Source organism: Silene latifolia, chromosome 2, assembly GCF_048544455.1.
Source record: "Silene latifolia isolate original U9 population chromosome 2, ASM4854445v1, whole genome shotgun sequence".
Lineage (NCBI taxonomy): Eukaryota > Viridiplantae > Streptophyta > Magnoliopsida > Caryophyllales > Caryophyllaceae > Silene > Silene latifolia.
The window spans coordinates 182,541,761-182,830,118 of NC_133527.1; the positions used below are offsets into that span (position 1 = coordinate 182,541,761).

Below are 288,358 nucleotides of genomic sequence, written 5' to 3' on the forward strand. Positions count from 1 at the left end.
TGGCACTTAGAAGGACTTATGGACTCAATTGGGAAGGAGGACTCATTAGATCTTATCTATATATATATAGAGAAGAGATCAAGTGAGTCCACCCAATTTCATTGAGTCCATAGATAAGTCCTTATAAGGGCCATTGAAAAGATGAGATGAAGGGATGAGATTGAAAGGGAAAAAGGGAGGATTGGTGCTAAAATTAGGGGATCAATCCTAATTAATCACTTTCCCTCACTACCATCCCTAATCAACACCTAATTTCACTATAAACCCATCTTTTTCCACTCACTTCTCTCTCATCTCACAATTATCCTCCCCCCATCTCTCTAAAAACCAAAAAAACTCAATTCCTCTCAAAAATCCAACAAAATTCAAAAACCAAATAATTCAGAAAAAAAATTCCCCCTTCTTCCTCACCTACCCGACCCCACGACCACCGCCACCTACCCACGCCCACCACCGCACCACCACCGACCCACTACCCTCCTCTCATCCTCACCAACACCGACCCACCACCCTCACCACTCCAGATCTGAGCCACACCCCAACGCCCGCCACCACCCACACCGACACCCACCCCACGCTCACCACACATCCCCCACAAAAACCTACTTCACTCACCACGACTCCCACATCTGCCTCCCACCTCTTGTCCGTCACAGCAACGGCCCCATGACAACCACCACCACCAAATACAAAAAAAAAAAAATGTATTATCTTAAAAGACCACAGATTTACCACTAACCACCACCACTACCACCAATACCCACACGCCGCCATCCACCCTCCACGGAAAACCCGCCCACAACCCGAAAACTCCCTCTCCTTTTTCAGATCTCCACCACAAACCACCACCGCAACACACCACGGCATATGCCGCACCACCACCGCCAACACGACTGCCCCTCTCTCTCACCAACACCACCGCACCGCCACCACAGCCCCTGCTCCCTCCTTCCTCTCTCCGTCGCGGCTCCACAACCAATCACCATTTAGATCTCATTTCTTTTTTTTTTTTTCTAATTTCTTATGTTTTTTTTTCTGATTTTTCTATTTGATATACCAAGTATGATAGGATTACTAACATAAATTAGGCTAGTCGTTTTGCTTTTCTGTGTTTTGGATCTTCTTTGTCTCTTTTTCCTTGTTTGGCTAGGATTTGTTGTTTGCTGTTTACTTTGTTTTAGAATTTTTTTGTTTGTTTTGCTTTTCACGGTTCAATGCTTTTGTGGGATTTGTGTTGTGCTTTGTTTCCTTTGTTTGCTTTTCACGATTTTATGGCTTTTTTTTTTTTTTTTTTGTGAGATTTCCTTTATCCTAAATATCGTATTGTTATATATTTCAAATCTCGTCTTGTTATTATATTGTTTTGTTTCAGATCTGGTTTTAAAAAGATACACTCGTATTTCTTTAAATTTTCACTCGTATTTCTTTACATTTACACTCACATATCTTTACATTTACACTTGTATTTGTTTACATTTACACTCACATTTATTTACATTTAAACTTACATTTCTTTACATTTACACTTGTATTTGTTTACATTTACACTCATATTTCTTTACATTTACACGCATTTTTCAGATTTACACTTGTACTTCTTTTTAACATTTACACTCATATTTTTTACATTTACTCTCATATTTTTTTTACATTTACACTCATATTTCCTTACATTTACACTTGTATATCTGTACATTTACACTCGTTAAAATTATATAGATTTGTACTCATATTTTGTGTGGATATGAGTTGGTGGTGGAGGACGACGGTGGTGGTGTTTTTTGGTAGTCGGACTAAAGTTTTACTCGTAAAGGACAAAAGTTACACTTATAAAGGACCAAAGTCACAATCAAAGGACCAAAGTTACACTCTTAAACCTTCAAATTTACACTTAAAATACAACATTTACACTCGTAAAACATCACATTTACACTTGGTAACATGTTAAGATTATATAAATTCAAATTTGATATAGAAAATTGCCTAAAAAATTAAATTTATACTCTGAAAATATTTACATTTACACTTGCAAAACATCAAATTTACAGTCATAAAATGTTAAAATTATATAAATTCAAAATTTCCGTCATAAAAAATTTAAAATTACACTCTTAAAATATTACATTTACACTCGTAAAACCTCACATTTACACTTGTAAAATGTTAAAATTATGTACATTCAAAATTTCCGTCACAAAAAAACAAATTTACACTCTTAAAATGTTACATTTACACTCGTAAAACCTCACATTTACACTTGTAAAATGTTAAAATTATATAAATTCAAAATTTCCGTCACAAAAACAAATTTACACTCTTAAAATGTTACATTAACACTCGTAAAACCTCACATTTACACTTGTAAAATGTTAAAATTATATAAATTCAAAATTTCCGTCACAAAAAAATCAAATTTACACTCTTAAAATGTTACATTTACACTCGTAAAACCTCACATTTACACCTGTAAAATGTTAAAATTATATAAATTCAAAATTTCCGTCACAAAAAATCAAATTTACACTTTTAAAATGTTACATTTACACTCGTAAAACCTCACATTTACACTTGTAAAATGTTAAAATTATATTTCCGTCACATTTACACTTGTAAAACTCATACAACATTACATTTACACTTCTGAAATCTAAAACTCAAAACTGATTAATTAGGGGCTAGAGAGAGAAAGAAAAATTAATTAGTGTGTAGAAATTTGATTAGTGGTAAATTTTTTTGGTAATTTTCAATCTCAACCATCCATCTCAATCCAACCATCCACATTTTTTTCCTTTTCTTTTTAATAGCCTTTAATCAAATTCATCTCAACCTTCCATTTAGTCCATCCAATGACCCTTAGAGGGACTTATGGACTCAATGGTCCATGTTGGACTCATTAGATCTTACCTATATATATATATATATATATATATATATATATATATATATATATATATATATAGAGAGAGAGAGAGAGAGAGAGAGAGAGAGAGAGAGAGAGAAGAGATCAACTAAGGCCATGTATATGTATTGAGTCCATAAGTCCTATTAAGGGCTATTGGATGGTGAAAATGGATGGCCAAGATCAACCCCAAAAAAGTGTGTTTAATAGCTAATCTCGCCATCTCTCTCCTCCTTCACTAATCTACTCTAATTAATCACTAATTTATTATATATTTGTTTTCCACTCATCCATTTCTCTTTCATCTTACACATTTCACTTCTCTCTTCTATCAAACTCTCAAAAAAAAAAAAACCCAAATAAATAAAAAAAAAACCCAAAAAATCCAAATAAATAAAAAACCCAAAAATCCAAATAAATAAAAAAAACCCAAAACAATCAAAAACCCAAAAAATCAAAAATCCAAACAAATAAAAAAGTTCTCTTCCTCTACACCACCACCCCACCCGACACCACCCACCGCCACGACCCACCGTCTGACAACCACCGCCGCCGCCAACCCCACCGCCGCCGGAACGTTTTTTTTTTTTTTTTTTTTTTTTTTTATTTATTTATGTTTTGAGTTGTTTTTTTCATTCATTATTTTTGTTGTGTTTTTTTCATTCGTTATTTTTGTTGTCTTTTATTTTGTTTATTCTTGTCTTTTTATCTATTTTCTCAATTCTCGTTTTTTTTTACATTTTTTTCTTAAGATTTTGGGTAAAATAAATCTCATATAATAAGTTAATTTTAATATTTTGAAAAAATAACTTTATTATCTCGTTTTGTGGTGGTAGTTTGGTGGACTAAAGTTATACAAAAAATGGACTAAAGTTATACAAAAATGGACAAAAGTTATACAAAAATGGACTAAAGTTATATAAAAATGGACTAAAGTTATACAATTTTTTTTTTTTTCGTTTTGGTGTTAATTTTTATATTTTGAGTTGTTTTTTCCATTCATTTTTTTTGTTGTCTTTTATTTTCTTTTAATTGTCTTTTATTTTGTTAGTTCTCGTTTTTTATTCATTTTCTCAAAATTGCCTAAAGTTAATACTGTTATGGACTAAAGTTATACAAAAATGGACAAAAGTTATACAAAAATTGCCTAAAGTTATACAAATATGGACTAAAGTTATACAAATAAGGACTAAAGTTATACAAAAACTGACTAAAGTTATACAAATATGGACTAAAGTTATACAAATATGGACTGAAGTTATACAAATAAGGACTAAAGTTATACAAAAACTGACTAAAGTTATACGAATATGGACTAAAGTTATACAAATAAGGACTAAAGTTACACAAAAATAGACTAAAGTTATACAAAAATGGACTAAAGATATACAAATACATTAGGAATGTGTTGAACTTCTACTCAATGAATGTATAACTCTAGTAACGATATAAATAACTTCTACTCAACGAATGTATAACTCCAGTAGAAATGTGTATAATTTAAATGACTTTAGTCAATTTTTGTATATCTTTCGTCAATTTTTGTATAACCTTAGCCCATTTTTGTATAACTGTATTCTTTATTTATATAACTTTAGCCCTTTTTTGTATAACTTTAGTCCATTTTTGTATAACTTTAGTCCATTTTCGATAAATTAATTGGAATTTATATAAGTACTTTTTGTATAACTTTAGTCCTTATTTGTATAACTTTAGTCCATATTTGTGTAACTTAGTCTATTTTTGTATAACTTTTAGTCATTTTCGATAAATTAGTTGGACTTTATATAATTTTATGTAATTTTAGTCCATTTTTTTGTATAACTTTAGTCCAAAAGCGTGTAACTTTAGTCCAAAATCGTATAACTTTAGTCCAAAATTGTATAACTTTAGTCTATTTTTGTATAACTTTTAGTCATTTTCGATAAATTAGTTGGAATTTATATAATTTTATGTAATTTTAGTCCAATTTTTTGTATAACTTTAGTCCAAAATCGTATAACTTTAGTCCAAAATCGTATAACTTTAGTCCAACAAACTTATAACTTTAGTCCAATATATAACCGAAATCCTAAAAACCAGCAATACTGACTTTTCACCAACAATACTAGATCTGGAAAAAAAAAACCATTTTCTAAATATCAAAATGCAAAATAAGACATTTGAAAAAAAAAAAGACAAGATATAACTTTAGTCGTAATTAGTATAACTTTAATTTGTGAAGGGTATAACTTTAGTCGTAAATAATAAACTTTAATGTTTGAAGGGTATAACTGTAGTCGTAAATAGTATAACTTTAATGTTTTAAGGGTATAACTTTAGTCGTAAATAGTATAACTTTAATGTTTTAAGTGTATAACTTTAGTCGTAAATAATATAACTTTTATAAAATCAAATAAATATGAAGTAAAGAGTATAACTTTAGTCAACAACACCACACAACATTCATCCTCATCATCATTTTTAAAGGAATTTAACAAAAAAGACATTAAAACAAGAAAAAAGAATCTGAGTTTCTCACTAATTTAACAAAAACTAATTTAACAAAAAAAACAATAAAAAGAAAAAAAAACACCAAAAACCAAAAACAAAAAACCAAAATCACCATTCCCGTAAAACAAGAAACAAAAAAAAAAACAAAGAACAACAAAACAGCATCACTAAAAATCTGAGTTTTCATTTTTTTTTAAAAGAGTGAAAGGTGGTAATGGAGAGGAGAAGAAAAAAGGTGGATGTTGAAGGCGGTCAAACCACCACTTCGACGCACGAGAAATTCTCCACTCACCCCAGATCTGGAATGACACGGTGGTGGTCGTCTATGGTGGCGGCGGCGGGAAGTGCGGCGATGGCGAGTGAGCATGGCCGGCAGGTTGTCGAAGTCGGTGTTGTTGTTTGTTGTTGTTGTTGTTGCTGTCGTGATGGGAGGATGGTTATGGCGGGAGGGTGAGTGGTGGTGGTGGGGTGCGAGTTGGCGGTCGCAGATCTGAGAGAGGAGGTGGTGGGCTGGGGGTCCGGTGGTGTTGGCGGGTTGATCCGGTATGGTGTTTTTTTTTTTTTTTTTTTTTTCCAGACTCAAGAAGAAGTAGTTTTTTGATTGGGTTTTTATTGTTTGTTGATGAACAAAAGAGTATTTGTTTGGTTTTTGTTTTTATTTTTTGGGTTTTTTTTTTGTTTGGAGGGAATGAATCAGGAGAGAGGGGGTGAATGATTGAAGAAGGTGAATGAATGAAATGGATGATGAGTGAGTGAGTGAGTAGGGAGATTAGAATGGAGAATGAGTTATACAAGATTAGAAGGAGTTATACAAGGATTAGGGAGGGAGATTAGGGAGGGAGATTTATGACCCTTCAATGAGATGTAATCTCATCCCTCCATCCCTTCAATCCAAAGGCCCTTATAAGGACTTAGGGATTCATATGATATGAGGGCCTTACTAGAACCCTTCTCTCTCTCTCTCTCTCTCTCTCTCTCTCTCTCTCTCTCTCTCTCTCTCTCTCTATATATATATATATATATATATATATATATATATATATATATATATATATATATATATATAGAGATTGGATTTGGTGATTTTGGTTCTTATGGTGAGTTGTGAGTTGGGGGAATCTAAGCCACTAGATTATATTAGAGATGGGTGGTCTAGATCTAATCTTACTTGTCATATAAAATCATTGTTTATTTACTTATTTTCTCTTTTTTTTAGTGCAACTCTTTTTTTTTTTACTTTTTTTTTTTATCTCATTTTTTTACCTCGTGTTATTATGTTTTTTTTACAACTTTGATTTTTATTTCTCTTATGTTTTTCTCTAATTTTCTCATTGTTACTTTTTTTTTTTTCTTTTTGTACCAGATTTTTTTTACTTGAATTTTTTTTCCTCTTATTTTTTTTACCTCGTGTTATTATGCTGTTATTGTGTTTTTTTTAACTTTGATTTTTTTTACGACTTTGATTTTTTTTTTCTCTTTTTTTTTTACCACATGTTATTGTGCTATTATTGTTATTCTGCTGTTATTGTGATGTTATTCTGTTGTTACTTTGATTTTTTTTTACGACTTTGATTTTTTTTCTCTTTTTTTACCACGTGTTATTGTGCTGTTATTGTTATTCCGCTGTTATTGTGATGTTATTTTGCTGTTACTTTGATTTTTTTACGACTTTGATTTTTTTTTTTTCTTTTTTTTACCACGTGTTATTGTCTTTGTTATTCTACCGTTATTATTCTCTTTTATTATTCGGTGTCACTTTGATTTTTTTTTTTTCTTTTTTTTACCACGTGTTATTGTACTGTTATTGTACTGTTATTCTGCTGTTATTGTGCTTTTTTTTACTGTGATTTTTTTTACGACTTTGATTTTTTTAACCACGTGTTATTGTACTGTTATTCTGCTGTTATTCCGGTGTCACAAACTTATGATAGTGTTATTGTGATGTTATTCTGGTGTTATTGTATTTAATTGAACAACAATAGTATACCACATGTTTTATATATCAGCCCCTTAAATACTAAAATTGTATGACTGTGTAATTGGACAGTAAGTCAATAATCCATTCACTCATCATGCCATATAAAAAGTACAGCAAAAAGAATACACTACCATCTAAATTCTGAATGTGAAAGCATAAAATTGAAAAACATGGTCAGTAGAAAGCATATGAATACACTTTCTGTACCAGTTTCACACAAAGCATGCAGTACATACCAGCATACCACATGTTAGGAATATCCAAAGTAAAGAAATCATGGAGTCCTACATTATTACCAGTAGAAAAAAGGTTGACAAGAATTATCTTTGCTCCATTCATCATAATACATGTGCAAATTGTGACCATATTGATGCCTGAGATCAATCTACAACAAGTACCCAATTTAATCGTCATACCCAAAATGATGCAGTGAGATTGGAGTATGGATTTATTTTTGTATCAGTAGAATCTAGGAAAATGGGTGAGAGGCATACTGAACACCACATTAAGAATATACAAATTCTTATTTAAAGACAGTTGTAATAAGAATGAAACAGATCTAAAGTAACCGTTATACCCAGTTAGTAATGCACATTAATAAGTATTAGAGATATTTATTTTGATCTGCAATTCATACAACAAAAGAAGAACCAGCGGCACCCTCCATCACCAATTCGACCACCACAACCAAGCTGCTCCACCACAAGTCGACGCATCGTAATCCAAGCTGACGCACATAAGGCCACTGCGCGAGTAACCGAGCTACTCAATATCCGTCATTAGCCATCTACATGTACCGTAATCGGAGCCAAATTAACAAGACTTGGCTGAGACGATGTTGACCCAAACGACTACATTTCAATAATTAACGAATCAGATACCAACGGTAAATCAATAAATTATTCACACTCTTCTTTTTTTCCCCCAAATTAACAAATTCAACCTCATGATCCAGCCCAAGTAAATTACTGACCGAATTAGGTTTCGAAAACAATCATTGTAACTTACCCGACTTATTCAGCGCGTTAAGAAACCAATCCTGAGCAGAAGGATCGTCCTCGTCCTCGAAAGAGGAACTGAAACTCCACAAATCGATACTATGAGTCTCAGCCAAATAATCGTCCTTCTAGGAAATCTTGGTGGAAGCCTCAAGAAGATAGCATCTTCAAATGTTGATAGGCAGATGACTCGCAATAAAAACGATACCAACAAAAATCCGAGAAAATAGAATTAAAATTCATATACATATTTGATTACATACTCGAGAAACAACAGAATTCCATAATCAAACAGTAATTCTAGAATCAATTGGTGTAATTATGGTTGTACTTGTAATTAGGGTTGAGGAAGAAGATGATGATGATGTATGGATTAGAGGTGTAAAGTAAGAAAAAAAAATGAATTTTAATTTGAGAATCTGAGAAGAGGAATGGGGATGAAATGAGAGAAAAAAAATAGAGCACGAATTATAGTTTAGCATATTGGAGGCCGCGAGTTTTTTTAATATTATTAGATTCAATCTCAGCAGTTTATTTGTCCTCATCTAATGGTTGAGATTTTCCAAACTCACAACTCACCGTAAGAACCAAACTCACGAGATCCCGCATCTATATATATATATATATATATATATATATATATATATATATATATATAGAAAAGGGCTCCTATAAGTCCACCTTATTTAGGTGAGTCCTTGAGTCCTTATCCAATCTCTTAGATCTAAATAATGGATGGCTAGGATTAGATTAAAATAAAGGGCTGTGATATAAATACCACAAAACCCTGATCTCTCATTTCATTCCCTCACAACACAAATCTCCCCTTCTCTCACATCTTCCCATCTCTCTCTAAACTCCACTGCCGCCGCCACCATTCCACCACGCCGCTGCTAATGTTGTCACGCCGCCACCACTACTCCAACGCCCCCGCACTGACCATACCACACACCACCTGCCGCCGCCATGCCTTCTACGCCGCCACCACCCCAGCCGCATCAACTCCGACGACCGCTTTTCCTTTCTCCTTTTTTTTTTCAGATCCGACGACCCCTTCTCCTTTTTTTTTTAAATCTATACATAAAAATTTGATATTTTTCATTTTTTTTAGAAAAAACTAGATCTAAAATACTAGAATTGAAACAATGGAGGTGGTGCATGGTCGACTTGGTGGTGTTTGTCGCGGGAAGGAAAGAGAGGAGAGGAAGATGTCGCGGCAATATGGAGGATCTAATTTTTTTTTTTTTGAGGTGTGACACCCTTAAAACTTAGCGTTATCTAACTACTTAAATGCGTAAATTCTACGGAAAAACTGGTAGGATATGTTTGTAAATGGTTCAACTAGATAAAACCTGCAATTTCAAAAAAATTTCTAACTAAACCATTCACAACCAATCCAACTCAAGAAGTCCAACATTCCCAGAAGCGGGTGCCAAAACCCTGCAAAAGCTGATGAACTACCTTACATGCCATAGCTAAATAAGAAAGTAGAACGATACAAACCCAAAATAGAAAAAGGGAGACATATGTCCCTTCAAATAATATACAAACCAAAAGATAAAAGGTTTACTAATAGAAATAGCCAAAAACTAGGTCCAAGGTTCCTTGCTCACTAGCTCGTCTGTGACCCCAACAAAGCATCAACGACCTGTCAATCGCATTTTATACAAACACGAAGGCCACAATTCAGTGGGGAGTAACTTCGAGTCCTCCCAGCCACGAATCGTCAAAATTAATGTAACATGTAGTAAAAACATGTAAACAACATAATAACCAATTTAATTATCAAGTAATCTAACTTATGACCCCTAAACTGACCAAACTAAACTATCATGTGAATCATATAACAAATAGTAATCCAAACTTTATCAACTGTAACCGGCTTACATCTCACCTATTACAGTTCATAAAATCACCATACAAGAAAGGGCAATATATCAAAGACAGGCATAAGTTCTTAGTACGGTCAATAGTCACTTTGTAACTCGAGTCTATACCACGAGGTAGGGAAGGTAATCGAACCGGTATCTTGGCTCAGCGGTTAATATTAATAAAACATGGCCAAGAGACAACACAACCCTAGCCTAAAATCACCTTGAGACCTAGACATGCGGATACACACCACCGCACCCAAGACCCACAACTTTTTTTAAAACAAAGTGAAGTGAGTACCCTAAGGAGTCCACCAAAGGGTTGGCTAGTACTTAAGCTGACCACTTACTAACAAAATAAGTAACTGTGGTCATGCCCCAACTTGGATATAAATCCACTAGTCAGGAACACAAAGGCTATCAAAATAAATACTTTTCTTCAAAATATAATAAAATTATATTTCTTTGAATTATTTTTACTTTAATTACTTTAAATATCAAATTTTATTTGATTAATAAATTATTTTCGAAATATATTAACGGTCCGAAATTTACGGGGCGTTACATGAGGTCCTCCTTTTAAAAAGTTTCGCCCTCGAAACTTAGAAGAAGAAATTATAGTTATTAGAAAATATAGGTATCTTTTCAATGAAACGGTGATACTCTTGTTGATCAGACAAGAACATCCACATTCATATCAAAACATAAAAATATTTCTACACCAATAAATGAAAAAACCCATTATTGGGACGTCTCCAACAACGAGATTTAACATTCACTAATGTTAAAACCATTGAAAATCATAAAAGCATTTTCAAAATTTTAGTTTAAAGTTCTATAATAAGAATAATATCTTTACTAATTAAGATTAAATACGGCTTAGTAACACGGAAGAAGAGTAGGAAAAAGGAATCATTACACAAAACAAGAATTAGCTTAGGTATCCAATCGAACACTATGGTTGAAAGAGAGTGAGAAGTCATTATCAAATGTTATAGAAAGAGGTCAAATGAGTTCCATAAAGGCGAACACAACGGAACAAGCCAGAATAGCAAGAATGACAATTGTCGGAGATCGGAATTGGGAAGATCGGTCCATCGAGAAAGGTTCACTCAAGTTTCCAACCACAGAGTCATCCTACTAGGTCCTCCGAACATCAACCGGGCAACAACTAGAGGCCACACTACTCCAAAGAGCCATCTGAACCACTCATCGACAAGTCTATGCATAAGCTAATCCTTGAGACAATCCTATCCTCTACAATATTCCAATTCCAATAGAAAGATTCCTCAAAGGATTAAATATAAGGTCCAAATTTACAATAACATTCCAAAACAACTTTCATAAGCCTAAGGTTAAGGCTTCCAACAAAGCTATATTTGTATCCAACTAGTGTCAACTATAGTTTCCTCAAAAAGTAAACCTTCAATCAAGAATCCCAATACCAAGCTATAAACTCCAAGAGAAAGTTCCTCAAATATTCCACAAGATTCTCATTTCAAAATAAGGTAGTAACATACCAACCCCAAACTCTGAAAAATCAATAGGATCTCAAGTTTTCTATCCTTTTGCTTATTAAGGATTGCCAAAAGCGGATCTACACTCAGCTACAACATCATCCCATCATCTCAAGTACTCAATGCGACCTCAAGGTCTATAGAACTATAGGATTAACAAATTCTTCTCAATACTAAGTCCCTCTCAACTCAAGAACTCTCAAGAGTCAACTAAAATACCAAATCATATCACCAAACCATTATGGTCATCAACATCTCAAGGAATATTCTTTCAAATTTGACATCCTAAAACTTACTTACCATTAAATTCCCAAGGAACAAGGTCTTAATTGTAACAACACTTTATCACATCCCAGTTCTTAAAACCATAAGTGAAACTATGTTCTTTAACCTAACAATTGGTGTCAACCAAACCATTACCCTTTCTAGTTATCAAAACAAGTGCTAAGACTTCCCAACAATGTATCTTACCTTAATCTTCCAATTTCGTTGTTCATTCGTTTTTCAAATTCCTCTTATCTCGCCTTGGTAACTACCTTTCAATTCTTTCTCCCGATTCATCTTAGGTTCGTTTTCTTCTTATAATAAAGTTCATGTGGACACCTTCCTTTTATTCCGCAGGATAGTTCCCTTGTTCAAGAGAACCCGGTTTTGGGAGAATGTATCATTAGAGGGCGTGAACGAGTTAAGAAATTGATTGTTTAAGGTTTGAGTGGTATAGGAGAATATAACTTGGGATCCTTTGGTTAGACTTGTTAGTTGTGCATGATATGAGAGCCTAGTGAGTTTAGGAACACCTTTGGATTTATGTCTATTGAGAGCTTGTTTGTTATAGATGATTGAGCATGAGGTACTACCTTAGCACATAAGATGGAATGAACCTGAGCTACTTCATTTGAGAGTCTCGATGTTTCTTATGGAGAATTAAAGGAATGATAGTTAGCCCTAATCCTTGTAGGCCTTGAAAGGAACACAATAGGACATTGACGTTGCTTAATGGTTTGGTATCGTACTTTGGAATTAGTTAATTTGTTAAACCTTTTAAGTTGACCAAATCTAGTATAGAGTAGCCCTTGTTGACCTTTCGAAATTTGAGGACACGTGGTTGACCTTATCAATCATATCTGGATTTGGGAATTTTGGTGGAGTTGTTCAATGTAGTTCGTGAGTTCAAAGATGCGATTCTAATTTATGGTATCGGAGACTAGAAGTACGAAGTGGTGAGATGATAGTGTAAACAAGTCATGGTACTTGGGGATGACATAGTAAGTGAAGTTCAATTGGTGTCAACCAAACCATTACCCTTTCTAGTTATCAAAACAAGTGCTAAGACTTCCCAACAATGTAGCTTACTCTCACTCTCATAACATACTTCAAGTAGTAATCAATATCACTCACTAAAACCAACAAATAATCCCACAATTTAACATTTCCACATGAAAACATATACATTATCAAACCCTCATATCCCAAGTGATTATGGAAGCCAAACCCAAACTCAGCTACTTAGTCAATCCTATATCCTCAAGTCACATCTCACTAACTCCGTAAACATGGTCAATAAGGTACCAACTATACTAAGGAGATCAGGAGTGATAAAGGAATTGAGAAACGGTAAAACATTTCCGAAGGGTGCATGAATCTGACAAGTTAGGAAACTAAGGAGTCGGTCCGTAAAGATAACGGTTGACATAAATAAGAGGTATTCGAGTTAAGAAGATATCTCGGGCAAGAAGAAGATACGTAAAATTTGGCATAAAAACAAGGTTCAACGAACGTTAAAGAGAAGGAAAGGAGAATAGAAGCGGCACAATGAAAGGGTTACCGCTTACCAATCACTCATCAAAGCTTATGATCGATATGATAAGGTTACATCACTAAGGTGCTCAACAAAGCCCCAAAAGTCTACCAAATTATAGGACCTACAAGAACTCCACAATGGTAGATATTCCTCAACTCAATTGGTTCTAAGAGCCAAAATCAACTCACCACACAAATTCATTTGTTACCATCTAAGTTCCAAAGTATCTCCTTTACAATTCTCGTCATTGAACTTCACTTACTATGTCATCCCCAAGTACCATGACTTGTTTACACTATCATCTCACCACTTCGTACTTCTAGTCTCTGATACCAACTGTGACACCCTTAAAACTTAGCGTTATCTAACTACTTAAATGCGTAAATTCTACGGAAAAACTGGTAGGATATGTTTGTAAATGGTTCAACTAGATAAAACCTGCAATTTCAAAAAATTTTCTAACTAAACCATTCACAACCAATCCAACTCAAGAAGTCCAACATTCCCAGAAGCGGGTGCCAAAACCCTGCAAAAGCTGATGAACTACCTTACATGCCATAGCTAAATAAGAAAGTAGAACGATACAAACCCAAAATAGAAAAAGGGAGACATATGTCCCTTCAAATAATATACAAACCAAAAGATAAAAGGTTTACTAATAGAAATAGCCAAAAACTAGGTCCAAGGTTCCTTGCTCACTAGCTCGTCTGTGACCCCAACAAAGCATCAACGACCTGTCAATCGCATTTTATACAAACACGAAGGCCACAATTCAGTGGGGAGTAACTTCGAGTCCTCCCAGCCACGAATCGTCAAAATTAATGTAACATGTAGTAAAAACATGTAAACAACATAATAACCAATTTAATTATCAAGTAATCTAACTTATGACCCCTAAACTGACCAAACTAAACTATCATGTGAATCATATAACAAATAGTAATCCAAACTTTATCAACTGTAACCGGCTTACATCTCACCTATTACAGTTCATAAAATCACCATACAAGAAAGGGCAATATATCAAAGACAGGCATAAGTTCTTAGTACGGTCAATAGTCACTTTGTAACTCGAGTCTATACCACGAGGTAGGGAAGGTAATCGAACCGGTATCTTGGCTCAGCGGTTAATATTAATAAAACATGGCCAAGAGACAACACAACCCTAGCCTAAAATCTGCGCAGACCTAGACATGCGGATACACACCACCGCACCCAAGACCCACAACTTTTTTTAAAACAAAGTGAAGTGAGTACCCTAAGGAGTCCACCAAAGGGTTGGTTAGTACTTAAGCTGACCACTTACTAACAAAATAAGTAACTGTGGTCATGCCCCAACTTGGATATAAATCCACTAGTCAGGAACACAAAGGCTATCAAAATAAATATTTTTCTTCAAAATATAATAAAATTATATTTCTTTGAATTATTTTTACTTTAATTACTTTAAATATCAAATTTTATTTGATTAATAAATTATTTTCGAAATATATTAACGGTCTGAAATTTACGGGGCGTTACATGAGGTCCTTTGGATCTCGTTTTTATTTGGGCTTAATCGTTTTTTTTCAATTCTTTTTTTTTTGTTGGCTGATGGTGGCGGCAGGGGTGGTGGCGTTGGTGGTTTTTTTTTTTTTCATTTCGTTTTTTTTTTCAATTCTCTGTTTCTTTTTTTTAAATTTGTTGTGGTTGGTTGTCAGAAGGCGGCGAGGGTAATGGCGGTCGTGGTCGTGGTTGTGGTTGTGCACAAGGTGGTTAGACTAAAGTTACACTCTTTACGGACTAAAGTTACACTCCATATGAACTAAAGTTACATTCATATCGAACTCGTTTCGGACTAAAGTTACACATATATCGAACTAAAGTTACACTCATAGGGGAATAGAGTTACACTCGTAAAGGACTAAAATTACATAAACTTAAGTGTTAAAATTATATAAATTCAACCTATAATAAAAATTACATAAATTTAAATATTTACATAAAAAATGACTCTTAAAATAGTAAAGTTACACTATTTAAATATTAAAGTTACATTTGTAAAACAGTAAAGTTACACTTATAAATTGTTAGAATTACATAAATCGTCAAAATTACGTAAATTCAAACTTATATATTCAAAATAATATTGTATAACATGAATTCAAATTTTTGTATCAAAAATAGCTATAAATTCTATTTTTAATATAAAAAATAGCTTTAAATGATTAAAGTTACAGTCTTAGACTAAAGTTACACTCATAAAGTACTGAAGTTACATCCAAAAAATGAGTGGCTAAGATTAGGACTTAGGGACTCAACCAAAATTGTGGACTTATAAGAACTATATATATATATATATATATATATATATATATATATATATATATATATATATATATATATATATATAGTGTAAAGATCAAGTGAGTCCATGTCTTACATTTGAGTCCATAAGTCTCATTGTGAGCCTTTAGATGAAGAAGTTGGAGGGCTGAGATTAAAAGCAAAAATAAGGGGATTAATGTCTAACAAAACACTCTCCCTCTCTACTTTACTAATCAACATTAATTAATTATTAATCCACTATATAACATTTTTTCTCACAATAACTTCTCACTCATCCCTCACAATTTCATCCATTCATCTCTCTAAAATCCCAATTAAATCAAATACCCAAAAAATCCACTTCAAAATCAAAAAAATTCAAAATCCAAAAAAAGAAAAAATCCCCCCTCCTTCAGCCACCCCGCCTCCTCTCTAAAATTCAAAATCCAAACAGCCACCCCGCACCCCACCGGCCACCACCACATACACCAATGACCACGACCTATCACTGCTACACCCACCGCGCCCAACTCTGCCATACCACCACCAGCAGCCCGCACCACGACCCACTCCCACCCACACGACCACGACTACCTCTCCCGCGACCAGATCTACCGTGTCTTACACCTCCCTCTGCCGACAACCACCTCCCTCTCACGCCTGCCTCACCACCATCACCAACGACCACCAACCACCTAATCGGACACACCACCCCACAACAACAACAACAACAACAACAACCCACTACTCCCCCCGGCAACCTTCACTGTATTACCGTCTACCACAAACCAAAAAAAAAAAAAAAAAACTAGATCCGAAAATATACACACCCAAATCCGGCCACCACCACCACAACGCATCACACCACAACAACACCACTGCATTATCGTCTACCACAAACCCAAAACACCTTTCTCCGGCTCGTTTCAGATTTAATAGGATTTTTTTTTTTTTTTTTTCATTTCCTGCGATTTTAAAGTGTGGGTGTCGTCTTTGATTTTTTTTGAGAAAAGTGTCTTCTTTGATTTTGGTTTTGTGACTTCCCTGTTTGGAAGGGAGATATTTTTTAGACAATTGAAAGGGAGATATTTGATAAGGGCTATCAAGCAATTGTAGTTGGGCTGGTTTTGTGACTTTTGTCTTGCGTTTGTGATTTCTTTGATTTTTTTTTTTTTTTTTTTTTTTTTTTTTTTGCTTTTTTTGTTTTGTTTTGTTGTGTCGATAGATATGGGTTTTGTTTTTTGTTTTCTTTGATTTTTTTTAATGTTTTAGATTGATTGTTGGTATTTTATTCATTATTTTTAAATTTTAGATCTTATAATATTTTAGTCACATTTTTTTGATATAATTACACTTTTTGGCTAGAATTACACTTTTTCCTGCTAGAATAACACTTTTTTCGACTAAAATTACACTTTTTCTGCTAAAATTACACTTTTTGTTGTTGTTAGAATTACACCTTTTTCTGTTAAAATCACACTTTCCTCCATTAAAATTACACTTTTTTCTGTGAAAATTATACTTTTTTTTGCTAGAATAACACTTTTTTCACTTAAAAATATAGTCTTATTTTTAAGGTATTACACTTTTTCCATTAAAATTACACTTTTTTTTTATTAAAATAACACTTTTTCGACTGGAATAACACTTTTTTCGGCTAGAATAGCACTTTTTTCGGCTGGAATAACACTTTTTTCGTTAAAATTACACTTTTTTATAATGAAAAAAAGTGTAATTCTAGCAGAAAAAAGTGTAATTCTAACGGAAAAAAATATAATTCTAACGGAAAAAAGTGTAATTCTAACGAAAAAAAGTGTAATTCTAAAGAAAAAAGTGTAATTCTAGCAGAAAAAAAGTGTTTACCGTTAAAATTACACTTTTTTCTTTAGAATTACACTTTTTTTCGTTAGAATTACACTTTTTTCTGTTAGAATTACACTTTTTCTCGCTAGAATTACACTTTTTTCATTAGAATTACACTTTTTCCTGCTAGAATTACACTTTTTTTCGTTAGAATTACACTTTTTTTCGTTAGAATTACACTTTTTTCTGTTAGAATTACACTTTTTTCTGCTACAATTACACTTTTTTTCATTAGAATTACACTTTTTCCTGCTAGAATTACACTTTTTTTCGTTAGAATTACATTTTTTTCGTTAGAATTACACTTTTTCTGCTAGAATTACCCTTACTTCTATTGGACTAATGTTACACTCTCAATGGACTTGGTTATATTCTCATTGGACTTATGGACTAATGTTACACTCTCAATGGACTAAAATTACATTCTCAGTGGACTGAAATTATACTTTTCTTGACTAAAATTACACTTTTCTGGACTAAAATTACATTCTCCTGGACTAAAATAACAAATTCATTGGACTGAAATTACACTTATATGGACTAAAATAACACTTTTTGTTGTTAAAATAACACTCTTAAAATGCTAAAATTACAATAACTTGTGATAAAATGACAAAAATTCAAAATATTATTCGTTAAAATCACTCGGAAAAGATTGAAGTTAAACTTGTAAAACGCTAAATTCTCGAAAATATTTCTTAAAATTACACTTTTTGCCGTTAGAATTACACTCGTAAAATCCTAAAATGTCGAAAACTTGTCTCGAAAAAAAAAACGAAAAAAACGAAACAGTCGAAAACTTGTCTCGAAAAAAAAAACGAAAAAAACCGAAACAGGAAAAATGTTAACAAAATTATCAGAAACTTTGAAGTATAAGACAAAATATGGTGTTAATTGTGTATGATAATGAATTAGTGAATGTATTATTAAAACTAGAGAGAGAAGTGAATTAATTAGTTTTAAGTGTGTTTTTTGCTTTCAATCTCAACCTTCCACCATGTATAATCCAAGGGTTGTGGGAAGGACTTATGGACTCAAAAAAAAAAAGGGACTTAGAAGAACTTTGCTCTATATATATATATATATATATATATATATATACGAAATTCCCGTTCTTATTTCTCATGCTCTCAACTCTTCTTAATTATTTCCTCCTCCTTTCCTCTCCCATCTTTCTTCCATCCCCTTATGACATAACTCTGTTACCCCCTAAATGCCCAACTTACGACACAGTTAGTCCGTTACCCTCTAAATGCCCAACTTGACAATTAAAGACGTAAACTGAGCAACACCCAACGCCTTAGTAAGCACATCCGCAAGTTGAACAGCAGTGGGCACATACTAACATAACGTAGTAACATACGAACTTACAACATAACTTTGTTAATCGATGTGTTGGGAAAAACTCGTACTTCCTTCTTTGTATAATTACGGGAAAAATTAATAAAGTGAGTAAATTAAAGTGAGAGAAAGACATAATAAAATTTTTGGTTACATGGAAAAACCCAAATAGGTAAACAACCGCAGGACGAGTGTCCAATTCTTCCACTATAACATTTGTAGTCGGATTACAAGTCGTCACCTTAATAAGGTGGATGTCTCTCACTATTAATAGTGTCTTTCTTCTCTCACAAAACTCTCACAACAATAATACTAATTATTGTGGATTAATAATATGTTTTGTTGTTGTGATTGATGAAATAAACTCTACAATCTTTCGTATTTATAGGTGATCATGGAGAGTAACCTCTACCTCCTCAAAAGCCAAAAGTGAATGTTTCTCATACATTCATTTAGTGGAGAAGGAGTTTTTATTAGCAATTGATAAATTAAACGCATCTTGTCATTCAATGGATGAGTAACATCTTGAGTTTACTTAATGTGTCTATTCCTTCAATTAAGAAGAGAATAACCCAACAAATATCCCCCTTCTTGACTTAATTGGAGGGCATCACTACACCAGAACCATTGCAACAATCATCAAATTTCATAGTTGTAATAACCTTGGTCATCATGTCGGGCCAATTATCATCAATGTGAACTTTATCAAGTTGAAGCTTCTTTTCTTCTAACACATCTCGAATCCAATGATATCGAACATCGATGTGTTTGGATCTTGAATGATAGGCTGGATTTTTAGCTAAATGAATAGCACTTTGATTATCACAAAGTAGAACATATTCTTCTTGCTTTTGACCAAGTTCTAGAAAGAAATTCCCCAGCCATAACATTTTCTTACAAGCTTCGGCGGCTGCAATATACTCAACCTCGGTAGTTGATAACGCAACACATTTTTGCAGTTTAGATTCCCAAGATACAGCTCCCCTGCAAAAGTAGTCAAATAACCTGATGTCAATTTTCTGGAGTCGACATTGCCTGCCATGTCTGCATCAGAATAACCTTTTAGCTAGCAAAGGTTCGCCTTTTCCAAAACATAAGCATCTATTGCTTGTTCTCCAGAGAAATCTAAATATCAATTTCACAGCAGACCAATGTTCCTTTCCAGGATTAGATAAATAACGACTAATTACTCCGATGCATAAGCAATGTCGGGTCTTGTACATATCATGGCATACATTAGACTGCCAACAACGGAAGAATAAGGGACATTCTGCATCTCGAGCCTTTCATTCTCACTAACAGGAGTTTTCTTCTTACTGAGTTTGATATGTCTAGGAAGTGGCCTGGCATACTAACCAGCTTGGCATTGTTCATCTTGAATTTCTCAAGAACTTTATCAATATATCTCTCTTGGGATAAACATAAGAGTTTCTTCTCTCGGTCACGAATAACTTTTGTCCCAAGGATTTCTTACCGATCCCAAATCTTTAATAACAAATGATTTGCTTAGAGCTTTCTTAAATGATGCAATTTTCAGCTTATCTTGCCCAACAATTAACATATCATCAACATATAATAATAGTATGATGAAATCACCACTTGCATACAAACACAATCATCGGTCTGTGTTTTTTTAAAACCGTGCTCGGTCATGAAGAAATCAAAATTTCTTATACCAATAACGTGGTGCTTGCTTTAAACCATAGAGACTTTTGTTAAGACGGCATACACGATTTTTTTGACCTGACTCTACGAAGCCCTCAGGTTGCACCATATAAATCACCTCGCCAAGATCTCCATGTAAGAATGCAGTTTTCACATCGAGTTGTTCAATCTCCAAATCTAGACTAGCCGCTAGACCTATTACAACTCGGATGGATGACATCTTCACGACAGGGGAAAATATCTCATCAAAATCAACCTCCTTTTTCTGATTGCATCCCTTAACAACAATTTGAGCTTTGTATCGAGGTTTAGGATTGTTCTATTCATTCTTGAGCTTGAACACCCATTTACATCTCAACGCTCGTTTTCCTTTAGACAACTTCACTAAATCATAAGAAGAAGATATGAACAACAAAGTGGAGATCTTGACGAGGAGATATGAACAACAAAGTGGCTGTAGTTTAATAATCTGTAAAACCTGTTTAGAATAATAGAAAACGCCGAGAAAATATGAACAACAAAGTGGTTGTAGTTTAGTGGTAAGAATTCCACGTTGTGGCCGTGGAGACCTGAGCTCGAATCCCAGCAGCCACATTTTCTATTATTTTTTAGTTATGTTAACCCAGAGCAAAGGTTCATATGGAAGTTGAAACATTTGGACCGTACGAGTACGGTCTGTCACTACCAATATATGAAAGAAACTATGAATTTAACACGAAATCAAGCAAAAGTTAAGAACCTACTTAGATGAAACGTAAGCATAAGTCTTTGTTCTGAAGTACGGAGTATGTGTTAACAACCAATAATTTGGATAGTTTACGAAACACTATTTTTTTTTCATCTAGTATGCTTCAAAATTTGTGTATCAACTTGAACTATTACAATTAATAATACTAAAAAGGAGGAGGAGGGCAAAGGCCAGTGCAAGCACAAAATCCGTCAATACAACGACCAAAGCATCTACGCGCAGGGTTACAATGAGAACCTCCCCAACCTATACAACTAACTGGGCCTTGGCATGCTTGCTTGTCTTCATTAGTAACTAATGAGTTTGATTCCGCCATGATTAATGATAATGACAAGCCTGTAAAAAGAATCATATTCAGAGTCAGGATTTGAAATTAGAGAGCGAAAATTTTCAACAAGGCAAACGAGTAATGACCTAAGAAAAACTCGATAAAAATTTGGAAATTTAACTAAAAATTTTGGCTTTTGAAATTTTCAGCAGGAGCGAGTGCCCTTGCTAGTCCGCCCTTGCTCCACTATCGGTTTATTTGGTTGTATCTTTTATGAGACTAATTCTAAGGAAACTCCTTTTTTAATAAAATTGTTGAGGAATATCGGTATTCTAGAATGTACCGAAGAGAATCAATACTATATATTAAATCCAGAAACCAAGGGACTTCAATGTAATTAAAGAAAGTTATATAAATTAATTATACTATATAGTTTTAAATCACTAGCACTATGTGATGGACCCAATTAAGGGATCTCAATGCAAATATTATATAGTTTGGGTTAAAATTAAATTATACAGAAGCTTGGTAATTTTCCTAAACATTTGTAAGAGACTAAAACATGGTTAATTTCCTTAAAATAAAATAATTAATTAATATGGTCAATATCCTTAAAATAAAATAATTAATTAAGATGGTCAATTTCAAAGAGACTAGAAGATGGTCAATTTCCTTAAAATAAAATAATTAATTAGTATAAACATGCACACTTATTGTATTAATTATAATCATCATAAAATTATATATTAAATATAAAATCTATGCAATTTTATTAAACTTTATAGTTTATTAGATGTATAGAGATGTTAATTATTTAACATATAAAAATATAATATAAGTAGGTTATAAATAATTCAAGTTAGATTCCATAATATATAATATTGCATAATTCTTTCGATTTAATGCATATATGTAATATAAATATATAATCCTCTTAAAATTGCATGCCTAAGTAGTAAAAGTAATTTCGTCAGTAAAGAAAAAAATTGTAGTAACATTGGATATAGTTATATGATAGTAATAACTCATTTGAATAATAAAAGTAACAATATTATCAGCGAGATTAGTGAAAGTGGTAGAAACAACAACGGGAGTAGTGAAATAATCAATATTAATGCGGCAATAGTGAAAGTAACAATAATTACGGCGGGAGTAGTGAAATTATCAATATTAATGGTGCAGTAGTGACAGTAACAATAATTACGGCGAGAGTAGTGAAAGTAACAATGATTACGGGTAAGTAATGAAATGTTATTACTGTTGTTTCATTAATAAGAGTAAAATATTAATAGCGGGAGTAGTGAATTTGTCTCAAAATTTATTTCATCGTAATTTTAGGATATGTCATTAAAAAATATATTAATGATAAATTTAAAGGTTATGCAACTTTAAGTAATTTTATTTAATGAAAAAAAAAATTAATGGTAATTAGAGGTAGCCCGGGCGAAGCCGGGCACCAATACTAGTAATTAGGTATTATCGGAACGACGGCTATCGTGTAGGGTTTAGTATTAGGGTTAGCTTACTAGCTACTATAAATCTATTGTATTGTAATCACTAGAACAACATCAATCAATAATACATCTCTTATTATGCAATCTCCCTCTCTCTAATTTAACAAAAATGCTTTGTAATTCCTAATTCTAATATGGTGAAAATTCGAAAAGTTTTAGCTTAATGGTTGAGATAATGTGTGGGTGATAGATCGTGGGTGTGAGACTCCCGTATATTTTATTGGTCTTATATCTCATCCTTAACAAAGATGTAAAAAGATGTAACTTTTTGTAGATGCTCTTTGGAACCAATAATGATATAAATAAACCACAAAAACATGAAGAAAGATAAAAAAAAAAAAAAAACTAACTTGATATAAGTAAAAGAGCAAGTAGGAAGGACTTCAAATGACTTAGAGCCTCCATATTTTTTTGTTTGTTTGTAGTTTGTTACTTTTGATGAGGAAAATTGTTTTCGTTTTATGATTTACCAATTTGCAAGCTATATATAATGCCATGCATTTGTTTAATCTGTCAATTGAAGCATGGGTTTATCCAAAGTACTTCGTATGAGTTTGTGTATTGATCACTTACCTAATTTGAGTAGAATAGTAAAATTATGTCTAACCAAATATTGCTAATCACCTACCCAATTTGATTATCTCTACGATCAATAAAATTATATCAAATAACCATATATGGTTATTTAATTATTTTCTACAGAAATTAAGAGATTTAGTTGATGCATTGTTGTTGTTTGTGCGGTGTATTTATGGTTTTCTAAGAGGATATATCAATTTATTTTTGGTCAAAATTTATTTTTTATATGATATAAAATTGAACATATAAAATATAATTTAAATATATGATGCTTCTATATACCCTTTACAAAATTTCCGCTCTCATTTCTCATCCTTTCAACTCTTCTTAATTATTTCCTCCTCTTTTTCTCTCCCATCTTTCTTCCACCCCCTTATGCAGGGGTGTCTAATTCCCTGGGCGGCCATAGGCGGTGAAACCGAGCCTCTAATTTTGGCCACCGCATTTATAAGTTTTACTTATAAAATTTGAATACAAACCTCGATGTATACTACATTTATACAGTCATATTTGGGCCTCATTTTTTTTGTGGTGCAACTCCGTTAGTCCGTTACCCCCCTAAATGCGCAACTTGACGTAAACTGAGCAACACACAACGCCTTAGTGAGCACATCCACAAGTTGAACAGCCGTGGGCACATACTAACATAACGCACGAACTTACAACATAACTCTGTTAATCGATGATGTAAAAATAATAGCTAATTCATAGTTAGATTTAATGTTGTACACAATATTTAGTCATCAACGATAACTAATTAGGGAATTATAATTTCGCTCAAATGGTTAAAGCTAAATTCAATCGATGCGGTGAAACCCGAAACAGAAACTCAAGTTGCCATTTGCCCTAATTCTTAATTGAATATGGAGTGCTTTGGAACGAAGAATAACAATTCGAATCAACGTTGTATTATTAACAACTAAAGTAGACAAGTAAGAAACTGGAATCAGATGATTAACAATATGAGTTGTATTTTATTAACAACTAGCAATTCGTAGCCCAAATATATAAACAGTGAAACCATCAAATTCAGAGGTGTAGATACAATATTCATATCAAAAGTATCAAATTAACATAAACAAGTAGTACTTGTAATAACAATCAAATAAATGGCAAGACGAAAATATAATACAAAAGAATGAGCAAGCCCTAAATTAGAGTGATAATTCTAGAACGTCCGCCAACAGTGTGCACAACCACAAGCCAACGGTGTGTAAGTAGGGGATGACGGTGTGTAGGTAGGGGATGACGGTGTGTAAGTCGGGGATGACGGTGTGTAAGTAGGGGACGACGGTGTGTAGGTAGGGGATGACGGTGTGTAAGTCGGGGACGACGGTGTGTAACTTGGAGAAGCCGGTGTGTAGGTAGGGGATAATGGCGTGTAGGTAGGAGAGGACGGTGTGTAAATAGGTGACGACGGTGTATAAGTTGGAGAAGCCGGTGTGTATGTAGGGGAAGACGGTGTATAAGTTGGAGAAGATGGGGTGTAAATTGGGGAAGACGGTGTGTATGTGTAAGTAAGAGAAGATGGTGTGTAAGTAGGCGAATCCGGGGAGTATTCAGAAGAATAGGGAGAATATTGAGGAGAAGACGGTGTGTAAGAAGGAGACTCCGTGGCGTAATCAGACCAGTTGAGAATAGAAGACGGAGAATATGGCGTCGTCTTCGAATTGTTATAAGACGGAGATGATGCCGACGACGAGTTGTATAAAGACATGGTATTTGATTGAAGAAAGTTTTTTTGAATTTGTATGATGGTTAAAGAGAGTTTTAGGAGCGGGTTATGTGAATGGGAGAGAGGAGAAGAGCCGAAGAGGTCTGTATATATAGGCACCGCTTCACGCGCTTTCTGCTTTCTCTCTTTGGATTGGGCCCCACGCTATCTACTCATTGTATCTGGGATCGTATGTCGGTTTCTTTTATGTTTCGGAGTTCCCATTTCCCAGTACTTCAGTTCCTCTTCCACAACTAGGAATCATTTAAGAACACATCCTCTTATTATAGGTAGGAAGTAGAGGTGGCAAAAGCTCACCCGATCCGAGGAACCCGACCTGACCCGCCAGAAACCCGACTTGATACATCCCGAAAATTGGGTGAACCGAAACCGAATTGACCCGATTCGAACCGACCCGATAACCGATAGCAGCCCTATTTTTTCCAACCCGACTCGAATTGAACCGACCTGTTACCCGATATTTTCTCAGCCCGATAGATGAACTAGCTTAATAATGGTTTAAATGACACCAAATTGACATTCATCTTAGATATTTTCACTTAAAACAACAATTAATACACCTACCAATTATTTAAACATAAAATTACCATCTAAAACTAAATATATAAGATAAAATATATCCTGATAACCTGACCCGACAGTGACCCGCTAATGACACGACCCGACTTGTCACCCGTCGATGACCCGACCCGACCCGAAGTCGATCCGACATGAACTAAACCGACCCGAACCTGTCATTGACCCGACATAACCTGAACCCGATATGACCCGACCCGCCTTGAACCGACCCGTAACCGACCCGGGTGACCCGATTACCACCTCTAGTAGGAAGGGTTGGTCTTTCGTGAGACGAGTTATTTTCGTTTGAAACAATAATACGAGATTTTGAAATTGTTTTATAGCAAAATGTGAGCAATTTTCAAAAAACGTTACCAATAAGTTGTTATACTAGCTGGACCATTGTGGTTATATTTAACTAAAAAATGGTCACAAAATCCCGTTTTATTATTTAGACGAAAATGGCTCGTCTGAAACAAAACTTTGTGTTATAGGAAAATTCGTATGTCAAACCGTTTTATACGCACTAACTCTAAATATAAAATCAAGTGAGAATTTACCTTTATTACCTCTTAAAATTACTTCTACCAACCATTATTTTATTTTTAATATGGACATTAAAGTTTCTTGTAAATGGTTTTGCAATTTTATTGTAAAACTATTTTATAAGAGACTTACTCATTATATTACAGATGAAAATAATCATATTGTAAAATTATTTTATAAGAGACTTACTCATTATATTATGGATAATTAAAAATAATTATTTTTATCTTTTTATGGTTTTTTATAAAAAAATTGTTGTTTTTTGTAAATGAAAGTGACTCTTTAATTTTGTACTCTAATGAACATACTAAATTATAAATTAATCATTAGCTGTAATTCATGTATGTAACATGTGATATCGTTTTACAATAAATTTATGATGAGACTGTCTCCCAACCGACTTATATACATCATCTTATAAGAGGACTTGTTTGCAGTGGCGAATCTAGGATTAAAGTCGCGGGGGTAAAAATTTTAAAGGGTTGAAAAGGTAATAGTGAACTCGAAAAAATTCAAAAATTGTAACTTAAAAATTTTCCAAAGCCAGTGGGGCGAGCGCCACTGCCAGTCTGCCACATGTATTGATACTCAACCGCAACGAGAATACAATACAAATCTTTGATATCATCCTTGATAGTGAGATATAAATAAGAGTATAAGGGTAAGATTATTGGTAGTCTTGATACAAGACTTTGGTGAGTCTTGAGACAAGACTCACTCAAGACTACCAATAATCTATTATAGTCTTAATAAAGTCTTGACAAAGTCTTAAGTTGAGTCTTGGAAATCCAAGACTCAACTTAAGACTCTACATGAGTCTTGACCTCACTACTAAAAGAAGACAACCAATGAAAGAAAGATTAGTGTTATATTATTTTTGTTCTTTTTTTCTTAAATCCCACATTTTCTCAAGTAAAGTGAAAAAGTAGAGTCTGAAGTGAGCCTGACTGATAATGTGTAAAGTCTGAGCTAAGTCTGAGGTGAGTCTGAACAATAAATAAATAATAAAAGTTAGTGGAAAACTGTTTTTCTAGAGTCTTAAGACTTTAGGAAGTCTTACCAATAATCATACCCTAAGACTAAGGGCCTATTCTTTTGGACTTTAAGTTGTTGAACTCAACTGAATTTATAAGAATTGAACTGAACTGAACTTATAGAAGCTAAACTGAACTTATAAGAGCTGAACTGAACTTATATGAACTGAACTTATAGAAGCCGAACTGAACTTATAAAAATTTTGCGCTTTATATAAATTAATTTTTATACAATAAAACAATACATTACAATAAAAAATAAATTACATATTACATTTTTTTCTAACCATCTATTTCCATATTATCATCTCCTCGTCACTTTAATCTTCATCTTCATTTTCACTGACATCATCGAATCCATTGTCTCGTCAAATGTCTTTTACTATGTTATTTCGTACCTTGTACATAGCTATCTAGATGAGGAAGTCTATATGACAGTTCCCCACTGTAAGATCTCTCATTGCTCTTGCATCTGCTAAAAAATGGGTATTGCATCAACTAGACATCAACAATGCATTTTTGCATAGATATCTAGATGAGGAAGTCTATATGACAGTTCCTCAAGGGTATATTAAAGCAAGACCTGGCCAAGTATGCAAATTAAGGTCCTTATATGGTTTAAAACAAGTTTCAAGACAATGGAACAAGGAGTTGACTAAAGACTTAGTCAGTGAAGGATTTCAACAGTCCAAACATGATTATTCAATGTTTACCAGGAAAGATCCCAAAACTGGAGACTTTCTTATTGCTCTAGTTTATGTGGATGATGTATTACTCACAGGGAGTAATGATGCTTAGATTCAGGTGGTTAAAGATGGGTTCAAATAAAGTTTACCATCAAAGACCTTGGTCAGGCCAGATACTTCCTAGGACTAGAAATAGCCAGGAATGATACAGGAATAATACCAAAGGAAATATATCTTGGACATTCTTAAGGATATAGGAATGGAAAATTTCACAACTACTAAGTTTCCACTTCCCAAAGGACTGCAATTAAGCATTGACAAAGGAGATTTACTGACTGATCCTGAGCAGTACAGAAGATTAGTAGGGAGAATGTTGTATCTAAGTTTAAGCAGACCTGATATCTCACATTGTGTTCAGCATTTGAGCCAATTTTTAACTCAGCCAAGATTGCCACATCTTACTGCAGCATTACATGTGGTTAAGTACCTAAAAACCACAGTGAACATGGGTTTATTCTCTCCTGCTCAATCAGACATGACATTAAGGGCATACACTGATGCAGATTGGTTTCAATGTCCCTTCAGCTCTAGGTCACTAAGTGGATATTGTATATTATTTGGTAAGGCCTTAATCTCATGGAAAACGAAGAAGCAAAAGACTGTCAGTAAGAGCTCTACTGAAGCTGAATACTGTAGCATGTCTTATACAACCAGTGAACTGGTTTGGCTGGCTGCTTTACTTCAAGAAATGCAAGTCAACATTCCACTTCCAATACCTCTGTATTGTGATAACAAAGTTGTACAATTTATTGCCATGAACCATGTCTTCCACGAAAGAACTAAGCACCTAAACGTGGATTGTCACTTTGTGCGTGATAAACAAGAAGAAGGATTCCTCTACACTCAGCATGTCAACTATGATCAACACTTAGCGAACATCATGACCAAGCCGTTAGGGGGACAACATAAGAATTTATCTTCCAAGCTTGGACTTTTACATCACTACTACAATAAATGGCAAAGAGACCATTGGAAATAGACCTAAGAGACCAACATGGAGATGGTCTCAAGGTCAAAGGTCTCTTAGGGTAAGAGACCATGCAAAAAAAATGGTTTCTTTGAAAAAAAGTTAGAAATCATCTTTTCTAGATAAATGGTTTCTTTACTCACTGAAAAAGAGACCATTAAAGTACAAAAAATGGTTTCTTACCTCACAATTACAAACCAAACAACAAACATAGATGGTTTCTTTCCTGAAACCAAGGATTAGAGAAGTATGGTTTCTTTGATTTTTTTTTATTATTTTTTTATTGACACGATGCATTGTCAATTCGTCATTATTATTTATGGGGCCATAATGAGTTAATTGCACAGCCGTATACTCGTGTTTTGTTTAACATGGCACGCATATCAAAGCTCATTCAAAAAAATTTATCGCATATATAATATAATAAAAAGTGTATTCGTTTTTACAATCACTTAATGCGAGCAATATTTTGTGCCCATTAATACAAAAAAAAAAAAAAGATGACTAATTTTCCAAAAAATTACAATAATAAGAAAATCTAACTCTCATAGATCAACTTCGGCACCATCTTCCTTAACCACGTCAAGCATTTGTTGAGAGTAAGTCTCGACGACACCTTCAAAATACTACAAAAAAAAGGGAAGAGGGAAGTATTAAGACTTTAGACACAAACAAAACTAAGAATGGGAAAATACTCTCTAATGGTTCACGTACCCGGAACAAATGAATGACACTAACTAGAGGAGCACCAGCAACAATAAGCTTTTTATCAACAATAACTTGTTCTAAATATCTTTCTATCTGTGTGAGAAGTGTGACATCCGTAATCCGACAAAGCACTCTTTATTAGCATTCGTCCGGTACATGTCGGTCTTGCCATTCATGTCCTTCTTCCAGGAGTTGGTAAAAATTGTGACCGCATAATGAGTAAGAAAAGTTTCACCTTAAAACCGTCAACAATAGCAGAACTTATCACAAGTATTAACAAATATAAGTTACATAAATAAATATCGTCAGAAGAAGGCGAGAGTTCCTTAATTATCAAATACACCATTCTTCATATACCAGAGTCTTTTGACTGAACAGTTTGGTGACGGCAAAGAACACCTCCGTAGCATTAGTCTAATAAACATTACATCACAAAAGAACATGTTTAGTACAATGGCTATGAGCGACGTTATTGAAGCTGACATCAGCCAACAACAATCCAGAAGGTAGCAGATATACATCATCACTGCCAGCACCTATAGAAAGCCCCCTGAATCTTGAAGGATATAATCTATTCTTTATGCTTAGTACCAAACTAAAATAACAAAGAGATAAACTGCATGAGTTCAAAACTAATGAAATAATATACTACTACTGCAATTAACCTCCATAACAGAGTAAATGAAAAAAGAAGAAGAGAGAAATTAGTCCCTACCTAAGGATGTGCTCAACCCACAAAAACGTGAAAGCCGAGAAGCCAATGCCCAAAATCCACTACACAATATCCTGCAATCAAATATTAGGGTTTGCTTAATTTGCAATTTAAGTTTAGGAGGAAAAGAAAGCCAACAATCAGTAAAGCATACCTTTTTTTTTTGCTATGGTCTTAAATAAAACCATGACTCATTTATGTTTATAGTGCTTACAAAGGCGTTTTCGATTTTCTTCAATCCAAATCCCCACGTTATGGTCATTTCGTACATATATGGATGAGTCCTCAGCAATAGAATCATCGAATTGCACTAACCTTATCGGAGACCTTGCCTCCAATTCAATATTATCGTCGCAATGATCATAGTTGTCAATAACATATCGAGAGTGCTCTATTACTACTGTCCCAACAAGAATGTAACCCAAACTCCAATAAACTCTTATTTTTTGCCACAGTACTTAATAAACTTAGTTTCTGCCATCAACCAAAAATCCTTAAGTTGATTTAATTGATAAGAGGCAAAACACCAACATTAATAATTGAATTTATGAATTGTAGTGTCCAAAGTTCAGAATGTTTTTTTCTAACCTAATAATGAAATCTAATTGAATCAAACAAAAATAGTGTAAAACGTCAATGAAAAATAGTCTAATTCGTCCAAAATCTAAGAAATTAACTATGACTTCTAAATTAAATAATAGAGAAACGAAATCTGAAAAAAAAAGCTACAATTCAGTAATAAAACTGTCATAAATCCCTCAATTTAACACCAATTCATATCTAAGACCATATAAACACAACAACACATTATCATAATAATTTTTCATACAAAAGCCCCAATTATATATGAACCCTAATTCCAAAACACACCTACTTACTTTAGATTTTACGATTTTACCCATATCAATCAAAGGATATAAAATGTAACCAACAACGATAATTTCATATACAATTAATTCGAAAAGGATAAGAGAAAGAAAATACCTCTTATGCCAAAGGTTTCACCGACGGAGTGTTGTGGTGTTGCCGTTGTCGTAGCAGGGTCGTGACGTTGTCCTAGCAGGGCCGTTGCGTTGTCATAGCATGGCCGTGGTGGTGAGAGATTGTGAGAATGATTTAGGAGTCGTTTGGTTGATCAAAGAATTTAATTTTCCTAGGAACTTCATTTTCATGGGAATTAAGTTCCTGCATCCAATTCGGGTGAATTTGACAAAAGTGTTTGGTTGCTCATGTAGGAATTAAATTCCATGGGAACTTCCAATGACCAAGGGGGGAGTAGGTAAGCCAATTCCTACATCATGTAGGCATTGGAAGTTCCTGGGAACTTTTAATTCCCCCATTTTCCAAAAAATATGGCAACCAAACAACCCATGTTTTTGCAATTCATGGGATTTTCCAATTCCTGTGTTTTTCAAGTGTCAACCAAACAACCCCTTAGATCTAAAGTTAGGAAAGAAGATGAGAATTCTGGGTATGTTTTTGTTTTACACAATTATAAAATGGGGAGCTATAATTTAAGGAGTTCGTTTATCAAATATGTTTTACTTTGTTTTTGTTTTTTTTTTTATAGAGAGTTGTTGAGATTTTGTTTTTGTTTTTTTAATCATTATTTTAATATAAGAAACCATTTATACACTACAATGGTTTCTTTCTTATTTGATAGAGATCATTTTTCTTTATTGAATGGTTTCTTTGACCAAAGAGACCATTTAGATACTAAAATGGTTACTTATTGATGATGCTTTTGCCCCATATTCTAGTAGTGCATCTTACTAATTAAGGATTGTCCAGCTTGAGGGGGATGTTAAAATATAGAGTAGTTAGAACATAAGGAGATAACTAACTAGAAAGTTAACTAACTAAACTCCAACTAACTCTAGTTAGTTATATCCTAACAGACTAACTTACTAAACTAACTATATAAGGAGAGCTTCCCTCCCATTGTACTCACTTGATCAAATACAGAATTCACATCAGTAATATACATCAATATTAATCCTCATCATAAACAAATATTCTTAATCAATATGATCACATCAATCACATTTCATAATATGCTAATAATATATTACGCCTAATAGATTGATTATTGGTTTTATAAAGCTCTCCCTAAACTAATCCAGCCTGCATTAATCATTACAGGTCTGCATTATTATCGTTAATGTTATAAAAATTCAAATTTTGGGAAAATAGGTGGTATCATAATAATACAAGTGCATAATAAATTAATAATATAAGGTGAGACATGCATGGAAATATTATATTATATATTGATTATTAGTGATATAATAATATAAATCCGTCATATAAATACTCCCTAAACTAATAACACAACATATCTTCACAAAATAAAATACAGCGATATTATTTGAGAAATACTTGAAACAAAATGTGTAATAATAATGCTATGAAGAAGTACACCATTTTTGTTAGTCTTCTAGCAATCGTACCACTATGCTTTGTTTCCAAAGCTTATGGACAGCTTAGTCCTGGGTTCTATGACAACACTTGCCCAAATGTGCAAGCCATAGTCAGGTCTACTGTCATCAACGTGATCGTCCAAGATCCCCGAATGGCTGCGTCCTTGCTTAGACTCCACTTCCTTGACTGTTTTGTCCAGGTATATATCGTTAGTGAATCTAAATAAATAATTTGTCAGTATTATTTCTTGTTTGAGTAACATACTGTATATAGTAGTGCTTAAACCGTTAAACGTGGCAAAATCAACCCGGCCCGATTGACCCGACTCGAAAAGACTGACCCGAGACCCGAAATTAACCCGAACTGCCGCACCCGAATGGCACCCGAAACCCGAATTAACCCGACCCGACCCGAAAATGACCCGAGCTTTGATAGACCCGTATCAACCCGACCCAAGATGACCCGACCCGAAATAACCCAATCCGAACATGACCAGACAAAACATAACTTTAAATGACCCCAAAACACTTGAAATGCCTTTTTGTCTCTTAATCATTGACCCGACCCAAAATGACCCGATCCCCTTGACCCGAAACAACCCGACCAACAAACCCGAAACAGACCTGTAAACCCGAATGACCCGACCCGACCCGAACTAACCCGAATATTTTAGAAACCCGAAACAACCAGACCCGAATTGGCCCGACCTGAACCCAAACCGTTGACCCGAATTGCCAGGTCTAGTACTAGTGCTTGACAAGGTAGTGTACCGTGTACGTGTTTTTGAGTTTGCAGGGATGTGATGCTTCATTGCTCTTAGACAGCAGTGGAAGCATAATCTCGGAGAAGGGGTCGAAGGCTAATAAGAACTCAGCTCGAGGGTTCGAAGTTATTGACAAGATCAAGGATCAAGTTGAGACAATATGCCCTGGAGTTGTGTCTTGTGCTGATATTCTAGCTATTGCAGCCAGAGATTCAACTTCAAGTGTAAGCCTCCTTTTCAAAATTCAATATTCGATGCCAAATAGTCCTGGCAAAGCTGATCTGACCCGATAATTATATTTGTTGTGTCCTATTAATTAATACAGCTTGGTGGACCAAGCTGGCTAGTGAATCTAGGAAGAAGAGATTCATTAGAAGCTAGTTTGAGCGGATCTAACGACAACATTCCTGATCCGAACACTACTTTTGAAACCGTACTTTCCAAGTTTACAAGCCAAGGCCTCGACATGGTTGACCTTGTTGCGCTCTCAGGTTTGTTATTCCATTTGTTGATGGTAATATATAAATGAGTGTTTAACCAATCAAAGATCCGTCTTACAGTAAGACGGTTTTATACTGACTAAAAAGAGTGAGTGTTGGAGCAGGGGCCCACACAATAGGTAAAGCAAGGTGCAGCAGCTTCAGGCAAAGGCTATACAACCAGAATGGAGATGGGAAGCCTGATGCTACACTTTATAAGACAATATGTTTTGAGAGATATGAAAACTTGTATTTCTGTCAATGAATGTTTACAGTATATATAGTTAGCTTAGCCTATGTAATTAGGGAAGGGAAGATTATACAATTGTCCTAAATGTAGTATACAATACTTTGTTACTGATTTTACAAGTATATGATAATAACTTTGATTTTATTATGAAGATTTTGATTGTGTAGAAGATATGGGAATATCGTCTGAGATATTGCTAATACGCCCCCTCAAGTTGGACGTTCTTGTGATAAGGCCAAGCTTGTCGCGGAGTTCATGAAATTGGTGTTTGTGCAGCGGCTTTGTTAGGATGTCTGCGAGCTGATCTTTGCTGGCAATGTGAGAGATGCGTATTTGACGGAGCTGTAATTGTTGCTTGACGTAGTGGAAGGAGATAGTCATGTGCTTCATACGTGAGTGAAAGACCGGATTCTTGGCATAGAGCGTGGCTGAGATGTTGTCGCAAAATATAGCTGGAGGCTTGGTAACAGAAATGTTGAGTTCGGCGAGAAGGTTGCGAAGCCATAAGGTTTCGGTAGTGACGGAAGCAATAGCTCGAAATTCAGCTTCTGTCGTGGAGAGAGCAATTCCCTTTTGCTTTTTGGAGGACCAGGCAATGGGATTGCGCCCGAGATAGGTAATGTATCCGGTGGTGGACAGATAATTATCTTTGTCACCTCCAAAGTCTGCATCACAGTATGCATGAAGGCAGAGAGGGGTGTCCTTGTAGAGTTGAATACCATGGTTCGGGGTTCCTTGAAGATATTAGAGAAGGCGTTTGAGGGCCGTCCAGTGGGTTGATGTGGGGTGATGAAGGAATTGAGCCAATCTATTGACTGCAAAGGCGATGTCTGGCCGGGTAAGGGATAGGTATTGAAGACTCACAACGATTGCCTGATAGTCGGACTGCTCATGAATGGGGTGATGGTCTTCCCGAATTAATGGTGGCGACGTAGCCATGGGTGTTGTGTTCGGTTTGGCATCGACCATTTTGTATTTGGTAAGGAGGTCTTGAATGTATTTGGATTGGCTCAGGTGAAGTCCTAGGGCATTCGGGTTGGTTATTGTGAATCATAAAATATGGTGATTTACCATTTAGTGACCGAGTGGGTAGTCGATTTATGAGATAACTGATAAGTAGCTGTGCTAATGGCATACAGCCAATATTTGGTGGGAAGGTGCACATGTCTGAGAAGGGCGAGACCCGTTTCAACTATATGACGATGTCGTCTTTCGGCATACCCGTTATGTTCGGGGGTATGCGGAGGAGAGGTCGAGTGAGAAATTCCGTCGTTGAGGAGTGTGGTATTTAATTTAACATATTCTCCGCCATTGTCGGAGAAAAAATGTTTGATTGGTTTATTGAAGTATTTTTCTACAACGGCTTTAAACTGAATAAAACCTTGATTGGTTTCGGATTTTCGTTTTAGTGGATACATCCAAATATATTTACTGTAGTGATCGACGAAGATGACATAATATTTATAATGATCAAACGAGGGTACGTGACTCGTCCAAAGGTCAGAAAATAATAGTTGTAGTGAGTCAGTGGTGCGAAATGAAGAGTGCGAAAATGGTATTTTTTTGCTCTTGGTTATGTTGTACGCTTGACAGTGTTCAATATCATGAAAACAAAATTGCAAGTCTTTATTAATTGTTTTCATTACATCATAAGATGGGTGCCCTAATCTATGATGCAACGATAATGGAGCGGGTCCTTTGGTTGTACTATAGGCGCGCGGTTTCGGAGGACTCCACTCGTAGATTCCGTCTCTAACTCGGCCCTGTAGGAGTGTGGTTCCCGTTGCCATCGTCTTAACAAGAAAATAGTCATGTGAGAAGAGAACATAAGCTTTATTGTCTCGACAAAGTTGCGATATCGATATAATATTGCGCGATATTTTCGGAACATGAAGAACATTTAATAAATTAAGACCATTGAGTTTTACATTACCTGTGTTAGCAATCGGGAGGCCGGAACCATCTCCTATAAGGAGTTCATCGAGACCGGAATATGGTGAATGAAATGCTAGTGTGTCAAGGTCGTGGGTTACGTGGTGACTAGCACCACTATCTAGCAAGTAATTGGGGTTGGCAGCCGAAGGACCTGCGGTCATACCCACGGCGTGAGCCTCAGGTGTGGGTTGGTGGTGTCGATTTGGTGGTGGGGCAGGAAAGACAATGTTAGGGTATAGCTTACGGAAATAGGGGCAATTGGCAATAACGTGCCCTGTTTCACGGCACCATTGACACCGTCCTTTGAAAGGACGAGGGTTGGCTTGGTTGTAGGTGGCGGCAGGGGGGTTAGTTTGGTTGGTGTAGGTGGTGGATGGTTTGTAGTGGTGACGATTGTTATTGTAGTTTTTATATGCCGCATTGGCAGAGGGTTGGAAGTGATTGGTGGGTGGGTTTTGTTGAAGAATTAGTTCCTGTTGAAGGAGTTTTTCATGGAGCGCCTCGAAAGAAATTGGTGTATCGCGGGTTCGGACTTGGTCGATGACGGATTTATATAGTTCGTAATCAAGGCCATTTAGGACTCTTGAAATTACGTCTTCGGGATCGAGAATTTTACCCAAAAGGGCAAGTTGATCCACGTAAGCTTTTATCGAGTGAATGTACTCGGTAATGGTTTGATTCGTGGTTTTCGAAATCGAATCGAATTTGGTTTTAATTTGTTGTATGTGAATGCGCGATGGATTAGCATAGGTTTGGGCAAGGATGTCCCAAGCTTCCTTCGCTGTTTTCGCCCTAACGATTAAGGTTTGAAGGGCATCGGTTATGGTACCCATAAGGGCACCAAGGATGAGTCCGTCTTGTTTTAACCAAGACATGTGAGCGGGGTTGGGTACTTCTTGTTTGGCGGCATCGATGGTGGTGGCGGCAGGGATAGGTTTGCTGCCATCGATGAAGCCTAAAAGGCTAAGACCAAACAAGATGTTGGTTAATTGGAACCTCCATGTCGTGTAATTTAGAGGATTCAATTTCACGACATGGTTGAGATTGGGTGCCGTGAGAGGATGAGCAGCGTCATGGGGATTGGTGACAGTGGAGTCTTGCTGATTGTTAGTCATGGCGGAAGGGTAGGTGTGGTGTTTGGAGCGTTTAAGCTGGTACGTTTTGGTCGAAGAGGGTTGGATCGTTGTAGGCTCGAAGATACCATATAAGACAATAGGTTTTGAGAGATATGAAAACTTGTATTTCTGTCAATGAATGTTTACAGTATATATAGTTAGCTTAGCCTATGTAATTAGGGAAGGGAAGATTATACAATTGTCCTAAATGTAGTATACAATACTTTGTTACTGATTTTACAAGTATATGATAATAACTTTGATTTTATTATGAAGATTTTGATTGTGTAGAAGATATGGGAATATCGTCTGAGATATTGCTAATACACTTGACCCATTATACGGAGCCGGGCTGCGCATCCAATGCCCACGCTCTGGTGGGGACCAGAACTTGGTTAACTTAGACCCTGTTACCCCTATCCAGTTTGACAACTTCTACTACAGGAATCTGGTGCGTTCACGCGGCTTGTTGAATTCCGACCAAACCCTATTTACCAACCAGGCTTCCTGGAAACTTGTCGAGCAATATGCCGGGAACAAAGAGCTTTTCTTCGATCAGTTTGTGATTTCCATGGTGAAGATGGGTAAACTCTTTCCATTGACGGGTTCAGACGGTGAAATCAGGAGGAACTGCAGAAGAGTTAATAAATAGCGTTGCTTGAAATTGAAAATCGTACTGTCATTACATGACAAAATAAAAATGAATACTGGCATCTTAAGTTTGTTAGTTGTTACCCAGATCCTTCAATTATCCGCGAATTTGTGTAGGAATTACCAAATCATTCCTACTAATATGCAATTGAGAATAAAACGACCACACATACTTGCATTACTCTAGCTACTCAGTACCTCAATAATCAACACATATTAGTTCATACGGAGTAGATCATGAGCAACGTCAATGTTTCAAGAATTAAACGTAAATCATGAATATCAGTATATCACCACTCGTAATTATACCGAGAAAGCTAACTGCAATCTACCATGCAGTATTACTCGGTATTACTGTTGTTTTAAAGCTCGAGAATTAATTCTAAAGATGATAATTTCAAATGATTTACAAAAGTAAATACCACTAACCATAGGGACGAAAATTCTACATGACGAGACACAAAATTACCAACAGGAACGGAAAGGTGAGATTTACTTGCACCGTTTTGGCCTTTTCTACGACAGAGGCTAAACTAGTGTAAATATGACTAAACTGAGTCATCAGATTCATCTGTGTCGCTTCCATCTTCCTCAGCAGCATTACTGGCAGGACCTCGGGCAGTAGCTTTAATCTTGGAAGTTGGGGCCGGTTTCTTTCCTACGTTCCGGCTGTTATCCTCGCCATCTTCCTCTTGAGTGGGGCCCTCATTACGTTTGCTTCAGTCAAGGAAAAGTAAACAGCTAACAGCACAACAATCACAAGACCTGTAACTCTATCAATTCTTTGGGGGTTGTACTGTAAAATTAACTGACATTAACCAGCTGAGTTATACTGAGTTTAAAGATAAACCTTGTGTTTGGACTTTGGATACAGCCAAAGGACGGAAAAAGAGAGAGAGGGTGGAATGGTGGATGGTTATGTTACTACGACTCTTAACTCGACACTCGAATATGTTCAGGACACTTGAACACTTCATCGTGAACCAAAAACATGAGATTTTTTTTCATAAAAGAGACGAGTCAAACACTTGGACATGAACTTGTGTCGAGTGCTTCTAGCCAAGTTTGGCGGATGAGAGGGAAAGGAGGTATGTTTATTTTTCTTCTAAATCTTTCCGATGTTAAAATGATTTTAATTTGGCTCAGAGGGTATTAGGCCAGTTTAGGCATATTGGATTTATATCTTTATATGGGCTTTGACCCAAGAGACGGAATGTATTTATATCTTGCTTATGTTAATGAGAAGGCAACACATTACGCTTAACCAAAACTCAATCCTTAACATGGTATCAGTGACTGCAAAACCCTATTTTCCAAAAAAATATTCCCCTTCCGTCTGTCACTGACCTCGATCTTTCTTTTCCTGTTTTTGAATTCACCATGACAGGGACAGATGGAAACGCTTCCGCCTCTAATACTCAAAAAATCGACCCGTTGTCGCCTTTCTCTCTTGTTAATCAGGAAGGTCCGGGTCAAGCAATTACTCATATCAAACTCCGGAGCGATAATTATGAAAAATGGAGTCGCTCTATGCGCCGCTCTTTAAAATCACGGCGTAAATTCGGATTTTGTGACGGGTCTATTGCTAAGCCGACTGACGAATTTTTGCTCGGCCAATGGGAAGTTGTCCATTGTACTGTCGTTCAATGGATCATGAATTCAATTGATCCGTCTATTTTGGATAGCGTGTCGGATACGGAGGATGCACGTGTTTTATGGTCTGAGTTAGAAGATCAGTATGCGGTTGTTGATGGCGCAAAAATTCATAACCTTAAGACCCAATTACATGAGTGCCGTCAAGCGAAAGGTATGTCGGTTACTACGTATTTTGGTAATTTGAAAACCTTATGGGATGCTCTAGTCGCCCATGAACCACCGTTTACATGTCCGACTAGTGGGTGTCCCTGTGGAGTCACAAAAGCGGCTCTTGCTCGCCAGGATTCGGAACGCCTTCACCAGTTCCTTCTTGGTTTGGACCGTTTTCATTATGGTCCCATCCGTAATCATCAGCTTTCTCTCGATCCCCTTCCGTCTTTGAGCCGTGTTTATCATGCGGTATTGCAAGAGGAGCGCCTTCTTGCGGGTCCCTCTGTTGTACCCGAAGTTTCTGATGTCATGGCTAATGCGGTTCGGGGTCCGTCTCCTGCACCTGACTGGCGGGCATTACGGGATGCCGAGAGACAGGAGCGGCATAATAAACTCAAATGCTCTCACTGTGATGTTTCTGGTCATGAAGTTTCCAATTGTTTTATCAAAACTCAACGCTTTCCGGATTGGTGGGGTGATTGTCCCCGTACTCTTGAAGAACTTAAAGCTCGTTCTAAGTCGGGCTCTTCCACTGCTCGGTCTCAGGCTCGTGCCAATGTGCTAATTGCTGAACCACGTGCTTCTTCATCTCAAGACCGTCTTAGTGGTATGTCTCTTGATTGGATAGTTGATACGGGGGCATCGCATCATGTTACGGGTGATGTTCGTTGGTTATCTGAATCCTATACTATCCCGCCCTGTCCGATAAGCCTTCCTAATGGGCACACTGTCTCGGCTACAGTGGCTGGCCTGGTTATTATTAGTCCTTTGCTTACTCTTCGGAATGTTTTATTTGTTCCGAGTTTGAATTGCAATTTGCTCTCCGTTTCTCAGCTTGTGGCCTCCACTTCGTGTGTCTTGAGTTTTACTAATTTATCTTGTCATATTCAGGACCATTCTTTGAAGACGAAGATTGGAGTCGGTGAGTTGCGGGACGGGCTGTACTATTTGAGGGCAGTGGAGCGTGTTGCTGTGCATCGTGTGAGTTCTGTCGTTTCTGTTGATACTTGGCATATGCGTCTGGGTCACCCTTCGAATAAAGTCCTTCAATTTCTTCCTGATGTTAGCAATTTTAATTCTTCTCATTTGGATCATATTTGTGATATTTGTCATTTAGCAAAACAGTGTCGGCAAAGTTTTAGCTTGAATCCTAATAAAGCGGTTGCTATTTTCGATTTAGTTCATTGTGACTTGTGGGGTCCTTATCGTACTCCTTCGTCGTCTGGGGCGAAATATTTCTTGACTATTGTTGATGATTGTCCCCGGGCTGTTTGGGTCTATCTTTTGCTTGACAAAACTGAAGTATCCGAAATGTTTCAGAATTTTTTAGCCATGGTTAATACCCAATTTTCTAAGCAAGTTAAAATTGTGCAATCCGATAACGGTACGGAATTTAATGATATGGCCGCTTATTTTCTTAAAAATGGCATCTTATTCCAAACTTCGTGTGTCGGTACTCCACAACAAAATGGTCGTGTCGAGCGTAAACACCGTCACATTCTCAATGTTGCTCGCGCTCTTATGTTTCAAGGGCATTTACCCATTTCTTTTTGGGGCGAATGTATTCTTACGGCAGCTCATTTGATTAATCGTACGCCGTCTCATATCCTTCATAATAAAACCCCTTATGAAATTCTGTTTGGTTCGCCACCTTCTTATGCTAATTTACGGGTTTTTGGGTGTCTTTGTTTTGTTCACAACCAAAATACCAAGGGCGATAAATTTTCTAAACGGAGTCGCAAGTGTGTTTTCCTTGGTTACCCACACAATAAGAAGGGGTGGCGTGTTTATGATCTTACTACCGGGGATATTTTTGTAAGTCGGGATGTTCATTTCTATGAGGAGTCTTTTCCCTTTGCTCCTTCTACTGTCGGGTCCTCTAATTCTGGTGAGGGTGTCTCGTGTGAGAGGGAAGCAGGGGAGGATGTAGCTGGTACGGTTGGAGTGGAGGAGGCTGCCCCTATTGCGAGTGAAACAGGGGGTCAGTCGGGTGAGTCAGGTCAGCTGGGTGAGTCGGAGATGGGTCGTGGTAAGCGTATAAAACGGCCTCCGCCTCACTTGAGTGATTATTTGGTTGGTTCTGATGCCGATACACCTACTGCCACGCCCTCTACTACGCCTCCCGACTCTCCGTCTTCGTCTTCAGGTACTCCGTACGCTCTTGCTAATTATATCAATTGTGATAAATTTTCTCCTCGTCATAAACAATTTCTTGCAGCTATTACCGATGGAGTTGAGCCTCCAAATTTTCGAACGGCTATTACCGACCCTCGCTGGTGTAAGGCCATGGCGGAGGAAATAAATGCCCTTGAAAATAATGGAACGTGGGAATTGACAAATTTACCTCCGGATAAGAAGGCACTCGGTTGTCGTTGGGTTTACAAAATTAAATACAAATCTGACGGTAGCATCGAGCGGTATAAAGCAAGGTTAGTCATTTTTGGTAATCATCAAATTGATGGTATTGATTACAGGGAAACCTTTGCACCTGTTGTCAAAATGGTTACTATTCGTACTTTGCTTACTATTGCCGCTAGTAAAGATTGGGAATTACACCAGATGGACGTTCATAACGGTTTCTTGCACGGTGATTTGTCGGAAGAAGTGTATATGAAATTGCCACCTGGTTTCAGTAATGGAAAAGATGGTAAAGTGTGTCGTTTACGGAAATCTTTATATGGGCTTCGACAAGCTCCTCGGTGTTGGTTTGCCAAGCTTGCCTCTGCTTTGCGTCAATACGGTTTTTCTCAATCCTATTCAGATTATTCTTTGTTTCATTATTCGGCTGACGAGGTATGTCTACATGTTCTGGTTTATGTTGATGATCTTGTTGTTGCCGGGAATAATCCAACTGCCATTGCTAAATTTAAAAGTTATTTGAGTAAGTGTTTTCACATGAAAGATTTGGGTACTTTGAAGTATTTTTTGGGCATTGAGGTAGCCCGTAATTCAGAAGGAATTTGTCTTAGCCAACGGAAATATGCTTTGGATATCATTTCCGAAACGGGTCTTTTGGGCTCTAAGCCTAGTCTCACACCGATTGAATCTAATCATCAATTGGGTGAAGCCACGGGTGACGTTATTCACGATGTTGAGTCTTACCGTCGTCTCGTTGGGAGACTTGTATATCTTGCTGTGACACGCCCGGACCTATCTTATGTTGTTCACATATTATCTCAGTTCTTAAATCAACCTCGACAAGTTCATATGGATGTCGCCCTTCGCGTTGTGCGTTATCTCAAAGGTAGGCCGGGACAAGGGATCTTGCTACGTTCTGATAGCACGCTTAGAGTCTCCGGGTGGTGTGACTCTGATTACGCGAATTGCTCCTCTTCTCGGCGTTCTGTTTCCGGTTGGATAGTCTTTCTTGGGGACTCTCCTATTTCTTGGAAGACGAAAAAGCAGCCGACAGTTTCGTTATCTTCCACTGAGGCCGAATATAGGGCCATGTCCGCGATTCTTTGTGAAGTGAAGTGGCTAGTTGGGTTGTTTTCGGGTTTTGGTATCGAGATACCCAAGCCTATTTCTCTTTACTGCGACAATAAATCGGCTCTCCAACTTGCTCAAAATCCGGTTTTTCATGAGCGTACGAAACACATTGAGGTGGCATGTCATTTTATTCGTGATGCTATCTCTGAAGGTTTGATCGTTCCGTCTTATGTTGCGACGAATGTGCAATTAGCTGATATTTTCACAAAAGCTTTACCATCTTCACAGTTTGATTTTCTCCTTCACAAACTGGGCATTCTTGATCTTCATGCTCCAGTTTGAGGGGGAGTATTAGGCCAGTTTAGGCATATTGGATTTATATCTTTATATGGGCTTTGACCCAAGAGACGGAATGTATTTATATCTTGCTTATGTTAATGAGAAGGCAACACATTACGCTTAACCAAAACTCAATCCTTAACAGAGGGAGGAAACCTAAGTACTAAGCAAACAATAGAATAAATAAGTGAAAAAGGATATCTCGACTATTCATGATGCTCAAAAGAGCGTTTTCCACACCTTGCACCAGTTCCGGCTGCAAAACAGTAACGGCATTTGAGATCCAATCCAGTCGAGCAATGAAGGAAATGTAAGAGATGCTATGAAAAATTAATAGAACAAATATGTGCCTATAATAATAGTTACGCAGCTTACATTAAGATCTGGTTCCCTTCTAAATCTACGACGACGAGCATCCCTCATAGGAGGGGTCAACCCATGTTTATATTCCACCATATCAGGTTTACTGCCACCTCCTTCCCGGACTAAAATCATCTGATGTCAGCAGCAAAAGTCATGAAAATGGCTACTCAAAAATGCTTATCACTAAGCAAAATAATAAGCTGTGTACAGAAATCAGCTTTACTTGACCAATATCTGCAGTTTTGATGAGCACGCTATCATCGTAACTTTTATAGGACTCAGTAATGGTAGGAAGATCGAAAAGGGAAGCAGGAAAACTGTCATTTCCAATCGCAAATGTACCGCTCCTCCCATCCTCTGCATGGTATAAGAGTAAATAACATCAGTGATACGTCGATTCAACGGAGCGGCCAGTAAACCACATAGGTTTACATAGAAACACATACAAAACATAAAACACCAAATTAAAATGTTCACATCAAAAGAAGATAAAATATAAGAATCAAGACATGTACAACTTTTGCACATAGCACATAGGTGGGTACATCAAAGGAAGGCTAGAAGTTAGCGAATGGAACATGGAAGATTTATATTTGTGCTTGAGTTTGAGTTTCTGGACCATGGCTTTAATGTTGACCATGACACAGGTTGCCCGACCAATTTATCACAATTTTGAAGGTTACAACGACCACATTTCAAATGATATCAGCCACACTTTTACAACTTTGGACAGCAACAATTGATTCCAAAATCAAGTCTCAAATTGAGAATTAATGCCACAAATCCATGATACAGGGTGTACACATACATAATGATGGATCTATACTTATGTTTTCAATCTGAATCTCTTCATATATATGCCCCTTGTCTCCTTTCTCATCTACCACACACAAAAAAACTATATCTAATAAAGAATCAAGACCACAATTGAGGTCCAGATATCGAAGTAGCAAAACATAACTATGATGGTGCAGAATATTCTTGGAGAAAAAAATTTAACAAACTAATTTCCATCACTGCAAAACTCAAATCAATATTGACAACCATTGTGAGATTTCTTGTTATCATAGTTGCATAAGACCAAGATACCGCCTAAGGTGTTACGTAACTCATCACTTTCTTAATTGTATGAAACTAAATGGCATAAAAAATTCCACCTCCATGGACATTTGGTGTATACATTTGCCTAATCTTTGCTTGAATTCCCTTTGCCTAATCTTTGCTTGAATTGTATACATTTGGTGTTCCCAGCCGGTCAGCCGGCTGGGAGTACTTCTCAGCTTCATTTCCTTCTTCTTCCATACTTAGTTTAGTCAACCCGTCTTCTTCGCTTCATTTCTCCCGTTCCCGCCTCAATTCCTGCAAGGAAGCCACAATGTCATACTAACGGGAATCGGGACACAAAATGCAAAAAAGGACGTATAAAACCGACTCAAATGGAGTCGGTAAGTATGAAAATAAAGGGGAAAAATGGTGCAAAAGAGTCCTATATCAATATCTAAATATCAATTTCACAGCAGACCAATGTTCCTTTCCAGGATTAGATAAATAGCGACTAATTACTTCGATGCATAAGCAATGTCGGGTCTTGTACATATCATGGCATACATGAGACTGCCAACAGCGGAAGAATAAGGGACATTTTGCATCTCGAGCCTTTCATTAGTTTTCTTCTTACTGAGTTTGATATGTCCAGGAAGTGGCATATATACAAACCGGCTTGGCATTGTTCATCTTGAATTTCTCAAGAACTTTCTCAATATATCTCTCTTGGGATAAACATAAGAGTTTCTTTTCTCGGTCACGAATAACTTTTATCCCAAGGATTTGTCTTACCGATCCCAAATCTTTCTGATGGGGCATATTCTGCACCGCTGACCAAGTCAACATATTGAACAAAGGTCAAAGATATCCACAGCAAGTCAACGACTTAGACAGCCTGGCCGATGCAGCCCATCGGCCTGTTAGCCTGGGTCTCGGCGTGACAACCGGCCAGCCGGGACACATACCCGCGTGCTCATATCCAAGACCCCTCGGCGGTGAGTCAACATGGCCCGCCGGCCTGCCATAGGTCCCTCGGCCGAGGGGTAGATCAGTCTTTCCACCTGCTAGCCACTTGGCCACTACGCGACAAAAGGTGAAAGTCTATAAATACTCCTCAACCCTCATTGAGGAAAGGATCCACAACTTAACCTAAATACACTATTCATCTGGTAATATCTTCCTTATCTCTCTACAATACATACCTAGCCAAGTAACACAACTTAATCCTTTAAGTTTACTGACTTGAGCGTCGGAGTGAGTACGCTTGGCACAAAGCCAAGCCCTCAGTTCGTTCATTGTTGCAGGAGAGGCCGAGAGGAACGATAGAAGCAAGAAGGGGTCAACTCAAGACATTATTCTACAAGCCACGGGTGGTAACGATACTTGCTCTGGAATTACACCCGGAACAATTGGCGCCGTCTGTGGGGAAAGACACTAGAAGCTAGTCACATTCATTCCCAAACAACAAAAACCCACCCAGAAAGCTAAGAAGATGTCGAAACAACAAGACGCAGTCGTAACCGACGAAACCACGTTCTGCCAAGATGATACGTTCAACAAATTCGGAGTTGTGCAACCCTCCGCCGGTCAAACGATTCAACCGGAATACGGGATGCCAATAATACCGGATGCTCCGCTGCCTGCCGACCAGGTCACCATCATGGGACATGTGGTTGACGTGGCAAAACTGAAGATGCTCCTGGATCTAATCGGAAGTACGCCGGCTCACACTGTCACGCCGACAAGAGCGGCAGAAACCGTCCAGGAGACCAGGGCCCAAAATGTGACTCCGAGAAACTTGAACGGAGCACTGGAAGAAGCTGACCACGTCAAGTCGCCGGGGGAGCCCAAAGTGGGCGCAGTGGACCTAAGTCCTTCCCATACTCATGGGAGGACAGTGTCCCCGCAACACGAACGAGGCTTACCCCGAAGAAGCCAGAGAAGTCCGACTCAGCAGAGTTGGGGAAGAGGTCCGAGTCGAAGAAGGAGTCCCTCCCGCTGAGGCTTTCGAGTCTTACATGTCGGTATGGGAGCAGCCCGATGAGGTCTGGTGCCGAATTTTCCCAACGACTCTGCATGGAATGGCTCAAAATTGGTACAAGGGGCTTCCCGACGGCTCGGTACACTATTACGCCGACCTAAGGGACGCCTTTCTAGCCCAGTACTCTTGCAATAAGAGAAGGGCCGTGGAGACATCGGACCTCCTAACTATCAAACAGGAGGGAGGCGAGTCTCTACGAAGCTATGTGAAGAGGTTCGACGGAAAGGTCCAGCAGATTCGAGAAATCAATCCCCGGCGGCGGCCTTCGCAGCGATGAAGGGCCTCCCAAGGGGAGATTTAAAAAATGAGCTCATCAAGTGCGGAGGCCTAGGTTTGGACGCCGCCAGGAAGTTGGCTGACCAAGCCATCAAGGTAGAAGACTACCACAAGACCTGGGTAGGCCCCAGCGAGGCCGAGCACTCAGAAAAGAAGAGCCGCCGGGAGGATAACCCGAACGAAAGACGCCGTGACAACGACGGGTCACGGTCCGATGAAAGACACCGTGAGAATAATAGGTCACGGTCAGAGAAGTCTGCCAGGAAACAAAGCTCGGCGGATGCCGGGGGGAGCTCGGGAACATACTACAAAAAACGGTACGATGATCACACCCCCCTAGTCGTGTCGGCCGCCGAGGTCTTCGCTTTGAGCAAGAACGAGGGCCAGAAATGGGAAAGACCCCCTAGGCCGAGGAGTGACGGTGACACGAGCCAGTACTGTGAGTACCACGACCACACCGGACACTTAACCAACGATTGCCGACACCTGAAGGATGCCATTGAAGAGCTGATCCGGATGGGGAGCCTCGGCAAATATGTTGCCAGAGGCCAAAAACCAGATGCCGGCGGATCAAATAGCAAGTCCGCTCCTGAGCGAGTAGGAGTAGTCAATGTCATCATCAGGGACAACGAAAGCGGTGGGTCCGCTCCTGGGCACAAACGGCACCTGGATGAACCTTATCAGGACATCAACCTTGTGCCCAACACAGTGACCCCCGCTTCCAACATCCCCGATATGACCATCGGACAGGAGGACTACGAGGGAGTCGTCGCTCTTCATAGCGACCCACTTATGGTCCACCTAGACATAGCCAACCACTTGGTGAAGGGGTGCCTGATTGACACAGGCGCCTACACGAATGTTATGAACAGAGAATGCTTTCTCGGCCTCGGTCTGAGGATTGAAGATTTGAGCCCCTGCACCAACCCGTTGTACAGCTTTTCTGGGGCCGGCCTGGCACCCCTGGGGTCAGTCAGTTTGCCGGTGAGGCTCGGCGAGGGAGGTGCAGCCAAGAATGTTATGTCTGAATTCGTAGTCATCGACGGCACGCCTGCCTACGATGTTCTCATAGGCCGGGTCACTTTGAGCGAAATCGACGCTGTAATATCCATCCGGGCCCTGACATTGATATATGTCTCGGACCAGGGGGAGGCACATAAGCTCATCTCGAAGAAAGAGGAAGATCCCGGTTTATGGGAGGTTTACGCTAACGGCCCCTCCGCGACGAATAGCTCGAAGGCCGACATCGTTATCATCAGCCCAAACGGAGACGTATTCGAGCACGCCTTGAAGCTTACCTCATTGGCCTCCAACAAAGAATCCAAATACGAGGCGGTGATAACCGGAATTGAGCTAGCTAAAACCGCCGGGGCAGAGCGTATCATGGTGAAGACAGATTCGCTCCTCGTGACCAACCAGATCAGAGGAGAGTGCGAAGCCCAGGACTACGAGACGATAAGGTATCTAGTGAGGGTGAGAGCCGTCGCTTCAGAACTAAAATCGTTCCGGATACAGTACACCCCCAGATCCGGGAACGACCGGACCATCGGCATGGTCGAAGGAGCAGAGACCGAGGAGGTAGAGATTGATCCGGGCCGCACCGTAACCATCGGTGTCGACCTGGAACCAAAATTCAGAGCCGACCTCCTGGACCTGCTGAGGAAGAATAAAGATATTTTCGCATACTCAGCGGCCGAGATGCCAGGCGTGAGTCAGGAGGTGATTGTTCACAAGCTGAACGTACTCTCCACCGCTCGCCCAGTCAAGCAGAGAATGAGGAACTCCTCGGCCGAGAAGGACGAGGCCATCAAAGCCGAAGTAGATAAATTACTAGCGGCGGGCTTCATCATGCCTTGTACTTACCCTGAGTGGTTAGCCAATGTTGTAATGGTGAAGAAATCATCGGGGGCATGGAGAATGTGTGTAGACTTTACCAACCTTAATAAAGCATGCCCCAAAGATTGTTATCCCTTGCCTCGGATAGATAGCTTAATCGATGCCACGGCGGGCTACACCATGCTAAGCCTGCTGGACGCCTTCTCAGGGTATCACCAAGTGTTTATGGCCGAGGAAGACATGCCTAAATGCGCATTTATCACCGCCAACGGCACATACATGTACAAAATGATGCCGTTTGGTTTGAAGAACGCCGGAGCAACGTACACGAGGCTGGTGGACAAAGTGTTTCAAAATCAAAAAGGACGAAACATTGAGGCGTACGTCGACGATGCTATTGTAAAGAGCAAGTCCGACAGCGAGCATCTGGCCGATTTACACGAGACATTTTGTTCACTAAGGAAATACAAGATGAAGCTCAACCCAATGAAATGCAACTTCGGGGTCCGGGCAGGTAAATTCCTAGGTGTGCTTGTCAGTGCCAGAGGCATAGACGCCAATCCAGACAAAGTCCGAGCCATCCTAGACCTGCCGGAACCAAGGAATCGAAAAGAGGTTATGATGCTGACCGGGAGAATGGCGGCTCTCGCCCGTTTCATCTCTCGGTCAGCCGACAAGAGCACCCCATTCTTCAAGGTGTTGAAAGGAAATAAAGACTTCAGCTGGGGGGAGGAACAGAACACGGCTTTCAAGCAACTGAAAGCTCATCTTCAGACTCTCCCAACTCTATCCAGGCCGATACTGGGGGAGACGCTATACCTATACATAGCAGTTACCTCGGCCACGGTTAGCGCCGTGATCATCAGGGAAGAAGACAAACAGCAACAACCAATATACTTTGTCAGCCACACACTGTTGCCCGCCGAGAGAAATTACCCACTAATTGAAAAAGCTGCCTTCGCCGTTGTCATTGCCACAAGGAAGTTAAAACCCTACTTCGACGCACACCCCGTGACGGTCCTAACCGATCAGCCGTTGGAGAAATCCTTGAAAAAATTCGAACAATCCGGCAGGCTCATCAAATGGGCAGTGGAACTCTCTGGCTTCGGCATTCAGTACAAACCAAGGCCTTCGATAAAGGGGCAAGCACTTGCAGATTTCCTGGCCGAATGCACGTATCAGGAAGAGCCAAACCCAGGCATATGGGAGGTCTACACCGACGGCTCCTCCACGACGAACAGCTCAGGAGCCGGCATCCTTATCATCAGCCCAAACGGGGACGAATTTGAGTACGCCTTGAAATTCACCTTCTCGGCCTCGAACAACGAATCCGAATACGAGGCGGTGATAACCGGAGTCGAGCTAGCTAGGGCTGCCGGAGCAGAACACATTGTGTTGAAGACAGACTCACTGTTGGTTACTAACCAAATCAGAGGGGAGTTTGAGGCTCGGGACGACGGAATGGTAAGGTACCTAGAGAGGGTAAAAGCCGACATAGCAAAGTTGAAATCTTTCCAAATCCAGTGTGTTCCCAAGTCCGAGAACAACCGAGCCGACGCTCTCTCCAAACTGGCCAGCTCAACCATCAAGAATGTCAGCCGAACCGTGCTGGTAGATATCAGGAATGCGAAAAGCATCACTGAGACCGTCGGCATGGTGGGTAACATAGAGACCGAAACAACGTGGATGACTCCGATAATGAAATATAAGCTTACAGGTGAATTGCCAGAGGGCCGCAATCCCTCGGCCAAAATAAAAAGGATCGCCGCCAGGTACTCGGTGTTCGAAGGAGAACTATACAGAAGATCAGTAATAAGACCACTCTTGAAGTGTGTCGGTCCAGCCGACGCAGAACTGATACTGACAGAGATTCACGAAGGCATCTGTGGACATCACATGGGGGCAAGAACACTAGCCCACAAAGCTCTCCGAGCTGGCTACTTCTGGCCCACCATGCTTCAAGATTCTAGAACAAAGACCAGGAAGTGCACGAACTGTCAGATGCACGCCCCGGTGATACACGCTCCCTCCAGGGACCTGCAACCGGTGCTTAGTCCCCTTCCTTTCGCACAGTGGGGGATGGACATGCTAGGGCCGTTCCCAACGGCCTCCGGAGGAAGGAAGTTCTTAATCGTCGCCGTTGATTACTTCACTAAATGGGTTGAAGCTGTAGCAGTACCAGCAAAGACCACGGCGGCCGTCAGGAAGGTAATCTGGGAAAATGTTATAACCCGCTTCGGACTACCTCAGGTTATGGTATTTGACCACGGCCGAGAGTTTTGGAGCGACCTGATAATGAACTGGTTAGAAGAGCTTGGCATAAAGTTTGCGTACTCTTCCGTCTGCCACCCACAGAGCAACGGGCAGGCGGAGGCAGCCAACAAAACAATCCTCAACGGTTTGAAGAAGACAGTTGAAGACCTCAAGGGAAGGTGGGCCGATGAACTACCCGGCGTCCTGTGGTCCCTTCGGACCACGGAGAAAGAAGCAACGGGGTACACCCCCTTCCACCTAGTCTACGGTTCCGAAGCAGTCCTACCAGTTGAAGCAACGGTCCCAACATTCAGAACGGCTACCTTTAACCCAGTTGAAAACGAGGAAGGTCTGAGAGCCTCCCTGGACCTGGTCGAAGAAAGCCGAAATACAGCACGCCTCAACTTGGCCGTATATCAAAACCGGATGAAGAGAGCCTACAACCGAAGAGTCCACAAAAGGGACTTAAAAATAGGAGACCTAGTCCTAAGGAAGTCGGCTGCCACCAACAAAGGAAATATTCATGGTAAACTGACGGCCAACTGGGAGGATCCCTACAAAGTGGTCGAAGAGATGAGGCCGGGTACATACCGGCTGACAGACATGGGAGGTGTGCCTTTGATGAGCCACTGGAACACTGACAACCTAAGAAAATACTTTATATAAGCGACGGAGGTGTCAAGAACCATTGTCGGCACCCCGGCGCGTGTTTATATCTAGTGAAGAAACATCCAAATTTTAGAAGAAACGTATACTCAGTGCAATTGAGACGCCAATCTAGCGGTCAATATGCCTACACAGTTACGAACGCTATCGAAGCCGCAACCCCGATTACCTCGGCCAAAGCCGAGAGCGACGTGGAACACGTCGGTCGATACGCTAAAAAAGAAACGTATACTCAGTGCAATTGAGACGCCAATCTAGCGGTCAATATGCCTACACAGTTACGAACGCTATCGAAGCCGCAACCCCGATTACCTCGGCCAAAGCCGAGAGCGACGGGGAACACGTCGGTCGATACGCTAAAAAAGAAACGTATACTCAGTGCAATTGAGACGCCAATCTAGCGGTCAATATGCCTACACGATTTTAACACTATCGGCCGCAACCCCGATTACCTCGGCCAAAGCCGAGAGCGACGGGAACACGTCGGTCGATACGCTAAAAAAGAAACGTATACTCGGTGCAATTGAGACGCCAATCTAGCGGTCAATATGCCTACACGATTATTTAACGCTATCGGCCGCAACCCGATTACCTCGGCCAAAGCCGAGAGCGACGGGAACACGTCGGTCGATACGCTAAAAAAGAAACGTATACTCGGTGCAATTGAGACGCCAATCTAGCGGTCAATATGCCTACACGATTTTAACGCTATCGGCCGCCCCGATTACCTCGGCCAAAGCCGAGAGCGACGGGGAACACGTCGGTCGATGCGCTAAAGAAGAAACGTATACTCAGTGCAATTGAGACGCCAATCTAGCGGTCAATATGCCTACAGTTACGAACGCTAAAGACGTTAAACACAGTTGAGACACGCATTCAAGCTGCCTCGGTCATGCCGAGTGTAAAAACGAAGGCACTCAATTAATTACGCAAAAAGACAAACGAGGAATCGTGATCGAAGAACCGGCCAAGCCAAAGGCCGATAAGATAACTTTATTAAAAATGATTGCAAGGAGAGTACAAACGACGGCCGTCCCCATAAGGATAGCCTAAACTCTACCTACCAGGGCTTTATGAAAAGCGAGGAAACAAAAAAAAAAACACAAAAGGTTGCAGACTTGGGATTTGAAGCGCCAAAAGGATGGCAGGGAGAGAAGGCTCAATAATTGGCCCCCGAACAGCTAAAGCTATCCGAGACGCCGGGTGAGTCTGGTGACGACCGCCCGTCTCCCTATGCCTGTTGCTGCCCTCCGTCAGTAGCAGCAGCATCTTCGGCGGTCGGCTTTGGGGAAGGCTCAACATTTTCAAGTAACTTCAGCCTCTCACCCTCCTTCACTCTCGCATCGTAGGCCGCCTTGGCCTCAGCTACCTGAGCCGCCTTCGCCGCCTCCGCCTTCTCTGCAGCCGCTGCCTCCGCAGCATCAGCCATCTCGTCCAAAAGATGTTCAAATTTATCCCATGGGAAAGAGCCCTCGGGGACGAGTCTCTTTATTGCCTCCCTGGCCGTATCTTCGGCCTGGTCCCGGAATTGAGCGCACATTTTAGGGAGAAGAACATCTTGAAGCATTTCAATGTCCTTCTCCTTTTGAGCAAGGGCAGCCTGCGCGTCCCTGAGCGCCTCGGCCTGGTTGTGGAACAGATCCTTCCACTTTTCTCCCTTGGCAGCCACGACGTCATAAGCATCTTTGTACTTGTCCCGCTCCCCCATCATCCTGGCAGTGGCGGCATCAGCTTCCTCCACTTTAGCCTTTTCAGCCCCCAGCAGCTTCTCAACTTCCTCCACGCGCCGGCTGGCATTAAAAAGATCCAGTTTAGCCTTCGCGGCTTCCCCCTTTGCGGCAGAGAGGTCAAGTTTAAGCTTTGCGATCAGCGGCGCAGCTTGGCCCATGGTTTTCTCCTGCTCCAAGATGTAGGAGCCGGCTTGTTGGGTCCACTTGGCCATCCTCTTATATAGTTTCACACCCTCCGCCACAAGCTCGGAGGGAGAAATCTTCTGAACCGAGGAGTCAACGGTGACATTTCTGTCACCCGCCTTCTCAATAGCCTTCTCAGGCTGCTTCCCTACTTGCCGTTCAGTGAGAACGGCGGCCGCCGACGGAGGATCTACAAAAAATTCACATAGAGCATCCATGTCACCATGCATTGACACATCAGAAAGCCGGTCATCTGGGATGTCCAACGAACCAGCTAAATCCGAACCACAAGTTAGATCCGTACCAGTCTGGACCCTCTTAGTTGGAGGGCCGGCTGAGTCAGGCTTCTCCCCGGCGACGGTGGAAGCAGACGGTGGCTCTTTTCTTTTCTTCGGGGAAGGACCCTTAGCAACGGTCACCTCCCCCTCAGTAATATCGATGACCTCCACATGATCCTTTTGGACCACTGGGGCCGAAGAGGGAGTTGGCATTGATACCGCCGCCGACCTGGACGCTGCCTTCTTTGTTCTCTTGGGCACCCCCCCGAGAACCCTTGCCTGGGCCGCCGCCGGATCCAGCGACTTCAGCTGCTTATCCATGAGATCGTTGGGAGACGGTCTACGGTCACGCGAGTCAGCCGTAGGGTGCTGTACAGCGACCTTCCCGTCCTTGTCAAGCCCTAGCCTCTCCAAGTCCCTCTCGGACAGATCCTGACCAAACCGATCTGCAAGAAATCAAACAAAAGTTACATAGAAGAAGTAAAACGAGGCTCCAAAAATAGGAATATAACAAGCAAAGGTGGGCCTCACACCGACTCCACTCACCCTGGTTGAGGGCCGGTATGAGGCCGACGCGGCAAAGCATCTCGTCTTGAAGAATGATCTGAGTTGGGGGCAGCCATCCTTTCTCAGCGTCAAACAAATGCATCGCCCGTTCCTCATCCACGGTAAGGGGCACCAACGAAGCGTCCATCTTGACCTTACCCCGGGAGATACATTTCTCGTATTCTTCCGGGGTCTCACACCGCAAGTGAACAGGGCTCTGGAAAGACCGAGGCAATGGGTAGTCCTCCGGCACTTGGACGTACACCCATCGCCGTTGCCAGTCTTTGCAAGAAGTAAGCTTGTTCACGGAGACATAGCCAGGTTCCATCTGCACGCTGTACCACCCCACCTTGCCAGAAATTGACGGCCGTAGATGATGAAGGCGGCGGAATAAGTTGACTGTCGGGATCTCACCCCTAAAAAGACAGAGCTACACAAAGCCAACTATCGTCCTCATGGCCAGCGGATGTAATTGGGCCACAGCGACGTTCATGGCTTTGACGATGGCCGCAACATATTTATTCGGAGGAAACCGCAACCCATACTCCAGGTGCTTGAGGTACACGCCGGTGTGACCCGGTGGGGGGCAACAGACCGCCTGACCCTTCTTAGGGATAACGATCTTGTACCCCTCACCAAAGGAGAAATGGTCTCCGAAAAAAGACTCGCCGGAACAGCTGGCGAACTTATGGGACCAAGCACGGTCAAGATCGGTCGTGCAGGGCTCCCCGTGATCCGGGATAGACAGCCTCCCACCGTCATAAGGAGTCCCCTCATCTTCACCAGCATCGTCGTCCTCATCCTCCCGTTCCTCCAAAATTGGCGGATCGACCACGGGAGAAGGAGACCTAGGGCCCCCAAACCTTATCGGGATGGCGTCTAGTATCCCCTCCCCATCAAGACGCAACGGGGAACCCCCCGGCGCAGAAGTGCTGGTCCCGGCGTCAGCAGAAGACATAATAGCGATAATTATTTAACAAAACGAAAAGTGAAGAAATTTGTTTGTTTACCTGAAAAACACACTCGCCCGAGTAATAACTCTGGAAATTAGAAGACAAGGAAGCCCTTAAGAGTTTAGAGGGAAGAAAATTTTGGAGAATGAAATTGGTAGCCAATTTCACGGAATAACTGCCCTATTTATAGGAAAAAGCCCATAAAGAAGGACCAATCAGCGAACAGCCCATGAAGCGTCATCCAATCAGCGTGCAGACACGTGTCGGACATGCAACCACGGAATGTCAATCGTTGCAACAGTTAGACGTCAATCAATGCAACAGTAACCAAGCGTCTTCAACACGCCCATTCATATTTCTCCGCCTATTCACCTTCCTCAACAAATTCCCAAGCATCTGTTATCCGCCGGCCACTCGATCAACCAAGCTAGGTAGCGCCGGCCGGGGGCAATCAAAACAACCGGCACTCTCAACCATGGTCTCGGTCAGCGCCACCTTCTTTTCCACATCGGATACCCTTTACGCATCCATGTGGAGGGGGGATATGGTACGGCCCAGGATGGACCAGGCCGAGGTAAAAAGAAGCCGCCGCAGAGGAAGCCGATACAGAAAAATTTTCTGAAAATACTTATGCAGAATATATGCTCAACGTACATCGGAGCCCATACCACGGCATAGACTACGCTGGGGGCAAATTGATGGGGCATATTCTGCACCGCTGACCAAGTCAACATATTGAACAAAGGTCAAAGATATCCACAGCAAGTCAACGACTTAGACAGCCTGGCCGATGCAGCCTATCGGCCTGTTAGCCTGGGTCTCGGCGTGACAACCGGCCAGCCGGGACACATACCCGCGTGCTCATATCCAAGACCCCTCGGCGGTGAGTCAACATGGCCCGCCGGCCTGCCATAGGTCCCTCGGCCGAGGGGTAGATCAGTCTTTCCACCTGCTAGCCACTTGGCCACTTGGCCACTACGCGACAAAAGGTGAAAGTCTATAAATACTCCTCAACCCTCATTGAGGAAAGGATCCACAACTTAACCTAAATACACTATTCATCTGGTAATATCTTCCTTATCTCTCTACAATACATACCTAGCCAAGTAACACAACTTAATCCTTTAAGTTTACTGACTTGAGCGTTGGAGTGAGTACGCTTGGCACAAAGCCAAGCCCTCAGTTCGTTCATTGTTGCAGGAGAGGCCGAGAGGAACGATAGAAGCAAGAAGGGGTCAACTCAAGACATTATTCTACAAGCCACGGGTGGTAACGATACTTGCTCTGGAATTACACCCGGAACACTTTCATAGCAAATGATTTGCTTAGAGCTTTCTTAAGTGATGCAATTTCAGCTTATCTTGCCCAACAATTAACATATCATCAACATATAATAAATTAATAATAGTATGATGAAATCACCACTTGCATACCTCTTCATGAAAACACAATGATCAGTCTGTGTTTTGTTAAAACCGTGCTCGGTCATGAAGGAATCAAATTTCTTATACCACTGACGTGGTGCTTGCTTTAAACCATAGAGACTTTTGTTAAGACGACATACACGATTTTCTTGACCTGGCTCTTCGAATCCCTCGGGTTGCACCATATAAATCTCCTCGTCAAGATCTCCATGTAAGAATGCAGTTTTCACATCGAGTTGTTCAATCTCCAAATCTAGACTAGCAGCTAGACCTATTACAACTCGGATGGATGACATCTTCACAACAGGGGAAAATATCTCATCAAAACAACTCTCTTTACGCTCGTTTTCCATTAGACAACTCCACTAGATCATAAGAAGAAGATATGAACAACAAAGTGGAGATCTTGACGAGGAGATATGAACAACAAAGTGGTTGTAGTTTAATAATCTGTAAAAGTAGTTCAGTATAATAAAAAACGCCGAGCAAATATGAACAACAAAGTGGCTGTAGTTTAGTGGTAAGAATTCCACGTTGTGGCCGTGGAGACCTGGGCTCGAATCCTAGCAGCCACATTTTCTATTTTTTTTTTTTAGTTATGTTAACCCAGAGCAAAGGTTCATATCGAACTTGAAACATTTGGACCTTACGAGTACGGTCTGTCACTAGTCACTACCAATATATGAAAGAAACTATGAATTTAACCCGAAATCAAGCAAAAGTAAAGAACCTACTTATTACTTATATGAAACGTAAGCATAAGTCTTTATTATGAAGTACGGAGTATGTGATAACAACCAATAATTTGGTTAGTTTACGAAACACTATTTTTTTTCATCTGGTATGCTCCAAAATTTGTGTATAAACTAGAACTATTACAATTAATAATGCTAAAATGAAGGAGGAGGAGGAGGGCAAAGGCCAGTGCAAGCACAAAATCCGTCAATACAACGACCAAAACATCTACGCGCAGGGTTACAATGAGAACCTCCCCAACCTATACAACTAACTGGGCCTTGACATGCTTGCTTGTCTTGATTAATAACTAATGAGCTTGATTCCGCCATGATTAATGATAATGACAAGCCTGTAAAAAGAATCATATTCAGAGTCAGGATTTGAAGTTAGAGAGCGAAAATTTTCAACAAGGCAAACGAGTAATGACCTAAGAAAAACTCGATAAAAATTTGGAAATTTAACTAAAAATTCTGGCTTTTGAAATTTTCAGCAGGAGCGAGCGCCCTTGCTAGTCCGCCCTCGCTCCACTATCGGTTTATTTGGTTGTATCTTTTATGAGACTAAATTATAAGGAAACTCCTTATTTTTTAATAAAATGCTTTGTAATTCCTAATTCTAATATGGTGAAAATTCGAAAAGTTTTAGGCACTGTTTGGTAAACGGCATATTGACCAATTTTTAGCATATTCAAGGGTTTTAGCATATTTGACCAATCAATATGCTAATTTTAGTGTTTGGTAAACAACATATTGAAACAGCATATTTAGGGTCAATATGTTGTTTTACAATATGCTGCTTACCCTAGCATATTGGTTAGCATATTGTAAAATAGGAAATTTTTCTCCATTTTACAAATAAAACTAACAATCTACTAATCGTAATCTGCCAATTACCAAACACTTAAATTAATTCTGCTAATTATAATATGCTAGTCAAACCTTCTGATAAAATCTGTCATTTATAATCTGCTTTTGCAATCTGCTTATGCTGAAATTAATCCGCTGTTTACCAAACAGGGCCTTAGCTTAATGGTTGAGATAATTTGTGGGTGACAGATCGTGGGTGTGAGACTCCTGTATATTTTATTGCTCTTATATCTCATCTTTTTAACAAAGATTTAACTTCTTGTAGATGCTATTTGAAACCAAATAATAATATAAATAAACCACAAAAACATGAAGAAAGATAAAAAAAACTAACTTGACACAAGTAAAAGAGCAAGTAGAAAGGACTTCAAATGACTTAGAGTCTCCATATTTCTTGTTACAAAAGATTATTGTAATTTGTTTCTTTTGATGAGGAAAATTGTTTTCGTTTTATGATTTACCAAATTGCAAGCTATATATAATGTCATGCATTTGTTTAATTTGTCAATTAAAGTATGGGTTTATCCAAAGTACTTCGTATGAGTTTGTGTATTAATCACTTACCTAATTTGAGTAGAATAATAAAAATTATATCTAACCAAATATTGCTAATCACCTACCCAATTTGATTATCTCTAACGATCAATAAAATTATATCAAATAACCATATATGGTTATTTAATTATTTTATACAGAAATTAAGTGGTTTTTTTTTAATTAAGAAATTAAGTGATTTTGTTGATGCATTGTTTGTTGTTTTTGTGGAGTATTTATTTTCGGTTTTCTAGGGGGATATATCAATTGATTTTTGGTCAAAATTTATTTTTTATATGATGTAAAATTGAACATATAAAATATAATTTTAATTTTAATTATATGATGCTTCTATCAGTAAGAGGATTATACATCTGATGTACTACCTCCAACTTTATAGTTTATGAGCATTCTAATAAAGTTTTTGAGTTTTATTTTAAAGTTTCTGAAAGTTTCTGAGTTTATTTACTTAAACATTAAACTCTAAAAAATTGCAATAAAACTCAAAAACATTACTATAAGTTTAGTTAAATTTGAGTTTTGACGGAAAAAATATTAAAATCTAACTTAAAATTTTTAATATGCTCGAAAAAAATACAAATATGCTCAAAAACAAATAAAGTTTGAGTAAATAAGCTCAAAAAAAATACATATATGCTCAAAAAACAAAAAAGTTGGAGGTAGTACATCCGATGTATGTTTCTTTTTCTCTGCTTCTATATACGAAATTCCCGTTCTTATTTCTTATCCTCTCAACTCTTCTTAATTATTTCGTCCTTATGGCCTTGACATAAATCCTTTACCCCCTAAATGACCAACTTACGACATAACTCCGTTTATCCGTTACCCTCCTAAATGCGCAACTTGACAATTAACGACGTAAACTGATGTAAAAAAAATCGCTAATTCATAATTAGATTAATGTTGTACACAATATTTAGTCATCAACGATAACTAATTAGGGAATTATAATTTCGCTCAAATGGCTAAAGCTAAAGCTAAATTTAATCGATGCGGTGAAACCCGAAACAGAAACTCAAATTGCCCTAATTCTTAATTGAATACGGAGTACTTTGGAACGAAGAATAACAATTCGAATCAACTTTGTATTATTAACTAAAGTAGACAGGTAAGAAACTGGAATCAGATGATTAACAATATGAGTTCTATTTTACTAACAACTGGGAATTCGTAGCCCAAATATATAAACAATGAAACCATAAAATTAAGAGGTGTAGATACAATATTCATATTCATATCAAATTAACATAAACAAGTAGTACTTGTAACAATCAAATAAATCGCGAGACGAAAATATAATACAAAAGAAAAGAATGAGCGCGTAAGCCCTAAATTAGAAAGATAGTTCTAGAACATCCGCCAACAGTGTGCACAACCACAAGCCAACGGTGTGTAGGTCGGGGACGATGGTGTGTAACTTGGAGAAGCCGGTGTGTAAGTCGGGGACGACGGTGTGTAAGTTGGAGAAGCCGGTGTGTAAGTAGGGGATGACGGTGTGTAGGTAGGGGATGATGGAGTGTAGGTAGGGGATGACGGTGTGTAGGTAGGGGATGATGGAGTGTAGGTAGGGGATGACGGTGTGTAAGTGGGAGATGACGGTGTATAAGTTGGAGAAGACGGGGTGTAAATTGGGGAAGACGGTGTATAAATTGGGGAAGACGGTGTGTAAGTAGGCGAATCCGGGGAGTATTCAGAAGAAGGAGACTCCGTGGCGTAATCGGACCAGTTGAGAGTAGAAGACGGAGAATATGGCGGCGTCTTCGAATCGTTATAAGACGGAGATGATGCCGACGACGAGTTGTATAAAGACATGCTTGATGATTGGAATTTAATTCTGTATTGATTGAACAAAGTTTTTTTGAATTTGTGAGATGCTGAGTTTGTTCAAGAGTTTTAGGAGTGGATCACATACGGGAATGGGAGAGAGGAGGAGAGGTCTGTATATATAGTCACCGCTTCACGCGCTTTCTGCTTTCTCTCTTTAGATTGGGCCCCACGCTATCCACTCATTGTATTTGGCCACCTAATCCTAATCTAGCTAGTTTTGCTATAGACGGAAATATCCTTCTATAACTAAAGACGGATAAAATAACTTAAAAGTTGTGATATTTTTGGCCTAGCACCTCACTTGTTACTTGTCCTATTAAGAATATGGTATTATATTGGATCCGTCTTTAATTATAGACGGATATATGCGTTGTGATCCTAATCATATGTCGGTTTCTTCGGTACTTCAGTTCTTCTTACCCAACTAGGAAACAATTCAAGAGCACATCCTCTTATTATAGGAAGAGTAGGTCTTATTTAAGACGAGTGATTTTCGTATGACGTAATAAGACGAGTTTTGATATTGTTTTACAGCTAAATGTGATCACTTTTGGGGAAAAAATCGTTATCAATAAGTTGTTATACTAGTTGGACCATTGTGGTAACATTTAACCATAAAATGATCACAAGTTTTATTATTTCAGACAAAAATGGCTCGTTTGAGACAAAATATCGCGTTAAAGAAACTTATGTTAAACCGTTTTATAATTCTTATTCAAAAATCAAGGGAGAATTTACCTTTGTAACCCTCTTAAAATTACTTCAACCAACCACCATTTTTTTTAATATGGGCATCAAACCGTTTCATAAGAGACTTATACTCATTATATTACGGAGTATTAAAAATGATATTTTTATCTTTTTATGGTTTTGTATAACTTTTTTTTGTTGTTATTTGTAAATGAAAGTGACTCTTTATTTTTGTACTATCGAACATATTAAACTAATCTTTAGCTATTCATGTATGTAACCCGTGATACCGGTTTTACAACACATCTATGATGAGATCGTCTTCCAACCGACTTATACATTATTTTATAAGAGGACTTGTTTGCAGTGGCGAAGTCAAGATTTGAAGTCAGCGGGGTGAAAAATTTTAGAGGGTCAAAAGGGTAATAGTGAACTTGAAAAATTCGAAACTTTTAACTCAAAAATTTTCGATAATCAGCAGGGGCGAGCTTCTCTGCACTCCCACTTCCCCTGCCCCTCCACCACCGCTTGTTTGTAAAATCATTTAATATGGTATCAGGTATCATCCTCTATAGTCTATACTGCGACATACCATAAGAGTATAAGACTAATAAGTTGATTCAAGATTTCGCTATATAACATAGTCCACAAGATCTCGCTAAATAAGGACTGTCACGTTAAACAAGTGATCAGGGTAAGCACATCTTTGAAAATACGACCATTCCTCTCGCACTAGATTTCGTAAATTGCACATACTAGGAGCCTAGGTACCTTTGTACCAGGCTCTTCCTCGGTTTAAGCCAATTTAGCTCCATTCTTTGGTTCTTTCCTTAGCCATTGCAAGACATATTTCATATACGATTACATTGACAGGTGCAAAAGGCGAAAGCATGACAAATTGTAGAAATACTGTTAATTAATTGCAGAAGAAAAATAAAATACTGGCACATCCACAAGTAAATTGTTTTGTTACTGCAACAGCATATTCGCGTAACAAAGTAGAAATTACTCTATTAACCGAGATATGTTGAACAAAAGACCATAAAAAGTTCATATAGTTCGTTTCTGGAGCTCAAATTCTACTTGTTCTAGCAAGCTAGTAACATTCTTAACAGCAAAATAATTACCCAACTGCCTTAAGGGCTCCGAAATTGTGGGGCAATGGGAAATTGGATTTACGCACAACGCGGCGTTACCCATCCTGCTAGAAATAATATTCTTAAGTTAAATTAAAGTCTACTTCTAGTAATATTACCGGATATCATCAAGTATCTGCCATTGTTAGCTAATAATCGTAATGGTCAAGCAGAAAAACTCATGTTTCGACTAAATTAAACCATCAACCAAAGTCTTCAAATCAAAAACTTTCTTCAACTTTGCCCTGCTTTCCGAGATGGCCTCGGCGGTTTCCAGCACTTGATTCTCTATAGTAGAAATATCAGACTGCGCAGCAGAAATTAAGTTCCGAATATCACGAGATTGTGCTTCTATGTTAGCATAATGCCTCTTATGCTCTTCCAATTGCACTTTCTTCTCGGCAAGTGTTTTCTTACGTTGAGTATGTAGCATTTTCAGCTTAGAGGTAGATTGAAGCTGACCTATTGCCTTCTTTGCCTCGAATATCTCGTCAAGCCTGTTTTTCAGCCACCCAATTTCTATATTTACATTCCCGATATCAGTAACTGAAGCCCTCATATCTTGAAGCGCGTGTGGAGTGATGGCTCCTATGCTCGTGCACCTCAGCTTTTGAAGAATGTCACATAGTCTCTCCATATAGAGCGAGGAAACTATGACCGAGCTAAGAGAGCATTTAGCACCAATGTCCCCATGCATTGATAGAATTGAGGTTAGGGGAGCTACATACTCGGGTTTCACTTGATAACGCCTTACAGTCATCAATGAGGATTCACCCACTACTGAGTCTATATCAGAAAACTCATTGGTGGCATTTTGATCGGCAAACTCGGTCATATTTAAGCTTATAGAACCGGTTGTTGTGTTATTGGGAAAATGATTCAACTTCTCTGATAAACGGATCGCACCCAACCCGTTTAACCCACGAGCGGCGCCTTCTGGAGCAGTGATGTTTGACATTGTGTTTACTTCCTGTGATGCATCCTTTTGAGTTTCTTGGGTGGTATACAAGGGCATTATTAAATCCTGAAAATGTATCGAAAGTAATCAGAATCACCAATTCTCATTGAAGATGGACACTTTTCGTCACAAGCTGAAGACGGGCTAAATGTCGTCATTTTAACGACAAAATATGACCATTTTAATGACAAATTATTATAGTTTAGGAAATTGTTCTGGTAACGTTTTAGGTAAAATGGGTCACATTTTACCCCGTCTTCAGCTTGTGACGAAATGTACCCGTCACAAGCAAGACGCTTTAGAGTTATGAGATAAACCAGGCAAGACTGCCCGCCCAACACGGAAAAGAACAGCCTAAAGTACATCCAATCTGACATTCCGACCCTTATCTCATATGATAAACAATGACCAAATCTGTAATGACGCGAACCAGCTAATTATCTAGACTAATTAAAGTCCATACCTGTATTCTTGAAGTCCTGATTGTAGCTTGAGCAAGCGAGCCCGAAAGTTGATCATCTTCTAACTGATGCTCAGCGCGAACGTTTGCACCAGAGTATTTGGCTGCTAAGGTTGCCTCATCAGTCTGCTGTTCTAATTTACAAATACCGAGCTTCTCTGCAAAGCTAGCCTCTGTCATGCCCGTTAACCTCCCTTTGGTGTCATCACTTTGGAATTTTCTCGGAGCGTTGGGCTTTCTGCGAGAAGACTGCAAAATACAGAATTTAATATACCCGCAAAGCGAGACCAGGAGTATAATGTTCGTTAAACCCCCGGTTAAGATTGAAAAAGACTGAATACAATTGCAGGAGGCCACAAAAATCATCCTCTCTTGTGTAAACTAAAGCAAAACAAATGATCAGTTTTCGCAACACAAAATCTCTTATGAGACGGTTTCAAGTTACCATTATCAATTTAGATGAGTCTAAAAGACCGTCTTCTAAAAGACTAATTATTTTCACAATGCAAAATCTCCTATGAGACGGTTTTAAGATATCATTATCAATTTAGACGAGTCTAAAAGACCATCTTCCAAAAGACTAATTATTTTCACAATGCAAAATCTCTTATGAGACGGTTTCAAGTTACCATTATCAATTAAGACGAGTCTAAAAGACCGTCTTCCAAAAGACTAATTATTTTCACAATGCAAAATCTCCTATGGGACGCTTTCAAGATATCATTATCAATTTAGACGAGTCTAAAAGACCGTCTTCCAAAAGACTAACTATTTTCACAATGCAAAATCTCCTATGAGACGGTTTTAAGATTACCATTATCAATTTAGACGAGTCCAAAAGACCGTCTTCCAAAAGACTAATTGTTTTCACAATGCAAAATCTCCTATGAGACGGTTTCAAGATACCATTATCAATTTAGACGAGTCTAAAAGAACGTCTTCCAAAAGACTAATTATTTTCACAATGCAAAATCTCCTATGAGACGGTTTCAAGATACCAATATCAATTAAGACGAGTCTAAAAGACCGTCTTCCAAAAGACTAATTATTTTCACAATGCAAAATCTCCTATGAGACGGTTTCAAGATATCCCGCATTATAAATTAAGACGAGACTAAATGACCGTCTTCCAAGAGACTAATTATGAGATATATGAACAGATCTAACAATTGTTTCCTTACTAATGCTTACAAATAGCATAAAGAATTCAAAATTTGCAGGGGTTTTAAGCTAATACAACAGTAAAAAAAATACATTTTTAAGACTATAACAACAACCCCATAAAGAAAGCCATAATTTTGATACGATTTGGGGTCGACTAACATGAATTGTAGCAGAAATGACACCAAAACAACTAAATTTCAACAGCAAACAAGAAGAAAAACAGGAAATAACAACAAATATTAGAAGGGGAAAAAACCTTAGGAGAAGAAGCGGATAATTTGGATTGTTTGACATGGACAACTTCTTCATTAGCTTTTCTTCTTGATCCTCTAGTTGAAACCATTTTCTCTCTTAAATTCAATTACTTTTTTACGAGTCAAGATCCTCTCCATTTCCTAAAAAGAAATGGAGAGGCCATTTCCTATCAACGGACCGGATTGCATCTTGTTAATATCGAACGGTTCACAATTTATGCAAAAAAATAAAGATTTAATAGGGTGTAGATGAAAAAATATTATTAAATGGGTTTGTGAGAGGAAATGGAGAGAAAGAAATGGAGAGGATCTTAATTGCTTTTTTACCTTTCAAATTTGTTTTGATCACTTTGTTTTTGCTGCAGCACAAAGTAAATGAAGCTCAGTAAAGTTTTGCATGTTTTGGGTGTATGGAGAGTATTTGGGATAAGAAAAGGAATAGTTCTTATTTGGGTAAAATATGATAAGGAGTGTTTTTTACCCGAGCTAATATTCGTAATGACTAATTAGTGTAGATCCCGCGCAAATGCGCGGTAAATATAGGCCTTTTAATTTTTAAAGTATTAGTAATGTTCCGGGTGTAATTCCAGAGCAAGTATTGTTACCACCCGTGGCTTGTAGAATGACGTCTTTGCTTGAATCCTCCTTGCGGTCTCCTGAAACGATGAACAAACTGAGGGCTCGGCTTTGGCCGAGCGTACTCACTCCGACGCCCAAGTCAGTAAACTTAGAGAGGTAAGTTGTTGCTTGGCTTAGTGTATGTATTGTAGAGAGATAAGAAAGATATTACCAGATGAATAGTGATTCTTAGGTTAAATTGTGGATCCTTTCCTCAATGAAGGTTGAGGAGTATTTATAGACTTTCACCTTTTGTCACGTAGTGGCCAAGTGGCCAAGTGGCTAGCAGGTGGAAAGACCGTTCTGCCCTCGACCGATGGACCCATGGCAGGCCGGCCGAGGGTCTTGGATGTGAGTACGCGGATATGTGCCCCTACTGCTAGTTGCGGCCGAGACCAGTGTGACAGCCGATGGGTTGCATCGGCTAGACTGTCTAAGTCGTTGACTTTGCTGTGGATATCTTTGACCTTGCTCAATATGTTGACTTGGTCAGCGGTGCAGAATATGCCCCATCAATTTGCCCCCAGCGTAGTCTATGCCGTGGTATGGGCTCCGATGTATGTTGAGCGTATATTCTGCGCAAGTAATTTCTGAAACTTTTTCTCAGATCGGCTTCTTCTACCTCGGCCTGGTTCTGGCTTAGGCCGTACCATATCCCCCTCCACATGGATGTGTAAAGGGCATCCGATGTGGAAAAGAAGGTGACGCTGGCCGAGACCAGGGTTGAGAGTGCCGGTTGTTTTTGATTGCCCCCAGGCCGGTGCTTCCTAGCTTGGTTGATCATGTGGCCGGCGGAGAGCAGATACCTAGGAATTTGTTGAGAAAGATGAATAGGCAAAGAGATATGAAGGGGCGTGTTGAAGACGCTTGGTCACTGTTGCATTGATTGACGTTCAACTGTTGCAACGATTGACATTCCGTGTTTGCATGTCTGACACGTGTCGTTGATTGATTGGCTGACGCTTCATGGGCTGTGCCCTGATTGGTCCTTCTTCATGGGCTTTTCCCTATAAATAGGGCAGTTGTTCCGTGAATTTGGCCACCAATTTCATTTTCTCAAATTTTTCTCCGAAATTTTCATCTCTAAACTTTCAAGGGTTTCTCTCTTCTAATCTTCAGAGTTGTTACTCCGGCGCGTGTTTTTCTTCAAGGTAAACAAACAAATTTTCCTTTATTTTGTTAAGTAATTGTTATGAACATGTCTTCTGCCGATGCCGGACCTAGTAAACCTGCGCCGGGGGGTTCCCCGTTGCGTCTTGATAAGGAGGAGATACTAGACGCCATCCCGATAAGGTCTGGGGGCCCTAGGTCTCCTTCTCCCGAAGTTGATCCGAAAATTTTGGAGGAATGGGATGATGATGATGATGATGATGATGATGATTTTGGTGATGATGCTGGAAGGGCTCATCCTAATGAGGGGAGGCGGTACGTCATGGATCATGGTGACGCCTGTAAGGGCCGCCTTGACCGTGTTTGGACCCATAAGTTCGCCAGTTGTTCCGGCGAGACATTTTTCGAGGGCCATTTCCACCTTGGCAGGGGATACAAAATTTTTGTCCCTGAGGAGGGCCAGGCCGTTTGTTGCCCCCCACCGGGTTGCACCGGCGTATACATGCGGCACTTGGAGTACGGGCTCCGGTTTCCGCTGAATGAGTATGTTATGGCCATCATTAGGGCCATGAACGTCGCCGTGGCCCAACTGCACCCGTTGGCCATTAGGACCATAGTCGGCTTTGTTTGGCTCTGTCTCTTTAAGGGAGAGGCTCCAACGGTTAATTTATTCCGTCGGCTTCACCACCTTAAGCCGTCGTTTTCTGGTCGCGTCGGATGGTACAGTGTGCAAATGGAGCCGGGTTACGTCTCCGTTGATAAACTTTCTTCCTGCAAAGACTGGAAAGGTCGGTGGGTGTATGTTGAGGTGCCAAATGACTATCATTTGCCCGGTCTTTCCAAAGACAAGTTAATTTGCGGTGCGAGACTAAGGCGAAGCATGACAGATGGGTCTCTCGGAAAAAGCTTAAGATGGACGCCAGCAAGGTTCCTCTTAAGGCGGATGAGAAGCTGGCGATGAGGCTTTTTGAGGCGGACAAGAGTGGGGTGCCGAAAAGATGGATTCCCCAACGCAGATCATTCTTCAGGATGAGCCGCTCTGCCAAGTCGGCCTCATACCGGCCCTAGCGCAGGGTGAGTGGGGTCGGTGTGAGGCCCATCTCTGCTCTCAACGTTTCTGTTTGAACTTCGATTTATTTCTTCTTTTTAACTCTTGCCTTGTTTCCTTTGCAGACCATTTTGGACCGGACCTGTCTGAGGATATCCTTCGGAGAATGGGGCTGAACAAGGATAAGACCGTTGCTGATTTGCACCCTAAGGCTTTGACTCGTGACCGCAGAACGTCGCCGAATGATCTCATGGATCAACAGCTGAAGGGCTTGAACATGGTGGAGGCCCAGGCAAAGGTCGTTAGCAGCATGGTGCGCCGGACGCGGAAAACAGAGTCTTTGGCGGCGACGGCGTCGACACCGGTTGCACCTCCCATCCCCCCCCCCCTAAGAAGGAGACGGTGGAGATCGTTGATATTAGTGATGGGGGGGACTCTGATGCGGAGGAATCTCCCCTTGTCCGTAAGAGGAAGGAGCCTGCTTCGGCTACTGCTGAAGCTGCTGTCAGCAAGGAGATGCGTCCTCCGGCCAAGAAGGCCAAGCACGGTACATATCTATCCCGTGGCCCAGATTTAATCGGTTTATTAGACGTTTTCGATGACAGGCTCTCCGGTATATCCATGTATGTTGACATGGATGCTTTAATTGAATTTCGTGCAGATCACTCGTTGTCGGCCGTTGCTCTTAATGAGCAGCGAGTGGAGAAGAGCCCCATGCAGGCTGGTGATCAAAACGTCACTATTGTCTCTTCATCCCAGAAGGCTTCCCAGCAAGTGCAGGCTGGTGATCAAAGCGTCACCATTGACTCTTCATCCCAGAAGGCTTCCGTCTCCCAGCTTATAGTGGAAGGCACGAAGCTGATCAAGGAGCTGGCGAGGTGGAACGAGCTGACCGGTGCTCGTATCATAGAGCAGGAGAAAGTCGTGGCTCAATCTGTTCTTGAGCTTAATGCCACTAAGAAGGTGGCCGTGTCGGCGAAGCTGGATCTCCTCAATGAGCAGAGGCTTAGGGGAGATGCTGAGAAGGCGCTCTTGGCTGAGAGAAAACTCAGGGAGGACGCTGAAAAGAAGGTCCTTGCTGAGAGAGCCAAGGCCGAGGTGCGCGGCGGCCGAAGCCGCTAAGGCTCTTTGGAGAAGTGTAACCTTGTTCAGAGGCACGCCGACCTTTATCTCCAGCAGAGGAACGAATTCAGGGGCCAGTTTCAGATCCAGGGGAAGGTGATTCGGAGCAAAGAGGCCATCATCAGGCAAAAGGAGGAGGACATTGAGATGCTCCAAACCGTCATGCTCCCTAACATGTGTGTCGAATACCGGGATCTGGCCGAAGAAGCTGCCAGGGAAGTGATTGGGGAGCTCTTTCCTCTTGATGGTTCCTTTCCGTGGGGCAAATTTGACGAGCTGTTTGATGATAAGCTCGAAGCTAAGGAGAAAGCCGTGGAGGAGAAGGCCAAGGAGGCGGTGAGGGTGAAGATAGAGAAAGAGGCGGCCGCGGAGAAGGCGGCCCTTGCTGAGAAGGCTAAGGCGGCCAAGCAGGAAGCCGAGAGAATGAGGGCAGCTGAGGCTGCTGAGGCTAAGGCTGAGGCTGCTAAGAACGCTGCTGGATTGCCCATCGAAGAAGATGCTGCTACCGCTGCTGATGGCAAGCAGCAACAGGCATAGGGAGACGGGCGGTCGTCACCAGGCTCACCCGGCGTCTCGGATAGCTTCAGCTGTTCGGGAGCCAATTATTAAGCCCTTCCTCCCTGCCATCTTTTGGCGCTTCAAATGACATATTTGTAACTTTTTGCTTTTCTTTCCCTGTATTTTGTACAACTTTGGTAGGTTGTGTTTTGGCTTATCCCTATGGGGACGGCCGCCGTCTGTATTCTCCTCACTTGTAACTTGTTATCATTTTTAATAAGAGTTCGTTTCTTTTGCCTTCGGCTTGGCCGAGGTCTTTCCCTCACTTTGAGTTTCCTTGCGCTAATAGTTGAGCGTATCAACTGTACTTAGCGTCTTCACTTTGCCTCTGGCTTGGCCGAGGTCTTTTTTCGTCTTCGTCTGAGTTGTCTTTTTGTTTCCACCTCGGCCTGGCCGAGGCAGTCTAGAGTGCGCATCCCAACTGTGTTTAAACGCTTTTAAGGCATTTTGATCGCTTTTGCGAGTATCAACTGCGCTGGCCGTAACTGTCGCGGCGTCTGCTTCTTGATGTAGACTGCCGCTCTTGTCGGTGTGATAGTGTGAGCCGGCGTCTGCTTCTTGATAGCGACTAACGTGGCGTCTACCACTTGGAGTGACTGCTGCGGCGTCTACCTCTTGGAGTGACTGCCGTAGCGTCTACTACTTGAGGTGACTGCGACGGCGCCTGCTTCTTGATGTAGACTGCCGCTCTTGTCGATGTAACAGTGTGAGCTGGCGTCTATTTCTTGATGATGACGGCCGTGGCGTCTACCACTTGGAGTGACTGCGACGGCGTCTACCTCTTGGGGTGACTGTCGTGGCGTCTACTACTTGGGGTGACTGTGACGGTAGTCTGCTTCTTCTTGATGACTGCCGCTCTTGTCGATGTGACAGTGTGAGCTAGCGTCTGTTTACTGATAGAGACTGCCGCTCTTGTCGATGTGACAGTGTGAGCCGGCGTCTGCTTCTTGATAGCGACTAACGTGGCGTCTACCACTTGGAGTGACTGCTGCGGCGTCTGCTTCTTGATGTAGACTGCCGCTCTTGTCGATGTGACAGTGTGAACTGGCGTCTATTTCTTGATGATGACGGCCGTGGCGTCTACCACTTGGAGTGACTGCGACGGCGTCTACCTCTTGGGGTGACTGCCGTGGCGTCTACTACTTGGGGTGACTGCGACGGTAGTCTGCTTCTTCTTGATGACTGCCGCTCTTGTCGATGTGACAGTGTGAGCTAGCGTCTGTTTACTGATAGAGACTGCCGCTCTTGTCGGTGTGACAGTGTGAGCCGGCGTCTGCTTCTTGATAGCGACTAACGTGGCGTCTACCACTTGGAGTGATGCTAGCTGCGGCGTCGCTTCTTGATGTAGAAGCGCCGCTCTTGTCGATGTGACAGTGTGAGCTGGCGTCTATTTCTTGATGATGACGGCCGTGGCGTCTACCACTTGGAGTGACTGCGACGGCGTCTACCTCTTGGGGTGACTGCCGTGGCGTCTACTACTTGGGGTGACTGCGACGGTAGTCTGCTTCTTCTTGATGACTGCCGCTCTTGTCGATGTGACAGTGTGAGCTGGCGTCTATTTCTTGATGATGACTATGGAAAAATGAACACTTTGATGAAAAACTTGGATTATTCTACATTAGATTTAAACATGCGTCGGGGTGTCCACAGCTGTCTTGGACACCTCCGCCGCTATACAGAGTTTTTCTCGAGGTTGTCAGTGTCCTCATGGCTCATCAAAGACGCCTCCATGAAGTTGCCCTCTTGTTGTAAGGATGGGCTTTTTCCCTTCTCTGATTTCTTCGCCACTTTGAAGGATTGCATGTTGCACCCTCTGGCAGATATCTGGATATTGACCACTTCGTCCTTCTCGTCCTTGGAGACGAGCTTATGCGCTTCCCCCCGGTCCGAGACATACATCAGTGTCAGGGCCCGGATGGACATCACCGCGTCAGCCTCGCTTAGCGTGACTCGGCCTATGAGAACGTTGTAGGCGGACGAGCCGTCAATGACCACGAACTCGTCTAGGACATTCTTGGCCGCATACCCCTTGCCGAACATCACCAAGCATCGATTGACCGCGGGGGTACCAGAAAACCCTTAAAAGTCAGACACGGTGGGCTGGTGCAGGGGCTTAAGTCTTCAACCGTCAGACCGAGGTTGAGAAAGCATTCCCTGAACATGATGTTCGTGTAGGCGCCTGTGTCAATCAGGCACCTCTTGACCAGGTGGTTGGATACGTCCAAATGGACTACAAGTGGGTCGCTGTGAGGGGCGATGACTCCCGCGTAGTCCTTCTTCCCAATAGTCATGTCGGGGATGTTGGAAGCGAGGACCGCTGTGTTGGGCACAAAGTTGATGGCCTGATACAGGTCGTTCAGGTGCCGTTTGTGCCCATGAGCGGACCCACCGTTCTCGTTGCCCCCGATGACAACATGGATCACTCCTATCCGTTCAAAGACGGATTTCTTGTCTGAACCGTCGGCGTCAGTTTTTTGGCCTTTGGCAACGTACTTGCCGAGGCTCCCCTTCCGGATCAGCTCTTCAATGGCATTCTTCAGATGCCGGCAGTTGTCAGTAAGGTGACCGGTGTGGCCGTGGTACTCACAGTACTGGCTTGTGTCACCGTCCCTCTTTGGCTTGGGTGGCCTTTCCCATTTCTGGCCCTCGTTTTTGCTCAGGGCGAAAACTTCGGCGGCCGATACGACCAGGGGGGTGCGATATTTGTACCGCTGCTGGTAGTACGTTCCCGAACTCCCCCCGGCACCAGCCGAGTTCTGTTTCCTGACGGACTTGTCAGACCGTGACCTATTATTATCACGGCGTCTTTCATCGGACCGTGGCGCATTATTGTCACGGCGTCCTTCATCGGACCGTGACCCATTATTGTCACGGCGTCCTTCATCCGGGTTGTCCTCTCGGCGGCTCTCCTTTTCTGAGGGTTCGGCCTCGCTGGGGCCTACCCAGGTTTTGTGATAGTCCTCCACCTTAATGGCTTGATCAACCAACTTTCTGGCGGCGTCCAAGGTCAGGCCGCCGCACTTGATGAGCTCGTTTTTTAAGGCTCCCCTTGGGAGGCCTTTCATCGAGCGAGAACGCCGGTCGGGATTAATCTCCCGAATCTGTTGAACCTTGGCGTCGAACCTCTTCACATAGCTTCGCAGAGATTCGCCGCCCTCCTGTCTGATAGTCAGGAGATCCGATGTCTCTACGGCCTTCCTCTTATTGCAAGAGTACTGGGCTAAGAAGGCGTCCCTTAGATCGGCGTAACAGTATACCGAGCCATCGGGCAGTCCCTTGTACCAACTTTGAGCCATCCCATGCAAGGTCGTTGGGAAGACTCGGCACCAGACCTCGTCGGGTTGTTCCCACACCGACATGTACGACACGAAGGTTTCGGCGTGGTCGGTGGGGTCGCTATCCCCTTTATATGTGAGTGCCGGCAACTTCAGCTTGGTTGGCACGGCGGTTTCAAGGACATAGGCACTGAGGGGCTGTCTGACCACATGTCGAACGACACGCGGCGATCGGCTCCTCGCATTCCTAGTCCGGCTTCTCTCCTCGTAGCGAGAAGGACTTCTCCTCCGACTCTGGTGAGTCGGGCTTCTTCTCCAACTCTGGCGAGTTGGGCTTCTTTCGCTCCTCCGGGGTGTGCCTCGTTTGTGCCGCGGCGACGCGGTCCTCTCACGAGTGCGAGAAGGACTTAGGTCTACCACGACCACTTTGGGCTCCTCCGGTGTCTTTGTGGTCGCTTCTCCTAATGCTCCGTTCAAGTTTCTTGGAGTCACATTTTGGGCCCTGGTCTCCTGGACGGTTTCCGCCGCTCTTGTCGGCGTGACAGTGTGAGCCGGCGTACTCCCAATTAGGTCCAGGAGCATCTTGATTTTCTTTGCATCAACCACATGTCCCATGATGGTGACACAGTCGTGGGCGCGGTGTATCCGTATATTTGGCATCCCGAATTCCGGTTAGATTACTCCGCCGGTGGAGGGCTGCGCAACTCCAGAATTTTGGAAGGTATCATCTTGGTGTAGCTCGGTTTCGTCATTTACGAATACCTCTTGTTGTTTTGACATCTTCTTGGCTTTTTGGGTGGGTTTTTTGTGTTTATTTTTTTTTGTTTGGGAATGATTGTGACTAGCTTCTAGTATCTTCTCCCCACAGACGGCGCCAATTGTTCCGGGTGTAATTCCAGAGCAAGTATTGTTACCACCCGTGGCTTGTAGAATGACGTCTTTGCTTGAATCCTCCTTGCGGTCTCCTGAAACGATGAACAAACTGAGGGCTCGGCTTTGGCCGAGCGTACTCACTCCGACGCCCAAGTCAGTAAACTTAGAGAGGTAAGTTGTTGCTTGGCTTAGTGTATGTATTGTAGAGAGATAAGGAAGATATTACCAGATGAATAGTGATTCTTAGGTTAAATTGTGGATCCTTTCCTCAATGAAGGTTGAGGAGTATTTATAGACTTTCACCTTTTGTCACGTAGTGGCCAAGTGGCCAAGTGGCTAGCAGGTGGAAAGACCGTTCTGCCCTCGGCCGATGGACCCATGGCAGGCCGGCCGAGGGTCTTGGATGTGAGTACGCGGATATGTGCCCCGGCTGGCTAGTTGCCAGGCCGAGACCCAGGTGACAGGCCGATGGGTTGCATCGGCTAGACTGTCTAAGTCGTTGACTTTGTTGTGGATATCTTTGACCTTGCTCAATATGTTGACTTGGTCAGCGGTGCAGAATATGCCCCATCAAGTAATATATTTTAGATTTATATATCGCGAATTTTTATAAAAAATAACTAATATTAAAATTAATCAAAAGAATTGAATAATTCCATGAATTGTGTTTTTTTATAAAAATATTTTAACTATATCAATTTTTTTTAAAAAATCCTTTTTCGTCACGAAGTTAATAATAGGAGATACAATTTTTATGTATAAATTATTTTAAATGGAAAATTAGTTTAATTAATGAAAATATAATTTATTTCCATATATAAGTTTGAGCACTTTGGAGGGAAAACTTTAGAAAAGTTGTATTCTCTTAGTACATAGGAGGATTTATACTTTTAAAATTTGCACCTCATTAATATTTATCAGTTCACTCCATTATATTTTGATATGAAACAAAAAAATTGAAATGGAAAACTAATAAAAAAAATTATTTAAGTTGTGAATCTTTTTTAGTGAATGTTTTTTGTCACGAAGCTAATAGTAAGCATGTGTCAAGTTATTCGCTACATTAATAATTATTGCATTACTGAAAAATTTAGCAACTTATACTTTATAATTTAATATCAATTTTATTTTATTTTAATGAAAAAAAAAACAAAATTATAAATTTATTTAAAAAAATTAGAGTTTATTTATAAGAATATATTTATTGAAAAGATAATAATGTAATGAAAAAGAATTTTATTTATTACCTTATTTAGCTAGATGCTTTTTGGAGGGAAAATTAAGAGAATTTTTATTCTCTTAGTAATGGGGGGATGTAAAATTAAGGAAAGAATGTTGGTTTGAGTCAATTTGAAATCCCATTTTTTTCCCGATAATCATTATGTGCGAGTGTGCGACCGTCTCATTTACGATAGATAAAAATTTACTCCCTCTTATTCGCTATAATGTTCCCTCTTTCTCGAAACGGATTATTCAAGTAATGTTCCCCTTTTCTTTTTTGGTAACTTTTACTTTTATTTTATTCATTCATTTCTCCTATAACCAAACCCCACACAACTCTTTTACTCCTATTTTATTACTTTTCTTAATGTTTTGGCCCCACAACTCCTTATTTAACTCCTATTAATTCATCTCTCTCTCCTAACACCAACCCCACCAATGTCCTTTATTCATTTTTAATAGTATTCCTTAAATATCGTGCCAAAAGCAAAGGGGAACATTATAACGAATTGGAGGAAGTATAATTTTATGATAAATAGTATAGTAACTCTTTTATGTTATATAATGACCACTTTAAAAAGTTTATAAACGTAAATTTTGAATTTAAACTGGTTATTTTATAGTTTATACCGTAAACTGGTCATTTTTTACTTGGGCGTGTTGTACGACGGTGTTATACTATCATTTGTGTTTTTCCTACCTTTTCTCTATAAAGTGTGATTGTTATTGGGACTTATAGACTCAAAAGATACATTGGACTCACGTAATCCTTATTTTTGAGTAATTTGCTAACATATATAGTTGTATAGGAAAATAATACACAAATTCTTGTTTCAGACGGACCATTTTTTATTCATCTTTCCAAAAAGATGGGATTTTGTGAACATTTTACGATCAAATGTAACCACAATGGTCCAAAAGACGAAATTACTTTTTCACGTACCGATTTTAATCTTCCACATGCACTTTGTCATTAACTTTCCTTCTAACACCCTTCTAATCTCAAACCTAATCAGATTAACCTTTACTCATATCATCCAAAAACCTAATTTATTAATTGCTTAAATGGTTTCAACAATGGATCTTAATTTACTAATCAATCTATTTATCAATTGTTAATATTATTTGATATAATTTTTTTTATCAATTATCAAGAATTTCTGTCAGTTAATCATAATTGTTGAAACTAGGGTTTATAAGATACGGAGTAATTATTATTCGGGATTTAATGTGTCACTACGAACATACCACCCGGGAATTCCTAAAATAACGGGTCATTTCGGGTTCGGATCGTCGGACAAAAAATTCAGGGTCTTGACCCTGAAAAACGGGTCGGGTCGGGTCAAGATTTAACAGCTCTAATGATAATGCATGTGTAGCAGAAATAATATATAGAAATGAATTTATTAGAGGTAAGGGATGATGAACCAAAATTACTACTCCGTAATGAGAAATATGAAACATACATCGTATGTAGTACTTCAGACCTCATTTGTTATTGAGCTTATATGTATTTTTTCTAAGTTTTTAAAAGTTTATAAGTTACTGTTGAGCCCAAATTAGCCTGGACCGACCTTAGTCTAGCCTGGCATAATTAGGCTGAGTGGGGCAACCAAGGTCCGGACGAATCTAACTACTGTTTGACAGGTGAAGCATATTCCAGGGCAAGTAATCTATTAAACCTTGGAAGAAAGACCTGGTGGCAAGAAAGGAAAGCATAGAACAGCCTGGCAGAACTCTTAGGCAGGTTGTATTGAATTGTCAGACAACGTAACAGTTACATAGAGAGAAATGCTCATGTCCTACTTTCATGGAAGACCAAGTCCAACTCCAAAAGCATTTTATTCCCACATATCAGATCGTGTAAAAGGGAACAAGCCAATGTCTGTTGAGGAAGACTAAGTCAAGCGGATTAATAGGAAGTTGTGGACAGCGGGCCGCCCACGGGGGCGCTTGGGTACGGAAAAGAGAAACAAGCGTTTGCATTTTGTATGGAGTCGCCACCAATTTTTATGGGAAATTGGAACCGTTCGAATACCTCGTGCCATGTCAAGACACAAAGTAGAGACATGAACACTAAGCAATCGTTACCCTTAGCATTCTATGTCTAGAATGACTCTCGTGGATGCCAATGAACACGGGTGCTCACGGAGATCTGGAGTAAGGGGTGAGGGTACGTATTAGGAAGCTCTTTTGATCGAACACCTAATCCCGCCCGCCTCGATAGCGGCCTCTACTAATGATTAGGGAAGTTATTCGTACTTGATATATCGTCGGTTATATGCATGCAATGCAACATCCAAGTTTTAATCCTAACATGTGAAGATTACACTAAGTCGGTGAGACAACTAGTTTATCATGCAATTAGGTCGAAGTAGGATTTAATGCTCAATTACATGTGAAAACATTCAAGCAATAAAAGAAATACAATAATTATAAATTACAATAATGAAAATTACAATAATTACATTGGGATAGGCGATTTATGTCGAAAATACAAAATACCTTTAAAACGGATAATTTTGAGAAAAAGAATAAAAGAATAGATCGACGAACAGGAATTAGCGTGATAATACGGTTAATAGTTGATTGTACGTAAGCTAATAAACTAAGTCAAGGCAGAAACAGAGTTCAGAGACAGAACTCAACCAGGAACAGGCGCAGCAGAGCTGCGTCCTTTGGAATAGGCGCAGCAGACGCTGCGTCTGTTCCTTGGCTCAGTTCTGGCTGTGAAGCCGTAATTGCAAGCCGTTAGTGTGAATTGGTAAATTTAAAGATCGATTAAATTATTTACTCGGATGAAAGTGATTAATAGGTTATTTAACATATGAATGGGTCATAAAAGTAGTACAATATGAATGAGACGGATGCAAACGAATTATTTACATGAACGAAATAATGACAGAAGTGGAAAATATTAATTAGTGACATGGTGAATGAAATAGTTTAAACATGATGAATTAACAATAAATTAATGATGAATATGTGAATAAACAGATGAAAATATATCAATGACGAATTCCAGAAACTCAATATGAACGAATCGAATTTCTATAACCCGGATTTGAATTTAATGACGAAAAACCGCAAATATGAATTACTTGGGATTTAAGTCGGATTTAATGATGAATTATATGTGTTAATGGTGAATAAATAATATACATGTGATTATTATGCTATTATGGTGAATAATTTAAAGAACAAACGAAAGAAAAGAAATAAAGCAAACGAATTACAGAGGACGAAGGAAGAAGAAAGGAAGCAGGAACTGCGGCAGCCTCACGAAGAGGCGCAGCAGGTGCTGCCCTCCTTCGAAGAGGCGCAGCAGTTGCTGCGTCCTTTCTCGACGTCTGTCTACTGGAAATCCGTAAAAAGGGTTTCTTTAAAGACGGTTTTAGAAATCGGTTTTAATCGGTATTTTCGACATAAATCTTACAATGGTGATACAATAAATAAAATACAATAAATAAAAGAGAGATTATACACCCTCAGACTTACATGTTGACGAAACGAGAAGGACTAAGATATCGATTAGTGATGCTCGACGCGAATGCAAAGAAAGTGCCCTCGTAAGAGGAAAACGATTAAGTTGATTGATTAAGTTGATTAATTAATTGTGGAGTTGGTCAAATTGGTCGGTCATGCAACGGAAAGGCTGGTACTCAGAAAGATCCGAGCTTACGTGGTCGAATGTTCAAGCACGTAGACGCCAAAAAGTAAGAACAAAGTCTAGAATGCAAAGGGAGAAGAGAAGGGCGGACACTCGCGTGAGAAATATGAGGAGCGAAGGCTCCTATTTATACTAATCACGTGAAGGAATTAGGGTTTCGGAGACTCTTTGGAAGTGAATCTCGGAAAGATATGAAAAAGATACGAGAAACATGCAAAAAAGGGCCTGGGAAGAGGCGCAGAGCCCACTGCGTCTCTTGGAAGAGGCGCAGACTTTTCTTGCGTCGTTTCCCAAGGAGTTTCCTCCTGCAGAAGAAAGATCTCCGTGTTTGAGTTATGGTAGGACGGAAATAATTCGATTTTCCTTAAAATATTATGTGAATATTATGGGAAATTTGTTTACTAAAAGATAAATTTTATGAAATATGGAATAGAAATATCCGGAACATTCCAGAACATTCCGACTCGGGATTTAACAGTTATCAGAAAATGGAGACGGTTTTAGGCCCGGACTCCGAATATACTCTAATTACTGTCAAAACGACCGTATCGGGACGTAGATGACAACTAAGAGGTAGACATTAATATTTGAGCAATCACTTGACGATAATCTTACGAACTGTCACAAATCGTTCCGCGAATCAAACATGCGGCCCAATCATCACCGGGTGGTTTGCGAGGGGTGCAGAAGTGAGGTGTCTACAGAGCCCCCACTTTGACTGAGGCTTGGACAAGGCGAAAGTCAAAGTATAGCCATCAGGTCAATCGAAGATTACGACCTGACGACTATGGCGACGCGAGGCGGCTCAAGGGGTCTGAGCCAAGGACCTGTCGTCGGGAACATTTTAGAGTTTGTCGACTATCGGGGAGGGTCGTTTAAAGTCCATTAGACTACGTAAGGAACCTCGCCAGCCATAAGAAGAAACCATACCTGAGATACCCCTGGGTGAAACGGGACTGAAGACGCTTCGGAAAAACTCTTTGGTTTGAAGATAACTTGGTGTCTGAAGGCATTAGGGGTCACAGGGAACCTGAAGGAATCTCTTAATACTTCTGAAGGCTAAACTCCTGAAGGCTATCTCTCTCTAAAGGGAAGGCCGAAGGATAATTCTCTCTAGAAGACTGAAAGAGAGCTTAACTGAAAAGGGTTATCTGAAAGATTACTGAAAGTTTCTGAAAGATATGAAGGGTTTGAAATATCGTGAGTAGCAGGACGCAGGCGGGAACTGCTGAGGAGAAAACTGCTTTGGGTAGTCTTCGGGAAATAATTGCGAGTAGCAGGACACAGGCGGGAACTGCTGAGGGGAAATCTGCTTAGGTAGATGTCAATCCTTGCGTCTTGAGAGAGACAGTACGTCCGCTTACTCTCGCTGGAGACACGATTGGGAGTTATTCTTCTTGTCATGAGAGGGAAAGTATATCCGCTTACTCTCGCCGGAGACATAATGAAGGGGTGTACAAGTTTGCGAAGGAACAAATGCTCGTTGTGACAAGCAAAAGGTCTTGGAAGTAATAAGTGATGCGCGGCAGTCTGCTGCTGGCTTGGAAATACGGGCCGGAACGAAGAAAATCGCCAAACGGACCAAAAGAACAAAAGTATCATCGGGGAAGAGGCGCACCAAAGATGGGCCCACAAATAACGAACTCATAACGAATTTTTGAAAATCCGTATGGAGGGAACAAAAGGAAGAGGCGCAGCAAGAGCTGCGTCTCTTGGAAGAGGCGCAGCGTCTGCTGCGTCTATTCCCCAAATTGGTTTTCCTGCGTAAAAACGCGAAAATCAGAGGCTTTGTATTCATTTGCTCGAAACACAAATCACTCATTTCTCTCTCAAATCTTCACCATCTTTGCCAAGGTTTGATCCAAAAGCTTGCATTAATCATGACTAATCGAGGTATGTGTCTCAATCTTGCATTAATCGTCTAAATTTGTCCAATTTTGAGCCGAAAAATTTAGGGTTTATGACCCTTTTGATGGAAAATTTGGGGCTTTTCCCCCAAACGCATTTGCCTTGTCAAATTGACATTAGAAATGGGTAGTAGGTAATATTAGGAACATAACCATGTATTTGTTTCGAATTTTCATCAAGTTTTGAGCCCTTGAGTGAATTTTGAGACGGTTTCACAGCTAAACCGTAAATTGCTTCGAAAATGGCCTTAGGATTGCCCATTTGCGATGAAACTTGATATTTGGGATCTTTGAATGATGGGTAAACTTTCTACCATTTCGGAATTTTGGTTTGTGACGGCTTTTTCATGGCACTTTTCTAGGGCATAATCACCATTATAGCGAAATGCTGCCGAAATTTCGACTCGAACCCGGAACTAGGCTTCAAACTAGACTTGACTCGACCCTAATTACCACATGAGTGATCGGGTAGGTGGGAATATGGCCAAGGATGGCGAGAAAAGAGCGGTTTCAGGGCTTCAAAGGCTCGAAAATCCCTTAACCAAGGCTTGTCGTCATGTGACGCGGCCTAAATTTGCTTTAACATTGCAGGTGCGACGATGCTTCTACTTCTGGGAGGACTCCCATGGAGATAGACGCTACTGAGGTCGAGAGGGATTTGGAGCAGGCCTTCACCGCTGCGGTGATGGCTGCTGGAGACGAGGCTCACGAGGAGGAGGCCGTTGAGGAGGAGGAGGCCCCGAGACGGGCCAACGTCGGACGAGGAGGTCGTCAGCTGAGAGGGGCTCCCACGTGGGCTGAGACTTGGGAGAGCATGCACCTGGTGTGGGCTGCAGAGGGTCACCTGTCCTACAGGATGGTGAAGAGTTTGGTAAATAGGAATTCACTACTCATTACCCATCCTCTTTCATTCTTTTATCCAAATTTCTTTCAAATTTCATTCAAAACTAAAGTTAGATTTGTTTTTAAATCATAATAGGAGGCCGGGAACATCAGGTCGTTCTCGGGCTACACGACAGCGATGGAGCACTACGAGCGGCTGTCGGCGGAGGAGAGGGCCATGATCGAGCGTGGAGCGTTCGGTCCTTTGGTTCAGGTTTGGAGAGACATCGCGAAGAGGAAGTTGCGGGCTAACCTTAGCCTGGTCCGTGCTTTCTTGGACCGATTCTGGGATACGACTTCCACATTTCACATGCCTTTTGGTGAGGTGGGAGTCACTTTGGAGGATTACGGCATGATTTCTGGTCTGCCGTGTGGGACCGAGGAGGTGGTGTGGCCGGAGGCTGCCATGAGGGCGGATTCGGCCGAGGCGAGGAGATTGATCGGCTGGAACTTGTCGCCGAAGGCTGTTTCAGTGCCGGGTTTGATACCCAGTTCTTACGTTCGAGATTACTTTGCGGGGAAGACCCCGGCGCTGGTGACGATCGATGGGAGGGAGACGGCTCCTCCTCCCTGTACAGCTGAGCAGAGGGCTCGCTTTGTGGCCGTGGTGGTTTCTGTCTTCGATTTACCTCGGAGACAAGGGCGAGAGGCTGTCGACGAAGCTTCTCCCCTTCCTTTCTGACCTGAGTTCCCTAGGACGTTGGGACTGGGTCACTGCTGGTTTTGCGGCCCTCATCCGCTTTATGAGGGCCATGGTTCGTCCGGAGTTGATGGAGAAGAGGACTTCTCCTGGCACTGTCGGACCCGGACTACTGCTGGAGGTACGAACCTACCTTTAGATCAAAGTAAAATTCCCTCCTTTTATCAAATTACGAAAGATCGTTATTGATTATTTTGTTTTACAGGCGTGGGTGTACTCCTACTTCCCGAGCCTCGCGCCCAAGAGGACGGAGACGCTGGAGAGGGCCTTTCCCGTCGTGACGGATTGGGTGATGTGTCGGACGAAGAGTAAGCGTTCTTCTCACAACGTCTACCGGCGGGACGTGAACGCTCTTCAGCTGAGTAGCGTGAGTATCTCATTTATATTTGCTCGTGTTTCTTATATTGTCTTTTAATTGATCATAGGAATAATCTTTGTTTATTTTGTCGCAGTGGGTGCCCAGACCTTGGGCGGAGTACGCTGGAGCGCCTCCTTTCGTGGCTGAGGTCCTTCGACCTAGGAGCTCGAGCCGACTGCTGTTGAGGACGTCGATGGGTCCTGTGTGGTACCTGGGCGAGCGTTTGGCTCGTCAGTGCTCTCGGGATGCGTTGACGGTTCCCATCGATCCTCCGAGGACGATGTTCAGGGAGCCTACTAAGGCTGAGAGGGAGGTGGACTTGGCTGGTGCGAGTGGTGACGACCTTCTTCTCCTTGGCGAGGACTACTCGGCGTTCCTTTACGGGAGGTTGGCGTACTGGCCAGTAGTGGTAAGTATCTTTATTTTGACTTGATTGATGTTTTTTGAGAATGATGAAAGATCATCGATTGATAAGTGATGTTTGACTTTGCAGGAGGTCAAGGCGGCGGGCATCGAGCCCCCAGCGTACCCCGAGACCCTTGAGTACACTGACGCGACTGGGAGGACGACGATCTCCGAGCTGCGTGACTTCGACGTAGCTGTGACGGATGCTGGCCTAGACGACTGGCAGCATCTGATTCGGAGGGTGAGCCTCTAACTTGTATAATTCTTTGCGTAAGAACACATTTGATTGAGTTTGTTCAGTTATTGAGAACTTCTTCTTTTTTTTTGAAAATGTAGGTTGCGCCGTCTCGGTTCGTGGCGTTGTGGAGGGTGGCCAACCGGCTGCGAGCTACTGCCGTCGAGGCACTTGTCGGCGGTCGAGGTCGTCAGGTATGAACCTTACGCCTAGTTCATTTTTTAATTTTGATTTTCCGATTTTGCTTGAATCGATTGACATGAGCCAATTTATTGTTTACGGGGTGGCCGCGAGTCGGATCGAGAGTTGGCCCAGTCTCGGGAGGAGACGGCTCGCCTGTTGAGGGAGCTCGAGGTTCGGGACGCCGAGATCGCCGTTCTGGTGGCGAGAGTGGCAGAGCTGGAGGGCGCCCAGCAGTAGTTTTTATTTGTTGGCTTTTGTCGTATTTTGCTCATTTGTACATTGATTTTGAACGCACATTTTTGGACTTAGCTTGGGGCTCGAGCCCCCAGTTTGCTGTACATTTTCTTCATTTGGTATATATACGATGGCCTGAGTGCCTTTGCTGCTGGATTGTGTTGCTTGTACCTGCAGGTTAGTTTCGAACAGGTTTGGTAGATGACGGTTTGCGCCGTCATGCTGCCGAAAATTACATAGAAAACATGCAAAACATACATTTGCATATAAATATGGCCTTGATTAGCGCAAAATGAGAGACTCGAAAGAATGCAAAAAATGCAAAAAATTTGCCGGAAATGACCGGACGGTAGGGAGGGTTACCCCCTAAAAAAAGAAAAAAAATGAAATTTATAAGTTAGAAATGTAGAAATGAAATTAAGAAATTAAAATAAATGAATTAATATGAAAACTATTTCCTAAAAAATGAAAAATGTGCATGTGTGGAGAAATGACGAAATGTCGATGTCGTCTCGAAATGCGTGTCCGCGGAATTAGGAAACCTGAAACATGGTAATATTCCCGTATTTACCAAAATAATAACCCGTAGGAATAGGAAATTATTCGTCATGGGATTAGGAAAGATCCAACGCGGAAAATCACAGAAGTGAAGCTGAGGAAGAGGCGCAGCAGGTGTTGCGCCTGTTCCCAAGCTGTCTTGTTCTGACGGATTTTTGGAAACAGCAATTAGTATAAATAGAAGCGTCGATGGAGCTTTTATTCATACAAATCTTCCGTCTCTTCTTCGTCTATTACATAAATTTCTCAAGACAATATTTTCATCATGAATACTTTGGAGATCCGCCTGAAGGAATGGACCAATGAATTTTCGAATATGGAAAAACATGATATGGGTGCTTATAACTTTGGATCGTTGTTGAGTTTGAAACTTATCAAGGTTGTGAAACCGTTCTTGGATGCTTGCCTTGACTACTGGGACCCGAATTATCATGTTTTTGCGTTCCCTGGGGGTGATATTTGCCCCTTTCCTGAAGAAGTTGCCGCTATTGGTGGATGGGACCCTGAACATTTGCCCGCTATTCCTTCCACTTCTCAAGGGCACAAGAGTAACTTCAGAGACTTGCTTGGATTGACTAGACTTGAGGTAGACCGTTTGGTTACCTCGAAAGGCGTGAGAATGTTGGACTTCATAGATCGATTCATCAACAGGGCCGACCCCACCGTTTCTCATGTTGCTAGGTGGAGGGCATTTGGCTTTTGCTTGTTGCATGTATATGTCTTCCAAGGGCATGTTGACGAAGACTTGAGAGGTGATCCCCGTCTTTTGGGCCTTGTTGAACAGATGGAGCTGCGCAGGAGCCCAGCTTGCTTATGCTTAGGGGAGATTATTTTGGGCTTGGATAATAGGAAATCCAACCGTGATCTGCCGTTCTTGGGGAGTCCCGTCATTCTGCAGGTAAAAGACACTCTTCTTTTTTGTTTTTTTTTTCGTTTTTTTTTTTTTTTTTTTTTTTTTTTTTTTTTTTGATGTCTAATACCCGCTTTTGGTAGGTTTGGCTTATGGAACACGGCTCCGATTGATCGAGCCCCCAGTTCATGCACTTTCCTATCATGCCCGTTCGATTGCAATGAGGACGCGGTTGTACATGGTGGACTTCACCCGGGTTTGTGATTATTGGAAGAACAAGCTGAAGAGTGATGATGGCCCGTTGATCAGGTGGGTCGTGCCATGGTGGCACCTTAAGTCTGTCACTGGAGTGTCCTCCTTAGATCCCACTAGGTCCGTGCGTATTCCTGGATTGGAGTTTATGGTGTGCATCTTCCCGGAGAGGTTGATGAGACAAATTGGGCTGAAACATACGATCCCTAGGCTTGATACTGTTCCGCAGACTGCTGTGGCGCTTACTACCGAGAGTCGAAGAGAGTGGGCTATCAAATGGGCCCAAAGAAACATGTGGTTCTTGAACTTCTCTGCCAATGCTTTGTGGGTGTCGGATTCTTATCTGAGGTGGAGAAAGGCTACCACTCCGGAAGAGCGTGAGAAGTTGAGGAAACGCGAGCCCGTTGACTACAAGGTGCGCGAGGGAGAGAAAGAGAAGGAGAAGCATCTGACAGAGGGAGAAGAAGAAGCTGGGTTTCAAGTCATTCATCCTTCGAAGAAACCAAAGACTACTCCTGTCGCGGAAATGGTGATTGGTAAGAATGGAAAGGCTAGGCCTCGAGAAAGACCGTTGGTGATTAGGTCTGAAGTGGCGCAAGAGCGTCCGGCTCGAGGTCGTGACAAGAAATATGATAGGAATGACAAGGGCAAGGGGAAAATGGAGGAATAGCCCGAGTCTTTATTTATTATTTGATTATTATTATTGTTATTGTTGTAATAAAAAGGGTGGGGTTTTTAGAATCCTAGCCTATTCTATTTTTATTATGTAGCGTATTATTATTATTAAATGAATGAAAATAAAAAAGGTTAAATGATTATGAAACCGTTGTGATTTTCTTTTATTATTCTTGTCGAATTTCAAATGCAATGCAAATGTCCTTCTATTTACATTTTAGATATAATGGGTTGAATCCCGTGAAGGATTGCCTACGTATTCACTTTAAAAAAAGCGAAATCAAACCCTTGCGCGTAGTTCGAGTAAATGTAAAAGAATAATTGTTCTAAGCAAGAGCTTGTAATGAACTTAGAAAATAAGCATGAGCCTCTTGCTTGTTCTCAAGGTGCGAATTTAGTTTATTTGATGATGTGAGGATGACAAATTTGTCAAAATGCAAGAGCATAGTAACGTTAGCTTATTTCAGCTTGGCCAGGGGCCGTTTATTTAGTGCCACAAGAGCGACACGTGAGGTTACGCAAGGCGCGTTTTTGTTCATATTCTAGGCGTAGTATCGTTTCAGTTGGTCGAGGTTTGTCGGGTTTGAAAACTCATTCCCATCTAGGTCTTTGATCCTATCCGCACCCCCTGGGAGTATGGATTTGACTAGAAATGGTCCGGCCCAATTAGGTTTGAATTTTCCCCGTGGGTCGACAGGTAAAAGAGCTCTAACCGATTTAAGCACTAAGTCTCCTTCTTTGATGTTCCTTGGCCTAACCCTTTTATTGAAAGCTCGTTTGATACGTGCTTGGTATGTTTGGACATTATGCAAGGCGCGTAGCCGACGTTCATCCAGGAGGATGAGTTCTTCATATCTATCTCTTTTCCAATCGGCTTCCGGGATTTGACTTTCGAGTAGAATACGCAAGGATGGTATTTCTAGCTCGACTGGTTGTACAACTTCCATGTCGTAGGTCAAATAGAAAGGAGTAGCCCCATTGGGCATTCTAACAGATGTGCGATACCCCCACAAAGCGAAGGGTATCTTGCTCGGCCAATCTCTATAGTTGTCAATAATTTTCGTGAGAATTGTGACAACATTCTTGTTCGCCGCCTCTACTGCACCGTTAGTCTGTGGTCTATAGGGCGAAGAGTGGTGATGTTTAATCTTGTATTTGGCTAGCAATTGCTCGGTCTCAGCTTGGAAATGCGATCCATTATCGCTAATGATCTCATGTGGGCAACCATATCGACAGATGATGTTGTTTTGTATGAACTTTGCCACATTTTTAGCTGTAAGACCAGTGTAGGAAGCCGCTTCTACCCATTTGGTAAAATAGTCGATTGTTACTAGAATGAAACAGTGACCTCCTGTTCCGGCTGGAGTTATCTTCCCTATTATGTCAATTCCCCATGCAGAAAATGGCCAAGGATATGTCGTTGTATAGAGCAATGAAGAAGGGACATGTTGCACATTCCCGAAGATTTGGCAGTTATGGCAATGTCTTACGTATTTGATGCAATCGGATTCCATTGTGGTCCAATAATATCCCAAACGTGTGATTTTCTTTGCCATCATAGGCCCACTCATATGAGGACTGCATTCTCCATCGTGGACTTCTTCCATCACCTTCCGTGCCTGTGAATGATCAAGGCAATGTAGGACTACACCAAGAGGTGTTCTCTTGTATAATTCTCCTTGCATGAGGATGTATTGGGAAGCTAGTAGGCGTATAACACGTTGTCCCCTCTTGTCCATATCTGGTGGATAGGTACCATTAAGCTTAAAGTTCAGGATTGCTTGAAACCATGGTTCCTGTGCGATTTCTTCTTCATCGGTGATTTGGTGGACATAAGCCGGTTCTGACCGTCGTTCAATGCACAAAGGCATTTCTACCATGTGATCTGGCATGTTAATCAAAGATGCGAGTTTCGCAAGAGCGTCTGCAAATTGATTTTCTTCTCGTGGCAGGTGTAGATAGGTTACGTGATCAAAGAATTGAGCGACTTGGTCTATTCTAGCCTGATAAGGTGCGAGGCTTTCGCTTCGGATTTTCCAAGATCCTGTAACTTGGTTGATGATCAGTGATGAATCCCCATGCACTCGGAGGTTCTTAATGCCTAAGCTCACTGCTGCTTGTAGTCCAATGAGGCAAGCCTCGTATTCTGCTCCATTGTTTGTCACCTCGAAGTCGAGTTTGACAGCAATTGGTGTATGCTCGCCTTCAGGAGAAATGAGCAACACCCCTATTCCAAATCCTCTTAAGTTTGACGCTCCATCGAAGTACAGGTCCCAGGAGTCTACATCAGTTTGGAGTATATCCTCGTCGGGAAATGACCAGGTATCTATTGTTTGTGTGTCATTGATAGGATTTTCTGCGAATAATTCGGCGACGGCGCGACCTTTTATAACTTTCAGTGGCACGTATTTGAGGTCGAATTCTGAGAGCATCAAGGTCCATCTTGCTAGACGTCCGTTGAGGACGGGTTTCTCGAAGAGGTATTTGACCGGATCCATTTTGGAGTATATTTTGACGGAGTAGCTAAGCATGTAATGGCGTAGCTTCTTCGTTGCCCACACAAGAGCGAGGCATGTTTTTTCGAGTTGTGAGTATTTGCATTCGTATTCCAAGAACTTCTTACTAAGGTAGTAGATAGCTCTTTCTTCGCTTCCTACAGTTTGAGCCAGCATGGCACCCATGGCTGTTTCAGTTACCGTGAGATATAAACCAAGAGGTTGATCTCGTTGTGGCGGCATGAGCACTGGTGGTTTAGCCAATATTTCTTTGATTCGATCGAACGCCTTTTGACAATCGTCATCCCACATGGAGTGGTCCGTTTTCTTGAGTTTCTTGAAGATTGGCTCACAAATCATCATAAGTTTCGATATGAATCGACTTATGTATTGCACCTTTCCTAGGAATCCTCTGACTTCTTTTTCTGTTTGAGGTTGTGGCATTTTGATCAGAGCTTTGATTTTAGAAGGATCTATTTCTATACCTCTTTGACTAACGACGTATCCCAGGAGTTTGCCAGATGTTACCCCGAATGTGCATTTCTGAGGATTGAGTCTCATGTTGTACTTTCGTAGCCTTGCGAAGAACTTGCGAAGGTTCGCAATATGCCCTTCTCTTTCCTTGGATTTGACAATCATGTCGTCTACATATACCTCAACTTCTTTGTGCATCATGTCATGTAAGAGTGTGGTTGCGGTGCGTTGATATGTAGCTCCGGCGTTGATTAATCCGAACGGCATTACCGTATAGCAATAAGTTCCCCATTGGGTGACGAATGCGGTTTTATGCATATCTTCCATGGCCGTCTTGATTTGGTTATAACCTGCATACCCATCCATGAAGGATAGTAATGCGTGATCAGCAGTATTGTCCACCAATATGTCGATGTGAGGTAGAGGGAAGTCATCTTTCGGACTTGCTTTGTTTATGTCCCTAAAGTCAACACAAACGCGGATTCTCCCATCCTTTTTTGGTACGGGTACTATGTTAGCTACCCAGTCAGAATACTCGGAAACTTTGATGAACCCGGCTTTGAATTGTTTGTCAACTTCTTCCTTAATCTTGAGAGCCCATTCCGTTCTCATTCGTCGAAGCTTCTGTTTCACAGGCTTGAAACCTGGTTTGATCGGAATTCTATGTTCGGCAATATCCCTGTCGATCCCTGGCATGTCTTTGTAGGACCAAGCGAAAACGTCTTTGAATTCATTTAGGAGGTCTATGAAATCGGCCCTTTCGGTAGAGCTCAAGGTAGTCCCTATCCTAAGTTCTTGGGGTTCTAGTTCGGTTCCTACGTTGATGGGTTCGGTATCCTCTATTACTGGTCCTCCTTCCCCTTCCTGTAGTATTTCTTTGGCTACGTAGGGAGGTATTTCGGTCAAGTCTGGGTCTTGGTCATCCTCAGTATCATCATAAACAGAATTGCACTCGGAAGAACACAGAGAGTAAGCAGAACCTGATTTATTCATATTCAAATTTGAGTAGAGTTGAAACAAGGAAGCCAACTGATCCATGGTCAGTGGCGGTAAAGGGACAGTGGTTGGGGCATTTCTCGAACTACTGTGACTACTCGAGACTAAGCTAGGAAAAACAAAGGGAGTGGGGATGATGACAGGAGTAGACTCTCTAATGACTTCTCTAGACTCTGACTCTGACTCCGACTCCGACTCCGACTCGAACTCGTCGTCTTCTGGTTCTCCTTTGAACATCTCTCCTTCTCCAGTGGTGAGTTTGAAGAGTCTTCCTTGATTGTTGGTCCACTTGATTGATTTTCTCCATCCTTTCTGTTGACTCACGCTAGTTTCTGTGATTAGCGCGGTAGGGTTGAAGTGATCGTCTTGAAGTATCATGGTAATGATCTCATCCTGCGCGGCCCTAACAAATCGATCTTCTCCGAATAATAGGCTAACAGCTTGTTCGTCTAAGCAAGGTGCTTGACGGGTTTTGACGGTAGGAACCGTTTCTGGAGGGATAAAGTAGCAATCGTGAAAGATCTCGATTCCAGCTAGCTTCCTCTCGAGATAATGCCAAGGTTCGGGAAATCCGTGAAAGAGTTCTAGACTTCCTTCTTGAACAAAGTATCCATTTAAGGTAGGGAGATAGGGCCTCATTTGGACTCCTACATGTTTGCGGTTTTGAACTTGGGCAAGCATTTCGAGAACCTCCTCTTTTGTGGGTTTGTACCCTAGTCCAAGTGGTATCCTCTTTGAGTTGCCTTCCTTGTATGGCGCGAAGGTTTTCTTCCGAATAGGGTTCAAAGGCATTCCAGGGAAGTATCCCTGGTACTTGAGTATGTGGTTGACCACCAAGTTGGAGTAGGGATTATAGTATAAAGGTGCCAACTCGCTTTCTATGACGTTTACACTTTGGAAGCCCCCAAGTTCGTATACGGGATCCGCAAGGACTTGATTGTTCGACTGTTTCTCGATTATTGCCTTGATGGGTGACGAAGTGATCGTCACTACTTTGCCTTTTTAGTGGGATTTTGATCTTTTGATGAAGGGTGGATGTTACCGCTTTGGAAGCGTGAATCCAAGGCCTTCCCAGAAGTATATTGAATGAAGCTTCAATGTCTACTATTTGGAAGTTAACCTTTCGTTCGATTGGCCCTGTGGCTATGGTTAGGTTAGCAAGTCCTACTACCTTTCGTCGTGTACCGTCGTACGCGCGCACACCTTGATTGGTAGGGGTCCAATCCGAATCTTTCATGCCTAGCTTGTATGCCGTTTTGAGGGGTATGACATTGACCGCGGAGCCATCATCCACTAAGGTCATTGGCACATTTTTCTTTAGACAAATGACAGTGATGTATAGAGCAAGGTTGTGACTGGCGCCAAAAGGTGGCAAATCTTCGTCTGAGAAAGTAATAGGATTACTTAGCTTCGGTGATTCTTGGAAGACCAAGTTGACTACATCTTCAGGAGTGGAGTTATGTGCTACGTTTAGCTTGGCCAAAGCTTGCAGTAAAGCTTGGCGATGTGGGAATGAGCTTGCTATTAATTGCCAGACTGAAAGATCAGCCTTCGTTTTCTGTAATTGCTTGAGCAAATGATCGGTGGGGTCATCTTCGTTGTCATTTGGTGTGATGACGTTGGTTGGACCGTTTTGAGTAGTGCTTTGATATGGACGACCCGAACGAGTTAGGTGGTCCACATCTTGGTCTTCACCATTTTGGACTATTTCTTTGACTACGGATTTTTCAATGAGATACTCGTCCTCATCATCGTCGGCCCAAACTCCATTGATTGCAGCTAGTTCCCTCATTCTCATGATATCATCTTCTAGTCGTATGATTTGGTCGACCAGTTTATCAACTACGGTGACTACTTCTTGCATAGTGGCATTTTGAGAGAAGATTAGTGGCACATGTTCTTCGGGTATTGCGTTGGGATTGCGTAAAGTTGTCACCCTGTTTTCTAGTTCCCAAACTTGTCTATCCACACTTCTTGCCCATGTGATGAAGTCGGAAATGGTAGGGAAAATAGTAGAGTAGAACCCTTCATTCTCGATTGCATGGATTTCATTTTTGATGGGAGAAATGAGGTGTGAGCAATCTAAGGTAGATTCATCACTTGTGATCACTAGAACTCCAAGAGGATTCTGAGTGTTGTTGGGCTTACCTCCCGGTGGTATTGGCAATCGACCGTCTTCAATCATGTCTTGAAGCACGTTTTTCAACTTGTAGCATTTTTCTGTGTCATGCCCCTTGCCCCTATGGTATTCGCAGTACGAATTCTCATCCCAGAATTTGGACTTTCTTTCGGGTTCGGGAGTAGGCCCAATGGGTTGGAGTTTACCTTGCTTCATTAACCTTTTTAGAGCGTTGGAGTAAGTATCCCCAAGGTTTGTGAATTTACTTGGCGGGGTGGTTTTCTTGGATGGCTCGAGAAGGTTAACTTCATCGGTCTTGCTAGTAGAGCCGTATGAACGACTTGTGGACCCTTGATATCCTCGACCTACCCGTTTGGACAAGAGTCCTTTACGGATGTCATCTTCAATCCTTGTCCCTAGTACAGTTAAGTCCTTGAAACTTTTGATGTTTTGATATCTCAAATGGTTGGCATAGATGGGCTTGAGATTATCCACAAACTTCTCCACGAGGGTAGCCTCATCCGGACGTTCAACTAGTTGAGTGCTAGTTTTTCTCCACCTACTTAGGAAGTCGGTGAATCCTTCTTTGTCATTTTGGGTAAGAACCTCTAGAGTGCGCATGTTGACTTGGATCTCGGCGTTATCCGCATATTGTTTAGAAAATTCGATTGCGGCATCTTCCCAAGTGGCGACCTTCTTATGATCTAAGGAGTAGAACCATTGTTTCGGGATAGTGTCAAGAGATGAAGGAAAGATCCTTAAGAACATCCCGGGTTTGATGCCTTTGATAGACATGTAATCTTTGAAAGCACGGATGTGGTTCAAAGGGTTCTCGTGCCCCTTGAATTTAGGGATATCCGTCATATTGAAGTTAGTTGGAAATTTGGCATTGATGGCCTCATACTTGCGATTGTTGTCCATGTAAATGTCATTCCCCTTAAGGTACATCAATTGCTCCTCCAGATGTTGGAGTCTTTTCTCAGCTATAGTCATCCCCAAGTGAGGATTTCCGTCTCTAGATTCATCATCGGAATTACCTATTACTTCCTCTTCTTGAGGGGGTAGTCTCCCTTCTACGGAATAGATCCGTCCTTCGATAGTTTCAAGGCGATCATGGACTTGTTCTTGGGTGACTTGAATTTGGGCTAGCGCGACTAGGATTCGATCATTACTGTCTTGAAGTTGGTTGAAGTTTGTTTCACTGGATCCCGGCATCTTGCGAACTGGATAAGAGATCGAGGACGAATCAAAACACGATCGACCATTCTACACACTTGCTAAAAGAATAAATGTTTTGACTCGTGAAGTGGGTGTGTGCCACTTGGGTTGAGTGAGTTTTGAAGAAAGACAAGGTTTTTGAAAATGTGTGTCCTAGCCAACTGTAGTGTAGTTGTAGGAGTGGACTCAAAGTGAGGTTTTGAAATGGGCTTGTGGCCCGAATTTTGACACGACAAACGGACAGAGTTTTGACCGAATTTTGCGCTAATCTAGGCCTATTTCAAAATTTTTGATTAGGAAAAGGTTTTGATTTTTTGAAAAATCGTCATGGTTTTGTTTAGAAATGGTGATCACGTAAGGTATACACATTTATACAAGCATTATAACGGGATGCTGAGTGCATTTAAAAGGGTTTTGGTTTAAAGGGTGGGTTGCCATACCGAACCATCAAACCCGAAGTCTGTGGAGAGGCTCGTGCCAAACAAGAGTAAGGCCGATTCCTAGTCCATTTCCTCAAGTAGCGAAGGCCCTTGACACAAACAAGAGTAAGCGTCATGGTATGGATGACGTCAATCGCTATCCATCCTTAGGCCCAAATAAGAATTAGGACCGTTTAGACGGGACGATTGGTCGAATGGGTTGGGTTGGGCCTAGGAAGGCCGAATAAACGATCTAGGAAGACCGAGTTATGAAAACCGACAATTGTCTTGTACAAATTATTCCCTAACCTTGTTCAAGTTTCACCCTAGCTACACGTAAGTGTATTATCCCCAGCGGAGTCGCCAAAATGTGGACAGCGGGCCGCCCACGGGGGCGCTTGGGTACGGAAAAGAGAAACAAGCGTTTGCATTTTGTATGGAGTCGCCACCAATTTTTATGGGAAATTGGAACCGTTCGAATACCTCGTGCCATGTCAAGACACAAAGTAGAGACATGAACACTAAGCAATCGTTACCCTTAGCATTCTATGTCTAGAATGACTCTCGTGGATGCCAATGAACACGGGTGCTCACGGAGATCTGGAGTAAGGGGTGAAGGTACGTATTAGGAAGCTCTTTTGATCGAACACCTAATCCCGCCCGCCTCGATAGCGGCCTCTACTAATGATTAGGGAAGTTATTCGTACTTGATATATCGTCGGTTATATGCATGCAATGCAACATCCAAGTTTTAATCCTAACATGTGAAGATCAGACTAAGTCGGTGAGACAAGTAGTTTATCATGCAATTAGGTCGAAGTAGGATTTAATGCTCAATTACATGTGAAAACATTCAAGCAATAAAAGAAATACAATAATTATAAATTACAATAATGAAAATTACAATAATTACATTGGGATAGGCGATTTATGTCGAAAATACCTTTAAAACGGATAATTTTGAGAAAAAGAATAAAAGAATAGATCGACGAACAGGAATTAGCGTGATAATACGGTTAATAGTTGATTGTACGTAAGCTAATAAACTAAGTCAAGGCAGAAACAGAGTTCTGAGACAGAACTCAGCCAGAAAAAAGCAGCAGAGAAGCCGCGTCCTTTGAATAGGCGCAGCAGACGCTGCGTCTGTTCCTTGGCTCAGTTCTGGCTGTGAGGCCGTAATTGCAAGCCGTTAGTGTGAATTGGTAAATTTAAAGATCGATTAAATTATTTACTCGGATGAAAGTGATTAATAGGTTATTTAACATATGAATGGGTCATAAAAACAGTACAATATGAATGAGACGGATGCAAACGAATTATTTACATGAACGAAATAATGACAGAAGTGAAAAATATTAATTAGTGACATGGTGAATGAAATAGTTTAAACATGATGAATTAACAACAAATTAATGATGAATATGTGAATAAACAGATGAAAATATATCAATGACGAATTCCAGAAACTCAATATGAACGAATCGAATTTCTATAACCCGGATTTGAATTTAATGACGAAAAACCGCAAATATGAATTACTTGGGATTTAAGTCGGATTTAATGATGAATTATATGTGTTAATGGTGAATAAATAATATACATGTGATTATTATGCTATTATGGTGAATAATTTAAAGGACAAACGAAAGAAAAGAAATAAAGCAAACGAATTACAGAGGACGAAGGAAGAAGAAAGGAAGCAGGAACTGCGGCAGCCTCACGAAGAGGCGCAGCAGGTGCTGCGCTCCTTCGAAGAGGCGCAGCAGTTGCTGCGTCCTTTCTCGACGTCTGTCTACTGGAAATCCGTAAAAAGGGTTTCTTTAAAGACGGTTTTAGAAATCGGTTTTAATCGGTATTTTCGACATAAATCTTACAATGGTGATACAATAAATAAAATACAATAAATAAAAGAGAGATTATACACCCTCAGACTTACATGTTGACGAAACGAGAAGGACTAAGATATCGATTAGTGATGCTCGACGCGAATGCAAAGAAAGTGCCCTCGTAAGAGGAAAACGATTAAGTTGATTGATTAAGTTGATTAATTAATTGTGGAGTTGGTCAAATTGGTCGGTCATGCAACGGAAAGGCTGGTACTCAGAAAGATCCGAGCTTACGTGGTCGAATGTTCAAGCACGTAGACGCCAAAAAGTAAGAACAAAGACTAGAATGCAAAGGGAGAAGAGAAGGGCGGACACTCGCGTGAGAAATATGAGGAGCGAAGGCTCCTATTTATACTAATCACGTGAAGGAATTAGGGTTTCGGAGACTCTTTGGAAGTAAATCTCGGAAAGATATGAAAAAGATACGAGAAACATGCAGAAAAGGGCCTGGGAAGAGGCGCAGCAGCCACTGCGTCTCTTGGAAGAGGCGCAGCACCTGCTGCGTCTGTTCCCAAGGAGTCTTCTCCTGCAGAAGAAAGATCTCCGTGTTTGTGTTATGGTAGGACGGAAATAATTCGATTTTCCTTAAAATATTATGTGAATATTACGGGAAATTTGTTTACTAAAAGATAAATTTTATGAAATATGGAATAGAAATATCCGGAACATTCCAGAACATTCCGACTCGGGATTTAACAGTTATCAGAAAATGGAGACGGTTTTAGGCCCGGACTCCGAATATACTCTAATTACTGTCAAAACGACCGTATCGGGACGTAGATGACAACTAAGAGATAGACATTAATATTTGAGCAATCACTTGACGATAATCTTATGAACTGTCACAAATCGTTCCGCGAATCAAACATGCGGCCCAATCATCACCGGGTGGTTTGCGAGGGGTGCAGAAGTGAGGTGTCTACAGAAGTGTGCGCTATTTTTCAGCAAGTAGCTGCCAACGGCCAAGAAAGACGTTGGGCAGCATCCAACGTTATGATTTGAAGAATATAAATAGCATTAGAAAACAATTGTAAAGGAGATCTAATTTTTTACGAATTAATCAATATATTTGGCAAATTACTCTCTATCTTCTCTCTAATATTTGAGTTTATACGCATTGTTTGTATTCAGCCTATATTAGAAACATAATAACACAATCTATATTACACTCTCTTCTATTATCCATTTATATTTTTACTTCTAATTCACAGAACTAGATACCCTGATCACTCAATAAATAAGCTGGATCCTTTCAGGGAAAATCCTGCTAAAACAATTGGCGCCCACCGTGGGGCATCTAGTTCATTAGTCATCATGCCAACCTGATTTTGGCAGCATCTCTTAGTTCTTCTGTCAGGACCATGTTGTCTTGCATTAGGTTGCTGTTTGCTTCGACATTGTTCAGGCTATATCTTGATGTTGGTACCCGAACTTCTGCAGGGATGAAAGCTTCACAGCCATACACCAAAGAATAGGGTGTTTGGCCCGTCGATGTCTTTGGGGTTGTCCTGTCTGCCCATAGCACTAATGGAAGTTCTTCAGCCCATCTGCCTCGTCTTCTCTTCAGTTTCTTCTTTAAGCAGCTTATGATTACCTTGTTACTAGATTCAGCCTGGCCATTAGCTTTTGGATATCCAGGGGTTGATGTGACCAGCAGTGGCGGACCCAGGACTTAAGTAGAGGGGGTGCACTTTCTAACGAAGCCGATCGACCCAAGTAAAATATGCCCCATGAAAATTTGATTTGTACCTTAAAGAATATGCTCCGTGTCAATCCTTTATTTGCCTTTTGATTAAAATACACCTCATAAAGAATAAAAAAATATCCCTCATAAAATAAAAAAGGCAAATAAATTACGTAATTGCTAAATTAATAGGACAAAGGGTGTGAAATTTGAAGATCATGCAATAAAGATGGACCCTAATTTTGATGATTTCTAAAATAAGCTGCAATTTTTAATAGGGAAAGTACTAGTGAATCTCATCGTGTAGTGAGAAAGTGTTGCCTATTACGGAGTATTAAATGAAACACGTACATATAACTTACGGAGTATTTGAAATTGGTAAAAACGGTATGAAAGTGGTGTTAAGAATTATCTCGAAATTAGCGTTTACGTAACTGAAGTCATGAGTGAAACACTTAAACTAACATGTAATCAACATTCACAACAAACAAAAAGAATAAAACAAATTTATTTATAGAACGAATCATTAGAGAGAACTTAATATTAATATTCTATATTACAAATTGAGTAAATAAAAAGAAAGGGGGAAGAATGAAAAAAAAATAACTAAAGAAGGAAGTTGAGAATTGGCCATAAAGCAAAAGAAAGGGAAAAAAAGAAAAACTAGACTCTTAGGAGGTTTGATCCCTCGCCGCCTGGTTTAGAAAGCCCAATACTATCCACTAGGGCACTCTTACTTTACATGAGTTATATCACATAAATTAAATACATATCCTTTCATCAGTAATTTGTTTTAATAAAAAAAAAATCCGCAACTGAGGGTGCGCACGTGGGGTGCTGTGCGCACCCCCAGGTCCGCCCCTGGTGACCAGGTTAATATTCCATTCTTGGCAAAATGCTTTTGTCTTTTTCCCCACAAACTGGGTTCCTTTGTCACATACTATCTCTGATGGAACTCCATATCTGCAAATAATATTCGTCCTGATGAAGGATATTACTTCTTTTTCGGTTACCTGCTTGAAAGAGTCAGCTTCGATCCATTTGGAGAAGTAATAAGTCATAGCCAACATGAATACTTTCTGTCCTGGAGCCACAGGCAACTTCCCTACAATATTCATGCCCCACTTCATGAATGGCCAGGGTGCAGAAATTGAGTGAAGAAGCTCAGACGGCTGATGTATTATTGGTGCATGAACTTGACAGGCTTCGCATTTTGAACAGTATTCCAAGCAGTCAGCCCTCAGTGTTGGCAAGTAGTAGTCTGTCCTGAGTATTTTACTTGCCAGGCTCTTTCCTCCTTTATGGTTGCCACAGTGTCCATCGTGTATTTCTTGGAGTACTTGTTTAGCTTCGTCAGGCTCCAAGCATCTCAAGTATGGCCCAGCCTGCGATCTCTTGAATAAAGTGTTATTGATAATGGTATAGGTTGATGGCACAGCCTTGACATTATGAATCCAGGGTCTGCCCAGAATTGCGTTGTAGGATGACAAGCAATCCAGGACTCAAAATTTCTTATAAGATGAGACTCTTTCAACGTAGGTTGGAAGATGGATTTCTCCTAATGTGCTTCTGGTTTCTCCACTGAACCCTACCAAAACGCTGGATTTCTTGGTGATTTTATCTTCACCAATATTCATGGCTTTCAGTACGTCAAACATGATCAGGTTCACCGAGCTGCCTCCATCCACTAGGATCCTCCTTACTGTAGCAGTTCCAATCTGCATAGAAATTACCAGGCCATCATGATGAACATCAGGAATCCTTACCAGGTCGCAATCGCTGAAACTGATTGTCGTGACATGATCCGGTTTGCAAGGTGATGTGGTCCTTGGCGTCCTGGCTATCTTCTTTGCTGCTGAATTGGTCAGGCCACAAATTTCTGATCCACCAGATATGAATTTCACTTCATAAATTGGTGGTTGTGGAGGAAGGTTGCGGTCCTGCTTTTGTTCCTGGTTCTCCTTGCCCTGGTCTGCATTTCTGCCTTTCGTCCTGATCAAGTCTTTTAGATATCCGGATTTCAACAGATAAGCTACTTCTTTCCTCAGGGTGAAGTAATCATCCGTCGTATGTCCAATGTCCATGGGGAATTCGCACCATTTGGAGTTGTCCCTCCTAGGGTTGGGATTTTCCACCTTCCTGGGCCATCTAACTACTGATCCCATATTGTCAAGTCTCTGGATCAATCCTGCAATATCAACACTGAAGTTATGTTCAGAAATAGGTGGAAAAACTTTAGCCTTACCTTGATACTCATGTGGCAGGTTGACTTCTGAATGGTCTGGCCTGGAATATGGAGTAGGTTTGTAATTGTTTCCTTTGTTGCTCTTCATACTGCTCTTTTCATAGTCTTTTGGTCCACTGGATGATCCGACTTTATAGCTCTTGTCTTCTTCCAGCCTGATATATGCAAGAGTCTTGGCCTGGACATATTCGAAGGTGTGGCAGGGATACTTAGTGAGTTCATTATACAGGTCACTATGAGGTAGTAACCCCTGCCTGAATGCCTCCACTGCTGTTCCAACGTCACACCTGGGAATGGACACTTTCTCTTTGTTGAACCTGGCGAGGAACACCCTGAGGGTCTCCTCTGGCTTCTGTGTAATCCTGTAAAGATCACTAGACCGCTTCTCCAACTCCCTGTTGCTTGCAAACTGTTGGTTGAAGTTGTTGATCGGGTTGGCAAATGAGTGGATGCTCCCAGTTGGCCGGTTGATGTACCATTGTAAAGCAGGTCCGGTCAGGGTTGTTCAAAATCCCTTACACATGAAAACTTGCCTGAACTCGCTGGGGATGGATGCAGCTAACATTTTCTGTTTATAGAGAGCCACATGATTCTGTGGATCCGTAGTTCCATCATAGATCTTCATAGATGGAATCACAAACTTTTTTGGCAAGTCCACTTTTGCTATTTTGTCTATAAAAGGCGAATCAGCATAGCTATCAAAGGCAGCTTCTTCTAAACTTGCAGGAACTCCAGGTATCTTCTCGAATTTTTCATTTAACTTCTTGATTTCCTGGACCACTGCCATCGTGATGGCTGCTGCAGATTCATCAGGATTTTCATTGTTATCGTTTGGCTCACCATCGCCATCTACAATGATGAATTTAGAGCCACTCGGGCTCCCAAAGCTGGAGAAATCAATATTTTTGATAATTGATGCAAATGGCGTTCCTGTCTGGAATCTAGAGCCTGCTCCCTGGGTTTTTTCCAATTTTTGTTTCAGAGCTAACTCAGATTCTCTTAACTGAAGGATTTCAGCCTCAGTTTGGGCTACTTTTTCTTTCAAGCTTTCCAACTCAACTATTTGTTGGAGGGCTGCATTCAATTGTTCTTCGATGGTAGGCTGGGCCATTTTTGTAGGTTATTTGGATTTTTGTGAAATAAGGAAAAAAGATTTTAAAGAGCTAGATGTCCCACGGTGGGCGCCAATTATTTTGTATGGATTTTGCACAAGGCGAAATCAGGTCAGGGTAGGTCTAGGTAGGGTTAACTAGCTCGAATTAATCTGTGAGTAAGTATAACAGGGTATAAAACTAGAAGAATAAAGTACGGTAAATGAACAATAGCAAGACAAAAGATTTTGTACGTGTAAAACCCTTAAATGGGAAAAAGCCACGGGCACCAAGCCAGGAGAGGATTTTACTATATTATTGGATAAATTGCACGAATATTTATAACTCAATTTGTATACGAGTATTGCTAATATGTCGTAGAGATCTTGTCTTGTGTGATGATGATGTCCTGTGCAAATGATCTTAGTGCTCTTTATATAGACAAATGTTAAACGGCTGCTAAATCTTCCTCCATTAATGCTGAATATCCTGCCTTAATTACCCGGAATAATGCTCATTATTTCGCCCTTAATTGCCGTCTTTAATTGCTGAATCTTTTCAATTAATGCTCCTAATTTTCGCGCATATATTCTTCTATAATAAGACTTCTTGGTCAAATATCGTCCTGATATTTTGACCGTTGTCCTCTCCATGGCCTGACGCCTATCTTCGTGTGTCCTGGTAGCTTGATATTCTGACACCCTGACGGTCAGGTTGAGGTGAGATATTGTTCAGGAATATCTGCGGATTTCCAGGCCCAACAATGTGTATAGGAGAAATCGTCGATGGTTATGCCCTGATCATCATTATTGTAAGCTTCACAAGGCGTTTAATGGGTGTCCTGAGCAACGTGGGAGTCCTCAGATTTTGAATGGTCACAAACGTTTTTTTATAACCACGAGTAGACAACTTAGGTCCCTTCTTCCCATACGTTATCTCAATATCTTTCACTTTCTCCTACACTTCGAAGTTTGGCGTGACCTCCCGGTTAGACATTGCCTAGATTTTATGCACATTGAAAAGAACGTTTGTGATAATATAATCAATACTCTGCTGAATGTTCCGGGTAGGACAAAAGACAACAAGGCAGCTAGGGATGATATGGTTGAGATGGGTATTAGGCTCGAGCTGGCTGCTAAAACAAACGGAAATCGAACTTTTTTGCCGCCAAGAGCTCATACTCTTTCAAAAAAGGAGAAAAAAGAGTTTTGTGAATGCTTGCATGGTATTAAGGTGCCAGAGGGCTATTCGTCTAATATTAGAAGCCTTGTTTCGTTGAAGGACCTAAAACTTACTGGTTTAAAGTCACATGACTATCATACATTGATGCAACAACTACTAGATGTGGCCGTTCATTCCATTCTACCTCCAAAGGTTCGACATGCTATAATTAGATTTTGCTATTTCTTCAAATCAATCAACAGTAAAGTCATTGATCCCGATGATGCGGAAACTTTGCAGGACATCCTCGTCACCAGTCTTTGTCAGTTTGAAATGTATTTTCCTCCCTCATTTTTCACTATCATGGTTAATTTTACTCTCCACCTAGTCCGGGAGGTTTTGTATCTCGGGCCAGTGTACTTGAGATATTAGTACCCATTCGAACGATTGATGAAAGTTTACAAGGATTACACATCTAATAGGTATCGTCCAGAGGGGTCTATTACTGAGCGAGCAATTATTGATGAAGCTCGTTCGTATTGTTACGCGTACCTCTCCTTGGATGAGTTAATTGGAGATCCTACGAATCGTCATAGTGACTGGATTAATGGAAAAGGTGTAAGGGGTCGTGTTTCCAAGGATATGTCATCTGACGTGCGACATAGAGCTCATACATACGTTCTTTTTAATGATGATCATGTCCAGCCTTACAGTATGGAACACCAGCTATTTTAGCAAGATTTTCACTGAATAATGACGTCCTGCCAGGGAATATTTGAGGGGTGATCTAACTCAATTTGACTCGCCTGACTAATGTAATTAAATAAATAAATGAACAAAAAGTAAAGACACAAATATTTATACGTGGAAAAACCCTGGGAATAAGGGAAAAAACCACGGGCACCAAGCCATGAGGGATTTTCACTATGATTTTAAGTAGCCTGACAGGGAATTTGTATGTCAGGCGTGACAGGCTAAGAATATTGCTCAATTATATGTTGAATACAAGAATGAGAGTAGTAGTATGGGTATACGAGTGAGTGAGTATATATGTTCCCTTCTCTAATCTTCTTTTCTATTTATAATAGCTTCAAAACGGTCTCTTCAAGTTTATTTAGGGTTTCCTGGTAAATAGGACTCGTGCCCTATTTACCCGGAAGTGGTTGATTGACCCATTATTCATTCCAGCCGTTGCCTTTGATCCTTTCCTCTATATTCTCCCTTTGAATAGGTCTTCCTTGTTTATAGGGACTTTGTTTATATGGCCTGATCGTGTTTCTCTTGTCGCCTGTCCAGCTTTGATGATACTACCCTTGTGCCTGACGTGGTGTCTTTTCAGGCCAGGCCTAGTAGTTGTTTATCCTGTGTTTTTTGTCTATAACTTGTTTAGCTTCATGAGGTTCCAGGCAATGCAGGTAAGGTCTAGCCTGTGACTTTTTGAACAACATGTTATTGATAATAGTATAGGTGGAGGCTTTGATCTTTAGAGCTCTTGCGTCATTCTTATCTTTAAGAAGTATCCCCTGTAAGAACCAATCATAGTATGATTTGGTCCAAGAGTTTACTCCTCATAGATGGGACAAGTTTGGTCAGGTTTGTCAATGGTTGGTTCTAACAGGTGGACAATGGGTATTTTATCAAACACAGCAGGGCTGAAATTTGATCCCAGGCTGGCCAGAGCATCAGCCTGGGTGTTCAGGTCTCTTGGTATTTGATCAATGTCAAATGAACTAAATTTTTTGCAAAGGTTTTTGACGTAGTCTAAATAGAGAATCATTTTTGAATCCTTTGCAGAATATATTCCTTTGACTTGATTAGAAATTAAAAGGGAGTCAGTTTTTACCTTGAGATTTGTCACACCAAGTTCTATACATACCTTGAGTCCAGCTATCAGGGCTTCATATTCAGCTTCATTGTTTGTTGCTTTGAATTCACAACTAATAGCCTGAGCAATTAGGTCCCCTTGTGGTGATTTCAATACTAGTCCTAGGCCAGTTCCTCTCATATTTGTTGCTCCATCTACGTGTAAGGTCCATTCCTGGCCTGATTTGCGGGTGTCTAGATGGTTGACTTCTTTTATGAGGCCTGGTTCTAGGCTGGGACTGAATTCAGCCACAAAGTCTGCTAATGCCTGAGATTTAATTGCTGTCCTAGGTTCAAAGGTTATGCCATAAGTGCTTAGTTGCACTGACCATTTTGTCATTCTGCCTGAAAGCTCAGGTTTTCTCAGGACAGATTTGATAGGCAGGTTAGTCCTGACAATTATTGGGTGACTTTCAAAGTAAGGTCTAAGTTTGGTGCAAGATATAATTAAAGCAAGTACATATTTTTCAAGTAAACCATACCTTGTTTCTGCATCCATGAGACTTTTACTTACATAGTAGACAGGGTGCTGTTGGCCCTCAATTTCTTTAGTTAGAACTCCACTCACTGCTGTGTCAGTGACAGATAGGTAAACCGTCAGGGATTCTCCTTTGTTTGGTTTAGCCAACAGTGGAGGGGTGGTCAGGTATGCTTTTAAGTCCTGAAAGGCTGCTTCGTGTTCAGGCAACCATTTCAATGACTTGTTCTTCCCGAGGAGGTCATAGAAGGATCTGCATCTTTCTGATGATCTGGATATGAATCTGTTCAGGGCTGCAACTCTTCCTGTTAACTTTTGGATGTCTTTGACTGATTTGGGAGATTCTAGTTCCAGGATGGCTTTTATCTGTTCTGGGCTGGCTTCTATTCCTCTTTTGGTTACCATGTATCCCAGAAATTTGCCTGAAGAAACTCCAAAATGGCATTTGAAAGGGTTGAGCTTCATATTAAATTCTTCCAGGATCTTGAAAGCTACTTCTAGATCCCTGACATGATCTTCAGCCTTTTTTTATTTGACCACCATGTCATCAATATAGACCTCCATTGTATCCCATATTTGATCTTTGAACATCATGTTGACCAGGCGTTGGTATGTTGCCCCTGCATTCTTCAGGCCAAAGGGCATTGCTGTGTAGCAGTATATGCCTCTTTCTGTGATGAATGCAGTGTGTTCCTGGTCAGATGGGTACATCTTGATCTGGTTGAATCTACTTGAGGCATCCATAAATGTTAGGAGTTCGTGTCCTGCTGTGGCGTCTACCATTGCATCTATATGAGGGAGTGGGAATGGGTCTTTTGGGCAGGCTTTGTTGAGGTCTGTGTAGTCTACACAAACTCTCCACTTGCCATTCTTCTTTTGTACTACCACCGCATTTGCCAGCAGCCACTCAGGATACATGACCTCTCTTATCATTCCCATGTCTAGCAATTTGTCTACTTCTTCATTAATAATGGTATTGCGTTCAGAGGCAAATTTTCTTCTTTTCTGTTGCACAGGCTTATAAGATTTGTCAATGTTGAGTTTATGTGTGATGATGTTAGCATCTATACCAGTCATATCAAAATGAGACCAGGCAAAACATGAAGACTTACTCTTAAGAAAGCTTACCAATTCTGGTCTGATATTGTCAGGGACATCAGATCCAACCAGTACATTCCTGTCAGGATACTCAGGGTCTAAAATAACTTGATATGTTTCCATTTTGGTTTCTGCCACATAAGTGGTCCTGACAGGGTACTATAATTGCTAGGCGAGAGACTTACCTGTCTTGGAAGGTTTCAACGATTCAGTGTAACATTCCTGGGCAGATTTTTGTTCACCTTTTATGGTTGCTACTCCCCATTCTGTTGGTATCTTGACACATTGGTGGTAGGTGGAAGGTATAGCCCTGACATTATGGATCCATGGTCTTCCTAGGATAGCATTGTAGGATGACAGGCAGTCCAGGACTCCAAATCTCTCATATGAGGAGACTCCTTCCACATATGTTGGCAGGTATATTTCTCCCAGCGTGTTCTTTGTCTCTCCACTGAATCCCACTAGGACATTAGATTTCTTTATGATCTGGCTTTCATCAATCTTCATTGCTTTTAGGACATCGAGCATGATCAGGTTGACTGAGCTGTCTCCATCTACTAGAATTCTCAGAACACGTGCAGTCTCTATTTGCATGGTGATAACCAGGCTATCATGGTGTAGGTCAGGAATTCCCTGCATATCAGTGTCGTCAAAAGTAATTTGAGGTAAATTTCTAGGTTTAAAAGGAGATTTCATTTTTGACTCCCTGGCGATTTTCTTTGCAGCAGAACTGGTCAGGCCACAGATCTCAGATCCTCCATTGATGAATTTGACCTCATAGATGGGTGGTGCTGGAGGCAGGTCACGTTGTTGCCTTTCTTGATTTTTTCTTGCTCTGTCATCTTCCCTGCTCTTTGATGGCATCAGGTCTTTTAGGTAACCTTTCTTCAGTAGGTAGGCCACTTGCCTGCGCAATCCCAGACATTCTTCTATTGTGTGCCCTATGTCCATGTGGAATTCACACCATCTTATAGTGTCTTTCCTTGAGTTGGGGTTGTCTGTCTTCTTTGGCCATTTGACAATGTCTCCCATATTGTCAAGTCTTTTGATTAATCCTGCAATATCAACGGAGAAGTTATACTCTTGGATAGGGGGATAGGTATAGGAATTACCTCGTTGTTCTTGTGCATAGTTGAGTTCTAATCTGTCAGGCCTTGTATAAGGGGATGGCCTGGAACTGCTTCCTCTGTGGTTGGAACTTTTCCTGTTGGTTTTGTCATATCCTGGGTTGTTGTCAGTGTTGTCTGCTTTGAAAACTTTATCTTCTTCCAGCCGAATATAGCCTATGGCTAATGCCTGGACATCTTTAAAGGTATGGCAGGGCTTCATAGTCATTGCGTCATAGAAACCACTGTCCAGGGGTAGCCCTTGCCTGAAAGCTTCCACGGCTGTTCCTGAAGGAAATGTAGATTCATATACATACTAACATACTCATATATGTCGAAATTAATTTGTCATAAAATTAAATGTGGATTTTATGCATGCAAACAAATAAACAAAATAGAGAAGAAATCATATTCTTACAATGGGTATTTCGGTTTATATGGGCACAAAAGAGATCTCCTTCTCTTTTGTTCTTGAGCTCTCCAAATGGAAGAACAAGGATTCAAATGTAGAATCCCTCCCAAAAGCATATACCCAAGGAATACATCTTAATAACCAATATTATTTAGATCTAGTAATAATATTAGTTTTTGCTATAAAATTGATACAAAATAAATTGTATTTTTGGCTCTTGAATCACTCGGTCAAGAGGGAGTATATGTGAGATTTTATTTCTCTAGAAAATTCATATATTGTAGAGATTCACCACTTTCTTACACTAGAAAATGTTATATGTAAAAATGATGAGTGAATGAATTGAAAAGAAAAAGCTCTTTTTCTTTTCTTGTATGGTTGGCCGAAAATTGGCTTGGGTAGGATGCCCAATACTTTTTGTTTTTGCTCTTCTCAAAAGCATAGGTGGGCATGGCTAGAGATTAGACTTTAATAATTATGTTTTCTCTTATTAAAATAATCAACATAATTATTCCACTAATACTCCTAATTTTCGGTTTATACAAGATAAAATGGAAGGTCCATTTTATTTGTCATTTGTCAAGTGTGACATATGTGACATGTTACTTGACATGTGAATTTGTAATGTATTTTTAACATATTAAAAATCAACATACTCATAAAATATGTCATTTACAAAATCGACTAGTAATTCGTAATTACTTGTACCAAAAATGTTTTCAAATTATAAACTACAACATTCTGTATTTATAATAATTTATTCATTCCATTTCAATTGTTTCTGTAAACAATAATTTCATCTAAGTAATAAAACAATTCGATTACTTAGACCGTGTCTCATTTAATCATATTTACAATGAGATACGTAAATTATACTCACAAAATTATCCGTCAATTTTAAGCAATTTAATTAACTCGTATCGGTATATGATTAATTAAATAATCAATTAAGAGTATTTCCCTATAGGTATGACCTAAGGGGATCAATAGATCACCACCGTCGCACGACAATAATGTCAAACTCTAGTCACCCAATCATTACCGATATGTGTGGACCAGTTGACTTGTAAAATATTACATCCCACATGTATTCTTAAAATGAGATTTAATAATGATATTTAAATCATGTGATCGCACTGTTGAGGACACATTTCCCAACAATCTCCCACTTGTCCTCGACAAGTGTGCGTCACCAATTCTCTTGTCCTATTACTATCTCCCACTCAATGCAAGGTGTCTTTCGGTCGTACTTGCAAGTGATCATATCGAGAGTGGTTTCCTCGATCTGGAGAATAACGATTGACCGGATTTATCTATCATAGATACCTTCCGAGCGTGGCCACGCATTTCCAGTTCATTACTCCTCGAGTGGCCCTGAGATATTGTTTTAACCCTGACAAGGGGATGGACAATTCCTATCGCACTCATTCCCTTCGACTAGCCACAGACATCATAACCCAAAATATGCCCATTTGACCCCATTTACGAAGGTCGTAGTAACACAAATCAAAGTTAATCAAACCGAGCCATCTTAGGTGAATAGTCTTTAGTCAAAAGAATCGACTCATTTGAATACTATAGCAACTCTCGCCACGACCAGGCTATATAAATTTGCCAGAACTCTATAAGCGGTCATAAGGCCCGACAAAGTGTTCCTAACAATCTGCCTATGTGATCGACTAGTCATCTCACATGACTGTATGGCACTTGAACTTGCCATCAATCGCATCACACTCTAGTCACTTCGAGACGTCACCTCATACAAGTGACTATGGGCGAATACAATGCTAATCCGCGTTCACTTTAACGGGGTTCAATTGTCTTTACAACCCGTTTGGATGTAACAAAGTATAATAAAAGAGTTTTGAAGTAAAAACTCGAACGACAAATGTGATTATCACATATGAATAGTCAATGCCTGATTACTATTTCATGTTCTATAATCTAATTTGATCTTGTATGTAGTTGCTCATTTCAATTCGATTGAAATGACATGGCTCATCATGTTAAGCCTATGAGAAGGCTTTGGTTAGTAGGTTTTATCAATCTTCTTGTACCTTACTCAACCTTACTACATACTCGTTTTCCTTTGTAATGTATACATTTGCATTACAAAACTTTCTGAGTACGTGTCGAGATCCAATCAAGACATAGGTCCTCTAGCCTAAGAATAGCTCCCACTGTTTTCGCAGTGTGCGGGACTCTTCCTTCTTGCACATCCCATGATTGCAAGTGTACTCAATTTCCGTTAAAAATATCTTTCATTGTTCTTTATTGCCTAGAACGATTCTAGAAAATCTACTTCTTAATTAACATTGCCACAATGGTATCTTAACCATCCTAATGTGTTTTGATTATGGTATTGTCGGAAACCATGCGCAATCTCAATTGTCAATTGTCACTTGTGTAACACCCTTACACAAAATTGCATCATAAACACTTTGCTTTACTTCCTTAATGCTTCTGCAAGCACTTAAGGGTAATCTTTACAGCTTACTTGGTAAAGATTACTTAAATTCGTTTTTTTTTTAAAACATTTCATCATACTCAAAGCATATGAAGTGTTATACATCATTTCTTTTTAATTGATTCGGCAGCGGATGCAAATGAAATCAATCAAATATGTTCAATTTAATTGAACTAGTCATGAATCTTATCAACATAAGACTTCTTACTGACGCTAATATCATGTGGATTTATCTTCATAAATCCGGATATTCAAGATGTATTATAATACTCCAAAAGTCTTAAATCATTCTCAATGAACAATATGTCATCCACATATCGGACTAATTAAAACTTCCGTAACTCCCACTAAACTCCATGTATAAACACAATTTCTCGACTTATCGAGAAACGTTTTATAACATGATCAAATCATTGATTCCAACTCATTGATGTCCTACTTAAGATTCTCTCTTAAGTTTCACATAATCTTAGGATTGCAAGAATCTACAAAACTCAAGACATGTATTGAATACATTCCTTCTTTTGAAGAAGCGGGTTTTAGATTCACTTGCTACGTATTTCATAACCTCATAATGAAACACAATCCTTAAGAAGATCCAAATAGACTTAAGCATTTTAATTAGTGCAAAACCCTTTGCAACCAATCTTGCTTTGAAATATCTCTTTATTAGTGCAAAACCCTTTGTCACTAATCAAGCCTTTTTGTTTCAGATTTTCATGGCTCTAAGCCTTGTATTGAGTTGTGACTTTAAACACTCTTATGTAAGTCATATGTTCATTACTTTCTAGAAGTAATCAACTTGAATCAAACAATTTCTTTTGTAAGTTATAAGCTCTTTACTTTCTTAAAAGTAGCATGAATTCATCATTTTTAACAAGTGACGAATTTAGCCTCCTAGGTTTTGAAGAAACAACGTCTTACACAAAACGTCTCATGTAGCCAAGAAAGACCAGTTTCTTGCGACATAATATTCTTTGTGGCATTCTTTGTGGCTCTTGAAAAATTTCTCCCACTCTGTCTTCTAGAAATAAACTTGTAGAAATAAACTTGTATTTTAGAAAGAAACTGACTTCATGAGCCGCAAACCCGTCGTGCTCGTGATAATTGAAAAGGGGAAAAAATGAGCATTTGTTTCTTGTGAAAACTTACAACCATGGTACCCTTACCATTTCATATCTCATATGATTCGATTTAGTGGAAAAATAATTAGACAAAAATGATAAAATCCCCAAAAGGATCAAGTAACTCAAAGTAACTTGATTGAAGTTCAAACCATATCGAATAGCGTTTGATTTCTTATCCAACCACACATTATTTCATAATGCGTGATAAGAGAGATTAACTTGTGATACTATATCACATTTCCTTTGGCTTATATCAAAGTCTTCACTTTGATAATCCCATCACGACTAAATCGTGATTCCTTGAACTCTTTGAAATTCTTCAAAGATTTCTCTATTTACCTTATTAAGTGAACATATTAGCGTCAACCTAAATCGTTGATAAAAGAGAATGATCAACCTATTTTGGATCAATGATTTACAACCTCGGTCTCCTTTTCAACCAAAAGGCACGAGACATCTTGCTTTGAATACAAGATACGCATATACCATTAACAATCTAATGGTTTCAAGAGTACTCGATAACTCTTTACGTTCATCATTCCAAAATTTAAGTTTTAATCTTGGGTTACCAATTTAAATCTTACATCATCTACATGATATATCATTCTAGTTTGTTTTAGAATATAATCACCTTGATAATGGGCTAGCCATACATCAAATCGTGGTGTATAGGGTCACAAAAGTGAAAACCCTTTTTGTATCTTAACAAGTTTATATTCTTATTTAGAGTTTATGCACTTAATAGTCACAATTAAGTACAACTTTAAATCCAAAAACTAGATTGAGTACACAATTACTCTATCTCTCGACATTATTGTTGCTAGTCGTCATATTCTAATCATCCTATGTATCAAGTACAATGATGAAAACCTCCACTGGTTTCTAATATTGACGAAGTGGTACTAGAAAAATTTATGTTTAATCAAATAAACATTTAAAGAAGAAGGTCCCATTAGATGTCCCACAACTAACTTGTTGATTCTTCAATAATTTGGGGCAGTTTCCTTTCTTGTGTCCAACATTTAAGACAATGGAAACTTTATTGGTCGGGATTGATAGGTTTAGTATCGTCATTCCTCAATGACTTTACTTTCAACATTACCTTGTATCAATTCCATTATTATCTTTACTTCTTGAACCTCGTCCTCATCTTAACGATTTAAGAGAATGCTCCCACTTATTTTAATGAGTCTTTGCTTTGAGAAGCAAAATTGAATTCATGAAGATTACTCTTCATTTGTTCGTTTTATTCTTAAAAATTTCGTTGAAGAGGTTGCGTTATTTTGGTCAATTATGAATTCCAACAAATCTAATTACCAAAACAATTTATCATTTCAAGGTACTTAATTCAATTAAGTATATGAAACATAACAATCCATTGTAAGTAGATGTGTTAGTCAAGAATCAAAAACCTGTTTGATAATGAATAACCTTTATCTATACTCTTTACAAGATCCTTAGCAATGGTTCACTTGAGGTTTTAGAAGCAAATTCATATTTGTCTTTAGTTACGATGTTTTAATGGAGATTTGAATCAAAAACGAAATGATATCGTATATGAATTGTGGTAAAGAAATAGAACAATATAATAACGGAATAGTGAAAACAAAACATTTATCGTTATATTAATACTTGTAAATAACAAGTAAAGCATTTACATAGTGACCTCTACCCAACTATGATAAATGATTCCAAGACCCAAATTCATATCGACTTAGGCACGGGGTAGCCGATTCAACCTTTATCAATATAACTCGGTGGATTAACCTTTTAATCGATTCTACTTTTAGAACTCTTGGTCGATAAAATTACTCTAATGTTTATCTATAGCCCAAAACACATCAACAAGGGCACGGGGTAGCCGATGCAACCCTTATCAATAACTTTTGTTGAGTTCAATCCAAATTTCGAATAAATGTGTCCATTATCCAAACCCACATCAACTTGGGCACGGGGGAGCCGATGCAACCCTCATCAACATGAATTCGGTGGATAGACATTTATCACCCACTTCCCCTACGTAACAAGGTTTGTACCGGCCGAGTGCACTCCCTCACGAAATAGGTTTTCATGGTTTCTACTATTTGGTAAGGCTATGTCTCAATTGTTTGTTTTAGCGAGAGGTCATGTCAATTTATTATCTATCACGTTTTAAGTGAACTAAAGCGGTGAACTACGATAATTTGAATTGACACGGTCGATAAACTCGATAAAATAAGGATGCATGTTTTAGTTATGGCGATTTAGCGATGCATGCGACATAAAATAAAATGCAAGCATAAAATAAATAAATCCTAGTATGGCCTTTCCTAAAATAGAAAAACTATTTAACTATTACATATTCGGAAACCAACTCCATTGGTCCCTTGAACTTCGGTTGTGGCACGCATCTCGAGGTAACACCGTCTTTATGTATCGCCATTCTTGAAGAAATCCGTCTTTGGGAACTCCGGAATGAATAAAATTACATAATAAATTACATAATTTCCTATTATACATTTGTAACTAAAATAAAATAAATCTATTAAATTACAAAACGGTGATACGAGATCACAATAAAAATTACAACCGAATCGATATTCCCATACATTTCGGGCAATATCAATTAAAACTAAGGCCATACTAAGTAAAATTACATAATTCAAAATTACATAAATTAAAATTATGACAATCATAAAGAAAATGCAGCATTATAATATCTATGAACATGCTCAATTTTATGCTAAATCGCCTTTAATTAGCCAATATCGTATATTACTCGGTTTTTACGGATTTGCGTGATTTCAACATTTTATAATCACAAAAATACATAAACTCATATTTATGCATAAGTTAATTACCCTAACCTCTTAAATCTCAAAATTTAGTCTTCACTAATAATTTGACCATAATTAACCCATATTTTATAAAATTGTTCATAAATGGACTAAAAAAATAACAAAAATAAGCTATTAAACTTCAAATAAATCACAAAATTTCAAATAAATTCAAAATTTGAAATTTAAACTCATGAACATTCTGGAAAATTTCCATGACACTCATAATGTTCAAAATCTTAGGTTAAAAATTTCGAAATTTTTCCGGAAAAACAATGTTGCGGTTTATCGATTTTAATAAAACAATCATAAAAACATGGAAAAATTATTTTCATTAAATTTTCAATTTTAGATCTGAAAAAGATAATAAAATGCAACATTAGACGTTTTTCCTAAGTCATAGATTATGTTTTATTAATTTTCCACTAATAATGTCACTATTTATGCTATTTTTCTTCAAAAATCCATAAATCATGCAAAAAGACTTCTTTATAGCCAATTATTTTACACACATCTTGTAAAAATTGCATGTGACAACATATTAATTTTCTATGACCAGATTCGAAATTTAACTCATATTAACCTATTTTTCACTTAAATCCGAATTTAATAATGAAAAATTCATTTTTCGAGCATAACAAGTCCAAAAATTATGAAAATTTACAGGTTATCTCAAAATAATATATGTGACAACATATCCAAAAACCAAGTGAAAATTCGAAGTATAGCTAATTTTAGACCAAAAATGACATTTTTACTCATAAAATCATATTTAAATTCCATTATTGTAAAATATGAACAATAAAAATCCAAAAAATTAACCAAAATATCCTAAAACAATTTAGGACCAGAAATTTTAACATGCATGGATTAATTTCGTGATATATCATAATAACACAAAATTTATAAGTTTTATTTGTTATTCTTGTAACTCGGAAAAACTTTTAACCGATTTGCATGCAAACAACCGTGGCTCTTGATACCGATTGAAGGAAATGTAGATTCATATACATACTAACATACTCATATATGTCGAAATTAATTTGTCATAAAATTAAATGTGGATTTTATGCATGCAAACAAATAAACAAAATAAAGAAGAAATCATATTCTTACAATGGGTATTTCGGTTTATATGGGCACAAAAGAGATCTCCTTCTCTTTTGTTCTTGAGCTCTCCAAATGGAAGAACAAGGATTCAAATGTAGAATCCCTCCCAAAAGCATATACCCAAGGAATACATCTTAATAACCAATATTATTTAGATCTAGTAATAATATTAGTTTTTGCTATAAAATTGATACAAAATAAATTGTATTTTTGGCTCTTGAATCACTCGGTCAAGAGGGAGTATATGTGAGATTTTATTTCTCTAGAAAATTCATATATTGTAGAGATTCACCACTTTCTTACACTAGAAAATGTTATATGTAAAAATGATGAGTGAATGAATTGAAAAGAAAAAGCTCTTTTTCTTTTCTTGTATGGTTGGTCGAAAATTGGCTTGGGTAGGATGCCCAATACTTTTTGTTTTTGCTCTTCTCAAAAGCATAGGTGGGCATGGCTAGAGATTAGACTTTAATAATTATGTTTTCTCTTATTAAAATAATCAACATAATTATTCCACTAATACTCCTAATTTTCGGTTTATACAAGATAAAATGGAAGGTCCATTTTATTTGTCATTTGTCAAGTGTGACATATGTGACATGTTACTTGACATGTGAATTTGTAATGTATTTTTAACATATTAAAAATCAACATACTCATAAAATATGTCATTTACAAAATCGACTAGTAATTCGTAATTACTTGTACCAAAAATGTTTTCAAATTATAAACTACAACATTCTGTATTTATAATAATTTATTCATTCCATTTCAATTGTTTCTGTAAACAATAATTTCATCTAAGTAATAAAACAATTCGATTACTTAGACCGTGTCTCATTTAATCATATTTACAATGAGATACGTAAATTATACTCACAAAATTATCCGTCAATTTTAAGCAATTTAATTAACTCGTATCGGTATACGATTAATTAAATAATCAATTAAGAGTATTTCCCTATAGGTATGACCTAAGGGGATCAATGGATCACCACCGTCGCACGCACGACGTAATGTCAAACTCTAGTCAGCCAATCATTACCGATATGTGTGGACCAGTTGACTTGTAAAATATTACATCCCACATGTATTCTTAAAATGAGATTTAATAATGATATTTAAATCATGTGATCGCACTGTTGAGGACACATTTCCCAACAGTTCCAACATCACATCTGGGGATTGACACCTTTTCTTTATTGAATCTGTTCATGAAGGATCTAATTGATTCACCAGGCTTTTGCTTGATCCTGTACATATCACTAGATCATTTTTCAAGTTCCATGCTGCTGGCGAACTGATGGTTGAAGGAGTTGACCAGGTCAGCAAAGGACTTGATGCTTCCATTTGGCAAGTTTATGTACCATTGTAGGGCAGGTCCATTCAGGGTTGTCCCAAATCCCTTGCACATGCAGACTTGTCGTAGTTCACTGGGAATAGAAGCTGCCAACATCCTTTGTTTGTAGTAGGCTACATGATTTTGTGGATCTGTAGTCCCATCATAGATTCTCATCGAATGAACCACAAATTTCTTTGGCAAATCTATCCTTGCTATCTCATCCACAAAGGGTGAGTCAGTATAGCATTCTGGATTTGCCTCTTCAATGGGAGTGGGTACTCCAGGGATCTTTTCGAATTTTTTGTGGAGTTTTTGAATTTCCTGGAGCATGGCCATCATGATTGCTGTATTGGTTTGATCCGGTACAGCTTCTTCATTTGGAATTTCTTCTGAGTCTGTATCTTCTCCTGCTCTGGACTTTGATGGAGTAGGAGTACCAAAGTTGGAGAAATCAATGTTCCTGATGATTGAGGAGAACGGCGTGCCAGGTTGAACCTTCAATTTTGATCCTGAAGCTTTGTCTCCTAGCTTTTGTTTTAGGCTGGACTCTGATTCCTTTAGTTTTGCAACTTCAGCTTCAGCCTAGGCCATTTTCTATTTCAGCTGTTCCATTTCCAACAGTTGTTGTTGGGCGGCAGCCAGTTGTTGTTCAATACTGTCTCCAGTCATTTTTTGAATTTTTGTGCCGTTTGGTTTTGGGTTTTGATTATTTTTGAGCTAGATGCCCCACGGTGGGCACCAATTGTTTTAGCAAGATTTTCACTGAATAATGACGTCCTGCCAGGGAAGATTTGAGGGTGATCTAACTCAATTTGACTCGCCTGACTAATGTAATTAAATAAATAAATGAACAAAAAGTAAAGACACAAAGATTTATACGTGGAAAAACCGTGGGAATAAAAGAAAAAAAAAACCACATGCACCAAGGCAGGAGGGATTTTCACTATGATTTTAAGTAGCCTGACAGGGAATTTGTATGTCAGGCGTGACAGGCTAGAAATATTGCTCAATTATATGTTGAATACAAGAATGAGAGTAGTAGTATGGGTATACGAGCGAGTGAGTATATATGTTCCCTTATCTAGTCTTCTTTTCTATTTATAATAGCTTCAAAACGGTCTCTTCAAGTTTGTTTAGGGTTTCCTGGTAAGTAGGACTCGTGCCCTATTTACCCGGAAGTGGTTGATTGACCCATTATTCATTCCAGTCGTTGCCTTTGATCCTTTCCTCTATATTCTCCCTTTGAATAGGTCTACCTTGTTTATAGGGACTTTGTTTATATGGCCTGATCATGTTTCTCTTGTCGCCTGTCCAGCTTTGATGATACTACCCTTGTGCCTGACGTGGTGTCTTTTCAGGCCAGGCCTAGTAGTTGTTTATCCTTTGTTTCTCTCCTGCGTGGTGCCTGTCCAGGCACTCCAAATGCCTGGTTTTAAGTATGTCTTGTTCAGATTTTGGCCTTGAACATTGCCTGATTCTTGTCTGGTCAGGCAGGATAATTCTGGGCCCAACACCAGCCTTACCTTAAGGGAAAACACCCTCATAAGAACGAAAGATAGTATGCAAATGAGCATTACAAGCAATTTAGTGATTGGTTTAAGGATACTATTTACCATGATGACAACCCAATTGATGATTGCTCACCCAGCCTACGACATCTCGCTTTCGGTCCTGATGCTCGTGCAACTTTTTATAGCGGGTATGCCATCAATGGGTACACTTTCTACACCCGCATTCAAGATGAGGCGAGCACAATGTAAAACAGTGGAATTTGCGTAGATTGTGAGGCAATATTGTAACGCCCCGTAATTTCGGACCGTTAATATATTGCGAAAGCAATTTATTAATCAAGTTGAATTTAATATTAATGTATTTGAAGTAATAATAATCCAAAGAAATATAATTTTATTATATTTTGAAGTAAATTATTTATTTTGATAGTTTCGAAACGTTTAAAAATAGTTTAAACCGTGTAAAAACTTTTTATTTCAAAATAAGGGCATATCGGGGAAAAATGACAACTCTATTGAAAATTGGGTAAACGATTTTTGAAATGGGTCGTATGAGTATTCAATTTTCTTGTAATCTCGTATTTAAGAACTTTGGTCTTGTCGGAATTTGCGTTTGACAAACGGTTCTAATTATTATCGAAACGAGCCAAAACCGACTCGTAAAATCCCGACTAAAACCCGCACCTTTCCTTTCCTTTCTCCCTTACCCGCGGCACCTCCTTTCCCCCTTCCTTTTTTTCTGATTTTCTTGCCTATCTTCATCTTCCTCTTACATTCTTTATGATTCCAAAACAAAATAAACACCATTTTATCACCTTTCTAAGCTAAAATTTATCATAACTTCCTCATTTCTAGTCGGATTTTCACATAATTTATATTTTCGGAATCCTCTCCTCGAGATCTACATCCTGGTATATTTTAATTTCATTTTTCTTGATGTCGTTTTAAGACGATTTTCGGTATAATTTCGGTTTTTATGCTTATTATGGTGTTTTCATTGTTTATTTAGGTGAAGATTTGGAAGACGAGTTTGGGGACTCGTATATTGTCGAAGATAGTGGCTAGTTGCTTGTTAGGGTTTGGTTTTCAAGGTGCTAATTGCTCATTTTCTAGCTTAAGGTATTCCTTTTCTTACTCTTTTTCCGAGTTACTAAGCCTTATTTAATCATAATTAGTAAAGATAGTATTCTTACTATAGAACTTTAAACTAAGATTTTGAAAATACTTATATGATTTTTAATGGTTTTAACATTAATGAGTGTTTAATCTCGTTGTTGGTGACGTCCCAATAATGGGTTTTCTCATTTATTGGTGTAGAAATATTTTTATATCTTGATATGAATGTGGATGTTCTTGTCTGATCAACGAGAGTATCACCGTTTCATTGAAAAGATACCTATATTTTCTTATAACTATATTATGAAGATGTTGTTTACTATAATTTCTCCTTCTAAGTTTCGAGGACGAAACTTTTTAAAAGGAGGGGTGATTGTAACGCCCCGTAATTTCGGACCGTTAATATATTGCGAAAGCAATTTATTAATCAAGTTGAATTTAATATTAATGTATTAGTAGTAAAAATTATGTTAATGGTAAAAATTATGTTTATATTGGTAGTTGCACATGTTAGGTTAGATTATAAAACGAAATTGTAATGATTAGGCTCAAAATGAATTTTATAGCGATAATTGTAATGTTTTGATGATTGTGCCGAAAACTGAGCCTTAGTCCCTTTGACTGATTCGATGTCAGTTAATTGAGTGATTGGTCAACCGCAATTTAACCCGTACCTGTCGCAGGACTGGGGTTGCGGGTAAAAATCCGGTTGGATGAAATTTTATATGAACTGGATAATCGGCCTTTTTCTTGTTTTAGGCCATTTATTATATCTTTATTTCACATGTGTAGTTAGTTGATTTGAGTAGCTTCTTATATTGTAGAAACGGCCCTAGATTCCCTGAAACCTTTAATATTGCTAAAATTGCTAGAATTGGAATGGGTATTGAATACTTTTTGCAGGTTGTTGTGTTTGTCATAGATAGGTCTTTATAGTCTTTGACGAGTATATGTTCACTGCTTAATAGCCTTTGTGTTCCTGACTTGGTGGGATTATATCCAAGTTGGGGCATGACCTCGTTACTTATTTTGATAGTAAGTGGTCAGCTTAAGTACTAGCCAACCCTTTGGTGGACTCCTTAGGGTACTCACTTTGTTTTAGAAAAATTGTGGGTCTTGGGTGCGGTGGTGTGTATCCGCATGTCTAGGTCTGCGCAGATTTTAGGCTAAGGTTGTGTTGTGTCTTGGCCATGTTTTATTCATATTAACCGCTGAGCCAAGATACCGGTTCGATTACCTTCCCTACCTCGTGGTATAGACTCGAGTTACAGAGTGACTATTGACGGGACTAAGAACTTATGCCTATCTTTGATATATTGCCCTTTCTTGTATGGTGATTTTATGAATTGTAATAGGTGAGATGTAAGCCGGTTACAATTGATAAAGTTTGGATTACTATTTGTTATATGTTTCACATGATAGTTTAATTTGGTCAGTTTAGGGGTCATAGGTTAGAATACTTGATAACTAAATTGTTTATCATATTGTTTACATGTTACACTACATGTTACATTAAATATGACTTTTCGTGGCTGGGAGGACTCGAAGTTACTCCCCACTGAATTGTGGCTTTCGTGTTTGTATAAAATGCGATTGACATGTTGATGATGCTTAGTTGGGGTACACAGACGAGCTAGTGAGCAAGAGAACCTTGGACTTAGTTTGGTTTTATTTTGTAGAAACCTTTAACTTTTGGTTGTGTATATATTTTGAAGGGACATATGTCTCCCTCTTTTTCTTTGGGTTGTATCACTATAATTCCTTGTCTTTAGTTATGTTATGTAATTAGTTTGTTAGCATTTGCAGGTTTTGGGCACTCTTAAGTTGGAGATGTTTGTGAATGGTTTAGGAAAATTTTAAAAATTACAGGTTTTGTCTAGTTGAACCAATTACAAACATATCCTGTCAGTTTTTCGGTAGAATTTACGTGTTTATTTAACGCTAAAAATGAGGGTGTCACAAATATACTTTGCTAGTTCAAAGGATAAAAATCCTATTTTGGGTACAATGCAATATTATGGAGTTATTCAAGAGATATTGGTTTTAGACTACATGGATTTTGAGATACCTCTATTTCGGTGCAAATGGGTTGACAACAACAATGATGTTAGAAAGGATGATTTAAGATTCACATTAGTAAATTTTGACAAGGTTGGAAACAAGGACGATCCTTTTATATTAGGGTCACAAGCAAAACAAGTGTTTTATGTTACCGATCCTATGGATAAGAAGTGGTCAGTTGTTCTATCTTGCCATCGCCGAATTCCAGATGATGAAGACGTCGAATTTGAAGGACTTGATCACAGTGCTATATCGCAATTTGGTAATGATGTTGAAAATGTTAACATTCCAAACATATATACACGAGATGATCATGATGAAGGTATTTGGGTTAATGAAGAGACTAGCAAATCCAAAAAATGTTCCCGGCAGCCGTGAAAATATCAGCAATCTAAACAAGATATTTTACGCCATGTGTAATTATTGTCTTGCTGTTATATATCAAACTGTTGTTGTAAACTTTTTCTGCTGTTGCAGCGGGCGGGTTAGGGAAAAATCGTACCAAATGATGCTTTATTTCTTGGCGGTAAAATCAAACAAAATGAAATATTCCCTCCTATTCTAAATAACTCTCCCTATTTCCTTTTTCGTCTATTCACAATACTTTCCCTATTTCCTTATTTGGCAAACATTTATATTTATTTTAATTACCTCACTCCACAACAATATCCCACAATACTCATACTTTATCTTATTTTAATCACTTTACCCCACAACAATCCTTATTTTAATCATCTTACCCTACAACAATACTTATTTTAATCACACAATACCTTCCCTCTTTCCAATCTTCTACCCCACTCCAATACTTTATCATATAATACTCCCCTCCCTTAATTCCCGTGCCCTCCATTAAAGGGGAGAGTTATGTAGAATAGGAGGGAGTATAAATTACAAGGGTTATACGTAAACCGTTGTTCAGGACGTGTACCGTTATAACTGTTCAGGCCGTTGTTATCTATATACAAATGATGCTTTATTTCTTGGCGGTAAAATCAAACAAAATGAAAAGCTTTAAGACAACGGTTATTTCTAACCCGTTTTAGATGATACTAATCGATAAAGGTTTCAAACAAAACCATTGTCTGTTTGGAAGCAAAATACAACGGTTTTTCTTATACCGTGTTTATTAGTTTCCATTAAACAAGGTCTTGCAAGTGTTGTATTATTCACACATATATACTCTGAGATTCCCCTCCCCCACATAATATCCTCAAACACTGAGCTTCCCCTCAACCACCAGCCTACCCCATCGTCGTCGCAGTCATCGTCATCATCGCCATTGCCGCTGCCAGATCAATCCGGATTCTCCTCTTTAAAGAAGTAATAAACCCTCCTCTCTAGGGATTTGTTTGTTATTATAAGTATGCATTGTTATTATTTGTTTATTAATTTCTGCTTTAGATATAGTCGAAAAGTGAAAAAGAAACGATGGAAATGCGTCAGGCGACGACTCAGGTGATTAGAATAATTTGCAACACATTGCGGGTCGAATGCGCCACAGGGTTTCCCTAGAAGTAATAAATTTAAAGATACCTAATCCTTTACAATGGGATAAAGATACGGGGCTGCCATATGGTGAGAATGTCGGGTATTTTGCGAGTTGGATTGGTTGTTGTGTAAGACAGTATGTGCCTCTCGGTACGTCGCGTATCAGTGAACTGAGTAAAATACGGAACACCATGCTAATAAACAGAATAAAGGTATGTATATACAATAATAAATGCTTTAGCTGAAATTAAGTTAATACTTGATATGTGTATTAGCCGAAACACTTGTACCAACTATGCTCATCATATATGCAGTTAGCTTACGTTGTCCCCAAAAAGTATGATAAGTACCTAAAAAAAAAAGACAGGGGAAGCCCTCAAATCTTGGAAGTTAAAGATTGTTGAGAACCACTTGTTCAAGATGAGATGTGTACCTTTGGGCTCATTACTTGTCCTCACTTAAGCCCAAAAGCACAAGACCTTGTTACTAAGTGGTGGGTGGAAGTTCTTATAAACATATTAGAGCATCTCCAATGGTTACCTAAAAGGACTTGCTTGCGAATAAAAAAGATTTCAAGCTACTTGCTTAACCATTGGAGCACTCCACATCAACTAGCTTAAATTGAGCTAGTAGCTCCATGGAGCTAGTAGCTCAAATGGTTCCACAAGAAAATATAACCAATAGAAAAATAGTTGTCTCATTTATTTTTTATTTAGTAATTAAGAATTAAATAAATTAATAAAAAAATGTCTCATCAAGCTAATACTAAATAGGATTCACCATTGGAGTAACTTGTAGCTTGAAATTGTTGTTGCTCAAAAAAATGATGTGGCAAAGGTAAGCTAGTACCAACTAGCTTACCATTGTGGATGCTCTTACAAGCTCCGTATTTTCCCGATGTGGGACAAATTTCCTCTCAACCTCCTGGGGTGTTACAGTGATGGTGCAAGGATGTGCTTCTATGCTCTTTTAGCTGCTAATCGACACAATATTTTGCCCCAAATTATTCAATTAAAGTGAAATGCACAATGAATAAAGATAAATTAGGGCAAGGGAAAGAAAATATAAGCCACTAACTAAGCATTTAAAAAAAAAAATTAGAGAATCATAACTCAACAACTTCATAAATCAAAAACCCCTGCATCATCAAATTAGTGTTTCATAAAACTAAGGATTTGAAGTAAACTAATGAAAATCAAAACAAAATAAACGTTTTACAAACTAGAATAGCCGAAATAAGAATAACTTACCTACCAATGATCAAATGTGGAGTTGAAATAAGTGGATGGATTAAGGTTAGTTGATTTCAACGCAATAACTTTTGTTGACAGTATTTGAGAGTGAATCGCTAATAATTAAGCGTAAATTATGATAAGATATGTGTTATAAGTAAGGGTATTTTCTTCCATTCCTTTTAATTATGACCTGCGTTGGGTTGTGGTAGCAATTATCAAACAGTGTACTATTGAATTTTTCCTTTAATTTAAAATACATTGTAACAAATTCAATTTATTTAAATTTCAATTTGATTCCCATGTTCACCCTTTAATCAAACTCGCCTCATTTTCCTCCATTTTTCCACAAATAAATTCTACGTCCCCATGGATAGCCATGTCAAGCCTCGTTTTAACTTGCTCCTTTGCAACCCGTACGGCCGTACCCATACCAATCTAACCTCGTGCCTTGCCATCACCAAACCCACGTCCATTACCCTCCTCTTGCTTCAACCCGTCTAGACCCGGCAAAGGGGTAGTATAAATCCCGCGCAGTGTATGCACGATATATATAGAGTTTTTATATTTTTTAAAGCGTATTATTTATATTTTTAAAATTTGCACCTCATTAATATTTAATATTTCACTCCATTGCATTTTGATATGGAAAAACAAAAAAATGAAATGGAGAACTAATTAAAGAGAATTAAGTTAAGTTGGGATTTTTTTTTACGAAGCTATATTAAGTATGTGTCAAGTTATTCTATAATGTAATAATTATTGCATTAGTGAAAAATTTAGCAACTTATATAGCTTATAGTATACCAATCTTATTTTAGCTAGATGCATTCTGGAGGGAAAACTTAGAGAGTTTTTTTCTCTTAGTAATAATGAGAATTCGGGTCAGGTCAAGTCATTTTCGAGTATATTATTATCAAGTTATTTATGGATAATGATCGTCTGAAACCATTGACTTCATTCTAATTCATGATGTTATAGAGAGGAATATAACATTGATTGTGCAAGTCGCATAGTCTGACCAAAAACATCGTGATGGAAAACCTGTCGATAATCAATAATGTTCTTAGTTGTTTTTTTAATTAATCTAGCCTGCATTAATCATTTAGAGGTCATTTGGTTGTATGTATGAATTTCCATTGTTTAAAAAGTGATGAATCATATGATCTTAGAATTAGAAAATATTATTTGGTTGTATATAGGAATTGCTTCATGTGAATTGGGGTAACCAAATAAGTAACTCATTTTGCAATTCACATAAATTGTACTTCCTGTGTTATTTTTTTTTTTTTTGAAAGGGTACTTCCTGTGTTATTGATTATATACAATTAGTTCCATTATTTTAGAAAAACCGCCGTATCAAAACTGATACAATTACAATATGCAAATATTACGGTATGATATGCTAATAATATATTATGCCTAATAGATTGATTATTGGTTTTATAAAGCCGGGCCTGTAAATACTCCCTAAATAAACTAATCTAGCCTGCATTAATCATTTAGAGGTCGTTTGGTTGTATGTATGAATTTCCATTGTTTAAAAAGTGATGAATCATATGATCTTAGAATTAGAAAATATTATTTGGTTGTATATAGGAATTGCTTCATGTGAATTGGGGTAACCAAATAAGTAACTCATTTTGCAATTCACATGAATTGTACTTCCTGTGTTATTGATTATATACAATTAGTTCCATTATTTTAGAAAAACCGCCGTATCAAAACTGATACAATTACGATATGCAAATATTACGGTATGATATGCTAATAATATATTATGCCTAATAGATTGATTATTGGTTTTATAAAGCCGGGCCTGTAAATACTCCCTAAATAAACTAATCTAGCCTGCTGCCTGCATTAATCATTACAGGTCTGCATGGAAATATTATATATTGATTAGTAGTGATATAATAATATAAATCCGTCCTATAAATACTCCCTAAACTAATAACAACAACATATCTTCACAAAACAAAATACATACAGCAATATTTTTTGAGAAATACTCGAAACAAAAAATGTGTAATAATGCTATGAAGAAGTACACCATTTTTGTTAGTCTTCTAGCAATCGTACCACTATGCTTTGTTTCCAAAGCTTATGGACAGCTTAGTCCTGGGTTCTATGACATCACTTGCCCAATTGTGCAAGCCATAGTCAGGTCTACTGTCATCAACGCGATAAACCAAGAGCCCCGAATGGCTGCGTCCTTGCTTAGACTCCACTTCCTTGACTGTTTTGTCCAGGTATATCCTTAGTGAATCTAAATAAATAATACGTACTCGGTATAATAATGTTTCATCTCATATAAGACCTTTAATTTTGTCAGTATTTCTGCTTGTATTCGAGTTTGAGTAACATATATAGTAGTGCTTGATTGATATATACGTACGTGTTTTTGAGTTTAATTTGCAGGGATGTGATGCTTCATTGCTCTTAGACAGCAGTGGAAGCATAATCTCGGAGAAGGGGTCGAATGCTAATAAGAACTCAGCTCGAGGGTTCGACGTTATTGACAGGATCAAGCATCAAGTTGAGAGAATATGCCCTGGAGTTGTGTCTTGTGCCGATATTCTAGCTCTAGCAGCTAGAGATTCAACTTTAATTGTAAGCCTCCTTTTTTGAAATTCAATCAATAACACACTTCTCGTTTGGTCATTAACTCGTTACTCTTACAAATCTGACCAAATACCGCCTTAGGAAGAAGAGACGATTAATTGTAACTCCGATCCCTATGTTAATGACTTAATTCAGGCTGGTGGACCGAGTTGGACAGTGGATCTAGGAAGAAGAGATTCTTTAAAATCAAGTTTGAGCGGATCTAACGACAACATTCCTGGTCCGAACACCACTTTCGAAACCATACTTTCCAAGTTTACAAGCCAAGGCCTCACCATGGTTGACCTTGTTGCGCTCTCAGGTTTGTTATTCCATAGTGAAATTTTATTTATGTAGGTTGAATAACTCATTTGTTGATGGTAATATATAAATGAGTGTTTAACCAATCAAAGGTCCGTCGTTTTATACCTTAATTGGTGAAGAAAGAAAGATGAGTTACTGACTAAAAAGAGTGTTGGAGCAGGGGCCCACACAATAGGTAAAGCAAGGTGCACCAGCTTCAGGCAAAGGCTGTACAACCAGAATGGGGGTGGGAAGCCTGATGCTACAATTGACCCATCATACGGACTCATGCTGCGTGGCCAATGCCCACCGTCTGGTGGGGACCAGAACTTGTTCAACTTAGACCCTGCTACCCCTGACCAGTTTGACAACATCTACTACAAGAATCTGGTGCTTTCACGCGGCTTGTTGAATTCCGACCAAATCCTATTTACCAACCAGGCTTCCAGGAAACTTGTCGAGCAATATGCCGGGAACAAAAGGCTTTTCTTCGATCAGTTTGTGATTTCCATGGTGAAGATGGGTAACCTCTTTCCATTGACTGGTGCTGACGGCGAAATCAGGGAGAGTTGCAGGAGTGTTAATGCTCCGTTAGTCTCTCTTGAGACGGTCTTAACTTAAAAACGAGAAAAAAAGTCACCATTTTATAATAAAAAGTTTTCATTTAATGATAAAAAGTTAAATACTGTATAACCTAAATTGTCAATTTTGACAATAAACTTACGGTGACTTTTTATCAAGAAATGTTCACATTTTATCGTAAAATGGTCACACTTTATCAATCTTAATTTCAAATGAATTCAGCTATCTGAAATGAGAATTCGCGGTGCTCTTAATAGTGTGTTGCTTGAAATACATACTGTCATTACATTTTATTACATAATAAATATGAATACTGGCATTTAAGTTTGTTGAATTATCTGCAAAGTTGTGTAGCATTAGCAAATCATCATACCATGCAATTAGCAATAAAATAACCAAGAGATACTGAACAAAAGAGACATTAAAAAAGCTCATCATAGATAACTTATCATCACTAATCAGCTATAGCTAGCGACTAATCCTAAAGGTCAAGCATCAAATCGTTCTCTGATGTTGAAATCCAACTCGCGTTTCAATTAATCCATTAACCAAAGACCCCAAACTTTCTTCAACTTAGCCCTGTTTTCCGAGATAACCTTTCCCAGTTTCCGGCAATTGATTCTCCACATTAAGATATATCCGACTCAGCAACATCCCCCAAACTTTCTTCTAATAAGAAACAAATATAATTGTTGGACCTCAACTATCATCTTAAGGTTTTGGTTGAGATCGTTCATCTATCATGGTATCAGAGTCACTGTGACTCAAGAACGATATAACATTCTACATATTTCTATATTACGTCTCTGATTGGGCACCGTCTTATCTCAATAAAAAATTTCAGGCACTAATAAGGGTCGAATTATTCTATTAGTAAAACGGAGTCGATTCGGTGCGATTTTATTGTCAATTTCTACTACATCAAAAGAACGATATAACATTCTACACAAAATATTTCTATATTACTGTTTTGACCGTATTTTGCACAGAGCTGTAAATACGACCAGGGTAGAATAATATGGGGGTTAACTAGTATCATCCTATTTTGATGTTATCGTGATCGTATCTAGGCAGGGTTGATGATAATAAAAGTAGTGCAAATAAAGTAAATAACAAGACAAAGGAATTTGTACGTGGAAAACCCTTGAATGGGAAAAAACCACGGGCACCAAGCCAGGAGAGGATTTCACTATGATTTGAGAGGATAATAATATCATGAGCATAAAGTATAGTATTTTCTCTAAGTATTATAATAGTCTTGCTTGCAATGTGATAAGTTGTGTTGTGCCGAATGACTCCTCCATCTTGTGATGCTTGCTTCTCTTTATATAGTCTTCAACGGTTTATGCTTGATTATTCTCTATTAATGGTAACGATTCCCTCTTAATTGCGTCATCAATTTCCTCCATGAATGCAGTCTTAATTGCTCCATAATTGTGCATTAATGCTTATTAATGCTTCCTCTTTATGACAGAATCTTCATCATCAATATGCTCTTAATTACCATATTAATGTGGATGTTGACCTTTCATTTGATCGTTGTCCTCTCCTGCCTAGTGCCAGGCTCGAGCTACCCTGACGATCCTACCCTGATTGTCAGGCCAGGGTTGAACTTGATCCTGAAGATGATGCGGGAGTCTAGGCTCATCGACTGGTGCCAAACTTGGACTACCCTGACGGACCTGCCATGATCGTCAGGCCAGGGTAGAATTCTATCCTGTCAGTAGTGCGAATTTTCAGGCCCAATAATTGCCCCTTATCTCCTTATTATCGCTGGGTCAGGCCAGTAATAAGGAGATAACCTTCTCTTTTCATCTTTGGACAACTTCTCCAGGACGATTCAGCATGTTTTATCATTAAGAAAACGGTTAGTTGCAGTAAATCCCAATCTTTACCGTTTATAAATAATTTCTTCACTTCATGCTTTATTATCCACCAAAACTTGATCAATTCTTTAAAATTCTCCCAATCTTTCTTCGATCTTTATCTTCAACTTTCGTCTATTTTCCCAGAAATTACAAGAAAATTTAACTACGGCTGTAAAAAGAAAATCAACCAGGGGTGAAGATGGGTAACCTCTTTCCATTGACGGGTGCTGACGGCGAAATCAGGAAGAGTTGCAGGAGGGTTAATGCTCCGTTAGTCTCTTTTGAGACGGTCTTAACTTAAAAACGAGAAAAATGTCACCATTTTATAATAAAAAGTTATCATTTAATGATAAAAAGTTAAATATAACCTAAATTGTCAATTTTGACAATAAACTGACGGTAACTTTTTATCAAAAAATGTTCACATTTTATCGTAAAACGGTCACACTTTATCAGTCTTAATTTCAAATGAATTCAGCTATCTGAAATGAGAATTCGCGGTGGTCTTAATAGTGTGTTGCTTGAAATACATACTGTCATTACATTTTATTACATAATAAATATGAATACTGGCATTTAAGTTTGTTGAATTATCTGCAAAGTTGTGTAGCATTAGCAAATCATCAGACCATGCAATTAGCAATAGAATAACCAAGAGATACTGAACAAAAGAGACATTAAAAAAGCTCATCATAGATAACTTATCATCACTAATCAGCTATAGTTAGCGACTAATCCTAAAAGGTCAAGCATCAAATCGTTCTCTGATGTTGAAATCCAACTCGCGTTTCAATTAATCCATTAACTTTCTTCTAATAAGAAATAAATATAATTGTTGGACCTCAACTATCATCTTAAGATTTGGTTGAGAGATGGTTTATCTATCATGGTATCAGAGCCACTATGACTCAAGGTCACAGGTTCAAATCCTAACAGCCTCCAGTAACAAATATTACAGAAAAACATAATCTTCTACTACATCAAAAGAACGATATAACATTCTACACAAAATATTTCTATATTACGTCTCTGATTGGGCACCGTCTTATCTCAATAGGAAATTCTTCACCCAGGCACTAATAAGGGTCGAATTATTCTATTAGTAAAGCGAAGTCGATTTGGTGCGGTTTTATTGTCAATTCCTGTTCATGCATATACAATTTCTAACAATTTCAGCACATGGTTTTATTGCCTCTGTTATCCCCATATCCCATCCACGAGCATCCACAAACTCGATGCGCGTACTACGCTGTGTGTCTTTATTGACTACCCGTCAAATCATCGCGGCTACATGTGCCTCGATTTGTCCTCTTGTAAGATCATTGTGGCTCAACATGTTACATTTAATGAATCCGTCTCCCCTTTTGCTCAATTGAATAACGTGCCAGCCACCTCCTATTCTTTCCTGGACTCTACCAATCGCCTTACCTGACACACTACTTACACGACCCTTCTCCCTCGGCTGATGCTACACCCGGACACCCTACACCGCTTGACACACCACCAACCATACCACCAGCGTCCCCTATTTCCCCACCCACCCACAGACCAAACCAACCCAACCGAGTCACCTGACACCCCTGCCCTTCCTTCTCCTCAAATGGCAACACGGGCTCGACATGGCATATTCAAACCCAAGCCAGTTTTCTACCCCGTTGTCACTTCTACTCCTTCGCCCATACCTTTTAAGTGTTTTAACCCTATCACCACGCTTAACGACCCGAATTGAAAGCAGGCTCAACTAATATATTTATCCTATTAATTGTAAAATCGAGGTAATGAATAATTGAGTATATATGTCTAATATTTTCGGAAAAATTAGTAAATTTTACGAAATACATATGTTTTTAAGGAATGGTTATGGGTTGGTTACATACTTACACCAGTACTAGTTTTAAACCCGTGCAAAAAATGCACGGGTCGTATTGTCGTAGTAGTAGGCGTTATCATTGGATACAGGAGTTCAATAGTTTAGAATTTAAAATTTGTACTCACTATGTTAAATATTTTATTTATGATATACATTACTTTTTATGAACCTATGGTTGTGAAACTAATTGGCGTAGGCTCACATATAATGAAAAAAATACTCATTTATCAAGATTACACATATATGGCTGACCATTTACATTTAAATTCCATTATAATATGTTTATTAAAGTGTCTATTGGGTCGGTCCAATTTTTTATAACTATTAATTATCAGCCTAAGTGTGATCTCGTTTATTGAAATTATTCGATCATTATTAATTATAAAACCCTTTTAATAGTATTAAACACTACATAAATACGAATTTTAGTTAAGTAATTTATAATTTGACGCTATTACTACCCTTCCCTTTCGACTTTCATTGGTTTTTTTGTTAAAACTAAAGGTAAATAATTGACCGAAACGAAGGCAGTATGAAATAATTTAATTAGGATTATCATTAAACTGCTACTATAGATAGAACTATGTTACAACCGTTTACGACGATAGGTGTATATATAAGAAAATATCAACTTGTTAACGCAAATAAAATACTCCGTATTAAGTTATCCTTAACTGGCTCAAATACGATATGATGGGGCATATTCTGCACCCCCTGACCGAGTCAACATATTGAGTAAGGTCAAAGATATCCAAGGCAAGTCAACACCTTGGGACAGCCTAGCCGACGCCACCTGTCGGCCTGTCACTTGGGTCTCGGCCAGGCAACTAGCCAGCCGGTGCACATATATGCGTACTCACATCCAAGACCCCTCGGCCGGCCTGACATGGGTTCATCGGCCGAGGGTAGAACGGTCTTTCCGCCTGCTAGCCACTTGGCCACTTGGCCACTACGTGACAAAAGGTGAAAGTCTATAAATACTCCTCAACCCTCATTGAGGAAAGGATCACACAATTTAACCTAAGAATCACTATTCATCTGGTAATATCTTCCTTATCTCTCTACAATATACTTAGCCAAGCAACAACAACTTATCTCTCTAAGTTTACTGACTTGAGCGTCGGAGTGAGTTCGCTCGGCCCAAGTCGAGCCCTCAGTTTGTTCACTGTTTCAGGAGAGGTCAAAGGAGGAAGTCAAGCAAAGACGTCATTCTACAAGCACGGGTGGTAACAATACTTGCTCTGAAATTACACCCGGAACAATTGGCGCCGTCTGTGGGAATAGATACTAGAAGCTAGTCACATTCATTCCCAAACGAAAACCCACCCAACAAGCTAAGATGTCAAAACAACCAGAGGTAACAGTGACCGACGAAACCGCATTCTACCAGGACGACGCATTCCCTAATTCTGAGATCGGGTCGTCCTCCACCGGCCGAGTAATTCAACCGGCGTACGGGATGCCGATACTACCAGAAACACCGCTGCCCGCCGGCCAGGTCACTATCATGGGACATGTGGTCGATGCACCAAACCGGCTACTCCCGGACTCGATAGGTAATACGCCGATCACCCCCGCCGCAACGACGGAGACGGCAGCACACCCGCAGGTGACCCGGACCCACAAGGTGACCCCGAACAACTTGTCGGGGGCAGTGCAAGGAGCGGAGCATACTAGGATGCCGGCGGAGCCCATACTGCCAGTGGCCGACCAAAGTCCTTCCCCCACTCGCGGGAGGAAAGCGTCGCCGCGGCAACGAGGCCATCCCCGGAGGAAAGCAGACAGCGCCAAAACCTCGATCACCTCGGCCAAAGCCGGGAGTGACGGGGGAACGAGCCGACATGCTAACATATTTACAACAGCAGACCGCGCCAAAACCTCGATCACCTCGGCCAAAGCCGGGAGTGACGGGGGAACGAGCCGACATGCTAACATATTTACGACGGCAGACAGCGCCAAAACCTCGATCACCTCGGCTAATTAAGACCGAGGGCGACGGGGGAACGAGCCGATATGCCTAGATATTTACAACAGCAGACCGCGCGAAAACCTCGATCACCTCGGCCAAAGCCGGGAGTGACGGGGGAACGAGCCGACATGCTAACATATTTACGACGGCAGACAGCGCCAAAACCTCGATCACCTCGGCTAATTAAGGCCGAGGGCGACGGGGGAACGAGCCGATATGCCTAGATATTTACAACAAAGCAGATCGCGCCAAAACCTCGATCACCTCGGCCAAAGCCGGAGTGACGGGGAACGAGCCGACATGCTAACATATTTACGACGGCAGACAGCGCCAAAACCTCGATCACCTCGGCTAATTAAGACCGAGGGCGACGGGGGAACGAGCCGATATGCCTAGATATTTACAACAGCAGACCGCGCCAAAACCTCGATCACCTCGGCCAAAGCCAGGAGTGACGGGGGAACGAGCCGACATGCTAACATATTTACGACGGCAGACAGCGCCAAAACCTCGATCACCTCGGCTAATTAAGACCGAGGGCGACGGGGGAACGAGCCGATATGCCTAGATATTTACAACAGCAGTCAGAACGTAAACTCAGTTGCCCCGGCCAAAGCCGGGAACGAGACGAGGGAAACGCGACTTGCTCTCGGCAAATTAAGACCGAGCTTAAGAACGTATAAGTACAGTTGAGACGCAAATCTGACACCTCGGCTAACTAAGACCGAGCGTCAACGAGGACGCGATCAATATCGTCTATAAATACGAACGCTGTCGCGCCGTAACCCCGATTCCCTCGGCCAAGGCCGGGAAGCAGCGGGGACACAACGACCGATACGCTAACATGTTCACAACGACCGTTGGGAAGCGCAAATCCGACGGCTCGGTTAATTAAGACCGAGCCTGAACGAGGACGCCACCGACAGGCCAACATGTTTAAAAACGTTAAGTACAGTTGAGATACGCATTCTAACTGCCCCGGCTAGGACGATGGTAGAAATAGAAAAGAAGCACTCAATTAATAACGTAAGAAGACAACTTAGATGAAAATGAGATAAAGACCCCGGCCAAGCCGGAGGCAAAATAAACAAGCTTTATTAAAAATGATCGCAGAATATACGCTCAACACACATCGGAGCCTATACCACGGCATAGACTACGCTGGGGGCAAATTGATGGGGCATATTCTGCACCCCCTGACCGAGTCAACATATTGAGCAAGGTCAAAGATATCCAAGGCAAGTCAACACCTTGGACAGCCTAGCCGACGCCACCTGTCGGCCTGTCACTTGGGTCTCGGCCAGGCAACTAGCCAGCCGGGGCACATATCCGCGTACTCACATCCAAGACCCCTCGGCCGGCCTGACATGGGTCCATCGGCCGAGGGTAGAACGGTCTTTCCGCCTGCTAGCCACTTGGCCACTACGTGACAAAAGGTGAAAGTCTATAAATACTCCTCAACCCTCATTGAGGAAAGGATCACACAATTTAACCTAAGAATCACTATTCATCTGGTAATATCTTCCTTATCTCTCTACAATATACTTAGCCAAGCAACAACAACTTATCTCTCTAAGTTTACTGACTTGAGCGTCGGAGTGAGTTCGCTCGGCCCAAGCCGAGCCCTCAGTTTGTTCACTGTTTCAGGAGAGGTCAAAGGAGGAAGTCAAGCAAAGACGTCATTCTACAAGCACGGGTGGTAACAATACTTGCTCTGGAATTACACCCGGAACACGATACATCGTTTATGATAAATGTATATGAGAACATATCAAATTTGTTAACGCAAATAAAATACTTTGTATTAAGTTATCCTAAAATAGCTCATATACGATCCAAGAAAATAGTAGGATGATACTCCGTATTATAGAAGCAGATACAATTGGGCTCATAACCAAATCATATACTCCTAGTACTTAGAAAGAGACAAATACGGAGTACTATTATATTTTTGCAAACATAATTAATTAACTTAGCTACTTCTATATTTCACCCCACCATCACTCTCATGCTATCTCTCTTATTTTTTATTTTATTTTTTGTTTTTTACCTTCTTTTATAGATTAAAATTTTCAGCATGTCAATTAATTCATCTTATATATACAAAATAATTATCAAAATCGTTAGCCAAAAAATATTCGATCAAGTGAATCTGAAAATTAGTTGATATGAAGTTGAATATTTTCATATTTGATTAAGTGTTTGATGTGATAATATTAAATGTTTTCTTCAGTTTGATCGACTTATCAATTCGGTAAGTACATGCATGTTGTTGATGTCGATTTATAAGATTTTCTGGGATTAATGATAATTTTAGTGTGTTTGTGACTTCTTAGTTTCAATTTATTTTCCCTAATTAAAGTCCTCTAATATTTTTTTCAAAATATTTACTTTAAATGTTTTCGCTTTGTTAATTTTCTAAAGAGATATATTTTTTTCCGTTTTTTGCAATAGTTAGTCCAATTAAATTGTATTCAACGTATTTCAAAGATTATACTTTATTAATGTTCTCAAGATTTTAACGTTTGTACATAAAGTGAATGATTGATTGATAATATCATCTGATCCTTTAAATTTTTCATTGAATCAATTTTTTTTTTCAATTTTATTTCGTTTTTTCTTTTTCGAAAATCTTTTGATGTATAATGTATGGTTTTTAATGTAAGTATATAATATAAAGAGAAATAATAATGAAGAGAGGAGAGAAGTGTAGTAGCAAAAGTCTTAATTAATTCTATATACATCATGGGGGACCCCACATCAGAAGAAAAAAAAACCAACAACCAATAGGAATCCTTTAAAAATACTCATCTTTTATACTATGTAGATAATACGGAATTACGGAGTAGCACTTGTTTTAACCGGATATTTTAATAGAAGTTATGCCGGCGTGGTTTTTAGAAACCATTTGGCGATTTTTTTTTTAATTTTAAAATTAATTTTTTATTTTATTAGGTTGTTTACCCTTTTCAAAATTCACTACTCATATTTTGAAAAGTATAAACAAACTATTTGTATTAAAATAGATCGAGGGAATAGCGGATAAAAACTTATATCAAAAAAAAAAAAAAAATGACTCGAAAAAATGAAGAAGATATTTTGTAGAGTGAATTTTGAATCAACCGCTATAAATATAGAAAAAAATAAATTGGGGAAAAATTCAATTATGAGTGCTTGTTTGGATTGAGGGTAAAAGATGAAGAATGAACAAAGGAGTAATAAATAAGGTGTTTTTTCTATGTTTGATATAAAGGTATTCACTATTTAACCCGTAATTTATTACGCTCGTAAAAGGGGAATACATTACCGCCAGGCCCTAACCAACCGCCATCTCCGTAAGTTCACAAAAAATAAGTCAACAAACCATAAGGCTACATAGACAATCGATAATACTAGTATAATAGTGTCCAATAAGCCACAGCACCAAACAAATCATCTGCAAAATCTTTTAGATACGTAAATAACTGATAATTAATTAATCTCGTGTTAATCTTCATGTATGGCTCTATCCTCTGTCATACCTTTCTGTCCCATCTTACCTTCATCTTAACTCTTAAGATACATCAACACTCACATAATAAAAATGGTGGTTATTTCTATTAAATATGATGTGTCATAAAGAGGGTTAATGGGACACAAGATGAAAGTATGAAACACAAAATAAGATAGAGAATCCGCTCTCAAAAAACCGGAGGCCTTGTTCGCCGGCACAGCTTGCACCTGCCCTTAGCCGTTTCTGCCTGAGTGCCTGCATTATTATAGGTCTACATTATTATCCTTAATGTTTAAAACTTTAATTTTCGTAAATTAGGTGGTATCATAACATGTGTACATGACAACTGCATAGGTGATACATGCATAGAAATATTATATATTCATATTGATTATTTGTGATAAAAATCCGTCCTATAAATACTCCCTAAACTAATTACAACATTCTTCGCAAAACAAAATCACACTATAATCAATTAGAGTTATAAAACTGATGAGCTCCTATTTCTACTACATTTTGGCACCATTTTGAGCTCATTTGGTAGCACTTGGTGACGGTTTTTGACGTTTTTGACGTTATTTAGCCAATTCCATGTGTTTCACCATTTAGCATAGTTTCAAGTGAAAATTAAGAAGCCAAAAGATCAAGAGAAGTGTCCTAAGAAGAGCCAAGAACAAGCTTGAAGGAATGCCACAAGAAAGCCTTCCAAAGGATCAAAGGAAAAAATGAAAGAAAGACGCACTCCAGCAGCAAACTCGCACCGTGCGAGTTTCCAGACATCAAAACTCGCACCGTGCGAGTTTTCTGGGTTTGATGAGTTTTGTTGCCGTTTTGTATTACGGGCTTCTCTTTTGTTAAGCCCATAAGTATTAGGTTACGGTAGACTATAAATACAATGTTTGCAAGTAGGTTAATCATCTTTGGCTTTTGGAATTAATCAAGGTTGTAATTTGGGAATATTTTCATCTTTTGAATTGGGTTTTAGATCTAATTATGAGGAACTAATCTCCTCTCTTAATCCGACTCAAAGGCTTAATCTTTGGTTGTAAGAATCCCTAATCTTTCCTTAATTATTATTATTGTTCTTAATCTCTTGTGTTTAATTGCTTAATTTTGGAATCCTTGTTAGATTATTGTGATTAAGTGTGATTTCCTTGTTACATAATCTTTCCAAGTTCCTTAATTTATTGTTGTTGGGTTTATTAAGTGTGATTTCCTTGTAATCCCATGTTGCAACAACTTGTTATTAGACTAATGAATGTGATTTCTTCTTGGTTTAATTAACATTAGAGAGATTAAGTTGTAATTGCTCATTAATTGTGATTTCATTGTGAGTAATTCCACCTATTAGATTCCTATTGCTTTATCTTCTTGTTAATGAATCTATGTGTGTGATTTCCACTAGAGGAATTGATAAGTTGGGTCAATTACTAAGTGTGATTTCCTTGTGATTCCCTTCTATTTAAGGGAATTTGGAGATTTAATCTCACTAATAGGACAATAATAGTGATTAAAAGGATTGATTGAGAGGTTTTGTCAACTAAAGTGCCAAACTTTGGGTCGGGTTAAGTCTTTCTCAAATTGATTAATTTCCATCTTTAAAACTCTTGATTGATTACTTGCTTTGCACTCTTGTTTGAATTTCCTTGCTTTTGTTACAATTAAAACTCAACCCAAAACCCCCCCTTTTTATATAATTGTTGTTATTGTTGTCACAATTGTTCTAATTGCTCTTTTAATTTTACTATTGCAAAACCCATCTTCTCTTGGGTTCGATCCCTTGCTTGCTATTTTACTAGTTTATAATTAGTGCTAATTAGTGTGTTTAGTGGTATATAAATTGTTAATTTGGCCGTCTTTTAGTGCGACATTCTAGGCGTGTCAAAAACAAAATCACATTTTTGAGAAATACTCATTAGAAAATGTCTAATGCTATGAACTGGAGTATTATAGAGAATATATGAGAAAGGTTTAATGTGTATTGATAAATTTCAACAGGTACAAGCAATGCCTTATATACTAGTACAATGTATTGGAGAAGAAGAAACCTAATTACAGAATTACATAAAACATATGTGACGGAATATGGAAAATATAACCTACAAGATATTAACAAGCATAATATAGAAAGATGACAATATATACAATAACTAAAGTAATATTACGTAACATTCTTAACACGCTCCCGCAAGACGGACGAGCCGAAAGCGAGACCGATCTTGGAGAGCAGCGAAGTAAAACGAGGACGAGTGAGCGGTTTTGAGAGGACGTCAGCTAACTGGTCATCACCAGAAATGTGTTGTACACGCAGTTGACCTTGTTGACCTTGATCCAATACAAAATGAAAAGCGAGTGAATGGAGATGGGAAGCCTGATGCTACACTTGACCCATTATACGGAGCCCTGTTGCGTAGCCAATGCCCACGGTCCGGTGGGGACCAGAACTTGTTCAACTTGGACCGTGTTACCCCTATCCAGTTTGACAACTTCTACTACAGGAATCTGTTGCTTTCCCGCGGCTTGTTGAATTCCGACCAAAACCTATTTACTAAGAACCAGGCTTCCGAGAAACTTGTCAGGCAATACGCCAGTAGCAATAAGCTTTTCTTCGATCAGTTTGCAATTTCCATGGTGAAGATGGGTAAACTCTTTCCATTGACGGGTTCAGACGGTGAAATCAGGAGGAACTGCAGAAGAGTTAATAGCGTTGCTTGAAATTGCAAATCGTACTGTCATTACATGACATAATAAAGATGAACACTGGCATCTTAAGTTTGTTACCCAGATCCTTCAATTATCCGCGAATTTGTGTAGGAATTACCAAATCATTCCTACTATTCTACTAATATTCAATTGAGAATAAAACGACCACACATACTTGCATTACTCTAGCTACTCAGCACCTCAATAATCAACACATATTAGTTCATCTAGTTAGTAGAGATCAATCCGCTTTTGGCGATTTTAGTTCACTAAGAGGTTTCGTTAATGTCAATTTTTCCTGTGAAAAACAATAAGGTAGATCATGAGCAGATCATAAATATCACCGCTCATAATTATACCAACTAAGTTAGCTGCAATCTACTATGCACTATTACTCAGTATTATTGTTGTTTTAAAGCTCCGAAATTAAGGCTAAAGATGATAATTAGATCCTTTGAATAAAGGAAAACTGATATTAATACGAAGGTTACTCGAAAAATATATGACACCTACAGGGGCCATTACAGCATAACTACAAGATGAATATCAAAGTATTTCAGATCCTTTTAGTAGTGATCGATCCGCTGTTGGTGGTTTTAATCACTCAAATGAAGTTGTTAAAAACTCAAACACAAAAGTAAATACCACTAACCATAGGGACGAGAATTCTACATGACGAGACACAAAATTACTAACAGGAACGGAAAGGTGATATTTACTTGCACCCTTTTGGCCTTTTCTACGACAGAGGCTAAACTAGTGTAAATATGACTAAACTGAGTCATCAGATTCATCTGTGTCGCTTCCATCTTCCTCAGCAGCATTACTGGCAGGACCACGAGCGTTAGCTTTAATCTTGGGAGTTGGGGCCGGTTTCTTTCCTACGTTCCGGCTGTTATCCTCGCCATCTTCCTCTTGAGTGGGGCCCTCATTACGTTTGCTTCAGTCAAGGCAAAGTAAACAGCTAACAACACAACAATCACAAGACCTGTAACTCTATCAATTCTTTGGGGGTTGTACTGTAAAATTAACTGACATTAACCAGCTGAGTTATACTGAGTTTAAAGATAAACCTTGTGTTTGGACTTTGGATACAGCCAAAGGACGGAAAAAGAGAGAGAGGTTGGAATGGTGGATGGTTATGTTACTACGACTCTTAACTCGACACTTGAATATGTTTAGGACACTTGGGACACTTCATCGTGACCAAAAAAAATGAGATTTTTTCATATAAGAGACGAGTCAAACACTTGGACATGAACTTGTATCGAGTGCTTCTAGCCAAGTTTGGCGGATGAGAGGGAAAGGAGGTATGTTTATTTTTCTTCTAAATCTTTCCGATGTTGCAAAGATTTTAATTTGGCTCAGAGGGAGGAAACCTAAGTACTAAGCAAACAATAGAATAAATAAGTGAAAAAGGATATCTCGACTATTCATGATGCTCAAAAGAGCGTTTTCCACACCTTGCACCAGTTCCGGCTGCAAAACAGTAACGGCATTTGAGATCCAATCCAGTCGAGCAATGAAGGAAATGTAAGAGATGCTATGAAAAATTAATAGAACAAATATGTGCCTATAATAATAGTTACGCAGCTTACATTAAGATCTGGTTCCCTTCTAAATCTACGACGACGAGCATCCCTCATAGGAGGGGTCAACCCATGTTTATATTCCACCATATCAGGTTTACTGCCACCTCCTTCCCGGACTAAAATCATCTGATGTCAGCAGCAAAAGTCATGAAAATGGCTACTCAAAAATGCTTATCACTAAGCAAAATAATAAGCTGTGTACAGAAATCAGCTTTACTTGACCAATATCTGCAGTTTTGATGAGCACACTATCATCATAACTTTTATAGGACTCGGTAATGGTAGGAAGATCGAAAAGGGAAGCAGGAAAACTGTCATTTCCAATCACAAATGTACCGCTCCTCCCATCCTCTGCATGGTATAAGAGTAAATAACACCAGTGATAACACTGATAAGTCGATTCAACAGAGCGACCAGTAAACCACATAGGTTTACATCGAAACGCATACAAATTACAAAACATAAAACACCAAATTAAAATGTTCACCTCAAAAGAAGATAAAATATAAGAATCAAGACATGTACAATTTTTGCACATAGGTGGGTACATCAAAGGAAGGCTTGAAGCTAGCGAATAAAACATGGAAGATTTATATTTGTGCTTGAGTTTGAGTTTCTGGACCATGGCTTTAATGTTGACCATGACACAGGTTGCCCGACCAATTTATCACGGTTTTAAAGGTTACAACGACCACATTTCAAAGCAATATCAGCTGCATTTTTGTAACTCAGGACAGCAACAATTGATTCCAAAATCAAGTCTCAAACTGAAAATTAATGCCATGATACAGGGTGTACACATACATAACGATGGATCTATGTTTTCAATCTGAATCTCTTCATATATATGCCCCTTGTCTCCTTTCTCGTCTACCACACACATAAAAACACTAAACTTATCTAATAAAAGAACCACAATTAAGGGCCAGATATCGAAGTAGCAAAAACAAAATTATGACGGTGCAGAATATTCTTGGGGGGAAAAAATTTAACAAACTAATCTCCATCACTGCAAACTCAAAATCAATAATGACAACCATTATGAGATTTCTTGCTCTCATAGTTTCAGAAGACCAAGATATCACTTAAAGTGTTATGTAACTCATCACTTTCTTAATTGCATGAAACTAAATGGCATTAAAAATTCCACCTCCATGGACATTGATTTTATCAGGCTAGAGCTATTATAAAAATCCCGAAAACAATATGTTCTACCTAATCAACCACATAATCTGCCTAACAAACAATGATCAACCCCACCTTAGAAACGCAATACCCACATAAAATCCAACAGCATTAAGAAGGTCATTAGTGCAAACAAATAATTTCACATGAGATAACCATAACGAAGATGGATTGAAATAAAAATTATTAAAAAAGTTGAAGTGGCAAGGAACTATTAATAAGGGCAAGAAAGAACCAGAGAAGGACAAGTCCAACGAATTATCTTTAGAAGAACCAGAGAAGGACAAAGTGACAAACCCAACCAAGTTATTTAAGTTTTAAAGGTTACAGTGACCACATATTAAAGTGGTAGCACTAACTGACCCCAAGATCTCTCTCAAACAGAGAATGCAATGATACTGGCTGCATACACAATGATGGATCATATATAAGTTTTTAATCTATACTCCCTCCATCCCGGTCATATGTTGTCCTACTCCATTTTTTGGTGTCTCAGTCAATTGTTGTCCTTTCTATTTTAGAAATGCATATGATGAGCAATTTGATTATTCACACTCAATTTGATCCACTTATCATCTAATAACTGACTCCCTTCTCTTTCCTTGGTCTTTGTGCCAAAACCAAAGGACAAAAGTGGACCAGAATGGAGGGAGTATGAGATTTCTTGTTCACATAATTGCATATGACCAAGATATCTCTTAAGGTGTTTTAACTCAAACCCATCAAGCCATCATTAAGATGCCTCTTTCTTAGTTGCAAAAGACCAAAAGGCACTAAAACTTGCGCCTCCATGGACAATGATGGTATCAGGCTAGAGCTAGTACAATTACAGTATCCTGAAAACATTACATTTTTCTATATCACCTGATTACCTAGCTATCAAACAATGTTTAAGCCTGCCTTATCCCTTAGGGAACCAACAGCCACATAAAATTCCTCAACATCAAGAAAAAGGCGAGTGCAGACAATTAACATAACATGACAGAACCATGATGAAGAAGAATTAAATAAAAGAATTGGGTTAAAGTAAACAGGGAATCATTAACAAGGGCGAGGAAGAACCAGAGAAGGACAAATCCAATGAATTATCTTCAGAGGAAGAAGGATCTTCATTCAAAAGACGCTCAATTCTTTCAGCAACAGAAGGTGGAACTCTTAGAATGAACTGTTCTTCCATTCTTCTGCATATTGCAACACAGCCACAACACGACCCCTCATTAGAAACAGAAAATGGCTTCTAGCATTTAAAAATTACCCTAAAATTTGTATTCTATACCATGTTACAAATAAGATACTCCTTCCGTCACAATCATTTGTTTACCTTTGATTAAAATACCCCTCGCAAAATTGAATGGGTATATTTCAAGTTTGATAAATCCCAACTAACATATGCACCTAATACTACTTCTTCACAAAATTGGGTTGCGGTGACATTTACGCTACTAACTCATCTGCCTCACAAAGATCAACTCAGAAATAGTTTCCCTCAACAAAAGAGAACATCAATTTGATCTTCTAAATATGTATAGCAATGCTAATACATTCACAGGCACGCCGTGAGCTACAAATACAACAAATCACATACAAAAATGCAAATTACAAACTTGATTAGCCACCAAAAAGAATACTAGGAGTGAATCAATACCAATTTATACATCCAAACCCGATTTTCGCCAAGAACAATGTTACAATTGCTGAAGTTTGGCCAAGCTAATTATAATCATCATGATAATTCAACAACTAGAATGAAAGTTTCCAACTTTTCAATACTATCTAATAAAGCAACAAAAGGGCATCCTTCAATTCATCAAAGTTTTCGATTTTGACGAAACCCAGTTTGTAACACATTGAACTAAGCATCAAGATTGAACAAATTTAATCAAATTATATGAAAACAACAATGAATAAGACAATGATCTTTGATCTATAGCTCGAATAATCAAAAACATGTACAGTATCTATATGTGAAAAAAAATTAGAAATACCTTGGAATTAGATAACCAGAAAAATTGTATGATTTCTGCAAGTTTTTTTTTTACTATGTAATGGATATTTGAGGGACAAAATACGTATTTTGATTGAATAGAATAGAGAGAGGTTGGGTATGAATGTACGGAGTATGATTTTATATGCGGTCGTCTAAAATCAAAGCCTAAAATGGTTAATTAGAAATATATTGTTATTTATACTTTATTTTTTGGTGTAGATTATCTGTTTTTATCCGGGTAGGATCATTAGGGCATAAAGCTCGTCCGTATGAGTTTTAACATTGCTGTATTCCCAGGTCTCGAATATAAGACATCTGGTTAAACTAGAACCATTGATCTTCTAAGTGATGGGTATTATTTATACTTTATGAACATGTACATATCATATGAGTTCCCGATAGACTCGGAAAAAACGGGTGAATCGGCCAGGGTTTTGGTCGGTCATATTCAGGTTTACAAGAATCGAGTCAGATGGGGTCGTTTAAGTCATTTTCGGCTCTATTATTTTCAAAAAATTCAGTGATAATTGTCAACTTGCAAGTTGCAACAATAAATATTCGGCCGAGTCATATTGGTTTGGGTTAGTTTGGGCTATTAGTTATTTTCGAATCCTTAATTTGAGTGACATGTCGAGTTGGGTCATTCTGGTCGAGCCGATCAATTTTCTCAGGTATAGTACCCGATCTATATTTATATTTATTTATAATATAATCAAATGGGGATAACTAATAAAAAAAATCCCTTTAAGAAAGATGAAATTAAATTATTTTTTTGCGCGTGGAGTAAAACCTCTATTAAAGACATCATTACAGTGTTACACAAAAGCAGCTCTCACCGAATAAGCTTGTGAAATTGAGTCTCATAAGTCATAATAACTTAACTTGCATCCAACTCGACTCGTATCTACACATAGACTCTGTGACACTCAAGTATGTTCAAAACTCCAATCATATAAATCCGGCTTGAATTCTATCAACTTAAACTGACTTTATAATATCAACTATAAAACATATGGATATCGAAAATAACTCAAACAACCAAAATCCAAATATATAACACAAATTCCTCGTTCTCATCTATAAACCATCAAATCACCATTGATAAAGATGTTTTGAAGAAGATGGTTGTTATTGTATTGATAATAAGGAAGAACTTATAGAGAAATTTAAAGAGATAAAAGAATTGAATTATATTGATTTTCTATATTGTGAAAGATGAAATTACATGAGGATGCTTTATTTATATAGCTCCCGCTTCTAACAACCCTAACTAACTAACCGACTTTAATTAGTTGCAAAGTTAGTTACAAGTTGGTTTGACTAATATTGACTTATACTAGTTTATGACCCGTGCAAAGTTGCACGAGCATATATAAATAATATATATAATTACTTTGTAGAAATTTATATTAATACCATTATATTATATTAGTTTAAAAGTATAACTATAATAAACAATCAATATTATTAAATGAGAATTTTGTACTAAAAAAATTAACTTTAATTTGTGTTATAGCATATTGGTGATATTAAATGTGAGCCAATTCTACGTATCGTATATATAAGTCTTGAAATGTTCATTTTTGCAATATTAAAAATCGAGAAAATAGTAAAATAAATGGTACAATTTAGATCTAAGTCAAATAGTCATATACAGGCTACAGCTACTCATGATTACTCACTAAAAATATTAAAAGTTTTATGTATTTTGTTTCCACTAATTAGACGGGTAGATAAGCATAAACTTGGTGGATTGCTCGTCAATTTTTTCTTCGCTTTTACCTGATTAACAGGTTAACTTCAGAGGAGATAACTATTTTATAAAACACAAATTTTGATAAACTAAATTTTAAAAAAAAAAATTATTGTCAAATAATTGAACAATTCGTTTCCTCAACGCCTCAAATAATTCTTAAGTAATTGACTTCAATGTATTGGATGTATATCTTGTGGTAATATTTTTTAATTGAAATTACAAATAGGTTGAGTTTGAAAAATATGAAGTTATTCCCTTGTTTTAAAGTTTTATTCTCTCTGTGCAAATTTGTGACAATGAAATTATGAAATTGAATGGTACATAAGCATAAATTTGATGGTACATAAACAAAAATTGACTGTGCTATAAAAATGATTGTTGCATAATTTTTTTATGTCCCATAAGCATAATTTGATTCCAAAAAAAAAAATTTATATGTATTTAGACAATATTTTTATTTTCTCAAAAGAATAAAGAAATAATTTGACTCCAGGAAAAAAATTAAAATAAGATTAAAGTGATTATTGTGCCACTTTACAATATTAGAAAAAAAAATGAACATCTACAGTGGTCATTGTGTGATTTTATTTCTACATAAATATTATGTGAAACACATTTGCAAGTAATTATTAACAAATTTGTTTTACAATATACTTATGCAATACCGTCTTATAAAATCTTTATCCAATCTCAAATTATAATCGTTAGCTTTGCAAGACATCATACTTGAAATGCACACTTGCATGTTCAATCTACTGTTGACAAAGAGCAATACACGTTTGTACTTTATACCCAAATAATTCTGCCAAATGAAAAAAAAAATACTAAGGCATAAAATGTTGAAATTGTATGGGGAAAAGTTGGAATAATTGATAACTATATAGTTAAGATAGGATTATAAGAGATATAAAATGACTCGATTTATTTTTTAATAAAAAAATGACGGAGTTGGAATAACAAAGACCAAAGAGAAGGCCAGGAATATGGGTATGGGGAAAAAATAGGGTTAAGAGATACTCTATGTGGAGTTGGAGGGAAAAAAATAGGGTGTTGATTTACGCAGTACGCATTTTACTCAATGTAGTACGCTTTTGACAATTCTACCCTTCCTATTTCACAAGCTTAGTGTACTACATTGATAAAGAAAAAGAAAAAAATCCCCAAAAAAGAACACACCCGTACACCCACCGTTCACAACCCTTCACCACCACAATTTACCACTCACCCCCACCGCCGGCAACCACCCTTCCCACTACTAGCGACCACTAATGCCGAAAACAGTTGTCCCACCAAATCGACCAAAATAGACCCACACCACACCTGAATTATCCTCGTCGGCGTTACCGACACCTCCGCCCTCGTCGCCGGGAAAAGCAACGTCGTCCTCTCCTCACTGCCCTTCCCCATTCCGTTCCTGCACCCACGATGTCATCTTATCACCACCGGACAAGCAATGAACAATAGTTTCTAATCATCACAAACCCTAAATGAAGAAAAAAGTCCAAAAGAATGTAAGAAAGAGATTAATTTGATTCACAATTATGTAATTAACAAGTTAAAAGTATGTTATGCACTCAAATTATCATCAATAGTTGAATAAATCAGTTTAATTTGAGAGATTTTATGGTTAGCTAATAAGAGAATTAAGGTGTTGGTTTTTTAGGCAGGGGTATGTAAATGGAAAATAAGTGGTAAAATGTACTGAGATGAGTAAAAATTGTGGACATGGGGCCACGGGGGGTGCTTGGGAAACAAGCGTTTGCATTTGTGGAGTCGCCACCAATTTATTGTGGAAAATTGGAAACCATTGGAATACCTCGTGTCATGTCAAGACACAAAGTAGTGACATGAACACTAAGAACTCGTTACCCTTAGCATTCTATGTCTAGAATGACTCTCGTGGATGCCAATGAACACAGATGTTCACAGAGATCTGGAGTAAGGGGTGAGGGTACGTATTAGGAAGCTCTTTTGATCGAACACCTAATCCCGCCCGCCTCGATAGCGGCCTCTACTAATGATTAGGGAAAATCGTCTATACTTGATATATTGTCGATTATATGCATGCAATGCAACATCCAAGTTTTAATCCTAACATGTGAAGAATTAGACTAAGTCGGTGAACAATTAATTAGCACACAATAAATGTCAAAGTAGGGATTTAAGCTCAATTATATGTGATGGCATACAAATGATACAACAAAAGAAATACAATAAAATACAATAATGAAAAAAATTACAATAATTACAATGGATTCAATTGATTTATGTCGAAAATACTTCCAAAACGGATAATTTGAGAAAGAACAAAATAAACAAATAAGCGAACAGGAATTAGGCGATAATACGATTAATAGTTAATTAAATACGTAACTAATTAAACTAGGTCAAGGCAGAACGAAAGTTCAGAGACAGAAATCAACCTGGAACAGCAGCAAGCAGAGAGCCGCGCCCTGAAGAAGAGCGCGGCGATTCTTTGCGTCATTCAAGGGTGAGTTCGGGCCGTGAAGCGAATCGCAAATCGTTAATGTTAATTGGTGAATTTAAGGATTAATTATGATATTCGACTCGGATGGAAGTGATTTAACAGATTAATTACATGCAAATGAGTCATAAAAGCAATAAAACATGGATGAGACGAACGTAAACGAATTAATTACATGAACGAAAGATTGATTAGTGACATAGGTGAACTAAATAAGTTAAATATGACAAATTAATGACGAATAGACAGATGGAAATATATCAAAGGTCGAATTCCAGAAACTCAATATGAAAGAATTGAATCTCTACAACCCAGATTGATTTTAATGACGAAAACCCGCAAATATTGGATTACTTGGGATTTAAGTCGGGAATTAATGATGAATTATACGTATTAATGATGATAAATAATATTCATGTGAAATTATTATGCTCTTATATCAAGAATTTGAAGAACAAACGAAAACAAATAACAAAACAACGAATTTACAGAGGACGAAGGAAGAAGAAAGGAAGCAGGAACTGCGGCAGCCTCATGAAGAGGCGCAGCAGGTGCTGCGTCCCTTCGAAGAGGCGTATCAGTTGCTGCGTCCTTTCTCGACGGTCATCTTCTGGTAATCCGTAAAAAAGGTTTTAAAGCATGGTTTAATAAATCGGTTTTAAGAAGTATTTTCGACATAAACCTTACATTAATGATACAAAAAGTAAATAACAATAAATAAAGAAAGATTTACACCCTCAGACTTACATGTTTGACGAAACAAGATGAACTAAGTTTATGTTTAGTGATGCTCGACTCGAATGTAACGAAAGTGCCCTCGTAAGAGGAAAACGATTAAGATTAGTTAAGTTGATTGATGTGGAGTTGGTCAAACTGGTCGGTCATGCAAACGAGGCTGGTACTCAGAAGGATCCGAGCTTACGTGGTCGAATGTTCAAGCACGTAGATGCCAAAAAAGTAAGAACGTGGTCTAGAATGCAAAGGGAGAAGAGAAGGGCGGACACTCGCGTGAGAAATATGAGGAGCGAAGGCTCCTATTTATACTAATCACGTGAAGGAATAGGGTTTTTGGAGAAACTTTGGAAGTGAATCTCGAAAAGATATGAAAAGATACGAAAAAATACGCAGAAAAGGACCTGGGAAGAGGCGCAGCAGTCACTGCGTCTCTTGGAAGAGGCGCAGCACCTGCTGCGTCTGTTCCCAGGTGGTTTCCTCTTGCGAAAGAAAGATTTCCGTGTTTGGTCTATGGAATGACGGGATAGTCTTATTTTCCTTAATATTTTGTATGAATATTACGGGAAATACTTTACCAAAGATTAAAAGATTGTGAAAGATTTATAAATATGAAATAGAAATATCCGGAACATTCCAGAACATTTTGACTCGGCATTTAGCGGTTATCAGAAAATGAAGACGGTTTTAGGCCCGGACTCCAAATGTACTCTAATTACTGTCAAAACGACCGTATCGGCGCGTAGATGACAACAAAGAGGTAGACATCAGTGTTTGAGCAATCACTTGACGATAAACTTATGAACTGTCACAAATCGTTCCGCGTACTAAACATGCGGCCCAATCATCACCGGGTGGTTTGCGGGAGGTGCACAAATGAGGTACCTACAGAGTCCCCACTTTGACTGAGGCTTGGACAAGGCGAAAGTCAAAGTATAGCCATCAGGTCAATCGAAGATTACAACCTGACGACTATGGCGACGCGAGGCGGTTCAAGGGGTCTGAACCAATGACCTGTCGTCGGGAACATTTTAGAGTCTGTCGACTATCGGGGAGGGTCGTTTAAAGTCCATTATACTATGTAAGGAGGCTCGCCAGCTATAAGAAGAAATCATACCTGAGACTTCTTGAGAGACGTTTCCGGAGGTGCATAGGAGCTAATGGTAAGCGTAGGAGCTAAGGGTAAGCGTAGGAGCTAAAGGATAAGACCTAAAAGATAAGTAAGGATTGTGCTAGGGTGTGGGACCCTAAAGGAAAGCATCAATGGGAAGGAGGCCCAAAATATAATTTCAAACTGAGGGGTAACTAAGGCTTGAGTGTAAGAACCCTGCCGGTGTGGGAACCTCTGGAGAACAACACCTTTATCGCACTCCGTGGGGAAACAGGAAATATTGTGAGTAGCAGGACACATGCGGGAACTGCTGGGAGAAATCTGCTTGGGTCGCCTTCAAACAAACTTCAGAAAAACTCGAGAAGGACGATAGTATGTCGCGAACTCTCGTTGGGGAAAACCTTATCAGGAATTTACCTCCATGTCTCGAGAGGGATTGTCTATCCGCTTACTCTCGCTGGGGGAATATAATGAAGGCGTGTCGAAACACCTATCGGGGAATTCTTGCTCGTTGTGACAAGCAAGGTCTTGGAAGCAATAAATAATGTATAACAGTCTGCAGTTGGCTTAGAAATGAGGGTCTGAGCGAAGAATAATTGTCAAACGGACCAAAAAGATAACTGGCATCGGGGAAGAGGCGCACCAAAGATGGGCCCACAAATAACGAACTCATAACGAATTTTTGAAAATTCGTATGAAGGGAAGCTAAGGAAGAGCCCCAGCAAGAGCTGCGTCTCTTGGAAGAGGCGCAGCACCTGCTGCGTCTGTTCCTGGAGGTGTCTTTTCTGCGTAAAAAACGCGATGAAACAGGGGGTTTATTTCATTTGTTTTGAAATATAGGGTAAGGTGGTACAAGCCACCAGTAGAAGGACAGGCATGGCGAAAACATAGCAAGAAGAAGTGTGAGTTCCATCGTGACATTGGGCATAACACTAAAGACTACTACACGCTGCGAAGGGAGGTCAAGCGTCCGTATGAGCAAGGAGAACTGAGCCACCTATTACCACGTGGGGGCAAGTAGCAGGATAAGGTAGGCTCCGTGAAGCCTACAACTCCACCCACATGCACCAAGACAATAAACGTGATAACAGGCGGCTCAGATCTAAGTGGGTTGACATACTCAGTAGCTAAAAGGCACGCCACCGAGACCAAGGGAGATAGGCCAGCAAATTCCTGCAGAATTTCTCACAATGATCTACCTGTTTTTGCCTTTGATGAAGTAGATATATGTGACGAACAGGAACATCATGATGCACTCATTATCACCCTGTCAATGGCTAACTTTACAGTCAGAAAGGTCCTGGTAGATACAGGCAGCTCAGTCAACCTGATCATGCTGAAGACCATAGAAAACACGGGGTTTAGTGAGAAAGATTTGCAGAGGAAAACCATCCCGTTGGTAGGATTCAGTGGGGAAACAGCCAACTCACTAGGCGAGATAGTCATCCCAAGTTATGTAGGAGGGGTCAACAAACAGATCAGATATCTAGTTATGGACGGACCCTTAACCTACAACGTCCTCCTGGGAAGACCGTGGCTGCATCAGATGAAGGCAGTCCCCTCAACATACCATCAATGCATGAAATTCCCCACTCCATGGGGGGTAGAAACAATACAAGGAGATCAGGAGGAAGCTAGAGGCTGCTACTAGAAAGCACTGAAGTGCACCGCCAGCCATGCAACATAACAACTATAGAAGCAGACTTTCCAGGATGAATACATTGAGCCCCCAGCTGAGGAACTAGATCAGATCAACCTGGACAAGCTGCACCCAGAAAGGACCGTGCTAATTGGAGCTGGATGCACAGGAAACTTGAGGCAGCAACTAATCGAATTTTTGCAGGCTAACATGGATTGCTTTGAGTGGTTACATGGCGACATGATAAGAATAGACCCATCCATCATAACACATAAACTCACTGTGGACCCAAAATGTAAACCCATCCAGCAGAGGCGAAGAAAGTTTAGAGCTGAGAGGAATAAGGTGATTAATCAGGAGGTAGACAGCCTTCTGGTAGCAAGGAAGATAAGAGAAGTAAAATATCCAGAGTGGTTACCCAACGTAATGGCGGTGCCTAAGAAGAATGGAAAATGGAGAGTGTTAGGCCTGAAAATTCGCAGATATCCCTGATCAATGTCTCACCTTAGCCTGACTATCAGGATGTCAGGACGTCAGGCTATCAGGACACATGAAGACAGGCGCCAGGCCATGGAGAGGGCAACGGTCAAAATATCAGGACGATATTAGACCAAGAAATCACATTACGAGAGGAATACGCACACAGCATTAAATGGGAAGATCTCGCATTTAAAGCAGCAATTAAGGACGTAATATTGAGAATTATTGCGGGTAATTAAGGAAAATATTCCACATTAATACCAGGATCAAGCGGCCGTTCAACTGATAACTATATAAATATTGTTTGGGAAATCATTTGGAAGACAACAACACAAGACAAGAAATAGCATACAGTATTCTCATACAAATCTAATATGATTACGTCCCATTGTGCTAAATATATTATACAATAGTGAAATCCTCTCTTGGCTTGGTGCCCATGATTTTTTCCCATATAAGGGTTTTCCACTTACAAATTTTTTTGTCTTGTTATTGTTATTTTCATCGTATTCATATCTTTATATTCTACCTTGACGACCTGATCTAGAGATTAGTTAGAGTTAGTTAACTCTGCCTAAATCTACCCTGACCTGATTTTGCCCTGCGCAAAATCCACACAAAATAATTGGCGCCCACCGTGGGGCATCTAGCTCTTTAAATCCTTTTTTCTCATCTTACAAAAATCCAAAAATCCTACAAAAATGGCCCAGCCTACCGTTGAAGAACAATTGAACGCAGCCCTTCAACAAATCGCTGAGTTGGAAAGCTTGAAAGAAAAAGTGGCCCAAACTGAGGCAGAAATCCTGCAATTAAGAGAATCTGAGTCGGCTCTGAAACAAAAATTGGAAAAAACCCAAGGAGCAGGCTCCAGATTCCAGCCAGGAACCCATTTGCATCAATTATCAAAAACATCGATTTCTCCAGTTTTGGGAGCCTAAGTGGTTCTAAATTTATCAATATTGATGGTGATGGTGAGCCAAATAATGACAATGAAAAACCCGATGAATCTGCAGCAGCCATCATGATGGCAGTAGTTCAGGAGATCAAGAAACTCAATGAAAAATTCGACAAGATACCTGGAGTACCTGCCAGCCTGGAAGAAGTTGCCCCTGACAGCTATGCTGATTCGCCTTTCATAGACGAAATAACAAAAATAGATTTATCCAAGAAGTTTGTGGTCCCATCCATGAAAATCTATGATGGAACCACAGATCCACAAAACCATGTGGCCCTCTACAAGCAAAAAATGCTGGCTGCATCTATTCCTAGCGAATTCAGATAAGTTTGCATGTGTAAGGGATTTGGAACAACCCTGACCGGCCCTGCTCTACAATGGTACATCAACCTGCCAACTGGGGGCATCCATTCCTTCGCCAACCTGATCAACAACTTCAATCAACAGTTTGCGAGTAGCAGGGAGTTGGAGAAACGATCCAGTGATCTTTACCGGATTACACAGAAGCCTGATGAACCTCTCAGGACATTCCTTGCAAGATTCAACAAAGAAAAAGTATCTATTACCAGGTGTGACATTGGAACAACATTGGAGGCATTTAGGCAGGGATTCCTACCACATAGTGACTTATACAACGAGCTTACTAAGTATCCCTGCCATACCTTTGAAGATGTCCAGGCCAAGACTCTTGCATTTATCAGGCTAGAAGAGGACAAGAGCTACAAACTTGGATCACCCAGTGGACCAAAGGATTATGAAAAAAGCAATAGGAAGAGCAACAAAGGAAACAACTACAGACCTACTCCATATTCCAGGACAGACCATTCAGAAGTTAACCTGGCACATTAGTATCAAGGTAAGGCTAAAATTTTTCCACCTATTTCTGAGCATAATGTCAATGTTGATATTGCAGGATTAATCCAAAGGCTTGACAACATGGGATCAGTAGTCAGATGGCCCAGGAAGACGGAAAATCCCAACCCTAGAAGGGACAATTCCAAATGGTGCGAATTCCACATGGACATTGGACACACGACCGATGACTGTTTCACCCTGAGGAAAGAAGTGGCTTATCTGCTGAAATATGGATACTTAAAAGACCTGATCAAGACGGAAGGCAGGAATACGGATCATGGCAAAGAGAACCAGGAGCATAAGCAAGATCCCAGCCTCCCTCCACCACCTCCAATATATGAAGTAAAATTCATATCTGGTGGATAAGAAATCTGCGGCCTGACCAGTTCAGCAGCAAAAAAGATAGCCAGGACGCCAAGAACCGTATCACCCTGCAAACCAGATTATATCCCAACCATCACTTTCAATGATTGTGACCTGGTAGGCATCCCTGATGTTCATCATGATGGCCTGGTAATTTCAATGCAGATTGGAACCGCCATAGTAAGAAGGATTCTGGTAGATGGAGGTAGCTCAGTAAACTTGTCATGCTTGACATGCTGAAAGCCATGAAAATCAACGAGGACCAAATCACCAAAAAGTCCAGCGTTTTGGTAGGGTTCAGTGGAGAAACCAGAAGCACACTAGGAGAAATACAGCTCCCAACCTACGTTGAAGGAGTCTCATCCTATGAGAAATTTAGAGTCCTTGATTTCCTGTCGTCTTACAACGCAATCTTGGGCAGACCCTGGATTCATAATGTCAAAGCCGTGCCATCAACCTATCACCAGTGTATCAAGATACCAACGGACTGGGGCATAGCCACGGTCAAAGGGGATCACAAAACAGCCCAGGAATGTTACACAACAGCCTTGAAACCTTCTAAGGCAGTTAAGTCCCTTGCATAGCAATTACAGTACCCTGTCAGGAGCACTTATGTAGCACCTCCCAGAATGGAAACAGATCAGGTAATTCTAGACCCTGAGTACCCCTAACAGGTATGTTTTAGTAGGATCTTACGCCCCAGATAGTGTCAGGCCCGAACTGGTAAAGTTTCTTAAAAATAAATCATCTTGGTTTGCTTGGTCACATTTTGATATGACTGGAATTAGTGCTGATATAATTACACATAAACTCAATGTTAACCCATATTTTAAGCCTATACAACAGAAAAGACGAAAATTTGCGGCTGAAAGAAATGCCATAATCAACGAGGAAGTGGAAAAACTCTTGGATATGGGAATGATCAGGGAAGTAATGTACCCTGAGTGGCTGGCTAACGAGGTTGTTGTATAGAAAAAGAATGGAAAGTGGAGAGTCTGTGTAGACTACACTGACCTGAACAAAGCCTGTCCCAAAGATCCATTTTCTTTACCACATATTGATGCCATGGTAGACGCCACAACATGCCATGAGATGCTGACATTCATGGATGCTTCCAGTGGATTCAATCAAATAAAGATGTACCCTGCTGACCAGGAGAGTACTTCATTCATTATAGACCGAGGCATATACTGCTACACTGCCATGCCTTTCGGCCTGAAGAATGCAGGGGCAACGTACCAGCGCCTGGTCAACATGATGTTTAAAGACCAAATAGGTGATATCATGGAAGTATACATAGACGACATGGTGGTAAAATCCAAAAATGCAGAGGATCATGTGAAGCATATGGAAATAGCATTCGAAATATTGGAGAAATACAACATGAAGCTCAACCCTGCAAAATGCCACTTTGGAGTCTCTGCAGGCAAATTCCTTGGATACATGTGTTGGGAAATGTGTCCTCAACAATAGTGCGATCATATGATTTAAATATCATTATTAAATCTCATTTTAAAGAATACAATTGGGAAGTAATATTGTTACTGTCAACTGGTCAACATATATCGGTAATGATTGGCTGACTAGAGTTTGACATTACTGTCGTGTGACGGTGGTGATCAGTTGACCCCCTAGGTCATACCTAAAGGGCAATACTCTTAATTGATTATTTAATTAATCGTATAACGTTGCGAGTTAATTAAATTACTTGAAAATTGACGGACGATTTTGGAAGTAAAATTTACGTATCAAATTGAAATGTGATTAAATGAGATACGGTCTGAGTAATTAAATTGTATAATTACTCGGATGAAATAAATTGTTTAATGTAACAATTAAATTTGAATGAATTGTTATAAATACAATCTGTTGTGATTTATAAATGGTAAAATATTTTGGCACAAGTAATTATGAAATTACTAAGTCGATTTTTGTATGTGACGTATTTTTATTAATACGTTGATTTTTAATATGTTAAAAATTACATAACAAATTTATGTCACATATGACATGTGACATATTGACAATTGACAAATATAAAATGGATCACTTGTTAATCCATGAATGCCGAAATAAAGGGGTAGTGGAAGCTAGTATTGTGTTTGTTTAATTATTATAAGAACACAATGATTACCTACATTCCTAGCCATGCAACCCTAATATTCTTGTGAAGACAAAAGTGTTCATGCATTGGCTCCCCTAAAAGCCCCCCATTCCACCCGGTTTTTTATGTGAAAACCATCATTGGTTTTTCTTATAATTTTACCTATTATTACACTAAAATGTATTAGTGATATTCATTCAACTCATCCAAAAATATAAGTTCTAGAGAAATAAAATCCTCTCTTTATCTCTCATCAAAACCGAAAATACTTAAGTGTTTATAAATATTTTTGGTTCAATTTTCTACTATAATTAATATTATACTAGTTTTGTAATATTAATTAAATTAAGAGGAGCCTTGGGTATAATACATAGGGAGAGATCTTATACTTAGATCTTTGTTCTTCCATAAGGATAAGCTCAAGAACAAGAGAGAAAGGTGATCTCTTTTGTGCCCTATAAACCGAAATACTACAATGTAAGGACATTATTTCTCTTCTCTTTTATTAATGTTTGCATGCATAAAATCCGTTTTAATTTTATGACAAATTAATTAGACATATATGAATATGTTATTATGTATATAGATCTACATTTCCTTCAATCGGTATCAAGAGCCACGGTTGTTTGCATGCAAATTGGTTAAAAGTTTTTCCGAGTTATAAGAATAACAAATAAAACTTGTAAAATTTGTGTTATTATGATATATCACGAAATTATTACATGCATGTTAATATTTCTGGTCCTAAAATGTTTTAGGATATTTTGGTTAATTTTACGGATTTTTATTGTTCATATTTCTCTATAATGACATTTAAATGTGATTTTATGAGTAAAAATGTCATTTTTGGTCGAAAATTAGCTATACTTCGAATTTTAAGTTGGTTTTTGGATATGTTGTTACATATATTATTTTGAGATAACCTGTAAATTTTCATAATTTTTGGACTTGTTATGCTCAAAAAATGAATTTTTCATTATTAAATTCGGATTTAGGTGAAAAATAGGTTAATATGAGTTAAATTTCGAATCTGGTCATAGAAAATTAATATGTTGTCACATGCAATTTTACAAGATGTGTGTAAAATAATTGGCTATAAAGAAGTCTTTTTGCATGATTTATGGATTTTTGAAGAAAAATAGCATAAATAGTGACATTATTAGTGAAAATTAATAAAACATAATCTATGACTTAGGAAAAACGTCTAATGTTGCATTTTATTATCTTTTTCAGATCTAAAATTGAAAAGTTAATGAAAATAATTTTTCCATGTTTTTATGATTATTTTATTATAAATCGATAAACCGCAACATTGTTTTTCCCGAAAAATTTTCGAAATTTTTAACCTAAGATTTTGAACATTATGAGTGTCATGGAATTTTTCCAGAATGTTCATGAGTTTAAATTTCAAATTTTGAATTTATTTGAAATTTTTTGATTTATTTGAAGTTTAATAGCTTATTTTTGTAATTTTTGGTCCATTTATGAACAATTTTGTAAATATAGGTTAATTATGGTCAAATTATTAGTGAATACTATATTTTGAGTCCTAAGAGGTTAGGGTAATTAACTTATGCATAAATATGAGTTTATGTATTTTTGTGATTATAAAATGTTGAAATCACGCAAATCCGTAAAAACCGAGTAATATACGATATTGGCTAATTAAAAGGCGATTTAGCATAAAATTGAGCATGTTCATACATATTATAATGCTGCATTTTTCTTTATGATTGTCATAATTTTAATTTATGTAATTTTGAATTATGTAATTTTACTTAGTATGGCCTTAGATTTTAATTGGTATTTCCGAAATGTATGGGAATATCGATTCGGTTGTAATTTTTATTGTGATCTCGTATCACCGTTTTGTAATTTAATAGATTTATTTTATTTTAGTTACAAATGTATAATAGGAAATTATGTAATTTATTATGTAATTTTATTCATTCCGGAGTTCCCAAAGACGGATTTCTTCAAGAATGGCGATACATAAAGACGGTGTTACCTCGAGATGCGTGTCACAACCGAAGTTCAAGGGACCAATGGAGTTGGTTTCCGAATTTGTAATAGTTAAAGAGTTTTTCTATTTTAGGAAAGGCCATACTAGGATTTATTTATTTTATGCTTGCATTTTATTTTATGTCACATGCATTGCTAAATCGCCATAACTAAACATGCATTGTCATTTTATCGAGTTTATCGACCGTGTCAATTAGAATTATCGTAGTTCACCGCTTTAGTTCACTTAAAACGTGATAGATAATAAATTGACATGACCTCTCGCTAAAACAATCAATTGAGACATAGCCTTACCAAATAGTAGAAACCATGAAAACCTATTTCGTGAGGGAGTGCACTCGGCCACACCGGGGTACAAACCTTGTTACGTAGGGGAAGTGGGTGATGAATGTTAATCCACCGAATTCATGTTGATAAGGGATGTATCGGCTACCCCGTGCCCAAGTTGATGTGGATTTGGATAATGGACACATTTATTCGAAATTTGGATTGAACTCAACAAAAGTAATTGATAAGGGTTGCATCGGCTACCCCGTGCCCTTGTTGATGTGTTTTGGGCTATAGATAAACATTAGAGTAATTTTATCGACCAAGAGTTCTAAAAGTAGAATCGATTAAAGGGTTAATCCACCGAGTTATATTAATGAAGGTTGCATCGGCTACCCCGTGCCTAAGTTGATATGAATTTGGGTCTTGGAATCATTTATTCTAGTTGGGTAGAGGTCATTAGAAAAATGCATAAAACTTGTTATCTACAAGTATTAATAAAACGATAAATGTTTTGTTTTCACTATTCCGTTATTATATTGTTCTATTTCTTTACCACAATTCATATACGATATCATTTCGATTTTGATACAAATCTCCATTAAAACATCGTAACTAGAGACAAATTTGAATTTTGCTTCTAAAACCTCAAATGAACCATTGCTAAGGATCTCTTGTAAAGAGTATAGATTAAAGTTATTCATTATCAAACAGGTTTTGATTCTTGACTAACACATCTACTTACAATGGATTATTTTTCATGTACTTAAATGAATTAAGTACCTTGAAGCGATAAATTGTTTTGGTAATTAGTTTTGTCGAGAATTCGTAATTGACCAAAATAACGCAACCACTTCAATGAAAGTTTTAAGACTAAACGAACAAATGAAGAGTAATCTTCATAAATTCAATTTTGCTTCTCAAAGCAAAGACTCATTGAAATGAGTGGGAGCATTCTCTTAAACCGTTAAGATGAGGACGAGGTTCAAGAAGTAAAGATTATAATGGAATTGATACAAGGTAATGTTAAAGGTAAAGTTGTTGAGAATGACGATACTAAACCTATCAATCCCAACCGATAAAGTTTCCATTGTCTTAAATGTTGGACACGAGAAAGGAAACTACCCCAAATTATTGAAGAATCAACAAGTTAGTTGTGTGACATCTAATGGGACCTTCTTCTTTAAATGTTTATTTGATTAAACATAAATTTTGCTAGTGCGACTTCGTCAATATTAGAAACCGGTGGTGGTTTACATCGTTGTACTTGATACATAGAATGATTAGAATATGACGACTAGCATCAACAATATCGAGAGATAGAGTAATTGTGTACTCAATCTAGTTTTTGGATTTAAAGTAGTACTTAATTGTGACTATTAAGTACATAAACTCTAAATAAGAATATAAACTTGTTAAGATACAAAAGAGGTTTTCACTTTTGTGACCCTATACACCACAATTTGATGTATGGCTAGCCCATTATCAAGGTGATTATATTCTAAACCAAACTAGAATGATATATCATGTAGATGATGTAAGATTCAAATTGGTAACCCAAGATTAAACCTTAAATTTTGGAATGATGAACGCAAAGAGTTATCGAGTACTCTTGAAACCATTAGATTGTTAATGGTATATGCGTATCTTGTATTCAAAGCAAGATATCTCGTGCCTTTTTGGTTGAAAAAGGAGATCGAGATTGTAAATCATTTATCCAAAATAGGTTGATCATTTTCTTTTACCAACGATTTAAGTTGACACTAGTATGTTCACTTAATAAGGTAAATAGAGAAATCTTTGAAGAAGTTCAAGAGTTCAAGTAATCATGATTTAGTCGTGATGGGATTATCAAAGTGAAGACTTTGATATAAGCCAAAGGAAATGTGATATTGTATCACAAATTAATCTCTCTTAGCACACGTTATGGAATAATGTGTGATTGGATATGAATTCAAACGCTATTCGATATGGTTTGGACTTCAATCAAGTTACTTTGAGTTACTTGATCCTTTTGGGGATTTTATCATTTTTGTCTAAATTATTTTTCCACTAAATCAAAACATATGAGATATGAAATGGTAAGGGTACCATGCTTGTAAGTTCTCACAAGAAACAAATGCTCATTTTTCCTTTTCAATTATCACGAGTACGACGGGTTTGCGGCTCATGAAAGTTTGTCTTTCTAAAATACAAGTTTATTTTAGAAGACAGAGTGGGAGAAAATTATTCAAAGAGCCACAAAGATGTTATGTCGCAAGAAACTGGTCTTTCTTGGCTACGTGAGATGTTTTGTGTAAAACGTTGTCGCAAGAAACTGGTCTTTCTTGGCTACATGAGACGTTTTGTGTAAGAAGTTGTTTCTTTTAAACCTAGGAGGTTAAATTCGTCACTTGTTAAAAATGATGAATTCATGCTACTTTTAAGAAAGTAAAGAGCTTATAACTTACAAAAGAAATTGTTTGATTCAAGTTAATTACTTCTAGAAAGTAATGAACAAATGACTTATATAAGAGTGTTTAAGTCACAACTCAATACAAGGCTTAGAGCCATGAGAATCCGAAATAAAGGGCTTGATTAGTGACAAAGGGTTTTGCACTAATAAAGAGATATTTCAAAGCAAGATTGGTTGCAAAGGGTTTTGCACTACTTGAAATGCTTAAGTCTATTTGGATCTTCTTAGGGATTGTGTTTCATTATGAGGTTATGAAATACATAGCGAGTGAATCTAAAACCCACTTCTTCAATAGAAGGAATGTATTCAATACATGTCATGAGTTTTATAGATTCTTGCAATCCTAAGATAATGTGAAACTTAAGAGAGGGTCTTAAGTAGGACATCAATGAGTTAGAATCAATATTTTGATCATGTGACAAAACATTTCTCGATAAGTCGAGAAATTGTGTTTATACATGAAGTTTAGTGGGAGTTACGGAAGTTTTAATTAGTCCAATATGTGGATGACATATTGATCATCAAGAATGATTTAAGACTTTTGGAGTATTATAATACATCTTTAATATCCGGATCTATGAAGATAAATCCACATGATATTAGCGTCAGTAAAAAGTCTTATGTTGATAAGATTCATGACTAGTCCAATTAAATTGAACATATTTGATTGATTCCATTTGCTTCCGCTGCCGGATCAATTAAATGGGTAATGATGTATAACACTTCATATACTTCGAGTATGATGAATTGTTTTCAAAATCGAATTTTAGTAATCTTTGCCAAGTACGCCATAAAGATTACCCTTAAGTGCATGCAGAAGCATTAAGGAAGTAAAGCAAAGTGTTTATGATGCAATTTTGTGTAAGGGTGTTACACAAGTGACAATTGACAATTGAGGTTGCGCATGGTTTCCGACAAAACCATAATCAAAACACATTAGAATGGTTAAGATACCATTGTGGCTATGATAATTAAGAAGTAGATTTTCTAGAATCGTTCTAGGTAATAAAGAACAATGAGAGATATTTATAACGGAAATTGAGTACACTTGCAATCATGAGATGTGCAAGAAGGATGAATCCCGCACACTGTGAAAACAGTGGGAGCTATTCTTAGGCTAAAGGGCCTATGTCTTGATTGGATCTCGACACGTACTCAGAAAGTTTTGTAATGCAAATGTATACATTACAAGAGGAAAACGAGTATGTAGTGAGGTTCAGTAAGGTACAAGAAATTGATAAAACCTACTAACCAAAGCCCTCTCAAAGGCTAAACATGATGAGTCATGTCATTTCAATTGAATTGAAATGAACAACTACGTACAAGATCAAATTAGATTATAGAACATGAAATAGTAATCAGGCATTGACTATTCATATGTGATAATCGCATTTGTTGTTCGAGTTTTTCTTTAAAAACTCCTTTTATCATACTTTGTTACATCCAAACGGGTTGTAGAGACAATTGAACCCCGTTAAAGTGAACACGGATTAGCATAGTATTCGCCCATAGTCACTTGTATGAGGTGACGTCTCGAAGTGACTAGAGTGTGATGCGATTGATGGCAAGTTCAAGTGCCATACAGTCATGAGAGATGACTAGTCGATCACATAGGCAGATGTTAGGAACACCTTGTCGGGCCTTATGACCGCTTATAGAGTTCTGGCAAATTTATATAGCCTGGTCGTGGGAGAGTCGCTATAGTATTCTTATGAGTCGATTCTTTTGACTAAACACTATTCACCTAAGATGGCACAGTTTCAGATTAACTTTGATTTGTGTTACTACGACCTTCGTAAATGGGGTCAAATGGGCATATTTTGGGTTATGATGGCTGTGGCTAGTCGAAGGGAATGAGTGCGATAGGAATTGTCCATCCCCTTGTCAGGTTATAACAATATCTCAGGGCCACTCGAGGAGTAATGAATTGTAAATGCGTGGCCACGCTCGGAAGGTATCCAGAGTGGATAAATCCGGTCAATCAGCTTATTCTCAGATCGAGGAAACCACTCTCGATATGATCACTTGCAAGTACGACCGAAAGACACCTTGCATTGAGTGGGAGATAGTAATAGGACAAGAGAATTGGTGACGCACACTTGTCGAGGACAAGTGGGAGATTGTTGGGAAATGTGTCCTCAACAATAGTGCGATCATATGATTTAAATATCATTATTAAATCTCATTTTAAAGAATACAATTGGGAAGTAATATTGTTCTTGTCCGCTCAACCGGTCAACATATATCGGTAATGATTGGTCGACTAGAGTTTGACATTACACACTTGTCGTGTGACGGTGGTGATCAGTTGACCCCTAGGTCATACCTAAAGGGCAATACTCTTAATTGATTATTTAATTAATCGTATAACGTTGCGAGTTAATTAAATTACTTGAAAATTGACGGACGATTTTGAAGTAAAATTTACGTATCAAATTGAAATGTGATTAAATGAGATACGGTCTGAGTAATTAAATTGTATAATTACTCGGATGAAATAAATTGTTTAATGTAACAATTAAATTTGAATGAATTGTTATAAATACAATCTGTTGTGATTTATAAATGGTAAAATATTTTGGCACAAGTAATTATGAAATTACTAAGTCGATTTTTGTATGTGACGTATTTTTATTAATACGTTGATTTTTAATATGTTAAAAATTACATAACAAATTTATGTCACATATGACATGTGACATATTGACAATTGACAAAAATAAAATGGATCACTTGTTAATCCATGAATGCCGAAATAAAGGGGTAGTGGAAGCTAGTATTGTGTTTGTTTAATTATTATAAGAACACAATGATTACCTACATTCCTAGCCATGCAACCCTAATATTCTTGTGAAGACAAAAGTGTTCATGCATTGGCTCCCCTAAAAGCCCCCCATTCCACCCGGTTTTTTATGTGAAAACCATCATTGGTTTTTCTTATAATTTTACCTATTATTACACTAAAATGTATTAGTGATATTCATTCAACTCATCCAAAAATATAAGTTCTAGAGAAATAAAATCCTCTCTTTATCTCTCATCAAAACCGAAAATACTTAAGTGTTTATAAATATTTTTGGTTCAATTTTCTACTATAATTAATATTATACTAGTTTTGTAATATTAATTAAATTAAGAGGAGCCTTGGGTATAATACATAGGGAGAGATCTTATACTTAGATCTTTGTTCTTCCATAAGGATAAGCTCAAGAACAAGAGAGAAAGGTGATCTCTTTTGTGCCCTATAAACCGAAATACTACAATGTAAGGACATTATTTCTCTTCTCTTTTATTAATGTTTGCATGCATAAAATCCGTTTTAATTTTATGACAAATTAATTAGACATATATGAATATGTTATTATGTATATAGATCTACATTTCCTTCAACATGGTCACAAAGAGAGGCATAGAAGCCAACCCTAAACAGATAAAAGCTATCTTGGAACTACAGTCGCCCAAATCTGTCAAAGATATCCAAAAATTGACAGGACGGGTAGCTGCCCTGAACCGTTTCATATCAAGATCCTTTGAAAGGTGCAAAACAATTTACAACCTCCTCGGAAAGAATAAACAGTTTCAGTGGACGGATGAACATGAGACAACCTTTCAAGATTTAAAATCCTACCTATCATCTCCACCCTTACTGGTAAACCAGAGAAGGGAGAACCCCTGTCAGTATACTTATGCATCAATGACACAGCAGTCAGTGCAGTCCTAGTAAAAGAACAAGATGGCCAACAACACCCGATTTATTATGTAAGTAAAAGCCTGCTGGATGCTGAGATAGCTATGAACTACTTGAAAAATATGTTTTAGCTTTGATTATGTCGTGTACTAAATTACGACCTTATTTTGAAAGCTATCCCATTATAGTCAGGACTAACTTACCCATAAAATCTGTCCTACGTAAGCCTGAATTATCAGGCAGGATGGCCAAATGGTCGGTTCAAATTAGCACATACGATATATCTTTTGAACCCAGGGCAGCGATCAAATCGCAGGCCCTAGCAGACTTTGTGGCTGACTTTAGCCCTAACCTAGAACCTGACCTGAAAAAAGAAGTCAACCAATTAGAAAATAAAACCCCAGACCAAGAATGGACCTTGTTCATAGATGGGGCATCCAATGCCAGGGGAACAGGGTTAGGATTAGTGCTTAAATCACCACAGGGAGATATGATAGCACATGCTATAAGCTATGAGTTCAAAGCTACAAACAATGAAGCGGAATATGAAGCTCTAATAGCAGGCTTAAAGGTATGTTTAGTCCTCGGTGTTCAAAATCTAAAGGTAAAAATTGATTCACTTCTAATTGATAATCAAATAAAGGGAATTTATACGGCTAAGGATGCAAAAATGATTTCGTATTTAGAATATGTAAAAAGCCTTACCGCCAAATTTGCTTTATTTGATATAGATCAAATATCAAGAGACCTGAACACACAGGCTGATGCTTTGGCCAGCCTAGGTTCAAATTTTACCCCTACGGTTTTCGATAAAATACCAATTGTTCATTTACTAAAGCCAGCCATCAGCAAACCTGAACAAGTCAACCCTATCACTCAGGATAGTAATTCTTGGACTAAACCCTATTATGATTGGTTTCTCCGAGGAATACTGCCTCAGGGGAGACACGAAGCAAGGGCTTTTAAAATTAGAGCTTCAACTTATGCTATTATCAATAACACTTTATTCAAGAGATCGTAGGCCGGACCATACCTGAGATGCTTGGAGCCTGACGAAGCTAAACTTGTACTTCAAGAAATACACGATGGACACTGTGGTAACCACAAAGGAGGAAAAAGCCTGGCAAGTAAAGTACTCAGGACAGGCTATTACTGGCCAACACTGAGGGCTGATTGTCTGGAATATTCTTCAAAATGCGAAGAATGCCAAGTCCATGCACCAATAATACACCAGCCATCTGAGCTCCTCCATTCAATCTCTGCACGCTGGCCATTCATAAAGTGGGGCATGGATATTGTGGGAAAGCTGCCGGTAGCTCCAGGACAAAAAGTATTCATGTTGGCTATGACTGATTACTTCTCCAAATGGATCGAGGCTGACTCTTTCAGGCAAGTAACTGAAAAAGAAGTAATATCCTTCATCAGAACAAACATCATTTGCAGATATGGAGTCCCATCAGAAATAGTATGTGATAATGGAACCCAATTTGTAGGGAAAAAGACCCAAGCATTCTGCCAAGAATGGAATATCAACCTGGTAACATCTACCCCTGGATACCCAAAAGTTAATGGCCAGGTCGAATCCAGCAATAAGGTAGTCATAAGCTGCCTAAAGAAGAAACTAAAAAGAAGACGAGACAGATGGGCTGAAGAACTTCCATTAGTACTATGGGCAGACAGGACAACTCCAAAGACAACAACAGGCCAAACACCTTATTCTTTGGTGTATGGTTGCGAAGCTGTCATTCCTGCAGAAGTCCGGGTTCCAACATCAAGATATAGCCTGAACAATGTTGAAACAAACAGAGACCTGATGCAAGATAACCTGGTCCTAACAGAAGAGCTAAGAGATGCTGCCAAAATCAGGATAGCATCATATCAACAAGCAGTTGCCAGGACTTACAACAAAAATGTCAAAATTAGAGTCTTCAGGGAAGGAGATCTCGTCCTACGCAAAGTTTTTTCGAATAAAAAAGAGAAATCAGCAGGCAAGCTGGCCCCCACGTGGGAAGGCCCTTACTTAATTGACTCAATTGTTGGACAAGGAGCATACAGGCTCCAAACATTAGAAGGAGAAATGATCCCAAGATCCCGGAATGTAACCCATTTAAAATTATTCCATATGTAAAACCCAGATCAGGTACAAACTCATATCTTTACTCAACCTGATGTGCTATATGCAAAATTACGTGTTTTATATGCTCTGTATGCAACTCATATCCATATATTTAACTAACCCAATTTCTCTTATTTTTCGAATCCTGAACAATTATACATGATAAATTTTTATATGCATAAGTATTCAGGATTGAGGGCTACTCTACTGTATTCTACTGTATATCAAAATTTGAAACAAAACTTTGCACTTAATTATGCCTGACGAGTTGGTAACCATCACCGGATACAGTAAATGTCAGGACCAATCATGCATGAAATAATTGCCTGACCTAACTAGGTTTACTGCAAATGTTTACAAACGGCTGGACGCAGCAAGACGGTGGAAGGGTGTGCCATCCAACCATTTAGTCTAAAAGCCCTCCTGACAGGCCGAATACCAAGCCCTCCAGTCAGGCAGGGGACATAAGCCCTCCTGACAGGCCGGTTTTCCCACCCCTTCAACCATTATGACAAAAACCATACTTGGTTGAATTACTCACGGCAGTTTAAATAACAGGACAAATTAAAAATGCTTTACAGATTAACCAAATCAAACTTTTAACAGGTCCAACAGGATTGGAAAAGCAAAATTCACAGGTTTAAACAAATAAGCAAAATCAGCCAAAAAATGCCACCACGATTATATTAATAAAGCCCTTACCCCATGGGGCAAAGGCACCAAAATATTCATAAAGGCCAGGGATTGTCTCCCTGACCTGGATAGAGACAGAGAAAATAAAATTGTTTGTCCAGGGACATCCCCCCTGGATGGGCCAAATATCAACTAAGAAAAAATCAAATTACTACTTCTCGTTGGAAACAGCACTAGCACTCCCACTCTTAGCCGGATCAGCATCAACGTCCTGCTCCCCTGGAGAATCGACCTCCTGTTCATTTGCCATGTTATGCAGGTCAGGATATTTTGAAGCAGCAAAAGCCATCTCACCTTCAGGGTTCCATTTTTCCCTGGCCTTAACAGGCTCTGACATAGCAGCAACCTTCCCCTTAATTTAGAAATAAAGGGAAGCATCATCAAGCTTAAACTCCAATTCATCCCTCTCCTAGGTGAGCTCTTCATTCCTGTCCAAAGCCTCCTGCAAGAGCCGCTTACTTGAATCTGCCTCAGCCTTAGCCGCATCCTTCTCAGCCTGCACCCTCACCAAGTCAGCAGCTTTAGCAGCCAGATCAGCCCGTGTAAAATCTAGTTGAGACTTCAGCCTATCATCATCTGATCTCATCAGATCAATCCTGGCCACCAAAGAAGTAGCCTGATAGGCATTATGGAGACAGGCCGCAGCGCCCTAACCAAAACAGAGAGAATAATATGAGTATTATGCCCCAATGATAAAAATACCCAAACAAAATACACAAAATACACATAACAATAGCATACCTCCCTCACAGCAGCCAAGGCACCTGCCAAAAGGCTGAATGAATGTACACTGAAGCAACCGCCTGGGTAGCAGTCTCAACAGGGTTAAGGGTGAGCATGACATCTGACTTGGAAGCAGCATAATCCCTGATCTTCACCCTAGCAGCCTCCATATTATCCACCCTGGCTTTCACTTCCCTGATTGGGGCAGATATATCAACATCTTCAATTTTTCTTTTTTGGGCTGCTGAACTTGTTTCAACAGAAGCAGCAGGAACGGTAGTGACCTTCGAAGCATCAGGTTGTTCGGTTAAATCTATAATGGGCTCAGCATCTCCGCTTCCCTGGGAGCCTTTCTCCTTGATCCTAGCCAACCTAGCTGAAAGGTCTGCCATACCAAACCTGGCAAGGCGAGTAGATGACCTGGTAGCTACAGCACGAAACACTACATTAGCAATATAAACAAAACATCACCAAGAAGCCAGAGTAAGAGGAAAAAAAGAAAATAAGATAGACTTACTGCCTGAAGTGGAAGCACTAACAGCCCTTGAAGACTTAGCCACCCTGGCAGTACCATCAACCTTCAGACAACGAGGAAGATGGCCAACCCCGCAACACAGAGGCCAAGACCTCTTCAAAGGAGGAGTAGCAAGGAAAGCAGAAATATTTACAGTGGGATACTCAGTTTCAGTAACCCAATCATCAACTACACACATGAGAGGTATGACTTAATATAAATTTTATTTTATTTTTTACTAACGAATAAAACATGCAGGATAAGAGAAAAATTAAAAAACTCACCAGCAACACAAGCTTCATAATTTAAATATGCCAGATCAGGACCCACAGAATTGGTCCTGACAAACATGTATCTAGCAGGCCAGTTCTTGTCATGGCCACTATCCAAATTGCTCAGAAGGGGAGTAGTGGAAGCCCTGACCTTGAAACTTATACGGCCAGGGCTATTGGTTTTGACAACATAGCAGGCTTTCAGATCATTAAGAGAAAATGAGATATTGTGTTTTTTTACAGAGGTACTCAACAGAACAGACCACCTTCCACACCATGGGCATCAACTGATAAGAAGGAACACCAATTTCCTTAATAACATCAACCATAAGAGGGGAAAAGGGAAGCTTACAACCTGCCCTGAAGGCCCAGTCATGATTACAGAACCAACTAGGACACGCCCAGCCAGCCCTGATAGGAGAATTCTCTGGGATCCAGACTTCAGAATCAGCAGGGATGATCCCCTTATCCTTCAGTACCTTTTCAAACTCAGGCTTCAAACGGTTTGAAAGAGACTGATCATCTTTCAAGGCCTTCGTGGGCTTGAATTGGAAATCACCATGAAAAATTGAAATCATCTCCAGAGGAGAATCATTTGGGTTATTAACCACAGAAGGTTGAACAACAGAAGATGGAAGCAAATTTTCAAAAAAGGTTTCCTCAGGATTTTGGGGAGGAGGAGTTCCAGGAGTCACCACCCTGGTAGATTTCTTTTTCGCAGCCATTATTGAAAGATTATAAAAATTAATTGAAGATTAAAAAAATGGAAGTTAAGGAAGATTGAAGAAGAAGATTACTAAGAGAGAGCAAAGCAGATTTTTTTGATGAAGATTAACTTAATGAAGTTAAGGAGTATTTATAGTAGATGAAACTAGGGTTTCAACCGCAAGTTGGATGGATAATCATTGAAGAGGTTGCATCAAAATTTACACGCGTCATAAAATGAAGTAAATAGCCGTTACATGAACTGATTAGGCATAATCCAACCGTTGAGTAATTTTCCAAAGATTGAAGTTATCTCCTTATTTTTTGTCCTGACACATTGAAAATAAGGAGATAAGGGGCAATTGTTAGGCCTGGAAATCCGCAGACATCCCTGATCAATGTCTCACCTTAGTCTGACTATCAGGATGCCAGGACGTCAGGCTATCAGGACACATGAAGACAGGCGCCAGGCCATGAGAGGGCAACGGTCAAAATATCAGGACGATATTAGACCAAGAAATCACATTACGAGAGGAATACGCACACAACATTAAATGGGAAGATCTCGCATTTAAAGCAGCAATTAAGGACGTAATATTGAGAATTATTGCGGGTAATTAAGGAAAATATTCCGCATTAATACCAGGATCAAGCAGCCGTTCAACTGATAACTATATAAAGAATGTTTGGGAAATCATTTGGAAGACAACAACACAAGACAAGAAATAGCATACAGTATTCTCATACAAATCTAATATAATTACGTCCCATTGTGCTAAATATATTATACAATAGTGAAATCCTCTCCTGACTTGGTGCCCGTAATTTTTTCCCATTTAAGGGTTTTCCACGTACGAAATTTTTTGTCTTGTTATTGTTATTTTTATCGTATTATTATCTTTATATTCTACCTAGACGGCCTGACCTACAGATTAGTTAGTGCTAGTTAACCCTGCCTAAATCTACCCTGACCTGATTTCGCCTTGCGCAAAATCCACACAAAACAGAGAGTATTCGTGGACTTCACTGATCTCAATAAGGCATGCCCTAAGGATCCCTTCCCGCTACCTCTCATTGATGCAATGGTGGATGCAACAGCAGGATATGAAATGCTGACATTCCTGGACGCATGGAGTGGTTACAATCAAATCAAAATGGATCCTGTAGATCAAGAAAAGACAGCGTTCATGTCTGAAAGAGGGATATATTGTTACAATGTCATGCCATTCGGCCTAAAGAATGCAGGTTCCACATATCAGAGACTAGTCAACTGCATGTTCAAAGAGCAAATAGGAAGAACTATGGAGGTGTATATTGATGATATAGTGGTAAAATCGGAAAAAGCCACAGATCATATGCGGCACATGGCAGAGACATTCAACACCCTGAGGGAGTACAAGATGAAGCTAAATCCATCCAAATTCACCTTTGGAGTGTCCTCTGGTAAATTCTTAGGCTACATTGTAACCCAGAGGGGGATAGAAGCTAGTATTGAGCAGATCAAGGCTGTGTTGCAATTGGAGTGACCTGAAAAACCAAAGGACGTTCAGAGACTAGATGGCAAGGTAGCAGCTTTAAGCAGATTCATCTCAAGGTCCTCGGACAAGTGTAGGCTATTCTACGACATACTAAGAAAGAGCCGGAAGTTTGAGTGGACTGCAGACCACGAGCAAGCATTCAGGGAGCTGAAGCATTATCTTAGCAACCCACCACTGCTGTCAAAACCGGAGCCAGAAGAACCACTGTTCCTCTACCTAGCTGTCACCGAGGTAGCAGTGAGTGCCGTTCTAGTCAGAGAGCAGAATAAGGAACAAAAGTCAGTCTATTATGTAAGTAAGTCTCTGCTGCCAGCAGAGACCAGGTACACATCTCTTGAAAAGTTAGTGCTAGCTCTGGTAGTGGCATCTTATAAGCTACGCCCCTATTTTGAGTCCCACACCATACATGTCGGGACCAACTACCCGCTGAAAATCGTCATGAGGAAATCTGAGCTGTCAGGCAGAATGTCAAAATGGTCTGTACACCTTAGTGGGTGTGATATCCAATATGACCCCAGGACAGCAATCAAATCACAAGCACTGGCAGACTTTGTTTCGGACTTTAGCCCAGCCATCCAAAATATGGCAGACGAGGAAATCTTGACCCTAGGGGGAGGGGGGGGGGGGGGGGGCAGGGAAACAGAGGTCTAGCAGATGCACATCGACGGAGCCTCCAACCAGAGGGGGGCAGGTGTAGGGTTAATCCGACGATCGCCACAAGGGGATCTGATAGCACAAGCAGTAAGGTGTGAATTCAAGGCAATTAATAATGAAACAGAATACGAGGCTTTGATACTAGGAATGCAGCTAGCTCTGGAGTTGAGAGTTAGGAACCTACACATATCTAGCGACTCTTTGCTAATATTTAACCATGTGAATGACGAGTTTATAGACAGAGACTCAAAAATTATAGCATACTTAAAAGTAGCAAAGGAGCTAAAACAGAAATTCAAAACTTGAAAGCTCAAGCAGATCCCCAGAGATTAGAACGTAGAGGCAGATGCCTTAACAACTCTGGGGGCAACATTCAAACCGACAGAACTGTCCAGCATCCCTATCGCACACATGCTGGAACCTTCTATCCAGAAGACAGACAAAATAAACAGAGGAGAATTGGAGGATTAGCAGGATGAGCTGGGAGTTCAGGCAACTACGGAAGCCGGGGTAGACTCCCAGCTAACCGACCACCCCCTTGATCAGCCAGCTACACAGGCAGATGACTGGGACTGGCGGACGCCTTACCTAGACTGACTGCGTCATAACAAGCTGCCGAACGACAGAGAAGAGATAAGAGGCTTCAAAATGAAAGCCTCCAGATTTATACTAATTGATGATATACTTTTCTGAAAATCAGTGGCAGGTCCCTACTTGCGATGCCTGGATATGCAGGATGCACAGACTGTGTTACATGCTCTCCACAATGGAGAATGTGGAAACCATGCATGGGGCAGGAGTCTGTCTAACAAAGCTCTCAGACAAGGTTACTTCTGGCCCACGATGAGGGCAGATACAACAGAATATGCCCGTAAGTGTGAGGCCTGCTAGCGTTCAGCACCAATGATCCACCAGCCAGCAGAGCCCTTACACCCTATCATTTCTCCCTGGCCATTCATGACATGGGGAATGGACATAGTGGGCCCTCTACCTAGAGCTACAGGGAACAGAATATGGATGCTGGCGATGACTGATTACTTCTCCAAATGGATAGAAGCAGAAGCATTCACAGAAGTAAAGGACAAACAGGTCATCTATTTCATAAAACGAAATATCATCTGCAGATTTGGCATCCCATCAGAAATCATATGTGACAATGGCTCACAATTCATCTCCAACGATGCTGAGTGATACTGTGCCAGATGGAACATCACCCTGAAAAAATCAGCACCCAGGACTCCAAAGTCTAACGGGCAAGTTGAGTCTAGTAACAAAATTATCATGGATAATCTGAGAAGGAGGTTACATGAGTTAGGAGGAAAGTGGGCAGATGAATTGCCATTAGTGTTATGGTCAGACAGAACGACGCCAAAGATAGCAACATGCCAAACACCCTTCAGCCTGGTGTTTGGTGCGGAAGCAGTCATTCCATCAGAAGTTCTAGTTCCCACCCAGAGGTAGGGATGTATGACAGGGGAACTGAACAAAGCAGAGATGGTCAGGAGCCTGGACACAGTAAGACGAGCTACGAGCAAGTGCAAAGATACGTCTAGCTGCCTACAAGCAATCAATTGCTAGGAGTTACAACAAGAATGTGAAAGTCAAGCTCCTGGAGGTAGGAGACCTGGTTCTCCGTGAAGTGTTTCAGAACACTAAAAATCGAAAGGCAAGTAAATTCGCGTACAAATGGGAAGGGCCATACCAGGTAGAAGGAGTTGTTGGCCATGGTGCATACAGACTGATGACTATAGACGGTCAAATCATACAACGCCCATGGAACATACTTCACCTGAAGAGATATTACTTTTAATAATAAGTAGATCTTAGCCTACAGAGTAATGTACTATGAAAAGCCAAATTAGTTCCAAATAAAAAAGAAAAAATCCGGTAGTAGGCATACTACCAATTTCATGTCTTTTCTGATACCTTTAAAAGAGAAGGAGACACACGGTTTTTGAAGTGGTTCAGTTTCACAAATCGAAACCTACGTCCACTATTCTCAATTAATAAATTTAGTACCTTTCTACGGATTACAAATTTACTAATCCAACTAGTACAACTAACTCTAGTTGTAACTCAATGAGTACCGTTAAATACTCGAGCGACTAACTTACGCTAATAAGAAAACACTAATGATTCTTGCAAAGGTTCACGTTAATGAACAAGTAAGAAATCAATTAAAGCACTATTATCTTATAACGATAACAATAAGTACGAATGCACGAGTTTAAACACACGACCTTTTGAAAATAACAAATCGGTTTTCTTGCTTGAAACACACGGTTTTGCTTTGTAAAAATAAAATCAATTTTATGCTTAAGGTCTCTAATTTAAATGTTGCAAAAGCAAAGTATTTATAGGAAAGGAAGGAGCAAGGCTAACGGTTCATACAAAACTCTAATAACCGAAAAAAAGAGATATGTAACAAATCATATCTTCTATAATTTCTTTCCTTAAAGCCTTAAAGATAATAAAGAATATTCCAAAAAATAGAATATAAATTATTCTATTATTATCTTTTGCATAAATCCTAAGATATGATAAAATTTGCAATAACAAGAATATCTTTATTATAAATAACAATATCAAGTAAGATATAAAAGATATGTAAATATATTCCTTAGAGAATAAAATCTTTACAAAAAGATCTTGTTATATCTTAGGTTACACGAAATATCACGGTTCATATGCCTCGTGATTCGTGCAAACCCTAACTTATTATTAGGTTAGAATTTAGGTTTTAGGAGTAGCTATATTAAAACCCTAATTAGTAATATGGTCCAACTCATAAATTGACCCAAGACGATTACTAACCAACGTTCAACATAAAACCGAACTCCGCACTAAACCGGGCTTTATTTAATAAATACTTTTACTAAAACATTTAAAACAAACAAAAACGTTTTTCAAAAACAATTTTGAAATAATTCAAGTCGTGTAATAAAAACTCAGCATCTCTATGTTATAGTAGAAGAGCTATAACATTGAGGTCTTTTATTAGTAATGTTATAACTGCAATGCTATAACTTTACCAATACAAGAAATCCACTCTTAGTTACCATAACGAGATAATCACCTATACTATTCTAATCTTCACAGGAGATCTTCGAGCATAGGCTACTTCATCATCCAAGCTTTATTAATCTTTAGACGGATTTCATTTTCTTATAATACTTGAATGATTCTTATATAATCTTTATCTTCAGTTGAGGCTTGATCACGATATACTTCCATCACAAATCTTCTTTATTGCTTGTAATAAATAAGTTTAATCTAAACTGTAACACCCCTCATTTTCGGCTAATTAAAAACTAACTTTTACATAAAAAAAATGGCCGAAATACAAGGATTTTATAACTAATATACAAAGTCTCTTATTACAAATCCCTTTTAAAATTAAATAATACAAAATGAAATACAACTTTTACAAAGTCTTTAAAATAAAAATCTTCACTGAAATAAAATACTTTTTGAACAGCAGCGGAAGTCACCTGAAAATAAAATCAGAAGACAGAAAGGAACTACCCCATGACGAGTAGCCCAGAAGGGAGAAAACACGTCAGCCGGAAAGCTGAGTAACAGATAATACCTCAATATATGCAGCTTAATTTTGGTCATGGCGTGGAAACACATACATGTAAAAATAAAAATAAACAGAGAGAATAATAAAAACACTCCCCATTAACTAACTAGTAACTAAAACCAACGGACTAACTCCGTTCAATTTCCACAAAATAACACACTCTCTTATCCCAATAATTAGCTCAATCTCAACTCAATACTCCATCTCACTCATTACTCCGTCTCATATTATCACACTCATTAGTAGCCAAGTATCGTATTCTCATCGTCGACCCTAAGACCAGGACAAGGGGTGAGTGAACTGGCAGATAAGACCGCGAAACAATATTTCCATCTCAATATCGATTTCAAACTCAAATAACTCAATAACCATGGTCACTCTGGACCGTAAACATAACTCGGCTCAAAGGCCCCATAACTCATAACTCAATACCAGTAACCAGATTTCCATCTCAATTTCAATATCGATATTGTCAAATATTCCATTAAAGGAACTGCTCAACACTTAGAGTATATATACCTCTAAGCTACTCACCCACGAGTCAAGATCAAAGAATACGACAAATTAAACACAATACTAAAATAAACCCAATATTAACATTATATAAAAGGCACTCGGATGCCAAGCCTCGTTCTCAATAATGAAATCTAATTCTATTACTCAAGATCTCAAACTCAAGGACATTAATTGATATCGCATTACTTTCCCATGAATTCGTGAAGTCCCACACCCTTAGCTTGTCTTATGCTTCCAAAATATAAAATCCCAGTACACGAGATAGAAAACCAAACTTACATTCTATTGAATAACCAACACAACTAAAGCACCCTCAGAATTTAGCAAACCCATCTCACAAACTGCGATAAAATAATTACTACTATTATTACTACTAATAACAATTATCACATGCCATCTTTAACAATCAATTTATCACATAAAACATGTATAATATACATTAATTCATACAACCCCGAACAATAATAATAATATTAGGATCGGTAGAATCGTGTTACCTTTTTATCCAAGAAAATCAGTCCGTAAAAGATTAAAGAATGACTAGGAATAAATCACAACCCGGAAAAATAAATAAGGAAGGCATGACCGATGACGCTCGCCGAAAAATATAGATCATTAGATATAGTGGTTGGAATAATTATGTAAAATATTATGAACAAGGGTTGATATTAGCTTGTCGAGGATCATAGCATACGTCACAATTGTTTTAGAGGTGAAGAGAAAACCTAATGGTACACGGTTTGACTTGATATTTATAATAAGTAATATGAATGATACTTGTAGGCTTGGAAACTTGTCGACCAAAGGAAAGTAAATTTGTAGTTGTACATAATATAGGAAAATATCAAATATTCCCATAACTTTAACCTTTTTCTTTCTTTCTAAAATAAATATTAAAATCTTAAATATTTGAGGTATCACATAAACGACTTAAACAAACGATTACGCGCAACGAGTATATAAATTATAAAGTACCTTGACATCATCAAAACACTAACATGTATACTATATGGTTCAACACAATGCAAAAAGAAAGTCAAGCCTTGCTAAACAATACCAAGGAATTCCAAACAACCGTGCTTCAACAAAATCGGCTCACCGACTCTAGTATTGGTAACCTTGAGACCCAAGTTGGTCAAATTCTCAACACACTCACTTCAAAACCCACTCAAGGAGGGAGCCTCCCCTCTCACACAATTCCTCCACCCACCAAAGAACAAGTAAAAGCGGTCTCTTTGAGGAATGGTAGAGAGTTGGTAGAGGCACCCAAGGCTCCTAAGAAATCAAGGCCACTTCCTATTATTCATGAAGTGGAGGATGTAGTTGAAGATAAAATTGAAGTGGTAGTGGAACATGGGAAAGCATCTACATCCGAACAAGTGAGGATCAATGAACCACTTCCGAAATATGAGCCACAAGCTCCATTTCCAAGTGCTTTGAATGACACAAGGATAATTAACAAGAAGACTTCAAGCCTTTACGATATCTTTCGTAAAGTGGAGGTAAACATTCCACTTCTTGATCTTCTTAGTAGTGTGCCCAAGCATGCAAAGTTTTTGAAAGAGTTGTGCACTACTAAGAGGACCAACAAGGCAAAAGCATGAAAAAGGTAAGGGCTAGTGAACATGTGTCGGCAATGTTTCAAAAGTGTTTGCCACAAAAATGTAGTGATCCGGGCATGTTCGCCATCCCTTGCAAAATTGGTGACTTGGATTGTCAAAATGCTATGATTGATTTAGGTGCATCTATTAATGTCTTGCCCACTTACCTTTACGAGTCTCTCAAATTGGGACCTTTAAAACCGACTTGTACGGTCATTTCTTTGGCCGATAGGTCCAATATCTACCCAAAGGGAATTGCTGAAGATGTCTTGGTGAAGGTGGGGGATATTATTTTCCCCTTCGACTTTTATGTAATTGAAATGGAACCCGAGAAAGGCTTAACTCCCATTTTTTTGGGAAGGCCTTTCATAAGAACTTCCAACACCAAGATTGATGTATCTAGCTAGTGGGTGCCTTACAATGGAGTTGGAAGGGCAAAATATTGATTATAGCATACATGAGGCAATGAAATACCCAACCGATACCTCTTTTTTGTGTTTTCTTGAAATTTTTGAACCAATTGTTCAAACCGTGTATGAATTGTGTAAAATTGACACATTAGATGTTGCTTTAACTAATGGAATGGTTGGAGAGGATATGGGGTGTGCTTTTTCTTGTAATTTGCAGGAAAATATCCAAGAATTAGAAGAAAATCCGCCAATGGAATAGTGGGAAGAGAAGGAAGAAATCCGGCGGGCAGAGAAGAATTCGCACCGTGCAAAAAAACAGAGCCCAGAACTCGCACGGTGCGAGTTCTCTCCTGTCCAGGAATTTTGCTTCCTTTCTTCCAATTTGTTAGAAGAGCTACCAAAGGAGAAACCCGTTCCTTGTAATCTCAAGGCCTCTATTATTGAAATGAAGCCCTTACCAAGCCACTTGAAGTATGCTTTTCTAGGAGATGAAGAAACTTCACTAGTGATTATTTCAAGCAAGCTTACTAGTGAGCAAGAGGAGGCTCTCATCCGAGTTCTTAAGCAACACAAGGAAGCAATTGGATGGACAATGGCCGATATCAAGGGCATTAGTCACACTTTATGCATGCACCGGATTCTTTTGGAGGATGAGGCAAAGCCGTTCTCTAACCACAAAGGCGTTTGAACCCTCCAATGATGGATGTTGTCAAAAAGGAGGTACTCAAACTCCTTCATGTAGGTATGATCTATCCTATCTCCGATAGTCAATGGGTTAGTCCAACCCAAGTTGTACCAAAGAAGTTCGGGCTAAAGGTAGTCAAAAATCATGAGGGTGTTTTGATTCCCACTCGAGTTCGAAATAGGTGGCGAGTATGTATCGACTACCGTAGGCTCAATGCCGTGACCCGGAAAGATCACTTCCCACTTCCTTTCGTGGATCAAATGTTGGAAAGGTTGGCGGGAAAATCTTTTTATTGCTTTTTGGATGGATATTCGGGTTACTTTCAAATTCCAATTGCACCCGAAGACCAAACAAAAACAACTTTCACATGTCCCTTTGGAACGTTTGCTAATAGAAAAATGCCTTTCGGTCTTTGTAATGCACTGGGAACGTTTCAAAGGTGCATGATGAGCATCTTTTCGCATCATGTGGAGGGTTTTATTGAAGTATTTGTGGACGATTTTACCGTTCATGGCCAATCTTTTGAGGATTGTTTGAGTCATCTCACTTGGGTTTTGCAAAGATGTATTGATACCAACCTTGTTCTCAACCATGAGAAATGTCATTTCATGGTTGATGAAGGAATAGTGTTGGGACATGTGGTCTCCTCTAAGGGGATTGAGGTTGATAAGGCCAAGGTCGATACCATTCACACCTTGCCTTATCCTACTAATGTGCGTGAAGTGAGATCTTTCTTAGGTCACGCCAGGTTCTACCGGCGCTTCATTAAGGATTTCTCCAAGATTGCCGCTCCTTTATGCAAGCTACTTTAAAAGGATTGTGAATTCATCATGAGTGAAGAATGCAAGGAAGATGATGCCATGCTCAAGGATCTCGGCACCCATAATTCAACCTCCCAATTAGAGTGAGCCATTTGAGATAATGTCAAACGCAAGTAATTATGCCCTTGGCGCGGTACTTGGCTAAAGGGTAGGAAGAGCACCCCATGTTATTCAATATGCGTCAACAATGATGAATGAGGCTCAAAGAAACTATACTACCACCGAGAAAGAATTTCTTGCGGTAGTGTTTGGCTTGGAGAAATTTCGACTTTATATTCTTGGAGCCAAGGTCATCATCTTCACCGATCATGCCGCCTTAAGGTATTTGGTGAACAATAAGGAATCCAAACCCCGTTTGATGCGATGGGTATTACTCTTGAGTGAGTTTGATGTTGAGTTCAAAGACAAGAAGGGCACAACCAACACGGTGGCGGATCACCTAAGTAGGATTGTGCAAGACAAACCTCAAAAAGCTTTGGAATCACCAATACAAGACACTTTTCCAGATGACACACTTCTAGCCTTGTCCTCTATTGAGCCATGGTATGCTCATATAGTCAAATTCTTGGTTTTACAAGAATTTCCAAAGGGTCTTTCTCGTTCTCAATGGGATAAGATCAAGAGTGATGTTAAAAACTATGTGTGGGATGACCCATACCTTTGGAAATTTTGTGCCGACCAAGTCATTAGGAGGTGTGTCCCAGATACCGAAGTCATCCCAATTCTTAAATTTTGCCACGAATATGCTTGTGGTGGGCATTTTGGAGCCAAGAAAATGGCTAGGAAAGTTTTGGAAAACGGTTTCTTTTGGCCCACACTATTCCGGGATGCTCATGCTATGGTGAAGACATGTGATAGATGCCAAAGAGTTGGCAACATTTCAAGAAGGGGAGAAATGCCACAAACTTCAATGATATATTGTGAAATATTCGATGTATGGGGCATTGACTTCATGGGACCATTTCCCGCATCTTGTGGTTACACCTATATTCTCTTAGCGGTGGAATACGTCTCCAAGTGGGTAGAGGCTAAATCCACCAAGACCTATGATGCAAAGGTAGTTGGATAATTCATCAAAACCAACATCTTCTCTCGATTTGGTTTTCCTAAGGCCTTGATAAGCGACCGTGGAACTCACTTTTGCAACAAAGCCATTGGATCTCTACTAAAAAAGTATGGGGTAATTCATAAAGTATCTACCGCCTATTACCCTGAAACTAACGGTAAAGCCGAGGTTTCTAATAGGGAGATCAAGGCTATCCTTGAGAAGACGGCGAATCCCGACCGCAAGGATTGGAGTTTGAGGTTGGATGATGCTTTGTGGGCATATCGCACAGCCTATAAAACACCAATCGGGATGTCACCTTACCGCTTACTTTTTGGAAAACCGTGTCATTTACCCGTGGAGCTTGAACATAGGGCTTATTGGGCGGTCAAATCATTCAACTTGCAAATGAGTAAAGCGGGACTTTATAGGAAACTTCAACTCCAAGAATTGGAAGAAATTTGAAATGATGCTTATGATAATGCTTCCATTTACAAGGCAAGAACAAGAGCATAGCATGATAACATGATTTCAAGAAGAGTGTTCCAAGTGGGAGAGAAAGTCTTACTCTTTCAAAATCGGCTTAGACTTTTATCGGGAAAATTGAGGTCTAGATGGATGGGACCATATGAGGTGGTTCGTGTTTTTCCATATGGAGCAATCGAGGTCAAGTGCTTGAAGTCCGGGAAAGTTTTGAAAGTGAACGGTCAAAGGCTCAAGCACTATCATGAAGGAATTGAAATGGGTGAAGTGGGAACACTACACCTTGTTGATCCAATTTATGAAAATTAATGAAGATGCAACTTTGTCGAGCAATCGCCGTTAAATAAACGGCAAAAGTTTGTAAATATTTCTTCCCTTGCATATTTAATTTCCGCATTTCATTGTTTTCGTTGCATTTTTGCATGTTTAAATTAATTGCATCATTTAATTATTGCATTATAAATTAATTCACTTGCATTTTCATTAATGTTTTCGCATGTTAGGATGTTTTAATGTGTGTGTTAGTGTATAGGATACCAACTCAAGGGTATGTATGAAGAAAGGAAGGAAGAAATAAGTGTAAAAGAATTGGCTAAGTTGAGGAATTGGAGCATAAAGAATGCGAGTCCAGCAGCAACCTCGCACCGTGCGAGTTTTCAAAACCCATTTCTCGCACCGTGCGAGAAATCACAAACACCCAATTTCAGCGAGATTTTTTTTCAAATTCTTCATTGTTCTCCCCCAACTCTTTTAACATTCAACCCTCTTTCTTCATCCTAACCCTAACCCACTCAAAATCAACCTTCAAATTCATCACAAATCATCAATTTCAAGCATTTAACTTCCAAGATTCATCAATTTTCATCACCCAACATCAATTTGGGCGACAATTTGCAGCAAAATCGACCCGTTTTAGTCACAAGAAATCGTCTTAGGGTTTTTTTGATTCAAGATTTGGAGATTTTGGGTTTGCAATTGGATTAAAGGGACGAATTGGACCATTCTTGTGTAATCTTCATCATCCAACAACACAAACAAGAATCAAAAGGGAGGTATAAACCTTATTATTATTATTCTTGTCTTTCCAAGTACAAAATTTTCGAGTTTAATTAGTGAAAGTCGAAAATTTGCGATTACATTGTTGTTGTTTTTCACTCATAAGCAATTTTCTAGCTTGCGAGGTGCTTTGCATTCAACAAACAACTAGTTAGCACATCATCCTTTTAGTGCATACTAGGTGTTTGTTCATTTGCCTCAACCAAAAATTCTTCCAAACTTGTGTCTTTTCTGAAAAAATTTGTTGTACAATGGGAAAGGGTAAGGGCTCTGAGGCTTCCTCCTCATAAGGACCCAAGGGAGCCTCGACTTATGGTGACATGCCACATGTTAATGCACCTTTTGATGAACCAATGCCAAATGCTCCTTTTGATGAACCCCACTTCACTCCACCTCACATGCCACAAGCACCACCACAACAACATCCTTTTATGTCACCACAATTCAACTACCCGGCCTTCCAAACTTGGCAATCGGATATCACAAATCGTGTAACAAACCTTGAGTCCACTCTCTCCCAAATTCAACTCATGGAGAATGCCCGGTGGGGAATCACCGAGAACCGCTACCACCACTACCAAGAGGACATGGAGGAAGTGCTTTATGTCCAAAATGCAACTTTTGATATGGTGGCGGCCATGAATGCCCAACACATGCAACAATTCCCCACCCAATACCGAGGCTATGGTGAGACTCAAGTGAATGAAGTAAGAGCCGAAATGGCAAGATTTTGAAGAAGAAGGGAATCAAGAAGAAGGGGAGGACCTCCGGGAAATGGAGGTGCCTCAAGCTCACACTCTTGAGTGGGTTTAGGGTGTTCACCTCACACTTTGGGGACAAAGTGAAGATTTAAGTGTGAGATGGGCATGAGTTTGTAACATCATGTATATGTTGTAATATATTTACTTCAAGCATCGTATTTCAATTTATATATATATATATATATATATATATATATATATATATATATATATATATATATATGAAAAAAAAGAAGAAGAAAACCCGGCTGGGATGAAAACCCGAAAGGGCATCCTAGGCAAAAGTGGGAAAGTGGCCGAGGCCGGAGTGAAAACCGGAAAGGGCACTCTAGGCAAAATGAAAAAAAAAAAAAGAGTGCGAGCCACGAGAGTAGAGGTGAGGAAAAGAGCTAAACCGAAAACCCGAAAGGGCGGTTTAGGCAAATTGAGATGATTAGGAAAAATTCAAAATTTTTGTGACTCTTTGAAGCCTTAAAATCATGTCACATAAATGACAACTTCCATTTGGCATTGGTGACATAAGTGGTGGGACTCTAGAAGGCCGGAAGGGTAGGATAGAAGTGTATCAAAGCTAAGCGGGGGGTGTTGAAGGACGAATGTTTAATTAGCGTTTGATACACTTGGTGAATGAAGAAGTGAGTTGTGTTATTTTGAATGAATGAATTGAGAAGTATTTTGGAGGAAATTGAGGTTGCCTAATTCATGTGTTAGGAGATGCTTTGATGACTAGGGTGACCTTTGTGTTTGAATTGAGGGGAGAAATAAGGAGAGTTGTTGTTATTAGTGAAGAGTTGGTGGTGAAGAATCAGTGGACTAGGATCATCTTAGAATGAGGGATGTCATAAGGAGGGCGAGTGAGGGAAGAGAGGTAAGCTTTGGAGGATTTTGGGTCACTTACTCATTATGTTGAAGCTTTGACGAAAAGTTGACCATGTGTTTAGAAGAGGGATGATATAAGAAGGAAGTGCGAGAGAAGAGAGGGGAATTAGGAATGCCCATGCGGTTTTCTTAGCCTAGCGGTGATTAGCTTTACTTTAGTTTGCTCGGGAGGAGCAAAGGGCTAAGTGTGGGGTGTTTGATGAGCTCCTATTTTCACATTCAATTGGCATCATTTGGAGCTCATTTGGTAACATTTGGTAACGGTTTTTGACAATTTTAACATTATTTGACCAATTCCGAGTGCTTTATCATTTAGCATGGTTTTCTAGTGAAGAATGAGGTGCCAAGAGACCAAGAGAAGCATCAAAGGAAGGGTGAAGAACAAGCATTGAAGAAACATCATGAGAAAGCCTTCCAAGGATCAAGCAAGCTACGATTGAAAAGCGCACTCCAGGCCACATCTCGCACGGTGCGAGTTTCCACACTCCAGAACTCGCACGGTGCGAGTTTTCTGGGTTTGTTCCGTTTTGTGTTACGGGCTTTTCCTATGTTAAGCCCATGGTTATTAGGTTATGTTAGACTATATATAGAATGTTTTCCTCTAGGTTAAGACATCTTATGCTCACTTTTATTAATCAAGTTATAATTTTGGGAATTATTCATCTTTTAATTGGGTTTAGATCTACTATGGAGAACCAATCTCCTCTTCTTAATCCGGCTCAAAAGTGTAATCTTTGGTTGTAAGACTACTTAATCTTTCCTTATTTTTCATTATCATTGTTAATCCTTTGTGTTTATTGTTTGAATTTTGAAAACCTTGTTTAAGTTGAGTAATTAATTAAGTGTGATTTCCTTGTTGCTTAATTAATCAAGTTCCTTAATTTATTGTTGTTGGGATTATTGAGTGTGATTTCCTTGTAATCTCATCTTTGCAACACCTTGTTATTATGCTAATGAATGTGATTTCTTCTTGGCTTAATTAGCAAGGAAAGGATTAACTTGTAATTAGGCTTGCTTTAATCGTGATTTCATTGTGTCTATACTAATTACACCTATTGAATTTCTAGTCCCCTTATCTTCTTATTAATTTGACTAATGTATTTGATTTCTACTGGGTAGGATTGATAAGTTGGGTTATTTGATTAAGTGTGATTTCCTTGTCATTTGGCCATTATTAAGGAGATTTAGAAGATTAATCTTCATAATAGGGTGATAATATAATATATAATTAAAGGATTGATTGAGTGGATTTATCAACTAAAGTGCTTCACTTTATTGAGTCGGATTAAGTTTTCCTTAAAATTGATAAATTTCCATCTTAAAACTTGCTTGTTTGATTGCTTGCTACATACTCTTATTTGAATTTCATTTTGTTGTCTTTAAAAACCAAACCAAAACCCCCCCTTTTTACATATTTGTTGTTTATTTGTCACAATTGTTCTAATTGCTCTTTTAAATTCACCATTGCAAAACCCCCCTTCTCTTGGGTTCGATTCCTTTTCTTGCTACTTTACTAGTTTAGAATTAGTATTAATTAGTACGTATCGTGGTATATAAATTGTTAATTTGTCCGTCTTAAATAGCGACGTTTTAAGCGTGTCAGCACCGCAAGAAAATGAGGCCCCAAATATAAATGCACAAGTGTATTGTAATTCGATGTTTGTATTGAATTTCAACAATAAAACTTATAAATTCGGTGTCCAAAATCGGAGACCCGATTCCCTCGCATGTAGTTGTACGGGGCCTTAGACGCCCCTGCTAATCAACCTGAGTGAATTGAGTTAAGAATATTTATTTTCTCATAAAAAAATGTTAACATTTAATGGTACTTGAATTTTTACATTTCAATTGGAATACAAGTATAGACTAAATCCGATTTTGTGACACACGACAACGCCAATCCCACTGGAACAGATATTGACCCAACATGATCCGTATGCGATTGGAAATAGTGCAAAATAATCAAAGTGGCTAATGGAAATAAACTCAACCGAAATGGAAACAAAGTTCAACCCTATAAAACAGAACCAATGTTAAATGAAATAAATCAAATCAAATGATCCATTTACCATGTCAAATTATAATTTTGTAATTTAATTACATGAATAACGTGATTATAATAGTATAAGAATTTACATGAATAACGTGCATGGACCTACTACACAGTTGTGCAGCACAATAATGCACTTTTAGTTGTAGTAGAAAACTAGAAATGTATAAAAAAAAGATTGAAAAATAGACACGCCATTGAAGTTAATCAAATTGAATATATCTAAGGACCTTTGAACCTGAATACATGTAAACCGATACTAATCGACCAAATAAAATATTATAAAAGTTAGGGTGTAAGTTGTACGGTCCTTCTAGAGAACATGAGAATTTTTGCGTGATCCGCATGCGGTTGAAAATAACAGAAATTAATGAAAGTGGCTAATGGAAATTGAAATCGAAACTAAGTTAAACCGGTATCAAATCAAACCAAATTATAATTTTATAATTTAATTACATGAATAACGTGAATGCATGGAGATGGACCTACTAATAATGGTAGTAGAAATGTATAAAAAAAGAGAGAAATAGAGACGATATTAGCGAGCAAAGATCCTCACGATTTCCTTCTCTCCATTTCTTATCCATTTCCTCTCACATTACAATATAATATTACACCTCTCTTTCTATTGGATTTTTCCTTTATTTATCAATTAAAAACATGGACTGTTAGATTATCAAGTGGTTCGTCCATGCACCCAAACCCGCTACCGCTACTCACCCACTCTTTGATATTATGCTTGGTACCTATAATACCCGCCCTCTCACTTGCTTAGAATCGCCAAGTCCATGTACTGGTACTTGGCAATGTTGCCCCGGTTGTAGTTGCTCCATACGTAAGTGGGGTGACACCGAATCTGCCTTAGACATACACCCTATGCTACTTGTTGATTATCCGTATGTATGAAGACATCAAGTGGTTCGTCCATGCATCTGTTTCCTTTTATTTTGTGTTTTAAGCATTGTTGTTGTTGTCAGACGACTGGAGTGACCATGTATGCCCGGTCTCCTCTTGTTATTTTGTTTCAATAAAACTTGTGTTATTTTATTTGAATCCTCTATTTACGTAGCTTACGAATCGCTCTCATGCATGAATCCTCTACTTACTACTCGTATACAAAAGATTAAATGAAGCTATGAATTTTCCCGCTCCTTTCACCTTAATAAACTCAAAAGTTGTGAATTTCCACGAAATCTACACTAATAACTCAACAAGCGTACAATTTGTTGCGCCTTAGGCACCATTGTGTTCGTCTCGAAAAGTTATGCGATTTGGAAAAAAAAAAACAACGTCAAAATCGGACACCCGAGCATAAAATTATGGCCGGTTAAAGTTTTTCGCTCTTAATAGTCAATTTTTATCCAATTTAAATCGTCATTATTTATCGTTTACGTTATCAATCATCGTCTAATATAGGCAAAAAGTTTATTAATTCGTTAGTTCAATATTATTTTTTTGTTAATTCATTGGTAATTAATACGATCATTCATATCTAATTTAAATTTCCGTCACTTACTTTCGATTCATCAATGCAAAATAATGTTAGAATATCATAGAGAGAAGGGCAAAGTTAGAAATTTAAAATGAAAAATAGGGGCGGAATATAGCAATTATGATTATAATTAGCGGCTAATTAAAACACGGCATGATTCATGACTCCAATCCCACTGGAACAGATATTGACCCAACATGATCCATATGCGATTGGAAATAAACTCAACCGAAATGGAAACAAAGTTCAACCTATAAAATAGAACGGATGTAAACTGAAATAAAGCAAATCGAATGATTCATTTACCATGTCAAATTATAATTTTAAAATTTATTTACATGACTAACGTGATTATAATAGTATAAGAATCGGTGCTCTTCTATCTCCTTGGTCTTTCCAGAAGTATAGGGGCCTCTGTGATAAGTAGGGGTGGGCATAATCCGGTCCAGACCGGAAAAATGGACCGGTCCGGACCGGAATCGAGTGGATCGGAACCGGATTAAAAATTCCGGTCCGGTCTCCGGTCCACCATTTTCCAAGTTTCCGGTTTCCGGTCATGGACCGGTATTTTCCGGTCCGAACCGGTTTGGACCGGAATGCCCGGAATTATGGTTATTTTCATTTTTTTTCTTAAAATTGTATTTTTATTCCGGTCCAATCCGATCCAACCGGTCCAATGGACCAGAATTTGAAATAGTGGGTAATTCCGTGCAATTGGTCCGGTCCGGTCTTGGACCGAATTTTTTCCGGTCCGGTCCCGGACCTGAATTTTTGTAATCCGGTTCGGTCCCGGTCCGTGAATTTTACCGATTTCGGTTCCGGTCCGGTCCGGTTTTAGACCGGTGCCCACCCCTAGTGATAGGGGCTGCTTCCTGAGGGACATTCTGAGTCTCCTCAATACTGTCATCAAGAAGAAGTTGGGTGACAGTGGGAGTTGGTGTTGTAGATGTTGTCAGATCAATGAAATCTGATGTGTCTCCTTTACTTGAAGACCATGGGGATTGATACTTCTCAGTGTGGAGGCTTGGAATAAACTGGGAGAAATTCTTGATCTTGCAAGGGAACACATTTTCAAAGAATTTGATATCTCTGGACACAAAGACATTCTTTTTGACTATATCATAGACCTTGTAACCCTTCTGAGATAAGGGATACCCTATCTTTCAACCACCCCATTTTGTTGTGGCCTATCAACACAATTGGTTTGTTGTCAGATTCCTTTGGATAGAAGGAATTGCTTACTGTCACCTTCTGTAAATTCAAGACCATTGTCTGATATGAAGGTTTTAATGGTTTTTCTAAACTGATTTTCAGCAAAGTTATAAAAGTGAACAAGTAGTTGAGCAACTTCAGACTTATGCTTCATTAAGTAAATCCAGGTTGCCCTACTGTGATCATCAACTAAAGTCAGAAAGTATTTGTGTTTATTTCTTGTCTCCTTTCTATAGGGCCCCCAAATATCTATGTGGACCAAATCAAACAAGTCCTTGGCATTCTCAGTCCTGATGGAAAATGGTAGTTTTGTTAATTTTGCCATGGAACATGGTATGCAGATTCCTTTTGGGTTTAATGTTTGAACATTTGGAATATGTTTTAATTTAATGTCAGAGGCATGGCCCAATCTTTAATGCCAAAGATCAGAGTTCTTATCATTAAAAATAGGCAAGTCATTACACATATTATCAGGTGCACTACAAGAATGAGTAGATGTGCCCCCTGAAACCTTCTCTTGACTAGTAGTAAGAACATATACATTTGCAATACAGACACCAGGGTAACTATTCCGGGTGAGATTACCATCGTCTACCTTAGGATGTTTAGTAACATCATTATTCTTTAAGTAGTACACGCTCTTGTTCTCTCTTCCAAGTCCCCTAGTTGTCTTGGTTTGAGAGTCTTGTATAACACACCATTTTTCATAAAACAGTACATAACATTGCTCATCTTGAGTTAGTTTTTGTGCTGACAATAGATTATGCCTGAATGGAGGAAAAAGAAAACATTTTTCAGACTTAGGCCATTAGTGAATGTGTGTGTACCCACATGAGAAACAATGGATGTTTCTCCATTTGGTAAGTTTATTTTGAGTTTGTTCTTTAATTCTCTTATGTCACTTAGAATGGTTATATCAGATACCACATGATCTGATGTCCCATAATCTATGATCCATTCTTGGGTGGTATTGGAAGCATAGTTACAATTTAAGTAGGCCATACCTGCGAAGTTTGCCTCTAATTCATCCGTAGTCTCTGGATAATAGTTATCTCCCTACCTTTGTGATTGTTCATTAGCTGTTCAAACTGTTGAGTGGTAAGAGTTATACATCCTTCACTTGCACCTTCTCCCATACTTGCATTTGCTGCAAATTTTTCATTTGGAGTTGAAAGACTACTTCCCTTTGTTTGGCCTACCTTTGTAACTCTTGGATCCTGAACAATGATATCCACCTGATCCCTGATATCCACCTTTGAGTTTGTACTCTTGAGATTTTTCAGGGAATCTCTTGGATACAGGATGGTCAGCTGAGTATCCTATAACTTTTCAACACTTGTCCTTTATGTGTCTCATTCTAGGATAGAGAGGACATGAAGGAGTGGTGTCAGGTTCTTTCTGACCAGCAAAGAAGGCATAGTTATCCACTTCCATCTTATCAGGGATCTTATAGTTTCTCCTCTGAGCCTCCTTATGCTGGAAAAGAGCTGCTGCCTCTTCCACAGTGGGCAACGGAGTCATCATCAGCACATTTGTTCTCATGGTGGTGTAGGATGGATTCAGTCCATTCAGAAATTGAAAGAGCTTCCTTTCCTCCTGTTCTTTGAACTGAGCATCAAGCCAGGCATTGAGTTCAGGAGTCAATACTTATATTTTCAAAACCGACTCAAAACGACAAATACTTATTTTTGAGCATTATTTTAAAAATAGATTCATATATATGTCACTTTTTTTTTAAATGAATTGAACTAGTTTACATTTATATGAAAACTTTGAGCAGTTAAATATATAATATTATTTTTACATTTAACAAAAACTTATGATTTATCTTGGGTCGGTATTGAACCAATTGTGTTGATGATGATAAGTTCTTAATCTTTTTATTTTCTCTTGACTAATGTTTGTATGCTAGATGAGATGTGCATAGGTTTACAAGGACATTATTCTTGCGTGGAAGATGATTGAAGCTTTGGTTCTAGTCTTGGTCCTTTGTCTAGCTAATTGTAAAGTATATTGCCTGAGTTTACTCGTCGTATGTTCTGAACAGACCTACAGACTGTTCAGTTCTGAACGGTTCTTAAAAACGCAGCTTTAAGCTTTTTCTGGTTTTATTTTACAAAATATTTCGAAAAAGATAATCTTCAAATATGATTTTGACTGAAAATATTATGTTGGAACTTTCACTACGCCAATTCTGGCAATCAATAAGGAGCGTATCACAACGGTTTAATCCATTTAATAACGACACTTAGATTACCATTTTCAAAATATTGGCGGAAACCTAGACCACGCTAATAAGAATAACGGTTTCCGTCGAAAACCGTTCTTATTATAATGTGACAACGCTTGTTTAACAAACCATTATAAAAAAACGTTTAACGGTTTCCAAAAGCTTGTTATAAAATCGCTCTTATCAACGGTTGTTAGACAACCATTACCGGTTTAAGAAAATGACATTTCGAAAACCGTTACTAAATTAGCACCAGTAACTGTTTGTGTTACTCGTTGTTATGTTATAGATACGAGTTTCTTATAACCGTTATCATTTGCTATTATGAAAGAACGGTTTTTCAATTCAAGCGTTGTCACTATTTGATTAGATTTCTCAGTTTGACCACTGCATTCAAAACTTTATCATAACTTTAATAAATATTCAGTTTGACCAACCTTTTTCAATTTAACCAAAATAATTCTATAAATATGTCTTCATAACGTTAAAATCTAATTATCAAATATTTACTCTTTAATTTCTCTCTAAAAAAAATATGGCTGGTGTATCGGAGCTACAATCACGTAATCGTTACGCACAACCTTTTACTTGCATTCTCCATAATCTCCTGATTCGTTATGATGGGAATGGAAAGGGTTTAATCCCTAATTTTTGGTGGTTGAGGCAAATGCTTCATGACTCCGGTTAAAAAAGTGTACCCTGTGTCTACAAACAAGCAAGGTTTTATAGACTTTGCTTTTATTGAGTTTGACGAAGCCAACTTCCATGATAGTTTTCGTCAGGCAATAACATTAGGGGCTAGATTTGCGGAGAAAGATGCGGGGAAAGAGGACTTTTATTCGGATGTTAAACAAACGGCCCTTATCTATGGGTTGCGACCCATGTTGATAATCGTCTGCTGACACATTATCGGAGGCAGTACATTCCTGCCAACGTGCCTATGTCATGGGAGAAAGAGGCCATTCCATCAGCTGCGCTCCCCGGTGATGATGAAGAGTCGATCTACGACTTAATCTATGCCGAAATTGGGCATGAAGACTATCCTAATTCTTCATCAGATTCTAATTAAGTCTTTAATTATTATCTGACATTATGAGTTGTATTTTGATTATGGTGGTTATTTGAATAAAAGTTTGATTATTTATATTATTTGTTACTACGTTTTAATCAAGTCCTTACACTCAAATTCAATCCACCAAATAAAATATTATAATGACTAACTTTCTACTTATAATAATAAAAAAGAATGGAAACGACATAATAAGATAATAAGAATTAGAACCGTTATAGTAATAATAAGACAAAATGATAACGGTTCTTTGTTAAGCCGTTATCATATTACATATATCAACAACGGTTATTTTAAAGCCGTTGTCATATTAAAACAATTAACAACAGTGTTTCTTAAAACCGTTGTAAAAACAGATTGACTGTGAAAACTGAAAAGTTTGTGATTTTAGTTTACCAATGACATGCCCTATTATTATTGGTTGTTTGACCATTATTCACCTCATGCATGCTTGCACAATTACAACGGTACTTATAAGAACCTTTTTAGATTATGCAACTCTAAAAATAAATGAAATTTCAAAGGTATTAATAATATAATGACTGATGGTGAACAAGTCATCTTTGCCGTCGTCGCCATCATTAATCTTTATAGCTTAAAAAAGGTAATCTCATTTTCATAGCTACTGGCTTATATATGGGTCATACTTGGATGATTGATGGTGAAATTGGTGATCCCATTTATAATAATGAAATTGCTGAATTTTACAATTTCGTTAGTGAAAATTTCATCTCCACTCATCAATCCCCTGCCCTTATAATAGATATGGTAATATTAGGGTTTTGCCTATCCCAGATGTCAAAATACACTTAGAAAAGAATAGTTTCAGTAGAGATTATAGGCGTTGGATTTTTCATGGAGAATTAGAGGATGAGGATGGGAAATCTGATGTAGAGGTAAATAATCATACACCCAAAGCTGCTGGTTTAGATATAGAGGATGAGGCATATGATGCGTGTGTAAACAATCGTTCACCTACACCTGAAGTTGTTTTAGGTGAGAAGATTGCTGAAGATGATGGATTCGATGATTTTGAAGCTACCGGTGATGGGGAAATAAATGTTGATGATTTAATTGAGAAGTTGAGTTAATCTGAAATGCCTTTATTTACTGATTGTAAGAAGTATACCAAATTGTCCGCGGTGGTAAAGTTATATAACTTGAAGGGGGCAAATGGGTGGAGTGATAAGAGTTTTACGGATCTTCTAGCTTTGCTATGTGACATGCTTCCTGACGGTAATGTTCTTCTGAGTCGGACATATGAGGCTAAAAAAATGATTAGAGAATTGGGCATGGAATAATGAGAAAATACATGCTTGTCCCAATGACTGCATATTGTACCGTAAAGATTATGAGAAATTATCATATTTTACGCGCTGCTCTGTATGGCATTATAAGACTAAGGAAGGGATCCCAGCTAAGGTGTTGTGATATTTTCCAAAAATACCAAGATTCATAAGGATTTATTTGAATGAAGAAGATGGAAGAATGTTGACTTGGCATAATAGTGGAAGGATTGAAGATGGAAAGTTAAGACACCCAGCGGATGGTCAACAGTGGAAAGAGTTTGACGCTAAATATCCTGACTTCGCCAAAGAAACAACGAACTTCCGTCTAGGGATCTCCACAGATGGAATGAACCCTCATAGAAACATGAGTACCCAATACAGTACTTGGCCAGTTGTGTTGGCCATCTATAATTTGCCCCCATGGGTTTGCATGAAACGAAAGTATCTGATGTTGTCTTTGTTGATATCTGGCCCTCGACAACCTGGAAATGACATAGATGTGTATTTGGAATCACTTCTAGATGATCTGAAGATTCTGTGGGAAAGAGGGATACCGGTGTTTGATGGTTATAAGAAGGAAAGTTTCAATCTGAGAGCTATGTTATTGTGTACAATAACTGACTTTCCGGCGTACGACGATCTTTCTGGACATACTACACATGGAAAAGAGGCTTGCCCATTGTGTGTGTGGGGGGGGGGAGGGGGATGTTGAATCAGAATATTTGAAGCATTCTCGCAAGCATGTGTACAGGGGAAATCGTCGATGGTTATGCCATGATCATCATTATCGTAAGCTTCACAAGGCGTTTAATGGGTGTCCTGAGCAACGTGGGAGTCCTCAGATTTTGAATGGTCATGAAGTATATGATAAAGTGAAAGATATTGAGAGAACGTATGGGAAGAAGGGACCTAAGTTGTCTACTCGTGGTTATAAAAAAACCATATTTTTTACCAAACTTCCGTACTGGCGTGACCTCCCGATTAGACATTGACTAGATTTTATTCACATTGAAAAGAACGTTTGTGATAATATAATCAATACTCTGCTGAATGTCCCGGGTAGGACAAAAGACAACAAGGCAACTAGGGATGATATGCTTGAGATGGGTATTAGGCCCGAGCTGGCAGCTAAAACAAAAGGAAATCGGACTTTTTTGCCGCCTGCAGCTCATACTCTTTCAAAAAAGGAGAAAAAAGAGTTTTGCGAATGCTTGCATGGTATTAAGGTGCCAGCAGGCTATTCATCTAATATTAAAAGCCTTGTTTCGTTGCAGGACCTAAAACTTACTGGTTTATAGTCACATGACTATCATACATTAATGCAACAACTACTAGCTGTGGCCGTTCGTTCCATTCTACCTCCAAAGGTTCGACATGCTATAATTAGATTTTGCTATTTCTTCAAATCAATCAACAGTAAAGTCATTGATCCCGATGAAGCGGAAACTTTGCAGGAGATCCTCGTCACCAGTCTTTGTCAGTTTGAAATGTATTTTCCTCCCTCATTGTTCAATATCATGGTTCATTTGACTGTCCACCTAGTCCGAGAGGTTTTGTATCTCGGGCCAGTGTATTTGAGATATTGTGGACAGCGGGCCGCCCACGGGGGCGCTTGGTGAAGGTCGAAAACAAGCGTTTGCATTTTGTATGGAGTCGCCACCAATTTTTATGGGAAATTGGAACCGTTCGAATACCTCGTGTCATGTCAAGACACAAAGTAGTGACATGAACACTAAGCAATCGTTACCCTTAGCATTCTATGTCTAGAATGACTCTCGTGGATGCCAATGAACACGGGTGCTCACGGAGATCTGGAGTAAGGGGTGAGGGTACGTATTAGGAAGCTCTTTTGATCGAACACCTAATCCCGCCCGCCTCGATAGCGGCATCTACTAATGATTAGGGAAGTTATTCGTACTTGATATATCGTCGGCTATATGCATGCAATGCAACATCCATTGTTTTGATCCTAGCATGTGAGAATATAACTAAGTCGGTGGACAATTAATTAGCATACAATTGGGTCAAAGTAGGATTTAATGTTGATTTACATGTGAAAACATACAAACAAAGAAAGAAATACAGTGATTATAAATTACAATAATGAAAATTACAATAATTACATTGGGATAGACGAGTTATGTCGGAAATACCTTTAAAACGGATAATTTGAGAAAAAGAATAAAAGAATAATTGAACGAACAAGTCAGAAGGTGATAATACGGATAATAGTTAGTTAATACGTAGTCTAAACAAACTATGTCAAGGCAGAAACGGAGTTCAGGGACAGAACTCAGCCAGGAACAGGCGCAGCAAAGCGGCGTCCCTTGGAATAGGCGCAGCAAAGCTGCGTCCCTTGGAATAGGCGCAGCAGACGCTGCGTCTGTTCCTTGGCTCAGTTCTGGCTGTGAAGCCGTATTTGCAAGCCGTTAATGTCGATTGGTGATTTTAATGATTAATTTAATTATTTACTCGGATGAAAGTGATTAACAGGTTATTTAACACATGAATAGGTCATAAAAGCAGTAAAACATGAATGAGACGGATGCAAACGGATTAATTACATGATGAAATAATGATAGAAGTGAAAAATATTAATGAGTCCTACGAATTAAATGATTAACTACGTTAGACACAACGGATTAATGACGAATATGCGACGAATATGACAAAGGACGGATTAAACTATATCAAGGACGAATTCCAGAAACCCAATATGAACGAATTGAATCTCTACAACCCGGAATTGAATTATAATGACGAAAACCCGCAAATATGAATTATAAGGGATTTAAGTCGGATTTATGACAAATTAAACATGGGAATGACGGTGAATAATATACACATGTGATTTATATGTTATCATGACGAACAATTAACAAGCGAACAAGCAAAAGAAGGATTTTGAACACGAATTTCAGAGGACAAACGAAGAAGAAAGGAAGCAGGAACTGCGGCAGCCTCACGAAGAGGCGCAGCAGGAACTGCGCTTCTTCGAAGAGGCGCAGCAGTTGCTGCGTCCTTTCTCGACGGTTATTTACTGAAATCCGCAAAAACAGGTTTTAACAAAGGGTTTTAGAAATCGGTTTTAACGGTATTTTCGACGTAAACCTTACAATTGATGATACGAAAAGGTAAAATACAATAAATAAATAAGAATTATACACCCTCAGACTTACATGTTGACGAAACGAGAAGGACTAAGATATCGATTAGTGACGCTCGACGCGAATGCAAAGAGAGTGCCCTCGTAAGAGGACAACGATTGATTAATTAAGTTGATTGAGTGTAGTTGGTCAAATTGGTCGGTCATGCAACGGAGAGGCTGGTACCTAGAAAGCTCCAAGCTTACGTGGTCGAAAGTTCAAGCACGTAGGCGCCAATAAGTAAGAACAAAGTCTAGAATGCAAAGGGAGAAGAGAAGGGCGGACACTCGCGTGAGAAATATGAGGAACGAAGGCTCCTATTTATACTAATCACACGACGGAATTAGGGTTTCGGAGACTCTTTGGAAGTGAATCTCGGAAAGATATGAAAAAGATACGTAAAACATGCGAGAAAGGGCACTGGGAAGAGGCGCAGCAGCCCATCGCATCTCTTGGAAGAGGCGCAGCGCCTGCTTTGCGTGTTCTCCCAGGAGGTTTCCTCTGTGAAGAAAGATTTCCGCGTTTGAGTTATGGTAGGACGGAAATAATTCGAATATCTTATGAATATTACGGGATATTATTTGCCAAAAGATAAAATTTGTGAAATATGGAATAGAAATATCCGGAACATTCCGAACATTTCGACTCGGGATTTAACAGATTATCGAGAAAATGGAGACGGTTTTTGACCGGACTCGAATGTACTCTAATTATCGCCAAAACGACCGTATCGGGACGTAGATGACAACTAAGAGGTAGACATTTAATATTTGAGCAATCACTTGACGATAATCTTACGAATTGTCACAAATCGTTCCGCGTATCAAACATGCGGCCCAATCATCACCGGGTGGCTTGCGGGAGGTGCAGAAATGAGGTATCTCTGAGCCCCCACTTTGACCGAGGCTTGGACAAGGCGAAAGTCAAAGTATAGCCATCAGGTCAATCGAAGATTACAACCCGACGACTATGGCGACGCGAGGCGGCTCAAGGGGTCTGAGCCAAGGACCCTGTCGCCGGAACATTTTAGAGTCTGTCGACTATCGGGAGGGTCGTTTAAAGTCCATTAGACTACGTAAGGAAGCTCGCCAGCCATAAGAAGAGACCATACCGAGACTTCTTCTCGAGATGCTTAGGAGAATGACACCTTTGCCGAACTCCGTGAGGAATAAATATCGAAAGCAGCAGGACGTCGGTAGAAACTGCTGGGGAATCCGCTTGCGTCGGTCTCAAGCGAACTCTGGCAAAAACTTGAGGTTGAATCGGCTTGCGTCGGTCTCAAGCGAACTCTTGTTGGGGAATATATTGACGATTAGGAACATCTTGATCGCCATGGAAGAAATCTTGAGTGAGCAATATCGCAAAATATCGCTGCTATTTGGGACAAATATTTTGACGACCTAGGAACATCTTGATCGTCATGGAAGAAATCTTGAGTGAGCAATACTGCAAAATACTGCTGCACTGGGGACAAATGCGGGCCGGAACGAAAGAAAATCGTCGAATGGGCCCAGAGATTAAAATAGCATTGTGGAAGAGGCGCACCAAAGATGGGCCCACAAATAACGAACTTATAACGAATTTTTGAAAATCCGTATGGAGGGAACAAAAGGAAGAGGCGCAGCAAGAGCTGCGTCTCTTGGAAGAGGCGCAGCGCCTGCTGCGTCTTTTCCCCAATTTGGCTTTCCTGCGTAAAAACGCGAAAATCAGAGGGATTGTGTTCATTTGCATTCGAAACATAAATCACTCATTTCTCTCTCAAATCTTCACCATTTCCGCCAAGGTTTGATTCAAAAGCTTGCTTTAAACATGACTAATCGAGGTATGTGTCTTAATCTTGCATTAATCTTCTTCATTCGTTGAATTTTGAGCCGCGAAAATTAGGGTTTTCGACCCTTTTGATCGAAAATTTGGGGCTTTTCCCCCAAACGGACTTGCCTTGCCAAATTGATGTTAGAAATGGATAGTAGGTAGTGTTAGGAACACAACCATGCATTCGCTTCAAACTTTCATCAAGTTTTGAGCCTTTGAATGAATTTTGAGACGGTTTTACAGCTGAACCGTAATTTGCTTCGAAAATAGCCTTAGGATTGCCCATTGGCGATGAAATTTGATATTTGGGATCCTTGAACGATGGGTAAACTTCCTACCATCTCGGAATTTTGGTTTGTGACAACTTTTTCAGGACACCTTCCTAGGGCATAATCACCGTTATAGCGAAATGCTGCCGAATTTCCGACTCGAACCCGGAACAAGGCTTCGAATTGGACTTGACTTGACCCAATTTATCGCATGAGTGATTGGGTTGGTGGGAACGTGGCCAAGGATGGCACGGGAGGAGTAGTTTCAGGGCTTTGAAGGCTCGAAAACCCCTTAACAAAGGCTTGTCGTCGTATGACGCGGCCTGAATTTGCTTTAATGTTGCAGGTGATGAGGCTTCTACTTCTGGGAGAGCTCCTATGGAGATAGACACCGCTATTGTTGAGGAGGCTTTAGAGCAGGCCTTCACCGCTGCGGTGATGGCTGCTGGAGACGAGGCTCACGAGGAGGAGGCCGTCGAGGAGGAGGAGGCCCCGAGACGGGCCAACGTCGGGCGAGGAGGTCGTCAGCTGAGAGGAGCTCTTGCGTGGGCTGAGACTTGGGAGAGTAGGCACCTCGTGTGGGCTGCAGAGGGTCACCTGTCCTACAGGACGGTGAAGAGCTTGGTAAATAAGAATTCACCACTCATTATTCATCCTCTTTCATTCTCTTTGTCCAAATTTCTTTCGAATTTCATTCAAAACTAAAGATAGCTTTGTTTCAAATCATAATAGGAGGCCGAGAACATCAGGTCGTTCTCGGGTTACACAACAGCGATGGAGCACTATGAGCAGCTGTCGGCGGAGGAGAGGGCCATGATCGAGCGTGGAGCGTTCGGTCCTCTGGTTCAGGTCTGGAGGGATATCGTGAAGAGGAAGTTGCGGGCTAACCTTAGCCTGGTCCGCACTTTCTTGGACCGATTTTGGGACACGACTTCCACGTTTCACCTACCTTTTGGTGAGGTGGGTGTCACTCTGGAGGACTACGACATGATTTCTGGTCTGCCGTGTGGGGCCGAGGAGATGGTGTGGGGAGGCGCCATGAGGGCGGACTCGGCCGAGGCGAGGAGATTGATCGGTTGGAACTTGTCGCCGAAGGTCTGTTGCGAGGCGGGTTTGGTACCCAAGACTTACGTTCGAGACTACTTTGCGGGGAAGACCCCGGCGCCGGTGACGATTGATGGGAAGGAGACGGCTCCTCCTCCTGTCTGGTGACCCGAGAGAGGGCTCGTCTCGTGGCTTTGGTGGTTTTGTCTTCGATTTACCTCGGAGACAAGGGCGAGAGGTCGTCGACGAAGCTCCTTCCCTTTCTTTTTCGACCGAGTTCCCTAGGGCGTTGGGGACCGGGTCGATCTTGGTTTTGCGGTCCTCATCCGCTTCATGAGGGCCATAGTTCGTCCGGAGTTGATGGAGAAGGGGACTTCTCCTGGCGCTGTCGGACCTAGGCTACTGTTGGAGGTATGAACCTTCCTTTAGACCAAAGTAAATTCCTTTCTTTATCAAATCACGAAAGATCGTCATTGATTATTGATTTACGAGCGTGGGTGTACTCCTACTTTCCGGGCCTCGCGCCCAAGAGGACGGAGCCGTTGGAGAGGGCCTATCCCGTGGTGAGGGATTGGGTCATGTGTCGGACGAAGAGCAAGCGTTCTTCTCACAATGTCTACCGGCGGGACGTGAACGCTCTTCAGCTGAGTAGCATGAGTATCCCATTTCTATTCATTTACTCTTCTTATACTTTGCTTTTAATTGGTCATAGGGATGATCTGTGCTTTTATATTATCGCAGTGGGTGCCCAGACCTTGGGCGGAGTACGCAGGAGCGCCCCCTTTCGTCGCTGAGGTCCTTCGACCTAGGAGCCCGAGTCGGCTGCTTTTGAGGACGTCGATGGGTCCTGTGTGGTACTTGGGCGAGCGGTTGGCTCGTTAGTGCTCTGGGGACGCGTTGACGGTTCCCGTCGATCCTCCCAGGACGATGTTTAGGGAGCCTTCCGAGGCCGAGGGGGAGGCGGACTTGGGCGGTGCCGGTGGCGACGACCTTCTTCTCGCTCGGCGAGGACTACTCGGCGTTCCTTTACGGGAGGCTGGCATACTGGCCGGTAGTGGTGAGTGTCTTTTACTTTTTTTTCTTGATTTGATTCCGAGAATTACGACGAAGGATCATCGATTAATGAGAGCTATTTGTCTTTGCAGGAGGTTGAGGCGGCGGGCATCGAGCCCCCAGAGTACCCCGAGACCCTCGAGTACACTGACGCGACCGGGAGGACGACGATCTCCGAGCTGCGTGACTTTGACGTAGCCGTGACGGATCTTGGCTTAGATGATGGCAAGATCGATTCGGAGGGTAAGCCTCCGACTTGTATGACTTTTGTGTAAGAACACATTTGATTGAGTTTGCTCAATTTCCGAGATTTTTTTTTTTTTTTGATAATGCGCAGTCGCGCCGTCCCGGTTCGTGGCGCTATGGAGGGTGGCCAACCGGCTGCGAGCTACTACCATCGAGGCACTCGTCGGTGGTCGAGGTCATCAGGTATGAACCTTATTTGATTTTTTTTATTTTGATTTTCGATCTTGCTTGAATTGATTGACATGAGCCAATTTATTCTTTCATTTACATGGGTGACCGCGAGCTGGAGCGAGAGTTGACCCAGTCTCGGGAGGAGACGGCTCGCTTGCTGAGGGAGCTCGAGGTTCGGGACGCCGAGATTGCCGTTCTGGTGGCGAGAGTTGCCGAGTTGGAGGGCGCCCAGCAGTAGTTTTGTGTAGTTTTGTAGACTTGTACATTTGGACATCTGATTTTGAAGCATTTTTGGACTCTGTTTGGGGCGCAAGCCCCCAGTTTGCTTGGACTTTTGGACTTTGTTCGGGGCGCAAGCCCCCAGTTTGCTTGTACATTTGCTCTGTTTGGTGTATATACGGTGGCCTGAGTGCCTTTTTCTTTGCCGGGTTGTGTTGCTTGTACTGCGGGTTAGTTCTTGAACAGGTTTGGTAGATAACGGTTTGCGCGTAGTCATCATGCCGCCGAAATTTACATAGAAATTACGCAAAACATACATTTTATATACATAAGGCCTTTAATCAGCGCAAAATGAGACGCAAAAGAACACGAGGAAAAGCAAAAAATTTGCATGAGACGCAAAAGAACACGAGGAAAAGCAAAAAATTTGCCGGAAATGACCGGACGGTAGGGAGGGTTACCCCCTAAAAAAAAAGAAAAAAGAAATCTGTAAGTTAGAGATGTGGAAATGAAATTAAGAAAATAAAAATAATAAAAAAAGTAAATGAATTATAATGGAAATTATGTCCTGAAATGAGGAATTGGAATTATTTCTAAAAATGAAAATGAAATGTATTTCCTAAAATGAATATGTGCACATGTGGTAAAATGGCGAACTGTCGATGTCGTCTCGAAATGCGTGCCCGCGAAAATAGGAAACTTGAAACATGGTAAACTGCTCGTATTTACCAAAATAAAATCCCGTAGGAATAGGAAATTATTCGTTATAGAATTAGGAAAGATCCAAACGCGGAAATCACGAAGTGAGATCGGGAAGAGGCGCAGCATGAGTGCGTCCCTCGAAGAGAGCGCAACGAGGCCGCGCCTGTTCCCAAGCAGGTCCGTTCTGGCGGATTTTTGGAAACAGCAATTAGTATAAATAGAAGCGTCGACGGGGCGTTAATTCACACAATTCTTCCGTCTCCTCCTCGTCTATTCACATAAAACTCTCAAAATAAATCTTCAAGAGAAAATTGTCATTATGAATACTTTGGAGATCCGCTTGAAGGAATGGACCAACGAGTTTTCGAATATGGAGAAGCACGACATGGGTGCTTATAACCTTGGGTCTTTGTTGAGTTTGAAACTCATTAAGGTAGTAAAACCGTTCTTGGATGCTTGCCTTGACTATTGGGACCCGAATTATCACGTTTTCGCGTTCCGGGAGGTGATATGTGCCCATTTCTGAATAAATTCTTTGCTATTGGTGGGTGGGACCCCGAACATTTACCCGCCATTCCTTCCACTTCACAAGGGTACAAGAGCAAATTCAGAGACTTGCTTGGACTGACTAGACTTGAGGTGGATCGTCTAGTTATCCCGAAAGGCGTGAGGATGTTGGATTTTATAGACCGATTCATCAACAGGGCCGACCCTACTGTTTCTCATGTTGCTAGGAGGAGGGCATTTGGCTTTTGTTTGCTGCACGTGTACGTCTTCCAGGGACACGTTAACGAAGACTTGAGAGGTGATCCCCGTCTTTTGAGCCTTATTGAGCAAATGGAGCTGCGCAGGAGCCCGGCTTGCTTATGCTTAGGAGAGATCATTTTGGGTTTGGATAATAGGAAATCCAACCGCGATCTGTCGTTCTTGGGGAGTGCCGTCATTTTGCAGGTAAAAGACATCATCTTCTTTTTTTTTTCTTTTTTTTTTTTTTTTTTTTTTTTTTTTTTTTTTTTTCGATGTCTAATACCTGCTCTTGGTAGGTTTGGCTTATGGAACGGCTCCGATTGATCGAGCCCCCAGTTCATGCACTTTCCTATCATTCCCGTCCGATTGCGATGAGGACGCGGTTGTACATGGTGGACTTCACTCGGAGTGCGATTATTGGAAGAACAAGTGAAGAATGATGATGGTCCGTTGATTAGGTGGGTTGTACCGTGGTGGCACCTCAAGTCCGTCACTGGAGTATCTTCCTTGGATCCCACTAGGTCCGTGCGCATTCCGGGATTGGAGTTAATGGTATGCATCTTTCCGGAAAGATTGATGAGGCAAGTTGGGTTGAAGCAGACGATCCCTAGGCTTGATACCGTCCCATGATCGCTATGGCGCTTACTACAGAGAGTCGAAGGGAGTGGGCCATTAAATGGGCCCAAAGAAACATGTGGTTCTTGAGCTTCTCCGCCAATGCTTTGTGGGTGTCGGACTCTTATCTGAGGTGGAGAAAGGCTGCAACTCCGGAAGAGCGCGAGAGACTGAGGAAACGCGAGCCTGTTGATTACAAGGTGCGCGAGGGAGAGAAAGAGAAGGAGAAGCATCTGACCGAGGGAGAAGAAGAAGCCGGATTTCAAGTCATTCATCCTTCAAAGAAATCAAAGACTACTCCTGTTGCGGAAATGGTGGTTGGCAAGAATGGCAGAGTCAGGCCTCGAGAAAGACCGTTGGTGATTATGTCTGAAGTGGTGCAAGAGCGCCCGGCTCGAGGTCGTGACAAGAAATATGACAAGAATGACAAGGGCAAGGGGAAGATGGAGGAATAGCCCGAGTCTTTATTTATTATTTGATTATTATTATTATTGTTGTTGTAATAAAAAGGAGGGATTTTTAGAATCCTAGCCTATTATATTTTTATTATGTAACGTACTACTATTATTAGAAAGTGAATGAAATAAAAAAAGGTTAAATGGTTATGAAACCGTTGAGATTTTCCACATATTATTCTTGTCGAATTTCAAATGCAATACAAATGTCCTTCTATTTACATTTTTAGATATAATGGGTTGAATCCCGTGAAGGATTGCCTACGTATTCACTTAAAAAGCGAAATCAAACCTTGCGCGTAGTTCGAGTAAATGTAAAAGAATAATTGTTCGAAGCAAGAGCTTGTAATGAACATAGAAAATAAGCATGAGCTTTTGCTTACTCTGGAGGTGCGAATTTAGTTTGTTTGATGATATGAGGATGACAAACTTGTCAAAATGCAAGAGCACAGTGACATTTAGCTTATTTTAGCTTGGCCAGGGGCCGTTTATTTAGTGTCACAAGAGCGACACATGGGTTTACGCGAGGCGCGTTTTTGTCCTATTCTAGGCATAGTACCGTTTCAATTGGTCAAGGTTTGTGGGGTTTGAAAACTCATTCCCATCTAGGTCTGTGATTCTAACCGCACCCCCCGGGAGTATGGATTTGACTAGAAATGGTCCGGCCCAGTTAGGTTTGAATTTTCCCCGTGGGTCGACAGGTGAAACAGCTCTAACCGATTTGAGTACTAAGTCTCCTTCTTTGATGTTTCTTGGCCTAACCCTTTTGTTGAAAGCTCGTTTGATATGTGCTTGATATGTTTGGACATTATGTAAGGCCCGTACCCTATGTTCATCCAGGAGGATGAGTTCTTCATACCTATCCCTCTTCCAATCGGCCTCCGGGATTTGACTTTCTAGTAGAATACGCAAGGATGGTATCTCTAGCTCGACTGGTTGTACGACTTCCATGCCGTAGGTCAAATAGAAAGGAGTAGCCCGGTGGGCGTCTGTGAGATGTACGATACCCCCATAAGGCGAAAGGTATCTTGCTTGGCCAATCTCTATAGTTGTCAATCATTTTCTTGAGAATTGAGACAACATTCTTGTTTTTCGCCTCTACCGCGCCGTTAGTCCGTGGTCTATAGGGCGAAGAGTGGTGATGCTTAATCTTGTATTTGGCTAGCAATTGCTCGGTTTCAGCTTGGAAGTGTGACCCATTATCGCTAATGATCTCATGTGGGCAACCATATCGACAGATGATGTTATTTTGTATGAATTTGGCCACATTTTTGGCCGTAAGACCAGTGTAGGAAGCCGCTTCTACCCATTTGGTGAAATAGTCAATCGCCACTAGAATGAAACAGTGACCTCCTGTTCTGGCTGGGGTTATTTTCCTGATTATGTCAATTCCCCATGCAGAGAATGGCCAAGGAGATGTCATCGTGTAGAGCAACGAAGGAGGGACATGTTGTACATTCCCGAAGATTTGACAATTGTGGCAATGTCTCACGTATTTGATGCAATCGGATTCCATTGTGGTCCAATAATATCCCAAACATGTGATTTTCTTTGCCATCATGGGCCCACTCATGTGAGGACCGCATTCTCCGTCGTGGACTTCTTCCATCACCTTTCGTGCCTGTGAATGATCAAGGCATCGCAGACTACACCAAGAGGTGTTCTTTTGTATAATTCTCCTTGCATCAGAATGTATTGGGAAGCTAATAGGCGTATAGCACGTTGTCCCCTTTTGTCCATATCCGGCGGATAGGTACCATTAAGCTTGAAATTCAGGATTGCTTGGAACCAGGGTTCCTGTGCGATTTCCTCTTCATCGGTGATTTGATGGACATAAGCGGCTCGACCGTCGTTCGATACACAAAGGCATTTGCATCATGTGATCTGGCATATTTATCAAAGATGCAAGTTTCGCAAGAGCGTCTGCAAATTGATTTTCCTCCCGAGGTAGGTGTAGGTATGTTACGTGATCAAAGAATTGAGCGACTTGGTCTATCCTAGCCTGATAGGGTGCGAGGCTTTCGCTTCGGATTTTCCAGGATCCTGTAACTTGGTTGATGATCAGTGATGAGTCCCCATGTACCCGGAGGTTTTTAATGCCTAAGCTTACTGTCGCTTGTAGTCCAATGAGACAAGCTTCGTGATTCTGCAAAGCATTGTTTGTCACCTCGAAGTCGAGTTTGACAAAGAATCGGTGTATGCTCACCTTCGGGAGAAATGAGCAACACTCCTATCCCAAACCCTCTTAAGTTTGATGCTCCGTCAAATTATAGGTCCCAGGAGTCTACATCAGTTTGAAGTATGTCCTCGTCGGGAAATGACCAAGTATCTATGGTTTGTGCGTCATTGATAGGATTTTCTGCGAAGAATTCGGCGACGGCGCGACCTTTTATAACTTTCAGTGGCACATATTTGAGGTCAAATTCCGAGAGCATCAGAGTCCATCTTGCCATACGTCCGTTGAGGACGGGTTTCTCGAAGAGGTATTTGACGGGGTCCATTTTCGAGTATATCTTGACGGAGTAGCTAAGCATATAATGGCGTAGCTTCTTCGTTGCCCACACAAGAGCGAGGCATGTCTTTTCGAGTTGTGAGTATTTGCACTCGTACTCCAAGAACTTCTTACTTAGATAGTAAATAGCTCTTTCTTCGCTTCCTACAGTTTGAGCTAGCATGGCACCCATGGCGGTTTCAGTTACTGTGAGATATAAACCAAGAGGTTGATCTCGTTGCGGCGGCATGAGCACTGGTGGTTTAGCCAATATCTCCTTGATTCGGTCAAACGCCTTTTGACAATCATCATCCCACATGGTATGGTCTGTTTTCTTGAGTTTCTTGAAGATAGGCTCACAAATCATCGTAAGTTTCGATATGAATCGACTTATATCCGCACTTTTCCCAGAATCCCTCGACTTCTTTTTCTGTTTGAGGTTGTGGCATTTCGATCAGAGCTTTGATTTTGGAAGGATCTATTTCTATACCCCGTTGGCTAACAACGTATCCTAGGAGTTTGCCAGATGTTACCCCAAATGTACATTTCTGAGGATTGAGTCTCATGTTGTATTTTCGTAGTCTTGCGAAGAACTTGCGAAGGTTCGCAATATGTCCTTTTCCTTGGATTTGAAAATCATGTCATCTACATATACCTCAACTTCTCTGTGCATCATGTCATGTAGGAGTGTAGTTGCGGTGCGTTGGTATGTAGCTCCGACGTTGATCAATCCGAACGGCATTACTGTATAACAATAGATTCCCCATTGGGTGACGAATGCGGTCTTATGCATATCTTCCACGGCCATCTTGATTTGGTTATAACCCGCATATCCATCCATGAAGGATAGTAATGCGTGGTCTGCAGTATTGTCTACCAATATGTCAATGTGAGGTAGAGGGAAGTCATCTTTTGGACTCGCTTTGTTCAAGTCCCTAAAGTCAACACAAACACGGATTCTCCCATCCTTTTTGGGTACATGTACTATGTTAGCTACCCAGTCAGAATACTCGGAGACTTTGATGAACCCGGCTTTGAATTGCTTGTCAACTTCTTCCTTAATCTTTAGAGCCCATTCTGTTCTCATTCGTCGAAGCTTCGTTTTCTGAGTTTGAAACCGGCTTAATCGGAATCCTATGTTTGGCGATATCCCCTGTCGATCCCGGCATGTCTTTGTAGGACCAAGCGAAAACGTCTTTGAATTCATTTAGGAGGTCTATGAAATCGGCCCTTTCGGTAGAGCTCAAGGTAGTCCCTATCCTAAGTTCTTTGGGTTCTAGTTCGGTTCCAACATTGATGGGTTCGGTGTCCTCTATTACTGGTCCCCCTTCCCCTTCCTGTAGTATTTCTTTGGCCACGTAGGGAGGTAGTTCGATTGAGTCTGGGTCTTGGTCATCCTCAGTATCATCGTAAACAGAATTGCACTCAAGATAACACAAAGAGTAAGCGTAACCCGATTTATTCATATTAAGATTTGAGTAAAGTTGAAACAAAGAAGCCAACTGATCCATGGTCCGTGGCGGCAAAGGGACGATAATGGGGCATTTCCCGAACTACCGTGACTACTCGAGGCTAAGCTAGGAGAAATGAAGGGAGTGGGGATGACAACAGGAGTAGATTCTCTAATGACTTCTCTAGACTCCGACTCTGACTCCGACTCCGACTCCGACTCCGGCTCGAACTCGTCGTCTTCTGGTTCTCCTTTGAACATCTCTCCTTCTCCAGTGGTGAGCTCGAAGAGTCTTCCTTGGTTGTTGGTCCATTTGATAGATTTTCTCCATCCTTTCTGCTGCTTTGTGTCGGTTTCTGTGATCAACGCGGTGGGGTTGAAGCGATCGTCTTGAAGTATCATAGTAATGATCTCATCCGCGCGCCCTAATGAATCGATCTTCTCCAAACAATAGGCTAACAGCTTGTTCGTCGAAGCAAGGTGCTTGACGGGTTTTGACGGTAGGAACCGCTTTTCGGAGGAATGAAGTAGCAATCGTGAAAGATCTCGATTCCGGCTAACTTCCTCTCAAGATAATGCCAAGGTTCGGGAAATCCATGAAAGAGTTCTGAACTTCCTTCTTGAACAAAGTATCCGTTTAAAGTAGGGAGATATGGCCTCATTTGGACTCCTACGTGCTTGCGATTTTGGACTTGGGCGAGCATTTCGAGAACTTCTTCTTTTGTGGATTTGTACCCTAGTCCAAGTGGTATCCCTGTCGAGTTGCCTTCCTTGTATGGTGCGAAGGTATTCTTCCGAATTGGGTTCAAAGGCATTCCAGGGAAGTATCCCTGGGATTTGAGTATGTGGTTGACCACCAAGTTAGAGTAGGGATTATAGTATAAGGGTGCCAACTCACTTTCTATAACGCTTACACTTTGGAAGCCCCCAAGTTCATATACGAGATCCGCAAGGACTTGATTGTTTGACTGCTTCTCGATTATTGCCTTAATGGGTGACGAAGTGATCGTCACAACTTTGCCATTTAGTGGGATCTTGATCTTTTGATGAAGGGTGGATGTTACCGCTTTGGAAGCGTGAATCCAAGGCCTTCCCAGAAGTATGTTGAATGAAGCTTCAATGTCCACTATTTGGAAGTTAACCTTTCGTTCAATCGGTCCCGTGGCTATGGTTAGGTTAGCAAGTCCTACCACTTTTCGTCGCGTACCGTCATATGCACGAACACCTTGATTTGTAGGAGTCCAATCCGACTCTTTCATGCCTAGTTTGTATGCCGTTTTGAGGGGTATAACGTTGACCGCGGAGCCATCATCCACCAAGGTCATTGGCACATTCTTCTTTAGACAGATGACAGTGATGTATAGAGCGAGGTTGTGACTAGCGCCAAAAGGTGGCAAGTCTTCATCCGAGAAAGTAATAGGATTACTTAGCTTAGGTGATTCTTGGAAGACCAAGTTGACTACATCTTCAGGAGTGGAGTTATGTGCTACATTACATTTGGCCAAAGCTTGCAGTAAAGCTTGGCGATGTGGAAATGAGCTTGCCACTAGTTGCGGTGAAAGATCGGCCTTGGTCTTCTCAGTAGTTGCTTGAGCAAACGATCAGTGGGGTCATCTTCGTTGTCATTTGGTGTGATGACGTTGGTTGGACCGTTTTGAGTAGTGCTTTGATATGGGCGACCCGAACGAGTTAGGTGATCCACATCTTGGTCTTCACCATTTTGGACTATTTCTTTGACTAGGGAGTTTTCAATGAGATATTCGTCCTCATCATCATCGGCCCAAACCCCATTAACTGCAGCTAGTTCCCTCATTCTCATGATATCACCTTCTAGTCGTATGATTTGATCGACTAGTTTATCGACCACGGTGACTACTTCTTGCATAGTGGCATTTTGAGAGAAGACCAATGGTACACGTTCTTTAGGTATTGCGTTGGGATTGCGCAAGGTCGTTACCATGCTTTCTAGTTCCCATACTTGTCTATCTACACTCCTTGCCCATGTGATGAAGTCAGAAATGGTAGGGGAGATAGTAGAGTAGAGCCTTTCTTTCTCAATTGCATGAATTTCATTTTCGGTGGGAGAAATGAGGTGTGAGCAATCTAAGGTAGATTCATCACTTGTAATCACTAGAACTCCAAGAGGATTCTGAGTGTTGTTGTGCTTACCTCCTGGTGGAATTGGAAGTCGACCATCTTCAATCATATCTTGAAGCACGTGTTTCAACTTGTAGCATTTTTCTGTGTCGTGCCCCTTGCCCCTATGGTATTCACAGTATGAATTTTCATCCCAAAACTTGGACTTCCTTTCGGGTTCGGGAGTAGGTCCAATGGGTTGGAGTTTACCTTGCTTCATTAACCTTTTTAGAGCGTTGGAGTACGTATCCCCAAGGTTTGTGAATTTCCTTGGTGGGGTAGTTTTCTTGGATGGCTCGAGAAGGTTAACTTCGTCGGTCTTGCTAGTAGAGCCGTATGAATGACTTGTGGACCCTTGATATCCTCGACTTACCGTTTTGGACAAGAGTCCTTTACGGATGTCATCTTCAATCCGTGTCCCTAATACGGTTAAGTCTTTGAAAGTCTTGATGTTTTGATATCTCAAATGGTTGGCATATATGGGCTTGAGATTATCCACAAACTTTTCCACGAGAGTAACCTCATCCGGGCGTTCAACTAGTTGAGTACTAGTTTTCCTCCACCTACTTAGAAAGTCAGTGAATCCTTCTTTGTCATTTTGGGTAAGAACCTCTAGAGTACGCATGTTGACTTGGATCTCGGCAGTATCCGCATATTGTTTAGAGAACTCGATTGCGGCGTCTTCCCAAGTAGCGACTTTCTTGTGATCTAAAGTGTAGAACCATTGCTTCGGGATGGTGTCAAGAGATGAATGAAAGATCTTTAAGAACATCTCGGGTTTGATGCCTTTGATAGACATGTAATCCTTGAAGGCACGGATGTGGTTCAAAGGGTTCTCATGCCCCTTGAACTTAGGGATATCCATCATGCTAAAGTTAGTTGGCAATTTGGAATTAACGGCTTCATACTTGCGATTGTTTTCCCTATAAATGTCATCCCCCTTAAGGTACATCAATTGCTCCTCTAGGTATTGGAGTCTTTTCTCAGCTGCAGTCATCCCCATGAGAGGATTCTCATCCCTAGACTCGTCATCGGAATTACGTAGCACTTCACTTTTAAGGGGAGGCAACTTTCCCTCTACGTCATAGATACGGCTTTCGATGTGATCAAGGCGGTCGTAGGTTTGCTCTTGGGTAACTTGCATTTGGGCTAAGCGGCTAGGATTCGATCATTACTATCTTGAATTTTTGGAGATTCGTTTCATCACTTGATCCGGGCATCTTGGAAACTGGATAAGAGATCGGCGACGAATCAAAACACGATCGACCATTCTATCACACTTGCTAAAAGAGGAAATGTTTTGACTCGTGAAGTGGGTGTGTGCCACTTGTGTTGAGTGAGTTTTGAAGAAAGACAAGGTCTTTGAAAATGTGTGTCATAGTCAACTGTAGTGTAGTTGTAGGAGTGGACTCGAAGTGAGGTTTTGAAATGGGCTTGCGGCCCGAATTTTGACTCGACAAACGGACAGAGTTTTGACCGGATTTTGCGCTAATTGAAGGCCTTTTTTCGAAATTTTGTTTTGAAATTGGGTTTTGATTTCTGAAAATTCGTCATGATTTTGTTTAGAAATGGTGATCATGTAAGGTTTACACATTTATACAAGCATTATAACGGGATGCTGAGTGCATTTAAAAGGGTTTTGGTTTAAAGGGTGGGTTGCCATACCGAACCATCAAACCCGAAGTCTGTGGAGAGGCTCGTGCCAAACAAAAGTAAGGCCGATTCCTAGTCCATTTCCTCAAGTAGTGAAGGCCCTTGATACAAACAAGAGTAAGCATCATGGTATGGATGACGTCAATCGCTATCCATCCTTAGGCCCAAATAAGAATTAGGACCGTTTAGACGGGACGATTGGTCGAATGGGTTGGGTTGGGCCTAGGAAGGCCGAATAAAACAGTCTAGGAAGACCGAGTTATGAAAACCGACAATTGTCTTGTACAAACTTATTCCCTAACCTTGTTCAAGTTTCACCCTTAGCTACACGTAAGTGTATATCCCAATGAGTCGCCAAACTGTGGACAGCGGGCCGCCCACGGGGGCGCTTGGTGAAGGTCGAAAATAAGCGTTTGCATTTTGTATGGAGTCGCCACCAATTTTTATGGGAAATTGGAACCGTTCGAATACCTCGTGTCATGTCAAGACACAAAGTAGTGACATGAACACTAAGCAATCGTTACCCTTAGCATTCTATGTCTAGAATGACTCTCGTGGATGCCAATGAACACGGGTGCTCACGGAGATCTGGAGTAAGGGGTGAGGGTACGTATTAGGAAGCTCTTTTGATCGAACACCTAATCCCGCCCGCCTCGATAGCGGCCTCTACTAATGATTAGGGAAGTTATTCGTACTTGATATATCGTCGGCTATATGCATGCAATGCAACATCCATTGTTTTGATCCTAGCATGTGAGAATATAACTAAGTCGGTGGACAATTAATTAGCATACAATTGGGTCAAAGTAGGATTTAATGTTGATTTACATGTGAAAACATACAAACAAAGAAAGAAATACAGTGATTATAAATTACAATAATGAAAATTACAATAATTACATTGGGATAGGCGAGTTATGTCGGAAATACCTTTAAAACGGATAATTTGAGAAAAAGAATAAAAGAATAATTGAACGAACAAGTCAGAAGGTGATAATACGGATACTAGTTAGTTAATACGTAGTCTAAACAAACTATGTCAAGGCAGAAACGGAGTTCAGGGACAGAACTCGGCCAGGAACAGGCGCAGCAGAGCTGCGTCCCTTGGAATAGGCGCAGCAGACGCTGCGTCTGTTCCTTGGCTCAGTTCTGGCTGTGAAGCCGTATTTGCAAGCCGTTAATGTCGATTGGTGATTTTAATGATTAATTTAATTATTTACTCGGATGAAAGTGATTAACAGGTTATTTAACACATGAATAGGTCATAAAAGCAGTAAAACATGAATGAGACGGATGCAAACAGATTAATTACATGATGAAATAATGATAGAAGTGAAAAATATTAATGAGTCCTACGAATTAAATGATTAACTACGTTAGACACAACGGATTAATGACGAATATGCGACGAATATGACAAAGGACGGATTAAACTATATCAAGGACGAATTCCAGAAACCCAATATGAACGAATTGAATCTCTACAACCCGGAATTGAATTATAATGACGAAAACCCGCAAATATGAATTATAAGGGATTTAAGTCGGATTTATGACAAATTAAACATGGGAATGACGGTGAATAATATACACATGTGATTTATATGTTATCATGACGAAGAATTAACAAGCGAACAAGCAAAAGAAGGATTTTGAACACGAATTTCAGAGGACAAACGAAGAAGAAAGGAAGCAGGAACTGCGGCAGCCTCACGAAGAGGCGCATCAGGAACTGCGCTCCTTCGAAGAGGCGCAGCAGTTGCTGCGTCCTTTCTCGGCGGTTATTTACTGAAATCCGCAAAAACAGGTTTTAACAAAGGGTTTTAGAAATCGGTTTTAACGGTATTTTCGACGTAAACCTTACTGTTGGAATATGTGTCCTCCGACAATAATGCGATCACGACTGTTGATCATGATGATCACATGTTTAAATCTCATTATATAGAATACAATTGGGAAGTAATTTTGTTACTGTCAACTGGTCAACATATATCGGTAATGATTGGTGACTAGAGTTTGACATTCTTGTCGTGTGACGGTGGTGATCGATTGACCCCTAGGTCATACCTAAAGGGCAACACTCTTAATTGATTATTTAATTAATCGTATAACGTTGCGAGTTAATTAAATTACTTGAAAATTGACGGACGATTTTGGATGTAAAATTTACGTATCATATTGAAATGTGATTAAATAAGATACGGTCTGAGTAATTGAATTGTATCATTACTCGGATGAAATAAATTGTTTAATGAAACAATTAAATTTGAATGAATTGTTATAAATACAATCCGTTGTGATTTATAAATGGTAAAATATTTTGGCACAAGTAATTATGAAATTACTAAGTCGATTTTTGTATGTGACGTATTTTTATTAATACGTTGATTTTTAATATGTTAAAAATACATAACAAATTTATGTCACATATGACATGTGACATATTGACAATTGACAAATATAATATGGATTCCATATTACCAAATGGACCGAAATAAAAGAAGAGGATTAAGCTAATTAATTGTTTAATTAGTAGCTAAACATAATGATTGTTTTGCTTTAGTAGCCATGCAAGCCTATGGTGCATTGTGAAGACAAATAAGTCCATGCATTGGCTTCCCTTTATCTCTCCTCTTACACGGTTTTGGGAAGAAAAACTCATCATTGTTTTTCTTATAATTTTACCTAATAATATACTAAGTGTTATGCATTATTATTCATTCGACTAATCATCCAAAATATAAGTTCTAGTGAGAAGAAATTTCCTCCCCTTTTTCTCTCATAAAAAAAAAACGAAACTTATAAGTGTTTTATAAAAGTTTTGGTTCAATTTTCTACTTTGATTAATATTATACTAGTATTTGTAATATTAATTAAATTAAGAGAAGCCTTGGGTATAAAGCTTGGGGAGAGATCTTATACTTAGATCTTGTTCATCCATAAAGGAAAAGCTCAAGAATAAGAGAGAAAGGTGATCTCTCTTGTGCCCAACATAACCGAAATCTTCAATGTAAGGACATGAATTCTCTTCTATTTATATTTTGTTTGCATGCATAAAATCCGTTTTAATTTTATGACAAATTAATTTAGACATATATGAGTATGTTAATATGTATTTGAATCTACATTTCCTTCAATCGGTATCAAGAGCCACGGTTGTTTGCATGCAAATTGGTTAAAAGTTTTTCCGAGTTATAAGAATAACAAATAAAACTTGTAAAATTTGTGTTATTATGATATATCACGAAATTATTACATGCATGTTAATATTTCTGGTCCTAAAATGTTTTAGGATATTTTGGTTAATTTTTCGGATTTTTATTGTTCATAATTACAATAATGGCATTTAAATGTGATTTTATGAGTAAAAATGTCATTTTTGATCTAAAATTTGCTATACTTCGAATTTTCCAGTAATTTTTGGATATGTTGTCACATATATTATTTTGAGATAACCTGTAAATTTTCATAATTTTTGGACTTGTTATGCTCGAAAAATGGATTTTTCATTTTTAATTCGGATTTAAAGTGAAAAAAATAGGTTAATATGAGTTAAATTTCGAATCTGGTCATAGAAATTTTATATGTTGTCACATGCAATTTTACAAGATGTGTGTAAAATAATTGGCCATAAAGAAGTCCTTATGCATGATTTATGGATTTTTGAAGAAAAATAGCATAAATAGTGACATTATTAGTGAAAAATTAATAAAACATAATCTATGACTTAGGAAAAACGTCTAATGTTGCATTTTATTATATTTTTCAGATCTAAAATTGAAAAGTTAATGAATATAATTTTTCTTCATGTTTTATGATTATTTTAGTTAAAAATCGATAAACCGCAACATTGTTTTTCCGGAAAATTTTCAAAATTTTTAACCTAAGATTTTGAACATTATGAGTGTCATGGATTTTTTTTTCCAGAATGTTCATGAGTTTAAATTTCAAATTTTGAATTTATTTGAAATTTTGTGATTTATTTGAAGTCTAATGGCTTATTTTTGTAATTTTTGGTCCATTTATGAACAATTTTGTAAATATGGGTTAATTATGGTCAAATTATTAGTGAAGACTATATTTTGAGTCCTAAGTGGTTAGGGTAATTAACTAGTGCATAAATATGAATTTATGTATTTTTGTGATTATAAAATGTTGAAATCACGCAAATCCGTAAAAACCGAGTAATATACGATATTGGCAATTTAAAGGCGATTTAGCATAAAATTGAGCATGTTCATACATATTATAATGCTGCATTTTCTTTATGATTGTCATAATTTTTCATTTATGTAATTTTGAATTATGTAATTTTACTTAGTATGGCCTTAGATTTTAATTGATATTTCCCGAAATGTATGGGAATATCGATTCGGTTGTAATTTTTATTGTGATCTCGTATCACCGTTTTGTAATTTAATAGATTTATTTTATTTTAGTTACAAATGTATAATAGGAAATTATGTAATTTATTATGTAATTTTATTCATTCCGGAGTTCCCAAAAGACGGATTTCTTCAAGAATGGCGATACATAAAGACGGTGTTACCTCGAGATGCGTGACACAACCGAAGTTCAAGGGACCAATGGAGTTGGTTTCCGAATATGTAATAGTTAAAGAGTTTTTCTATTTTAGGAAAGGCCATACTAGGATTTATTTTGTTTTTTATGCTTGCATTTTATTTTATGTCACATGCATCGCTAAATCGCCATAACTAAACATGCATTGTCTTTTTATCGAGTTTTTCGACCGTGTCAATTAGAATTATCGTAGTTCACCGCTTTAGTTCACTTAAAACGTGATAGATAATAAATTGACATGACCTCTCGCTAAAACAATTAATTGAGACATAGCCTTACCAAATAGTAGAAACCATGAAAACCTATTTCGCGAGGGAGTGCACTCGGCCCTACCGGGGTACAAACCTTGTTACATAGGGGAAGTGGGTGATGAGTGTTAATCCACCGAGTTCATGTTAATGAGGGTTTCATCGGCCATACCGTGCCCAAGTTGATGTGGATTTGGATCATGGACACATTTATTCGAAATTTGGATTGAGCTCAACGGAAGTATTCGCGACCGTAGTTGCATGTGTTCCGGGCTATAGATAAATATTAGAGTAATTTTATCGACCAAGAGTTCTAAAAGTAGAATCGATTAAAGAGTTAATCCACCGAGTTATATTGATGAGGGTTTCATCGGCCATACCGTGCCTAAGTCGATATGAATTTGGGTCTTGGAATCATTTATCTAGTTGGGTAGAGGTCACTATAAAATGCATAAAACTTGTTTAAATCATACATTTTACAAGTATTACTAAAACGACAATTGTTTTACTCCTTATATTTTGTTTTGTAGACCACTTCTTATTCATAACAAATGGCAACATCAACACCAACTCCTAATGCTACACCTCTCGCTAGTTCATCTTGGCTCCGATCCTTTATGGATCGATGTAAACTTGAAAAGAATGGGTCAAATTTCTCCGAATGGGATGCCCAACTCAAATTAGCCGCCGAAGGTGACGACAAGCTTCGTTACCTTACCGAGGCCTCTCCATCCGAGCCCTCCACTAGGTCCACCGCGGCCACTAGGGAAGCATATGAGGCTTACCAAAAGGAGTCCGCCGCAATGAAAAATGTCTTGATATTTGCGATGGAGGCGGACCTCCAAAGGAGAGCCTTCAAAATGGGCAATGCTAATGAGATTTACTCCAAACTTGTGACCATGTTTTCACAAACTCCGCGGATCATCCAATATGAGGCGGCCGCGGCATTCTTTGATCTCGACTTCAAAGAGGGTCAAAAGGTTAGCCCTCATGTGCTCAAACTCATGGAGCTTGTCGAGACCTTGAAAATTCAAAAGGTTGAAATCCCCAAAGAACTCATCATAGATAGGATTCTACACTCCTTGTCTAAAGTCAAGGCATATGTGCAATTCCGGGTGAATTTCAACATGCAAGACAAGGATGTGTCTCTTGAGGAGTTGCACAAGTTACTTGTGCAAGCCGAGAGGGACATGGGGTTAAATGTGAACCCTCCCAAAGATGTGCTTAACATAAGCACTAAGAGTTAGGGGAAGTTCAAGAAGAATGGGAGAAAGGGCAAGAAGCAAGCTCCCACATTCACCAAAGCTAAGTCTTGTGAAGCTAGCACCTCCAAAGTCAAGAAGGGTCCTCTTGATAAGTGCCATTATTGTAATGGCATGGGACATTGGAAAAGAAATTGTTCCAAATACCTTGGTGATATCAAAGCTGGAAAGATCACTCCAGTAGGTAAATGACTAACCTTCTTTTATGTTTCAAATTCAACTATGGTATTATGATGCAAAGTTGTGATAATGTATCTCCCTTTTTATTGTAAATAGGGCCTCCACCAAGCAAAGACAAGGGAAAAGAAAAACAAGCATGAGAAACCATAGAGAAGCTAAGGATAGCTTTTATGGAGCTTTGTTTTTCATTGTCTTATTTTAAGTTATGTTTTGAATTTTTAGAACTTTAAGTTTCCGTGTTTGACATGGAAAGGTATTTTGGATAATGGGTTGTATTTTGGATAATGGTGACTTGGTTTGCAACCCAAGTCACCCGTTTTTATCATTTATCCTTTATGTTCTAAAATTTCATCTTTAAATGCTTGCGTTTTGAAACATAAGATTATTCACTTAAAGGTGATCTAATAGACAATTATAATGACGGGTTTCATTATATGTCCACATGCTTAAGGCTTGTGTATGATCATTTATGAAGCGATTTTGAGTCTATAAACTCTCTTAAAGGTATGTCAATCACCAAGCACACATATGAAATCAATATCTATTAGTCTATCTATGAGATAGTTCTCCTTATACTTTAACATCATTAATTTGTGTCTCATATGCTATCTTTGAATCTATAGTGTATTTATTCTAAAGATAGAGTGGGAGAAAAATGAGGACACAACACACAAGGCAAGATAAAATTGTGTACTTGTGTATATGAAGATCTACGCAAGTGAGAATGATTTAAATAAAGGTATATCTATTTATATAATATACCGAATAGATGAGATCTATGGTCTCAAGTTAGTTCTATATGACTAAAAAGACCAAGTGTAGTAATCATAAGAGAATTTTCTCAAGATAACTACACGAGGAGACCAAAAGAAAGTTTTGGAAGAAAAATGACTAATGACTAATGTAAAGTCTTAACAAGCTTTTGACTAAGTTTATGAAACATTTGACCAATAGTTTCAACCTTGAGATTTACTTAAGAGCCTAAATGAATCATAGTAACATACTAGTTATGATCGAGTTGCAAGGATTGATATACCGATATCTTCAAAAGCTAAGTTAAGTACTAACCAAGCAAATGTCAATTATTAACCTCATTGTGAAAATCAATTGGTTAAACCTCCTTTCGAAAGGGTATTTCAAAGGATGTATTCTAAATATTATTTATATTTGAATAAAGACATTGCTACACATCATTATGATATGTGTGAGTTAGATATTAAAATCTTTTAATAAGGTTAAGATGAGACCACTTCAAAATAGGTATTTTGAAGGGATATGATGGGAACATATATGGTTCTATCTTAATAACTTGGCAAATACAATTCTTCGATTTCAATTCTTTAAAATTTCCGATTGAGAAGTCAATGTCGAAACATGTGGAATTGAGTGGGAGTTAAGCAATTATCATGTGAAGACATGGAATTTAGTGGGAGCAATCATCTTGAAAAAGTTATAACTCATCACTCATTGAAGAATGACGAGCTAATACCTTCCTTCATAAAGGAAGATTTGAGTTTTCAATTCTGGATGAACATGGACTATGATGAATCCAATTACATCGAGGGATGTTGGATTAGTATTAAGAGATACACATCACATCAACTTTCATATAGGTTATTCACATAAATGAAAATGGGATTACCATTAGCAATCATGGTAGTTCATTGAACCTAAGAACGGTTGATCTCATGATTATTAGTAACTAATGTTTCCGCCATTAGAATAATCATGTACGTGTCCAATTATGAATCATATGCGTAAGAGCATGATGATTGATTGGTGAGCTATAAAAGAAACGTCATGAATTCTCAAGAAGAATCCGATGAGCGATTTCGGTGTTTAACGGAATACTCCATTATGTGATAAGAGGTTGCACATATTGTAGAAAATCCGAGCACATATGAGGATTTAAGAGAATCCCAATTCTTTCAAGCCAAGAAAGAGAAATGAGAAGTTTTTGGAAAGATGCTTGGTTAAATAAGAGGTTATTCAAAAATCAATCTTTCCTAGTTAAGCTAGGACTTGTGAGAAGTGCTAAGCTAAATAATCTTGTCAATTGTTGCAAGATACTACAAAACATATACCTAGTGCATTATGTGTGGATGGAATGCTTGATTAGTACAAGTTATATTATTCATCACAAATTCGTTCGTTATGTGATAGTCGATAAGAAAGTTCTTTCAAGTTAAAGAACCGAAACCAAGGTCGTGAACCTTGATGTGTACTTGGTAAGATTCATGCTATGAGAGAGAACATGAATGTGAAGGAGATTGCAAGTGTAAGAAGTTTGAACACATGGACACATGGGATGTCAAACTTCTATTGCAATCAATAAGTGTTTACACTGACGATATACATCACAAAGTTGTAATATGATATTGACTACTCGAGTGTGATGTCGACATTTGTCGTTTGAGTTATTATTAACTCACCTTGTACATTGTTATATCCAAATGGGTTGTAGAGACAATTGAACCCCGTTAAAGTGAACATGGATTAACATTGTTTTTGCCCATAGTTACTTATATGAGGTGACGTCTCGAAGTGACTAGAGTGTGATGCGATTGATGGCAAGTTCAAGTGCCATAGAGTCATGTGAGATGACTAGTCGATCACATAGGCAGATTGTTGTGAATTTTTTGTCGGGCCTAATGACCGCTTATAGAGTTCTGGCAAATTTATATAGCCTGGTCGTGGCAAGAGCTACTATAGTATTCGAATGAGTCGATTCTTTTGACTAAAGACTATTCGCCTAAGATGGCACAGTTTCAGATTAACTTTGATTTGTGTTACTACGACCTTCGTAAATGGGGTCAAATGGGCATATTTTGGGTTATGATGGCTGTGGCTAGTCGAAGGGAATGAGTGCAATAGGAATTGTCCACCCCTAGTCAGGGTTATAACAATATCTCAGGGCCACTCGAGGAGTAATGAACTGGAAATGCGTGGCCACGCTCGGAAGGTATCCAGAGTGGATAAATCCGGTCAATCAGTTATTCTCCAGATCGAGGAAACCACTCTCGATATGATCACTTGCAAGTACGACCTGAAAGACACCTTGCATTGAGTGGGAGATAGTAATAGGACAAGAGAATTGGTGACGCACACTTGTCGAGGACAAGTGGGAGATTGTTGGAATATGTGTCCTCCGACAATAATGCGATCACGACTGTTGATCATGATGATCACATGTTTAAATCTCATTATATAGAATACAATTGGGAAGTAATTTTATTTTGTCAACCGGTCAACATATATCGGTAATGATTGGCTGACTAGAGTTTGACATTACTGTCGTGTGACGGTGGTGATCAGTTGACCCCCTAGGTCATACCTAAAGGGCAACACTCTTAATTGATTATTTAATTAATCGTATAACGTTGCGAGTTAATTAAATTACTTGAAAATTGACGGACGATTTTGGATGTAAAATTTACGTATCATATTGAAATGTGATTAAATAAGATACGGTTTGAGTAATTGAATTGTATCATTACTCGGATGAAATAAATTGTTTAATGAAACAATTAAATTTGAATGAATTGTTATAAATACAATCCGTTGTGATTTATAAATGGTTGGCACAAGTAATTATGAAATTACTAAGTCGATTTTTGTATGTGACGTATTTTTATTAATACGTTGATTTTTAATATGTTAAAAATACATAACAAATTTATGTCACATATGATATGTGACATATTGACAATTGACAAATATAATATGGATTCCATATTACCAAATGGACCGAAATAAAAGAAGAGGATTAAGCTAATTAATTGTTTAATTAGTAGCTAAACATAATGATTGTTTTGCTTTAGTAGCCATGCAAGCCTATGGTGCATTGTGAAGACAAATAAGTCCATGCATTGGCTTCCCTTTATCTCTCCTCTTACCTGGTTTTGGGAAGAAAAACTCATCATTGTTTTTCTTATAATTTTACCTAATAATATACTAAGTGTTATGCATTATTATTCATTCGACTAATCATCCAAAATATAAGTTCTAGTGAGAAGAAATTTCCTCCCCTTTTTCTCTCATAAAAAAAACGAAACTTATAAGTGTTTTATAAAAGTTTTGGTTCGATTTTCTACCTTGATTAATATTATACTAGTATTTGTAATATTAATTAAATTAAGAGAAGCCTTGGGTATAAAGCTTGGGGAGAGATCTTATACTTAGATCTTGTTCATCCATAAAGGAAAAGCTCAAGAACAAGAGAGAAAGGTGATCTCTCTTGTGCCCAACATAACCGAAATCTTCAATGTAAGGACATGAATTCTCTTCTATTTATATTTTGTTTGCATGCATAAAATCCGTTTTAATTTTATGACAAATTAATTTAGACATATATGAGAATGTTAATATGTATTTGAATCTACATTTCCTTCACTTACAATTGATGATACGAAAAGGTAAAATACAATAAATAAATAAGAATTATACACCCTCAGACTTACATGTTGACGAAACGAGAAGGACTAAGATATCGATTAGTGACGCTCGACGCGAATGCAAAGAGAGTGCCCTCGTAAGAGGAAAACGATTGATTAATTAAGTTGATTGAGTGTAGTTGGTCAAATTGGTCGGTCATGCAACGGAGAGGCTGGTACCCGGAAAGATCCGAGCTTACGTGGTCGAAAGTTCAAGCACGTAGGCGCCAATAAGTAAGAACAAAGTCTAGAATGCAAAGGGAGAAGAGAAGGGCGGACACTCGCGTGAGAAATATGAGGGACGAAGGCTCCTATTTATACTAATCACACAACGGAATTAGGGTTTCGGAGACTCTTTGGAAGTGAATCTCGGAAAGATATGAAAAAGATACGTAAAACATGCAGAAAAGGGCCTGGGAAGAGGCGCGGCAGCCACTGCGTCTCTTGGAAGAGGCGCAGCGCCTGCTGCGTCTGTTCCCAGGAGGTTTCCTCCTGCTGAAGAAAGATTTCCGCGTTTGAGTTATGGTAGGACGGAAATAATTCGAATATCTTATGAATATTACGGGATATTATTTGCCAAAAGATAAAATTTGTGAAATATGGAATAGAAATATCCGGAACATTCCAGAACATTCTGACTCGGGATTTAACAGTTATCAGAAAATGGAGACGGTTTTTGACCCGGACTCCGAATGTACTCTAATTACTGCCAAAACGACCGTATCGGGACGTAGATGACAACTAAGAGGTAGACATTTAATATTTGAGCAATCACTTGACGATAATCTTACGAACTGTCACAAATCATTTCGCGTATCAAACATGCGGCCCAATCATCACCGGGTGGCTTGCGGGAGGTGCAGAAATGAGGTATCTACAGATATCAGTACCCATTCGAACGATTGATGAAATTTTACAAGGATTACACATCTAATAGGTATCGTCCAGAGGGGTGTATTGCTGAGCGAGCAATTATCGATGAAGCTCTTTCGTATTGTTACGCGTACCTCTCCTTGGATGAGTTAATTGGAGCTCCTATGAATCGTCATAGTGACTGGATGAATGGAAAAGGTGTAAGGGGTCGTGTTTCCAAGGATATGTCATCTGACATACGACATAGAGCTCATACATATGTTCTATTTAACGATGATCATGTCCAGCCTTACAGAGCAGAACAGCAGAGTTACCGTAAAGGAAAACACCCTCATAAGAACGAAAGGTGGTATGCAAATGAGCATTACAAGAAATTTAGTGACTGGTTTAAGGATATTATTTACGATGATGACAACCCAATTGATGATAGCTCTGTTGAGTTTATCGATCCGGTACTTAAGAGGAGGAGGGGGTAAATTAAGTACCCTTTTAAAAATTTAAACTTTAAAGCGGAAGGATAGTTCTCGTTCGATACTAAAATAGTACACGGGCGAACTGAATAGTCTCGTTGACTGTTCAAACAATAAGAGTTGTGCTGTACTGTTCTGTTCGTATGCGTGAAACAAGATCTATAAGAATGAACGAGAAATAAAACAAATAAAGAGAAAGAGCACGAGACACAAGATTTTTAACGTGGTTCGACCTACTCTCTAAAGGCCTAAGTCCACCCTCTCTCTTATTAATATTTTCATTATAACCAAACTCGATTACAAAGAAAACCCCTGTAATACTACGGTTTTATGAGTCTCTGGGTACTCTATTGAGTGGGGCTTACTCTGTCGAGTAAGCATGTTTTGATTTACGAATCAGTGTTCTGCCTGTAGGGTACTCGATCGAGTAGCCTTGGTACTCGATCGAGTAAGTGGCACTCGATCGAGTATGTTAGTTACTCGATCGAGTAAGTCGGTTAATGGGTTATATCTCAACGGGTTTTGTTAATAATGCGAATTAGTATTTATATTACGCCGTCATCTTTCATAAACACTTTTTATAAACCTAGTACACTCAAAAGAGATTGCAAACTACGTTGTTCTTCCTATTCGCATTATTGGCAAATCTCGGAGCTAGAGAGGTCGGATTTCATTGTTCTTTGTATCATTGTGATCCTTGCGTCAATGGTAAGTCCTACGTATCATTTTTTATAGCATTTGGTTAAGGTTGTTTAAACCCTATTTTTGAGATTGGGGGTTTTCTATGTTTATGTTGATGTGGTAGTGATTGTATGATTATGTGTATAGGAGGAGGGTTCGTAGAGGAAAGGTTTTGAGACAGCTGCTAGATCGTCTGCTGTTTGTGTTGCATTCCAGGTAGGGTTTCCCTACTCAGTATTAGTTACATGATTGTGTGGTGATTGTTATTGTTATTGAGTAATTATCGTACTGGAATTGGTTGTTGGTAATTGTTGGTGTTGTGACGGTTGTTGTTTATTGTCGTTGACTGTAACACCCCCATACTCCAAGTGCCTTACCAGGACCACTCAGGTATAAAGCTGTTACCATCTCGGTTCCCCGAGGCAATGATAATCATTAGCAATAACGAAACAACATTTAAATAGTATAAGTTTAGTGGAAGAATACAATCCAAAACCAAATGCCCAAAATACGGGTTACATGTTCTCAAAACAATTGTCTACTCAACTAAATGAAAATGTCTGACAAACTACTAAGCTACAGCGGAAGACTCTATCATCTGAAGGTGACACATCCCAGCTAGCCCATGTATCTCGACTCATACCTGCTCAACAAATGTTCACCATCCCCGAATGGATCACCACAATTTTTAAAACAATAAACGAGGTCAGTACTAATCACACAATTTATATAACTCAACAATACAACAAACAACACAGCCCAATCGTCACAGATGTACTTTAAACTCCATCACCAACTCCACAAAACTGACTACACACTAAAGTGTGTAGCCCTGCCAGAGTACCCATCGCAACAGGTTACTCCTCGCCGCCAGTGGGGGACCGCAGCCGTTCCCACCTAAGCCTCGCTCATCTCCGTTGAGCGATAAACCCAAATCCATTAATGTGCACATCCCTTCTATGGCGGGTTCCATAGAAGGCGAATAATGGGCGTGAAGCCACTCCCGCAAGTGACTCCACTCAGCCAGGGACGCACCCCGAAGAACACAGATAGATACAAACAATCACAACTACTAATCAGCAATCAAAACCAACAACCGTCACAATACTCGTATGATAACAATCAACAATCACAAATCACCACCAACATATTATGGGACTAATACTGAGTAGGGAAACCCTACTTGGAATGCAATACAGTCAGACGATATCAACAGCTGTTATCAAAAAGCCTCCTCTACCAATCCTCCTCCTAACATAACAAACATCACATATATCACTAACCACACAAAACTAACACAAATCCCCCAATTCCCAAAATTAGGGTTTAACAAGACTTAATTAAATATAACAAATTCGGTACGTAGATCTTACCCTCAACGCAAGGATCACAAAGATGTAAAGAAAGATGAATTCCGACCTTCCAAGCTCCGGGATTTGTCAATAATGCGATGAGTGCGAAGTACATAGGTTGAAATCTCTTTTGAAAGCAATTATGTTTGTAAAAGCGTATTATGAAAGTGACGGAAGTGTTTATATATTAATTCACATTATTAACAAAACCCGACAAAACATTACCCGTAAACCGGGCTACTCGATTGAGTAACTGACGTACTCGATCGAGTGCCGCCTACCCGATCGAGTACCAAGGCTACTCGATCGAGTACCCAACAGGTGAGAAACTATTTTAAATCCAAAACACCCTTACTCGACAGAGTAAGGGCCACTCGATAGAGTACCCAGAGACTCATAAAACCGTAGTATTACAGTCTTCCCTCCTTAAAAAGAACTTCGTCCCCGAAGTTCAAACCACAACAAAACAAAGACATACTACTACACTCCCGACACAACAACCAAAACAAAACTCAACATAAAAAAAAACATGTTACTAACCAAACTCAACCCGACTCAACCACAACAAAACGTACCGACACAACACAAAAAGGGTGTAAAAACTCTTAAAAACTCTTTTCGATCATCTCCTACCCCCTTAAAAGAAACAAGGTTATGTCCCCGTAACCATACATACCTGGTCAAAAAGGAAAGGGTAACGCTCTCTCATGGTCTCCTCTGCCTCCCATGTAGCTTCCTCAGTCTCGTGATTAGACCAAAGAATTTTGAGCAAAACTGTCTCACCACTCCTAGTCTTCCTAACCTTCCGGTCAAGAATCTGCTTAGGTACCTCAAGATAGGATAAGGACTCATCTAGCTCTATGCTCTCTGCATCTAACATATGTGACGGATCACTCACATACTTGCGCAACTGAGATACATGAAACACATTATGCACCCTCTCCAACGCAGCTGGTAAAGCCAAACGATAAGCAACCTCTCCAACCCGTTCTAAGATCTCATAAGACCCTATGAGCTTCTGACTTAGCTTTTCTTTCTTCCCAAATCTCATAACGCCACGCATAGGAGATACTTTCAGAAGAACCTTGTCCCCAACCAGAAACTCTATATCCCGGCGATGTAGATCTGCATAACTCTTTTGCCTATCCCGAGCCGCTCTCATCCTTTCCCTGATCATCTTAATCTGCTCAACCATCTCATGTACCATCTCTGGTCCTAGAAACACTGCCTTAACACTGTCGTCCCAACAAATCGGACTCCTACATCTCCTCCCATATAAGGCCTCAAACGGTGCCATGCCAATACTAGAGTGACAGCTATTGTTGTAAGAAAACTCAATCAAATCTAACCTCTGTTCCCGGCTACCACCAAAGTCCATCACACAAGCTCGTAACATATCCTCAAGAGTCTTGATTGTTCTCTCAGTCTGACCGTCTATCGCAGGATGAAATATTGTACTTATCTTCAACGTTGTTCCCAAAGATTCCTGCAACTCTTTCTAAAACTTTGAGATAAATCTCGCATCTCTGTCAGATACTATGTCCTTAGGGACTCCATGTAACTTTAGCACATTCTTTCGATAAGCCATAGCTAATTGTGCCTTAGTCCATGTATCTTTCATTAGCACAAAATGAGCTGACTTGGTCAGTCGATCCACTATTACCCATATCATGTTGTTACCCTGTTGACTCTTCGGCAAACCCACGATAAAATCCATAGAGATGGATTCCCACTTCCACTCAGGTACCTCTAAAGACTGAATCTTACCTTGTGGTCGTCGTTGTTCCCCTTTAACTCTCTGGCATGTCAAACAACGGGCCACAAACTCAGCTGTTTCTTTCTTCATCCCAGGCCACCATAACGTGTTGTTTAAATCCTTGTATAGCTTGTCACCACCTGGATGTACTGAATACGGTGCACAATGTGCCTCTGTCATGATTGTCTTTTTCAGCTACTCATCATTAGGGACACACCACCTCCCATCAAACCTCAGACTACCATCTGTATGAATAGAGAATCTGGAAACTGTCCTTTTCTCTACTCCAGCTCTCCACTCTACCATCTTAGGATCCAACACCTGTTTACCACGAATATCATCATAAAGATCAGGCTGCACTATCAAATCTCCCATGGCATCCCCTCTCTGCATCATATGTATCCCAAACTTCCCCACCTCATCTCTCAACCTCATCAAAGATAAAGTTGTACACAAAGAATGTACACTCTTCCTACTTAAAGCATCTGCAACAACATTGGCTTTCCCTTCATGGTAGATAATATCCATTTCATAATCGCCAATCAGCTCCATCCACCTCCTCTGTCTCATGTTCAACTCCTTTTGAGTAAAGATGTACTTGAGACTCTTGTGATCAGAAAATACCTTAAAGGTCGCCTCATAAAGGTAATGACTCCAAATCTTGAGAGCAAACACCACTGCACCCAACTCTAGATCGTGTGTAGGATAATTCTCCTCATAAGGCTTCAATTACCTAGAAGCATAGGCAATCACTTTACCGTTCTGCATCAACACACATCCTAACCCATTCTTTGAGGCATTTGTATACACCTCAAAGTTCTCAATCTCTTCAGGAAATGCTAGGATAGGAGCTGTGGTCAAACGCTCCTTTAATGTTTGGAACGCCGTCTCATAACTCTCATCCCAATGAAACCTGTTCTCTTTCCTCATCAAAGCTGTCAGAGGTCTAGCAATCTTGGAGAAATCCTTCACGAACCGTCTGTAGTATCCAGCTAAACCCAAGAAACTCCTGATCTCAGCAACATTCTTTGGTGCTTCCCACTTTGTCACTGCCTCAATCTTTGCCGGATCCACAGCTACTCCATCCTTAGAGATCACATGCCCCAGAAAAGCAACTCTCTATAACCAGAACTCACACTTGGACAGCTTAGCATATAACTCATGTGTAATACTCCGTATTTACGAGTCTTGGGGGTACTCTATCGAGTAGGCCTTACTCTGTCGAGTAAGGGAGTTTTGCGAAATAAAATAGTTTCTAACCTGTTGGGTACTCGATCGAGTAACTAGGGTACTCGATCGAGTAGGGGGGTACTCGATCGAGTACCATAGATACTCGATCGAGTAGCCGGTTTACGGGGATTGTTTTCTCGGGTTTTGTTAATTATGCGATTAAGGTATATAATCTTTTCGTCATTCATTCTAATCACTTTTCTAAAACCTAAATCACTGTGAGAAGAGAAAGCAAACTACGTTCATCACCTTAATCGCATTGTTAACAAATCCCGGAGCTTGGAAGGTCGGATTTCGCTTTTCTTTACATCGTTGTAATCCTTGCGTCGAGGGTAAGACCTTTATACCGTTTTTATTATATTTAGTCAAAGTTAGTTAAACCCTAATTTTGGGAATTGGGGATTTTGTTGTGTCATGTGCATAGTAGTGATTATGTGTTTGTATAATTAGGAGGAGGATTCGTAGAGGAAGCTTTCTGATATCAGCTGTGAGATCGTCTGATTATTGTGCTTTCCAGGTAGGGTTTCCCTACTCAGTATTACTTACATGTGGTGTGGTGTTGTGCTGTAATTAGTATAGTTGGTTGATTTAGACGATGTTGTGATTGTGATTGTGATTGCTTGTCTGTGGTTCTCGAGATGCGTTCTCGGCTGAGTGGAGTCACTTGCGGGAGTGGCTTAACGCCCTAGTTTCGCCCTTCGTGGAACCCGCCATGGAAGGGGATGTGCACATTAATGGGACAGGGTTATCGCTCGGTATGATGAGCGGGGCTTAGGTGGGAACGGCTGCGGTCCCCCACTGGCAGGGCTGGTCCAGTGGACAGTCGGTGACGGAGATGGAGTGGAGTGCCTGATTGTGTATGAGTGCTTGAGGTGTTTTGTTTCTGTACTGTTGATTATATCACTTATGTAAATAGTACTGACCCCGGTTAATGTTTTTAAAACCTGCGGTGATCCATTCGGGGATGGTGAGCAGATATTGAGCAGGTATGATATGAGTACTGGGATAGCTGTGATTGCCACGATCTGATGATAGAAGTCTTCCGCTGTAGCTTAGTAGTTTTCATATACATTCAGTTAGTTCAGTAGACAGCCATTTTGAGAACATGTATTAGTATTTGGTTTGGTTTTTGGATTGTAACCTTTCACTAAGTAATTCTATTTAAATGTTGTTTTTCATTGTTTATTTGATTATCATTGCCTCGGGTAACCGAGATGGTAACATCCTTATACCTGGGTGGTCCTGGTAAGGCACTTGGAGTATGGGGGTGTTACAAAATGGTATCAGAGCGACGATCCTGAAACCTATAACCAATGAACCCAATGAATATAGGGAGTCAATTAAAATGAACCCGGGGTAAAGGTTGTAGGAGCTAATTCAAAGGCTTGGGAGACGTCCTAAAGTCGCGAACTCGCCCTACAATTTTGAACCGGTCACGTGGGGGGGGAATATACGTTAAGTCGTATGTGTTGTTTGTTCGCTTGTGTGTGGATGTAATGAGGTGTGTTGTAAATGTTGGATGTTTGAAGTAGAAGTTGAGAATATGAATGAAATTGAGGAGATATATATATATATAGAGAAAATTGTTGATTACAGTCTTTTAAAAACCACTTTTTGAAAATTACAGCCTTATAAATTTTTTTTTGAAAATTACATCCAAAATATTACTTTTCTTCTAAAATTGCACCAACTTGAGGTTTCCGGTGAATTTTTATGATGTTTTTATGATGTTTGGGGTGATTAATTGGTTTGTGTTAAGGAGAGGTAAAAAATCTGGGTAAGTAGGCTCTCAAATAATAAAGGGTATATCATAAAAACATCAAAAAAATTCACCAAAAACCTCAAGTTGGTGCAATTTTAGAAGAAAAGTAATATTTTGGATGTAATTTTCAAAAAAAAAATTATAAGGCTGTAATTTTCAAAAAGTGATTTTTAAAAGGTCAGAATCAACAATTTTCTCATATATATATATATATATATATATATATATATATATATATATATATATATATATATATATATATATATATATAGAGAGAGAGAGAGAGAGAGAGAGGCAAGATCCGGTGAGTTTGCCCCTTTTCGTGAGTTACCCCCGCATTTATATACCATTGGATCTAACAAGATCAAGGGCTGAGATTAGACAAAAAAAAAACACACTCATTTTTTTTCTCTCTCCTCCCCTCATCCTACGTTTTCCCTGCTTCCATTCTTCCCCTCTTTTTTTTCTTATTTTCTTCATCTTCTTCTTTTTCTATCCTATTTTCTTCATTCTCTCTCTTTTTCCTAATTTCTTCAATTTTTTTTTGTAATTTCAATCGTCTACACCAAATTCATTCACAAATTTAATTATTTTAATTGATACGATCAATTTTTCCTCCAATTAATGATGAAATTTCGGAAAAACCCTAATATATCAAATCAAATCCGATTTTTGTGTTTAATTTTCCGTGAATTGTAGTAAAAGCAGGATGAGAATAACAAACACTCGTCAGATTTCTGTCTTTTTGCGATTTCATGATTAATAACATTAGTAAAGAACAAATTCAACAAAAAATTTGTTGATTACAACAAATTCTGATAAGGTTTCATTATTTTTTGTAATTTGCAGGTTGAATGACGACGTTGAACAGGGATAATTGATGCTCCATGGAATAATTGACGTCGTGTAATAGAATAATTGATGTTGTATGATAAAATAATTACGTTACTATAATAAAATAACTTGTTTATTGAGAATAATGTTCTCTGGTATGTATAGTTATTTTAATGTAGAAACTCAGTTATTGTAATGTAGGAACTAAGTTATTGTAATGTAAAAACTCTGGTATTTGTAGTTGATGTATTGTAGAAACTCAGTTATTGTAATGAAGAAACGTGGTTATTTAATAGTTATTCAAATGCAGAAACTAAGTTATTGTAATTTGGAATCTCAGTTATTGTAATGTAGGAACTCAATTATTGTAATGTATAAACTCAATTATTGTAATGTAGAAACTATGGTATTTGTAGTTATTGTAATGTAGAAACTCGGTTATTGTAATGAATAAAGTCGTTATTCTATATGTTATTCAGTTATTCACTCGTTAGTTGTTTAAAGTCAGTTTAGTTATTTTACAGTCCATTTATTTTGCAATCCATTTACTTCTTGGGTGTTCTGTTAAGTTATGTTCTATTTTGGTGATTTGCAGGTTGAATCACGATAGACGCGGATAATTGACGTTTAATGGAAAAATTGACGTAAATTATTACAATAACCGTGATTGAACTTTACAATAACCATGAGTGAACTATTGCGTACTAGAATAATTATTACAATAACCATGATTGAGCTTTACAATAACCGTGATTGAACTTTACAATAACCATGATTGAACTATTGCGTACTATAATAATTATTACAATAACCATGATTGAGCTTTACAATAACCGTGATTGAACTTTACAATAACTATGATTGAACTATTGTGTACTTTGTCTCATACTTAATCCTTGGAGTTAAACATTAACATGGAGTTGTCTTGCTGATGTTTTCACCATTCTTCCCAACGAGAACCATGTGTAGCTTATTGATGAGGGTTGAACCAGCAAAAAGTGATAGCTCGTTGCTAAAAGAAATAAAAACAAAAAAAGGTGTAAGTTGAAAATAACTATGCAACTAAAATACAATAACCATCCATAAGTATTGAAGTAACCATAAAAACACTATAAAATAATTGGACAAACAAATCGAGTCAAATTCATATTTATTTTAAGTTCAATAGTAAAGTAAAAACAAGTTATTTTATTACAGTAACGTAGTTATTCTATTATATTGCGTCAATTATTCTATTACATTGCGTCAATTATTTTATTGAACACCAATTATATTTGTTCATCATGATTCAAATTGCTGCAAATCACAAAAAAATAACGAAATCTTATCAAAAGTTATTGTAATGAACAAATTTTATGTTAAATTTGTTGTTTCCTAATGTTATTAGTCATGAAATTGAAAAATTTATGCTTACCTTCTTTTCGCAATCTTACATTAGGGTTTTCTCCATATTTGGGGCAAAATTTGAAGAATTGCTTGCTTCAATCAAATTAATCGTAAGATAATTGATGAGTTTTGTGCTTTTCGTTTTGTAATACTCAAATTTTGTGAAGAATTAGTAAAATTGTGCCATGAATTGATGAAGTCGAATTAGTGAGCAAGCACGAAGAAGGAGCACGAATAAGTGAATATGTGAACAGGGGGAAAGGAACTGGAGAAACAAAAAAAAAAAGAAGAGAAGACGTGAAGTGCATAGAATAGAAGGTTTATATAAAAGATGAAAGATCTAATCTCAGCCATCCATCTTAGATTAGATTAGTGGTTTAGATTAAGAGGGGTAACTCACCCAAAAACCAAACTCATATGATCCTATATATATATATATATATATATATATATATATATATATATATATATATATATATATATATATATATAGAATCGTGTGGAATGAGAAGCATGTTGAGTGATTACTATGTGGCATTAATAACATGATATAATTGTTTGTTAATCGCATGAGCAGTTGAGTAGCATAGTATGCATACTTATGAAATGATATCGTGTTTATAAGTTGTTTTACATGTTAGAATATGTTATAGCATGCGGGTAGCATATTCGAGTTAGCATGACTCGATCGAGTGGGACTGACTTGATCGGGTGGGTATTTGACGATTTTGCGACCAGAATCGAGTTTTAGGGTACTCGATCGAGTAACTAGGGGTACTCGATCGATTAGCCTGGCTACTCGGTCGAGTATGTTAGAGGTCAGAAGGTCTGTTTGTGTTCTGGAGTCGAGGTACTCGATCGAGTATGTTGGGCACTCGATCGAGTAGCCTCTTACTCGATCGAGTAGGTTTGGACACTCGATCGAGTGTCACCTGGGCAACTTGTTTTCGTGTTTTGAGGTTTATTGCACGTGTTTATGTCTACCCTTTCTTATATATAGCTTCAATATGCCGCCTAAGAGAAACGCTTACTATGCGAGACCTGAGACCATGAATACGGATGATATTGTTAAGATGTTGGAGCACCAGGATGCTCTTACTGAGGCCTTAAAGAAAGTGAATAAGGATAAGGAGGTTGATCACTCTAAGATCAGCCTTTACATAGCTAGGTTCAACCCAAAGGAGTACAAGAGGACCGGGGAACCAAACCTTCTTGACAACTGGCATCGTGAGATGGAGAATATACTAGACCTGGTTCATTGTCCTGATGAGATGAGAGTAGAGCAAGCTGCGTTCTACCTGAGGGAGGCAGCTGGTGAGTGGTGGGATAAGGTGAAGGTGAGTGCCAGAGAGATGTATGCCAATCAAGGCTTACCTGCTATACCTTGGGATGAGTTCCGTAGGGCCATGAGGAAAGAGTTTGTGCCAGAGCATGTGAGAAGTAAGCTGAGAGAGGAGTTTGATGGGTTTAAGATGACATCTGACATGTCTGTGGCTGAGTACTATAAACAGTTCAATGAGAAGTCTAGATACGCCGAGGATATGGGTTTGAGTGAGGAGAACCTGACACTGAGGTTTGAGAGGGGGTTGACCCCTAAGATCATGGATAAACTACCTGTAGGAGTCCTTACTAATGTTAAGGAAGCTTATGAGAGAGCTGGGAGAGCTGAGAGGTTAGTAGAGATGGCTCAGGAGAGGGCAGGCGGTGAGAAAAGAAAGGATGAGAGTGAGGGTGGTGGCCAATCTAGTCACAAGAAAGGCAACCACAATCAAGCTAAGGGGTTTTCTGCTGGGTCAGGGTTTAGTGCTGGGGCTTCCTTCGGCCGTGGCCGCGCGGGTAGCAGTGGTAGTTGGGGTATGACTTGCTTTGGCTGTGGCGGTGTGGGACACAAGAGACATGAGTGTACGAGTGTGCTTGGAGCTTTTCAGGGAACAGCTCAGGGAAGCTATTCTCAGGGACCTGCACAAAGTTATGCGAGTAACAGACCAAGTGGGTCATGGTCTAACCGGGGAAGTCAGAGCTATCAGGGTGGTGGTAACCGCAATGGCGGTAATTCTTATCAGAAACCAGCTACGAACAACAACAACAATCAGGGGTCGGGTGCTAAGCCGGCCACATCAGCCAGTACTGTCCAGGGAGGTGGACAGAAGACCAGTGGAAAGCTGTTCTTGATGGACAAGAAAGCAGCTGAGGAGGATGCACATGTTATCACTGGTACCTTTCTTGTTAACGGTATTCATACCTTTGTTTTGTTTGATTCGGGGGCTTCCCAGTCGTTTGTATCGTCGAGTCATGTTAAAAGGTTGGGATTGAGAGTATATGAGTCTGTGAGTGAGAAAGTTTTTATACCTTCGGGAGAGTCTGTATCTTGTGGGAGGTTGTTTAGAGATGTGTCTATGATAGTTGGGCAAGTTGATCTACCTGTGGACTTGCTAGAGTTTCCTTTTAACGGTTTTGAGATGATAGTCGGGATGGATTGGCTGGGAAAGTATAAAGCTAAGATAGATTGTCATCAAAAGAAAGTGTCTTTGAGAGGGCCTAAGGGTGTTAGTGTGTCTTATCGTGGGTTTTTAGTCAAGCCCAAAGTTAAGTTGATTGCAGCTATCACCTTGAAGTCTTATATGAGGAAGGGATGCCCTTTGATCTTGTGCCATGTGAGAGATGACCGGATAGAGAGTCCAACAGTTGATGAGATACCAGTGGTGGGAGAGTTTGCCGATGTTTTTCCTGACGAGATTCCAGGGTTACCACCGAAGAGGGAGATAGATTTCACCGTTGAGTTGAAATCGGGGACGGGGCCAATCTCTAAGGCACCATACCGGATGGGTCCTAAAGAGATGGAGGAACTCAGGAAGCAGTTAGATGATCTGATAGAGAAGGGATACATTAGACCTAGTGTATCGCCGTGGGGAGCACCGGTTCTTTTCGTGAAGAAGAAGGATGGGAGTTTGAGGTTATGCATAGATTACAGAGAGCTGAACCGAGTGACAGTAAAGAACAAGTATCCTTTGCCAAGGATAGATGACCTGTTTGATCAGTTGAGTGGTGCATCAGTCTTTTCTAAGATTGATTTGAGGTCGGGGTACCATCAGGTGAAGATTAGAGAGGTGGACATACCAAAGACAGCTTTCACGTCGCGGTATGGTCACTATGAGTATGTGGTGATGCCGTTTGGGTTATCTAATGCACCGGCAGTGTTTATGGATTTGATGAACAGAATTTTCAGACAGTTTTTGGACAAGTTCGTGGTGGTGTTTATCGACGACATCTTAGTCTACTCTAAGACTAAGGAGGAGCATGAGGAGCATCTGAGGATCGTGTTGCAGAATTTGAGGGAGCATGAGTTGTATACTAAACTGTCCAAGTGTGAGTTCTGGTTGGAGAAAGTTGCTTTTCTGGGGCATGTGATCTCTAAGGAGGGAGTAGCTGTGGATCCGGCAAAGATTGAGGCAGTGGCAAAGTGGGAAGCACCAAAGAATGTCGCTGAGATTAGGAGTTTCTTGGGTTTAGCTGGATACTACAGACGGTTCGTGAAAGATTTCTCCAAGATAGCTAGATCTATGACATCTTTGATGAGGAAAGAGAACAGGTTTCGTTGGGATGAGAGTTGTGAGAAAGCGTTCCAGACATTAAAGGAGCGTTTGACCACAACTCCTATCTTAGTATTGCCTGAAGGGATTGAAAACTTTGAGGTTTATACAGATGCCTCAAAGAATGGGTTGGGGTGTGTGTTGATGCAGAACGGTAAGGTGATTACCTATGCTTCTAGGCAATTGAAGCCGTATGAAGAGAACTACCCTACACATGATCTAGAGTTGGGTGCGGTGGTGTTTGCTCTCAAGATTTGGAGACATTACCTTTATGGGGCGACCTTTAAGGTATTTTCGGATCACAAGAGTCTTAAGTACATCTTCACTCAAAAGGAGTTGAACATGAGACAGAGGAGGTGGATGAAGTTGATTGGCGATTATGACATGGATATTATCTACCATGAAGGGAAAGCCAATGTCGTTGCAGATGCTTTAAGTAGGAAGAGTGTACACTCCCTGTGTACAGCTCTATCTTTGATGAGGCTGAGAGATGAGGTGGGGAAGTTCGGGATACATATGATTAGAGAGAGGAGATCTTTGTGGGAGATTTGAGTGCGGCAGCCTGATCTTTATGATGATATTCGAGGTAAACAGGCTTTAGATCCTAAGATGGTTGAGTGGAGAGCTGGAGTAGAGAAAGGGACAGTGTCCCGATTTTCTATTCACATAGATGGTAGTTTGAGGTTTGATGGTAGGTGGTGTGTCCCTAATGATGAGGAGCTGAAAAAGACAATCATGACAGAGGCACATTGTACACCATATTCAGTACATCCAGGCGGAGACAAGCTATACAAGGACTTGAAGAACACATTTTGGTGGCCTGGGATGAAAAAAAAGAAAACAATTTGAGTTCGTGGCCCGTTGTTTGACATGCCGAGAGTTAAAGGGGAACAATGACGACCACAAGGTAAGATTCAGTCTTTAGAGGTACCTGAGTGGAAGTGGGAATCCATTTCTATGGATTTTATCGTGGGTTTACCAAAGAGTAAACAGGGTAATAACATGATATGGGTGATAGTGGATCGACTGACCAAGTCAGCTCACTTTGTTCCAATGAAAGATACATGGACTAAAGCACAATTGGCTATGGCTTATCGAAAGAATGTGCTTAAGTTACATGGAGTCCCTAAGGACATAGTGTCTGACAGAGATGCGAGGTTTATATCACGGTTTTGGAAAGAGTTGCAGGAATCTTTGGGAACAACTTTGAAGATGAGTACTGACTTTTCATTCATTCTGCTGACGGTCAGACTAAGAGAACAATCAAAACTCTTGAAGATATGTTGCGAGCTTGTGTGATGGACTTTGGTGGTAGCTGGGAACAGAGGTTGGATTTGATAGAGTTTTCTTACAACAACAGCTATCACACTAGTATAGGCATGGCACCGTTTGAGGCTCTATATGAGAGGAGATGCAGGAGTCCGATTTGTTGGGACGACAGTGCTGAGGCAGTGGTTCTAGGACCAGAGATGGTACATGAGATGGTTGAACAGATTAAGATGATCAGGGAACGGATGAGAGCAGCTCAGGATAGACAAAAGAGTTATGCAGATCTACATCGTCGGGACATAGAGTTTCAGGTTGGGGATAAGGTTCTTCTGAAAATGTCTCCTATGCGTGGGGTTATGAGATTCGGGAAGAAAGGCAAGCTGAGTCAGAAGTTCATCGGTCCTTATGAGATCTTAGAGCGAGTTGGAGAGGTTGCTTATCGTCTGGCTTTACCTGTTGCGTTAGAGAGAGTGCATAATGTGTTTCATGTATCGCAGCTGCGGAAGTATGTGAGTGACCCGTCACATGTGTTAGAGGCAGAGAGCTTAGAGCTAGATGAGTCTTTATCATATCTTGAGGTACCTAAGCAGATTCTTGACCGGAAGGTTAGGAAGACTCGGAGTGGTGAGACAGTTTTGCTTAAGATCCTTTGGTCTAACCACGAGACTGAGGAAGCTACATGGGAGGCAGAGGATATCATGAGAGAGCGCTACCCTTTCCTTTTTTATCAGGTATGTTTGGTTACGAGGATGTAACTTTGTTTCTTTTAGGGGGGTAGGAGATGATCGCAAAGAGTTTTTAAGAAGTTTGATACCCTTCTTATGTTGCGTCGGTATGGTTGTTGTCGTTTGAGTCGGGTTGAGTTCGAGTTAGTAACATGTTTTACGTTGAGTTTTGTTTTGGTTGTTGAGTCGGGAGTGTTGTAGTGTGAGTCTTTGTTTGGTGTTGGTTTGAACATCGGGGACGAAGTTCTTTTTAAGGAGGGAAGACTGTAATACTCCGTATTTACGAGTCTTGGGGTACTCTATCGAGTAGGCCTTACTCTGTCGAGTAAGGGAGTTTTGCGAAATAAAATAGTTTCTGACCTGTTGGATACTCGATCGAGTAACTAGGGTACTCGATCGAGTAGGGGGGTACTCGATCGAGTACCATAGATACACGATCGAGTAGCCGGTTTACGGGGATTGTTTTCTCGGGTTTTGTTAATTATGCGATTAAGGTATATAATCTTTTCGTCATTCATTCTAATCACTTTTCTAAAACCTAAATCACTGTGAGAAGAGAAAGCAAACTACGTTCATCACCTTAATCGCATTGTTAACAAATCCCAGAGCTTGGAAGGTCGGATTTCGCTTTTCTTTACATCGTTGTAATCCTTGCGTCGAGGGTAAGACCTTTATACCGTTTTTATTATATTTCGTCAAAGTTAGTTAAACCCTAATTTTGGGAATTGGGGATTTTGTTGTGTCATGTGCATAGTAGTGATTATGTGTTTGTATAATTAGGAGGAGGATTCGTAGAGGAAGCTTTCTGATATCAGCTGTGAGATCGTCTGATTATTGTGCTTTCCAGGTAGGGTTTCCCTACTCAGTATTACTTATATGTGGTGTGGTGTTGTGCTGTAATTAGTATAGTTGGTTAATTCAGACGATGTTGTGATTGTGATTGTGATTGCTTGTCTGTGGTTCTCGAGATGCGTTCTCGGCTGAGTGGAGTCACTTGCGGGAGTGGCTTCACGCCCTAGTTTCGCCCTTCGTGGAACCCGCCACGGAAGAGGATGTGCACATTAATGGGACAGGGTTATCGCTCGGTATGATGAGCGGGGCTTAGGTGGGAACGGCTGCGGTCCCCCACTGGCAGGGCTGGTCCAGTGGACAGTCGGTGACGGAGATGGAGTGGAGTGCCTGATTGTGTATGAGTGCTTGAGGTGTTTTGTTTCTTTACTGTTGATTATATCACTTGTGTAAATAGTACTGACCCCGGTTAATGTTTTTAAAACCTGCGGTGATCCATTCGGGGGATGGTGAGCAGATATTGAGCAGGTATGATATGAGTACTGGGATAGCTGGGATTGCCACGATCTGATGATAGAAGTCTTCCGCTGTAGCTTATTAGTTTTCATATACATTCAGTTAGTTCAGTAGACAGCCATTTTGAGAACATGTATTAGTATTTGGTTTGGTTTTTGAATTGTAACCTTTCACTAAGTAATTCTATTTAAATGTTGTTTCTTCATTGTTTATTTGATTATCATTGCCTCGGGTAACCGAGATGGTAACATCCTTATACCTGGGTGGTCCTGGTAAGGCACTTGGAGTATGGGGGTATTACATCATGCTCCCTCAAGATCTGCAACACAATCCTCAGATGCTCCTCATGCTCCTCCTTAGTCTTGGAATAGACTAAGATGTCATCGATAAACACCACCACAAACTTGTCCAAAAACTGTCTGAAGATTCTGTTCATCAAATCCATAAACACAGCCGGTGCATTAGATAACCCAAAAGGCATCACCACATACTCATAATGGCCATACCTCGACGTGAAAGCTGTCTTCGGTATGTCCACCTCTCTAATCTTCACCTGATGGTACCCCGATCTCAAATCAATCTTGGAAAAGAATGATGCACCACTCAGCTGATCAAACAGGTCATCTATCCTTGGCAAAGAATTCTTGTTCTTCACCGTCACTCGGTTCAGCTCCCTGTAATCTCTACACAACCTCAAGCTCCCATCTTTCTTCTTCACAAAAAGAACTGGTGCTCCCCACGGTGATACACTAGGTCAAATGTATCCCTTTTCTATCAGATCATTTAACTGTTTCCTGTGCTCCTCCATCTCTATAGGACCCATCCGGTACGGTGCCTTAGAGATTAGCCCCGTCCCCGGTTTCAACTCAGCCGTGAAATCTATCTCCCTCTTCGGTGGCAACCCCAGAATCTCCTCTGGAAAGACATCTGCAAACTCACCCACCACTGGTATCTGATCACTTGTCGGACTCTTTATCCGATCATCTCTCACATGGCACAAGATCAAAGGGCATCCCTTCCTCAGATAGGACTTCAAGGTCATAGCTGCAATCAACTTAACTTTGGGTTTGACCACAACCCACGATAAGACACACTAACACCCTTAGGACCTCTCAAAGACACTTTCTTTTGATGACAGTCTATCTTAGCTTTGTACTTTCCCAACCAATACATCCCGACTATCATCTCAAAACCGTCTAAAGGAAACTCAAGCAAGTCTACAGGTAGATCAACTTGCCCAACTATCATAGATACATCCCTATACAATCTCCCACATGATACAGACTCACCCGAAGGTATAAAAAACTTTCTCACTTACAGACTCATATACCCTCAAACCCAACCATTTAACATGACTCGAAGATACAAACGACTGAGACGCCCCCGAATCAAACAAAACAAAGGTATGAATATCGTTAACAAGAAAAGTACCAGTGATAACATGTGCGTCGTCCTCAGCTTCTTTCTTGTCCATCATAAACAGCTTTCCACTGGTCTTCTGTCCACCTCCCTGGACAGTACTGGTTGATGTGGTCGGCTTAGCACCCGACCCCTGATTGTTGTTGTTGTTGTTGTTTGTTGTTGTTGTTGTTGTTGTTGTTTTTGTTGTTGTTGTTGTTGTTGTTGTTGTTGTTGTTGTTGTTGTTGTTGTTGTTGTTGTTGTTGTTGTTGTTCGTAGCTGGTTTCTGATAAGAATTACCACCGTTGCGGTTACCTCCCCCCTGGTTGCTCTGACCTCCCCGGTTAGACCATGACCCAGCCGGTTTGTTACTCGCATAACTCTGTGCCGGCCCTTGAGAATAGTTCCCCTGAGCCGATCTCTGAAAAGCCCCTGGTACACTCGTGCACTCATGTCTCTTGTGGCCTACACCGCCACAGCCAAAGCAAGTCATCCCCCAACTACCACTACCGCTTCCACGGCCACGCCCAAAGGAAGCCCTAGCACTAAACCCCGAACCAGAAGAAAATGCTCTAGCCTGACTGTGGTTGCCTTTCTTGTAATTAGATTGGCCACCACCTTCACTCTCAGCCTTTCTTTTCTCACTACTTCTCTCTCGGGCCATCTCCACCAACCTCTGAGCTCTCCCAACCCCTCATAAGCTTCCTTAACATCAGTAAGGACTCCCACGGGTAACTTGTCCATAATCCTGGGTGTCAACCCCCTCTCAAATCTCAGCGCTAGGATCTCCTCACTCAAACCCATGTCCTCAGCATATCTAAACTTCTCATTAAACTGCTTGTAGTACTCAGCAACCGACATATCAGATGTCATCCTAAACCCATCAAAATCCTCCCTCAGCTTACTCCTTACATGCCCAGGTACAAACTCTCTCCTCATAGCCCTCCGAAACTCTTCCCAAGGTATAGTAGGTAGGCCCTGCTTCGTATACATCTCTCTAGCACTCGCTTTCACCTTATCCCACCACTCACCAGCTACCTCCCTCAAGTAGAACGCAGCTTGTTCTAATTTCATCTCATCAGGACAATGTACCAAGTCCAGAATGTTCTCCATCTCACGATGCCAATTATCAAGAAGAATTGGCTCCCCGGTCCCCTTGTACTCTTTCGGGTTGAACCTCGCTATATAAAGACTGATCTTAGAGTGATCAACCTCCTTATCCTTCCCCACTCTCTTTAGGGCCACCGTAAGAGCATCTTGATGCTCCAACATCTTAAATATATCGTCGATGTTCATGCTCTCAGCTCTCGCATACAAAGCGGTTTTCTTTGGCGGCATCTTGAAACTATATAAGAAAAGGTAGATATAAACATACATACTATAACTCAAAACACGAAAACACCCTGCTCAGAACCCACTCGATCGAGTGCCTAAACCTACTCGATCGAGTAACGGCTACTCGATCGAGTGCCCCACGTACTCGATCGAGTGCCCCGACTCCAGACCCAAAACAGACCTTCTGATCTCTGACATACTCGACCGAGTAGCATAGCCACTCGATCGAGTGCCCTCTACTCAATCGAGTGCCCTATGTACTCGATCGAGTACCCAAAAACACGATTCTGGTTATAAAAACGTCAAAATACCCACTCGATCGAGTCAGACCCACTTGAACGAGTACCTCACCTACTCGATCGAGTGCCCCCTACTCGATCGAGTCATGCTGACTCGTACATACTACCTGCATGTTATCTCTCACAACCCAACGTACTATGCAACTTTATAAACTCAACATTATAATATAATTAAGCATGCAATTCTACACAATTCCTCATTCAATCAACAAAATAAACTATTTCATGTTATCAAATGCCACATAATAAACAACCATCATGCTTCTTTATTCAAACCAACATATATACACACCCCACCAAATTTTCAATCATAATTTCAATCTTATACTCCCAACATCCAACAATTTACTACATACATCGTTACGTTCACATAAGCTGACAAACACCACATACGTCCTTGACACATACCCCCCCCCCGGGTGACCGGTTCAAAATTGTAGGACAAGTTCGCGACTTTAGGACGTCTCCCAAGCCTTTGCATTAGCTCCTACAACCTTTACCCTGGGTTCATTTTAATTGACTCCCTATATTCATTAGATTCATTAGTTACAGGTTTCAGGATCGTCGCTCTGATACCATTTTGTAACACCCCAATACTCCAAGTGCCTTACCAGGACCACTCAGGTATAAAGCTGTTACCATCTCGGTTCCCCGAGGCAATGATAATCATAAGACAATAACGAAACAACATTTAAATAGTATAAGTTTAGTGGAAGAATACAATCCAAAACCAAATGCCCAAAATACGGGTTACATGTTCTCAAAACAACTGTCTACTCAATTAAATGAAAATGTCTGACAAACTACTAAGCTACAACCGGAAGACTATCATCGAAGGTGACACATCCCAGCTAGCCCATGTATCTCGACTCATACCTGCTCAACAACTGCTCACCATCCCCGAATGGATCACCACAGTTTTTAAAACAATAAACGGGGTCAGTACTAATCACACAATTTATATAACTCAACAATACAACAAACAACACAACTCAATCGTCGCAGATGTACTCCAAACTCCATCACCAACTCCACAAAACTGACTACACACTGAAGTGTGTAGCCTTGCTAGAGTACCCATCGCAACAGGTTACTCCTTCCCGCCAGTGGGGGACTGTAGATACCCGTATCCGTCGATATTGGAATTTATAGAGAACCCGACAAACACCCGATGATGATAGGACACATGTATTCTTTAGTTGTCATTGTCATTATTTGGGTTCGTTTTACGATGTAGAATGAGCGTTGTCGATGGAGTATTTTATTAATTTAAATGATATTTAAATTAAAGCTTTTTTAAAAGTGAATTCATTTTACTTTATTTCGAGTTTATTTTCTCAAGTTTATTTTATTGAAAATAAAATAAATATTTGATTTGAAAAATCATTTTATGAGTATATTTGATTTGAAAAATCATTTATTTTAATGTGTTAATCGATTTGAAAAATCGATTTAAAAATCGAAAAAAACTCGTTTTAAACACGCGTTTTGGAGCTCGACTATAGCTCGGTTTTTGAGCCCGTTTTCTTTACGAGTTGGCACGAATCTCGAGTACACTAACCAACCTAGGCCTCTACCCATCCAACCCCAGTTCGAACCCCCCCTAACCACGGCCCAAATCCCGTCCTAAACACTCCCCAAAAGCCCGCATAACACACGAGCAGCCCCCCTGTTTTGCATGCTAAATCCCGAGCCCAAAACCCGCTCCAAAGACCACTAAAACCCGTGCCCATTAACCCTAACCCATACCCTAGTATCCTACCCATATTACTTTACTTAACCACCAAGCAAACCCCCCATAAAAATCCTAAAAAACCCCACGAATAGCTGATGGGCAGCAGCTATGCAAACCGAGCCCGACTGCTTATGGCTCCCTTTTACCCTACTTTAACTCCTTATAAATACCCCCCCTTCACCATAAATTCATTCCTCTAAGTTCTCCATACATACTACCTTCACTTACAAGCTTTAAACTCCAGAAACAAACCCTAATTGCCTCCCGAAAACCCTCGACAAAACCGACTTACAAACTGAGAATCAGTTTGTGTGTCCTCTTTGAAACCCTTCGTTCTCCCTTCAAACCTCCATCAAAATTCGAGTTTCTTGTTCCAAATTAACCATACAACATACATATACACATTAGACAAAGATTTACGAGCCAAATTGCCCTTGAGAGTACACGAATCCCCTCGAAAAACAGAGTGTTATACACTCTGTTTTTTGCGCTTTTCTGTCTGTCCGATTCTGTTTGTGCTCGTTTTTCGTGCCCAATAACTCAAAACGAGCAGGGATTGTTTTACGATCTCTGTTCTCCTCTCTTTCTAGTTTTCAAAACATCTTTTAAATCGAATTTTCACCGTGAAAAGAGAGAGAAATCGCAGTTTGAAAGTTGCTGTCCAGATTTGCAAAAAACGTGTGGTTTGCTTTGTTTCTTCGTCGACGATGGCCTCTCGAGATAAAATCTACCATCGATTATGACCCAAGACGGTGTCAACGATACATGTAGGTTGAGGGTGCATCAAATCCTCCTCTTTCTCCCTTTTATTTCGTTTTTTATGTTTGTTTTTTATTGTTTCGTTTTATTTTGTTTATCGATTGTTATCATTAACTATGAAACTAGTTTAGTCCGAGTATGAGTTAAAGTACCACCATGAACACCCGTGTTGACTTGAGATGGGAAAGAAATCCGCTACATAAGTCGGTCGTAACCCCCGTCTCATTTACATATCCTCGTGTTCAAGGTAGGGCATTAATAAAATGAATTCTAACTTCGCTCTTCGCTTTTGACCCCTCTTTTGTTTCGTGTAATTCGACCCACCCTAGGACCCGTCACATGTTAGTATGACCTCTGATTGTTAACATATAACTCGTTTAGATGACATTAGATCCGTTTAATAACCTAATTAGACACGTTAGGGTACATCGACATAGCTTTAAAAATCAACTAACAATTCTATAACCTAATTGAATGCATCTTTCTCTTTCACATAATTTCTCGCTAGTATAAGAGTGCGTGATTAGCACCTTCTTATTAACACTCGATGAGTTAAATTAATTAGCGAACTTGACCTAATTTGACCCCTTTAGGCCGTGTAGAATACACCTTGGCGTTACATCATCCCAATCGATCAACGTCGTTTCTAACTTGTTTCCTAACCCGTTTCGCAATCATCTATCTAACCTAATGAATCTAACCTAAGGATTAGGGTAGGCTAGAACGTGTAGGCCGTGCTTGGCCGTGGCTTTGTAGTCCTTTTATCGTTATTTTCTCATCTTTATCTCGTTATTTCGTATCTTGTAATTACTTTGTTTATCGAGTCGTGTTTGGTAGTTTGTTTGTAATTAGTTTTACTTTTATCGAGTCAAAACTTCTTCAAAAACCTTAGTCTTGTTTGGTTAGATGGTTGTGCCTCAATGCATGTAAGAGCGTAGTAAATCGCATGTTGTTTAAAGCAACATGGCCCGATTTATGCTAATGCATGCTTTGGTGTGTGGCCTTATGTCTAATTCGATAAGATTAAGTGAAAGCACGCATTACGAGGAGTGACCCAAGGCCGTGAGTCATGTAAGCCGTGGGCCACCCCTTTGTGCACGTTTTCCTAGGCCGAATGGCCGTGTGTCGTGTATGGTGTCGTATATAGCAATTGTATTTAGATCGAGTTGTATCTTTAACTTCTCGTTGTGTCGGCATGAAATGCCTGGGTTGTAATAGGGTAGATCCCAACGGCTCCCCCATTCCCATCAAGCCTTGTTTGCTTTGTTTTGTATGTTGTTAGATCAATAAACCCACATGCTAATTCACATGTTAGGGTTTTAAAAACGATGTTTGCATATCATATATCGTAGTAGCTATGACCTTGTTTGAAATCCGATACTTGACTTAGTAGAGGCCGTTATTGACGGGCGGGGTTAGGTGTTCTTATGGGCTTCCTAACACGTACCCTCACCCCTTACTCAAGATTTATGGTTTGTGGATCCGTCTAAATACCATTGGATTACGAGAGTCATTCTAACCGAGTGATATAGGGTACAAGTCTTTATCTTTAATCACTTGTAGTCGTTTGGCTTTATGCTTTTCGATGAAAGGTGTAAAGTTGACTTGAACGGTTCCAAGTTCGTATAAAACTTGGTGGCGACTCTAATTTGTCTTAATTCGATTCGAAAGAACCTCGAGTCGATTATGCCTAGTGTGGATCCCGCGGACGCAGTTCCCGAGGGCCTTGTCCACAGGGACCGCAGCCTTTCCCACCTAAGCCCCGCTCATCTCCGTCGAGCGATAAACCCAAATCCATTAATGTGCACATCCCTTCTGTGGCGGGTTCCACAGAAGGCGAATAATGGGCGTGAAGCCACTCCCACAAGTGACTCCACTCAGCCAGAGACGCACCCCGAAGAACACAGACAGATACAAACAATCACAACTACTAATCAGCAATCAAAACCAACAACCGTCACAATACTCGTATGATAACAATCAACAATCACAAATCACCACCAACACATTATGGGACTAATACTGAGTAGGGAAACCCTACCTGGAATGAAATACAGTCAGACGATCTCAACAACTGTTATCAAAAAGCCTCCTCTACCAATCCTCCTCCTAACATAACATCACATATATCATTAACCACACAAAACTAACACAAATCCCCCAATTCCCAAAATTAGGGTTTAACAAGACTTAATTAAATATAAAAAATTCGGTACGTAGATCTTACCCTCGACGCAAGGATCACAAAGATGTAAAGAAAGATGAATTTCGACCTTCCAAGCTCCGGGATTTGTCAATAATGCGATGAGTGCGAAGTACGTAGGTTGAAATCTCTTTTTAAAGTAATTAGGTTTTTAAAAGCGTATTATGAAAGTGACGGAAGTGTTTATATATTAATTCGCATTATTAACAAAACCCGACAAAATATTACCCGTAAACCGGGCTACTCGATCGAGTAATCGACGACTCGATCGAGTGCGCTTACTACTCGATCGAGTACCAAGGCTACTCGATCGAGTACCCAACAGGTCAGAAACTATTTTAAATCGCAAAACACCCTTACTCGACAGAGTAAGGGCCACTCGATAGAGTACCCAGAGACTCATAAAACCGTAGTATTACATTGACTGTTGTTGTTAGGGCAGAGCAAAAAATCCGATTATCCAAACTGATCCGATATCCGATCTGAATCTGATCCGAATGTTTGGATATCTGATCCGAAAGTTAAGTTTGGTTTGGATATCTGATCCGAAATCTTTGGTTTTGGTTTTGGTTTGGATATGGATATTAGAATTAAAACATTTGGATATCCGATCCGAAACTATAGTTTTCTGGTATAATTTCGAGAAAATAAAATTTTATTTGATACAACAACTTAATGAATGTTTAAAATATTAGAGAAATATCTAGGTGGTACTTTAATTTTATGTCGAGAACATTGGAATAAAAATACTAAAGAAAATCATCATGTAAGACTATGAATATAATCGTGTTTCAAACTTAATTTTAAAGTAAATTATAAAGTATGGATATCCGATGGATATCCGCATCCGATCCGATTATTTTGGATACCCGAACATTGGATATCCGAAACATTTGGTTTGGATATTGGATATCTGAGTTCACAATTTTTAATATGGATATCCGATCCGAACTAGCACTTTGGATCAAATACCCGATCCGTACTCTGCCCTAGCTTGTTGTATCTGTTTGTGTTCTTCGGGGTGCGTCCCTGGCTGAGTGGAGTCACTTACGGGAGTGGCTTCACGCCTTTGATTCGCCTCATGTGGAACCCGCCACAGGAGGGATGTGCACATTAATGAACATGGGTTTATTGCTCGATGGAGATGAGCGGGGCTTAGGTGGCAACGGCTGCGGTCCCCCACTGGCGGCGAGGAGTATCTGTTGCGATGGGTACTCTTGCAGGGCTACACACTTTAGTGTGTAGTCAGTTATGAGGTGATTGGAGATGGAGACTGGGTTTGTGTGTGAGCTGTTTGTATGATTGTTTCAGTGTGACTTTGATTGTGTAATTAGTACTGACCCCGTTTAAATGTTTTAAAAAAACTGTGGTGATCCATTCGGGGATGGTGAGCAGTTATTGAGCAGGTATGATATGACGCGTATGGGATAGCTGGGATGAGTCATCACGTGGCATTTAGAAGTCTTCCGCTGTGTCAGACGATGTTTTATAGCTTTGATAGTTTTATCAGTAGACCGTCTGAGAACCTTGTATTTCGGTTTAACAGTTTTGTTTTTTATCATGTAATCACTTTAAACTATATCGTTATTTAAATTATGTTTCTTCATTGTCATTTGATTATCTTTGCCTTGGGTAACCGAGATGGTGACGTTCTCATACCTTAAGTGGTCCTGGTAAGGCACTTGGAGTATGGGGGTATCACAAAGTGATATCAGAGCGACGATCCTGAAACCTGTAACCAATGAATCTAATGAACATAGGGAGTCAATTAAAATGAACCCGGGGTAGAAGTTGTAGGAACTCATGCAAAGGCTTGGGAGACGTCCTAAAGTCGCGAACTTGTCCTACAATTTTGAACCGGTTACCATGGGATATGAGTCGGGATCGCTATGTGTTTATCTTGTGAATTGTGCATCTTTGTAGCAAAGTGTGTTATGAATCGGTGGATGTATGTATGTGGAGAATGGAGAATGTGTAGAGAAAGGTGATAATGAAGTGATTTTATACATTATTGACCTTCACCTACTTGATGGTAATTTGTTTTACGTGCTTCTGACCTTCACCTACTCGATCGAGTAAGTCACTTACTCGATCGAGCGACCTGTACTCTAACTAGTGACCCCTGTTTTGGGTCATATGCTTATCTTTTGACTTCGTTGCCTAATATGTTTGATTCAAAGGTGTTATTTTGCTTATTTATGCATTGTTTTACGTAGGTGTTGGTCCTGATGCGTAAGTTACCTAATCTTGGGGTGTAAGGAGTGGCACCTGTGGTGATTAAGAGTTCAGTGAGGAGGATATGAGTTGTATGTGGTTGTGATAGATAGAGGAAAAAGAAAAGGAAGATTGACAAGGCTTAATTGAGGCATATAGCCTATTTTGTGAGACGAGATGAGTGATATGATTGTGTGTTGAGTAATGTAAAAGTAAGTGAATGTGGGCAAAGGGTGATGTAAGTTTATGGAACGTGAGAATGAAAGATTGAAATGAGAGACGCATATGGTGGTAACTTTGGATGTTTAAGGATTATGAAAGGAGGAAGTTATCACTCGGTTGGTTAAAAATATATGTAATGGAAAGGTCGTTATAGGTAAATGGAAAGCAATGGTGTATTAAGAGCTCAGATTGAGTTATGCAGCGATGTGGATTTGTAGATTGAGATTTAGTTTGGGGAATTTGGTTATCAAGAGGTGGAACTAATGTGTGATTTCCTTGGGCAGTTAATAGTATGAAATGAGTTTTGGGAGTGAAAAAAAAAACGAGATGGAGTAGACTGACCGTGTAGATTGATTGGTGATAAGTGTGAGTGATAGCATGATAAGAGAAGATCCATGGTAAGAAAGAGTGGGATAATATCGATAAGAAATAATGGGATTTGAGTTTTGGAGCAATGAGAAGGTAACTGGAGCACTAAAGAGTTAGGAAGAAGTAATAAGGAGTTTTATGGTTAATTGATTTTGTCGAGTGTAAAAGAAAAGAATGAGGGGAGTAAAACTAGGAAAATATTGACCGGAGTTATGTGATATAGAGGTAAGGAGTCTTCGAGATGTGTGATACCAATCATGAGGATGTTAGTTAATGGTTATATAGGAGTTTCAGGACAACATGATAAGTCTTGAGTTTTGAGGAATTAATGGAGTAAGAGGTTGATTTAGTATCTGCACTCTATGAGATTTTGGTGGAGAGTTAGATGACGATACAGTTCGGCATAGTATTGGGAAGAATGTTAAGGTAAATTTTTTTGATAGGTTGATGTTCGTTATTTGGGAGATTAAGCGAAGATAGGAAAGAAACTGTGATGTCTAGAGATGAGTGTAAGAGGCTTGATATCTGAACGACGGTAGTGTTGAGGTGTTGTCACTAGTGGTTAAGGGTGATGATAGATAAGAAAGATAGCAATTCTAATGAGGTTTATTTTGTAGAGGCCGGATTGAAATGTATGGTTGTAAGGAAGTATAAGGTGGTTAGATGAGGCGGGTGCTAATCGTTGAATAGTAATGGTATGGTTATACTTGGCATGAGGTGATGGTTATGTGAATGGGGAAATATGTTATGAGGGGCATATGAGTTAAGCTCGGGCGACAGGTAACCTTTATCGAGTGGTAACTTACGTGATCAGGATTGACTAGTTGAATGTCATTATGGCTCTAAGATGTATATAAATGGTGGTGTGAGGTTCTGACCTCACGATAAGTGGTATGGTGTGATAGTTATAAAGTTGTTATCTGAATGTTCTGTAATATATGTTGGATACGGTAAACTAATGGAATGAGGTTCAAAAGGTAATAATTTGTCTGATCTGGCATGGCTAGTTAAAATTGTATGTGTATTTATAATATATGTTTATTTCGTGAAAACATATGGATGGTATTCATGAGGTTCTTATCTGTTTATTCCGTACAATATGTTGTGTTGTGATCTAGTAAAATGGTTTTCAGTAAGTTTTCTTGTCCGGAAAGTTATTCTGAGTCAGTGTTTATGGGAATTGTATGTAGTTGTGATGTCTATCGATGTGGTTGTTGTGCCTCGGGTGGTGATCCGGGCACGGTACTTAGTGTTGTGATGCGGGTATTTTCGCACTGCGGTGTGGCTGTTGGTGGCGGTGTTGTGATGCCGTCACCAGTTGTGGTGGAGTAGGCGAGATTATTATGATACGAGTTTTCGAAAGTACATACCAGTTATACATAGATTGTTGTTTTGTTTGCTGCTGTTCCTTGTGAGTTTTGGTTGAACATGTAGACTGTTGTTTTGTTTGTTGATGTTTCTTACCAGTTTCAGTTTGGGAATGATGGTAGAGTATGATATAAAAGAGAGTTGTATATGTTTTCGTTGTTGTCATAGTATAGTGATATTTTGTTGATGGGACACAGTTGACAGAAGTTGTTACAATACAGTTGATCTTATTGTAGATGAGGCATTGGTGTACATAGTCATGACAAGTGATTCGTAGAACATGTGTGGTAATGATCTGAAAGCTGCAGGTGGTTCATAATCTTTCGTTGAGACAGTGAGTGTAGGGTGTTGGGAATTAGTGTCATGTTAAGTTATGTATGAGTTTTGCGGTAATGAAAGAAAAGAACTTGAGGATCAAGTGTGAGTGCATGTAATAATTGTGGATCGTGAGTTATGAGTATGGAGATAAGTGCAGGTATAGAGGATTATGTCGTTTTGGCAGTAATAGGGAACAATTGAAGTTTTGGTTAAGCTAAAGATTTTAAGGTATAGGTTAGGTGGTGTGACGAGTGAATTGAAGTATGAGAATTGTTTAAGTAAGAGAGTCTTAGATATATGCATGGCGAGTGTTTAGATTATAGGTGGTTATCTTTGACATGCGGTGTTGATGGGGATAATAAGAAGAAATAGCTAGGATTTAGTATTAGTGAGTTACGAGGACGTAACATTTATCTTAAGAGGAGTAGGATGCGATAAAAGAGATTTTGATGGTTGTGCATATGGTAGTAGAATTGGAAGTAGAGTGTTGGTGTAGCATAAGGGATGGATATTTGTTTTGATTGATTTTATTAAAGGTCATGACCGTGCTTGTAGTAGTTCGATGTTTAGGAATGGGAGAATATTTCAATTGTGTTGACAGTTGGATGATGATGTTATGAGTGTGAGTAAACTTCGAGGACGAAGTTCCTTTTAAGGGTGGTAGAATATAACATTCCGTTTGATGTTTATGGGTGTCTTGGTTTTGGATTTGCTGGTGGATAATATGTTAGTGAAACGGAGCTAGCAGCGTTTGTGGATGGTAGTTGCTAGTGTATTGAGTTAGTGTCGAGAGAGGCTATAATGTGGTGGATACGATATTGTGAGTCATGTTGTGGAGGTAGACGTAGTTGTTGGAGTTGGTGTTGAGAGTTCATGTTTTATAGGTTGGGTTTTCGTTTGAGTTCTTAGCTATGTTGTTGTGTCTTGGTCGAGTTTGTGTGTTTGTTTTGTGTATGGGTTGAACTTCGGAGACGAAGTTCTTTTTAAAGAGGGAAGACTGTAATACTACGGTTTTATGAGTCTCTGGGTACTCTATCGAGTGGGGCTTACTCTGTCGAGTAAGTATATTTTGATTTACGAAACAGTGTTCTGCCTGTAGGGTACTTGATCGAGTAGCCTTGGTACTCGATCGAGTAAGTGGCACTCAATCGAGTATGTTAGTTACTCGATCGAGTAAGTCGGTTAACGGGTTATATCTCGACGGGTTTTGTTAATAATGCGAATTAGTATTTATATTACGCCGTCATCTTTCATAAACACTTTTTATAAACCTAATACACTCAAAAGAGATTTCAAACTACGTTGTTCTTCCTATTTGCATTATTGGCAAATCCCGGAGCTAGCGAAGTCGGATTTCATTGTTCTTTGTATCATTGTGATCCTTGCGTCAAGGGTAAGTCCTACGTACCATTTTTTTTATAGCATTTGGTTAAGGTTGTTTAAACCCTAATTTTGAGATTGGGGGTTTTCTATGTTTATGTTGATGTGGTAGTGATTGTATGATTATGTGTATAGGAGGAGGGTTCGTAGAGGAAAGGTTTTGAGACAGCTGCTAGATCGTCTGCTGTTTGTGTTGCATTCCAGGTAGGGTTTCCCTACTCAGTATTAGTTACATGATTGTGTGGTGATTGTTATTGTTATTGAGTAATTATCGTACTGGAATTGGTTGTTGGTAATTGTTGGTGTTGTGACGGTTGTTGTTTATTGTCGTTGACTGTTGTTATATCTGTCTGTGTTCTTCGGGGTGCGTCCCTGGCTGAGTGGAGTCACTTGCGGGAGTGGCTTCATGCCCTTGATTCGCCTCCTGTGGAACCCGCCACAGGAGGGATGTACACATTAATGAACATGGGTTTATCGCTCGATGGAGATGAGCGGGGCTTAGGTGGGAACGGCTACGGTCCCCCACTGGCGGCAAGGAGTATCTGTTGCGATGGGTACTCTTGCAGGGCTACACACTTTAGTGTGTAATCAGTTATGAGGTGATTGGAGATGGAGACTGGGTTTGTGTGTGAGTTGTTTGTATGATTGTTTCAGTGTGACTTTGATTGTGTAATTAGTACTGACCCCGTTTAAATGTTTTAAAAAAACTGTGGTGATCCATTCGGGGATGGTGAGCAGTTATTGAGCATGTATGATATGACGCGTATGGGATAGCTGGGATGAGTCATCACGTGGCATTTAGAAGTCTTCCGCTGTGTCAGACGATGTTTTATAGCTTTGATAGTTTTATCAGTAGACCGTCTGAGAACCTTGTATTTCAGTTTAACAGTTTTGGTTTTTATCATGTAATCACTTTAAACTATATCTTTATTTAAATTATGTTTCTTCATTGTCATTTGATTATCATTGCCTCGGGTAACCGAGATGGTGACGTTCTCATACCTTAAGTGGTCCTGGTAAGGCACTTGGAGTATGGGGGTGTCACAACCCCCACGATCAACCCCGATCGTGCAACTCGAGTACAACCCCGTACCCCAAAATAACACTCTCACAAAAGAAAATTACAACACGATTTGTCTCCTTATATGGTTTAAATTAATTAGAATAATGGAGAACAAAATGTCTTAATGAGTATGACGCTTTGAGTACTTGAAAACACTTTAAGAGACATAGCCAGAGTAGTTTTTGCAAAACAAACTAATTTAAATTCACCAAAAACACTTTGCTAAAACTACTAACACTTTTAAAGTTTCTTGTACGATTGAAAAGCAATTTGAAAAACAATGAAACTTGTGTGCTCTCTTTTTTTCAATAAACGACTGATTGTCAAAGCCTTGCTTTTTATATAAGAGGTTTGATATGATATTGCTTCTATAAGTTAGGCAACAAAAAGATTTTGTTGATAAAATAATTCTCCAAATATTTGACCAAATGTTTCCAGGAACTTCTTAACCACTTTGGAAGATTTTTTAAATAAAAATATAAGAAGTAGCTTTGAATAAGTCAAGAGTATATCATAAGAAATATTTGTAGAAAAGATTTTACTTCAAAAAATAGTTTTGCCATGTCTTATAAAACGTCAAGTAACCTCAAGCATAATACTCTTACAAATAGCTAAACATGGACTGATGGTTATCAAATTATACCTCGCAAGTGCACGATTGTCGTTGTACACTATTGAGGGTCGATCCCACGAGGAGCTAGGAAGATTACTAATCGTTCTAATTCTTAGGCTTAGCTAAGTCGACAATAATAAGGTAATGATAATAATCTAACAACTAAACTAACAAATTAAAATGCAATTAAATAAGAGAAGTAACAACGAGCAAGAAAGGATTAAGTTGTAAATCAAATGATAAGAAAAGCCTAGAACTCGGTTCTCCCACAACGATTCATAATTCCACGTTACGATTTCCTAGGCTAATCACTCGGGTAGACAAGTGTTTTGTGTGGATTTTGCGCAGGGCGAAATCAGGTCAGGGTGATATTGTGCAGGGTTAACTAGCTCTAATTAGATTACTAATCAGGTCGTCAGGATACGATATTGAGCTATAAGTAAAATGACAAAAATAACAAGACAAACAATTTTGTACGTGGAAAACCCTTGAATGGGAAAAAACCACGGGCACCAAGCCAGGAGAGGATTTCACTGTATGATTTGAGAGAATATTATTATGATAACAACAATGCTTGTATTTCTCTAAGTAATATGTGTTCTTCTTCTTGTGTACGAATGATGTCCCTCTTAAGATCTTCAAAGTGTCTCTTATATAGCTTTCCCATCTTGAACGGCTGCATGATCAAGCATTGTAGGCTGAATATTCTCCATAATTGCTGGTAATAATTGCTGAATATTTCCCTCTTAATGACCGTATTTACTGCATAATCTTCATACTTAATGCTGCGTATTTATTTCCATTAATATACGCGGATTTGGTCAAATATTGTCCTGATATTTGGACCGTTGTCCTCTCCATGGCCTGGCGCCTATATTAGAGCCTGGCACCCTGAGAGCCTGGCAGTCAGGTTTAGATGAAATGCTGATCAGGGTGGTTTGCGGATTTCCAGGCCTAACAATTGCCCCTTCTCTCCTTATTGGTAGTGCCAGGACGAAAAAATGAGGAGATAACTTTAGTTTTGATAAGATCACCCAACGGTTAAATTTTCCCTGATCAGTTTCCTGTAACGGCTCTTTTACTGCAATTGCTGACGCGTGGTTTATTTACTGCAACTTCCTTAATTATTTTTTTTTGAAACCCTAATCTTCCTCACTATAAATACTTGGTTGCTTCATTAAGTTGAACTTCATTAACACAATTTTTTCTCGTCTTCTTTCTTTAACAATCTTCAGTTTTCTTAATTCTCAACTTCCCAAATCTTTTAATCAATCTTCCATAATTCTTCAAACAATGGCTGCAAAGAAAAAATCTACCAGGGCAGCGGTTCCTGCAACTCCTCCTCCTCATAATCCAGAGGAAGTTTCTTCTGAAACTTTGCCTACTTCTTTTGCTGCTCCATCTCCTGCAGTAGATAAGTCAAGTGATCCCCCATTAGAGATGATTTCAATATCTCATGGCGCTTTTCAATTCAAGCCTACCAAGGCTTTAAATGAGGATCAGTCTCCTGCAAACCGTTTGAAGCCTGAGTTCGAGAAAATTTTGAAGGATAAGGGGATTATCCCTGCTGATGCTGAAGTCTGGATCCCTGAGAATTCTCCTATCAGGGCTGACTGGGCTTGTCCTTGTTGGTTTTGCATCCATGACTGGACCTTCAGGGCAGGTTGTAAGCTTCCTTTCTCGCCTCTTATGATTGAGGTTATTAAGGAGATCAGTGTTCCATCTTATCAATTGATGCCAATGGTATGAAAGGTTGTATGTTCTATTGAGAACCTCTGTAAAAAACACAATGTTTCTTTTTCTCTTGATGATTTGAAGACCTGTTATGCTGTTAAAACAAACAGTCCTGGCCGTATAAGTTTTAAGGTCAGGCCGTCAACTACTCCTCTTCTGAGCAATTTGGACAGTGGCCATGATAAGGGCTGGGCTGCTGGCTATATGTTTGTCAGGACCAATTCTGTGGGTCCTGACCTGGCGTATTTGAATCATGAGGCCTGTGTGGTGGTGAGTCTTTTGATTTCTTTCTTTGACTCGCATGTTTTTTTCGTTAGTGAAAAAATGAAAAAATAATAAGTCATACCTTTTATGTGTGCGAGTTGACGAGGTTCGGGTTATCAAACCGAGTATCCTACTCCCAATGTTTCTGCTTTCCTTGCTATCCCTCCTTTGGAGAGGTCCTGGCCTCTTTGTTGCGGGGTTGGTCATCTTCCTCGCTGTTTGAAGGCTGACGGTGCTCCTAGGGCGGCTAAAGTGTAAGGGGCTGCTGGTGCCAGTACCTCAGGCTGTAAGTCTATTTTAATTTTTCCTTTCTTTTTACCTGGGCTTCCTGATAATGTTTGGTTTGTATTGCTGATACAGTATTTCGTGTTGCAGCTACCAGGTCATCTGTTCGTCTTGCCAGGTTTGGCATGGCTAACCTTTCAGCCAGGCTGGCGAAAATCAAGGAGGAAGGTCCCCAGGGAAGCGGGGATACTGAGCCTGTTATAGACTTAACTGAGCAGTCTGATGCTGCCAAGGTCAGTATTGTGCCTGCTGCCCCTGCTGAAACAAGTTCAGCAGCCCAGAAAAGGAGGATTGAGGATGTTGACGTTTCTGCCCCGGTCAGGGAGGTGAGAGCCAGGTTGGATAATATGGAGGCTGCTAGGGTAAAAATCAGGGACTATGCAGCTTCTAAATCGGATGTCATGCTCACCCTTGACCCTGTTGAGACTGCTACTCAGGCAGTTGCTTTAGTGGATCATTCGGTCAGCCTCTTGGCTGGTGCCCTGGCTGCTGTGAGGGAGGTATGTTGGTATTACTTCCATGTGTTTTGGTAGTCCTCTATTTACAAATTATTCATACTTTTCTTGTTTTTGACCAGGGTGCTGCAGCCTGTCTCCATAATGCCTATCAGGCTACTTCTTTGGTAGCCAGGTTGAAGTCTGAGCTGGAATTTGCAAGGGCTGGCTTGGCTGCTAAAACCAGGAGAGGGACGACTTGGAGTTCAAGTTGGATGATGCCTCCCTCTATTTCTACATCAAGGGAAGGGCGGCTGCCATGTCGGAGCCTGTCGAGGCCAGGGAAAAATGGGACCCTGCAGCTGAGATGGCTTTTGCTGCTTCGAAATATCCTGACCTGCATAATTTGGAAAATGAACAGGAGGTCGACTCTCCGGGGGGAGCGAACGTTGGCCGAGCGGCTAAGAGTGGGGAGCGAGGTTGTTGATCTGCCGCTTCGAGGAGAAGCAGTAATATTTTTAATTCTCAGTTGGTATTTTGGCCCATCCAGGGGGGATGTCCCTGGACAGACATTATTTTTATTTTCCTATTTTGGGTCAGGGAGGCTCTCCCTGGCTTTTATGAATATTTTGGCGCCTTTGCCCCAGGGGGTAAAGGTTTAGTAATATAGGCATGATGGCCTTCTTTTGGCTGATTTCACTTTTGTCTTTGCTTGATTTGTGAGTTTCATCCTGTTGGACCTGTCAAATATTTTGTTTGCATGATTTGCACATTATTCTGGTTAAATAACCTGCACATTTCGTTTCAATTTTTGTCATGAGTATTTCAACCAAGTATAGTTTTTTTGCTATAATGGTTGAAAGGGTGGGAAATCCGGCCTGTCAGGAGGGCTTATGTCCCCTGCCTGGCTGGAGGGCTTGGTATTCGGCTTGTCGAGAGGGCATTTTAGACCGATGGTCGGGATAAAACACCCTTGCACCGTCTTCTTTGCGTCCGTCCGGTAGGTTGTAATCCGTGGCGATAAACCTAGTCGGTCAGGCAATTATTTCATGCTCGATTGGTCCCGACTTTTTATCGTATCTGTTGGTGGTTACCAACTCGTCGAGCACGATTAAGTGCAGAATTTTTGTTTCAGGAATTATAGTAATAGAGTAGCCCTCAATCCTGAATATTCATGCATATAATCTTTTATTATGTATAATTGTTCAGGATTTAAAAAGTAAATAGATGGGTTAGTTGAACAGGTATAGAATACAGACAAGTCATGTAAAGCATGTAGTTCATCACATAGCACATCAGGTTGAGTAGTGATTGAATTTGTACCTGGCTGTGGCCTGATCTGATCTTTACATATGGAATAATTTTAAATGAGTTACATTCCAGGATCGTGGGATCATTTCCCCTTCTAGTGTTTGGAGCCTGTATGCTCCTTGTCCAACAATTGAATCAATTAAGTAAGGGCCTTCCCATGTGGGAGCTAGTTTGTCTTCTGAATTTTCTTTTTTATTTGGAAATACTTTGCGTAGGACAAGATCTCCTTCTTTGAAGACCCTGACCCTGACGTTTTTATTGTAAGTCCTGGCAACTGCTTGTTGATATGATGTCATCCTGATTTTGGCAGCGTCTCTTAGTTCTTCTGTTAGGACTAAGTTATCTTGCATCAGGTCTTTGTTTGTTTCAACGTTGTTTAGGCTGCATCTGGATGTTGGTACCCGTTCTTCCGCAGGAATGACAGCTTCACAGCCATACACCAGGGAGTAAGGTGTCTGGCCTGTTGCGGTCTTTGGAGTTGTCGTGTCTGCCCATAGTACTAATGGGAGTTCTTCAGCCCATCTGCCTCGTCTTCTTTTCAGCTTCTTTTTTAGGCAGCTTATGACTACCTTGTTTCTTGACTCTGCCTGGCCATTAGCTTTTGGGTATCCAGGGGTCGATGTTACCAGGTTGATATGCCATTCTTGGCAGAATGCTTAGGTCCTTTTCCCCACGAACTAAGTTCCATTGTCACATACTATTTCTGATGGGACTCCATATCTGCAAATAATGTTTGTCCTGATGAAGGATATTACTTCTTTTTCGGTTACCTGCCTGTAAGAGTCAGCCTCGATCCATTTGGAGAAGTAATCAGTCATGGCCAACATGAAGACTTTTTGTCCTGGAGCTACAGGCAATTTTCCCACAATGTCCATGCCCCACTTTATAAATGGCCAGGGCGCGGAAATTGAATGAAGGAGTTCAGATGGCTGATGTATGATTGGTGCATGAACTTGGCAAGCTTCGCATTTTGAAGAGTATTCCAGGCAATCAGCCCTCAGCGTAGGCCAGTAGTAGCCTGTCCTGAGAATTTTGCTTGCCAGGCTCTTTCCTCCTTTATGGTTGCCACAGTGTCCATCATGTATCTCTTGAAGTACTAGTTTGGCTTCGTCAGGCTCCAAGCATCTCAGGTAGGGTCCAGCCTGCGATCTCTTGAACAAGGTGTTATTGATGATAGCATAAGATGAAGCTCTAATTCTAAAGGCCTTTGCCTCATGTCTTCCCTGAGGTAGTATTCCTCGGAGAAACCAATCATAATAAGGTTTAGTCCAAGAGTTATCGTCCGATTGTGAGGTTGACTGTTCAGTTTTTTGATGATGGCTCGGCTCTAATAAGTGCACAATTGGTATTTTATCGAAAACAATGGGGTAAAGTTTGAACCTAGGTGGCGAGCATCACAGGTATTCGGTCTCTAGATATTTGATCGATATCAAATGAAGGAAATTTAGCGGTAAGGTTTTTTGCATATTCTAAATACGAAATCATTTTTGCATCCTTAGCCATATAAATTCCCTTTATTTGATTGGCAATTAAGAGCGAATCAGTTTTTACCTTTAGGTTTTGAACACCGAGGTCTAGACATACCTTTAAGCCTGCTATCGGGGCTTCATATTCTGCTTCATTGTTGGTAGCTTTGAACTCACAACTTACAGCCTGAGCTATTACATCTCCCTGTGGTGATTTAAGTACTAGTCCTAACCCTGTCCCCCTGGCGTTGGATGCCCCATCTATGAATAGGGTCCATTCTTGGCCTAGGGTTTTATTTTCTAGTTGGTTGACCTCTTTTATTAGGTCTGGTTCTAGGTTAGGGCTAAAATCAGCCATAAAGTCTGCTAGGACCTGCGATTTGATCGCTGCCCTGGGTTCAAAGGAGATGTCATATGTGCTAATCTGTACTGACCATTTGGCCATCCTGCCTGAAAGTTCAGGCTTACGCAGGACAGATTTTATAGGTAAGTTGGTCCTGACTATAATTGGGTGACTTTCAAAATAAGGTCTCAGCTTGGTACATGACATTATTAAAGCTAAAACATATTTTTCAAGTAGTCCATACCTCAACTCAGCATCTAGCAGGCTTTTACTTACATAGTAGACTGGATGTTGCTACCCGTCCTGTTCTTTCACCAGATCACTGATGTTGTGTCGATGATGATAGGTATCCGACAAAGGTTCTCCTTTTTCTGGTTTAGCCAGTAAGGGTGGAGATGACAAATAGGACTTTAGATCCTAGAAAGTTGCCTCATGCTCGTCCGTCCACTGGAATTGCTTATTTTTCCTGAGGAGGTTATAGAATGTTTTGCATCTTTCAGAAGATCTTGATATAAAGCGGTTCAGGGCAGCTACCCGGCCTGTTAATTTTTGGATATCCTTGACAGACTTGGGTGACTGTAGTTCCAGGATGGCCTTTATCTGTCCAGGGCTTGCTTCTATGCCTCTCTTTGTGACCATATATCCAAGAAATTTGCCTGCAGAGACCCCAAAGTGGCACTTTGCAGGGTTCAGCTTCATGTTATATTTTTCTAATATCTCAAATGCTATTTCTAGGTGCTTCACATGATCTTCTGCATTCTTGGATTTCACCACTATGTCATCTATGTATACTTCCATGATGTCACCTATCTGGTCTTTAAACATCATGTTGACCAAGCGCTGATACGTTGCCCCCGCATTCTTCAGCCGAAAGGCATGGCGTGTAAAAAGATATGCCTCGATCTGTAATGAATGCGAGTACTCTCCTGGTCAGCAGGGTGCATCTTTATTTGATTGAATCCACTGGAAGCATCCATGAATGTCGCATTTCGTAGCCTTTCTTTGTTGCGTCTACCATGGCATCAATATGAGGCGGGGGAATGGATCTTTAGGGCAAGCTTTGTTCAGTCAAGTATAGTCTACACGGACTCTCCACTTTCCATTCTTTTTCGCACAACAACTACGTTAGCCAGCCACTCAGGGTACATTACTTCCCCGATCATCCCCATATCCAAGAGTTTTTCTACTTCTTCATTTATTATGGTGTTTCTTTCAATTTGTAAATTTGCGCCTTTTTACGCACGCACAAGGCTTAAAAGATGGGTCAACATTGAGCTTATGAGTAATAATATCGGCGCTAATTCCAGTCATATCAAAATGTGACCAAGCAAACCAAGATGATTTATTTTTAAGGAATTTTACGATTCGGCCGACGACACTATCTGGTGCGTCGGATCCTATTAAAACATACTGTCAGGGTACTCGTGGTCTAAAATTACCCGATCTGTTTCCATTTCGGGAGGTGCTACATACGTGCTCTCGACAGGGTCATGTAATTGCTATGCCAGGGACTTACCCGCCTTGGAAGGCTTCAAGGGTTGTGTAGCACTCTGGGCTGTCTTGTGATCCCCTTTGATTGTGGCTATGCCCTAGTGCATTGGTATCTTGATGCACTTTGGTGATAGGTTGATGGTACGGCCTTGACATTGTGAATCCGGTCCGCCAGGATGACGTTGTAGGATGACAAGCGTCAAGGACCCCAAACTTTTCATAGGATGAGACTCCTTCCACATAGGTTGGGAGGTGGATCTCTCCTAGAGTGCTCCTGGTTTCACCACTGAACCCTACTAGGACGCTGGATTTTTTGGTGATTTGATCCTCGTTTATCTTCATGGCTTTCGATCGTCAAGCATGATCGGGTTTCTTGAGCTGCCTCCATCTACCAGGATCCTTCTTCGTGGTTGTTCCAATCGCATAGCAATGACCAGGCCATCATGATGAACATCAGGAACGCCCACCAGGTCACAATCGTTGAAAGTGATTGTTGGGACAGGATCCAGCTTGCAGGGTGATACAGTCCTTGGTGTCCTGGCTATCTTTTTTGCTTCTGAGCTTGTCAGGCCACAAATCTCTGAACCGCCAGATATAAATTTTACTTCATAGAGTGGTGGTGGTGGAGGGAGGCTGCGATCCTGCTTGTGCTCCTGATTTTCTTTATCCTAGTTTGCATTCCTGCCTTTTGACTTGATCAGGTCTTTTAAGTATCCTGATTTCACAGGTAGGCCACTTCCTTCCTCAGGGTTAAACAATCATCCGTGGTGGGTCCAATATCCATGTGAAATTCGCACCATTTTGAATTATCTCTTCTGGGATTTGGATTTTCTACCTTCTTGGGCCATCTAACAGCTGTTCCCATGTTGTCAAGCCTCTGGATCAATCCTGCAGTATCAACACAAAAGTTATGTTCGGAGATAGGTGGATAAACCTTAGCCTTACCTTGATATTCATGAGTCAGGTTGACTTCTGACTGATCTGGCCTGGAATATGGAGTAGGTCTGTAATTATTCCCTCTGTTGCTTTTCCTATTGCTTCTTTCATTTTCCCTTGGTCCACTGGGTGATCCAAGTTTGTAGCTTTTATCTTCTTCCAGCCTGATGAAGGCAAGGGTCTTGGCCTGAACATCTTCGAAGGTGTGGCAGGGATACTTAGTGAGCTCACTGTATAAGTCACTATTTGGTAGTAACCCCTGTCTGAATGTCTCCACTGCTGTTCCAACATCACATCTGGGTATAGATACTTTCTCTTTATTGAATCTTGCAAGGAATGTCCTGAGGGTTTCATCAGGCTTCTGTGTAACTCGGTAAAGGTCACTGGATCGTTTCTCCAACTCCTTGCTACTTGCAAACGCGTTGGTTGAAATGTTGATCGATTGGCAAAGGAATGGATCTTGCCAGAGGCAGGTTGATGTACCATTGCGGGCAGGCCGGTCAGGGTCGTTCCAAACCCTTGCACATGCAAACTTGTCTCGAACTCGCTAGGAATAGATGCACCAACATCTTCGCTTGTAAAGAGCCACGTGATTTTGTGGATCCGTGGTTCCATCATAGACCCTCATGGATGGAATTGTGAACATCTTTGGTAGGTCTACTTTGGCTATTTTGTCTATGAAGGGTGAATCAAAGATAGTCGCTGTCGAGGCGCAGCTTCTTCCATCTTTGGCGGTACTCCTGGTATCTTGTCGAATTTTTCATTGAGTTTCTTGATCTCTGAACTATCGCCATCATGATAGCCACTGCGCAGATTCATCAGGTTTCTCTTGATCATCGTTTTTGGCTCATCATCACCATCTACGTTAATGGCTTTGGGGATATTTGGGCTCCCAAAACTGGAGAAATCAATGTTTTTGATGATTGATGAGAATGAGGTTCCTGGTTGGAATCTAGAGCCTGCCCCTTGGGTTTTTTCCAATTTTTGCTTGGTGACTCAGATTCTTTCGATTGCAGGATTTTTCTGCTTGATTTGGGCCACTTTTTCTTTCAGGCTTTCCAACTCAGCGATTTTTTGAAGAGCTGCATTCAGCTGTTCTTCAACAGTGGGTTGGGCCATTTTTGTAGGTTTTTAAATTTTTTGAAGGATAAGAAAAAAGGATTAAAGAGCTAGATGCCCCACGGTGGGCGCCAATTGTTTTGTGTGGATTTTGCGCAGGGCGAAATCAAGTCAGGGTGATATTGTGCAGGGTTAACTAGCTCTAATTAGATTACTGATCAGGTCGTCAGGATACGATATTGAGTTATAAGTAAAATGACAAAAATAACAAGACAAACAATTTTGTACGTGGAAAACCCTTGAATGGGAAAAAACCACGGGCACCAAGCCAGGAGAGGATTTCACTGTATGATTTGAGAGAATATTATTATGATAACAACAATGCTTGTATTTCTCTAAGTAATATGTGTTCTTCTTCTTGTGTACGAATGATGTCCCTCTTAAGATCTTCAAAGTGTCTCTTATATAGCTTTCCCATCTTGAACGGCTGCATGATCAAGCATTGAAGGCTGAATATTCTCCATAATTGCTGGTAATAATTGCTGAATATTTCCCTCTTAATGACCGTATTTACTGCATAATCTTCATACTTAATGCTGCGTATTTATTTCCATTAATATACGCGGATTTGGTCAAATATTGTCCTGATATTTGGACCGTTGTCCTCTCCATGGCCTGGCGCCTATCTTCATGTGCCCTGAGAGCCTGACAGTCAGGTTTAGATGAAATGCTGATCAGGGTGGTTTACGAATTTCCAGGCCTAACAACAAGCAAGGAGGAGATGGCTCTAATTCGCCTAAAACGCCCCTCTCTGGTTCGTAATAGGACACTAGAACTACCCACCAACCCCCCCCCCCCCCCCCCCCCCCCCTCTCGGGTTCGAAGGTCGGAATCCCTAACATAATACCCGGCTACCCTAAGAACATGCATTTTCCCATGGCGGCTTAGTAATGGCTAAGGTCACTAAGCCCTCATAGTTTTCCGGATCATCTCACTCCTCCTTTCGGAGGCCGATTTCAAACGCTAGCCTAGAGACACCCTCCCTTGGTTCTCCCTTTCGGTCTCAACCTAGGTTAGCAAAAGTTCCAAATTCCGGGTACCCGGTTCACAAACCTAACTAACTCTCGTTGGTGGACGAGGGTCACAAATTGACACTACCCAAAATCGATCCATAAATCAATTCAACCCTCTAGACTACCCTCACTAATCTCCCCCAACAATTAGCCTTTATGAGAATCAATTTGTGAAATTACTCATGTCGGGTCAAACCGAGTCCTAGTAAAAGACTCCTCGCTAATCATAGTTCTTAAGACAAAAGAAACAATAAAGATGGATTCTCTAAGCATAAACATGGTGGGAGAATAAATTCTACTACTAATCATGCAATTAATCAACAAAACTAAGAGGAAATGCTAATCTAACTAAGAAAAACAATGATTAAGACAAAAACTCAAAATTTAACACAATGACCCAAAGGTTCAACCTTTAGATGAGAAACAACAATGGTGAACATGAATAAGATGAACAAGATAGAGACAATAACAATCTAACAACAAAAGAGAGGAATTCAAGCATAAACAATTAACAAAACTTGAATGAAAGTAAAATGTAAACAAATGAAATTAAGGGAGAGAATTGTACTAACAACATGGAAACTTTGAATTGATGGAATGAAGAACTTGGATAAACAAGAGAACAATTGTATTAATTTTTGAGTGAAGGTTACAACTTGGGTAAGAGGAAAATTGAGAGGGGAAAATAAATTTAGGGTTCTACAAAATATTTAGAAAGGAAAATAATCTAACTAGTCTAATTCATTGTCTAATTCCAAGGTGGTGTGTATTCTCATGCGTGTAGTAGTCTAATTATACTAGTTTTATACTACTACTAATACAAACTAAATAATAAGAATAATATTATTATTAAACTAATAATAATAATAACAACAACAACAACAACAACAACAACAACAACAACAACAACAACAACAACAACAACAACAACAACAACAACAACAATAACAACAACAACAACAACAACAACAACAACAACAACAACAACAACAACAACAACAACAACAACAACAACAACAACAACAACAACAACAACAACAACAACAACAACAACAACAACAACAACAACAACAACAACAACAACAACAACAACAACAACAACAACAACAACAACAACAACAACAACAACAACAACAACAACAATAACAACAACAACAATAATAATAATAATAATAATAAAGAGAGGAGTAGAGGCGATCATCAGGGCGATTGTGTCACTGCCGTCAGCTTCACTGTCGCACTATTCTTCACCACCGGGACTGCCGCCTCACGCCGGCCTTTCTTAACGTCGGCATTAGGGTTCAGGTGGGCGTTTAGTTGCGGTTTTTGTGTCAGTTTGGAGGTGATCGTTTTTCTCCTCTAGGGCATCGTTCTGTGCTCTCATCCGCCGCTGACTGCCGCCATCCACCCCACGTCGACCATTTGGACCTCACGTCGCCGGTCAGGGGAAGTAGTTGTGGTTGTTTCACGGTGGATTTCTGGGTTGCGGGGGGTTTTTTTCGTGCAGCGTTTTTGTCTTCTCAGGCGGCGTTGTCGCCTTTTCTGCGACCACTGTCGTCATGCGCCACCACCCATTGGCTTTCCGACCTCAAGTCACCCCATTGCTCTGGTGGTTGACGGCGCTGCCCTTGGGTCCCTCCGCCGGTGAGTGTTTCTGTTTTCTTTACCTTTTTGTTTCCGGTTTGTTTCTCGCTGTTTTCTGTTTTGCGACGGTGGTCCGGTGGTGCCCCTGTACTGTGATCGGCCGCTGCATCCTTGTTGTGCGTGTGGGTGTAGTGGTGTTTGTTGCTGGGGTTCGGGTTGTGCGGTTCACCTAGGGCTTTTGTCAACCATTTTTGTGGTGGTTGGTGTGTTGGTCGCCCTAGGCTGTTCAACACCGCCTTGCGCGAGGAAGGGTGTTGGGTTTTTCTGTCCTTTAATGCCCGAGCTTGTACGGTACCATTGTCCTTTTTCGAGTCTTCATGGGTGTCGGGATGGTTTCGGTAAGGGCCTTACAAAGGCAGCTTGGCAGAAACACTTACAGGTCCGACATTGTCATGATGGTGCGTTGGACCTTACGCGTCAGACTCTTTCTGATAGTTTGACTGTTTATTCCAATGCCGAGAGTGCTTTGAGACGGATGGGGCTCTGGTTGTGTGGGGTGTGCTTTATGACCCGTACTGTTAGAGCAAGATGTCGGCATAGTCGGGGTGATTTTGTGATGCATCCGGAGTGTGTTGATGGCATTTACACCTTCCATATTCATGGTGTTCCGAGACCTGTGGCTCCTTCTACTTCGGTTTCTTCTGATGATAGTGTAGAGCTCGTTCAGTGGTCTATATCTTCGCTGGATCGTTTGTTGTCTTTAGGCCTTCGCACCGTGAAATCTATTCCTCCTAAGTGTCGTCTTGGGTTTGCTCGGGCTTTGAAAGGGGCCTTGGATGCGATGTTTGATGCCCCTAGTGATCTCTCCCGCTGGGTTTGTTTGCTTGTTCTACCACTATGTTTGCTCAAGACTTTCGCTCCTCGGAGTAATCATGAGTGTCAGACTGCTATTCGGCGTCAACATCAGGAGGAGAGTATTGCTAGGGCTATCCTTGCTTGGGGGGCACCTGGGGGGAGTTTGCAGTTGTTGCAGGAGTGTTTTGATGAGGGTCCTTCTTCATTTTCTGTGGATGAGGACCTAGATTTGAGTGAGCTTAACCTCCGCCAATGTCGGCGAAAGATGTCTGATGGCCATTATACTGCTGTTGTACGGGTGCTTTCTTCCTCTGGGGTCGCCCCTACTCCGATGCCACTCTCGTGGCCCTGCGTGAGAAGCATCATGTCGCCCTGCCTCTTTCATTGCCTCCTCTGTCTTGGGATCATCTTCCTCTGATTGCCTCTTCGGCGGTGGTCTTGGATATGATTCAGAGCTTCCCTCGTGGTACTTCTTGTGGGAGGGATGGTTTTCGTGCCCAGCACCTTATGGACTGTTTGAGTGGCGCTGCTGTGGCTATCTCCGATGATTTGATCACTTCTATTACTAGGGTGGTTAATCTTTTTCTTGAGGGCCGGTGTCCTCTTCCTCTAGGTGAGTACATTGCCAGCGCCCCTCTCACACCACTCGTTAAACCGGGTGGTGGAGTTCGTCCTATTGCTGTTGGTACGGTCTGGAGATGGCTTGTCTCTAAGGTTGGTGATTCTATGGTTGGTCCGTCTTTATCTTCTTATTTTGATGGGCTTCAGTTCGGGGTGGGTGTGTCCGGTGGAGGAGAGGCTATCTTGCATGCCTTGAACCGGCTCATTGAGGCTCGGGGGGCTCAGGTGGGGCTTTCTATGTTGCTGGTTGATTTCCATAATGCGTTCAACCTTGTTGACCGTTCGACCATGCTTCAGGAGGTCCGCCGTCGTTGCCCGGCTCTCTCCCGTTGGGTGGAGTTTTGTTATTCCAACCCGGCCCGCCTTTTTTATGGGGAGCACTGCTTGTGGTCTTGTCAGGGTGTTCAGCAGGGTGATCCGTTGGGGCCTTTGCTTTTCGCGTTGGTTTTGCATCCCTTGGTTTTCAAGATCCGGGACACTTTTGACCTCACTTTGCAGGCTTGGTACTTAGATGATGGTACCATTGTGGGTGATACTTTGGAGGTGGGGAAGGTTTTGGACTTGATTAGGTAGGATGGCCCTCGTTTTGGATTACATCTTAATGTCTCCAAGACGGAGGTCTTTTGGCCTGTTGAGGATCCACGGAGTCGGCTTCCTGGGGTTTTCCCCACTTCTATTTCTTGGCCATTGCGCGGGGTTACAGTTTTGGGAGGACCTGTCAGTACTTGTCCTGGTTTTAGCAGTGAGATTGTGACGACGAGAGTAACTAAGACCATTGAGCTAATGGACTTGGTTGCGAGGATTGAGGACCCGCAATGTAAGTTGCTTCTTCTTCGAGCTTGTACTGGTATTTCTAAGCTCTACTTCTCCCTTCGTACTTGCTCCCCTAGTGTTTTTGGGTCTGTCCATCTTCCCTTTGATGCCGCTTTTCGTTCTAGCTTGGAACGTATTGTCACCGCGTCAGGGCCGGGTTTTGGGGATTGGCAGTGGCGCCTTGCTACATTCCCATTTCATCTTGGTGGTCTTGTTGTCTATGCGGCAGGAGATGTTTTATTTTATGCTTTTATTGCGTCCCGCTTGCGGTCTTTGGTTTGCGAGCTAAGCTCCTCGGCCCTTTCCGGTATTGTAGCCGCGGCCCCGCTTTTGATGATGTCGCGCGGTGTGTTTACTGCGACTACGAGGTTCAGTATATTAGGTCAACCTAGTGAAATTGCGCCCCCAAACTTATGAACAAATTGGCGGACATTTATTTCACGACGGTTCTTCCGCCGCCTCGTAGTCTGTTTTCTCTTTGACACCACGCCGCCTTGCTTTATGGCGTCTCGGCAGGTTCTCACTCCTCCGATTGGTTACGTGCGGTTCCTATCTCGGGGTTGGGTCAGACTATGAACGGTAGGACTTACCGTAGTGTCTTTGGGTTATCGTCGGGTGTTCCGTTATTCACGGTATCTAGGCCCGTCCGCTTGCTCTCGGGTTTTCTTTGGGGATGTTTTTGGGGACCACGCTGTTTCTTGTCTTGCATCTTGTGGGCGTTAAACATCGGCATAACCTTGTCCAGGGACACTCTTTTCGACATCTACTATAGATCCGTATTATTTGCGGGAAAGGAGGTTGATATCGGTTTGGTTGATGGGCATGGTGGCTCTCTTCGTCCTGCGGATTTATTGCTTTATTCTTGGGACGGGGGCGTGATGTGTGCGTCGACCGATGGGTTCTTCACCTTTGACTCGATCGGGTTGGCGATTTTGTGTCGGGCCGGGTTGTCGCCGATGATCTTTGCTCAGCGAAAGTGTGCTAAGTATGGGGATTTGTGCGCGGTAGCGGGTTATGGTTTCCTACCCTTCTCTTTCTCTTCACTTGGGGAGCTGGGTTCGGATGATGTTGCCTTGCTCAAGCGGATCCGGAAATTCTCGGTATCTCAGGATGCGGGGGCTCGAGTGGCCGCTTACATTTTTACTAGACTTAGCTTTGCTATTGCTAAGGGTGTGGGAGCCCAGATTGTCTCTCGGCTCCCCACCAATTTCATGTAAACTTTTATTTTTATTTTAATGAAAGCTGCGCGCATCTTATAATAATAATAAAAAATAATAATAATAATAATAACTAATACTCCTAATAACTAATACTAATGCTAATCACCCCAAGGTCAACGTGAAAAAAAAAACAACAATATCAACGATTAAAACAGGGCAATTGAGGAAGCAGGGGGGGCCCTGCCGACACGCCGGCCGCCGTCGAGGTCACCGGTAGCGAGACCATGGAGCAAAGGGAGAATTAAAGGAGGCGTGTGTGAAAGCCGGTACACCGGCAGAATGGCAACCGACATAGAGTAGCAAAAGTGACATGCGAGATTAAGATGTGGTGGTGCGTGTCCGGTGTGCCGGCTGGCGGTGATGGCACCGGTAGCGAGACATTGACAAAAAGGAGCAAAATATGGTGTGTGGCTGCCGGTAGGGGTAGTCGGATGCCGGTGAACCGGCATGGAGTACAAAGGGTTGTTTGTTGATTGTTTGCGGACAGTTGAAGGGGAGGTCGTGATGGCTTTGGCCGCTGCTGTGGTGGTCGGTGGTGGCGGAGATCTAGGCTGTCGTGATTATGGGCTGATGTGGTGGTCGTTGGTGAGGTCCACGGTGGCCGGAGGTTGTTAGAAGGTGGAGTTCAAGATGGGTTAAATTATGGTTGTTGTTTGTTGATGTCGATGGACAGGGGGTATAAGGGAGATCGTGGTGGCTTCCATAGTGGTCAATGATGGTGATGAGAGGTTGGGTTGTAAAGTTGGAAGTGGGAGGATGTTATTGGTGGTGATGGGTGGCTCCCACAGTGGCTAGAAGTGGCTTTGGTGGTGGTTGAAAGATGGTCGCATGAAATGGTTGTAATTGTATGTTTGTGGCTAGGGGTGGAAGAAGGGTTCGTGGTGGTCCATGGTGGTCCTGGATGGTTGGGATGTGATGTTGGAAGTGGAGGGTGGTCAGTGGGGGTGAGTGGTGTAATACTCCGTATTTATATGTCTTGGGGTACTCTATCGAGTAGCCCTTACTCTGTCGAGTAAGGGCAAGTTGCGGAATAAAATAGTTTCTGACCTGTTGGGTACTCGATCGAGTAGTGGGGCACTCGATCGAGTAAGGGGTACTCGATCGAGTACCTTGGGTACTCGATCGAGTGTCGGTTTTACGGGGAGAGTTTCTCGGGTTTTGTTAATTACGCGATTAAGGTATTTAAACATATTCGTAATTGTTTTGAATCACTTTTTACAAAACCTAAAACCTGTTTAAGAGAGAAAGCAACTAGTCTTCTTCCTAATCGCGTTCTTGACAATTCCCGGAGTTCAGTCGGTCAGTTCGTATCGTAGTTCGCGTCGTTGGATTCCTTGCGTCGAGGGTAAGCTTTTAATATAATTTATATAATGTTTTGTTAAGATTGATGAAACCCTAATTTAGGAATTGGGGGTTTTTATGAGTAGTATTTGAATGGTAGCATCTATGTGTTGTATGGTAGGAGGAGAATTCGTAGAGGAGCCGTTTTGATACAAATTTGTAGATACCGTCTGCGTGTTGTGCTTTCCGGTAGGATTTCTACTCGTATTAGTCCCATAATGGGATATTGGTGATGTCTTGTAGTTAGTTGTGTGATACGATGATTGTGATTGTGATTGTGTTTGTGATTGGTTTCTATGGCTCTCGAGATGCGTTCTCTCTCGGTGAGTGGGGTCACTTGCGGGAGTGATCTCACGCCCTAGTTTCGCCCTTCGTGGAACCCGCCACGAAAGGGGATGTGCACATTAATGGACGGGGTTATCGCTCGTACGATGAGCGGGGCTTAGGTGGGAACGGCTGCGGTCCCCCATCGGTGGGGTCCAGTGGACGGTCGTATTGAGATGATGGGAGTTGGTGGTGTGTGTGTGCATGTGTGTGACAGTTCAATTTGTATGTTTGTCTTGTTATTCTTTGTTTATATTGATTGTGTGATTAATGCGACCCGGTGTTGTTTTGTAAAACTGCGGTGATCCATTCGGGGATGGTGAGCAGATATTGAGCAGGTATAGAGATGAATCTTTGGGATAGTGGGATGCCACGACAGATGATAGGAGTCTTCCGCTGTAGCCTTAGTTTATTTACATTTCAGTTAGAACAGTCTTTGAGAATATTGTATCATACTTTGGTTTGGTTTTGAGGATTGTATTCATTCATTAAACTATTTATAATAAACGTTGTTTCTGTTTTGTCTATTTGATTATCATACCTCGGGCAACCGAGATGGTGATGTCTTCATACCCGAGTGGTCTTGGTAAGGCACTTGGAGTATGGGGGTGTTACAAATGGTATCAGAGCGACGATCCCGAAAACTCGTAACCAATGAACCTAATGAATATAGGAGTCAAATTAAAATGAACCCGGGGTAAAGGTTGTAGGAGCTAATGCAAAGACTTGGGAGACGTCCTAAAGTCACGAACTCGCCCTACAATTTTGAACCGGTCACCATGGGATATGTGTCGAGATCGTTATGTGCTGATTGTGTGCTGTGTGTATCTATGTAGTAGTATGTTGTATGAATTGATGGATGCATGTATGTGGAGGATGGGGGATTTGAATTGAAATATTGATGAGATATATAGAATTGTTGTTGGAATAGAAAAGCATGTTGGATGATTACTATGTGGCATTTGATAATATGACGTCACTGTTTCGTTGATTATATGAAAAGCTTGATAAAATTTCATGCTTAGCTATATCACATGTTGCGTTTATAATGTTGCTTAGTATGTTGGGAGATGTGAGATAACATGTGGGTAATATGTGATTGGTAAGTTGAATAATATATGTGCATGATGGATGATGTTGCTTGATTTTTGAAGATGGTAACATGAGATTAGCAATATTGGTTTTTATGAGTCGGGTCGTTTTGTCTACCTTGTTGTTGTTTAAGTCATTTGGGAAGTAAAAATCAATAGTTGTGTTTTTCGATGATAAAGAGGTTGTCTTTAAACTGCTATAACTTGAGATGCATAAATGATTTTGATGTGATTCCAATTGGAGGTGATAGCTTGTCCTTTTACGATTCTAACGATAGGTCACACGCCCAAAAAGACCAAGTAATGAGTGAGTTATGACTGTTTTACGAAAACTGGACAGGTCTTGAGAATTAGGGTACTCGATCGAGTAACTAAGATACTCGATCGAGTAGGGGGTACTCGATCGAGTAGCCTTGGGTACTCGATCGAGTAGCCCTGGTAATTTGTTTACGTGCTTTCGATCTTCACCTACTCGACCGAGTAAGTCACTTACTCGATCGAGTGGCTGTATTTCGATCTAGTGACCCTGTTTTGGGTCATATGCTTATCTTTTGACTTCGTTGCATATTATGTTTAATTCAAAGGCGTCATTTTGCTTCTTTATGCATTGTTTTACATGTATGTTGGTCTTGACGCGTAAGTTACCCAATTTTGTGGTGTAAAGAGTGGCACCTATGATGAGTATGAGTTCGGTGGGGAGGACATGATTTATATGTGTTGGGATTGGCAAGACTTAATTGAGGTATAGAGCATGTTGTGTGAGACGAGATGAGTGACATGATTGTATGTTGAGTAATGAAAATGTAAGTGAATGTGAGCAAGGCATGATGTAAGTTTAAGGAACGTGAGAATGAAAAGAGTGAAAGAAAGGATGTGGATAGTAGCAACCTGAGATGTATAATATATTATGGAGGGAGATGGTTAGAAATAGTGTTGAGTAAGAACATATGTAATGAAAGGTCGTTTGGAAATAGTGGTATATAGCGAACTTAATGGAGGCATGTCGCGACGTAGATTTGCAGATAGTGAGTGAGATTGGGAGATTTGGTTCATTAAGAGGTAAAACTAATGTGTGACTTCCTTGGGCAATTAATGGTATGAAATAAATTTGGATTTCTAGAGAGGTACAAAGGAGATGCAATTGTTTGAACAGTGAACGTTGATTTTTTGGATAAATTAGTGGCAAGGGTGAGTGATAGCATAATAAGAGGATATCTATGGTAAGGAAGAGGGAGATGATATCGATAAAAAATAATGAGATGTGAGTTCTTGAACAATGAGAAGGTAACCGGAGCACTAGAGAGTTAGATAGAAATAATGAAGAGTTGAGTTAATAAGGGATTTTGTCAAGGGCAAAAGAAAAGAATGAGGGGAATAAAACTAAGGAAATGTCCACCGAGGTTATGTGATATAAAAGTAAGGAATCGTCGAGATGTATGATACTATCATGAGGATTTGAGTTTCTGATTATATAGAAGTTCCGAACAACATGATTAGTTTTGAGTTTTGAGGAATTAAGGAAAGCAAGAAGTTGGTAGAATACCTGCATGATATGAGATTTTGGTGGAGAGTTAGATGACAATACAAATAAGATAGTATTGGGAATAATGTTGAGGTAATTTTGTTGATGGGTTTGTTGTTCGTTGTTTGGGATGTTAACCAAAGATAGGAAAGAAATCGTGATGTTTAGAGATGAGTGAAAAGGGTTCAATGTCCGGATAGTGGTAGTGTTATGGTTTTTGACTAATGGTTAAGAGTGACGGTATGTTAGAGAGATGGTAATTCTAAAGAGGCTGATTTTGTAGAGACTGAATTGATAAGTATGGTTGTGAGGAAGTATAAGACATAGTCTTGGGAGGCGGTTTCTCATAGTGAGTGTTAGCTATATGGTTATGTATGGCAGAAGGTGTTGGGCATGCGAATGGAAGAATGTGATGAGGGGCATGCGAGTTAAGCTCGGGTGACAGGTAACCTTGGTTGAGTGGTAACTTACGTGATCAGGATTGATTGGTTGGACGTGATTATGGGTCTATGTTATATATAAATGTTTGTGTGAGGTTCTGACCTCACAAGAAGTGGTATGGTGTGATAATTATAAAGTTGTTATATGATTGTTTTGTAATTTATGTTGGGTACGGTATACTAATTGAATGATATCCAAAAGGGTAATAATTTGATTAATTTAACATGGCTAGTTATAATTTTGTGTGTATTAATAACACGCGTGTATTCCGTGAAATGGTAGAGATGATGTTCATGAGATGCTTATCTGTTTATCCATATCATATGATGCGTGGTGATTTAATAAGTGGATTTGAGTAAGTTTTTCTTGTCTGAAAAGTTATGCTGAGTCAGTGTTTATGGGAATTGTATGCAGTTGTGATGTCTATCGGTGTGGTTGTGATGCCTCGGGTGGTGATCCGGGCACGGTACATAGTGTTGTGATGCGGGTATTTTCGCACTACGGTGTGGCTGTTGGTGGCGGTGTTGTGATGCCGTCACCGGTTGTGGTGGAGTAGGCGGGATGATTATGATTCGAGTTTCGAAAGTACATACCAGTTATACATAGATTGTTGCTTTGTTTGATGTTGCCCCCTGCGAGTTTCAGTTTGTGCAGATAGACAGTTGTCTTGCTTATTGATGTTTTCTTTTTACCAGGTTAAGTTAAGAATGAGGTAGAGTATGATATGAAATAGAGTTGAAAATGTTTTCGTTGTTGTCATGGTATAGTGATGTTCTATTGATGGGCACGGTTGTGAGAGGTTGTTACAGTAATTTTGATCCTGTTCTAGTTAAGGTTTCAGTAGACATGGTAATGGCAAGTGAGTCGTAGAACATGTGTGGTAATGATCCGAAAGATGCAGGTGGTTCATAATCCTTTATTGAAAACAGTGAGTGTAGGGTGTTGGGGAATTAGTGCCATGTTGAGTTATGTATGAGTTTTGCGGTAATGGAAGAAAGAACTTGAGGATCTAGTGTGAGTGTACGTAACAAGTGTGGATCGTGAGTTATGCTTTTGGCAATGAGAGTTTTATATAGTTTATATAGAGAGGTATGTCGTGTTGCGGTAATGTGGAAGAGTTGAAGTTTTGGGTTAAGCTAAAGATTTTGAGGTATAAGTTAGGTGGTTTGATGAGTGAATTAAAGTATGAGAATTGTTTAAGTAAGAGAGCCTTAGATATATGCATGGTGAGTGTTTGGTTTATAAACGGTTGTCTTGCACATGTGGTGGTAAAGAGGGTAATGAGATGTACCTAGGATTTAGTATTAGTGAGTTACGAGGACGTAACATTTATCTTAAGAGGAGTAGGATGTGATAAAAGAGATTTTGATGGGTGTGCATATGGTAATATATTTGGAAGTTTGAGTCTTGATGTCGAATAAAAGGTTGATTCGTGTTGTGGTTAATTTTGTTAAAGGTCATGACCGGACTGGTAGTAGTTCGATGTTTAGGAGTGTGAGAATATTTGGATAGTGTTGACAGTTGGATGATGATGGTTATGAGTTCGATAGTCTTGGCAGTTGAACGAGGATGTTTATGAGTGTGAGAATATTTGGATAGTGTTGACAGTTGGATGATGATGGTTATGAGTTCGATAGTCTTGGCAGTTGAACGGGGATGTTTATGAGTGTGAGTAAACTTCGAGGACGAAGTTCCTTTTAAGGGTGGTAGAATGTAACATTCCGTTTGATGTCTATGAGTGTCTTGATTTTAGGTTTGATAGTTGACGATATTATGGAGCTAGCAGCATTAGAGGATGGTAATTGATTATGTATGGAGTTGGTGTCGTGAGATATATATATATGTGGTAGATACGATATAGTGATCATGTGGTGGAAGTAAACATAGTTGGTAGAGTGGGGGTTAAGAGTTCATGTTCTATGTTCGGTCGAGTTCTTGAGTCCTTAGCTAAGTTGTTGTGTCTTGGTCGAGTCAGTATGGTTGTTTTTATGTATGGGTTGAACTCGGGGGACGAAGTTCTTTTAAGGAGGGAAGACCGTAATACTCCGTATTTATATGTCTTGGGGTACTCTATCGAGTAGCCTTTACTCTGTCGAGTAAGGGCAAGTTGCGGAATAAAATAGTTTCGACTGTTGGGTACTCGATCGAGTAGTGGGGCACTCGATCGAGTAGGGGGGTACTCGATCGAGTACCTTGGGTACTCGATCGAGTGTCCGGTTTTACGGGGGAGTTTTCTCGGGTTTGTTAATTACGCGATTAAGGTATTTAAACATATTCGTAATTGTTTTGAATCACTTTTTACAAAACCTAAAACCTGTTTAAGAGAGAAAGCAACTAGTCTTCTTCCTAATCGCGTTCTTGACAATTCCGGAGTTCGATCGGTCGTTCGTATCGTAGTTCGCGTCGTTGGATTCCTTGCGTCGAGGGTAAGCTTTTAATATAATTTATATAATGTTTTGTTAAGATTGATGAAACCCTAATTTAGGAATTGGGGGTTTTTATGAGTAGTATTTGAATGGTAGCATCTATGTGTTGTATGGTAGGAGGAGAATTCGTAGAGGAGCCGTTTTGATACAAATTGTAGATACCGTCTGCGTGTTGTGCTTTCCAGGTAGGATTTCCTACTCAGTATTAGTCCCATAATGGGATATTGGTGATGTGTTGTAGTTAGTTGTGTGATACGATGATTGTGATTGTGATTGTGATTGTGTTTGTGATTGGTTTCTATGGCTCTCGAGATGCGTTCTCGGCTGAGTGGGGTCACTTGCGGGAGTGATCTCACGCCCTAGTTTCGCCCTTCGTGGAACCCGCCACGAAAGGGGATGTGCACATTAATGGACAGGGTTATCGCTCGTACGATGAGCGGGGCTTAGGTGGGAACGGCTGCGGTCCCCCAGCAGTGGTAGTCCAAAGTGGACGATCGGTATTGAGATGATGGGAGTTGGTGGTGTGTGTGTGTGTGTGTGTGATAGTTCAGCTGTATGTTTGTCTTGTTATTCTTTGTTTATATTGATTGTGTGATTAGTACTGACCCCGGTGTTGTTTTGTAAAACCTGCGGTGATCCATTCGGGGATGGTGAGCAGATATTGAGCAGGTATAGAGATGAGTACTGGGATAGCTGGGATGCCACGACAGATGATAGGAGTCTTCCGCTGTAGCCTTAGTTTATTTACATTTCAGTTAGAACAGTCTTTGAGAATATTGTATCATACTTTGGTTTGGTTTTGAGAATTGTATTCATTCATTAAACTATTTATAATAAACGTTGTTTCTGTTTTGTCTATTTGATTATCATACCTCGGGCAACCGAGATGGTGATGTCTTCATACCCGAGTGGTCCTGGTAAGGCACTTGGAGTATGGGGGTGTTACAAGTGGTGCCTGCCACGGTGGTCGGAGGTGGTAGTAAAAGGTCAGCAAAGACCGTCTGAAATTAGCAGCTGCTCATTTACTTAGTTTATTTTTCCATGATTTAGCCTATTTTCACCTCCGCCATTTCTTCTCATAATCCCGTCTTGCTCTTCCGCCTCACTTTCCCGTCTTGCCTGCACATTAAATTAATATAATAATACTAATACTAATATTATACATAAATACAATTAATTATTTATTATAAACTAATACGACTAGTTATTATAAATTAGTGATTAAATGAGCTTTTTAGACATTTAAGCACACAAAATCGAGTCGGAATAAGGTATAAATGCAGGGTAATATACAACTAAAATGTTACTTATCAAATCTCCCCACACTTAAACCTTACTCGTCCTCGAGTAAGCTCATTAAATTAGACTAAGACTTTTAATATAAAGACTAGCTAAACTAATAATATCCGATGAGAGGCTATTAACGGGCCTTCTCCGTCCCTTCAACTCACACCAAAACACAATGAGGTATGCATTCCGATGCAAGGCAAGTGAGGGCTTGCGGAAAATTTTCGATACATCCGACATTTAAGCACGAATCAACATATAAGATGCATCACAAAAAGTCAAACCGCTTTCCTCATCTAAGCGGCCGTTTTTCTTCCAAAAACCGAACAAAGAGAGTCATTAGTGGGGGATGTCGCCTCCGGGTCTTAACAAGGTGTCGACTCCCTAATTCAAGCTCAAGTAACCAAAATTGACAACACAGGGTGCCTAAGAAACAAATTCTAGGCGGGAAAGGGGAAGTACTACGCTATACTCCCAAGAATGACACGACACACGCAAGATTCGACTCCATATCAAACCTTTGACCAAAAGGAGACCAAAGCCCGACTCTCACGGGTTTCACTAGTCACTCAAATGAAAGAACGGGATGATTTTTGTGAGAAAATGTAACCAAAATCACTCTCCTAACTCGACTTGCGAAGCATGCCCGCAATCTAATATGGTACTATATCCAATATCCGTAAGAGAAATGCCAAATGATGCATATACAAGAGACAACCGGGTTGTAATGTGGCTTAGGTTAGGTGAAAATGGATCGGTGCAAACACCGTTTTATGACATGTGAGGCTATCGGATCGAGTAGTCGCCATATCTAACCTATTCACTAAACTCAACCAATGCAAATGAATTCCTTCACAAAATATGACAAGATTGTCATTTCCAAAAATTATTCAATCCTCTTCAAAGCAAACTCGATTTGCAATTTACCAACCCTTTATTTGAGACAAAAATATACATTCTTTTCTTTTTGCTTTTTCATTTTATTTTTCTCTTTTTCTATTTGTTTTTCTTTTCTTCATTTTCATTTTTTTTTTCTTTTCTTCTTTTTCTTGTAACCTCTTAATAATGCAAAAATTGGTCAACCATCAAGCTTCATTTCACTTTTGTGATATTTAGGACCGTTCTCCTCAATAAAAATCATATTTCCTTCCCAATTATACTCCTTAAAACAACTACAAAGACGAACTACTCAGCAAAGGTGAGATGTTTATGGAATGTAGTTATTTTATTGGCAAATGAAATGACAAGGCTTAGGCACAAATTGGGTAAACAAAAGGGAAAGATGATCAAATGGGTGAAAAATAAGCTTATTTGGCTATGAGAGGCTACTTTATTTGAACAAAATTGTCTCAACATGTACATCGAGACTTCTACGGAATCAAGGAATGAGCACCATACTTATGCGTTTTGACATGACATACCACGTAAGGAGGACTACTCACATGACCTAAACGGGACCGGTTTGATGGACCGGCCATATGGGGGCTCTATCCTCACATTTTAGTAGCTATGTCGGACTTAGGTCAAGTCTCGGGCCTAATACGGTCTCACAAGGTGCTCACAACTTGGTTGTTAAGCTAGAGTTCCGGGTTTTGCAAGCAAAAACCCTAACATGTGTCATCAAGAGGCACAAGCTATCAAGAGGGAAATGACACAGGCAAAACAAATTATCATCATCGGCAACATATACCCTCCACTTTTAGACCCTCTATGCAAATATTTACATACGAAATTCAACGTGTATGAAATGCAAACTACACATATGAACAATCTACGTGAATGCAAGAGTGAACACATATATACAATTCTATTCTAAATGCAACCAATATCTAGTCCTAACAAAACACCAACAACACACGGATATCCAAAACGGTTCCCAAAAGGAACACCCACATCACATATCCCGTCCTCCTTCATGCTTATATATACAAAATAGAAAGGAAGGATAAAAGCGAAAGAATTGGAAGAATTTTACCAAGCGTCTTCTCCGATGATTCATGTGTTGCCTATCAAAATGGTTAGGACAAATGCAATATATATAATATAAACAATGCAATATTTTTGAAATTTTTTGAATTTTTCAATTTTTAGGCATTTTGTATTTTTTTCTCAAATTAACAAAGAAATATATACAAATATAAACAATATGCACAAAGTGGATATTTCCCTCCCCACACTTGAAATTTACATTGTCCTCAATGGAACAAAGTATAGGGAGAGAATGGGAAATTAAAGAACATATTTGTGTGTTTTTCAAATTTTTTTAAAATTAAAGACTTGTTTCTGTATTTTTGATATATTCAATTTTTTTTGGGTTTTTTGATTTTCTGAAAGAAAGGTTCAATCAAATAAATAACATGTTTTTGGTGTTTTTAATTTTTTCAAAATTTTATGGTTTTTATATAATGAAATAAAATGCAAGTAAAGTATAAGTAAGCAAGGAAAGAGAATATATACAATTTAGTGGTTCTTGAGGTACTCCACCAAACCTCTCATGCACAATTTTGTTGTTTGAAACTCCAAGTAGCATGATCCATGTCACTCAAGGCACGGAGTAGACGGTCAAATGCTCTATCAAAACCTTCAACTAGACGTAAGTAGTGCCAAACTATAGCAAACCGCACCCGACCTCTCTTCCAACGCTTCTTCCTGTTCTTCCTCTTGCTCATCTCGGTATTGTTTCTAAGATCCTCTTGGTGTTTCAGATCCTCCATTTCAATGTAGTAGCTAGAAGGAGAGACAGACGGAATCTCATAAACCTCATAGAATGAGGAAACATCCTCATGGTCATCAAGACAAGAAGAGTGGTGAAGAATAAGAGGTGGAGGAGTCAACCTCTCAACAATGAGGTTAATAATATCATCATCTTTGTCCAATTTCTCTTGACTCTTCAATTGAACCGAATCATTTCAAAAAATGAGAGCTTTAATTTCTTCCAAGCTAGAGTCAAAACTACAAATGTCGTAGTTTTTCTCATGGCTCTTCAACTCTCCCAATATGGCAAGTTTGAATTCGTCGACCTCCATTTCCCAACCTTTTTTTTCTTCCCCACACTTGTCATGGACAATCACTTCTTCTTCAAAGATTTCGGAAGGAGGTGGTAGTGGGGAGTCTTCCTCATTATCATAAATATCCCAAATAGGGGCATCAAGCTCTTCATAACTTCCCTCCCCACACTTATCATTTTGCAAGCATTCTTCATAAGTGTCCCATATGGAAGCGCCAAGTTCATCTTCCTCACAACTCTTGGTATACTCCATTCCACCTCCATTAAGAGCCACCTCTAAGGCATCAACTTGAGCTTCCCAATCACTTGAAGAATTATCCGACCAAGGTGCACCTTCAAAAGAGCTTAGAACAAATGAATCCGGAGAGTTCAAGAATGATTCAATCCCATCATTAATTTGGTCTTCAAATTCATCTTCTCTTGAGTCATCTTCACCCAAGTCTTCCTTCACATCAATTCTCAACACATCATCAACTCCATCCCCCTCCTTGGTTTGACAAACTTCCAATGGGTCCAAATATGAAGGCTCAAGATTATGCTCATTCAAGCAATCCTCCAACACATCCACTCTACAACAATAGTCACTTTTAGAAGGAGATTTCATGGATTTTTCCAACGAGAATTCCATCTTGTCATCACCAACTTGAAGGGACAACTTCCCATTCTTAACATCAATCATCGCACCCCCAGTAGCAAGGCATGGCCGCCCTAGGATGATTGGAATTTTGGAATCCTCGGGAATATCCATCACATAGAAGTCTCAAGGTATTACAAGTTTTCCCACCTTGAGTGATACATCTTTCACAAGGCCAATTGGATACCTCACTGATCTATCCGCAAGTTGTAAAGAAACTCTAGTTGGTAAAAGTTCAAATCCCTTCAACTTCTTGAAAATCTTGAGAGGCATTAGGCTAATGCTAGCTCCCAAATCACATAGGGCCCTCTTTATTTGAATGGATCCAATTGTGCATGGGATAGAAAAACTATCCGGATCTTCAAGCTTTTGGGGCAACTCATTCATTATGATTGCACTACATTCCTTGGATAAATTCACCGTTGTACTTGGACTCAAGGAATTTTTGTTGGAAATCAATTCCTTCAAGAATTTTCCATATGCGGGTATCTCCTTGATGGCATCAATAAAAGGCATGATGATGTTCACACCTTTTATCATGTGCTTGAATTTCCCATACTTTTGCTCAAGCTTTGCCCTTGCCAACCTTTGGGGAAAAGGAATTGGTGGCACATATGTTCTCACAACTTGTTCCTTGGGTTCTTCAATAATTTTGGTAGGTTCATCAACTACCATGGGAGTTTCCACAACAAGCTCTACAAGATCATCTTCAACCACTTTTGGTGGTTCAACCACAACTTCCGATTTGCGACTCTTTTTCCTCTTTACGAACACCCGGTCTTCCAACTCCCTACCACTCCTCAAATGTATAGCATTAATGGTTTTTGGGTTCTCCTCGGTTTTACCCGGAAATTATCCATTTGAGGCTTGAAATTAACTTATTTGAGAAGCCAATTGAGAGATTTGATTATCCGTCACTCTTTGGGAGTCTTGCATTTGAGTCCTTAGTTGGTTGATAGAAGACGTGGCCTTCTCTTGCTTTTGGTTGGAATGAGTGATGAATTGGGTTTGAGAATTCATCAACCGCTCTATCATGAGCTCCATGTTTGATTTAGGTTGGGTGGATTATTGAAAGGGTTGAGAATTTTGGTGAAATGGTTGTTGGGTGGGTTGATTAAGTGGTTGAAATGGTGGTCTTGGTTGAAAGGTGGGATTTTGCTTTTGGGCTTGGAAATTTGGTGTAAATTGTTGTTTTTCTTGGAAAGTGGGGTTTTGGACATTTTGTGAGCCATGGGAAAAATTTGGGTGGGCTCTCATTCCGGGATGGTATTGATTGTTGTTGAAAGATTGTCTAGCCGGACTTGATTCCCACACTCCATTCACTTACTCCATATAATTTGCATCTTCCATCATCAAAGGACATTCATTTGGTGGATGCCCTTGATCTCCACAAATTTCACAACAATACATTTGAGACCAATTTGATGAAGAGTTTCTTGAGGTGTTACTAGAGTTCAACAAAGCAATTTGTTGCTTGAGTTCCTCTATCAATCCCTTAACTTCCACATTGTTTGTTGATTCCACATTGGACCTCCCTTTCCTCTTGTGGCGTTCATTATTCCAATGAAAAGTTCGGGAAGTCATTTCCTCAAAAAGCTCCTTCGCCGTCTTGTGATCAATTTTGTCTAATGCCCCCTTTTCCGAGCCGGAATCTAGGTTCATTTTCATCTCATTGTTCAACCCCTCATAAAAGTTATTGACCAACTCATCATCTCCGATCCCGTGGTGAGGACACAACCTTTGGAGTCCCTTATACCTTTCCCATGCTTCGTAAAGGGTCTCAGCATCATGTTGGGTGAAGCCTTGAAGCTCACTCTTAATTCTCGCGGTCCTTTGTGGTGGGAAGTACTTGTTTAAGAAGGCCTTGGAGACATCATCCCAAGTCCTAAGAGAATCGGGCTCATAACTCTTCAACCATTCCTTAGCACTCCCCCTCAAGGAATAAGGAAAGAGCCTAAGGCGGATTGCATCCTCCGACACTCCATTTGCTTTAAACATGTCACAACTATCCAAGAATGCATTAAGATGTTCATTGGGGTTTTCGGTGGCTCCCCCTCCGAATTGGTTTCCTTGGACTAGTTGTAACAAAGTAGTCTTCACATCAAAGTTGTTGGCTTGAATAGGTGTCTTGACAATACTTGGGTTCACCACCTTCTTTGGAGCCAACTTGTCTCTCATAGGAACCGCGGCCATTGTTGCTTCTTCGGGAATTACAAATGGATTCTCAGAGAACTCAAGATTACCCGGTTCTTCTAAAACACCTTCCACTACTCAAGAAAGGGCCTAGTAACAAAGAAATACCTAGTCTAAACTAGATTAAAACAATTAATATCTAGCCTTTGCTCCCCGGCAACGGCGCCAAAAACTTGATGGTTATCAAATTATACCTCGCAAATACACGATTGTCGTTGTACACTATTGAGGGTCGATCCCACGAGGAGCTAGGAAGATTACTAATCGTTCTAATTCTTAGGCTTAGCTAAGTCGACAATAATAAGGTAATGATAATAATCTAACAACAAAACTAACAAATTAAAATGCAATTAAACAAGAAAAGTAACAACGAGCAAGAAAGGATTAAGTTGTAAATCAAATGATAAAAAAAAGCCTAGAACTCGGTTCTCCCACAACGATTCATAATTCCACGTTACGATTCCCTAGGCAAATCACTCGGGTAGACAAGCAAGGAGGAGATGGCTCTAATTCGCCTAAAACCCCCCTCTCGGGTTCGTAATAGGACACTAGAACTACCCACCAACCCCCCTCTCGGGTTCGATGGTTGGAATCCCTAATACCCGGCTACCCTAAGAACATGCATTTTCCCAAGGTGGCTTAGTAATGGCTAAGGTCACTAAGACCTCATCGTTTTTCGGGTCATCCCACTCCTCCTCTCGGAGGTCGATTTCAAACGCTAGCCTAGAGGCACCCTCCCTTGGTTCTCCCTTTCGGTCTCAACCTAGGTTAGCAAAAGGTCCAAATTTCGGGTACCCGGTTCACAACCTAACCAACTCTCGTTGGTGGACGAGGGTCACAAATTGACACTACCCAAAATAGGTCCATAAATCAATTCAACCCTCTAGACTACCCTCACTAATCTCCCCCAACAATTAGCCTTTATGAGAATCAATTTGTGAAATTACTCATGTCGGGTCAAACCGAGTCCTAGTAAAAGACTACTCGCTAATCATAGTTCTTAAGGCAAAAGAAACAATAAACATGGATTCTCTAAGCATAAACATGGTGGGAGAATAAATTCTACTACTAATCATGCAATTGATCAACATAACTAAGAGGAAATGCTAATCTAAGTAAGAAGCACAATGATTTATAAGACAAAAAGACTCAAACTTTAACACAATCACCCAAAGGTTCAACCTTTAGATGAGAAACAACAATGGTGAACATGAATAAGATGAACAAGATAGAGACACTAACAATCTAACAACAAAAGAGAGGAATTCAAGCATAAACAATTAACAAAACTTGAATGAAAGTAAAATGTAAACAAATGAAATTAAGGGAGAGAATTGTACTAACAACATGGAAACTTTGAATTGATGGAATGAAGAACTTGGATAAACAAGAGAACAATTATATTAATTTTTGAGTGAAGGTTACAACTTGGGTAAGAGGAAAATTGAGAGGGGAAAATAAATTTAGGGTTCTACAAAATATTTAGAAAGGAAAATAATCTAACTATTCTAATTCATTGTCTAATTCCAAGGTGGTGTGTATTCTCATGTGTGTAGTAGTCTAATTATACTAGTTTTATGCTACCACTAATACAAACTAAATAATAAGAATAATAATATTATTAAACTAATAATAATAATAATAATAATATAACTAATACTCCTAATAACTAATACTAATGCTAATCACCCCAGGGTCAACGTGAAAAACAAAAACAACAATATCAACGATTGAAACAGGGCAATTGAGGAAGCAGAGGGGCCCTGCCGGCACGCCGGCCGTCGTCGAGGTCACCGGTAGCGAGACCATGGAGCAAAGGGAGAATTAAAGGAGGCGTGTGTGGGAGCCGGTACACCGGCAGAAGGGCAACCGACATAGAGTAGCAAAAGTGACATGCGAGATTAAGATGTGGTGGTGCGTACCGGTGTGCCGGCTGCCGGTGATGGCACCGGTAGCGAGACATTGACAAAAAGGAACAAAATATGGTGTGTGACTGTCGGTAGGGGTAGTCGGATGCCGGTGAACCGGCATGGAGTACAAAGGGTTGTTTGTTGATTGTTTGCAGACAGTTGAAGGGGGGGTCGTGATGGCTTTGGCCGCTGCTGTGGTGGTCAGCGGTGGCAGAGTTCTGGGCTGTCGTGATTATGGGCTGATGTGGTGGTCGTAGGTGAGGTCCACGGTGGATGGAGGTGGTTAGAAGGTGGAGTTGAAGATGGGTTAAATTATGGTTGTTGTTTGTTGATGTCGATGGACAGGGGGTATAAGGGAGATCGTGGTGGCTTCCACGGTGGTCAATGATGGTGATGGGAGGTTGGGTTGTAAAGTTGGAAGTGGGAGGATGTTATTGGTGGTGATGGGTGGCTCCCACGGTGGCTGGAGGTGGCTTTGGTGGTGGTTGAAAGATGGTCGCATGAAATGGTTGTAATTGTATGTTTGTGGCTAGGGGTGGAAGAAGGGTTCGTGGTGGCTGTTGTGGTGGTCCATGGTGGTCCATGGTGGTCCTGGATGGTTGGGATGTGATGTTGGAAGTGGAGGGTGGTCAGTGGTGTTGAGTGGTGGCTGCCACGATGGCCGGAGGTGGTAGTAAAAGCTCAGCAAAGACCGTCTGAAATTAGCAGCTGCTCCTTTACTTAGTTTATTTTTCCATGATTTAGCCTATTTTCACCTCCGCCATTTCTTCTCATAATCCCGTCTTGCTCTTCCGCCTCACTTTCCCGTCTTGCCTGCACATTAAATTAATATAATAATAATAATATTAATATTATACATAAATACAATTAATTATTAATTATAAACTAATACGACTAATTATTATAAATTAGTGATTAAATGAGCTTTTTAGACATTTAAGCACACAAAATCGAGTCGGAATAAGGTATAAATGCAGGGTAAAATACAACTAAAATGCTACTTATCATCGACCATGACTTGAACCGAATTTCCATCCCTCTTCCGACTAAATGCCATGTCCTTATAAACCTGTCATACCACGTCTAGCATTTTGCATTAGTTAAGAAGGGATATAAAGATCAAGGACTTGTCATCATCAACATAATAAGTGCAACAAATTCCCCTTTTGATGATGGCAAGTCCCTTTAAAAAAGTTCCCCCTCAACATAAGAATGTTTCAAACAATTTTAAGACAAATATACAAGGAAAAACATAAATAGAAAGAGAAAACATTAAGATCAGTATATAAATTAAACCACAAGTTTCCGGAACGCAAAAACGAAAACACCATAGTCAAAGGTCTAAATCCAAGTAGCTACTAAGCACTATAAGTCTGCCAATGTTTCCCACTCTTGACATCATCAAAAGGAGAATGAAGGTAAAAAAGAGTCAATGCATCCATCCATTATTAAAGAAACAAAGAAGCAGCTACCGGGCACAGTCAGATAAACATCATCATAGTAAGTACAAGACAATCTATGAGAGTACCAACAGAAATCATATTCAACATAATGATATAGGCAAAATAAAAAGGGGCAAGGCAAGGTAAGGACAAGGTTAAGGTAAACATGCTAGGATATGTGAATGTAGGTAAGTTGGGCAAGTCTATTGTTGATAGCCATAATCTCTTTCATAACCATCCCAAGGCCACAGGCCACTTCCTCCGAGAGAACCAACAGAGAACAAACAATGTTAATAGTCCCATGAGATGCATCATAACCCTGTCCACGCAAGCC

The 288,358-nt window shown here is 39.7% G+C and overlaps 5 protein-coding genes, 1 long non-coding RNA gene and 2 other non-coding genes across 9 annotated transcripts; 4 read left to right on the top strand and 4 right to left on the bottom strand.

The window, feature by feature from the left end:
- Positions 1–7,664: 7,664 nt before the first annotated feature.
- On the bottom strand, positions 7,665–8,819 carry LOC141643606 (uncharacterized). Its single transcript, XR_012543737.1, has 2 exons — positions 8,379–8,819; positions 7,665–8,221 (listed from the first exon to the last, which is right to left on the bottom strand). It is a non-coding gene; the product is annotated as an uncharacterized LOC141643606 (long non-coding RNA).
- Positions 8,820–33,237: 24,418 nt separating this feature from the next.
- On the top strand, positions 33,238–38,463 carry LOC141641749 (peroxidase 72-like). The gene is made up of 5 exons (XM_074450397.1): positions 33,238–33,468; positions 34,065–34,256; positions 34,358–34,523; positions 34,637–34,718; positions 38,136–38,463. The coding sequence occupies exons 1-5, from the start codon at positions 33,238–33,240 to the stop codon at positions 38,461–38,463; spliced, it is 999 nt and encodes a 332-aa protein (XP_074306498.1).
- A 147-nt stretch (positions 38,464–38,610) lies between these two features.
- Positions 38,611–144,361, bottom strand: LOC141643605 (transcription initiation factor TFIID subunit 7). Of its 2 annotated transcripts, none has more exons than XM_074452821.1 (6): positions 144,184–144,361; positions 143,261–143,379; positions 44,623–44,756; positions 44,412–44,531; positions 44,238–44,292; positions 38,611–39,174 (listed from the first exon to the last, which is right to left on the bottom strand). In XM_074452821.1, exons 2-6 carry the CDS (start codon positions 143,373–143,375, stop codon positions 39,011–39,013), a joined length of 588 nt encoding a protein of 195 aa, XP_074308922.1. In that variant the 5' UTR covers positions 143,376–143,379; positions 144,184–144,361; the 3' UTR covers positions 38,611–39,010. The 2 variants fall into 2 exon arrangements, with proteins under 2 accessions (XP_074308922.1, XP_074308921.1); XM_074452820.1 differs by lacking the exons at positions 38,611–39,174; positions 44,238–44,292; positions 44,412–44,531; positions 44,623–44,756 and adding exons at positions 139,875–140,356; positions 140,846–140,900; positions 141,020–141,139; positions 141,231–141,364 and having other exon boundaries at positions 144,184–144,357.
- TRNAH-GUG (transfer RNA histidin (anticodon GUG)) lies at positions 58,133–58,204 on the top strand. Its single transcript has one exon. It is a non-coding gene; the product is annotated as a tRNA-His (tRNA).
- Positions 63,333–66,720, bottom strand: LOC141643602 (uncharacterized). Its single transcript, XM_074452818.1, has 4 exons — positions 66,596–66,720; positions 66,280–66,387; positions 64,863–65,108; positions 63,333–64,465 (listed from the first exon to the last, which is right to left on the bottom strand). The coding sequence occupies exons 2-4, from the start codon at positions 66,364–66,366 to the stop codon at positions 63,632–63,634; spliced, it is 1,167 nt and encodes a 388-aa protein (XP_074308919.1). The 5' UTR covers positions 66,367–66,387; positions 66,596–66,720; the 3' UTR covers positions 63,333–63,631.
- LOC141643604 (peroxidase 72-like) lies at positions 125,987–127,772 on the top strand. The gene is made up of 4 exons (XM_074452819.1): positions 125,987–126,281; positions 126,451–126,642; positions 126,790–126,955; positions 127,118–127,772. The coding sequence occupies exons 1-4, from the start codon at positions 126,054–126,056 to the stop codon at positions 127,555–127,557; spliced, it is 1,026 nt and encodes a 341-aa protein (XP_074308920.1). The 5' UTR covers positions 125,987–126,053; the 3' UTR covers positions 127,558–127,772.
- Positions 144,362–282,605: 138,244 nt separating the features above from the next.
- LOC141641750 (uncharacterized) lies at positions 282,606–284,672 on the bottom strand. Its single transcript, XM_074450399.1, has 2 exons — positions 283,807–284,672; positions 282,606–283,269 (listed from the first exon to the last, which is right to left on the bottom strand). Exons 1-2 carry the CDS (start codon positions 284,670–284,672, stop codon positions 282,606–282,608), a joined length of 1,530 nt encoding a protein of 509 aa, XP_074306500.1.
- LOC141645097 (small nucleolar RNA R71) lies at positions 284,197–284,303 on the top strand. Its single transcript, XR_012544688.1, has one exon. It is a non-coding gene; the product is annotated as a small nucleolar RNA R71 (small nucleolar RNA).
- Positions 284,673–288,358: the final 3,686 nt, after the last annotated feature.

Coding starts and splice junctions, on each gene's coding strand:
- LOC141641749 (XM_074450397.1), top strand. CDS start 33,238: ATGTGTAATAATAATGCTATGAAGAAGTACACCATTTTTGTTAGTCTT. Junction 34,257..34,357: donor CCAGAGATTCAACTTCAAGT/GTAAGCCTCCTT, acceptor TAATTAATACAG/CTTGGTGGACCAAGCTGGCT. Junction 34,524..34,636: donor TGACCTTGTTGCGCTCTCAG/GTTTGTTATTCC, acceptor GTGTTGGAGCAG/GGGCCCACACAATAGGTAAA.
- LOC141643602 (XM_074452818.1), bottom strand. CDS start 66,366: ATGGTTTCAACTAGAGGATCAAGAAGAAAAGCTAATGAAGAAGTTGTC. Junction 65,109..66,279: donor TATCCGCTTCTTCTCCTAAG/GTTTTTTCCCCT, acceptor TGTATTTTGCAG/TCTTCTCGCAGAAAGCCCAA. Junction 64,466..64,862: donor TCAGGACTTCAAGAATACAG/GTATGGACTTTA, acceptor ATACATTTTCAG/GATTTAATAATGCCCTTGTA.
- LOC141643604 (XM_074452819.1), top strand. CDS start 126,054: ATGTGTAATAATGCTATGAAGAAGTACACCATTTTTGTTAGTCTTCTA. Junction 126,282..126,450: donor TCCTTGACTGTTTTGTCCAG/GTATATCCTTAG, acceptor TTTAATTTGCAG/GGATGTGATGCTTCATTGCT. Junction 126,643..126,789: donor CTAGAGATTCAACTTTAATT/GTAAGCCTCCTT, acceptor GACTTAATTCAG/GCTGGTGGACCGAGTTGGAC.
- LOC141643605 (XM_074452821.1), bottom strand. CDS start 143,375: ATGGAAGAACAGTTCATTCTAAGAGTTCCACCTTCTGTTGCTGAAAGA. Junction 44,757..143,260: donor ATTGGATTTGTCCTTCTCTG/GTTCTTCCTCGC, acceptor TATACCATGCAG/AGGATGGGAGGAGCGGTACA. Junction 39,175..44,237: donor GAGCATCATGAATAGTCGAG/ATATCCTTTTTC, acceptor ACTGAAGCAAAC/GTAATGAGGGCCCCACTCAA.
- LOC141641750 (XM_074450399.1), bottom strand. CDS start 284,672: ATGGCCGCGGTTCCTATGAGAGACAAGTTGGCTCCAAAGAAGGTGGTG. Junction 283,270..283,806: donor GAAGATGCAAATTATATGGA/GTAAGTGAATGG, acceptor GAGGAGTGGTAG/GGAGTTGGAAGACCGGGTGT.